General features: G+C 33.5%; 2 protein-coding genes and 1 non-coding gene across 4 annotated transcripts; 2 read left to right on the plus strand and 1 right to left on the minus strand.

The window, feature by feature from the left end:
• Nucleotides 1-230: 230 nt before the first annotated feature.
• Nucleotides 231-196,981, plus strand: LOC118191814 (uncharacterized). 2 transcript variants are annotated; one of them, XM_035362664.2, is made up of 3 exons: nucleotides 231-533; nucleotides 75,550-75,710; nucleotides 193,170-196,981. In XM_035362664.2, the coding sequence occupies exon 3, from the start codon at nucleotides 193,187-193,189 to the stop codon at nucleotides 194,882-194,884; it is 1,698 nt and encodes a 565-aa protein (XP_035218555.1). In that variant the 5' UTR covers nucleotides 231-533; nucleotides 75,550-75,710; nucleotides 193,170-193,186; the 3' UTR covers nucleotides 194,885-196,981. The 2 variants fall into 2 exon arrangements, with proteins under 2 accessions (XP_035218555.1, XP_035218554.1); XM_035362663.2 differs by lacking the exons at nucleotides 231-533; nucleotides 75,550-75,710 and adding an exon at nucleotides 124,505-124,789.
• Nucleotides 44,032-50,060, minus strand: LOC118191815 (uncharacterized). The gene is made up of 2 exons (XM_035362665.2): nucleotides 49,780-50,060; nucleotides 44,032-45,267 (listed from the first exon to the last, which is right to left on the minus strand). Exons 1-2 carry the CDS (start codon nucleotides 49,915-49,917, stop codon nucleotides 44,911-44,913), a joined length of 495 nt encoding a protein of 164 aa, XP_035218556.1. The 5' UTR covers nucleotides 49,918-50,060; the 3' UTR covers nucleotides 44,032-44,910.
• A 30,512-nt stretch (nucleotides 196,982-227,493) lies between the features above and the next one.
• Nucleotides 227,494-227,565, plus strand: TRNAT-GGU (transfer RNA threonine (anticodon GGU)). The gene has a single exon. It is a non-coding gene; the product is annotated as a tRNA-Thr (tRNA).
• The last annotated feature ends 60,793 nt before the right edge of the window (nucleotides 227,566-288,358 follow it).

The raw sequence follows: 288,358 nt of genomic DNA on the forward strand, positions 1-288,358 counted from the left end.
TCTCTCGGGTAAAAATCGATCACTTTAAAGCATGTTACAAACGGAAGGGGGAGCGGAAAACTGTCGCTCTAACTTATTCGATTTCAAAAAATTTCTCCACTGCAGCAAGAGAGATCTCATCCAAATTATCTTCTCACCTGGCCGGGAGTGTCGCCACCGGTTGCGCTAGTCACGTGTGTCTGCGTGCTTCACCGTTCCCTCCCCTCTCCCTCTCAACTCCACTCCTCACTCCAACTCCACGAGTGGCCGGATATCTCCTTTTCTCATTTCTCTTCTTCAGTTCACCTCGAGACGCGCTTCGCAGATCGACACACGCCAAGAGAAGGTTTCGGGGTTCTTTTCCAGAGCCGTGTGTTGGGATATAACCGTGAACAATTGAACTGGGAATAACAACAATAGTGTGATGTGTCTTTTCTAATGCAGAGGAGAAGTCTTGGCCTCTCATCGAATACTAGTCACCAACTTGAAGAAGTGAAAGCACCCGAGGTCGATATGAATTTCACGGAACGTTGACCTCCTCTTCCTTTTTTCAGGTAAGAGATCGCCTTGAATTGCCCGGGTCGTGTTCCTCCAAAGCGTGGACCGTTTGCCGGCCAGGGTTCCGTCTCAGACACCCCGGGAATCCTCGAAGCCGGTTCGGCCTAAAAGTAACTGACGGCCGCTTGATGTATGAATTTAGTTGTTCTAATTTGCATCGGGCTGATGCACATTAATTAGGTCACATTAAGAATTGGAACAAACAAGTGGCTTATTTGTTTCTGGGCGTAAAGGTCATTAAACATTCTGAAGTAAGATAATGAAAATAATTGCGATGTCCTATCTCTAGTTACCGTTAGCGAAATACTCATTTATAGCAAAGGAAACTATTGAATTTTTGGCGGAAATTTTAAGATTTAATAGATTTAGCAGATTAAATTTTACAAGCTGTTTTATCAACCGATATAAACAATCTTGCATCAATGTGACAATAACGATTTGCTAATCTATAATTATAATCGATGAATCAATATAAAGAGTTTTCAGCAGCTGAATGCGTTATAAAACATTTTCTTCTTATTTGTAGGTTGTATATCGAATAGTAAACATTCGGTAATGATAATCACTTGAATATTATCTTCCGCATCTTGGGGACAAAGAAAAACTTCAAATATCATTACGATTATTATATTGCGTAATGTTTTACTGATTATACTCATGAATAAATTCTTTACACTTCCATTTTAATTAAACTTTACAATATATTTGAATGTAAATTAAGGAATATTAGTTATTTAATTGAACTATTATTCCTAAATATTCATTAAATTGCTTGAAAAAGCAATCCATTCATTTCTTAATCAGTTGCCTGCCACAGAATTCAAGAGCAGATACACATTAAATATATCTGAGGTGTGAAAAGATTCAAAATATAAAAAATAAGGGAAGTGATAGGAAGTTAGAGTCATTCAGTTACTCTAACTGGAAAATTTCCTTTATTTGTTAGCTGTGTTTAAATATGCTCAATAACATAAGACATTCCGGAACTGATAACGAATAGAACTGATAAGAAAACTAAGCACACGATTTTTTTATCTAAAAGCAGCTGCTGTCCATATTTTCATATTACGGCAACAAAGTATATTTTTCTCCAGTACCAGTTTTTTTTTAAATTTGCGTCTTGTATTACGGAGATATATTACCTGAATTAGATCAGTTTCGTAAAAATATCAAATATTATAAAGAATTATTGCAATTCTTCTCATTCAGATTACAGTTTCTGAACTTATTTATTGTAGAAGAAACCTTTAAAATATTTTCTTTATTCCGGAAACTCCTACACAACAATATTATAAGCATTTATAGAAACATACTAGATCAGAAGTCTAACTGTAAAATTTTAAATGAAAAGAAATAGTTTCTATCTTTTAATGCTGAGAATATTTCTCTATTTTCTTTCCAACTCAGGCATTTACATTCTGAAATCATTTCTTTGTGTTATAAATGGTATTATCTCAAATGTATTACAGCAGTGTAAGTAGGAGAGTTTTTAGTTCACTTGACGTGTCTTTTTTCCTAATACCCAAATAAAACTAGAAATCTAAATTCAGTTTTCTAACTTAGAATTATTGAATGTTTAGGAATTTTTGTGAACAGTTACAATTTTGTAACAGAGTCCATTAATATATACTAAAGCCAGATGTGGTGGTCTCTTTATTATGGAGGCACTATGAAGTGGCGGACAGTTAGAACCATGCCTTCTCCGGGACTCGAACCCAGGCCCTTCGGTATAACAGTCAGGGTACCCTAACCACTATACTGTCTGGGGGGCTGTTTAGAAACAATTAACTATAATTAATAACATAATTTACTATAATTTTCCTTCGATTTGAAACTAAACAAACAACTCTTAGTGAATTATACGAGCGGGGAAATTCATTATTAGGTTTACTTTAACATTCTCGGTACCAAAACATTTTTTAATATTATTTATTAATTAAAAATTCTTATTTAATTATTAATTGTTTTTAATATTAATAATGAAATATTAAACATTTTTTAATATTATTTATTAATTAATAATTCTTATTTAATTATTAATTGTTTTTAATATTAATAATGAAATATTAAACATTCTTTTCAATATCTCACTTTTCAAGTCAAATCTAAAGTGCGTTTTTATAACTTGCTCAATTCAAAATAATGTTTAAGGTTTTTGGAATTTTTATTAGCAGTATTAATATACAAGTGTAAATTTTGAGAACTAGTTTTTGAAGGAAATGTCTGTTTTCCAGACTTTTAGTATAATTTATTTGCACTGTTTAAGATGCCATCAAATAAAGAAGACTTATTCCTTCTTAGACATTTTCTTAAAAATCTCTCTAATTTTAATTCATTTTTAATTTAACATTTATTACTAAAAAATTTTTTTTAGTATTCCAATTAAACTTCATTTTTGATATTCATATGTAAAATAGACAAAGGATATATAAAAATTCCTTAACGAAGGTGATTCTTCTAAAGAATCAGATAGATACCTTCGCAGAACTTTTGTAATTCCCATTATATAAATTATATTTCAATGAATCTTTTGAAAGTTTAATCCTTGGAGTTAATTTTCCGTGCGGCACTTCGTCAACCCTTTAACTTCTGCCTATTCCTTTAAACAATCAACGGTCGTAAATCATTTATGGAAGCAGGCTTTGCAACAATCAGTAGAGAATGATGCGTTACGCTTGAAAAGTTTTCTTGTCGAAGAGAGGAAACTGTGTGAATGCTTCCATTAGCTTTCGTTACATTGAATAAGTGTTACGTCGCTTTATATAAACTTGTTGACACAGTGACAGAAAAGATTTCATAAAGGAATAACTGAATCAACCTGTTTACAACGGTTAATGAAGCGCTGGTTTATAAAAAGGATTCACATATGTTACTCATTTTCTTTCTGTACTTCCAGATAAAAAAAGAGAAAAGATTTTCTCTTAAATATTCGTTTTAATCATGTGGCTTGTTAATACTATCTGTCTCGATGGATATGTTTTTGTCCGTATCACTTTTCAAATAAATTGCCGTCAAATGTCATCGTTAAATGAATATAAATCCTTTCCGATTTTTTTAAGTTATTATTATTTTGCTTGTTACTTTTTAATGTGAAGCAATGAGCTTCAGAAAGATATACTGCAAGAGAAGAACTCAAACTATAGTGAATTTCCAATCTCGTTTCACTTTTCTAACAGGCGAAGGTTAATTTTGTTGACAATTACTAAAAAAACTTGCGTTCTTACGTCTACGTTGCGTTATTCAATGCAGAATATCTATAGAAATTTCATATGCGTAATTTCCGCTTAATCTTTCATAACGGCATTTTTAAATCATAAAAGAAGGCCAGTTTCCAAAAAGTTGTTCAAATATTTTAACTTCCTTAAAATACTCCACGAATGAGCCTTGAATATTATACTTGATGGCAGGTGTTCTCAGGGACGTGAATAATACATATACTTATAGAGATTAAATACTGTATTCACAAATCACTACTTTCGCAGGCTTTGAAATCACACGACTAGAAAAAGGCGAGGGGCTACAATATTTACAGCGGTAATCCTAGTGGGCATGGAAATAAATATGTAAAACGAATATACATTATATGGGGAGGAAAAAAATGCTCACTGTTTGAATCACCAGCCAATTGCCTAAAATCGTTATTATAAAACATAACATATATATAATTATACATATATAATGATTTTAATGAAACTAGCACTAGTGAAATTTCAGAGGTTCAGCTAGTAATTAATAACGATAAAACTGAAATCGCCGTTTATCCCTTTCAAACTGCTTAGTTTGTTAATTAATAACACAATAAATTTGAAAGAAAAATGGAATATTATCCTATGCTTCGCCGAACTCTCATGTGGAAGATAAAAATATTTTAATTTGGGCAGTGAAAAAGCATTTCTTTTAAATCGCTGTGTTTGTTGATTAAATTCGAAAGAGAAATATATTGCGTTTTGTTGCTGGCAGGCAATATACTTCTTTTATATCGCTGAGTTTTCCGATTAAATTTGAAACTAAATAACTTACGCTTTATGGAGTGACAACAGAAGCTTCTAATCGCTGGAATTTTAAAGCAAAGTTCCTTAAATTCGTACAAAATATGAAATAAATTTTTTAAAAATTCAAAATTCGTACGCATGCTTCAAGATGCACATGTGCGGGTGGTTGGCTATGTGTATTCAAAATTTGGTGGCTTTAGGTTCTGCCGTGTTTGCACGATATGAAGAACAGGCATGTATACGTACAGGTTCTTTATTATTTAATAACAGAGAAGATACAGAACGAGGTTCTTGGTCTTTATTACTGATGATCAGTTACAAGATGTACAGTGAGGGCTTTAACGAAAAAGAAAATTTTTGGAGGAGATATTAAGACAATTTGAAGCAATAATCTTGTAAAGTCATCAATGAAAAGTTCGCTGCGAAAAATGGAGTTTCTTACGTACCATGTGAAGCCGAGGCACATTACTTAGCACCTCGTTCTGAAATGCCTATAATATTTTGAGATCAGTGTTTGAAACTAAAGTATTTAAAAGCAATACATGCAGTTCTTAAAAATATTATTTTTGTACTTTTTTTATTTTTTAATCTGATTTAAAAAGAAATGCATTCAATTCATGATATATCTAATTAAAAACATTAAATAGTTCTCTAGAATTACGTTACATATTTTTTCACTTTTTAAATATACGGAAGATGTATAATGTTATCCTGTTAGTCTAAATGCATATTTATCTAATATCTCATAAATTGTTTCACTTTTCCACCTGGACCATGTCTCTCGATAACCTCTGTTGATAAATCACATTAAACTTTCATAGAGCCGTTTTCGGCGATCGTTAAAATCTGAACCCTTTCGCATATTTTATTTTATATTTTTTAAGTTCGCTTTTATAGGAAATTGTGGTTCTCATTTTGACAAAATATCTGAACCGAATTCTCTCATCGTGCAATATGAAAGCAAATAAAATTTGCTCAATTTATTACAATTATTAAAATTTTTTTACTTAAACTCAGTAAACCGAATCGTATGTCAGTAGTAAAGCTTCGTCTACGCAAATTGTTGTTAGTACTTCAATCTTTCTACCAGATGCAGAACAATAAACACGTTTCCCTTTATATTCACCGCCTGTCAGCCTGGAGGTTGCTCGGGTAGCCAAACGTAAAAGCTTTCGTAAGGAAGCGATTCAAGAACTCCGTGAGAAATTTCAGACTAAAAAATTGTCTCTGTCGCTGCTTGTTCAAAGAACAATTTTTCGAACAGCTAACTCCTAGATGGCATTTCATTCCCCGCTTTCCTATTTCATTTCCTTTCAGTTTCGTGTTGAGATCTCAGCACTAGTTCTTTTTCACAAAGAATATTCACGCAAACTTTTCGTTCGAATGCATCACAAACGTGCATCCGTGATTGCATTTTCTTGAAAAGAAATTGGTCATCCATATTTTAATACAGAGCAGAGAGATATTAAAGCTAAAGTAATCTTTTTAATTTTAAAAGTTTTCCTTGATCATCGATTGAAAGGGCGAATATCCAAGGTTTCATATACGGACCTTAAGTTACTGACGTATACTGTGCTTTGCAGACTCGCACTATTCGATTAAAAAAATGCTATTAAAAAGAATGTTAGATTTAAATATTAATAGCATTGCATTGTTTTTAAAGCTAAGAGAAACATGCTTATTAAAAATGCCAATAACATAACAAATCAGAATACATTAGCATAAAATAAATGGGTGATTTTTTTTCCTTCAAAAGTTTTAAGCATTTGTAAAGAACATTTGCTTTCTCATATGTTCTTCTGATGTGAACATCTCATATGTGCTTCTGTGTGAGCATAAGATGAACATATGCTTATCTTTCGAGTTCTTTTTTCATTGCCTTGTTTTCTACACTCTGCTTACACTCTGTTAAACCTATTATTTTCGTTTATCTGTGTTGCCTCAACAAAATTTCATAAACTGAGTTTAAGATTTATTTGTGAAGTAAATAACGCACCTATAAATTTTAATTTAAAAATTATAGATTTCTATGGAAATGTCCACTTTGACTTCTCCCAAATCAATTTAGACAATGTTTCTAAGTGGCATCTTTATATACGAAAAGAACTTTCATAATAAGAAAATAAAGAACTCTTTTTGTTTCTTCAAATTGGATTATGAAATGTATTCAAAAAGGATTTTTCCTGACGTCTGTACGGACGTAAATACGTATGTATGTATCTCGCATAACTAAAAAACGATTCGTCAGTCATTTACTTCCAATAAAAAAAAGTGTTTTAAATGATGGAAATATTCAAGTTCTGGTAATTTCAAATTTAAATCAAAATTAGTTTTGGACAAATAACGAAATCTACCTTTTTATGTGGTCTCTTGATTCCGATAGTAATATTTTGGAGAGTTTTATATTCGTTATGAAAAAAATCAAAATGCAAAAAGTTTGAATTCCGTACGCCAAAAATGGACCGCGATATTTAATTTCAAAATTTGTAAGTTTTGATGACAGTTTCAGTTTGCCTGAAGGAATTGATTAATTGAGTTAGAATAATTCAAGGAAAGTTGTTTAAATGAAGTGCTACGAAAAATGCATACAATTTGATAGCGTACAAGTTACTTATGAGGTGGCCACATGAGATTCTTTGAGTATATTTTAAATTGTTCCAGAATTCTAGAAAATAACAAAGACTGCTCTTAGTAATCGTATGAAACATTATAATTTTACAATATCTTTTATTGAGTTCATACTAGAATGTTTTACTACAGAAAATTAAAGGCCTTTCTAATAGCTACGGAATCATAATTTTGGTTCATTATCCCTGAATATAATTTTTTTCTCTAAATATTTTATTTTTTAAAATATTTTTAAGCATGTTTGTGTTTTACATCCCGAAGGGGCTTTATATTTTCGGTTAACGCGCAAAAACATATCTTGATATAATGAAATCCATAAACACAATAATGTATTGGAAACTGAAAAATGGGAGTGGAAAGAATCTAAAAGTAGCATTTTTTAACTATCAGCATTAGCAAATTTTGCAATTACCCGAAACATAAAACCTTTATTTTATTTATATTCTATGCGCAGAGTTTCAGAGTACTGTTATTCGGCAAAAGTAAGATCTCGAATTTATTTTCCAAATCTCAACAATCAGTTATAAATTAACTAACTGAGCTATTTAAAATCACAGATGCAACTCCTAATAATTTAAATCTTCATTTTATTTTTATAATGTACGTGATTTACGTAAATTAAAGCACATTTAGTTTATAAATATTTTTTTAGCTTTGCCGTAACATGAAAACTACTTCTAACTCCATATGTCACAGAATTATGCTGAAATCATTTGATTTTTTTTTTCATTTTTATGATTTTTTCATTTTTTAATTATTTTGATTCATTTTTCGACGTCTTGGAATGTAACCTGAAAATTTTAAGTTATTTTAATTTTTTTCCGAGTTAACATAGTTTAGCTTTAGATTAAAATTTTTCTGAGATAATTCCTTTTCTAATTCCTGTTTATACATTGACACGTACTTAATAATCACCATAAAAGTTCTAGCATTATTATTAAAGGATCCACCTACATAAATCATATATTAGCCAGTATATTACTTTTGAATAAAATCTCTTTACTGCTCCTAAAGCGTTGAGTTTTCTTTGGAGTAATTAGAAGCAGTTGGAGAAATCCCCAACTACTGAAAGATTTTGCATTCTTCTAAATGAGAAATAAGGTTGGTAATAATTTAAAGAATTCTTGAAAGAGATAACTATCGCGTGCTCTGCTGTAATCAATTAACTATAACTAACTTGACACCACTTAAATACCTATAATTTCAAAAATATTCTTCCTTAAGATCACCTTAGTATTATCTGAAATTAAGATGACATATTTTTAAATCTTTTACATACATTACGATATTAATATCAGATTTCATCTTCAGGATATTATCAAGTTGTCATTATATTTAGACATTAAACCGATGAATTTCTAATCTGACAGTTTATTAATATTGATTTAAGTATTTCATTTCAATTCAGTCCATCAAATGTGTTGATTATTAAAATATTTAGAATCTCAATTTCAATGCGACTTGCAAGTTCCTTAAAAGTTTATTGCAGCATAAATTTGGAAAAAAAATTATTCTGATGTTTTTCTTACAGTTAGATTTAAGTTAAACTTTATCTTATCCTTCTTTGTCGTTGGCCCAACATTCTCTTAGACCAGACACTTATGGTAATGTAATGGTTTTAATAGTGTAAAAGTAGAATGCTAATCTTAATCGTAATATTACCGGAGATTTTACTTTGTAGCCGCTTTTTCTGGATGAGTAGAATTTCCTGTTTTAGTTGTGGTGGTGAACTGCTAAAATTACTTAATCGCTGTGCATGATAAGGGGTTTACAAATTTAGTGATAATATAGCCAACCAGGTGTTTAGTTTTGAGCTGAGAATCATGGAATAATTTGAAGCTTGGTAATTAGCCGAAGTAACCTCATTTTGTAATTTTGTATAGCTATAATAAGTCAATCGTTTTAATTTGTGTTAGCATTTAGTTGTAATCCACCGGGAATGGATAACCAAATATTCTATGGAGAGTTAATCCGTGTTCGTACGGATAGTTAAACATTTGTAAGGGCGATAACTTGCTAGCAATTTGAAATAACTTTGTGGTTAATTGTCATTTCGAATACTAAATTCTAGTTTAATTTCTCACCAGAGAAGTCGAAAGTGGGTTACTCGAGACTTCAGACCTGAATAGTCATTTTGAATTCAAAATTAGCAATATCAAAAACATACATGTCCCAATTTTATAAGATGCAATGTCGCTTTTAAGTCTCTTTCTTTATCTTAGTTAATTAATATCACGCTGCTGTTGTTTTAAATCTACATCTATAACCAAATCTTCAAATGTTTTCGTCGCCAAGAGTGCGCTTTTCATTATCTTAGGCCTAAGCACCCATAAGGAGCCTAAGCCTAAACTTATGGATGCATACTATTTATTAGGTTTAGTGGGAATCTGCCCTGCTATGTCGCAGGTTTGAAGGAGAATCCCTCTTGACTCCATTGGAAGGGGAACTTTCCAGCTTCTGAATATACAGTTAATATATCCCACGGACAGTAGACTCTCCTAACTTCCAAACCTCGACAAAGGACAAAATCATGTATTAAAGGAGCCTAAACCGTTGCCAAACGATTAATATGTTATGGGAAAGTATATGTGCACAGATCATTGCATAGTACATGTACACAGATCAATACATGGTACTTTGATGAGGTAAGAAACAGTTGAAAAGGTAACATGAGTGTATTGAGCATATCTCGAGGAATGGGTTTAAGGATCTCCTATCACCAGTCTTTTGTGAGGACTTTTGGTTTGGTAATATTTTAAGAGCTCTATTCCACAATAACAGATGGTACGCTATAGAAATATCCATGCTTTCTCAAGGATTGAACCTCGAGACCAAGGCTATGGCAGCCGCCTTTCCTACCACCATGTTAACAGAGAAAAATTAATCCTTTGAAGTCGTATGCCTTTGGTGGTCGTATGCCACCAACCAAAGCTGTTTTACCGTTCCAATCGTATGTCTGCTATCAGCCACCAGAGCTTTTTTTTTCGTTCTAGTCGCATGTTTACTCTCAGCCACCAAACGTTTTTACCTTTCTAGTTGCATTTGTGCTCTCAGCCACCACAACAAAGAACCACACTGATCTTATTTACATTACATCTTATTATTATCAAGTCGACAAGCTCCATAATCTTGCATATTACTATTCTTTGAACGACAATTAATTCGGACCAGCATGATACCTATGTAAAAACTTAATACGACCGCCAAGGATTAATATTATATATATGTTGATAAACGTACATAATAACAGCACATATCTTCACATTTATTCTTGTCGTTATTGATACAGGTAATAAATACAACAGTTTCAAAAGTAAAAATTCCATATTGTGTTAGTTGTATTTTAATATAGAAATGATTTGTCTCGTATTAAATTTAAATATTAAATGAGAGAAAACGCTAATTTAAAATACATTTCATAGTCTTTATTTAGCTAACTATTTTTAGAGCATTACGTTTTTTAGGCTTAGCTCCAAAATCAACAAAATTTCAACAGGTGTACTGTCTTCCATCGGTTCACTATGGAAAATGTTGTTTTCCCGTGACATTTGTGTCATCTGCATCACAAATCTCTCTCCGCTTTTTCTAGGCACAGCAAACGGTTTATGAATTGTAAATAAAATTACATATATGTACATGAACTGTAAATAAAATTACATATAAATAAAATTGAATTACATTTAGATATCTTTGGATAACTACACTCATCTGGGACAGATAATGAGATTAAACTACTGTATGTACCCAAATACGAGCCGATATCCTGTAAAAATTTAGTCATAACTAAAAACCGTGTATAAGCCGAATATACGATTTTCCAACAAATCTAGATCTGTATTATCAAACGTTCGAATAACTCGTCATCTAACTTATCAGACAAAAAAAAACTTATCAGACAAGCCGAAGGGCTCATTCACTCCAAAAATAGGCCGATCATTCCATAGTCATAATGCTGTAAAACGAACGGAAAATGAAACCATCGGCGAAGTGGATGACTACCACGTTAATAGTGAGATGGGGGGATACCATTCTAGTCTGCAGCAGACATACTACTTCATGAATAATAGAAAATTCCGTGTCGAACAGTGATACTGAGAAATTTGATTAATGAATTTTAAAAATAAACAAAATAAAATTCTAGTTAATTTCAATTATTCTTCTTTCAGTTATTCATCTTTTGTGATCGAACTATATGTAAGTCGTTTTGAGTTCATAAAAAGTGGACCTTCCAGTTTCATAGCAAAAACTAAAAAATTCTCAGCTTATGCATGGAAATACATGCTAATAGTTTTAGGTTTCTAAGTTTCAATTAAAACTATGCTTCCCCTTCTGGCTTTCATAAATCGCTCGTGGGGGCACGCATTACTTTATAGTCACATAAAAGGTAATTTATATTTATATGAATCTCCATAGGTATCAGCAACAACAAAAAAAAAGGCTGAAGAAAGACGTCTCAGTTGCTGCTAGCCATCAAGTAATTAACTAGTTCGTTGCTCCGTATTTCAAAAGTCTGGTTATAAGACGACTTTTCCGGATGAAAACAGTGTCTCGGAATCCATTTTTGAAAAATTATTGGTTTGATTGTTGATTTAAACTCAAACACGAGAGTCGTTTTAATTAGTCCGTTGTTCGAATTAATAAATTGCTTTAATTTTGTGCTGACTTACTGACGCTAATTTTTATTTTGCTATGAATTGAAAGCAACAAGTTATATTTCACGTTTTAAAGATAATTTTTCCCTAGTCCTTAATCTTGCCGTTTCTAGTTTCACTGTTGTACAGCAACAAATGTTCTGCAAGATTTCGTTAGGGAATTAAAACTCAGTTATTTATTTAAAGATTATCTGTTGGTTCAAGAATTATCTTTTGGTTTCATCCATTCTAAGACTGAAAGTCTGATCTTATTTTAATAAATAGCTTAATATAAAAACTTTGGAGTAGGATTACTTAAAGTGATTAAAATTCTAAGTTTAATCTGAAAAGCGTATAAAATGAAAGTATTGGAATTCTAGACTTTTCTTAATTCGTTCAAGATAAACCCATTATAGTTCTAAATTTAGCTTTTGGAGATAAATAAGAAGAAAAGAAAGATCTAAGTTTTTAAATTTCAGAATTAACTTGAAACTTCACGAAACTAAACATTGTTCTAAATTTAACAATTAGACTTTGAACGTATTAAAACTCACATTAAACTTAATAGAGTTTTGTTCATTAAAAACTTCTGCTTCTTTTTTTACTTTTCCTTCATTCCTGGGGGAGTATATAAGGTATTTTCTCCTTCTTTTCTGCATGCCTTTGTGGTGTAACGGTAACTCAACGCGTATTCGAGAGGTCCAGGTTCGAGTCCCGGTGAGGGCACTGCTCATTTTTCACTTCTCCAGCATCAAAGAACCATAATGACTCTAGAGTATGTATGTATTATATGTATGTACATCTTTATGTATAACACCTGGATCCATCAGACTTCGCGCTCATCTAGTCCTTCGCGCGAACATGTGCAACGTCAAAGCCCGAATTATAAATTTCAAATTTGTTTTTGATTTAGTTCATATTTTGCGCAAAATTAGTGTGATTTAAAAATTATACGTTTGCCACTCAGCCACTATCATATTGCCACTCAGCTAGGCGGAAGATACTTATATTTCAAATCAAATCAGAAATCCCAATTATTTGAAAGAAATCTGTTATGTCTCGGCAAAGTATTTTTCTTTCAAATTTAACAAATTCAGGTTTAAAAGAAATGCGTTGCCGAAATTAAGTATTTTTCCTTTCGACACACTAGTGTGTTGTCTTTCGCAAAAGCTCAAGATATTTTTCTTTCATATTTAATCTATTTGCTACGAACTATGCGATTTAAATGTGGTTCTTCATTTCTATTATTATTAATTATTACAACGACCTGAGAAATTACACTAGATAGGCTCGTTAACATTTTTCCTTTTTCTTCCTTATACAAAGTAAAGAAAATATAGGAATCGTGAAAAATTCAGATTTCAGATTTCATCGGAAATATCCATTTTGATCGTTCCCGACTTCATTTTGCCTACTTTTTTGAAAGACTGCGTACGGATAGAATAAAGCATTCTTTATTCCAAAAAAGATTATAAAATGTTTTCAAAATAGATTTTTCGTGACGTACACATGTACATATGTGCATAGGAACAATACGTACATTTTGTGACGTACGTACATTTCGTAGATACGTACAGACGTATGTACGTACGTAAGTACATATCTCGCATAACTCGGAAGCAATTAGCCGTCGAACATCGAAATTTTATGTATGGGACTGATATATATATCTGTGTGTATACACTCACCTCCTTGTCCGGCTTATAAGTCCTTGTTCGGCCATATTTATTTTCGTAATCATAGATCGCAGACGTATACTTCCAATTACAGAAGTGTTTTAAACAAAATTTTCATGTTTTAGCAATTCCAAATTTCTTTAAAAAATTAATTTTCAATAATAAAAAGTGTGAAAGGTTTCAGATTTTAAATTACGTCCAAAGGGGCTTTTTTTAACGTTTTGTGTGTTACCTTTATTTATTAAATATCATGTTTTGCGTACTTAAACCATAAAATTAAGTTCAACAGCAGTATCGTAAAATAATTTTAAAATGAGCATATCTTTAAAATTTCCGATACACAGTCTCACGCGCTGGAGACAAAAATGCCCTTTTATCTTGAGAAACCAGGATTTAGATTTATAGACCATAGAAAGAACCATACGGTAGAACGCTTAAGAAAGAAATACAGAGCAGCTTCTCTAAGACGACCACTCACAATCTGTATTATTTATGTCTTTTATGAAGATAATTCTCTTAGAGAGGTAATACTCAATGTCGACCAGAACACCGGTCGCATTCAGAGCTGGTCACCTTAGAGAGGTGGTCATCACGAGACAACGTTCACTGTACGTGTTTTACAAAACAAAACAGCAATTTTAACGCAGAAGAATGATTTAAAATGCGGGTATACAGCTTGCGCTAGACTGGAAATGTACAAATAAATATGCTTTTCTTTATTGTTTATACATACGATCATAATTTGCATAATTTATTCTAGGAGATCCGTGAAAAATAACAAGAAAAACAAATTGCCGGACATAGCATTTTGTTAGAATCTTTTATCACCGCATGCATTTCATACCTCTTTTGCTAATCGGGTGAGAATCTGACACAGATAGGCCATGATCGAGCTGATCCTGTTCTCCGCGACCCAATAAATAGATTCGAAATTCCATTTCATGATCGCTGTGCTCCTAGCGCTAAATAGTTTCTCATTCGCCTCTTCATTTATCATCCCTGACAGTATCTTCGATGGTAGCTAAGAGCTTCAAGCTATGTCCGTGGCGATTTATGTGTAATCTGTTCTATAGGTCATCTTTACTGTTGTGACTACTATAAAAGAGGAATTTAAAGTAATTAATTAAAAATTATTTAAACAAAAATCAAATAGAACTAGCTTGATCATTCGTCTAGAAAGTCTTTATTATGCATAATAGAGCCTTGTAATATTATGATTTTACAAATTTTTATTTTAGCAGTTTTAAATGACAGTAATAAAAGCATCAAATTGCAATGAATATTTCTTATGAATTATGATTATTAACTGTTTAGATATGCACACAGTTCTTAAAAAAATAAAATATCAAGCATTTTTAAGATATAATTGCTTTCAAGAAAGACTTAAAAACGCAGTCATGTTTTTTAAAAAATTGTAGAAAATCGCCAAATTAATATCTTTTTATCATTCTTCCTTTAAAAGAGGGCGGAAATTTTGTTTTCTAATTTGTGAAAATTTCAAAACTTTGTAATCTTTACATTGTTAGATGCTGCTATTTTGAAATAATAATATATAATTGAAAAAAAAATCAAGTGATCGTCGAAAATTCGCTAAGAATTAAAGCTAAAAGTTTTATAAAAAAATTCATTTGAAATATTTTTTCTGCTCTATCTGCTATTGCAAATAGTAAGGTTCTGAGGCTTTTGATTTGTTCGTTAAATGAAAATATGTGTAAAAAAATTGCTTAAACATTAAATTAAAAATATTTAAATCGAAATTTGAAAACATCGCTTAACCACATCGCATTGCCATCCATAAACAGTGTGTGTACAAAATTTGCTTTTGATATTTTAACAGAATGTGGCTTAAAAATCGAAACCAAACTTTTGCCCATAACGGCAAACACCATGAATGAGCGAAGTAAAAGCTTATAAAAGTCTTCGGCCCACCCTTTCCCATCCTCGCTTTCAACAATAAAAATTGCACTTAAGGGAGGAGGGGAGTAAATATTATTATGATTTTTAAAAAATTTAATACTAAAGAAATGTATCGCCTATCAGACGGGAAAGTGGTTAGTGACGCTGACTGTCGTACTGAAGAGCAGGGATTGAATACCAGAGAAAGCAGGATGGATCGAAAAGGCAAAAATGGAAGGAATGGATGTTTATAAATGTGTAAGTGTCTGTGCGGCAGGAAGGAACTCAAAATATACGAATAAAGCGAAAGTCCTCTCGAATGATTTGATGCAAGGGAAAGAGGGGTTGAAGACTCTCAAACCCGTCCCCCAGAGTGAGCGCTCTTTAAAGATGGAGCGGAACTGAGCAAAGTTGAACGGTCATCTACTATATTGTGCTCAAGACTCTGCCAACGACAGACGCATGCCACGATAAAATTCGCTTTTCGTTAAAATCTTTTGTTCTGATTAGGTCAAACTAGCAAGATTAGTCACAATGTAGCAGAAGTCGCTTGGGTTCGAACCGAAGAAAAACTGCCAGTATTCAACAGTCTTTAAACACTCGGGAACAGTTAGGGCTTTAATCGTAAGAAAAAATAATTAAGATTTCTTTCAAATTTAGAATCCCGAGCTTTCGTTTTTGTACACAACAAAATGGTATAATTTTTTAAAAAAATTATCAAACACAGGTGGTTTTCTTATGCCCATTTTTTCTACACTGATAAGATTCATGTTGTTATAACTAAGAACATACATAAAAACTATTAATTGGTGTTGAATGTCAGCAGCTTCGTGATCTGACTCAAACGTGATCTGAACAAAATGAAAGTAATAAACGAGAAAATTTTCTTCCATTATCACATACAGTATTTATTACAAATAACACTGTTGGTAGAATCATCACTTTCTAGCTCAGTTTTTCTCAACAAAACTCTTAAATTTAAAGAGAACCATCTGAAAACTCTTAAAATGACAGGCAGGCTTTTCATTTCAAGAAATTCTGTATGGTCATGACGCGAGTTTAAATCTTCGGCCAACCTCAGCCTGAGCTTCAGAATATGTTTGGGTGGAATATCACGTTCACAAGGAATCCGACGAAGCAGACAGACTTCGCTGTTATGCATGACAATGTCAATTCGCTGGATGAGAGCGTTCGGAACCGGCTCAAGGGCGGATATGATTCCATCTGGAAATTTATCCTTCGAATGTTTCAAATACCTTAGGGCGTATCCTTTCTCCAAGGGCTGGCTGTTCTCAAATTTAGAAATGAAAACAAAGCGGTTTTTTTTTCTCTCGAATTATCTTTATTTCTAGTTTTGCTTTCGAGGAATATTTTTAACAGCTTTTGTTATTGTGAATTTTTTTAATATCTTCAAGGGTCATTCAGCTATAATAAGCTTTTACTTAGTTCACTAGTGATGTTTCTCTCTGTAGAGTTTGTCACTGATTTTTAACTTATCTCTCGAGCTTAAGTTATCGAGTTGAAATTTTGTAAACACATTGTTTGGGGAAGACAATGCAATAAGGTGAAGCAATGTTTTCAGAATTCGATTTGCAGTTTTCAAAATTTAATGTTTAAACGGTTTTTATCGCGTATCTTGGTTTAACGAACAAATTAAAAAAAAAAAAAAAAAACTCAGAAATTTACTGTTCTCACCTTCGGATAGGGCAGAAATGAATCTTTTAAATTAGGTTTGTATAAAATTTCCAACATCATTTCTTACTTTTTCAGCAAATTTTCAAAATCCGCCCGATATTTTCGATTACTTGATATTTATGAATTTCAACGTCTAAAAATGTATCGGTTACAAAAAATTTAATTTTTCACAGATTATAAAACACTCTTTACCCACTTTTGAAGCAAGGCTGATAAAAAATAATAACGTAGCTATTTTCTAGATTTTATTAGAAGATTATTATTAGAAGCATATGCTGCAATGCGAAACGGAAGTCGCCGCTTCTTCCTTCGACATTGCTGGAAAACATAGTTTTAAGGCTATTTTTTGATTTCGTCGTAATGAAATCTAGATCTTTAATTTTTCTCCCTTTCGTAAGTTTGTATGTACATTTCTATCAACATTTCCTTTTAGGAACTGATTTCATTAATTTTATTGTGGTACGTAGTAGTATATTCTTTTATGGGACTTTAAAGTGTTGTCATCCAAAAATGTATCTGTGATAAAGATTTGAAATTTTCAAAGATTGTGAAACAAACTTCACACGATCTTTTAGAACAAGAGTGAATCGCGGTTTTTTTTTTTTTTTTTTTTTTTTTTTTTAAATCTTTTACGCAATAGAATTTTTGAATAAAAAGAATGACTATTGCTTTTGAAAAACGATTTTAAATTGAATAATTTCATTTATAACGTGTCGTTGATACTATAAAGATGAATTTGTGATATAAAATTGTAGATAAATTTTGTTAGCAGAATTGTTAAATCTCTTGTTCCTATATGATAAATAATTTTTCTGCTTCAGTTTATTAATGATTTCGTGGGGTTTAAATTAAAGCTTAGTTTTTATTTTACTTATTTATTTATTTGTTTTGACCGTCCGAGAGAAAAAAAAGTGTTGTTGTTAATTTTCAGAACGTAATGTTTTCCATTTGTGTTGCACACCATATTAGAACATTGTTTCCCAAAATAATAAAATGAGCATTATAAAAACCATACGTACTTTTATAATATTTTCGTTGTCTTTCCTTTATGCTACTTAATTTCTATATTGAAAGAAGCAGTTTGTAAAACTGAAACATGTTCGTTTAGCCGATATAAGTATGTTTCAATACATATAGTTCTCAATTCGAACACGTGCACCTCGAAGCTCGAATTTTCAGTTTTGAATTTTTTTTAAGCTGCATATTTGTACAAATTTACGATTTAAAAGAAATATATTGCGTCGCGGCAAGCAGTAAGGTATTAATATTTCAAATTATTCAGAAAACTGAGCGATCGATTGAAAAGAAATACGTTGCCACTCGACAAACCGTAAGATAATTGTCTTTTGAATTTAATAAAAAAACTCATCGATCTAAAAGAAATGTTTTGCCACGACCGGAAGTAAAATATTTTTGTCTTCCAAGCGCATGTTCTTACCATTCCGAAAATGCAAATTGTTTGATTTTTCTTTCAAATTTAGTTTGTCTATTTTTGGTACACTAATTAAATTCTTTAAAGCAAAAGAAAGGAGTTCTTCTCTGTTATTATTAATTAGTCCAGGTCTAGATCGAAGTAAGGAGGGCACCAGTGCATTCCCCTTTGGTATGTATCAGGTATCGCCGAGCCTTGCTAACCATCAAGCTTCCATTCCAGTATTGAGGGAGAACATCCCGAGGGTCTCCTATTCCTGTTCCCCTACCACCAATGTATAGAAAGAGCTTTCGACTCGTCGCGTGTTTGAAGTGTCCCCTCTATCGTAAAGACACTATGGGTTTCGGCTTCCCTGTTCCGAGTAACTAAATCTCACTACAGGTCGACTCTGCCTTTGGGCACGTCGTGGAGGTTCAACCTCCACTGTTACCCTCCAGCAGAGCCGCGCACCACCTGGATACGTCACCAGGCAGCACCGGTCGTCAATTGCTCCTGCCAGTCGCTCGGGCGAGCCCGTCGCAGCGGGACATTACCCAGCGACCCCGGGGGAAAACCCCACGGGTTACTAGCACCACGCCGCGCTAGGACGTGCCAGACTCCGAGGCCGGCCAATAAGTGACCTTTCCCAGAGCCTTCAGAACCACCAAGTTCATAAATTTTATACCCCCGTGGCCGAGACTGCCTAGGTACAGATCCTAGCCAGTAGCTTCGCAGAGTTCTCTACGTCGACCCCCGGGGGGGAATCGTAAAGACACTATATGCTTACAAACACGGGTATTCGATTAGTCCAAACCTGGAGCTATTCTTTTCTGTGGAGCCGTCTATTATTCTATGGAGCCGGCTATTAATTCTGCCACTGGAGGGATGGGGACATTTGCTTTTGTTGTTACTTGGTGAGCTAAGGGAATGGTGTTCTCCATTTCAAACTCAGTTATATCTTCTTTTGCACAGCGCATTTCGTTACGTTTAAAGTCCAGCGTAAAGTCGTACTTCTGCAAAAGGTCCAGTTCGAGTATTAATTCGTCCGCGATGTTAGCGACGAAAGCCATGTGCTGGTAGGTCTCATTTTCGAAGGTAATGGTGATGTTAATTTTGCTTTCAGTCGGGATCTTATCACCTGTAACTGTTTGTAAAGTTACACAGGGCGGAGTCTAGCGCAACATTTCGTTCAATCCCCGAGCTACATCTATTCTCACGATGGTAGCACACTCGCCGCATATTCGAGAAATTCAGGTTCGAGTTCCGGCAAGAGCACTGCATATTTTTACATCTCCTACTTTAAAATGACCTAATGATTCTACAACTGAACTCATGAAATTACAGATAGACTCATTAAACCATTATATACTTTTTTATATGTAACTCGTTTAGGCTCCTAACCTCGGAATCAGCTAGTTTGTGAAATAATTTAGAATTTTTAAACAAGAATCGAGTAAAGAAGATGTATATCTTTAGTCTAATATTATCTGTCTTAAAATTACATTGTAACCTATGAAAAGTTTGGAAATGTAAGTATGAGTATATTGAAAATTTTTATAATTTAATTCTGTATCTTTATTATTACTAAACCTTAACTTTGTTGCCAGTAGTAACCACAGTATTCTTATTATTATGGTTACAAATTATTCACAGTGAATATTAAATAGACTAGCCAAGAATAATAATATATGCTTAAAGAAGCGACTTCGAACTTTTCTTATTTAGGAAATCGTAGATCAAGAAGATCAAGAATTAAAATACGTGCAGTTTCAACATTTATATTCCCTTTTTAACAATTGAAAGCGACATGTATTGGCGCCCTTGCCGTCTGAAATAAAATTTCTCATATAATGCTTTTATATTGCGAAACATTCCCTTGTCTAGCGTGTCCTAACAAAAACGCCAGATTTTATATGTTTAGTAAAATACTTTTATTTTCAGAAAATGGGAGCTATTTTAATATTATTTAGAACAGGTAAATTTTCAATTTAAGGATAAAAAAATAGCGTACGCCATATGTCCTCTACGATTAGTTCTGCAGCACGTGTTTTGTCGATGAAAGTCATAATCACTTTTTCATGTACCTGCCTATCAAGGTGTCTAATGACACATTCAATTTCCTCTTGAAGTTATTTTGTTGTTTCTCTTTAGGCTCGGATATTTGAGCTCGCAATAACACTATCATGGAATATGGCGATGTTTTCAACAAACCGGGTAAATTGAGAGCGTGGTGATTTAAGGTCTGCTGTCAAACGGGTATCCTCAGATTTCCTTATCAATCGGCGAACTGCTGTTTCATTAGGAGCACGTCCATATCAAAAGATTGCACGAAGTTTTCTAACAGTATGCGCATAACACTCGCCATTCTTGCAAAGAATTCTCACATTCGAAACTCATTCTTCCTTTGTGTAGTGCTCCGTATCGAGTAAGATGCAACAAAGCTTCGAAATGAACTGACAGTCATAAAATATCAGTGTTACTAGATCATATCTAATATGACATTTTTTAATCGGAACATTTACCTGCTGTAAGAGTATAAAAGTATTTTCCATTTTCTAAGAATAAAATACTCTTTCGCGCATATTAAATACAGCGCTTTTGGTGGAACACCCTGTAAGCATATGTGAATAAATTTGTAAATTATACAGAAACCGAATGTCCTTGGAACGCAAACCAACAAGAAATCAAAGGAACATTTTTCTTTGTGTTTAAAACAATTCTAACCACACTTTCAATAAATCGAGCTTTTATTAGCATTTGCCTGGAAGGTGTTTTGAGCAAACTGTAGATCCGTAAATCCAGTTCAAAACGATTAATTCTTTGATGATATGTAGTCCGAAGTACTGTTACTTTTCTATTTGTTGAACCACTTTTGTGTACTGAAGCCAAACTGAAAAATAAATTCTATGACATGAGATTTAAAGGTCACATTTTTTTCATTCCAGCCATCATTCTACAATTTATCGAGAATTCAACATCGCTTTCTGAAAGGTAAGAACGGATTATGCGGCATCCATTCTCACTATCTTGTCCTATTACTCACTAAATTAGATACCTCTTCCACAGCTGATTTGACCTCGTCCCGCCTTCTTTTCATGCTCACTCTGCAGCACGATTCAAAAGAGTGCATGTGAACCAACCGCAAAGATTTGAAAACGCGAACCTTTTTCACACTTCGGTGCTTCGAGTTCGTGATTTCTCTCAACGCAGTGTTCATTTTCACAGCTTCGCGTTTTGAATTTCTATATGGAGGAATCTGTACCCCCGTTTCTTGTCAGTTTGATGCATTAACATATTCAGCTTCATTATTGGATGGGACGATGTGCCATCGACCTAGCACGCCACTGTATTTGAACCATAGGATGCCCATCTAATACCTACAAGTATAATTATTCAAAATTATGTACCCAATATCCTAACAAAATGAACTGCATTATAAGGATTTGGGGTGATACGATAGTTTAATACGTCTGCACTTTAAATGCTTAGAAGTGATCACTTTACCTTTTCAATATTAATTACGTTAGTTATTAATTGCTAAGCCTTTGTCATACATTTTTATCATATTTTTTTAACTTACTTAAAGACTGTTTCGTTTTCAACAACTAATGAGCTTCTGAATAGTCGACACTCGTTTAAATTCGGGAAGAATATAGGAATGTTAAAAATAAATCTTTCTTATTAAACAGTGAAGAATTTGTACGTATGTATACGCATATTTCTTACATTTGAAAAGCGACGACACCTTAAACACCAAATTTTGAATATACATAGTCCTCCACCCGAACATGAGTACCTAAATTTCGAATTTGTTTTTAATTTACTTAATATTTTGCGTGAATTTTAGGAATTTTTTATTAACAGACACAGCTATTTAAGAGAGGGGAGTTCACTGTTTGAAGTAAAACATTTTTATCTCCCTCACCCCAAACCGTTTTATTCGGAAGAGTTTAAGATATTTAACTTTACATTTTAATAAACAAACTCGGCTTCTTAAAAGCAGTAGGTGATTATGCCTGAAACAAAAGTGGCATACCTTGGCATCATAGTTGAAAACAAACTCACTTCTAAACCTCATTTTGCCAAACTCAAAAAATAAATAAATAAATAAATAATAAAAATTTTTAAAAAAATCATAACGAACTTAAGACTTTCTCTTCATAAAATAAAAAAGATATATTTTATAGAACAATGAACTTTCCAGTCTTACTTTACCCCTCCATCATATAGGGACATGCTGCAAAAACAAATTTATATGAAATTCCAACTCCGCAAAATAAAGCACTTAGAGAAACAGCCAGTGCTCTTTTGGTTTATAAGGAATATAAAACGATTTAAAAAATAGAAAAATCGAAATAATTAAAAAATTGCCAAAAATGCTCACTGTTTCTACTACAGTAGTAAGCAACATCGTAATTTCATTTCAAAATCACGTACCGTGGCCACAAGTGCAGCACTCATACCAGCTAATAATAACCTTTTATAGCAATTAGCATCATTTTACGAAAGCACCTATCCGTCTTCATACAAAGAAAAATTTAAATGTTCTTGACGGTGTTGTATTTTGCAGTAGCACGTAAGACGTATAACTCTGGGATTTTCCTGTTCCTTTTATTTATTTCAGAAAAACTGGCTTGTAGAATATGGGATATTTCCAAATACTATTTTGTTTACTTATGTACAAGTTGATATTACTTATTATTATTAATTATTCTTAAAAAATTATATTTTGTTATTAATTACCGCGTCTCATAGTTGTTAGTTACTTTCTTTATTAAGAAACATTCTTCACTTATGCAAATAAATCTTTATTCGCGCATTACTTACATATCACTGAGACGATACAACTAAAAATACAAAATTACTATGCGCACTTCATAAATATTACGGTTCAAATCGGCAATCTATCGTAATTACTCTCTCGTTGCCACTCGGGGAAAATATATTTTAAAATAAAATGAATGCTTGCGTTTACACAGTATACGAAATATCCGTTTCTGAAAAATTCGTGCGCTAAGTTGGAATGCGAAGGATCATACTACAAGCATTATTAAAATTTATTTATTTGTTATTCGAAAATCTTTATTAACTTTGCAAACGATTACAATATTTTGTCTGTAAAACTAAGGCATGTTTGACTAAAACGCATTTTTATCAATAAATGAGCATAATTTGTAATAATTAATGATTTTTTAATGGCGGCCACTAACCATTCTAAGAATTAATGGAGACACATAGACTAATATATACATACAGAAAAGTATTTAGTAATTTTGTCCACCTTTAAATTCTTGAAATATTTTCATACGATTTTATCTGCTGTTGCCAGAAACTGCATACATTAAAAGTAATTCGGTAGTATTAAATGAGTATGGAATCCAGATATCTACGTCGTACTCTTATATGGCAACAGTCTAAGTGAATAACTTTTGAAGAGAGTAAAATCGTAAATTTAGAGCTGCTTTAATATGGCTTTATAATTTTTAACAACGTAAGAAGGAAAATATAAGAAAAATCGCAAGTTACAGGCTCTCTTCAGAGCCATATTGAAGTTAAGCTTCAAGAAAAATTATTTTAAGAACCATTGTTAAATACTCCTTTTAAGTGTCTAAAATTTGGCCTTTGTCAAGACAATTTGCTTTTACTCTGATGGTCTGTGACAGAAATTTTTCCGTCATTCTTCAATAAGCAAAACCTAATCTTTTAAAATAAAGTCCGGTTAAACACTTAATCCCGGTTAATTCGCCTCCGATTAATCGGCAGTTGACTATATTTAACTCTTTTAGAGCGGTACGATTTTATAATGTTTGCATGTATTTTCAGTGACTATGTATCGGCATTACAGTACTGTATTCAGAATGGTTTAAAAACTACCATTTTTGTTCATAATCGTAATGGTGTATTTAGCATCATATTAAATATATGGTATATAAAAGGAACCATAAAAATTATAAGATACGCAAAACAGTGTCGCAATGTACACTTACTTTTAAAATGAAGGTTGACAAGACAACTGGAAAAACCTACAGTAACATGTTCATTTTTGTGGAAGTGTAGTTGAGGGAAATACCCTGACCACTACGGTGACTGAAGAAGAAAGAGGAAAAACGTTCAAGGTTATTTTATTCAGTAAATGTTAAAATTAAATTTTGCTGTAAGAGTTGTCTTCAAAACGACAGACTTGTAGCAATTCTTAAGAAAATATACGAGTTTTTATATAATTTGATCATTTTGCGGGAGCACCCTGCATATAACGGCATGCATAAGAAAGTGGCCATGTTCAGTCAAATGAATGAACTTATGAAACTCTTGATAAGCACAATATGGAGCTTAGAGTAATTAGAGTAAATAACAGAATTACTTTTTCGTATTTAAAGAGCTTAGAGTAAATAACAGAATTACTTTTTCGTATTTAAAGAGCTTTGAGTAAATAACAGAATTATTTTTTCGTGTCTAAAGAGCTTAGAGTAAATAACAGAATTACCTTTTCGTATTTAAAGAGCTTAGAGTAAATAACAGAATTACTTTTTCGTATTTAAAGAGCTTAGAGTAAATAACAGAATTACTTTTTCGTATTTAAAGAACACCTGTGTCGGCTATTATTTTCATTTGGCTAGGACTTAATTATTAGATTATTTCTTTAATGGCAAACTCTCAGAGGTTACATCATTAAACCATCAACCTCTAAAGAGAATTTTAAAAATGAGGAATTATAAACACCCCATTTCGCTAAGTTACCACCATAATAAGCCTTCTCTGAAGATTCCAACCCTACGCCAACAATGAAGTATTGAACCTTCAGTAAGCATCTTGCTATCTTTGTCATCATGCATTTCATAAGGAAAGATAACATGGCTGATTTTAAATCTCTTATCAATAAGCAAAAATTAGAAAATTGTGTTTACACCGCATAAATCATGCCTTTAAAAAAGTAAATATTAAAATCAAAGTGTTATTATTTTGAATAATGCGCTTTACTATTCTTCAAAATGTATAAAATGCATTCATGTGTGTATTTTTCTATGTAATCTAAACTTATTATTGCAGATATTTTGTTAATTATAAAGAATTAGCTATATGGCATCAAATGGGTTTTCACAGATTCAGACATTCGAATAATTCCTGCAATACCTCTCCAAATTGAATCAAAACAAATTCAAATTATTCAATGAATTATATCGAATAATTGCAGCATTGAATAAGCAGCATCGAAAAAAATGTGTTAATGTAAACTATTACTTAAAGTGCGATGTTTTCCATAACTTTTATTTTCCCCTTTAATGTTACTTTCAAAAACTCGGATGAAAGTTACCACGAGACAGAAAAATGACGAAAAATTTAATGTTGTCTTATTTTTCTGTCTTTACCTGTTGTACTCCAGCAGTTAGAAAGTCAGATAATCAAATATTAAAACCTCCATTTCGAAGTTCTTTCCAAAAGTTTTAAGACAAATAGGCTTATTATAAAGGATACCCTTTCTTTGATGATATATATCATGTAACCGTAACTGCTGTTTATTTTAAGACAGCCTTTTTTTTTTTTTTTTTTTCTTTCCAACATTTAATCATATAGTGTTTCTTCCCTTTATTGTGCTGTACAAACAAGATTATCTCATAATGCCTTTAGAAATGATGATTAAAGTTAAGCTTCAAGAAAAATTATTTTAAGTACCATTGTTAAATACTCCTTTTAAGTGTCTAAAATTTGGCCTTTGTCAAGACAATTTGGTTTTACTTTGATGGTCTGTGACAGAAATTTTTTCGTCATTCTTGAATAAGCAAACCTAATCTTTTTAAAATAAAATCCGGTTAAACACTTAATCCCGGTTAATATGCCTCCGATTAATCGGGAGTTGACTATATTTAACTCTTTTAGAGCGGTACGATTTTATAATGTTTGCATGTATTTTCAGTGACTATGTATCGGCACTACAGTACTGTATTCAGAATGGTTTACAAACTACCATTTTTGTTCATAATCGTAATGGTGTATTTAGCATCATATTAAATATATGGTATATAAAAGGAACCAAAAAAATTATAAGATACGAATAAGAATCAATTATTTAGAATAAGTCTATAAATATGAGGACATATATATTATTGAAAGCCGTGATCTTTCGGATGAAAACTGAAATAACTTAAATCTTTATTAAATCCCAACGGAAAATAATTATGATCAAAATAATTAACGTATATATAACTGTAGTTCAGGTAGATAGCCATATTTTGGTTTGGTTTATTTGATTACAGTAAAGCACACGAGGGTTGTCTGCCTAAGAGGAGATATGCCTTCCTGGAGTACTTTCTTAGGGAATTGGCTCTTATCCACTCTGTAAAGCAACCTAATGACTCTATAACGTATGTATATATGTTAACGGGAGGTAAAATAAAAGTTTGCACAATCTTGTACCCGTTACAGAATACTTTACCTGTGGAAAGGTATTCGAACGCCGAACCGAATTACCAGAGTTCAGCGATTTTAACTCTCGGCTGCTGATAGGGCGATAGATCTACTATATCGGAAATAATCGTTGGACACTTTTGAAACAACAGAAAATTCCTTGCTACTCGTCGGAAAACACCACCAAAGATAAATCAGCAGAACGAATGTTTAGAGATGAACTTTTATTCCAAGAATTCGAATTGAACACTGAACTGAGTTCTGAGTGCAAGTTTAGCTACACCCTTAAATGAACGGACTAAAACCCCAGAAAATTCAATATCTTGACTCCAAACTGCGCTACTGATTAAATTGTGCAGTAGTTAGATTTCTGAAGAATCATCATTTCGACTACATTTTGCCAAATCTCACCGAATTTTGTCGTCAGATTACTGAACTCAGCACTTAAATTCTATTACAGCTATTTACTTGAGAAAAAAATGAAATAAGCAAGAAATTTTTTCATTACTACCGTATGCAGCAATTTTATATGCAGACCCCTAAAAAATTCTGATATGGTGAGCATATGACCTCCCGCCAGTTCCGTATTAAGACATGGAGCTGGCAGAATAGCAACGAGCTATAAGTAAACTATCACTTCCGGTTGATCGTTTGTAAATAAAATCTAATTTGTTTATAAACTTTAAAGCTGAATATTATTCATACAAACTACTCATTTTTTATTATTTTATTTTCTGTCAAAATTTACAATGTGCTCAAGTGCATATTCGTTTTAATGCTTTGACTTGAAAATATGACATCGATCGTAGTATACATCCTTTGGTCAAAGACTCAGATTTACAAATTGATGACTTAACAACTGCCAAATTTTTAAAAGCAGCATATTTCTAGAATTCCTGGATGATATATTTATTTTGTGATATATTTATTTTTACATTCGCTATATATTATTTCTTTAAATAATACATAACGAAAATAGCTGGTGGTAGCATTCTTTTATTTGCAATTGATTCCACGTAAAAGTGAAAAAAACACGAAACTGACGATCGAGGCAAATACATTTAATTGCTTCAGAACGAAAGCTCGGCTGCATGATGAGCCCATTCTCGTTACATTTAGCATAATACCAAGAACACATTTAATTCTTATAAATGTAATATGCTGTTTTCAATCCCATACCTATTTTAAATACCAAATTTGAGAATCTTTGAATTATATCAAAACATATTTTTTTACGAAAGTCTCTTCACAACCTCAAGTGACCATTTCCGGTTAATCAATTTTAGCTAAAATCTAATATATTGTTGTCATTGATATATAAGTCTCAAATACTATAAATCGAAAAGTTTTGGCTTGTACTTTAATTTAGTTTTTCTTTAAAAATTGTTACGGGTTTCAAGTAATTACCACTTCTGGTTGTCCATTAAAGACTGTTAAGAGCTTTCTGTAAAGTGCCACTTTCGGTTGTTCAGTTTTCCCAATATCTAGTCAAGTCTTTCCGTGAATATAGAAAGCTTAAATACAGAAAACAGACATTTTTGGAAGTTTAATACCAGAGATATCGTGGATGAAAAATCATAACACACGTATAGACACAGATATTAGTGTAAAAATAGTTAAAACGTGTTGTTGGGACTTTAATTCGCGTTTATGGACTGAAATCTCATTATTGAATTTTTCGACGGAAAAAATTACATCCGTCACCTATTTTTATCCTCCTTCCAGCATGCCTTCGTACTGTAACGATAGCATTTGCGACGCGTGTTCGAGGGGTCCAGGCTGGAGTCCCACCGAGGGCATTGCACATTTTTCAATTCTCTAATTTCAAAATAAGCAGTTCGAGGGCTACCTCGAAGCAAGTTCGAGTAAAGCAGTTCGAGGGCAAAAAGCAATTCGAGGCAAAGCAGTTCGAGGGCTACCTGTCTATTAGGAGGGATGCCTTCGTGGAAGATGCTTTAAGAGAAACTGCCTCATATTGACATTACACATAGGGAAAGCCACGAAAACTCTCATGCAGCCGGTGCATTCGACTCTTTAAGAGAAACTGGTTCGTAATTCCGTTACACATTTCAAAAAAATATTAAGAAGTCCCTGTAATCAGCCTGTTCGTTTCATTTCACACTTCGTTCAAACTACAAGAGTTCAGCAATCTTAACCACACGAACAGCGGTAAACCAAAGAGCTTTATCGAATCTTAAGGAATGCGTGAATTAGTTTATCTCCGGGATACATTATGAAAGATTTTATCTGTTGTCCAATTTGTATTTCATTGTAAACAGTCTTTTATTTTCTCGGGAGGTAATAAGTTTATGCTGCAAAGTGTCTGTAAATTTCATAGCTACAATTGATTAATTAAGACACAATAACACGCCGAATAAATACTAATTCAGAAATCAAACAACAAAAATCAGCGTTATATTTTCAAAATTTTCACAGTAAAATTTTGAAATGCGAATTTGTTGTGAAAAGTTTGAAAATATAACGCTGATTTTTGTTGTTTGACTTCTGAATTAGTACAATTGATTAGTTACAAATGAATAATTTAATGACTTATATATATGGTTAACTGTTAACTTGTTAACTGTTTAATTATCAATTTAAGATTTGCGACGGGGAAAACTAGCCTGATACGGTTACAGCTTAGCTGGCTGGAAGACTGGTTGAGATTGGTTTCTAAATAAAGAGTAGTAGGAGGAGGCTTTCCGCAACAGCAGAAATGTTTTCGTTGAGAATGTTTTAAGAAAACTTGGCTGTTTTTAATATAGCGCATAGGAAAAATCCCAAAAAGCTTAAGAAGGTAGCCCTTTCGCCAGCAATAGATCCCGGGACAAACTACCAAGGTTCAACGGCTTTAACCACTCAGCTATGCTGGACATGAGAAGGCTGGCTATATTAACATAAACAGGAAAAAGAGAAATAAACATTACACCTTACAGCTATGTGATTTATTTTTATTAGTTTTGCTATTTAAAATAACTCAGATTTAAAATAAAATTTCAGAAAGATTTCAGCTATAACAAGAAGTAATCTCTGGTTTATCGGAAGATTATAACATTCAGTTGATCAGCATCAACTAATATAATATGATGTAATATAGTGCATCAGACACAATACTTGATTTTTTTAAAAATTTAGATTTGGTACAAGAAGCGTGAGAACTTATGTAGGAAATGACTGAATGCCTGATTTTTATAAGAGCACTCTGCGCACATTTGTCACCGTTGGTCAGTCTCCGCCAAACCAAATACGAAGTGAATAAAACTAGACAATAATTCATTCTCTGGTCTGAATAGTCATTATGTAAATCAGCTGACGAGACAAGAGTGCTTACTACTAGCATGCCTGTTAAAAATAGTCATTCTGCACTAGTTTTATAACTTGGTGTTCTGCTTCACCATCCAGGAACAGATTTTGTTTTTTCCCTATATTCAAAAGTTTCATACATTTTTTCTTTAAAAAATGTCAGCGCTTTTTTGTTACGCGTTAAAAAAAAAAAGCTTGTTTTCCCTTTCCGCACTATTATATCCTTCAGAAAGTAAAATGAGCAAAATTTACAAAATTGAACAAAATCGTAAAAATAGTTTTCAACTGAAACTTGTTATTGAACAAAATCGTAAAAATAGTTTTCAACTGAAACTTGTTATTGAACAAATTATCTTGTAATGAGAGCAATAAGTTACATTTTTCTTTCAAATATGTGTTAGTGCTGTGAGTTGTTTCAGAAACTTATCACATTATTCTTCGATCCACTTCACAAAATAGGTACATAATCTTGATACGCTGCATGTGATTTTTTTTTTGGGGGGGGGAAGAATAGACTTAGAAACAGAGTTTTCAATTCAGTTCAATGTTCTAATGCTTTCTTGGCATATAATGTGATTTTGATTTTGCGGGATGTCGCGATTCCATGCCTCATTAGCACATTTCACGGAATTTAAAATAATATTCTGTAAATAAAACTTTAATGCTGTGAGTTTAATTGTTCATCAATAAAAATATATTTGAAGTTAAATAGATGAAGTAAGTAAGCAGCGACTTCAGCTAACCTAGCGCATTATGGAATAGGAAGTATCCTAGCGAAATTTAATTTTCTCTTTATTAGAGAAAAAACAATGATGAAAAAGTAGAAAATCTTCTTTTGCAAAAATTGTCTGCGGGTTGATAAAAGCGTTTACACCTTCGCATACTTTTTCCAGTTCTCTATCGAAGCCACCGGATTTTAAAGTGAATGACCTGCCTTTATTGGCCTGGCCAACAGGTAGTGTCCCCACGGTGGCGTAGGGCATGCGATATATTTGTTTAACTCGAAGACGTTGCCCCGATGAAATTTATTTCCGCAGTTATTGCGGAACCTTGTAAAATTAAAAGAAAGCTTTTGGAATAGAAATCAAATCATTTTTATTTAGAGAGTTCAGGTGAATTCGCTTGACCGAAAAGTTCTATATCGCTTGAGGTCACTTTGTATTTTCTCAAGAATCATTTTTTTATTGTACCATTTGAGGTAATGCTGGCATTTTTAAATCTATGAAAAGTTTTGAAATTCTTATTATTCATCTTCAAATGATTTGCTGATTATTAATGTTTAGTTTCAAAATGGCTGTGCTCAAAATGCATGTTTGTGCAGGACGATTTCAGCAAGCAGTTAATGCTTCTGCTTTGTAGAGTAAGTTGCCCTAGAAGGTATAGTGGTTGTGAAAGCTGACAGCTAATCCAAACTCCAGGCTGCGTAAAGCTTGAGTATTGTGCATGTCCTTTCCCTCTTCTCGCTTTTGTCCTGCCGATCTACGTACGCGCTATAGTGCATTTTGAGCAACGTTCTTCGTGGTGAGATGACGCAGCTAAAAGCGTTCATTCCCGACGAACAAGCATCTGGCTGTTGGATAATTTAAACTAATTATTTTTTGTAACTGTGTAAGGTTTTTCTTCCACCTTCTTAGCATGATTTCGTGTTGTAGTGGTCAACACACACGGCGCGTATTCGAGAGGTCCGTGGCTCGAGTCCCGGTGAGAGCATTGCTCATTTTTCCCGTCTCTCAGCATCAAAAATCCTAATGTCTCTACAGTGGCGCCTGAGCTAAAAATATGGTGGTATATAATGATTCTTCACCACCACGATTTGGAAATTGGGTCCTCTAATCCCCAGTCGTCGTCCTTAAAAGGGGGAAGTATACAAGGTATTTCTCCCGCCTTCTTAGCATACCTTCGTGGTGCAGTGGTCAGCACACTCCGCGCGTATTCGAGAGGTCCGTGGTTAGAATCCCGGCGAAGGCATTGCTCATTTTTCACGTCTCTCAGCATCAAAAATCCTAATGTCCGTTACAACTGAAACCAGAGGGTGTCCCATATAGATTAATTTAATACTTATTATTGCAAAACGCATGTTTCAGGAAAGTGATATGTAAATTAAAAACTTAAATACTATATACATTTACAGTTTGTAACTGTTAGCTATAGGTAAGTCATTAGGTTTTAATCACGCAATTCTCATTTCTCCTTCCAGAGAAACAGTTGAATTGCTTGTTACCATTCATTTAAGTCGAAAATTTAAATTAAATTAATAACAATATAAAAGTTTAAATTCTAAATTTAGCAACACTTGAGGTGAAATTTACACTGTTCACCAAAATTAAAGCTAATTATTAAATATAAACTCTCTAATTAAAGTTTTCAGTCAGTTAGCGTTAATAACTGCACTATTCCATTAGTGCTGGTATTAACGCTAAGTAACTACAAAGTAAGCAAAGTTATACTTCTGTGCAAAGGAAGTGTATAAAACATGCAAATAAGGTGATTTATTAGAGTGATCAATATTCATTACTTTATCAAACTGAAATAAGGACTCAAAGGCATTATTTAAGCGAAGGGCAAAAGTTACGGTTAAAAAAATTAATTAATATAATTTTCATTTAGATATATATTAGATATTTTGTTATTTTGCTTCTTAACTGTATATACCCGCGCTTTCAATTTTAATGTAAATTCTCGACCGCAGAATTGTTAATGTAAATCGCAATTATCCCGCGAACACTCCACGATTTTTTTTTCACAATAAAATTACTATTTTAACGTAATGTACGAAGGATCGTAGAACGTCTTCTGTTATATGATATTTTAATCATTTTTTACGCGATGTTATTGATCTTTGAGGTGTTTACAAAAGTTCAGATAATGTTCCTAAAAAACTTGTTATGTAGTGTCTTGTCTATTTTTTCTTCTGGATATCATAAAGTTAAAAAAGAACTATCAGCTTAAGCTAATTTAAACGTCAGTAAGTCTTAAGCACTCTGCAATTACCCTTTTAAAGCAGTTTCAGATTTTAAAAAGCAAATTTTAAAACTACGTCTTGGTAATCCTATTTTAAAGAGAATTATTAAGAGGCGGAATTAACACTGCATTGCTGCAACTCTTTATTACACAAAGTAAAATAAACTGTTGAATACTTCATGATAAATCATGCAGAAGAATAATTTGAGTACTTTTTGCATTCATCGAGTCAAGAAAATAAGGTTTTTCTTCCACCTTCTTAGCATGATTTCGTGTTGTAGTGGTCAACACACACGGCGCGTATTCGAGAGGTCCGTGGCTCGAGTCCCGGTGAGAGCATTGCTCATTTTTCCCGTCTCTCAGCATCAAAACTCCTAATGTCTCTACAGTGGCGCCTGAGCTAAAAAAATGGTGGTATATAATGATTCTTCACCACCACGATTTGGAAATTGGGTCCTCTAATCCCCAGTCGTCGTCCTTTAAAAGGGGGAAGTATACAAGGTATTTCTCCCGCCTTCTTAGCATACCTTCGTGGTGCAGTGGTCAGCACACTCCGCGCGTATTCGAGAGGTCCGTGGTTAGAATCCCGGCGAAGGCATTGCTCATTTTTCACGTCTCTCAGCATCAAAAATCCTAATGTCCGTTATAACTGAAACCAGAAGGTGTCCCATATAGATTAATTTAATACTTATTATTGCAAAATGCATGTTTCAGGAAAGTGATATGTAATAATAATCGCATAATCGTAAGATCTATTAATTTAATTATAATGTATCTTCTGGATATATTGTAATCTAAATAGAATACATTTTCTTTCACAGGAAAGGACTGTGATAATGGTTCGGTAATTTCTTTTATCTGGTATCTGCAATAAAAATAAAGGTGTTAATCGTTTAGAAAAACACTTTTACTTCGTAAGTCATGTTTCTATTTGAAAAACTAATCGCTTGTGCGGCCAACCACCTAGAACGGTTTCTACAATACATAGTAACGAATTAGTGAACTTAGCTAGTGTAATATCATGGATTCAGCTAATAAATTAATAATAATGAGATGCTTTTAAGTCGATTTTTTTGTTAATTAATAACAAATAAAAATTTGAAAGGCAAATTAAATATCTTACGCTTTCTAGAATGGCAAAACTGGCGCTTGGAAGATGAAAGTATTTCATTTCTGGCAGCTGCAAAGTTTAGTTTGGATCACAAGCAAACTGTGTTGCTGAGATTTTTTTATTATATTTTAAGACAAATATCTTACTCTTTGCTAAATCGCAGCGCTAAACTGAGAGTTTCTGTTTAAATATGTTACGCTTTACCGAATGACAGCACATTGTTTTTAAATTGCTGAGTTTATTAATCAAATATTCATTAAATTTGCATAAAATATGAAATTAATAAATAAATAAAATTAGAAATTCAAAGTTCGAGCTTTGAGGTGCCCATGTTCGGGTGAAGGACTAGGTATGTTCAAAATTTAATGACTTTAAATGCTGCGTGTTTTGCTTGTTTGTTTGTTGTTCTATTAAACCAAAACTAAGGTTAAATTCTCGATATTTTTCAAAAAATAAAAATATGGTTATATAATACTTTAAAATTAGGATTTATTATTATTGCTTTTCTCTTTATATTTGTTATAGATCAGATTAAGATATCGATATTCATCATTAAGATCCATAACAATGTACTCGCCGTCAATGGCCGAGTTGTTAAGCCTGGTGAACATGGTAACTTGACTTTCGTTCAAACCCAAACGAACCATGCAATCAAGGGAACGGCCTGGTTGTCTGATTCGCTTTCTTATAGCCTCCTTAACTATCAGCAGATAAGCTTTAAAAGAACTATCAGATAAGCTTGTAATATCCTTCTTAAGCATGTTACAAGCTGCTGCATATAATTTCGATAATTCCCAAGAAAATCAAAATGTCTTTATGATGATTTTTTGAATTGCCACTCGTCGATAACTTTAAACATTTTCTTTCTCTTTAGTATTACCATATGACTGTCAAACTCTCTTTAAGACGAATAAACCAAAATACTGTTTCCATCCATACTGTATAGGAATATTCGATCATTTCAGTTTTTTTTCTTCCCGTGGCAGTTTGTGATTCTCGTGAGCATCGCGCTTTGATGACTGAGAAACCATTGTTAAAAATTCAGTGAAGGTTAAAATATTTCTACTTATACAGTTTTTGACTTTTCTCAGGAAAGTGGCTGAAATTCGGTTTGCTTGATGGCTTGCGTTCTAAACTAACCGTTCTAAGTTAACTAACCGTAAACTAACCGGACGAAATTCTGAGTAAACCATCAGCGGATATTTCCGCGATTGCTAGCAAAAAAAATTCATGCTATCCTTCCACTTATTTACTTAGAAATTCAGCTTAATAATGTCTTCAAATTAAACAACCTGTATTTTACGTTGGAACATAAAGAGAAACTGCTTGAAATGTCAAATGATTTAGACAAAATAGCATACTTTGGATCACAAGCAAACGAATGGAAAACAAATACATAAATTTTGAATTTTATGATAATGATCTACAACCTCAGTATCATTTCAAAATTGAGCTTTTTTATTTATGTATTGTTGTTCTTATGGTCTTGAAAGTAGTAGTTTTAATAATTACTTTCGCATTGTTGTTTTTAAATCCAATGGTGAACAACTCGTTAAGCGTTGTGTATTACTGAAGCTTCATGTATAATTGATGTTTGTCATATTATAAATAAACGAAAAATCTAACGAAATTGCTAAACTTGCTTAACTTACGCAAACGCTGAAAATTGCCATTTTTCATTAAAATACCTAGTATCCGCGGGATTTCTCCATTGATGCAAGCTATCGAAATTCATGCTAAAGTGTTTCGCAAATATCTCCAAGGTCGTGATGTTACAACAGTTACGTACTTCACACCAATTTTCTATGAGGGTGGTAAAATTAAAAAAAAACTCTCCAAGGTCATTGAGCTGCACGAACTTCGATTCTTAATTCCAATGCGCAATAACTGAACATTCAGTAGGTGATCACCCGCGCGAGCGATGATGTTAGAAACTGGTTTTCAGATATTTTCACTTTCTCAAAAGAACCGGTCCTTCCATAATCATTGGAGACTCCGTCATATGATTTTTCTGTCCATTAAATGCAAATTTAAAATTATTTAGTTTCTCACAGAAGTATGAAGAATTTTGATAAAGGTGCTTTGGAATATGTCAGGAGGATATTAAAAATAAATTTGCTCATTCGTGGGTGAAATTTTAAAATGATGTCACTATAATTCTTTGGAACCATTGCTTCGAAAATGGGAATTAAAATAAAAAATTCATCACCATTAAATAAATAAATCTGTAACTGAACATCATATATACTTAATATAAAAACAGACCCCCCCCAAAAAAAAGATAAAAATTTAGCATACACGTTATTGAACTAAAATAACAATATGCCCATATTTTTCCGATTTATTGAATAAATATTATATTTTAAGGCAACAAAAAAGGTGAATATTCGTAATATGAGTAAATTTCTAGAACTATAATTTCGAAGGTCAGTTTTCGTAGTTTTCCCCATGTTCAACGTGGATACGAAGTTGTTTCGATTAGAAAATCTTTTATGAAGGCACCTCTCTTCTTAAAGAGATAATGTCAAATAACCCAATCCAAATCGAAGGTTAACCCAACACTTTGCACTTCGTTTTCCTCTCCAAGAGAGTACCTAAGTCTAGCATACTATCGAATGTTCCTTTTCAGGGAACATTAAAGCTTATTATCGGTTACCGGAAATAAACTTACCCTATTACAACCTTTTGAAAAATTCTCGTTTTCTTAGACTCCTCAAAAAAAAAAAAAAAAATCGCAAGCCGTCCAGACGGTATAGAGATTTGTGACGTTGACTGCCATACTGTTGGGGCCAGGTTCCAACCTCGGAGGAGGCGTGATTTTTTGTTAGCGTATAGTGTATGTGTGTCAATGCTGCACTCAAAATACACCGCGAGTCGAAAGTCCTCACTAGATGTTGGTGATAGAGGAAGAGGATGAGAGACCCTCGGACCGCCCTCTGGGGTGTTCTCCCTAAAAATTGGGCCTCACTATGCAGTTAGGATGGCGGGACTAATGGTAACCTGCACGAAAAATGATGAACTTCTGATATTCCGCCCTTTCCTAACTGTACTTATTGAAATCGCATAAAATATCAAATCAAAATATAGTTTTAAACTAAGGTGTATAAAAAAAGCACTCATCGTTATGTTGGAAGAGAATGTGTGAAGTTCATGCATGGTACAGTCTAAGTTCTTTTCTGAAGAAAGGAATAAGGATCTTCTGTATATACGAGGGAGATTTTTTTATACTCTCCGCAGAGTGCTGAACAGTTTGAAAGATATCTATTCAAGTCTAATACTGTAGCCTGAAAGAGATATACCTTCAAAGCTGAATGCACGGACAGACCTTCAAAGCAAAATGCCTAACGGTATAGATCAAGTTCTTCACTAAGTTTTATATTTTTTATCAATTTTATTCGGCAATTCGTAAAATACATTTTTGCGAACAAATGTCATCAGGCTGTGCTTGTTGCCCAGTAGCCCCAAGTGCGAAAGGTTAAACAGAATATTTCTCATCAGCTATCAGAGAAAATATTTTCACTCCCACAGCTGATAGTGAAAGTTCTATTTAATCTTCAAAATTATAATCCTAAAAATTTATTCATTTCGCTCATTATTAGTTTCTTAAATATAATTTTAATATTTGAAGCAAGAAAGGTATCAAAGGTCAGCAAATGGATCAGCGAATATGTTCGCGACATTTTGATAAAACTTCTTATTGTGAAATAATGAAAAGCTATAAATAAAAAATTTCACCGCATCCTAAAAGTGGAGTATATTATCTAAACAAACAAAAGTAAAAGAATGAAATATGCTATCTTCCAGAAATTTGTTCATTAAAATTTCCTTTGATAGAAATACGTAATTAGTTAACAACCAGAAGATTTCATTAGATGGTCCTTAAAGAGAATAATATTCTAAATAACAAACTAATGCATTAAATGCATTAAAGATATCTTATCTCAGTTAATTGCACTTAAAATAATTTACCAGTATTTTGATCTTGAAGGAGATTTCAAGGATTTCGTCTTCTAATACAAGAAAGACGCCTACATGTTGCAGACTCCTTCATGAGGCATTTTTAGCTTGTAAAAAGCGAAATCTTACAATCATATTAGATATTTATTTTTCGGAGAACATTTTAAAGTATCTAATCCAAATGAAATTTATTCCATTCAAATATACAGGTACCTTCTTGTGGAATCTTTTTCTTTATGCCTTAGTTATTGGAAAGTAAGCAACCAGTGACATTTGAAATTATGAGAAAAGAATAAAAGAGTTTAAACTTCAGTTTTAATATCTGCAATCTAACCTATAGTTAACGAAGTAGTTAGCTCCAAAGAAATCTCGTTAAAAGGAAAGTTCATTAAATTAGAGGTTACATTAAATTAGGATTTTAGTAAACATTTGTAACAATAATTTTATATTAGAAAAGGCGAAATAAAAAAAAACTGTGTGGCGTGGACGCGCTCAGCTGATAAGTGTTTATTAATATATTTTCTTTTTTCATTCTTGATCAAAATATCTCTAAAAATATGTAAACGATCTCCGTATATCAAAGTCCTTCGGATTTTAAACTAAACATCATATGACTTGTATGGCCTATTAAATTATGCACAATTTTTACTGCACTTCATTTAAACTTATTGCTCGAATTATTTTATCTTAATTAGCCGACCCTTAAGAGAAGTTGAAAATGACATAAAAAATAGCAAAGTTTAAATTTGAAATAACCCGGTTTATTTTTGTCGTCCGAAAGTGAAACTTCTTATAATTTTATAGTGTCATAACGAGTGTAAAAATTTCCCAAACACAAGGATGGGAACCGGCAGACCGCATTAAAAGTTAGATTTCGTCATTTTTCAGAAATTTTTTTAATTTGACATTGTCAAAACATGAATATTTGCATCATTTGAAACACTTCTGTAGATAAAAATATATGACTAAGACCAAAAATTGCAAAAATAAAGGCCCGATAAGGGGATGAGTAAATATGTATGTACTTATTGCTGACAGCAATAAAAATGAGAGGACTACAACTAAATTTTATTGCAGTCTCATATACAAAATTTCAACTTTCTACAGCTAATAGTTTTTTAGTTATCTGAGATACATTGCTGGCCATTAAAATTGCAATACCATGAAGGAAAGCAAATACAAAAAAGATATTTATTGTACATAAAGTGTATGGCATGAAGGAAAAATTATTAAATTTGTAAGCAGTTTGGGGATTTACGCAAGGGTGCGAAATTACCCTCGTAGTAGAGCTGCCACCCCTGGCAGCTAAAACGGCCCTTATCCGGTTAGGCATGAATATCGAACTGGGCTTGGATGACAGAAAGAGGCAACTCATTCCATGCCGCTTCAAGTCTGTGCCACACTTCGTCAACAGTATTAATTGGAGGTGGATCGCGGGCCAGTCTCTCTGTTTTCAGTGGGTAACTGATCTATAGACCATGCAGTCCAGGGCAGCAGTTCAAATACCCTGTATATCGAGGAAGGTCAAAACACGAAGTAAAACATGTGATCTTGCATTATCTTTCTGGAAGATGGCGCAACCACTGGATGTAATATGTCAGAAATGTGCCAATCTGCGTTCTAATTACCGTCGATCCGAACTAGAGATGTGCGTGTCGTGTACCCAATGACTACTCAAACCATCACACCAGGTGCAGGGCCCTATGCCGATATCGAATACACGCAGGTGACGTGCGGTCTCCTAGGAGCCTCCAGACACGTATACGGCCATCGGAATACTGCACGCAGAACCGGGATGCGTCTGAAAAGATGACATTGTGCCACTCCTGTATGTAGATTTGTCGTTCGGCGCAACAGAGTCGGCGTCTCTGTCTGTGCTTCATTGTCAAGGGAAGCCGAAGTAATAAGCGCCGTGCTAATGGTCCACGCTGCTGCAAACGTTGACTCACCGTGCGAGCGGATACTGGAATTGCTACAAACATGCGCATTTCCTGACTAATGGTCCGTGATGTGGTTGTACGGTTTTCCAGGGCTGACCTCACAGTATGTCTGTCCTCTCGGGCGTTAGTCATGGGAGGGCACTGAGTTCCTGCATGCCTTTTAGTATGACCCTCAGCAACCCATTGATTCCATATTTGAATGACAGTGGTTGGGTGTCGACCAGTGCGACGGACGATATCAAGGAACGATAATCCACACTCTTGATAGGCAACGATCCTGCCTCTATCGAATTCTGACACTTGCTGGCACGAGGCATGAACATGCTATTCTGAGCAAATTCCGACCTTACAAAGCGTTTTCCGAATGAGAAATTCACTACACAACTTTTCCTTCATGCAGTGCTTCAGATGTTATTTCTCCTTCCTGCGTTGCCTAAATGCGGCTTAAATACTAATTATTTGCATATTCCAGCTTCTTCTTCCTTTCATATGATTTTGACTTTCGTCAGCTCATTCCTTCCTGATGTTGCAATTTTAATGGCCAGCAGTGTACATAAAACGTACGTACAGACGTCACAAAAATTCTGATCTGAATCCATTTTACACTTCGTTTTGGAAAAAATAGTCCTTCATCATGCATTCAGTCCTACGTACAGACATCACTCAAAAATTCGTCCGAATGGGATCGTCCTTTCGAGTTCCGAATTAACTATGTCATAGAGTTATGCAAATCATATGATATGGATTGATTTAAAAATGAAGCAATCCAGGAATAATTATTACAATTTTTTGGAATACAAAAGGTTAAATAACCGAACTAAAAATTTCGAGAACTGAAACCTTTCTTCTGGTGAGCTTCCATAGTGGATAACTGCACACTTTGTTTCTACCTCTGTTCGCGCTAAGACGCTATCTAACTGCTTTCTTCCTGTCGCAAAAAGATAAAAAATGTAAATGTTCTTGAAAAGGCACGATTAGAGTTCCAAGTGAATTGTGTCCATCTGCCTCGGCTGCCAAGTTTGCTGTTCATTACAAATTCAACATTCTGCGCTCTATGGTATGAATTATATATCAATACATCTAAGTCTATTGCTTCCTTACATATATAAAGGCGTCTATAAATGACAGATGCACTAAATCTTATAATTAAGTACATAAGCTTTGAAATGCATTTCAAAGACTCGTAAGTACTTATAACTATTCATCGCATGCGATTAGTGCTGCTCATATTAAGTTCAAACAATAGAGTCAACATTTAAACGTCTAATTACAGCACCCCTTTGATGATGAGATCTTTGAAAGATAACTATAACGTCTTATGCCACATGACATGGCAATAGATTGGAAATTTGTCAGAATACTATTTCCATGCATACAGAAGACAATAATACCTGCTTCCAGTTGTTTAAAATATTTTGCCTTTTGCGATAAATTTCGATATCGATTTGTATTCATGTTAATTTCCATAGGAATATGTTAAAACGAGGAAAATATAGTCATATTTTCTGGTGAATAGTTACTGTGATAATTCCTCTGTAATTTGAGATAAGAATTTACAGTTTGATCTCTTAATTTCCAGTACACATTTTAGAAAGTAATTGAATTAATCTTAAATTATAATATTATGCAAATACATTTTAATAGTTCAAACAGTAGTCTGAAATTTAACTAACTACAATTATACGTAATTTTCTCTGTCTAGCATCCTTCCTCATTTCGTATAATAACAATTGACGGAGATAGTGTTCACATGACGTTATAATTATATCATTGTATGACGTAAGATAACCATTCAGTGCTTCTCGTTTATCTAATTTTCATCCTATGATCATAAAATATATCTTGGCAAGTGTTGAGAATCAAAACGACTTAAAATAAAATGCATTATAATGCTTAGAAATTCAGATTTTAAAAGAGTTATTTATATTTTAATGAATTACACCAGTTAAAATATAAAAAGTTAAAAAATTAACAGAAGATTTCAGCTTTAATTTCATAGATAAAATTTTGATTTTCATAAAAACATTATTTTAATAGAAACTTTATGAAACATTACTATAGCTTCAGACGGCATGTGCATATGCGTATATATCCAAACTTATATTTCATCTTAAAATACATGATATTTAATATATTTGAATAAAATTAAGAATAAAAAATAAGTATATCTGATGTGTAACTTCCATGTTCCGAAATTTTTTTAATGGTACATTTTTAAGAGTTTTATAATATATTGACGTGTAACTTACATGTTCAGGATTTTTTTAATGGTTCATCGTTAAGAGTTTTAATTTGTACATTTATTTAAGCTACTAATGTTTCGATTATGCATATGGGAAAAAAGAATAAATTAAATACTCTATGAAACTCATTTTCAGACACTTTTACCTTGAAAATTTAATTAAAATCTTTAATCACGCATTTTTAAACATTGCTTCGATGGAGAAATTCCCCTAAATGTTGGGAAATAAGAGTTAAAACCTTTGAACTATCGTTTTGCCTGTCTAGAGATGTCAAGGCATAGGAGGGCCATCTGCCAAAAAATGGAATAGAAACATTAAAATTATAAGGTATTTCTCCCGCCTTCTTAGCGTGCCTTTGTGGTGGGGTAGTCTGCACGCTGGACGCCTATTCCAGAGGTCTGTGGTTCGATTTCTGGCGAAGTCGTCGCTAATTTTCCATCTTTCCTACTTCCAAAATACCTAATGTGTCTACAAAGCATGTAATTAAAGTTAAAATAGGTTGCAACATTGGGATAACGAAGAGACTTTAAAATGTAGGACTGACTTTTTGAAAACAGCAAAACTTACTCTAAAGTCTCATTAAATATACTTTATTTATATTTTTAATCGGTTCAATTATTTATACCATCTCTGTATTGTAGATCTGGAGCAATTTTTCCGGTTCAAAGATTTTTCCCAATCAATTCATAATTTTATAGAATTTGCGTCTATGTTTTTTTGTTTACTGTGCATGAACTTCATTCGTAGTAACTAGAATTTTATTTTACAAAATTTATTTTTAACCCATAAGTTAAAAGTTCAAATGATAAATTAAGCTTGCTGTTGCCAGTGACACAATGAACAATAGCGCAATTGACCGATCATTTCCTTTTTGCCACAGTACCGTTGATTCTGTCTTGAAGTCAACCGGAAGTGATTAGGCAAATGCCTTTCGTTACCTAGAGCATAAAACGCGACAAGAGCAGTCGGCATGCATTCCCACCCTGCTTCACCCGCAACTGTTGCCACTCTTAATTAAGAAATCTCAAACACTTAGGTACAATATTCACGACAACCGCCTAATGAGGGACCGTGACCGACGCATCCTCGATGACCTCGGAAAGAAAATAAATCTTAAGAACTCAAGAATGTGCTTTTGGAAGAAGTGTCAACGTCTTCTATGAGTTCTTCACCTCCACCTGTTATTATTACTTTCTTTCCTTGTTTTTCGGCTTTCCTTCCGCTGCACTAATGTTGACAAAACGCCGATGTAATAACGTTTTGATTGAATTTCTTGACCAGGCACAATTTCATGCTACAGAGTACAAAGACAGTTTCGTTCTGGATCATTTGCGTAGTTTATGATAATAACTTGTCATTTGTTTTGATTTTTCTTTCTAAACTGTAGTAATGTGATCAAAGAGCGTAACAGAAGGAGAAAAGAATGCTCATTAGCGTTTGCTTTCGTGTGTATAGGTATGCTGAACACATTTCTTAGGACGTAAATAGTTCCATATGGGATACCATCAATTTTCACTTATCCAGACTCTTTGAATTTGAGAGCATGATATAATATTAGGCAAGGTGAGGAATTCTATAGCAGATATTTTTTGCAAATATAAATCATTTATTACATCAAGATTTATCTACAGGCCCCAAATCGTGACTGATGTTATCTTAAGAAAATACGCTTATATCTACGTGAAGGTAAAAAAGAATTGGTAAAAAAGAATAGGTAGAAGTTTCATATGTTCTATCAGCTAGAAGTTACAAGATAGCCACACAGATAAGAAATAAATAACTTATAGATTTATTAGTAGCTAGAAGATGATAGCTGCACATATAAAAATAATGGTAATTAAAAGATTTAATTTATTTGTAGTTTGAGAAACACTTACATTTTAATTCATTTCCCAACAGTAATCTAACCACAATGCACCAAGCATTCGTACAATAAGACAGGTGTTAAAAGGCTTTAAAATTGCGTCACGACTTTTTTATTCATTTAATTTGCTTACAGCTTGAATGAATAATGCGATTATAGGAAAATGAAAGATCTGAGCAATATAAAATCTTAACTGGCTAACTTAAGATTAACCTTTTCATATAAATCTCAAGAAAAGTAGTGGAATATATTTCGCAACTAGAATAATAATGGAATTCTTTGTACATAGTTATGTGTTTTGCAATTGGAATGTGTTAGTAAGTAGAATATGCAATGGAATATGTTTTGTAAATAATGCAAGTTAAATGCAGTTTGTTCATGTAAACATTATTAATATCGTAAATGTTTTAAAAGTTCATCCACTTTTATTAAAAAGTCATAATCAGTTTCTAATCTCAAGAGTTCTTCGATAACTAAAACGCAGATATCTGGAACACGGTTATCAGATTCAGTAATTCAAATTACTTTGATGATGTATTGACAACAAAATTTAACTTGCTACATATAGCTATTGTATATAAAGAAATAAGAAACATTTTTTTTTTACTTCTTTCGTTGAGAAGTTAATGAAACCACACAACTCAAATTTAGATATAAGCGTATTACAATTCACAATCATTGTCCCACCTCTCCGATATGGGCTTACTGAACTTCGCTGAACTATTGAAGTTTCGAGTTGGGTTATCAGGAACGGTCACTCCAGCAATTTTCTTCTTATTCTCTGACCAGTACGAGATCGGTGTATCTGTATAAAGAGAATATTTGAAGGAAGGCTGAAGTCCAGCCTCGGGATCGAATCCTGGAACACTAAAGTGGTCGTGGGTTGTGCTAATGTAAACAGGAGGTGAACGGGGACGAAACTCCTCCTTGGCGATATCTGCACTGATTTTCTCGAAGAGGAAACGTTCCATTAGTTCTCGTTTTTTGCCTCGATTTGGTTGCTCCGGTCGTGGAGGAGTCTGCAAAATTAATGAAATTAAACCTAGTATTGATATGAAGGAAGAATCTCACTTCATTGTCATATAACATATGTAGTCATTAAAGTTTTATAACACTAAGCAAAATTTCAAGCAATATGTATCTGTGATATTCTAATCAAACAGTTTTATCCGATAAAAATAATTTCGAACTACTAGTAGGTAGAATTATTTGAATACCAAATTTGTTCGAGCATCTTTCTTTTATCGACCGTGAGTAATGGAACTGCTACGCATGACTTGTAGTTAAGATCTACTTCCAAAATTACTCGAAAATTAAAATTACTCCTAGCATCGTGCTGTTTGAAGGGTTGCCTAGTTTGATAAAAAAAACTTTTAGGTCGCTGATGCTTTAAATTTCTGTTCTTGATTTACTTATATCGGGTGTCGCGTATTGTATCTACTAACTTTAACAATTGAAAGACGGTAAATGCATGTAGTAACTTTATGTGATTGTGAAATAATAGTAGAGATACAGTGGATGGACAAAAATATGGAAACACCTTGTGAAATGCATGTTTGAAAAGAAAGATTGATTTTAATGAAATATGTAGATGGCGCTGGCGTTTTTGACTACTGACGCCCCCTATACAACTTCGTAAATGTGCTAAACAGTTCAGTTGTTGTCAGAGTACTGTTATGTGAGGTTGTCATTGCATTATGTCAGAGTTAACAGACTTCGAACGGGAGCAAATTGTTGGAGCACGTATGGTAGGTGCTTCCGTAAGCAAGGTAGCCGAGGTGTTTAGTGTTTCAAGAGGTACTGTATCGAAGATTTATTCCGCATATTTGAAAAGGGGAAAAACATCATCTGCTAAATCACAGCGCGGACGAAAGTGTGTCCTGAGTGATCGTGACAGACGATCATTAAAGGCAATTGTGACGAAAAATAAGAAGACCACCGCTGCAAAAGTTACTGCTGAAATGAAGGTTGTGTTACCGAACCCTGTGAGTACCAAAACAATTAGAAGGGAGCTTCATAAACAGGGAATTGCTGGCCGTGCTGCAATTGAGAAGCCACTCATCAGTGATGCTAATGCCCGTAACAGGAAAAGGTGGTGTTTAAGTCATAAAGCCTGGACTGTAGAGCAGTGGAAGCGAGTAATATGGTCTGACGAGTCTTCTTTCACATTGTTTCCCACTTCTGGCCGAGTTTACGTCTGGAGAACGCCATCTCAAGCCTATAATACAGACTGCTTGTTGCCAAGAGTGAAACATGGCGGGGGTTCTGTTATGGTTTGGGCAGCCATATCGTGGTTCTCTGCTAGCCCCATGATAATTGTGTCAGGACACATGACTGCCAAGACTTATGTGAACATTTTGGCCGATCAAGTTCATCCCATGGCACAAACTTTATTCCCCGATGGTGATGGTGTCTTCCAAGACGACAAAGCCCCTGTTCACACAGCTCACATTGAACAGGACTGGTTTTCTGAGCACGAGGATGAGTTGTCCCATCTCCCCTGACCACCACAGTCACCAGACCTGAATATTATCGAACCTTTGTGGTCTACATTGGAACGGAAAGTGCGTTCTCGTTATCCACCGCCAACATCGTTATCTGAACTTGCCACCGTTTTGCAGGAAGAATGGTATAACATTCCCTTGTCAAACATACAGGAACTGTATTTATCCATTCCGAGAAGACTGCAAGCTGTTTTGGATGCCAACGGGTTTCCTACACCATATTAAGCAAAGAAACATGTTTTTTTAAAGGTGTTTCCATATTTTTGTCCAACCCCTGTATTTACTGCATATACAGATAATACAGATGTTAATGAACCTTGAAAATAATGTCCTTTAAATACCCTTCTACTGTTTGGATGCGCTATTCGAGGTGATGCGAGAAGGCTGTCTTAGAATGCCCTGAGAATTAGTTTCAGAGTTACGTCATCTTTTTGTTTGCTGTTTGTTTGCGTCTTCTTTTTAGAACCAAATTATATTTATTATTCTGCTGATCTTTACTATTCGTCTGTAATCCCCACTAAACATCTGTGATAGAACTTATTCTAACAAAGGCTTTCACTGCTGCAATCCACAACGGCATCTGTCAATGGTCTATGTCAGTGGAACTCCAACTGTATGACAGTGAGACACTATAAAAATGCAAACGACCTCAAAAAGCAATTTCGCGACCCCAGTCAGAGCATCGGCCCTTAGTTATATACCAAGAGTGATCAAACTTCGTGTCAATAAGAGCCGCGAGTTGGAATTCAGGAATTTCGAGAAATTCCTCAAAAACCACAAGTCTTTAGTTATATCATTTTAAAAGTAGCGAAACATTTTTCAAATGAAAAGAAACATTCATTCAGAAACATAATTCAGAAATAATTAAGACACAATAACACGCCGAATAAATACTAATTCAGAAGTCAAACAACAAAAATCAGCATTATAATATTTTTTGCGGTTTTGCAGCTGAGGATAGTGGTTCGGTAAAAACCATCGAAACTAGTCCTGCGAAAATTTTGAAAATATAACGCTGATTATTGTTGTTTGACTTCTGAATTAGTATAATTCAGAAATGTAAGCATGTGTGTGTATATGTAGGTGCATATACGTGTGTATGTGTATACACTCATGCATATGTACATACATATATAGATGCATACAAGAACATGCACATCCATACATACATGCATATACATATACATTTATGAATCCGGTCTCGATAACAGAAGAGTACTTTTGCTTTTAATACCAAATTCAGTGCTACATATATGACATAAAATGCAAGTTTTTGTGCATCAGTTTCACAGGGGGCTGTAGAAATAATTAACCACTCTACAACTATGTTTAAAAAAGCGACTAAACATGTGAATTTTATATACCAGAATTTCAGTTATAAAAGTCTTATCGTCAAATACTAATATACCGTATGGTATGACTTCATACAGCATGTGCAGTTAGAAAATAATTCTTTTAATTCTGATGATTGATGAGATTTAATTCTTAATGAGAGGAGAAAATAAATAGTATGCCGTTGATGACAACGCGAGTTATGATTGCGAACGAGGGAGGGACGGCAACGGTCTTGAAGGGCCTATTTTAAAGTTCAATATGCTCGAATAATATGAAATTGATTGAGAGCAGAGACAATTACTTCCTAGTATAAGCACATGATTAAGCATTCATCTTTAAAGAAAGATGAATAAATATATATTTCATATATCTCTTCAAAAATTAATTTCATATCCGCAATTTCTTTCGTCCTTTTGTCATTTTTTCTTTTACTTTCTTTAGCATAATTTTAAAGCAGATGAAAAATTTTATGCATTTTAATTTTGCAGTTATAACGAAATAATTTGAAGTCGAATTTTATGTATTTTATGCTTAATTTTATGAAATCATTACAGTGCCATTTTGTTTTGTTCCTTAATTCTCGTTATTAATATATAGATCATTAATACAAAAAAATATTAATTACGTGTAAATTCTGTATTGCTGCTGTTATGAAATGTTAACACATTTTCGTGCTTTTAATAAAATATTGCATACTTTTCGTACTCTCTCGTACTCTCTTATACTCTGTACTTTAATAAAAATTTTTTTTGAAAGATTTGTTGTAACTGTCCATTTTTGATTACATTATTAGTCTAAACGGACTTTGTCCCTGAAGGACTGTTGTTTTCGTTTTGCAATTTTGCGTTGGTTCACTATAAATGTCAGTTTCACTCTTCAAACTGTTGCCACCAAATGTTAGAGTCCTGCATTATAATTTAAGAAATTAAATAATGAAAAATCTGCATAAATGTATATATATTTCTCGCATTGTGATAAAACAACGGTACATAGAGCCATCGAATTTTGAATGACGTAATCCTACTGCGAGTATGGGCATGTGGAAGCCCAAATTTGAAATTTGGAATTTATTTTATGATCGATTTCCTAATTTGTAAAACTTCAACGAATTTTTAATTAACAAATTTAAGTATTTTAAAGCGAGCAAGGTGAACGTTGTAGAGAAAAAAATTTTTTATCTCCAGCGCGCGAGACTCTGTATCGGAAATTCTAAAGATATGCTCAATTTAACACTATTTGGCGATAATGCTCTTGAAATGAATTTTATGGTTTAAGTGCGAAGAACGAGATATTTAATAAATAAAGGTATCAGGCAAAATGTTAAAAAAACGCCCCTTTGGACGTAATTTAAAATCTGAAACCTTTTAATTTTTTTTATGGATTTTTTATTAATTTAAAAAATCTTTTAAGAAGATTCTTGCAGCGCTGAAAGAGATTAATGTTCTCTTGTTGCCATATATCTTACACAATTTATAATGACATTTTTTTAAAGTACATTTTTATATTATAGGAAATAGTTAAGGGAAAAAAGTACTTTTTCTTTAGCAATGGCAACAATCTTTTGTTTACATTTAAATTTAGCGATCTTTGCCTAATTTAAAATAACTACGTCAACGGTATACCATAATCTAGAAACTAACAGTAATTTTACTGAATGAGAGTAAAAGCCAAAGAAAAGTGTTTTGATCTCACCTTAAAGTCCACTAAATGAGTAGATAGTAGAGTATCTTTTTTGAATTCTTCACTAACTTCAGCCGGAGCACAAAGCAAATCCTTCTGGCCTCTGCGTAATTTATATGCTAGATTGGTAGAAGATATTTTCCGAGCCATTTACGATAAATGCTGAAAAGTTGCCGGAATTTAGATAACACGACTAATTAACTGTATAAAAGCGAGAATTTTTCTATTGAGCGAAATTTTTATATTATAATAAGTTATAAACAATCGGACAGAAGATTCTGAAGTTTAACGACTGTTTTATGATCGCGAGAAGCCGTCTTAAATAAAACCTCAGTTACCATAGAAACTACCCATTGATTAATTGTAAGAATCGATTGGGATTCGGTTTTATCTTTTCCAGTTTGAGTGTCACATAAGCCAGAGATATTGTCTCGCTAGACAGTAACGGTCACAGTGACATCTAGATGTTTTTCTTTTCTTTCTTTGTTAATTTTTTCCTTCTCAGAATGGACAGCTTGTTTTTGTGCTCCAAAACTATTTGCTCAGAAATGCGATTATTTGTTTCTTGACAGAGATGGGAAACATTGCTTCTAAATACGTGTTAAGCTAATTAAAAGCTCGGGAAGTTATGAGTAATATAAAATAACTCATAAAATACGATATATATATATATCACGCCGACATTACGCCATAATTATGAATCTAAATTTTCTGTTGTTTACACCTAAATGCACTTTTTGCATAATTTTTGGATATTTTGTGTGTAAAAATAACGAGGGGAACATGTATGAATTATTACGAAATTTGAAAGATATTATGAATCATTACTAAAATTGAAAAATGTAGCTGTAACTCAATTTTGTTAACTGAAGAAGTTTTTCTCGAAAAAGAGTCTTGCAGATTCGAGGTTTTGTCTTTGCATTAATAATACATTTGGAGTGCAAAAGTGAAATGTGATCCAAGAAGTAAAATAATAAATTTATTACAAACAAGCATATTTTTTTTACAAAATTATTTACAAGCGCGCCTGGCATATTGTATAAGGCTTTTATCTTCTTTATTATTAAATACTATTTGCGTTAAGAATTTAATCGAAAGAAAGGAAGTAAAGATAAAACGAAATGAAAATTTACGTATTTTTAGCATCATAGTTTAGTTTTGCCTCCACACGTAGGCTGTTTCAACGTAAAATGAAAATGATTACTTGAATGTCCATAAAAAATGTTCGTGAAATGATAAAATATTTATACAGAACAAAAAAAGAAATGTTGATTATGAGAAAATTAGAAGAAATTATCACATACGTACTGTCGTAGTGTAATTAGTGCCGTATTGTGGCATAATTAGTTGGCAGCCGGAATATCCATCATTCGAATAATCCTGGCAAAGACTAAGACATCTTCGAGTTTCAGAGGGTATTCCTTCACTGAAAAGTTTAAATTTCTACCGTGACACTCGAATTAAAATGTGCTGCACAATGATTTGTCACTACTTGGATTTGATTTATTGGGTCTTATGTTTTTTCCCAGTCGCCTTTTAAAATGAAGGAAAATGAAAGGTATTATCGCATTACTCTCTGCGTATTTTTATGTCTCAAGTAGTTAACACCTATAGCATGCAAATGAAAGACTCGTGTTTCGAATCCTAGTTAGTTTACGATTGAATTTTTCATGTCATTTGTTTTAAGAAAACCCAGTGTCCTCTATTCTCCTCAGTTTTACCTGCAAAATATTTACTCACTTTGATAACTTGAGTTACTTTGGTAGTCTCGCTAACAGGATAATTTGAATAAAAAATTAAGAAAAAGTGAGTGAACTTTGCTATTTCTTTTTATCCCTTTTTAGGGGGCGAATTTATTTCATGCTATGGTTATTTGTTTAAATATGCACTGTAACCTAGCTTACTTGTTCTTGTTTATGTACAAATGTAGTTAGGATGAAACAGGTAAACAGTAATATAAGTGTTTATTTAAATAATAATGTATAGAAATTTTCAATTTGCCACGCGATATATATATTAAACTACAAAAAGAATAAATACTAAATTTTCTCGAATCCTGAAACATTTTTGAGTATTGCAAATCTTAAACCAATCTTAACTTATATCTATAGAGAAGGAAAATAATCTTTTACTTAGTTTTGAATGCTTTTGAATTAAAGAAAAATTTCAGATCTGCATTAAGGGAAAAACAAACTTAAGTATGTAATTTTTAAAATACATTTATCATTATTAAGAAATTTAAAATCATATTTTGTAGATGAATTACGTATATTAATTTTATTACCATAGCTTGATAAAAAAAATCACAAAAACGTTTAAGTAACATCTCAAACCTCTCACAATTTTCCGGTTTCTTCTTAAATTAAAATAAGGACAGATAGTCAAGTATTGATATAAATAAACACTGAATCGAAATGTTAAATTCTCTCCAAAACGCTCACTAAAATACAAAAATCATATGAAGTTCATAAAACCATACTTGGTATGGGGCTCGATTAGTACCTGAATCAATATCCAATCTAAGATATAACTGCGCTTCATTATAAGCTGTCTATACTCTCATGAAGATATCCGATCGGTCATGTGGCTGGTTAATCCAGCTAAGTGGATCAAGCGACATCTATCATCTGCCTTCACGAAGATGGCCCAATTCGAGTTAAAATTCGATCTTCATAAACGTACTGGCCCCCATCTGCACGTTGGGGTGCCTTCATAAAGTGCCAGGAACTTTTAAACTGCCCGTACGATGCACAACGCCAATCGTACGAGCTATAAGAAAGGGAGGAGCAGTACCCTCTCATTAGATTACTGGAAAAGTATTTATTTAACCTGCAAGCAGAGAGTTAAATGTAACAATAAATCTCCAAATAAGAAAATTTATTGAAGAAGGAAATTAGGAATTACCATTATAATAACAGGTTGAAAACTCTATTCATTGGATTTCAGATTTCTTAGATGTCATTCATCAAATTAGTGGTATAATTTTCCTTCATGCAGAGGAAACTTGAGGGGAAATACAGAAATCAACGTCTTGCTGTGGTGACCTTGTCCCTCTAGAATGTGTCTTTTACCTTCCTGTTTCAAAGACCCGCTAAAGTAGCTGATGCCCTTCAAAGTGGTCACGAGTGCAATTGCTTCAAGCAGAGAATGCGTGTTCTTAAATGTAATGGAACTACTAGTTTCCTTAAGCAGGACTAACTGCGCAGCAGATTAATCTTCCATTTCATCACCGTTTATTTCACCAACAAATTAGTACCGGATTAGATAATGATGAAACGAATACTGTAGGCTCATCATTATATTGATTCATTATATGTGCCATTTTTAAACATGCAAGGATAAAATTGCATTGGTAAATTACAAAGTTTAAAATTTGTTTTGTTATTGGACATTTTCGAAATTTCAAGAATTTAAAACTTGAAGTAATTTTCAATTTATGGTACTTCTAAAGTTGTTGTTTTTCACATCCTCCTTTTAATATGCAACAAAACTAATAAAGAATTAAGTGAAGTAATCATATATAACTTTGCTTTTATTAACCGAAAAGTAATGAAATATGTGTATGGATAAATTCTCCCACGTAATGGACCACGTGCTTATACTTTTATTTGAAAGTGTTGCATTAATATCTTCTGGTCATATAGTATTTCTGATTCAAAATCATAGCATTTTTAAAAGCAGCATAGCTTTAAAATTCCCGAGAAGATTTGAATTGTGCCATAATATACTTTTTACCAAAGTTTGTTCAGAGCTTTAAGTAAAGTATCACTTCCGATTTATCAGGGCTGTTCCGATGGATGTAAAACTCGTAAATATTAAAATTGAAAGGTTTTGGAATATATTTTAATGCAATGTTTTGTTAAAACTGCTATCGGCTTCAAGTAAAGTACCACTACCGGTTGTCCATGTTTACCCAAAATCTAATCAACCCTTTATATAAATGTTAGATAGCTTAAATACAGAAAATAGAAATTTATAGAAATTTCATATGAGAGTTATCATAGACGAAATAAATCGTCATACACAGACAAGCATCATTCTAAACATCGCAAAAAACCTGTTGTTGGGACTCTAATCGTGCTTTTTCAGTGAAAACTCATTACCGAATTTTTGGACTGGAAACAAAGTTCAAACTACCGTCATGCCGCGCAGACGGTATAGTGATTAGGGGAGGTAAACCGCTGAGTTTGCTTCCAACCCAGGTATACTTAGTGATTAGGAAAGCCTTCACTTTGATACCGAAGGGCCCGGGTTTGAATCCCGGAGAAGGCATGGATGTAAAATTGAATGTCCCTTCATAGGAGGCAGCGGTGGCCGCCTATGAAGTGCCTCCACAATAACATGGCCACCATTTCTGGTTTTACTAGTGGCCAGTGCTGTTATAGGCAAGTGCCCGCTATTGGAAAAAAAACTACCGGTGTTCCTTTACATAGGTATGTACCTACCTAGGTATGCACCTCTTTCACCTATCTCGTATGTTGGTGGGAGATAAAAATAAGAGAAAAAGAACGAAAAGGAAAAAATAAAGAAAGGAAAAAAAAGGGGGAAGAAAATATAAAAGAGTTTTAGGATTTAAACATGGGACCTGAAGGTCAAGGTGATTGCCGTAGATTCATTAGAAGCCATCATTATCACTAGCAAAGTTAACAACAAGGGAAGGGAGAACTTGCATGCCTGTCTCTTCTTGCAAATATTTTTCTCTGCGAAGTTAATTCTTAACGTGAACATTCTTTGCCAGAGCATAATTTACCTACATATGCTTATGTTCGTTTTGAACTTGTTGGTATGTAGCTGTAAAATTGGTCAAATCGAATGATGTTTCTTCATTGTTCCATACAGAGCAAGTAGTCGAATATTAAGACTGCTGAACATAAGTAGTTTGGACTGGGTTAAAATACAAACTAGCTTCATGGATGTTTCACCAAATATTACTAGTCAATTTCCCTTAAAAATGCTTCCACGGGGGTATCTCTATCCTTAGGCAAATAGTCTCCTCATAAAATAATTAGCCTGTCCTCATAAAATAATTAGTCGTAATGGATAAACGCATACGATAAGCGTCAAACCATAAGTTGCAATGTTATCTGTAAAATCTTACTGCACTTGCAGACGAGTAATAGTCTACGTATAAGGTAGCAAAATATCCATTTATACTTCTAAAAAGCAAGCTTACAAATAATATTAATACTTGTATAATCATTGAAGAACATCTAAAATATTTAAGAGAAGAACTTTTTAATTTCGCACCCTTCCTATTGTCAAAATGAAAATATTGCTTCTGGAGTGAAATACTCGTTGCAAGCCTCTTGGGCAAGAAATTCAGTGAAATAAACATACTGCTGTATCTTGAATAATTTAAGTGCACAAATCTTCAATGTGGAATTCATGAATGGTGACATAATGTTATAGTAAATTTTTCTGGTATAATCTTACGTAGTCATTTTCAGTAGCTCATTTTAAATATATCAGTTTACGTTCTGTATGTTTCAGTTCTGAGAAATTAAGTCTTAAATTAAAAGACCTGTTGCAATTGTTTAAACGAATACTTTCTCAAATGTTAAACTGAAATTTACATGTCAGAGTTAGATTGCAGTTTCTTTTTAATCTTATAACATTTTTGAGGCTGTTAGTCTCGAAACGGATTTTGAATTTTTCACTTTAATGCATTGTTTCACTTTTCATTCGAGTCTGTTGCCAGTCGGGAAAAGCGTAAGGTATTATTCCTTCATATTTAATAGGTCTGTTATCAATTAAAAAACTAAATTATTTGAAAGAATAAATGCAGCTCTAAAATATGTCATATTTTTACTTTTTAATCTGATTCACTGTAATGAAAATCCATTTATTTTATGATATATCAAATTAAAATCATTCAATACGTCTACAAAATTACATCACATATTTTTAACTTTTTAAATATGCAGAAGGTACAGAAAACTGCCAAGTTAGTCTAAATGCATATTCATCTAATATCCTAGAAAATATTTCACTGTTTCAACTGTGCCATGTTTATTAATAATCTTTATTGATAAACCACATTAAACTTTAAAACAGCCTTTTAAAGCGATCGTTAAACTCTGAACCCTTTCAGACTTTTCGTACATTTTTTAATGTGTTTTTTTATCTGAAATTTTCAATCTTGCATATTTTATTTTATTTATTTTTATTCATTCATTTATTATTCAATTATTTTTTAAACTTAGGTACTTCAGATTGATGGCTTGATAGATAAATACGAATGAATCAGGTTATTTGCAATCGCAGATTTCTAAGGGGATATTGAATTTGATTTACTGGTTTTAAGTAAGATTATCTCAGATGAAGACTGCATTTGATATGCTCAGTTCGTGCGTAAAAGAAAAGTAAAAAGAAGTGCGTGATAGTACAGAGATACTGAAATTCGATTCAGATTTAAAGAACTGCGTTATCAAATCAATATTCAACTCAAAGCTTGAGTACAAAATCTCACACAGCTTTCGAAAAAATTCTTCTTTAAGAGGATTTTAAATTAAATAAAAGCAACTATCTGCAAATTACAGTCAAAACCAACTGCATATGGAAGTTGCTTTTTATCTTTTATCTCCATGACAACACACAAAAAAGGAAAAAAAAAAAAAGAAAAGAAAAAGAAAGAAAGAAAGAAAAAGAAAAGAAATTTTCGCAGATAGTTAAAGAATTTTACTTTTTATTTTTTGAAAAGGATAATGGCGCATAAAAGCATAAATGGATATCACTGAATAAAATTCATTACATGAATGCAATCAATAAATGCATCTTGAATAATAATTTATAATAAAAAGGATGAACAAATAATTCTAATCATACTTATTTAAGAATTCTAGATGTTTATTACTTAATTTTTTTAACAAAACGAGGCAAAAGCCAACATTTTTTTAACTATCTTTATTCAGGAAAATAATTAACGAATAGTAATTTTTATTATATTAACCGGAATCAAATGAGATTAGTAAAAATATTTAAAAATATTACAGTTATTCTTATAATTTTTAGTTAGTGCTATTTTTATTAGTTTTAATTATTCAGTTTTAAGGGTTTTTTTCCCACTATTGTGGATGTAGGTAGATCAGGATTTTTCTTTTTAAACCGTTCATAATAAACACACCATTATTGCCCTGATTTGTGTTAAAAAGTTCTACATGTTTTTTAAGGAAAAATAAAATAAAATAAATACAGTACTTATGTATTCACGTAAATGCCGTCATTTAATATCGCTTCTTGTTATCTGCCTTATAGGAGATTAATCTCTGTCGATGAATATCCTCTGTTTTAGACAACAAAAAAAAAAAAAAAAAATTAAAAAATTGTAATAATGTTTTCACACCTTGAACATCATAAGAGATTTGTTCAGAAACGAGTTGTTTTTTTCCGTGTGGTTAAAGTAGTATGAGGCCTGGCGTTGTCAGGTTGAAAGAAACGCCTTTGTATTTGACAGGTGCTGGCCGCTTACGTACACGTTTTTTCTCTCAATCTGTTCAATCGACGACAGTACATGTTAGCATTAATAGTTTGTATGGCTGCGGGGAAGTAACTCACAGTGGATATTTCTATCATATCACGCTATATACAATATTTCCTCAAGTACTTATCCCCTAGCCCTTTAGCGCCAAGTTCTGAAATTTTTAGAAATATTCGCGTAATGAATAAATTTAATTCGCGTGATTCGCGCGGCTCAATGCATTCAGACATTCCTCGGTGTGAGACAATCCTCAATACATTCAGACGAATGCATTGAGAAAGACTTTATTTATTTATTTATTTAAAGAACGAGCTCCTCTGAATTTTAAAAAGGATTCGTTCCCATATTGATTGTGTTGGTCTTATAAACAAAGACAAACCCTCGAAAACTACGTGAAGGTCACGCCGAACCTTTTTCTCCTAACTGTTGTAATTTATACCAGCCTAATACAATAACCAAAGCGATCACGAACTTACCATCACAGCGAAGCCAGCACAAACTGACATTCAGTCTACGATTCGTCGAATCAGTTGCACATTTCCCTTCTTTAATTATTTATGGATGATTTGAGGCCTAAGGCGTAGCAGAGATAACAATAAGAACGGCCGAGGTTCAAGTTACAGCGAATAAGGAATGAAGATATGTTATTAGCTATTGTAATGTTAAAAATTGTGTATTTTTATTAGAATGTAGGTATCTCTTAAAGAAATAATACTGTAATTAGTTACCTGTAGTTCATCTATAATTACTTTTCATTTGTTATGTTCTTAGTGTAACCACGTTCTTCGAAAATTAAATTATTCGCGTAATTTACTAATCTCGATTTTCGGACGATAAAACTGGTAGAAAGAAGGCGGGGAAATACGTGAGGATGTAATGGTACTTAATAAAACATTTTTGGGAGTTCTTTCCTGTGAGATGAGTGGAGCTGGACTTGCATGACAGACAGTCCTTCGATGCTTGCCATTATCCATTTCTCACTACCCGATGCAATTCGTTACAAAAAGTAAACATTACTAAAACTAGAAACCAAAGAAATAATGATACTGACTGTCACTTATTGCACCATCACCGTGGTATGTGCTCTGTTGTCGCTTAGAGAGATGATCAAGCTTTATGATGAACTCAAGTACATGCACTCACCTTTCAACTTTTGTTCTTTCTAAGAATAGTGTTTCCGGTAATTACTTAGCTGTTTGGAGCGCATTTGATATGGCTTGGTACAGAATGTGCTCAGAGAGAACTATTGGACGGCTGGGAAAGAACTTGTAGCTTCTGTCTCTGGATTTCCAATACAGCAACGGCACATGATATAATCAGCCACCACCAACTCTTGTTCAACATGCTATTATTTCAACATTCAAATATTTCAACATGCTAGGTTGTTTCAAGTTCATACATCAAGAACTGTTTAATATTCTCTTTATTATTTGCCATTTTAAATCATATGACATTTTTAGGAATGATTCACTTTTGCAAGCACTTTGCCTTTACGAACTGTCTGCCTACACGTTTCATTGGCAAGAAATTTTAGTCATCATAGTGTAATATATGATGTACAGTCTACTCTTAATTTGCATCTCCAAAAATTGAATAAACATTTTACACTTACCTAATATCAGCAAAAACGCTATCCAAAATATAATGACAAAAGTACTCTCTAATTCTTATCATTACGTTTTAATCCTTGATAGAAATTTTGGTTAATTATTTTAGTATAGTTTCCGGTACTTTTTAGGCTTAGTTGTCGGATCCTGAGGGGGATCGTCGTCAAATTAAAATGTAGACAAAAGAAATTTGTGTTGCTTTTCATTAAGTCATATAGCATCATTAATTTGAATTTATGCTTTGCGCGACAATAAATAAGGTATCGGAAACAATATATGCTTCTCGTTATTTGTATAAATTGAGACAAATTAAATGGGAACAACAAAATATTTATTCTTTTTCAGAAGTGAATGATTCTTTCAGAAAATTATGTTTTGCACGGAGGTCAAATATCATTTTTAGAAATTAAAATGTTGCTTTATGCATTCCTTTTATTTTATTTTTTCTTTAAACGTGAAAGAAAAACTATCTAAATGTTATTAAAAGCTCACATTATTTTTTATTTCATTAAATTTATTATTAATAAAATGTGCTTATTATTGCAACACATGCTGGTAAGAAGTATACTGATACACATTTTATTACTGGTAAGAAATTTATCTAAGGAAACATATTAACATACTTTAAAATTTATATGTGCTATCATAATTTGGAAGTTCAATAAAAGCTCTTAATGCTGCGAGGTTTTACTCACATTCTGTACTTTACGTAATCTCTGCGAAATTAAAACGGTTCATTTTTTTTTTTTTTTTTTCGAAATGTTTAGCCCACATAACCCTTATTAATACCATGAACACGGTAATGTTTATTGAATAAGAAGCCGTCTTTTTTTCCTCTTACAGAAATGTAAGGTATGGAAAATTGCGAATAACATTGTTTATTTTCAAAACCTGTTCGGTTGATGCTTAAAATTGTAGGTCCCGAAATTCGTAAACTGCTTCTTGAATACAAATTAGTTTTTCTTAGAAATCTATGGAGGGAGATATCATACTTTAATAATATACTTTATTATTAAATAGTATTCGCATGGTTTGTTAGAGTTAATAAGATCCAAAATGATTGGTTGATTCTCGAAGAGTACGTAGATTAGATCACGTTGAGTTACGTTGATTCTCGTAGAGAAGTTAAACACCATAGATTATTTCTTTTTCATCGTGTGCATAGTGTATTCACCATACTGCTTACAAAACATGAATGATTATTCACTTTATGATGAATAGATGATATGAATAGATTTTGAATTAAACTCTAAAACTTGCTAGGGTGAAAGTTTGAAGCTGATGGCCATTCTTTGCTCACCAAGCAAATTCAACCAGATGACTTTCTCCCTCATCAAGATGAACTATTGTGTATAACATAATATTATGAGTCAAAGCCAGTGGTCTCATTATCAACAGCCGTTCGCATTCCTGTCACTTGCGAGGATGGGCCATCATAAACGATACTACTGCGAAAACATGTGTGTCAGTAAAGCGATCGGAAGCGATCTTCCTTTCTCTTCGCCATCCATCACGGAAAGCAATCGAAACGGATAAAAAAGCTCTTTCATTTCATTTCTCGTATCTGGAGTGTTCCATCGAGGGCACGTTTACGGGGGCACATTTTCAAAAGGGTCAGGCGAATCCCACAAGCCAGCGGTCACAACGGCGACTTTCACTGATGGTCCATCCTCATGTTGAAAACTACTCCACCCGCGACCCAGTGAGAGTGACAGATCCATTAGTAACGGTTCGCTGAGGATAGGTACCGGAAGCTTGGGGATTAGCGTTAATCGAGCAATGCAATAACTCTCTGCATTTTTATTTATGTATTATTTTTTATGATGTCTAAATTCCCATATGCTTCTATGACATTGTATATTTAGGATATTTTACGTTTGGAATTTTAAAGTTATGTAATTAATATTGTGAGAGGTGCCGAATGAAAATAATCTCTAAAGGGAGACTTTATTGTAAGAAGGAAGAAAATACGTGCATACAGAAAAAAAGACATGGTTTAAGAACTTTCTAGTTTTGGGAATTACGTCATACATTTTAGCGAAATATTAATAACTGACCAGTTTTTTTAGTCCAAAGGGGCTTTGTCCCTGTTTTCGTTTTGCGATTTTGCATTGGTTCACTATAAATGTCCGTTTCACTTTTCAAACTGTTGCCACCAAATGCTAGAGTTCTGCATTATATTTGAAGAAATTAAATAATGAAAAATCTGCATAAATGTATGTATATTTCTCGCATTTGGATAAAACAACGGTACATAGAGCCATCGAATTTTGAATGGCGTAATCCTACTGCGAATACGGGCATGTAGAAGCCCAAATTTGAAATTTGGAATGTATTTTATTATCGATTTCATATTTTGTAAAACTTTAACGAATTTTTGATTAACAAACTCAAGGATTTCAAAGCGAGCAATGGTAACGTTGTACAGAAAAAAAAAAAAAAAAAATTATCTCCAGCGCGCGAGACTCTGTATCGGAAATTCTAAAGATATGCTCAATTTAAAACTATTTTGCAATATTGCTCTTGAACTGAATTTTATGATTTAAGTACGAAGAAAGTGATATTTAATAAATAAAGGTAACAGACAAAATGTTAAAAAAAGCGCCCCGTTGGACGTTATTTAAAATCTGAAACCTTTCAGATTTTTTTTCATTACTTTTCAGCTACACTTAAGCTAGGGGCTGGGAGATATTAGTTTGATGATCAATATATCTCGAATATTTCTCTCCATAACTCAGTTAGATTTCTTTAATTAAAAAAAATTTTTTTACTAATGTTCCAGTTTAAGAAAAGCTGAGAAATTTTGTAACAAATACGAAAAGAAAACGGTACTTTATGATTATACGCACACCCATGAAAAGTCGCCATTTCATTGGTATATGTGTGAATTGGCGAAAAGCACTTCATTGGCAATCTTTACGATTCATAGTTATTGTTCTGCTCGTAATTAATAACAGAAAGAAGCATTTTAAAGCAAATAAGAATCTCACTTGCTCTTAAGTCTTGAAACTAAAACTAGAGAATTTTCCTCCCATTAAAATTTAAAGCTAAAATCGCTCATTAAATTTTCTCTCATGCAACTAATCATAGCAGTTAACATTGCTAGATGGAACAATTAGCTATTGCAAACTTCTTAGTGAAGTATTTACTAATAGATTTTGGTACAGATTTATTAATAAATTACGCAGATTTTGGTGTGGTTGGGAGAAGATTTAGCAAATATTTGAATTACGATAAAATATATTGGCCCTTTTAATATATCCGTGAAAGCGAATCTTTCAGCTTTCTCGTTTTCTTAGATAATAGAATAATTTGCATGTCTTTTAATGGCTAAGGGGTTAAATCGGCTGAACAGAGCAAGTTAAACCCGGTCCGGCTGGCTGGCTACACAGGTTTCTATTATGTGTAGCCAGTTGTCTTGAGAGAATCTGCTGTAAATAATTAAACAAGCAAAAAGCTAATAATAAGCAATGCATTTAATTTTTGAGCTATAGTTTGTCGTAACCTCCTTTTGCTAGTCGTGCTAGATCTTGTCATTTTGCTAAACAATAAGTAAATAAATACAAATTTAAGTTAAGGCCACGTTTTATCGGTTCATTAGTAAAGCAGTGAGTTGCCGCTTTGCAAAGCATAAAATATTTATGTTGTAGAGACATCAGGTATTTTTGGAAGCAGGCAAGATGAAAAACTAACAACGCCTTCGCCGGGAATCGAACCGCGGACCTCTGGAATACGCCCCCAGCATGCAGACCACCACACCACAAAGGCATGCGAAGAAGGTGAGAGAAATGCCTTATAATGTTTCACATTTATTCAGAAAATACTGCGATGTAAAACCATACTTCATCGCAGTATACCTAATGTATATTGCGATGAAGTGTTTACCACTCTCAATGTATTTGTTTTTCGAATTTAATAAATATACCTGGAAATTTAAAAGAAATGTGTGGCCATTGCCGAAATTAAAATATTTTTATCTCCCAAGCGACAGTTTTTTTGACGTACAGCAAATCGTGAGACATTTAATTTTTCTTTCAAATTTATTCTGTTTAAATTAACAAAATAAGCGATTTAAAACCAATTACTGTAGATCCATTTCCATAATTATTAATTACTAACTAGGTGAGTGAAATGGCACTAGCTGGGTTTATTAAAATCCTGTATAAAAGAGAATATTCGTTTGCTTTTGTGTGTGTAATTCACATAAATTTACAGTTTTTTTTTTTTTTTTTTTTTTTTTTTTTTCTGCTTTTAATGAAATTTTGCACACTTGACCTAAAAAACAAGAGAAAGGTCACTGTCAACATAAAATTTCTAAAAACCACTCCACAGGTTCCAAACTGATGGAGCTTGTATTAGTCGGGCGTCTTAATTTTACGTCGCCGTTGTTGCATTCCAGCTGTCAGTGTAAACCATACCTGTTAAACAAAGCATTTGTAAATATTTTCATAAAAAGTGTTTGGTCCTAATTCTACACAGTTTCAGTTTTGAAATCACGTCGCCGTTGTTGCGTTCCTACTATCAGTTCTTTTACAAAATTTAGATAGTGCCATATTCTTTTACTCTTTAGAAAGTGTGTAAATTTCTGGAACAGCGTAAAACCTTTAAAGTAAAATTTAAGTGCATTCTTTATCAGTTTTTTTTTTTTTTTTTTTTTTTTTTTTTTTTTTTTTTTTGTGAATGTTACGAAAATGTGGTCGAAATCGGCCAAAGTAGATGGCGATTTTCCTAAAGCACATATCCGAAACAACTCATAACCGGTAACAAAGTAAATACCAGTTCTTATTAAAAGCGTTACATGGCGTGGTGTTAGTTCTATACTGTTATTCAGCTTTATTCAAGCTCGGTAAAATTTTGCACAGTATAGTCTAATAAAAAATGAGGGTAAAAATCGCTGTCTACCCGAGATTTTGAGGGAAAAAACCCACCCCCATCGTCCTAAATGAAGCCTTTTCACTCTGTGTAAAGCCTGGGCAACACCGGGTACTTCAACTACCATTCTGTTATTCTAGAAATAATTTTTAAAAATATTCTTAATTTTTAGTGCCTTGTACGAAGTAAAGGAAGTATTGCAATCTCGAAAGATTTCGGGTCTCATATGTCAACGAAAATAACAATTTTGACCGCTCTCGAATCCATCTGAACATTTTTTTTTTGCGCTGCATGCAATAGTTATAGAATTATTAGCAATTTAAACGTTGTTTAAGTACGACTAAGCCTAACGGAGCAGCCATATGTTACATTTGAAACTTAGCAGAATAGTGAATTAAGCCAGTTTGTGCACCTTCAGTGTCTTTTTGCCCAATAGAACCAAAGATAAACTTTCGGGTATGTGTTTCAAAAAATCTGCTTTCTTGCCCGTTGGCCGAATTACTTGTTTTTGCATAGAAACTCTAATTTTAACTGTAAAAATTGTTTTTTCAACTGTTTTAACTTATTTGGTTTTTTATGTTTCTCTTTATTTTTCAGTTTTTATTGAAGATGTTTTGAGTTTTTATGCCTTGCCGGGGAGTGAGAACTGAATTAATTGAATGAGAAATGTGTCTGTAATGAAATTCGAGGAAATAAGTTTAAAAGAAATGCAGCAAAAAATGTGTCTAATTTAATAGGCCGTACATGGAAATCTTGTGGTGTGTTTTTCAGATTTTTTTCAAACCTCTTTTTTTTTTCTCAGAATCTCAGTCATTTGAAATTTATTGTTACTAACAGAGAATTTTTGCCTTTTGCTTTCGATGAATTTTAAATACTTTCAGCCTGATCGTAAAAAAGTGTTCTTCCGCTAAAAGTAATCTTTTTGTGGCAGGTTCGAGTCCCGGTGAGGGTACTGCACATTTGCTTCAAAAAATCCTAATGACTCTACAAGCTATGGAATTCCTTTCTCCTTTGTTAATAAACTTAATGTTAGAGATATTTATAATATTCTTTGGAAGTATGTCTTAACAAATATGGACAAAAGTAAGAAAATGTTAAATTTTTACATTTGAAAACTTGAATCTCATGTGAAAACAAAAAGAAATTTTTCAACGCCTTTACCATTCTACCAGTTCTAGTCCCGGCGAAAATTATCCAAAAGACTTCATCAATTAATGAGCCCAGTCATGTGGATATTAGCAGGGTAATCCAATTGCTAATGTCGGCAAACAAGTTGTTTGCATAGGTGTTTCCTCATAAAGCGCCATAAAATAAATAAAGAAAACCTTTTAAAAGTACAAATACAGGAAATAAATTAAAACCTGTTATTCAATGGTATCAAATATATTTTGGATACTGTTAGTCCTCTCATAAACCTTCTTATGCTGGAAGCTTCTGTCTTTCTTTGTTCTAGTACAGAAAATTATTTTTTAAATCTGCGATTTGGTTTGTAAATATAAGCTTTTCGAATTTCTTTGCCACCATGTTCTCACTTTGAAACCTTTTTCTAGTTGCTGGAATAATTTTTTTTTTAAGTTTTCATCTCGCCTCGGTTCGAAAAAAAAAAAATTCTGTTACAGTCTGGTAAGTAAATCCGTACTTATCTAATGCAACGTTATATTTTTTCGCTTTTTCCGAACCAAAAATATCTCATAAACAACGTCTAGCCTTTCTTTACAGTCTGCATATTCTTACAAATGTTAGACGAGACGCTTAAATGTTGCTTCAAGGTCAAAATCTTGGTGAATTATCTTTTTAAGATATATATTGTTGTTTGAGATATTTTTAATGCACTTACCACGAGTCAACAGATCAGGTCATTCTCTTAAAGGACCATTTAACAGGCCTTTTTTTGGGGGGGGGATGTTTTTTAATTTATTTCCTTCCGATAATGCATTTTTAATTTTTTTAATCACATGTTTCCTTGGTGGCTTGACCTCTGCTTGCAGAATATACTCAAAAGCATTTTTTTAATTTATTAAATTTGAATTATCATTTCAAATTACAAGTACCCTCTTTCAGTTGGCTAAATGCTTTTAATTAATTGATTGCGACAAAGCACACTGGGAATATGTATAATAGAAAGGATGCTTTCGTGGAGGATTTTCAAAGAAATGAAAGTAGCAAAACTCCATGCCTTTCACAAGTAGGGGAGCTCGAAAAGAACTAGCAGCTTTACCAGTATTATCGCTGTCGGTGTTATTATCAATCTTTTATAATTCAATGATTAAACTTAAGCAAATTGCTTTAGTCTCATAAATTGCTGAAAAATTAGTACTTCAAATTTATCTTTTGAGGTCTGGTAGTTACTTATTTATTTATCTGACTTTATTTGGAAATTTTTCAGATATTTTATCTTGAATTCAAAAAATACCTTATAGATATATTTGCTACATTTAAATAAAGCGCGCAGGCTTTTCCCTGTTAGGGATATATATGCGATTTTGTTTGGAAAGAGCATGTATATGAAGCATAGTTAAGAGTAAGATCGTGTAAATATGCGTTATAAATGTGATAAACATTTTAAGATGCCACGTAAATAATGATAAATTATAAGATTTAATATAATGAAGATGCGTTCACAGCTGTTTGATATAGTTCTTTATTTCGTATGCAGCATTATTGATGTAAACAATATATAGCTAAACTGAAGCAAGAAGTTCGCCCGTTTCCCATTAATTATAAACCTGTTTTTCACACATTTACAGCATTACAATTGAGGATTAGTACAGGGAGAGATAGAACAAAACATATGAATTCGACGAAGGCGGAAGTATATTTACATCTCTTGTTCTTATTCCCCCAAAATCGCTAAATGTTTGGACAATCAACTATTTTGCTTTCGGAGTAATGAAAATAGCGTGTTTTAAAACATTGAATAGACAATGGGAAGCAACAGAAGGGAGGGAATAACCAAATCTTCTAATGGACCGGTTAAAGGGTAATCAGAAGAAACGTTTAAGAAATAATAATTTCATTTAAACTATTAATTATAATAAAGAATATTCGTTAAAAAAAGTGCATAAATATCAACTGCATTTCTTATTACAAGCAAACAATTAAATCGATTAAAATTAAAATTAGAAGTTTTGTTCGGTCGTTTTCAAACACTAAGAATACAACATATGGTACCTTTCAGAAGTTAAATTGCTATCCAAAGAACCAGATTGAGAGCTTTTGTTTTACATTTTTGTCTGAATGGCTGATGTTTTAAATAGCTTCCTTAAACACTTTGCTTTAAAGGGTTAATTTCGAACCCTCGGTATGCAATGGATGATGATAAATATAGCGAGTCCTAAAATATTCCGAAGTCAGATACATATCCTGCTGTACAGCTATTCCAAGCAGCGAGATTACAATCTAAACATTCAATTGAAAAGGTAGTTTAAGGGATAAACCACGACAGTATTACGACAGGTCTTCCTATGCCGTTCACCTGCCGCTTTACAGACAGGAACAGCTTACCTGAAACCAACTCATCGGCTTCACGACTCGCCTCTTCAGATTTCGGGCAGTGAACCATACTTCCTACAACATTCATTATGGCTCAGTTATGACTACTTCGGAAAGCCTTTTTGGGTGCCATTTGGGACACGTGACTAGTTTAGCAATAAGGCCTCTTTAATACATTGAATATATTATACGGTTTTGTTGTTTCTTCTTTCCTTCGTGACGGCACAATATGCCTGGAAAATGACGCCATTTGCAGGGGGTCACGATCTGTTAATATGTTTGATGATCATTCACTGCGCCATCTTTTGCTCAAATAACTCTCTGTTAGTCAGTTTGGAGTAGGGAAGGACACCTTAGCCAATCATTCATATCGTAATGTAATATGAAACTCTCTGTCCATGTCTGAATCGCATAACAATCACGCCTACTATCTTTGGGTCATTCTGTAGATGGATGTAGAATTCCATCAGTAATAACTCTAGGCTAAATTAATTATAATGCAATAAGCTTATAGCGGATTTTTCATTTTTCTGAAGCGGGCTGTGCTAACAGAATTCTTAGATTTATCATAAAACGTTTAGTTGATTTATATTATTCTAGTGTAGGAAAGTCTCGTAAAAAGTAAATATTTTCTTAAATTTACAAATTTTAAACTATTTATCCATCAGTTTCATTTGCAGTTAGAATTTTACTGCTTCTTTTTGGTTTTACCTCCATTAACATACGTTTTAAAAGATTTTATAATTGTTATGAGTAGTAAAAACAAATCTGCTTACATTTTTGTCTTGTTATAATGTATAAAAATCCATGTATAATTCTCATTTACATTTTAACTAATAGATTTTCTTGTAGTACATATCTAAAGCTGTAGAATGTTATTAAACAGTTAGCACTTTTGAATTCTGGGTTTCACTGTTCATTATTTATGGTCCTTCCAATTCAAAAAATTTAGAAGAAATCAGAAGTCGTCGAAAATTTCAATTTAAAACAAACAAGAGATGTCAAACTTTTGCCCAATTTTTAAGTAATAGATAGTTATAAATGATTTTTTCTGTCAAAAATTTATTTTAAAAGTCAGTTCAATAAGTTACTTATATGAAAGTCTTACGTAAAGTCTGAAAAATTTATTAATTTAAATAGTGTTTTATGAATTTTCTCATTTGGCAGGTAAATGGTTTAAAAATGATTCCTAAAATTTCGGAAAATAAACCCATCCAGCAAAACTATTTCTTCAGTTATATGGGATCATTTCAAAGATGACAGAAATGATGTGAATTCTTTAACTATTATTGCAATGCGTTAATGTTGTTGTCATAGAATCAGAAGCGTTCCATCTAGCAGAATATGGTGAAAGGGATAATAATATACATTCATGTCCATAAATTAATGATAATGCAAAATCAGGCGAAGGAAGAGTTAGAAGCAAAACAAATTTGACTTATTTGTAAAGCTTATTTATTAAACAAAAGGTAAAGAGCAAAAAAAAAAAAAAAAGATGTTATATTTTTGATATTATTAAAAAAAAATTAGCGATTTTTTCTCCCTGGAGCAAATTACAAAAAAAAACCTATTTACAAAAACCAATATTACATGGTTGGTATGATTGTTAATACATTGTACGTCTCCCAGACGATGCAATACAGTCCGTACAACGCCTAGGCATGCTGAGTATCAAATTATCGATCTGATCTTGGGGGATATTACACCACTCAAAAAGCAATGGTCTCCAAAGTTCCGGTAGACATGTAGGAAGAGGTTGACGGGCTGCAACTCATCGGCCAAGTATATCCCACACGTGCTCTACTGGATTCAAGTCCGGTGAGAATGCTGGCCAGTCCATACGGGTAATATCCTCCGATTAAACGCATTAGCTTACGATGCTTGCACGGTGAGGACGGGCGTTGTTATCCATAAACACAAATTGTGCGCCCATGGAGCCCGAAACAAACGTACATGTTATTCCAAAATAACGTCCCGATAGATTTGGCTTGTCATAATTCCAATTTGAACATGCAGGTCAGTTCTAGAACCCAGAATAATTCCACCCCAAACGAGCACCTCTGCACCACCGTAACGGTGTCGTTCAATGATGCTTTCTTGGTGGTAACGGGTACCTGGAGCTCTCCATATGAAAGTCCGGCGAGAATCAGACTGCAAGCTAAACCTGGACTCGTCGGAAAACATCACACAAGCCCACTGTTGTGGTGTCCACAATGCATGCTCTCTACTCCAGGCTAACCGCAGGCGACAGTTAGTTGCAGTAAGTAGAACGCATCTGACAGGTCTACGAGCATATAGACCAATCTGCCCTAAGCGTCTGTACACCGTCTGCCTTGAAATTGTCGTACCAGTGGCTGAAGAGAGCTGACGAAACAAGTCTGAGGCTGTGCTCCGCCTGTTTCTTTTGGCAGTAACTGCCAAATACCGGTCCTCATTCGGCGTTGTAACTCTGGGGCGATCTGTGCTGTAACGTCTACTCACATTACCATCATCTTGGAATCGTTGCCAAAGCCTGGAGATGACACTTCGTGCAATGCCAAGTTCCTCTGATACTTCCAGTTGGGTACGCCCACATTCCAGACGGCCGATAATTCTACCACGTAAAAAATCATCCAAATGCGTCTTTTGTGTCATAAATATTCGGTTATTGCACTGAAATACTTATAAAGCGCCTGCGAACAATTTTACTTCTTTGCCTGTATTCCTTATATATCACTCTCTTACACTCTCGTCATTGTGACGTACCATTGGTGTCATCTGGTTACTTCCTGAAATTTGCATATGATTCTTGAAGATGTGTGTAGTGATTTCACAGGTGATATATTTATTTCAGAGTTCGATTTCCGCGTGACTCCGAATTATCCTTAATCTATGGACATGAGTGTAAATGATGCAATTTCTCAATGTAGCTGAAGAAAACATACTGTCATTAGCGAATTAGTTACTTGTTTAAGCACGATTCATTCTTAAGAAGAGAGATTATCGCAAAGAATAATAAATTTCTCTGTTAATATTAAGTTATGTTATTTGCTATGGCAAACTCTTGACTGGCATCTGCTGTGAAAGCTGTGCTGCATAAATAACATGGCTGTCAAAGTATGTATTGATTATAGAAGCATCATAGTTAATCGTGTTAATAATAATGAACATTTGTAGAAGTACATGCAATAGCTATTTTCATTATTAAATAATGAAGAATCTGTAAGTATAAATTACTTTATTTTATTTTACATTTTATTACTTTTATTTAATTTTACTTATAATTACTTTTATTTTGCTTCCTCGCTTAGCATTTCTCGCTTTGTGGGCGGGGCATAAAGCATTAAATTTTGAGCAAACGTAGTCCTCCCCTCAACATGTGCGCCTCGAAGCCCGAATTTCGAAGTTCGAATCTGTTTTTGATTTACTTCATATATTATGCAAAATTAAGGTTATTTTTACTAACAACTAAATTCAAGCATCTAAAAGCAATGTGTTGCCACTCTGCAAAGCATAAAATATTCATCTTTCAACCTTAGTCAGAAACTCGGAGATCGAGAAGCAATGTGTTCCAATCTGTTAATGTGGCAAAGCGTTAAGTATTTGTTTTTCAAATTTAATCAGCCAACTGAGCGATTTAAAAGAAATGTGTTACCACTGCCAAAAATAAAATACTTTCCTCTTCCACGCTCCAGTGCGTTGCCAGATATTTGATTTTTCTTTTAAATTTAACTCTCTGTTACTTAAATAAAAACTAAATGGTTTAAAAGTAATAAATTTAGTTCTTCATCTCAATAATAATAAAGTGCAAAAATTTTTAAGTAAGTTGTTAGAAACGTTTTTTGGAAAATAATTGGAAACTCAATACAAAGACATTTTCGGAACTAAATATGTATTTAATTTACGTTCCGAGCTTTACTTCATTATGAATTTATATACATATATTCTGTGGCATACGTTAAATATAATAAATGAGGACGTTGTCTGTTTCCTTAAGCAGACCCTTTAAATGATATTAACGACGTAATGTTCGAGCAGTTGCCTTACAAAACTAGTCGCTAATACATCATAAAGTACAGAATTTTCTTCACATTCTAAACTAGATCTGCTGTTTCATGGCACTCACATAAAAAGAAAACATTTAAAAAAAATAGATTTCGTGTTAACGGAATACTTCTAATCTAGCTGTAGCAATTCCCATTTAATCCTCCTTTTATTTTAAGAAAATCTACAACTGAAAGAATATTTTTAGGGAGAGCATTTAAGGAACCAAATAGTATCTTTTATCTTTTATCAAAGCCAATAGTATCTTTTATGAGCAAGTTGCACGTTCGATTCTGTACTTCAAAACTACATATTGTTCCTTCTTGGGTTTTTCCTTCATTAAATTTGCCCATCAGCGGCCGAGCGGTAAAGTCGCTGAACACTGGTAGTTCGGTTCGAGGTTCGATTCCCGCGAACGGGCTGGCTGCATGGGTGTTTTCGTGGTTTTCCCCATGTGTAACGTGTATACGAGCCAGTTTCCCTTAGAAAGGTCCTCCATGAAGGCATCCCTCCCCTTAGGCAGATAGCCCTAGTGTGCTTTGACATAATTAAATACACCACACCTTCGTTAAATTTGAAAACTAATGCAATTTAAATCAGTCATCGTTTTTATTCAAATAGAAAATATTACAATGGCTACTATTTTTAGCAATCACGGCTTCTCCAGGCGGAGAAGAAAAGGGCCACCGAAAGGCACAGAAAAAGGCATTTTTAATTTTAAATGCCATGTATTCTTTAAAGAATCCTACTTTTTTGGTTCCTAAAATGCTGTTTCTAGAAACAGTCTTTCAATCACATTTTCTTAAAATAAAAGGAAGATTTTATGAGTTGCAGCTTTGAGATTATAAGTATTCAGTAAACACAAAATTTTTTATGTGATTCTCACGAAGCAGCACCAAAGTACTAAAAGTAGTACCAACGTACAAAGTAGTAAAGAAGTAGTTTACAATGTCTCTTAGAAACACAGAAAGTTTCACACTTTAATGTGCAAAATTGAATGATATATTAGCAATTTGTAATTTCTGTTCTATTAGAAAAGTTAATAACAATTATATTTTACTCAGACTTTTTTTCTTCTTTCTTTTCAATGCTGTTTTACACAGTACTGTTAACAATTACTTTTATTTCGTAGTTAAGTTTTGAAATTTAGACAAAATTTAAGTAATATTTAGTTCTAGTCTAAAAATATGCTTTGAAAAAAAAAACATGTCTTTTGTATATTCGTAAATTTGGCATGTAAAGGTAAAAAAACTCTTATATTTAAATTATGAAAGCATAATGGATATTTTATTAATTGTACTTCTTTCTGTGCGTGGGCCATGTAAAATGTTAAGTTTTTTGTTATTAAAACTAAACTATTCTGATAAAATTCTATTGAGGAACTTTTCAATTAGAAGCACATGTCTGTAATCAATACTTAAAAATATGAATCCTAAGGCCATATTTATATTTTCGACAGTCCCATAAAGATGCACATTACTAAACAAGAATGATATTAATTTCAAGATTGCTGGATTTAGTGACTTATCATAATTTTTTCAAGGTTTATTACAACAATAAATTTTTATCTGGAAACTTTTGTTAAAGGTCCGGAATAATAACATTTTTGCGGATCTTTATTTTATTTCAAGCAAGCAATTTTGTTTTTCCTGCGCAATATTTTAAATGCTTTCATTCCTTTTCTTATCCGGGACTTTTCCTCCGTTGAAGGACCGAGATTCCAAACAACTTTGAATGTCAACCTACTTTTGTGAAGATATGAGATTGCAATTTATGAACTACGATTGTTAAAGGAGCACAAGTTTTGTAACTGACGTTGTAAATTATGGGAATTATCTTAACATCTGTAATTTACCGTATTTATCATGCCCATCGTAAATAATTTCACAGGATGCGGAAGTTGAGTAAAGTCTAAAAATTCGGTCATTACAAGATAAAACTGTCTTCTACATATTTTTTCACGCAAAACAGATAAAATAATTTTAAACTGACAAAGGCTATATTTCGGAATATATTTAAGACAATTTAATATTAAATTAATTGAAATTTATTAACGAATGAGTGATATTTACTGCTAATATTTATTAAACAACAATCAGAAACGCAAAACTAATATTAATATAAACAACTTATGCTTTTTGAAAAGAACTGAAATAATTAAAAGAACACAAATGGAAAATTCTTGTTATCTTAATTATTTAAATTTCAGAGAAAAATTAATTGTTAATTCTTTTTCATAGCGTTTTTCCATAATAAAGCACTTATAAGTTCTAAAAGTTCTAAAAAATATTTTTTTTATTAAAAGGATTTATCCTTTTGCTGATATTAAAATAATTAAACTTAAGGGTTTTTATTGTTGTATTTTGATATCAAATTCAAGATTTAAATTTTCCTGAAATCTCATTTCCTTAAAATTAATTTTTATGACAAAATGTACCTTTTACACCGAATAATCTTCGTATAATTCTCCGTCGCTTTCATTTCATCTGGGAGCTTACATTTATTTTATATTCTTAACTACCTTTTCATTTTTTATATGTTTACTTCTTTTATAAGTTTTACAACAAATATTTTATTTCGTAAGTGCAAACACAGAATCCACTTTATTGCCTTTCCAAGAATTTAATTCGTGGAAATTTTTATATTATCTACAACAGTTAAAGTGCATCTCTTCACGAACACTTTTATCTGACTACAGACGAAACATATGTAATATTAATAAAATCATATATTCTGGAATTGAGCTAATATTTTCGCTAAAATAATCTTGCAAATTAAGTTTGCAGAAGGTTTCTTTCAGGAGATTATCAAATATGAGGCAGTATTGGGTAAAGCTAATGAGAACTAACTATTTAAGAGATTAACTATTTTAGAGGGTATTCTAAGAGAAATTAAATCCTATGAAAACCTTTTAGAAGAAAATTGACTCATATTTGCACGGAAAAGTATACAAAAATCTGCGCATCTAACTTGTTCAACTGTTGGATTACGAGCTTCAGATGTGTTGCCAGTGTTCCCGGCTTCAGTCATTCATCCACAGGTGACCTGATCATAAATGAAGTGTGAGTAGAGCAGTGATCCCAAACTGGCGGCTCTCCCAATGCAATTTTGTGCTGTTCGTGAAGCCAGTTGAGTTATGCATTTGTTGCAAGTACGATGCTGGAAAAAGTCCGAATGGGAATATGGGAAGTCCGAAGATATATTATTTTCATTTTCACTAAAAACAAACATGAATTACGCACTAGAAAATCTGTAAATGGAACTATTTAATTCACAGTGTGATATAAATCTTATCAAGGATTGGAAGATACAGATTTGTTTAGCGTTTATTCACACTTGTGGGGGGGGGGGAAGCTCACTTACGAATTTTTGCACTGAGAATAATCACTTTGATTGGAAATACATTTATCTGTGAAGAGCATTTTTAACAGTCGAAAATTAATAAGAACCCGATTGATCAATGATCATCTACTATCCATGATGAAGGTTTCTCTAATTTCTCTAGTAATTAATTCTGATAATTCTGATAATTAATAATTAATATAATAGTTCTAATAATTAATTCTGATATCTAGTAATTCTGATAAAGTTACAAACTTTATCAAATAGTTTGTAACTTTAAAGTTACAAACTTTATCAGAATCGAACTGCCAACAAATGTGAAGCTATTGCAAGAAATAAAGAAGTACAAAATTATTTACATACAAACATATCTAGTTTTATTTATTCCTTGAAAAAAATTAATAAATAAGTGAGACAGATTAGTTTGTTATTATTTATTTACAAGTTTTGTCCCATTTGGTAAATTTTCTTTGAAAACTGTTTATTAATTATTATAAACTGAATTTAAAATTAACTTGCTTATATTTAATTTCAAGTAAGTTATTTAATAATTAATTAAACGTTTTAGAATTATTCGAATGAAACGTCAGTCTAAGAACTGACGTTTCAATATATTTGACGTCTCTCAATATATTTGAATTACAAACTGTAACGAACAAAAATGTATCACAGGTACCAAACTTTACATTTCGAAGATTACTTTAGATAACACAAACTTTAGATTTTCGTTAATATTATCATTGTTTACATTATAAGGCATTTCTACCGCTTTCGTAGCAAGCCTTCCTGGTATAGTGGTCAGGACTCTCGCGCGTATTCGAGAGGCATATTACTTAAAATGCTTATATTAAACATGATAACAATAAAGTTATTTGTATTCCATACATTTATTTGCTTCTTTAGATGCTTTTGCTTAGAGTTTAAAAATATTGTTTACTTAATCATGAAACCATTTTTTCCCTTTTTTAGAATAAACTGACACATAAGAGGTGATTTAAAATGACGGCGATGAACATGTCTGTTACTTAGACAGTCTTGATAAATTCCCTATCCCTTCTCCACTGAGTGTATTATCAGCATGTTGTTCGAAATCAAGGAGTTACTTGACTGAAATTATCCCCGTTTCTTTGGTAAGTAAAAACAAAATATCATCATTATTTATTATTGAAAGTATGTCATTCAAAATTATTTTTATAGTTTTAAAAATATTTCATTTAAAAGTAAAACATAAATAAAGTGAACAGTGAATTTTTTACATTTTATTGAAGGGACGTTTTACGTGTTAAGATTTGGAGTCTGATTTCTAATATCCGATCTTAAGAGTGAAATAAATGCGAGAAGTCCTATCAAATTTGATAAAACTTTATATCTTTCTATATATAAAATAAACAAGAGTTTATAAATTTGAAAGTTCATATTATATATTATTAAAGCAGCGCAGTGTGTTGCCAATTTGATTAAACAATTAAGATATAATAATTAAGTAATTAAATCAAAATTTTGGAGGTTAGTCTAACAGAACAAAATGAATAAAGTTGAAAACAATACAATACAGTAATATAACATAAAAAAATAATATAATAATCTAATACAATAAAACTAATAGTTGAAATTCTTTGGTCTTTTTCAACGAGCAGCGGAAAAAGTTTCAGTGGAGCCACGTTTCTGAATTATATCTGGATGATTCAAAATCAAAAGTAAGAGCCAAATAAATTAATAAAAATACTTAAACTTTTTTATATAATACAAATAAAGGATGTAAAGTAGTGTAAATTTTTTAAAAAAATTATTTAGTCTTTTTGATAAATATCAAAATATAATTTCCTCCAACATGATCCAGACAAAAAATACTGTACAAAACTTGACAAAACAAGAATTCTCGAAACTAAATTTATAAATGAAGAATTGGTCAAAACGAATAAATAATACAAACGAATAAATAATTGGTCAAAACAGAAGCAACAAACTGAATCAGTATTTTTCAAAACTGTCAAAAAATAAAAATCAAAAAATTACAAATCAAAAAATTAAATTTAAGGAAACGAAACTAAAAAAAAAAAAAAATTTAATTACAGGCTATTAGCCCAAATTGTGAAATATTTTAACATGCAAAAGGTTTAAAATTAGAAAAAAGAATTATTTAACAGTAAATTATAATTAGAACGTTTTCGAGAGCTTAATCAGCAGGGGAAAATGTTGCAAGAGCTCAAAACCCATCGGCATAGCATTTGTCAAATTGAATTAATTAGTTAAGTTAACGTATTTTAAAATACGTAATGTAGAGCCCAAGATAGGGTAAAATTAATAAAAAAATAGTTACAAAACAAAAACTATTAAATCACTACGTCGAAAATTAGAAAAAAAAGGTAAATTATGTAAAAAAGAATTTTTAATGGCCTTAAGTTATTTTTATTAATTTAATTTAAGTGGCACTTTTGATATATGATCACCCAGATATAATTCAGAAAGGTGGCTCTGTCGAAACTTTTTCGGCTACTCCTTGAAAAACACCAATGAATTTTCAACTGTTTGTTTTATTGTATTATTGTATTATGTTATAGTATTGAATTATTTTACTTTTATTCCAATCATGATCCACTCCCTGTTAGACTTTTAACCACCAAAATTTTGATTTAATTATTTAATTATTATGGCTTGATTATTTATATATGTCAGTTTTATGCTACTTTGTTATATACCTTGTATATACTTTATAACGCTTTTGTGTTGAAATTAATTGGTAGAGTTACACTTGGTAGAGTAGAGTTACGTAGTACTTAGTACTTAGCTCGTAGTAAGTAGTACTTAGTTCAAAGAGTTGCAGTTTCGAAATATCTCTCACAAATCTTTCATTTTTATTCTTTGTCATTGAAATTAGAAATGGCTAAAATTCAATAAAAATTTCGTGATAGCTAACCAAACAAGAAGCAATTACGAATTCACATGGCTAAGATATTTCATTTCTCATCTAAAATTTAATAGTCAATTCCTTAGCGTAACAAAAAGAGCCATTTAAACAATGTATACTTCTTTATTACCATAAAGTTACCGTAAATACTCTTTTATGGAACTTAATTAAAAAATCTAACCTAACTTAAACACAGAATGATGATAAACCACCACTAGTTATGAGGTACAAGAAAATGGATACGGTAAAGAACACATCCATAATAATACTTTCTTCGCCTGCCTCCACGACTTAATACATGGTTCATCGAGTTATTTTTATATTTTTATGGATAAAAATATAAGTATGAACATAATATAAGTATATATAAGTATGAACTTTACTTAAATTCATGAACTCTAATCATCTTTTCCCGCCTATGTGCGACGATGTACAGATGTACATCTTTTATCTTTAAAACAAGCAAACGTTTTAATTGGTATTAATTTTCAGTGTACTGGAAAAAATACTCTTTAGTAGTTGCAGATCAACTATAAAATCACGATCTACGATCTAAAAATATTTTATTTAAACAATCTGATACTGGAAATATTCTTATGCAAAACTATAATCTCTATTATTAAAATAATGAAGAATTTATATGTATGCATATACCTACGTATGTTCCTCGCATTGACAAAATTGGCGTCAAGTAGAGCTATCAAATTTGGAACACAAGTAGTCCTCCACTCGAATATGTGCATCTTGGAGTCCAAATGTAATATTTCTTTTCTTAATTTTTCTCAACTTTTGTACGAATTTGAACCGTCCAAGGACGTAAAATTCTATATAGAAAAATAGGCTTCCATTTCGTACATATAAAACTTTTTGTCAGTTCCTGATCTAGCTGATTTTGGGTTGGATGTACATTGGAGTAAACGAAATCAAAGTACAAAGTTCAAAGGTCGTTTCGGAATTAGACGCAAGGAAATATCCCCTATTTATAATACTTTGCGGAACTTTAAAATTTCAGGGCTAAATCCATAACTCTCAGAGGGTTAAAGAATTTTTGGTTAATAAATTCATGGATTCAAAAACGGGCAGTGACAACATTGCTCGAGATAAAACACTTTTATCTGTAGCGCATCATGCTGTTGCTAATCAGAAAAATGTAAGTTATAAGTAAAAACATTTGGCTGTTTAAAAGCAATCTGTTGACACTGCATAAAATAAAATACTTTTATCTCCATTTGCCAGTGTGCTGCCATTCGGCAAAGCTCCAGATATTTAATGTCCGAATTATTTTGCCTGTTACCAATCAACAAACCATGCGATGTAAAACAAATAAATGCATTTCTTAAGAATATTTTCTTTCAATTTTTAATCCTATTGATTTGAATAAAAATTCATTTAAATCATAACATGTCTAATTAGAAATTCTGAATATCTTTATTAAATTACACTCATTAAAACATTATATAATTTTTCCTGTTTTATAATTACTCCTTTTTGGTGCGATTTGCAACAAAAAAGGAATATGTAAGAAATTCTTATTTTGTTCCTAATATAAACAGATACATTTTATTTATACTATATTTGATGAGACCTTTAGGTAATAACCAGTTTGATTAGTAATAAGTGCTATCTTTGATAAAAATAAACTCTGCAGTGCTTATTTTTTTCACCATTTAATTTATAAAGTTGATAGAACAAGCATAGAAAGTTATTACTTTTTTATAAAGCTTATCTACTCTCACCCTCCTCCTTTCCTCGGACTGCTTTCACATTTCATTTCGAAATGGTCAGATGCACTCAAAATATTGTGTTAGTTTCTTTCTTTTGAAAGTGCAAAAGCTTACGTCAGAGAGATAAGCTCAGTAAAATGCTCCTGAACTATATTTCTGGCATAAATTTACAGTCATAGAAACATAAATCTGTAGATTTTTTCGTTAATTTTTGTATGTATCGGTTAAAACAAGGAGATCGATATCAAATATTTTAGCTGAAGAATGACCATTGAAATATGAATGCTTTACAGATTAATTTAAGTCTAATAAGAAAATGTCTTGCTGTTTGTTTATTAATGTTTTTATTCGGCTGCATTTTCATTATTAATACACTTTCATTACACATTCTTCTTATATGAGCAATTTATCAGTTAAAAATGTACTTCTTATACAAATTTTAAAATGTACCAATTTTAAAATGCACCAATAACCCTTAATTTTACATTAAAGCAAAATGTTTTTGCTTAGTTTTATTTTGAAATACGGTATTTTGAACATTAAATTACCTTTTTTTTGTAGAATACTTATAAAACTAAAATGTCTAATTTGTTTTTATAAAGCGGAGCAGTCAATATTATTCAGTAATATTTGCACAATATGATATTAGCATATACTGTCAAGTTTTTAAGAGAACCTTTCCTTTGTAGGAATTTTTTTAAATTGAGAAAACAAATAGAAAACTTGTATTCCACGAAGTATTCCATGAGGCTTACAGATGTAAGTAAATAACTCACAGGACAAGGAATTCAACAACAAAAATATAAGAATCTAGACCTTGAGAAAGCAAAGAAAAAATATTAAATACAAATATTATTAGAATAAAAATACTAAAATATACCATGAATAACTAAACTACTTTAATATTCCTATAAATTAAAATAAACGAACTGAAATAATATAATAATAATAAAAATGAAATAAAACTTTAAAATAATATTAATACAAAGGGAAAAATGATACATCAGCAATACAAAACATCAATAAATAACGTACTCATATGTAGACAATACGCAAAATAATACAATGACGTATAAAAGGTAACATTTCAGTCATATAAATAATATAATACTAAAAGTTCCAAAAATAAATAAAATCTTCCATGATTACAAAGGCCTAGGAACTCCTTACAAGATCATAGAAAACAGGAGACTAGCAAATAAAGAGCTGCCATAAACTCACTTTAAATGCACTTCAGGCAGTTGCATGCTACCTACCAACGCAATAAAATATGTTCAGCATCTTCCACAACATTGCCGCAAGCACAGAGTTCACTAGTAACAATACTGAAATGAAATAAAAGTAAATTCTAAAATTCCGATGACCGGCCAAAATCTGAGTAAGTTTATAATCCGGTTGAAAATGCCTATACTTAAGTCGTTGAAGAACACTTGGGAAGAAAAAATCTCTTTGTCCACTGGGCCTTCGAAGAAGCAAGATATTCAGCATTCCAATCAACCACAGTTTTCTTCCAAGCCACATGCTTCCAATAAGAATTGGGAGCAGACAACATTAAATCAATATCACGATAAGTCACTTGCTTCGAAGGAATAGTCCAAGATTCGTTTCACTTTAAGTTTTAGAAATGTATTTTTTCTGCCTTATATCTGACCTTTCTAAAATATTTTATTTTGAGTTTTTTTCTCATGAGCACTGAAAATTAAATGGAATACCAAACTAAGAATCAGGTTTAATAGAATTCGTTATACTCTTAAAGATATATAAAAGAATAAACAATAAGGTCATAAAAAAATTCCTCGAAAATTATCTCTGTAAATCATTCTTACTCAAACGTAAGTCGAGACCAACGAAATGACCAATACACAGTGAAATTTCGCGATATTCTGGATTTCATTTCTGCAACAATTTCTTTGGTTTATGTAACATATGCATGTATCTCTGCAATAAAATCTTACAGGTTGTATTCATAACAATCCTTCCTGACAGCTAAATTGGCCCATCAGCAATCATGCCACGCGTTAAAAATGCTCGTAAACTCTTGCTTTTTGCCAAGGTCAGAATAAATTCGTTGCAAAAAAGAAAAAAAAATAAAAAGACCAACCTCATTCTGACCGTTTTCGACGAACTCCGAAATGAATGCAGCCATTTACAATGGCATCTTTCGGCACCCCAATTTCCACTAGGAAAATTTTGCAAAAGAACAACAAACAATGGTATCATTTACATTTCTTAGTGATAAATCAGACCAATATTTACACTTTTCTTCGCTTTGTAAAGCTTTAGAATCCGTGAACACTGCCTCACGAACCGATAGGCATCAAAGAGATTTAAAAACTTATATACTGCATTCTTTCTGTCCTGTCTTTGTCCTTTTCTTTCTTTTGGGGTACACTTTTTGGTAAGTTAAATTATTCTCGATATAGAAACCTACTGCATCTTCTCAATATTCACCCTTGCGCTATTCCTTTTAATGCTTTCCAAATGCTACAATCCGCTCTTAAAAATAAATAAATGTTCTCTTGTTCAAGGAATGGTAGTTTGGAACTCAGTTCTGTAGAGGCCAAAATTGTTGCGGTATCTTTCGCCTCATCGATGCACATTTGAGCGTTACAACGTAATAAACAGCATTTATGTCAGGGGTAGCTGTAACGCGACTGTCGAGGGCGAGTGGTGAGGCTCTTATGCAAATAAAATATGTGTATAAAATATCGTAAAATAAACTGCTTAATATGCAAAAGAAAGTAATCAATTTATTTCATTTCTTAATTTCATTCTTCATTTTAGTAAGCTTAAACTGTTTTATGCCCAAGCGTAAATTTTATATTTCATTTCTTGTTAATTAAGAATCTTAATAATGTTACTCATAAATATTAAAAAATATGTTGTAGTTATCTTATCAAACAACATTTTAAAGAAAATCTTTAAAAATCTTTGATGGTGGATGCTTTACCGAATGAATGAATGAATGCTTATGGATGCTTCACGGGAAGGGTCTGCCTAATTTCTGAATCAGAACAGTGCGGAAACTAAATGTGGGTGGTCTGTGAACGGAATAGAAAAACACATGAAACATTTAATTTAGAAGCTGATTCGACATCTGAATTTTCCACCAAGAGGCTCAAAGCAGATTTCTATCTACAACAAGCTTTTACAAATCACGGAAGATTTCCCGCGTACCTCAGCAGGTTCCATGGAGGTAGGAAGTAAGACCTCCTACCTCCATGGCAGGTTCTGCCATCAAAACAACAAATGCGCCTGCGGTGCTTCTGCTTCTTCGGCAGACGTCTCACATTACATCCACGACTGTCTACTCACTTCGCCACCGGAGCCTTCCTTCCTCAGCTCTAGGGGTCACATAGCCTCAAAGACCTTCAGGATTACTACGGACAGCGGGGCATCAAATTCTTTATCAGAAAAATCATAGAGTATGTCTATTTATTAACCAGAACTAGTCACCTGATGAAATGTAAAGGTAGCAAGCCTCCATTCATGTATATGTGTAAATATCTCTAAACTAACTAACCCTTTTTGCTAATTTTATACTAACATATCCAAAAAATTGTAAGTTGGTGCGCCCAATAAAAGTAATACGCTAATGTTAAATATGTTTATCAATAATAAGGTTAAAAAGATAAACAACCAAAAAGGTTGCTGGTGCAACGATCAGAACAACATGACTGACCTGTAGTGGCCATTGAGAGGTGAAGCAGGCGGAATAATAATAAATAAATTTGAACTGAAGAGAGAAAATGCTCTTAGAAGCGTTGGAAATTTCAAGTAAATCTAAAGACACTGACTGCTCAGAAGACGATGTAGCCTGTGGAAAATTTCGAGAATCCGTAAAATTTGAAAGCAATATATTGCTTGCTTGCCATGGAATGCGCATGAAAGAGAATTACGGAATAATGAGGAAGGGGACAAAACGATTTGGTGCCTTCGACGCATCATCACATGCTGAAGGCAAACTCTCATTGAATGTCTGTTTTTAGAATCAGATTTTTTTTTCGTTGTGCATCTTAATAACAATGAAAGAAGAGATGTCTATCAATAACTATATAAATAAATACGTTTGCTGAATTTTTCCATTATTTATACTGCATTTAAATTATTATTAGAAAAACTTATCGCATTTAAATTTTTTAAAACTGTTAGTGATCCGATACCCCTAGTATTCAGATAAATATCTATTTTCATTTTTCTTAATTTGCGGTAATACGTTCTTTGTTCAAAATATATTTCATTAATACCATGTAATTAAATTTCGACTTCATCACTCTGCTTACGGAGTACATTTTGCAAAATGTAACAGTAAAATAACGTTCATTTTCCCGCATATATTTGTTACCGGCAGTATATGAAACAGCTTAGGCATTTTATAGAATGCATGGCATTATTAGACTAAGTATGAAATATGAGAATTATCAAAAAGTCAAAACATCCCAAGAATATTTCAGAATCAAAGTTGAAAACTAATAGACGACCTGCACAAATTGCTGCTGTCTCGGGAAAAAAATGCAATTTTTTAAAAAGGAAGATCAAATGGTCTTAGTTAAAATTCAAGTTTGCAATCCGTATTGCATGCGGGTCCTAATTAGTTTTTACCTCGATGAAAATCGTACCCAAAGGTAGTACATGAAAAATTAAAAATTAAAAAATGGAAAGCTTTAAAATTTCATAAGAATAAAAAGCAAAAATAAATATTGATCTCCTCAGTTCAACGCTTCAGACAGAACCTATCAAGGGAAAAGTATTTTGAAGCTCAGAACTAAGTTGAGCAATGAGTTCCGAATGACAAGTTTCGTTCCTCTGAGACATTTGAGAAGCAGAGCCGTAAATTTTGAAATAAATTTCAATTTAATAAATCTTACAAAACTTCTCAAATGTCTAGACCTTTTCCCTTCCATTTAAAAAATACTCCTTTTAAAAACTCCTTCCTTTTAAAAAATATGAGAATTATTATGTACTTTCCCTGGGCAAGTCTTCTAAAGACTTTGTTTTATTATAACCAATTATTTTTAGTTTGTAAAGCTTTCATTTCTTTTCTGATTTCAGTTTCCTGACAGAATGTAAATTTTAATGACGTAGTATGCAAATCTAAGCGAGTTAGGAATCTGTGTTTAAGCAGCGGTTTTAAGAGTAGTAGTAAGAGAGTTAGTTCCGAATTGATGCCGCATGTTTGAAGTAGCTCTGTGCGTAAATTGTTTTTGTAGCCACCCTCTTCAGATTATATTGATATTCTAGGTTCCGCTATGTGTGCAGCCGATTTAGCGGGTTAGATAATTAAGGAACCAGTCGAGTAGCACATCTTCCTTTTTACATTTTTAATTTTTGTTCGAATTACTTAGCCACAAGTGGTGGTAATCGTAAGTACAGAGTGAGTGTAATCTTTTTTTAGTTCAAATAAAAAAAAAGGTTATTTAAACTTTCTTCTGCAGTATTTGTTCTTCAAAGACATAAAATTCGCTACTCAGTTTTTTCGGTAGAATCTACCCTTGGATAATTCCAAAACAAACAAAGAGACTGTACAACCTAGGCATTCTATAGAAAAACATTTTTATCTCCACCGCGAGATACTGTGATCAGAAATGCTCTTTTTAAATTATTTTTCGATATTGCTGTTGAATTGAGTTTTATGGTTTAAGTGTGAAGATTATGATATTTAATAAATAAAGGTAACACACAAAACATTAAAAAAAAACGCCCCTTTAAGCGTAGTATAAAATCTGAAAGCTTTGATTTTTTTTTTTTTTTTTTAATATTTACTAATTTTAAACTGTGAAAAGAAAACTTTCGTATATACTAAATATACGTACACCTAATCAAAGCGATTATTCCTACTACAAAAAATCATAACTCTAGATAATTGTCTTTTGACAAGTAAGGAAAAAAATTTATCAAATCTGTATCTTCAAATTTCTGAATGGGATTTAGTTTAGAATGTAAATAAATGAGCTCTATTTGTCGATTTTCTGGGGAGTTAATCAAATTTGCTTTCAATGGTAATGTAAAATTGAACTTGAATTGATTAAAATCATAAATATTTCTTCAAATTCTTGGAATAGTAAGCAATGTTAAAACTATGCTAATTGTTTTATGGGAAATGTATCCGTGGAGCGAGAAAACCGTCCGGGTCACCTGTTTGAAATCACTACCTTAAGCAACTTTAAAAATAAGAACTGCATTTTAAAAAGTGTAGTGGTTAAAGTCTAGTTTTCTTGCTTAAAGTGTCGCCTTTTATTTTTTATTTTATTTTATGAGAGGCAGAATGGCATGGTTTTAATCGTTTCCATTGAAATGCTGTTGATGAAATCAACTAAGTTTGGCTTCACGCTGCAAACTAACAAATTTTATTCTTAGTTTTAAACTATATCAAAAGGTTTAACTTCGTTACATCTGAGCGAAATGGAATCTGTAACAGTTTTTAAAAACAATCTTATCGGTAAATAAATAAAAAAAAATCTGAAAGGATTCAGCTTTTGATGATGGCTCAAACGGGCTTTGTTAGTTAAAGTTCACGATAAAGACTGCCCAGGTGTAAACATTTTGTAGAATATTAGATGAATATGATGTTCCACAGAAGCCTAAATTTTCGTGAGGTTAAATAGACTACATGGGAAGATCTTCCGTACATTGAAAGAAATATGTAAAGTAATTCTGTAAAAGTATTTCATGTTTTTAATTAAATATAACATGCATTAAATGCATATTTATTTAAATCAATTAGATTAAAATGCTAAAAAATATTCTTAAGATTTGCATCTATTGCTTTTAAATAATTTAATTTGTGAATTAATAACAGGCAGAATAAATATGAAAAAATATCTTACTTTTTTCTGAATGGCAACATATGCGAATGAAAAGTGAAACAGCGCATTAAAATGATAAAGCGCAAAATCGCGTTTCGAGACTAATAGCCCTTTTGAGCTAGTAAAAAAAAATATTACTTTCTTTCTTGAAATTAAAATTTTAATTTAATGGCAAAATTTAAAAAAAAAAAAAGAGATTTAAATCTTTTATCTTAGTTTCATCTCATATGTAAATTTACTAAATATGTCATTTTCCAGTTTGCCAATCTATCAAAATTTGAATGCAATAGCTCTAACTTGCCTGCTTTGACAAAATTCTATTTATGCCAGCCTCTGCTGAAAGCATCACGTCATCGCAAATGCATCTGACGCAAAAAGCTCGTGAAGTAACCACCCACGTTATCTAATTCTGGCAGGTGCGGAATAGATCAATAAATGTTTCTACGTCTCAAGCTGTCCTGATTTCAGCATTTCACGGTTTTCTACAAACCGGGGCTTACAGGTGATTACACAAAGGATACCTATTTGTCTAACATTCACATTTATTTGTGGAAGATTCCAGTCTGTCCAAGACCTGCTTCCGAGGATAAAATATAGCTTTATTTGATGTAGGCCAGCCATTACTTTCATATAACTTTTAAAAGAGCTTTTATTTGAGCTACTTTTTATTATTTATTTAATTATTTGGATTCGAAATATATTAGCTATTTTCTGATAGTATAGTACAGCATTTTCGAAATGATGTTCAACAGAAGCCTAAGTTTTCGTGAGGTTAAATAAAAAATTCCGCCTGATATTAAAACAAAATTAAGAATATTTTAGAAAATAAAAATATATTAAAGGTACATTTAACATATAGAGCCATCGAGACTGTACGACTCCAATTAATTTTATTGCATAACCTGTTGTAATTGCAATACGGAATCTGCGCATCGCACCACCACTGTACCGTACGCAGCCGAGGAAAATAACGGTAAACGAAATACAGAGAGAGGATTGTGATTAATTATAACCTCATGAAAATAAAAAACGAGCTATTGTAAGTTCACTAGTTAAAATGCATGGTAACGCATTTTTGTAAATTAAATTAACAAAATATCTGATAACATAATTAACTACATCTTTTAATACAGATAGCAGAAGAGTTACTGAAAAAAAAAGCATGTAATATTTTTAATGATCCCAGCTAGTGTAATTTTACGAATCCCATAATTAATAATAAAAGAGATCGTTTAAGTTTTTAAATCGCTTATTTTGTTTCTCAATAATAAACGGATTTAATTCAAAAAAGAAATATCATACCATTCTCCGAATGGCAACAAGGTTGCGCTAGGAAGATAAAAAAATTTCATTTCAGGTAGTGGCAACACATTTCTTTTCAATCGCCGAGTTTGTTGATCGAGGTTTAGTAGGATGTCGCATTGACAGACGCTTAGTCGACTTAAGCTTGTCCACTACTAAGGCCGGAAGTGGTGGCCACTTTATTGTGGAAGCACCTTATAGGTGCCCCACCGTTACCTCCTATGTAGGAACGGACAATTACAGTAGATGCCTTCTACGGGATTCGAATCCAGGCCCTTCGGTACGTAGTAGGCTCCTCTAACCACTATACCGTCTGGGAGTCACGTAACGTACTAACCCCATCTAAAATTTCTGATTTGCTGAATAAATTCTAATAGTAACTTGTAAAGTAAATTCTGGTAGTAATTTTGACAAAGCTTACTCTTTGGCAAGTGGCAACCCATTTCTTGTAAACGCAGAGTTTTCTTAATTTAATTCGGAATATAAATCTCTAACGCTTTTCTGAGAGGCAACACATTTTTTTAGATCATCGATTAGTCATTTAAATTGTTTGTTAATCAAAATGCCATTAAATTCACATAAAATACGTTTTTTTTTTTTTTTTAAATTTTGAAATTCAAAATTCCGGCTTCCAGATTCACGTGTTTCCATAAAGGGGCGTTCAAAATTTGGTGGCTCTGGGATTTTGCGACGTATCACTATAAATATCGGTTCACTTCAGATGGTTGATTCACTTTTCAAATTGTTGCCACCAAATGTTATCACTCTTTTCTTTCTTTTTTTGAATTAAATCAGTTATTTCTATTTTTAAAGAAATTAAATAACGAAGAATCTCTTTTTTATCTCTGTTAAAATATTTCATCCTCAAAATTAAGTTGTTTTTCACGTCGTTCTATTCTAATATGCATTTTAACACAATTTCTTTTGAAATTCCATTGTTGACAAAATTTCGCTGTCCATTTTCCAAATACTGTACGTAACTGGAAGACGGATTAAAAAATTATTTAGTATATTCTCAGAGCATAAGATTATTTAATGATTAGCCATTTTTCTATTATGATTACGGTAAAATTGTTTTCTATTAATATTGATGTACTCTAGAATTCACGTGGTATGCATACAAAATCGAACATTTTCCCAAATTTACAAGTATTCTGAAGAGGAACACTACATTAAACCTGGACATTTTTGCACGATCCAAGATGCTGGTCAATTTATTTTTACGAATGACCATTTGTTTCATAAATATTAAATATTAACAATTGAAGAGAAATGCAACAAATTATGAACTAATTTTGAAAATGAGTTAAATTTCAAAGCGATGGTGATTAGATTTGGATGGCTTTAGCTTTTCTATTCAGTAATCAGGAACGTGATATTTTCTTCCTAGGAAACTTGTCCACTTCAGTTATTTGAAACCTTCTCACTTGCATTCAGTTATTTGAAACCTCCTCACAACGAAAAAATTCAGGTAAAATTAATCACGCCTAAGTAACAAGAAACAGAAGAATTTCCTCCTCCACTCTATTAGGAGTCTATTTAACTATAGTTATTTATCACATTAAGTGGTTTCATGTGTGTAAAGTCACGTATCCTAGAAATTTGCATGTCTTCTATGGATGAGATTATGCGTTTCTGAAAACAGGGGAAAAAAGGTCAGATAAAACAAATAAAAAATTAATTGCTAAAGGAAAAGTAAGCAGACTCTACAAGATCAGGAATTTTATAACAACTTTATTAACACTTAATTCAAGCAGTGAATCAGATTTAATACATTAAATTTTAAAAAGTGGGTAACGATGCGTTAACTTAATTCTTTTCTTGCATCATAAATCTTCAAGAATTTTGCTCATTAGCTTAAGTAGCTTTCATCTTAATGAGCTAAAATTTATTGCGGTATTTGCTTTTAAGACTAGCTACTGGAAAATGAAGAATAAAATGTAAATTTAAAGCTAAAATATTACTAAATACAAATAAAACTTTAATTTTTTTACTCGATTTTAAAAGTACAAGAGTACTTCGCTATACGTTTCTAATCCATACCAGATCCTTGGGCGTTATACCAAACGAACTTTTCCAATAATAAATAAAGGAAAAATAATATGATCTGTTCTTGTAAAAAAATCCTAGTGTTGTTATTTACTTAATGCTAAAATACAAACGTAGTGGGTGAAACACAGGCTGCGCACTATTATTGAAACAGTGCACATGATACTTATACATAAATAATTTTCTGCTATCCAGATCAAAAGCAATTTTTCAATATTTTCTAACTTCTTTGATTTTGGTTTCGTAATTGATTTCACCCCTTCGCAACGTTAACCGATTTAACAGTGTCTCTCTTTTTCACGATTATAAACAACTGGAAATGCTCATACTCAGTAACTATCATACTGGACTATAACAACCATCATGGTCAACATGCGACATAGTAATCAAATCCCGGATACACATGCCATCTTAATATTTTTCAATAATATTTTTTTTTCACTTCTGTGGGGATCCTAACAGTTTTCTTCTCATTAACTTTCCTAAAACTCCTTGTTAATAAATTTTCAAAATATTTACTAGAAAAAACACAAAATCAAAAGTTCAGAGTTATAGCGCGGTTTGTTTACTGATTAGTAGCAACATGATAATGATGATTATAGTTATAAGTATTGAACTCGCAAAATTCCTGAACTACTGATAAAAATATAGTCTGCATTCGAAATATTACGAATCTGGTTATTAAAGTATATTATTATTACTTATTTCTATAATTATTTATATCATATGTTATGTACAGTTACAATTATTATATATTATTACAGTTATATTATTATTTTTTATTCTCGTAAATAAATTATTTGCTCAACCATACTTTCTTTCGTCAAATCAATTAAGAGCTTTAATTTTGTCTTCTCAAAAACTAATAATTTAGTCCCTCAGCTCGTTTTATGTTCTGTAATGCTGTAATTTTTCTCTTTCCGCTAAAACGTATTACGAATTAATAATTTAATGAAATACTAGGATATTTGGATAAAATGTATGAGCATGAAAACTATTTCAAAAAAATTATATTTATTGATATTTCTCGATAACAAACCCAACAAAATAACACTTTTGACTTCAAATTTTTCATTCAAATGCAAATAATGCACTTCAGATTAGACTAGAAATTTATTAAACAAGTATGCAAAACATATTATTTTCAAACTATCGTTAGAAGTTTAGTAAACAAGAACTGAAAAGATATCAATAAAAGGTAACGTCGTTTTAAAATTCCGTATAGCGGCAAAAACTAAATGATATTTTTCTATTTTATTTAAGTAAAAAAGTACTTCAGCATACCTAACGAACATATTGTGTAGACTTAAAATTAATTTCTTTATTCTAAATACTTGCAACATACTAAATGTGAAATACACGGGTGTGCAGAAATTAAGGATAAAGTGGAAAAATCACCATAAGAGTAGAACAAGAACCGACAGAAAGGAGATCTGGACATCACTAAGGTCTGGTACAGATGGGCTTACATCTTTACGCAGCATAATGTATTGGAAACGTATAAAGAACAAGGCTGCGTATACTCAGCATTTCAAGCTATCTCACAGTGCATATCTATTTGAACAACGTCGAGATTCCATCGGAGTGTGACGTATCCACAAAGCACTCATGTAGATAATATTAGACGTATCATTGGGGAGCAGGAAGAAAGTCAAAATGTGTTTAATATGACTGAAACGTTCGGAATTGCATATAGCATTTTATCATGAACTAGATGGAATTTCGAACGACAGGAATATATTCCTAAAAGTTCAGTGGAAATCGTCCACGAGTAACACCGGCGACGGAGAAGCGATATTTTTGTCCTACAAACGAAGACGGATCAGCGGGTCAAATTACAAAACACATACAACGGCTATTGGATATCCGCTATTTTGGAACTAAGAGATGGATGGCTTATTCGCTCAGCATCCAGAATGGTGTGTGTCACTGATGCCTATCCGAATCTCACTTTACTTTAGCTGTGAGACTGCATACATGTGGTTCGGAGACCAGTACGGTGGGTGTCACTGGTGTCAATCCGTCCGAGATGGCTGTTTCTACGTTGCCAGGAACACACGGACTGAGAAATTCAGTAACGGAGTAGGATGCTCTTCATGGACGAAAGCCGATTTAGTTTCCCTAGGCCTTCTGATTATCTAAACACCATGTGAGAGAGAAATATTAGAAAATACTTCTCCAACAATGTTAGAAGTCACGGGGTTGGATATAACGGCGTTCTTATTAGGAAAATTATAGTGTTTAATGATCGTAGGGAACTCCACATCTTGTAAAGAGAGGCAATCACTGATCGCCGCTATTGTATCGAGGTTCTCTTTACTCATCTACGTCTTTTCCAGTTCACTGGGTGACCTGAGTTCCTTTTCATGGATGACAACGCTACACCTCATCATTCATCGTTTGCCGCTAAGGTGTTAAAAAGTGAAGATATTCTCCGTATTGGTTAATTTTCATTGTTCCTGCACTTAAATCCAAGCGAATATGTACGGGACGTTCTCGGTTTAGCAGCATGACACCAGCAGCAATTCGGGAATTGCGACCGGCACTTCTAGAAAAACATGCCATGATGTCTCAAAATTCGCCGATGACCTCGTACTGAAGTTGAATAAACAGCGCGCATCCCGCAGTTAAGGCAAACTCTTTGAAGACCATGTCGGCCCAGACGGCCCTTCATTCAAACGACCAAAACCGCCCCAAACGGCCGAAATTCCAATGTTATTTTCTTCCCTCCCCTAAGGTGTGCAGAAGCACAGTTTACCCAAATGCATTGTATGAGTTTATTGCAGACAGCTTGTTCTAAAAGAATTTATTTGTGGTTTCTTATCTTTATTTGTCAGAAGTAGTCTTCACTCTTTGTGCGTTAATGGATGAGAAGGGGAGATAACTGCTGTGACTCTCGAAAGCCATTTCGGGCGACTCTGTATTTTAATATACAGGTTAGTGAAGGCTTTGGGTTTTAAAGAATTAAGGCAGGGATATTCCATATTGACGATTGCATTTTTCTTGCCTATCATATGGATTTTTGTACCTTCTTGTCATTATTAACGTTCTTTTTAATAAATGTCCTCATCCTTTGGATTTTTTTGTTGATTAGTTATTATTCAGTTTTCTCATAGTCTTACATTTCGATGATGTTACAGATGGTTTAGTACTGCTCTGAAACACTGCTGCGTGACTTTACATGTGAGAACATTTTCTGCGCTCAAGTTTTAGCATGCCAGAATATTTATTCATGATACTTACGACAATTATTAAACAGAAAAATACAATTTAATATAAGCTTTAGAATAGTATTTAATAGAATAAAAATAAGCGTATATTCGTAAATCCGCAGGGCAAGTTTCCAAAGTTTAAATATGGAACCTTCTTGTTGGTCGCAGAAGTGCAGCTGCTTGCATTACTGCAGCTGAAGAAGAAGGTTCTATGTTTAAGCCTTTGAAACTAGTCCTGCAAATTTAAGAAAGTTATGCTGCTTCTTGTTGCCATAACAGCTCCAACATTCGTTATTCGGCGTGTTACTGTTACTCAGATTTTCTCTGCAGTTAAGCAGGTATTCACTTAAGTAAGTTCTCTGCAGTTAAGCAGGCATGTACTTTGTGCACAATTTATATTATCACAAAATAATTGGATAAAATATTGTGACCCTACATCGAGACAAAATTTTTCTTCCAAAACAATTATTAATATCGAAGTTGTATATTCTGTTTCATTGCAATTAATTTCTTAACTTAAAAATTACATTTTATATATTCTTGATATTTAAAAGCCACTTAGCTCCCTATATACGCTTGTATATAAGAGATCTGAATTCGTAAGGCCCAAACAGATACGCAAGAGGTCGTTACCTTTACGAAGCTTAAGCGGTTTTCCCGTGCATAATGTAAATATGAGTCATTTACCTTAGAAAATCATTCCAAAAGCATCTTTCTTTTTAAGTAGACAGTTCTTGAATTTTTGCTTAAATTCATAAACCAATTACCTCTGATAATTAATATCAGATTATTTAATCATTTATCTTTGCCTATAATTTCGAATTATTTTTTTATTTATTTAATTACTCTTTCTTTGCCTATTTCCTCGAATTAAAGCTATGTTACTTAATATGTTTTGTCTGAATATTTGAATAACTGTTGCATTATATCACTGACCTTTCTTCATCCAATCCTTAGAATTAAATTTAGGTTATTGTTTTATCTTACACATTTGAATTGTATTTCAAGTTATTTATTTAGCTTTCTTGCCTACTGCTTTGAATTAAAATGAGAGTAACTCTATTTTTTCGCCTATGCTTTCGAATTAAAGTCAGGTTGCTTTTTTTTTAATGAAAGAGTTTCCAAGGAGATATTATGTTTTTGCTTATGTCTTTAAATTACATTTAAACTGTTCTGCTGATTTTTTGAAGTGCCATTACATCTTTTATATTCCTTTGTATTAAAATTTTATTATTTTTCTTTCTTCGCTTATTCCTTTGAATTATTTAGATTATTCAATTATTTTTATAGAAGACTGTCTACTAAGGAACCTTATTTCTCTGTTTTTCAAAAAATAATAGTTTTCTTTCAAAACGTTGCTTTGCTAGTTTTTTAAAAGGAATGAAATTTTATTTTGTGCTGCTTAAAATCTACAGTTAAATAATGAAGAATCAGCATCCGTATTTTTTCCTCGTATAGTGGAAAATTATGGGTACCTAGAGTTACCAAATTTTGAACACTCATAGTTATTCACTAGAACATGTGCACCTTGAAGCTCGAATTTTAAAATACGAACTTGATTTTTATTCATTTCATATTTTATACGAACTTAATAAACGTTTTATTAACAAACTCACAGATTTAAAAGTGGCAATTCTCTTCAAAATAAAACATTTTAATATCCAGCTTGCCAGACTGTTGCCATTCGGAAGAATGTAAGTTTACGCGCTAACGTGTTTCCGTTTGGCAAAGCTATTTTTTGAAATTTAATCCATTTTTTAACCAACCAAACGATTTAAAATCAATAAACGCAATTCTTAATAATATTTTTTCTACTTTCTAATTTGGTTGATTTAAATAAAAATGCATTTAAATCATTAAATATTTTTATGAATTGCATTAGCTGGACTAATGAAAATCATTGTATATTTTTTAATTTTTATAATTAAGGGGTAAGCGGTTATTAATAATAATTTGAAAAATTATTCTCATTTGTCTGTATTGAAGTTTTATGCGAAAATACAAGCTACTAGAGATAGCAAGCTAACACTGAATCTTTGAATTAAATGGCATTTTTTCTGGTACTTTTAAACGAACTTACTTCAACCACTCAACTGTAAAGAAATTCTTTGTATTTTATCTGCAAACCATTCGAGAGTATCGTCAATTACATCGCGAAGCTTACGTTAATGGATTATTTATTGGCGATTTTCGTCTTTTTGTCCTCCTACTATCATTATGATATCCATTTTTTATATCGATATTCTCTATTATTATTCTTTTCATTGAAAAAAAGGTGATATTTGTCTTCTTCCACGCTTCAACACTTTTTTAAACATTGTTTTGTATTTGAAGCTTGGGGAAAACATTCTTTCCTTTGACATGGAATGAATAAAAAAGGCTTAATTTCGTCTAATTATGTTCCGTCCTAAGCCAAAAAAGAAGGAAAAAAGGACTATTAAAAGTGGGGAGTTCTTTAAATATTTTTCCATCGGTAAAAGCTCCCATTTGATTTTTATATTTCATACAAAGTTTGCCTTTAATGTTTTGCTGCTGCCACTTTACATAGCGGGTTAATGAGTGAAAGTTCTTTCTTTTCAGCAAATTGGGGGCAAGCGAAGAAATTAAATATGCATCAACCGAGACCACTGAAAACCCCAAATGCACGCTCGCTTTGCTCATCATTTTCCTGGTATTTCTTTAGGTATTAGTTTAAAATTTTTCTTTCTTATCCCTTTCCAATCGATAGGAACTAGAAAACATTGGTTAACGTGTCTTAAAAACGAGATTTTCCGTAAGTCTGTCTTCACCTCGCGTTTCCCCGATCTTTTTTTTTTTTTTTTTTTAAAGTTTTGTTTACAAAACTGTGGAACTGGAAAGGAAGATTATGTGCAGATAATCCATCTGGTTATCAAGGAAGTCTGATAAGTTATAATGCTTAGATTTAATTTTATTTACATTAACACCTCCATTTTGCACTTTGGTTTATTGATTTTGTCACTTCCACTCTCTTAAAAAGTGTCTTTTTATCGTAACAGTGATCCACAAGTACATTTGGTGCTTTTGTGTTCTTTCCACGAAAAAAGGTTCCATATTTAAGTGTTTTATGTGATTTACAACATTAAGACAGAAGGGAACGACATTCGTAAATATTGTTAGGAGCTACGGGTTCACTGATGTTTCTTTAAATTAAATCTCCTGGTAAGCAGGAAGAAATGAACAATTTATTCTCAAATCTTCACGACATACAGCGCACTAAATGGTAAAATAATTCAAGGGTAACGCAGATATTCAGCAGTCTTTTCTTAGCTCAAAAGAATCATTCTGTTCTCAAAATCATTTGTAGAATAAACTAAATCATAATTCAGCTAACCGCTAAATCTTACAACTGTTCTACAACTAACTCCATAGCTTTCGAACCCGTACTTATATACTGTAGCGTGAGTTCTCGAAGCTTCTTTAAGAAATTCGAAAATGCTATTTCGCGGATCTTCCAAAAAGTTGGCAAGTTGGCGAGAAGTTGCAAAATATCGCCAATATGGAGACAAAAAAAAACTGTTGCAAGGGTTTGTCAGAACTGAATTTTTCCCTTATCTTGTGTTCTACTTAAGAGATTTTTACAATTTAGCATTCGCCGTGTTTCGCCCACCAACGGCCAAAGAGTAAAGTTGCTGAATACTGGTGGTTCGGTCCGGGGTTCGAATCCCGATGAACGTGCTGGCAGCATGGGCGTTTTCGTGTAACGTGTATACGAGCCTGTGTTCTTAAAAAGACCTCCATGATGGCATCCTTCCCTTAGGCAAACAGCCCTTGAGTGTTTTACCATAATTAAAATGTACCATACCATACAATTCAGACGTTGTTGCAGTCAGTAGTAAAAGATTAACAATTCTAAGCAAGCAATAAGAACTTAAATACGAAACATTTGGCCATAATTCGATTATAGATAAAGGCCATAAATTCAATTATCGATTATAAATAAGAATCTGAGATTATAATTCATAAAAGAAAAATTTGTAGTCCGAAAAGGAAGAAATTAATTCGATGCAACTAACTATACGAAATGCAACTATTAATGGAATCTGCATTTTAGAAATAAAATTCACAAGCCATCGTTTAGATTCTCAGATGTTTAGAGGAATATATAAAAGTTTAGTTGTAATAGGTGTAAAATTAAAATTTTGAAGGATGTTTTAGAAAAAGAAAGTAAAGTTAAAAAGAAAAAGTTACTTCTGAGTAAATTTTCAAAATCCAAAACACACATTAGGATACTAGCAAAACATTTGAGGTTTATTCGTTTCAGAAAGGGTCTTTTGAAGAGGATATTGTAAGGGCTCATATTCATATCATACATGAGAAAAACCATCAAAAATCAGTACATGCCTCAGTAGTCAAGAACTTAATCTAACCTAAGATGAATTCCAATGCTTAGTTGTCTTATCGCCCACCAGCGCCGAGTGTAAAAGCCACTGAATACTGGTAATTCTATCCGGAGTTCGCTAGAACGAGCTGAATGTATGGACGTTTTCCTGGTTTTGGTTGTAACATGGATGCGAAGTAGTTTCCTTTAATATACTCGTATTAAGTATTTCTCACACCATCTTAGCATGCCTACGTGGTGTAGTGGTCAGCACACTCGGCGCGTATTCGAGAGGTTCGTGGTTCGAGTACCGGCGAGGGCAATGCTCATTTTTTACGTCTCTCAGCATCAAAAATTCTAATGTCTCTACAAATAGAATCCTCCACAGGCATTTCTTCCTTTCGGAGCTGTGCCTAATAGCGGAACACGTATAAAATTGAAAGAAAAAAAAAAAAAAAAAAGTCAGTCAACTCAGCCAGGCCTTGGTTGACCTTAATAACACGTAGCAGCTATAATGAAATTTAAAAGTGGGCAGTTTCATTTCTGCGACACACAGTGTTATCCTAACTTCGAGAAGACACTAATATAGAAATTTCTTTAGTGAACTGTAGTCGGACAACAGCTGGAGCTTTTGTCCGACTACAGTTCACCAGCGTATTTGGAACTTCCAGATAGTTGTACGGATGCGCTATCTCTTGCGTGCAAAGATTACAACAGAGGAATAGTTAATTCCTTACGCATTATTATTTTAAAGCATGCTCTCTTTATTGATGAAACTCTGCCTACTTTCCAGGAAAATAACCTTTATGAAAACTAATTACTATCTTCTCTGATAGCATGTTGAAAATATGCAAATTTAGCACGGCATATAATTGTTATTTTTTTTAAAGGAAACATCAGTAAGAATGGATATAACATATTCAACACTTTCTAGCAATAAACTATATTTATAACTGCGCCAAAAAAATAAAATTTTGGTTAAAGAAAGGTCCTCCCCCGTTCCTCTGTGTAAGCTATGATTAAATTTTTAGCTTTTTACCGAACCTCTTAATATCTTGAAACGAATAAAGCTGCTGACTGCTTAGTAAAACGAAACTTTGTTAATGAACTGGATTCTAATTAGCTGGGAGCAGTTTTTGCTCTCTGATAATATCAGTCAACGCAATGTTTATACCATTTGGTTTATCAAATTTATTGACATTGTTTGCAACGGTCATAAGGCTTAACGAACACATAAATTAATATGGTGCATAAATTATGAACATATGAATGTAGTATAATACAAATTCATCCCATATATAAGTTCATTTTTTCTACGCATGAAGCTTTCAATATTTTGTTTGGATTACATTGAAATTTTCAATTTGTCAAATTTCCATTTCTCGTAAAGTTTATTTGACTATGGCAAAGCACTCGAAGGCTATCTTCCTAAAGAGAGAGATGTTTTCGTGAAGGATTTTCAAGGGAAACTGGATCGTATGCACATTACAGATGGGAAAACGATGAAAACTCCCATGAAGCCAGCTCGTTAGCGGGATTCAAACATCTGACGTAATAATTGGCTAATTAACATAAAATAACTTACAACATCTATGTTAGCATTCATACAAATATAAAAAACACATTAGCAAACCTTGTTATTGTTATGAGATTATTTTGTAATGCGTATGAAGAATTAGGACTATTTGGATTATGCGAATTGCGAAAAATATCTGTCATTAAGCTTCTAGTAACGTATCAAGGTCAAATTTTGCACATACAGTTATCATTGATGATAATACCATGTGGTGAAGAAAATTTTGCAAAATTCGCTTTCTATTTTTTTAACTGAGTGTTGGAATGATTTTTCGCACATTATAAAAGGTTTTTATAAAATAAGCTTTTATTTAAAACCCATAAAATAATGAACTGAAAAAAGAAAGTTATTATATTGTTGCATGGAAATAGCGATTAAATAATTCTGCTTTTAAAATTCATCTACAATTTTATATCACGAATAACAAAACCTAGATAACAAAAATCTATTAATTTAACTGCATTATTGAAAGTATAAGGCATAATCTTTACAGGTTTTCTTTACAAGAGCGTTCCACGCTTTTATTATTCGAGATACAAAATTTGTAGATTAATTTTGTAAACACAATTATTTAATATTTTAGTTCCATTAAACAATATGAGAAATTATTTTTCTTCTTTTAGTTCATCAATGATTTCATGAATTAATAATTTTTTAAAGATGGAGGAGTATTTTTTATGCAATTTCCTGAACAGCAAAACATAGACAGATATCCTCCCTTAAAAGTTTTCATTTCGTTTCGCAAGATAAGTGTGTCAACAATAGAAGGCCATAAATGAAAAAAAAAAAAAGTAGCTGTTATATCCTCACCTTAAATATGCCACAATATCTTTTGCCGTTATTTTTCTTTTCCTATGTTCATTCGTTAAAGTAGTAGAGATAGTAAGTGCTCTTTCTTGTGCCCATGCATTCCATGAAGAGATGAAATTCTTTTGCCGGCAGTTTTATTGAAATAAAGTAAAAACTAGGTTCTGAATAAAAATCTACCTTTGATAACATTAATAAATTTTATTTACACTTTGCTAAGCAGAAATATATACTAGCTACTGCATATTAAACAAAGCTATTCGTACATTTTTCATATCAAATCTTAAAACATTCTTCTAAAGTGTTTATTTTCGGCAAAGCATAACTTTGTTTTCTTTATTTTCTTTTATCGTTTGCGAAATTCAATTTAATTTTACAATTCCCAGACCTGTACAGAGATCAAATAAAAAGGAAAGTATGAAAGTATGTAGTATATTGTTGCAACACAGCGTCGGTAAGACGTGAATAATTGAGAATCTATCGATGAGGCATAGGGATTTTATGTTGGAGTTTAATATTAATTCATTAGCGAATTTTCGTTTTTTAAAGCAGAAATGGATGGTAAATACCAGAATTAGTATTTATTTTATAACATCGCCAGCCTTTCAACCATATTCATCACTTATGAGATTGATTATTTCTTAGGATTAGAACCAGTATTCCTCAATAAAGTGTCATTACCATGTCGTAAGCAGCTCATCATGTGATCCTTAATAATTATATTGACATTGTTTTTTTTTTTTTTTTTTTTTTTTTTTTTTTTTTTTTTTCAGACAAAACTCATAAATAAAGGTTTTGAAATAGTGCAGCCTACTTTAAATCTCCATACTTTCTTATTTTAATATAATTTAAATTTTATTCTTAAGTTGAATATGTTTGCAAGTATTACGATTTTTGAGGCCGTTTAAATAATGTTTAAAATGTAAAAAGTACTTTTTTAAATGTTCCATCTGCCAGCCATTTTTTTTCTGAACTATAAAGACTGCATCGTGATTTCCATTATCCGAAGGAAAAAATTTCCAGAATATTAATTTCTGTTCCTCTTCCACTGCATATATATATGCAATACTTGTGTCGGTCTTCATTTTGTTCAAAGAATGCAGTGGCTTGTTCTTTTACTTCGATGAAGTTTCCCGCTTTGAAAACCACTGGGATGAAGAAATGGAATTTCTTTTGTATATATCATAAATATAACTTTCTCTTGATAGTACGTTGGTTTTAACATTTTACCCTCAGTTTTCTTATTTTTAATTTCTCATTGTTAGAGAATCTTGCGACAATCATAAACTCCTCACTGAAACTTTTTTTGCTTTGACGGAACCAGATTTGTATATTTTTTCCTCTTTGTTTTGGAAAATAAATTGATCTTTTCTTTTCCCAGTCATTTAGGTTATAAGGATTTCTCCCGCCCTTGTAGTGTAGTGGTCTGCGCGCAGGGTGCGTATTTCAGAAGTCCGTGGCGCGATTCCCGCCTAGGGCGTTGCTCATTTTTCATCTCTCATGCTTCCAAAAAATACCTAATGTCCCTACAAGTTAAAACCGTGTTTCCTCAAAAGTCAAAATACGTTTCCCTTTATCTCGCGCTAAATAGTCGTCATACAAGATTCTACAAATTGTTCTGTGTTAGGCCAAATGCCTCGGCAAAAGCTAAAGAACATTATATTTTTTTGAATTTCTAAATCTTGGTTTATTACTTTATTTATTGTTGCTAGAGATGCAGTTAAAGCCTTTTGCGCCGGCAGATTTTTCTCTTTTTATCAAAGATTTAATTTTATAAACATTATGTAGAAGAAATATTTGACGGTTTATCTGTTTCCGATTAATAATGCTGCTTATTTTGAACTTAGAAATATTAATACCATGCATTTCACAACGTTTATGAATTATGGAATAGGAATAATTTTGTTCGGAAAGCGCAAATGCATATCCTTCAATCCACAATTTGTTTGAATACGACATTTTGAAAGGATAATAAATTTAAATAAAGCAGGAGATATTTTTTATTTCAAATAATAAGCTATTGCAGGATATTTTTATTCCAAGACATTTGCATTTTAAAATTATTTATCGAAATCGTTCTAAAAATATGTAAACACCCTATGCACGTACAGGGTAGGATAAAGGATACGCTTTTACAAAATTATCATATTACGAAGAGAATGTCGCTGAATTTTGTTATCTAACTTGGTCTCTCAGATTATCTTGTATGATCACCAGTACGACCATCTTCGTAAAGCAACAGTCTTGTGTTTGGAGTAGATTGTAATCAATCTTATCAATTTCGAGGGCGAGCAGGTACACGTCCCTCTTCATCAAGAGCAAAGAAATGCTGCAAAGAAGGGAGAAGCCCAGTGATATTCGTGGCTTACAGCTAAGTAAATATTTTCTAGATATTATGAAGATTTCTAGCGATTTCCAGCTTTAAAAATATAAAACTTCCTCCTGCTCCTCAGTAAATGCATTTTTTTATCATTTTTCAATTAATAAAAACCAGTTTTCTTGACATACCTTTTGTAAATTCGCTTGTAAAATCACTTTCCTTTTGTATGGCCGCAACTAATATGTTAATGTATAGAATACTGAATTTTTAATGGGACTAAAGATTTAAAATTATTTTTTAATATACATTAAGATATGACTGATATAGTGCAATGAGTTTTCTTTCTTTTTTTAAATTCTTCTTTTAACTTTTGGCTTCTTTGCTCTAACTCGATCAAAGAAAATTATGATTAGATATATTCATACTCAGGCCTTTGAGTGGGTTGAAGGAATTCGTTTAATGACTCTCTATTATCTTTCTATACTATGCTATCTTTAAACTGACCGACTTTGTGCAAACCCCGGTTTTACAAGTTACTTACATAGGTGAGGAAACAAAATGAAATAATTCCATGATGCTTGACTGACAATCGCCGATTGTGGTCCTTTACCAGTACTTAAAGATTTTCATGCTAGCCTCAACGCATCTTTAATCTCTATATATAAGTTTGTTGAAAACCTTATATATTAATTATGGGAGTCATGATAGTTCTCTTATTTTATCATTAAGAAGATTTTTTAGATTTTGCAGAAGCAAGCTATTTATTTATCTCGTGGTAAGACATACAAATTTATTATCAAATTGCTTTCTTGCAGAAAAAGAAAATACTATTATCCTTATTCTCGGTGAAATTGTTAATATCACTTATTTACCTTTCGCTACCTTAGATGTTGTGCGAAGCACGATTGTTAGATTTAGAGCAATTATTAATTTTATATCAGCTGTTACTTGCTGCTATCAGAGAATTTAAACGAGTTTTATTTAATGCACATTTGAACAGATGTACGTAATTTCTAAATATTCGTCAGTACCATATTTTGAACCTTTGTGGTTAATCCCGGATTGTTTGAAACTATCCAAGGGCGCGGCTTCATTCGAAATGCAACAGGTATTGACACTGATAATATCACAGTCGACTTGTTTAGCTACATGAATAACTCAAACTCGACTGATTTGTGCATAAAAAATTAGTATCGATTCCATATTCAGTTGCATTCACCAAATAAATGGCTTCCTTTTCCACAGAAGACTTAAATAATGCATGGTCCAAAGGTTTATTCTTTTGAAAGTAATTTTTTAATAATGCCGGCTGAAAAAAACTTCCACCTAAAGAATGAATTTTTCTTCCTCATAGCAGTTCTGTACCTTGGTGTAATGCATCGGCAATATGTTTTTAACTTATGTTTATAATTTTTTGTAACAACGACTAGGTTGATTAAAGGATTTATATGACTATTGTCTTTTAAAGCATTATCTACTTTTAATTGTTGAATGGCTTAAGTTAATTTTTCAGAGCTGCAGTCATTTGTTCTAAACGCTGCGGTCTGTGTTGTTGCTCCAAAAAAAAAAATGGTGCAGATATCGATAAATCCGCACTACCAAGACTAATTTTTAAGGTAGTCCGTTTACCGAAATAATCCAAAAGAGCTTGCGCTAACATAGTTTTTTGCTTAATATTGCATGATGCACTTTGTTTAGGGTTTATATCAAATTAAATAATTATTGACTTCGTGATTGCATACGAATAACTGATCGGTGGTAATGCAAGTCTCCTTAAGACATATTTTTGTTGCTGTAGGCTCTGTTGTAAACCTTTTGGTTCAAATTGTTAAAAAATTAACCCAAAAGCAGCTGCATGTTAATAATTTTAATAACTGTCATATGTGAAGATTTTGTCAGCTGTTTCATTCTCGATAAAATCTTCGGAATTTAAACGCAATAACCCTTTTATAGCGTGAAGCAGTTGACGGCTCACATTATTTTGCTGTGCTATAAAGAATTTACAAAATTTAAAGGAAATTTAAGATAAAATTTCTTAAAGGAATCTGCTTTCTAAACTGTTAGATGATCCGTAAAATTTTAACTTTGATTAGGAGATATCTGATTATACACTTCAAAATAAAAAGGAGCGAAAATGCTGACTGGCTGTTTTTTCGTCTTTAATGCGACGGTATGGATAGATGCGTGTGATGCATTTCTTCCGTTTCCATTACGGTTTCCAGATGGGCTCTCACGATGTTTCACATTCCAATTAACTTGCAGTCAAGACGAGATCGAAAACTAATTAGATCTGACAAGCATATCAGCTGAACGGGGTGAAACGTATTCTTTGTAAACAAAATGCATTTAATGTATTTTTATCGCTACATAAGCTTTGATCGCAGCAGGTCCGTGTTTATGGTATTCATTACTTTGATTCATTACCTTGCGTCCATTGTCGTTTACACAGTGATTCTAATCTGGTCGTAAATGGCTTTTACGATTGGTTCCCCGGTTAACATACACTTGGGCAGACTTAATGACGCATTCGTTGATAAGAGTGACCTTTCTTGTGACTGTATCGTCTGGGGTATGTATTGATTACATGTTGCGTGCTTGAAACGGCGTGGGCGTTGGCCGCCTTCTCACGGCTGCACGGCTGCTAGAGAGGGCGTTGTTATAACAGTCACAAATTCGCTCGCCTCTCTGTGGAATTATTTATATTTAAAGATGATGACCCCCTTTTTTATCCAGGCTTCAACTTCTCCGGAGCAGTTAAAACACAAAATGTCCCCACCTTCAGTACTGCTTTGATTCCCTGTACCTGCAACCGCAACAGTCCGTCAATCCGTCAAATAGCACAGTTCACTGTCGATCACGTGGGCTAATGCCGGGGAAGCATATCACTGCAAACTGAAAAACACGGATAATCCAAACTATCGATTTTCGTGCATATTGTACGTGTTTATTTCCAAAGTGCATGAAAAATCAGTAATTTTGCTTTGTTTTTGAGAGCGTTTAATTATTTGTCAAATTTCACTGCGTACTTTTCGAAGTGCTATTTTATCACTGTATTACAAGCAATTTTGATGGAAGAAGTCCAATAGAGTTTCATCAGAAGTCACTGCTGTCTCGGGATTCTTAGCTGTATTTTCAGTATCACGCTCTACCTCTTCTGTTCTTGTGGCGTTTGAAACGGTATTCGCATTACTGAAGAACTAAAAGCCCCGATCAGTCGAATCACCATCGAACCATTCCTTGATATTTTCCAGATTGACATTTTCGAAGAATTTCACATTTTTAATTTTTTTGGCATACTACTTCAGTTACTGCTTCGACTTCTTCACAATTAGATAAATGTCCAATTTCTTTATTAGCAAAAATATTTCATCGTGATGGAACTTGCGAGTGCTCGTTTTTCACACACTCTCACCCATAGCGTACTTGTGTGAACACTGTCACGCAGGGATAATCCACACTTGGATAATCGAGAGTACACTGTATTACTATATTGAGAAGCTTATAGACTGTAATTCTAAAATGATAAACATAATTTCGACGAAAATGTAGGTTTGACCTTTGTAAATTGCTTACACATTTCCGTATGATTACTAATACAGGAAGTAATCATCAATGTCCTTCAATTAACTACCATAGAAATTCTCTGTCTATTTAGTTTTTTAGTTTGTATTTCATATCAAATTCGTTATTTTAACGGAAAAAGTTATACCGAATTTTGGTAAACTCCTGTAGAATACTGTACTGTCATCACAAATACGTATCATAAATTATTTTGTTGTAAAAAGTGCATAAATTATTTTGTTGTAAAAAAATAAAAATAAGTATAAAATTTAGAGATTCGACCCAAACAAATAAAAAAAAACAAATTAAAGAAAAAGGGTTAAAATAATGCATGCAAATCAAAGAAAACCTTCAAATTAAAGAAAAGTTATTTAAACAAAGAAAAGCTTTCAAGCAAGTCAGTAAATAAAAAACAAGTGTAATTTTACTCGAAATTTTTTTGGTTAGTTATTGTCCTTGCCTAGGAAGATAGCACAACAGATGCCAATAATTGGAGACAATCTATCTAGAGTTTTGTTGATTTTATTTCTAGCGTTCCATTCAAGTAATTTCAGTTAGGAGCTACTAGTAATGACAAAGCATACAAGGAATAATCTATCCGCTTTAAGAAAAATGGTTTCGGAGACTAAATTTCTAAAGAAAAATTTCCTTATTCACGCTGAGGCAAACTATGGAATCCCCATACAGGCAAAATTCAAGAATCAAATACAGTGTGTGTGGGGGAGGGGGGGAACAAACAGTTTTTTAGCTAATTAAGACACAATAACACGCCGAACAAATACCAATTCAGAAGCCAAACAACAAAAATCAGCGTTATATTCACAAAATTTTCACAGGACTAGTTTCGATGGTTTTACCGAACCATCATCTTCAGCTGCAAAATCGATGGTTTTACCGAACCATCATCTTCAGCTGGTTTTGCAGCTGAAGATGATGGTTCGGTAAAACCATCGAAACTAGTCCTGTGAAAATTTTGTGAATATAACGCTGATTTTTGTTGTTTGGCTTCTGAATTAGTTTTTTAGCTGTTTTAAGCGCGTGGTCATTGATGTACTGAAATAATAACCGTTGCTACTATTATTACTACCTCTTTTTACACCTTTAGTACCGTAAATTTAGTACCATAAGTCAGTAATGAATGTTCTTTGTTACAATAAACCGTTTTACATCGTTCTAAAATTCTTTTTTGGTGATTCAGATTCTCTGCTAGAAACAGACTGATAGCTTGTTATAATAAGATCACTCCTCTGATGCAAATGCAAACTATATGACAGTGTTCATAAATCCGAGTGACAAAGCTTTCATTGTTTGACAATGATGATGACTATTAAACGGGAACTATCAAGGTGCTTTAGGAGAATTATCCCTCCACTCCACATTCTCTTTCCTTTTCATTCCGCAACATTGCTGAGTGATGCGGGCCAAGCCGCAAGGCAAAGTTATGAAGCATTTTTCATTTGTGAATATGACTAACGGAAGAAATGTCTCAACAAATGTGGCATTTATGTTAAGCAGGTGTTCTCTTGCACAGTAAGATAGTCGCCCTAAATGATGCTACAAATCATTTCCTATGCCTTAAGGACATTTCGAGGTCATAGCAGCGTCTATAATAGTTCTATTGTTTATATGAGGATGCTTTTTCGAAAGACCTGTGACGTTGAAGTTCAAGGCTTGAGCTGACTGACGTCACTCTGTTTGAAATCATCCGAATATCCGTTGATGATGCAAGCAGGTGAGTAATGTCAACAGCAACTTGGACCTCGAAGCGTTAAACAGTAAATGTATGTGATTAAACCAAAAACCAGCAAAACAAGAAATAATCACTTACGGGCATCGGGTTACGCTACTCCTAGAAAAAGCTGCGGACAGTCTGTTTGGAAAAGCAATCAGCTCCATAATGAAAAATTGCTGCGCAGATTTTACTTTGATCAGACCCCAACATTGATTTACTGTAATGATTTTACCACTAATTTTCAATAACGATTTGATTGTTAATTTTTCTTAATACAGCTTAAATTGTCTTAACTGTTAATTTCGACGACTGAGCTTTTCTTCATCATAGTTTTTTTCGCCTCAATTTATAGTATTGACGTATGTCTTAAGTTCAGATAATACTTAAAGAATTTTGTGAACAGGGCACTGAACCCGGAGCCTTCCAAAGCAACGGATGAATTATACAATCCCTAATATCTCACTTCCATTGACCACTCCTCATTTTTCAGTCTTTTATCCTAATAGTGGCATGGCCCACCCTTGCGTTTCTTATCATTCATCCTCAGGCTATGTGTTGAGTGGAAAAGATTCTGCTTTATTACAGACTTTTTCTAGATTAAAGTTTTCGGATTTAATCGATTATGAATGCAAAAATTTTGTTGCAAAGGAAATCGAATTTGTATTTCTCAGTTTACGAAGAAATAACGTCTAAGCTGTTAAATAGATTGATGAGTTCGGTTCGAAATTCTGCTAATGTTTAACGGACAAATTTAGTATAATGCAAAGTGAACCTATTCTCTTTCATTGTTCACTACTTTATTCTGATAAAGAAAATTTTCTTCTTTTCAAAAAAAAGTTTCAACTTCGCAACTTTTGTTATAAAGTCTGCCAATACAGTACAATAGCATACTTACTACTTTTTCCTATTATTATTAATTTGCTACTTCTGAGAAATATTTTAGGATATAATTTTTCGAGTAATCCATTTTGCTGCTGACAGGTTATTTATATTTAAATTACCTGTGTATATACATACGTTGTTTAACATTTTTAGAACGAATTCAGAGCCTTTTAATCAATATTTAAAATCTAAAGAGTATTTTTTGAAGTGATCGATCTGATAGCCGTTTTTCTGCACTATAAGTCTGCATCGATAATTTTGTAAAATTTCGAGGGATATTAATTTCCATTCCTCTTCGATTACATTCCAGAGTCCATCCATCGTGGCAGGTTAGCTCTTAGAAAGAGTTTTTTTCCAAGAAACCAGAAGCACAATAGTCCATAGGGGAACGTTACGGGACTTGGAAGGAATACGTTGAAAAGTTGTACATGTAAAACGTGAATTAGTCTTCATTTTCTTCAAGGAATGCAGTGGTACACTTCCAAGTATGACTTGTTGTTTTGCTTTGGTGAAGTTTTACTCTTTAAAAGTCACTTGGATGAAAAAATTAATTTTTTCTGTAAATATCGGACGTAAAACTTTTTTCTGATAGTATATTGAGTTGTTTTAAAATTTTTTTCTACTTTTCTCATTTTAAATTTCTTATTGAAAGAGAATCCTACGACAATCATAAATCCCTTACTGAAACTTTCTTTGCATTGGCTGAACTAGGTTTGTGTATTTTTTCGCTTCGTTTCCGATAATAAAAACACTTTTTTCTGGGTTCTTTAGGTAAACCTATGCTTCATCAAGGGTCATAATTGTATTTCCATTTATCTCCCGTTAAATAGTTTTCTGACAGGCTTCTACAAATTGGTCTGCGTTGAGCTACGTGACTCGACAAAAGTTAGTGAACATTATGTTTTTTACCTTTTTAAAGCTATAAATCTTCGTTTTTATTTTATTTATTATTTGTATAGACGTACTCAAAGGCTTTGCAATTAATTTCTGCATCGGTGGATTTTCTGTTGTTACTAAATATTTGCTAAATGTTTTAATGAATTAAAGATTTAGGAACCTCTTGGATTGCGAGGCCTCTCGCGTTTACTGTTAATAACGACACCTTCAATTTATCTTTGATTTGGTGAAGCAAACAGTCACTTGTATTGTCCCCCCCCCCGCCCAAAAATAAAGAGAAATTTTCACAAAATGTCTAGGTGTTTTTATTTTTCGAATAGTTATTAAATGGTAAGCAGGATCTTCCTTTTGATAAAGTGTTAAAATAAACCTACTGTAGGCAGAAAGACTAGGAAGATTGTTTTTTGGAGAATTAAATGCTGGTAAGGAAGGGATAGGAGCACTCCTGTTAAATTTGAATTAGATAATGAAATGTATACTTCATGGCGCGACCTGGCAGTTTTATTCATTGGGTCGGTGGGGTTGTGGGACGGGCATACGGCTGCATTGCGCGTCATGCAATGGGAGCGGAGGGTAGGGATAATATGTTTCGGATTTTGGACGAAGCCATGCATTCTGATGAGTTCGGGAAGAAGGAGAAAAGACTAGATTTAATAAAATATTCACAGTAGCAGAAGGAAAAGTAAAGAAAGAGATGTAACTCTTTCTCCTTCATATTCCTTTCGATTTTTTGCTTTTAATGGTTGACCTAACTTCAGTTTCGCCTCGGCGAGGTTATCTTGTTTCTTCTCCAATTTTTTATAATGGTATTTTTATACGAACTAGTTCTTTTATTCAATGTTTTACTCTTCGGTTACTTATTAATATATTTCCTTTTTTTTTTTTTTTTTTTTTTTTTTTTTTTTTTTTAATTCTCGCCGTCTTCGACCCTTTTTTAATCATTTTATAGGGCTTTCTTGGCTTCATTCAGGCGCGGTCATTTAATTTATCTGCAGGTTTACAGAGATGGTTTTTTTGTATTGCGTTTTATAGATTCGAGTTTCCTGTCCAGTGCTTTAGTACGTAAATTCCTCCAGCAGCACACATATCGCACAAATTACATGAGTTATTTAAACTATTTATTACACAAAGCACAGTTGTGAATATCTTAGAATAGACATCTATGAGAGGAAATAGCTTGTAATCATTTCATATATGAAGAGTGTCGCACTATATACAGGGTGTTTCATAGATCATGGGACAAACTTGGAGGGGTAGTGGAGCGTACTAAAATATGCATTTTTTATAGGGATGTAGGGTCTAAAGTGACGGGTTAAGGCAGGAACGCAAAAAAAAACGACACGAGAGAGAAACATGTTTATGTACAAAATCATCGCAAAGTGCTTCTTTGTAGCAATACAGTATTCACAATAAATGTTCAAAATTGCGACTACCAGCAGTAATACATGCTTGGTAACGTCTCAGAAGGAATTGACGAACATTTTGAAAAACGACAGGCATTTCGCGCACGCTTGCAGCCGCAATGGATAGTCGTGCAACAAGTCCAGTGAGTCAACGGCGGTCTCGTAAATGATGCTCTTCAGATGGCCCCATAAAAAAAAAATCCAAGCTGGATAAATCTGGCGAAGGGGGTGGCCATCGAATGGGTCCACCACGGCCAATCCATCGGCCTGGAAATGTCCCATCTAAGTAATTGCGGACCCGCACGTGGTTATAGGCTGGGGCACCATCATGCTGGAACCACATGCGATCACGAACGACAGCCGGAACATCCTGCAGCTATTCCGGTAGCACCTCTTGCAGAAAAATATGATAACATAAGCCATCTGTACGTGCAGGTAAGAAGTATGGGCCTATGAAGTAGTCGTTAACAATACCCGCTCACACAATTCACGGAAAAGCGGGTTTGGAATGCATTTGGACATGTGCTATGTGGATTTTGAGATGGCCACACGTGCATGTTGTGGCTATTGAAGATGCCGTCCTGTGAGAAAGTTGCCTCGTCTGTGAACAGCACATCCGATGGGAATCCGCCTGCGCCGCACACTGCTGCAAGAACCAATGACAGAAATGAACTCGAAGAGGGTAATCTGTCTCTTGCAAGGCTTGGACTCTCTGCAAATAGCATGGGTGCAAACCATTTTCATGCAATACTCTCCAAACGGTGGAATGACTCAGCTGCAGGCGACGTGCAATAGCTCTTGTACTTGTCTGACATGATTCATGCACAATGTTCAAGATGGATTCTTCAGTGCGAGGTTGTCGTGCACTTCTTCTTCCACTCCTAGTGTCAGAGGTGGCTTCAAATGACCCGTTTTGACACACAGACCGATGCAACCTCTTGAACATTGTTTCGGCATACGCCTGTTCGAAAACCGTTTCTGGTACAACGGTAGCGCTGCTATACCGTTCCCATTAGAAGCATCATACATGAGATGCATGTCAGCTTTTTTCCTGTGCGTAAACTCACCCATCACGCTCGACATCAGAGTTGTGAATGATCCTCTGATGCATAGGATCGTGGTTTTTCCGGCTCACTACCGCCCTCTACCGCTGCATTGCCAGCCAATCACAGCTGTAGTTCCTATTACTGTTAGTGTTCCCTTTTTTGAACATTTATTGTGAATACTGTATTGCTGCAAAAACCCGTCACTTTAGACCCTACATTCCTATACAAAAAATGCATGTTTTAGTACGTTCCACCACCCCTCCAAGTTTCCCCCATGATTATGAAATACCCTGTATATATGAAGAGTATGCAACCACTCTTTCACGGTCATTCTAATCCAAACTGCCCTGATGAATATATTGATTACATGAATGTTATATAATGAGTTTTCTTGTACTTGTAGGTACAAGCCACTTTCTCATAGAAAATCTTCCTGGAAGCCTTTTCCGTTACTCAAATAGTCTTCTCGTGCTTTGCCTTAGTTAACCCCAAGTTAGGCGCTCAGTTGATTCTGTCATTCACATGCTTAATCTGAGGTTAATCAATCAGCCGTACTCGTTGCTAACTCTAGTACAGTAGTAGCTTGGTTAACGGCGGCCTTAGTTAACGACGTATTGGTTAATACGAGTTGCAGTAAGCAACTTCTCGTTAACCAAATACAACAACACTTAACAATACAGTAAGCAACTCGTCGTTAATCAAGAAGGATATATCGGTTCAGTAGTGAGGATTTAGTCGATATGATTTACATTTATGGGGCTGTGGATGAAAATGGACAAGCCGCAAGGCACATATGCGGAAAGCGCTCTCCAACAGAAGTCTGTCAAGTTATCCATTTCCTAGGCACTAAATTTCTTCAGGTTAGAAAGCTTGAAGTCACTGGTATATGAGACTCACGTAACATCTGACATCGACCTCTTCACCAGATCGTGGAAACGGCGGAAAGTGTCTAATTTGACACATCTGGCTAATTTGAACAAGTCTGTGAATTCATACGTCGACGTGGTGAAGCATGCATTGCGATGCATGGAAGGGATTTTGAACAAAGGCGTGTTAACCGCTGCTATAGATTGCCTTTCTCTGCGTATCGATCACGTTGCACGGCACTGTCTGATTTTCACACACGATTTCCTGTTTAAAATTTGTTCGTCCTGGTCTGACAGCATGTTAAGATTATAGAAGATTTTTTGGAACACCCTGTATACAGCTGAATTATTCAGTAATTTTAATTTCGGCTTGTATATGTGTCTTCAATTTCAGCTTAATTTTTGCAGTAGAATTTTATTTATCGGCTTATATTTGGATCGGCTTATATCAGGTAGTTTACTTTAATCAATTATGGCAAAGTACTCAGAGGCTATCTGCGTGAGGTGAGAAGTGCCATCGTGGAGGACTTTCTAAAGTTTAGGTTCATTAATTAACGAAAATCACGCGACAATTATCTGCCTAATGGTATTGTATCGTATTAAAAATGACGCTGCGCCGTATAAATAAGAGAAATTTTTTGTAATGGTAATTTTTAACCGGTTCGCATTTCATTGATTAAAAGAGCTCTTGAGGTTTCTCTCTATCAAACTACAGAAGTTCAATTAATTCCTTTTATCTAATCTGATCCCAAACTCAGATCAATGTAAAATCTACTCCCAATATACCGGGGAAGGATTAAACAGATTTTGTATTCACCGGGTTTGGTCTAAAATAAATTAAAAAATAAGCAAATAAAAAAAAAAAAAAAAAAAATAGTCTGAAAAGTTTCAATTTTCAATAGTGCCGTTTGGAGGGTTAAGTATTGTATGTTTTCGCTAACGTCACAGTTGATCATCCGTTCTTGTAATTAAGACACAATAACACGCCGAATAAATACTAATTCAGAAGTCAAACAACAAAAATCAGCGTTATACCTACAAAATTTTCACAGGACTAGTTTCGATGGTTTTAACGAACCATCATCTTCAGCTGCAAAACCGCAAATGAAAATCAACCTTCAGCTGCAAACCGCATTTGCGGTTTTGCAGCTGAAGATGATGGTTCGGTAAAACCATCGAAACTAGTCCTGTGAAAATTTTGTAGGTATAACGCTGATTTTTGTTGTTTGACTTCTGAATCCGTTCTTGTATTAACTTCTGTTGATTATTTTTTTTATTATTAATCTATTCTCCCATAGAATGGAAAATAAAAATTTTCATTGGTTTGCTTTAAGAGTTAGGAAACTCCTGATCACGTGATATGCCGAAAAGCGCTTCAAGTAAACTATGACAACCCTGACTATTACGACTGATTTCGGAGCATCGTTTTGCCACTAGAATTAACCGATGTCGTAGCATCTGTTTATTTAAAAAGTAATGCGCACATAAATGATTCGACGAAAACGTTCGAGACTAAAAAACTTTCCGGACTCCTTAAAGCTGAGCTTGTTTTGTTGCAGAAGATGGAAGAATTACTAATCGAAAACCAGAATAAAGCAAAATTTCTACGGGGAAAACAAAAAAGAGAATAAAATTCTTGGGATAATAGCAGATTAAAGTCAAAGCATTTAGGAAGTGTAATTATTCATAATAGTGCGTAATTTAATTGTAAAAAGTATGGAATAATATATAAACATTGCTAAATCATCCGTTAAAAATAAATTGATAAATCGTAAAAATAAATCCATTAATCTTCTGCTTCCCATTGATTCCTATCGAAATTCGAGAGAATAATATTAACAAAGCCATTTCTATTTTGAGATATGATATTTTCATTTTGAATGCTGATTTTAATTTGCTTAACTAAATGAACTTATTCTTCAAATTAAAGAGCTTAAAATACATTTTAATCATTAATGTTGTTATTCTTTTAATTATAATACAGATTAAAATCTTTTTTTCTCTGTTATTTGAAGTGCTGCCGGATAAACCGTGATTTTGGATTAACCTTTTACTTCGGTTTTTATATTACATCGGTTAATCGGGAGTCTACTGTATAATAATGATTAGGACATATATAATTTATTTCTACAAAACATTTTAGGGCTATCTGCTTTAAGATGGACGTCTTCGCGTTAGTCAATTCGATGTGAACAGTCTCGTATTCGCGTTCCGTTGGATAATATATCTAATGTCATAGTTTGGAAAACAGTACTCTAGTAAAATAAAGAAAATACGCAATTTTTTTCATCTATAATTTTCAAAGGTATCATTTCTGACTTGAAAAATCCGTAGTTAAATTATAGGATTCACTGTCATATTTCTGAGCCATTAATGTTCTATCTAGAAGGTGCACATTACTGCATTTCTTCGATTGTCGTTGATTTTATTCACTTCTTTTCGTTCAATCAACAGAAAAAAAGACACTTAATTCTGAGAAAATAAAATGAATGGAATCAAATGCTAAAATACATCTGAGAATTATATTTAAGAATTTACTTCGATTTATTAAAATGGTAGCATTTCTATTTAAATTAGTATTTTGGGAACTTTTTTTTTTTTTTTTTTTTCAGAATAATTCTTATCTGGGCATAATCTGAAATTCAAGGACCTGAATGATTATATGCGGACCCAGTTTTTGTAATAAATACGTACATTAGTAAAATGTGCTATAGATGTTTTGTTATTTGTGCATTAATGCTGTTTAGAGCTTTTGGAGACATAGTTAACTATCTCTAAGTGGATATAAAATGAATGACCGAATTTCGCAAAAAGAAATTTGTCGCTTTGACTGCAAGTGATATTTACCTTAATCTTTTATAGTTTAAGTAAATGTGTGAGAAAAACTGGTGCAAAGAATGCAGCTGTTTCGGATGGGAGCATTTAAGGGCGGCAAATTTTTTAGAATTTAAGGAAGCACCAGGCGGCAGAATGTAGAAATCACAGAGATTGCACCAGACGGTAAAAAGCCAAGCTCCCTTGGTGCAAATTAGATAATAAAACTATAAAAAAAATTTTATGAAATAAAGCTGTTATTTAAAAACTGTTGAAACAATCAATGAGTTAAAAGGAGAAAAATAATTTATCATATAGTTTAATAGCAACAAGAAATTAAAAAATTATATTTCAGAATTCATCTACAATTTTATATCTCGAATAATAAAAGCGTTAAGCGCCCTTGATAAATTTATAAATATAATGACTTACACTTTTGACAATGCAATTCGAATTTTCGGTTTCATTATTTAGGCGCCAGCGCTTTTATTATTTGCGATATAAAATTCTAGATGAATTTTCTAAAGAACGTTATTTAAACTCATGCTTCAGTTAAAACTAAATTATTTTTCTCCTTTTAATTCATGATTCGTATTATAAATTTTAAATAAAACCTTATTTTATTAAATTTTTAAAATTTTTACTTATGTAGCCTCAATGATACGTTATTAATCAAATTATTCAAGTAAAAAAATCCTTTTTCAACAACTAATAATCCCGTTTTTACTTTCAGCGATTCTGTCACATCGAACGATCCAAGAAAATATCCAGATATTTTGCCGAAAATTAAAGCATTTCCCCCCCCCATAGTCCTATGGTGCAAACAGTAAAACTCAGAGAGTTTTAGTTTGTTCATTAAATGAAGATATGCGCAAAAAATCGTTATCAGCATTAAATTTTAAAAATATATATAAATCAAATTCTTTAAAAAACATCACTTCACCACATTGCAGCATTATTTATAAACAGTCTGTGTGTAATATTTGAACTCGATAACTCATCAGGAAATAACTTAAAAATTGACGACAGGTCTTTGACCATGGCGACAAACACTATGAGTGAACTAAATAAAAGCTTATAAAAACGGAATCTTCACCGAAGAGAAGTTATTGGAGTAGCAAAGTCGCTGAACACTGGTAGTTCCACCTCGGTTCGATTCTACGCGAACGAGCTGGCTACATGGGCGTTTTGTGGTTTTTCCAACTCGTAACTTGGATACAAGCCTCTTTCTCTTGGAATGTCCTCCAATAAAGCATCTTTCCCCTTAGGCACATACCCTTGTGTGCTTTGCTGTAGTTAGATAATAGAGGTCTTTCCCACTAGACCATTATAAGTTGTTTTATTTTCTGCTTTCTTGTACAAGTTAAGTATGTTCAGTTTAAATTTAAGCTATAGGCTAAACTCAGTCATATTCGTACGCAATCGGATACTTTAAAGATTCGCTAGTATTGCATGTCTAACTGCTAAAAGAGATTAGCCTTTTTTCCAGTTAAACCTGGTATTGTAGAAAATCACGATACTTTAAAGATACTTCATACTTTAAAGATTCTTTAAGGTATGAATGAACCTTTAAAGATTCGGAAATTTTGCATAAATTGGCCAACTAGATCTTAATCTAGCCTGAGGTTGTCATCCTTTGTAGTTTAACATGGTACCATATGAAAACACGAGCAGTTCCAGTTTTCGTCTATCAGATTAAAAAATATGGCAACTCTTCCGGTTCTTTACAAAGTTTAATTTTTGGCCCACTTGAAGTCGGTAAGTCGTGCATTCCTTTTGATTGAAAAGAAAATTGCACCGCGAACTTCCTTCTTCTCCCCTCACTTCACATCCCACTTGTTACGCGTAGGCTGCCTGCCGCAGTCAGAATTTCATCTCAGAGGAGAGCGAAAACGTCCCCTGTTATTGAGAATTTCTGTGGAGAGGAAAGCAAGATACGAAATCTGGAAATATCTGTGGCCCTTCTGTGTAGCTATATAATAAAACAAAACTGTTACCGCATTTTTGAAGACAGGTGTATCCTTTTTGTCTATTTACGCAGCTCTCGATGTTTGATACCAAAAGTTATTCCTGTTTTGTTGAAGGATACTAGCTATGCAGATTCGTGATTTCGGAATATTTGGAAAAGTCTAGAGATTACTATATTCTGTTTAATTTTATTTTTACCTCCTTCGGTTTATCAAGAGAAGATAAAAAATAGATACAGTTCAATTTAAAACTTATTTCCCAGGATCTCGGAATCCTGTTTCTCTTTCTTTTCTCTGGGCTTCATGGACGTTTTCAAAAAAATATTCAGATAGATAACAATCGACTTTTTATATAATGAGTTGTAGTAAATCCGTGATAATACCCAATGTAGCTTTAAGTGTTAGTATACAATTTTTTTTTTTTTTTTACCAGTATTTTTCTCAGTTCATATGAGTGTTGAGTTTTTTACTAACATTGCTTTATAAAACTTTTTTTTTTTTGTTAACATTTTCGTGTGTTTACTTTATTTACTAAATATCACATTCTTGACGCTTACGCCACTTAAAATTCGATTCAACAGCAAAATCTAAAAATATTTAAAAAACAGTATACCTTTAGAATTTTCGATGAAGGTCTCGCGCGCTGGAGATAAAAGCATTTTTTTTACGTACAGTGTTGCTGCTGCTCGCTACGAAATAGTTAAATATTTTAATAAAAAAATTTGCTAAGGTTTAACAAAATATGAAATAGATAATAAAAAAAATTCAAAATTCAAAATTTGGGCTTCCAAGTGCGCATGTTTGGGTGCAGGACTACGTTATTGAAAATTGGATAGCTCTAGGTACCGTTGTTTTTTCACGAAAGAAACATAGATACATTCATGCAGATTCATCATCATTTAATTTCTTTAAATATAATACAGGACGATAATATTTGATAGCAACAAATTGAAAAGTGATTCAATGCACTTAAGTGCTTTGAAGCAAAAACTCGCTTCAAGACTAATAGCCTATTCCGAACTAACGTTCCTTTTGGATTAATAATTAAATTTTCGGAAAAATTGATTCTAGCAAAAATGGGAACATGTTCGAAGAATGAAAAGCAGTAAAGCCTATCCACAGTTTGAGGTGTTACGATTTCAAATGCAAAAGGATTTCAAATTTCCTTTCATCGATTGCTAATGGCAATCATGAACCGTACCAGAAAATGTAAGAAAACTGCCCAGTACGTTAGAAGAGTAAGTGTTATGGCTGTAAATTGTTCAAAAAGTTAAGTTATTTAAGAATATGCAGAAGATGCTAACAATTTCGAATGGAAAAAAAAAAAAAAAAAAACGGAAAAACATTTCTTTGAATCCGGCAAAATTTTGGGCATCAAAGCATAAAATTAGGTGGTAGCTTCTTCTATCTTCATGAGACAAAGTTTACTTTTTGAGGAAGTTACTAGGAGAGAAAGAAGGCTGAAAACCTGTTAACTTGTAAAGAATGTTTCACTAACCAAGAGCTACATACTCGTGAGACTGCAAGTACACGTACTGAAGTTTCTAAATCTTTCTTTACAGAAAATTGACAGTATATATTGAAGATGTACAACGAAAACAAAATGACTTTTTATCAGATATTAAATTAAATATTAGCTACTAATTATTCAAGTTCTTTCAATGGAAGTAAAAGAAAGGGCGAGCAACGGTTTCTTGATCATCTTCTCTAGCTAGGCATGTCAGTCTTCCCTATCCCAGTTTACCTTTTGACACCTCATATGATCCTTATCTTGACTTAAGGATGCACGTTGTAATGATGATTAAACCTTTATATTACGCCTTAGGATGCACGTTGTAATGATGATTAAACCTTTATATTACGCCTTAGGATGCACGTTGTAATGATGATTAAACCTTTATATTAATGTAATATGAAATAAATATCTTATATTAATTTTAATCTCAAAATAATTTTTAACATGCGTTAATTAATAAAAACAATATTTTTATGCAATGAATACGTTGTAAAGTAAGTAATGAATCCGTTTTATACATTGCAATAAAAGCAACATATTTTGGGATCGGTGAAATGTGTTCTGAAGTTAATGTCACGTAGTTCGTTTTAATTAATATAACGTTTTAATATCACGTAGTTCATTTACGACGCCGCTGCACGAATGCAGTTCCAGCATAAAACGAACGAGGTTTCATGGGAGCTTAAATTAAAAATAATCAGTCAAAAGTTTATATTATTCGTGTGTTGTGTATTTTTAAGCTAGCCTTTGTCCTCCTTTCACTACATTTGTTTCTTCGGTTGTTGTTATTTTGTTGATTTTGGCCTGAGTGCTACTTTAAAGGCGGGTTCGACTGCTTAGAATTCACGTTTGTACGGAGATGTAGGACTTTCGCACTAGGCAATATTTATAATTAGGTTTATTGGATTATGGCAGAATACTTTAAGGCTATCTGTCTAAGTGGAGGGATGTCTTCATGGAGAACTTTTTAAGACAAACTGGATTTATAAGTAGAACGCCGTTAACTCAAAAAGGTGGGTTTTTTTTTTTTTTTTTTTTTTTTTTTTTTTTTTTTTAAATACTGCAATGAAAACAAAGATATTTTTAGCCGGATACTAAAAGCTCGCATACTTCCACCTATTCAGAAATGCATAAAAAAATTTGTTTTAGCAACTAGCTATGGAACTCAACTAAAACTGAAAACTAAAATTAAAAGAAGAATTTCAGGTTTCTGATATAAATTACAAAGACGAAAACCAGTTTAATTCACCCTTATTTAATAAAAAATTAACTTAAAATCAAATCATTGCAGTACAATACGAAAGTCTTAATATCAAAAAGGGAAGAAAAATTCCTGTAACTGACTTCTGTCCACTTTTAAAAGTAACGCCAATCGAATAAATAGACATTCTGAAGATACTTCCGTAAGGTGGTGGTGTATTTATAATTATGGCAAGGCACACTAGGGCTATCTGCCTAAGGGGAGGGATGCCTTCGTGGAGGACTTTCTAAGGGAAACAGACTCGTATACACGTTACACATGGGGAAAACCACGAAAACGCCCATGCAACCAGCCCGTTCGCGGGATTCGAACCTCGGACCGAACTACCATATTTCCGTAAGACATTCAAAATATCAACATTTCTTGAAAAATTATAATGAAAAGAATGACTAATGAGAAAAATTTAGTATCATTTTTAATGCAGTAAATTTGTGATGTTTTATTTGTGAAGGCAAAAAATTATTCCTAAATATTACTTAATTATTAACTGAAAAAGGTCGACGAATAGGAAGACCAGTGGTTTCTTTGCGGAGATTTCAAATCGACGCCAGGAAAGGGGCGGTCTGCTTTGACCTTCGACTTTGGGCTGCCGACCTTCGCTGGAAGGGGAATCAGACGAAATTCCCTCATCAGACTGCTCCGATTTCCTTCCTACCCATCTCATTTTACCGGCGGAGTGACGGGGAAAACACGCGGTCAACGTTTGGCGAGGGTAATGTTGCCAGGGTCGAGTGTAAATCGCTTCTTGGCGAAAGAGATGAATTCGAGTGTCAATTATTACAACACTAGTATTAGACGTAAATATTTATTTAAATGTTCGTTTGCATAAATAGAAATATTACGAAGTAAGAGTATTTATTCAGAGATGATGATTATTATTATTACTATTAATTCATTATGACTGTAGTGTACATTTAACCGAATTAATAAAGGATTTGACAAATTTATCATATTCCAACTTCCAACACATAAACACCGGCCGAGTAGTAAAACTGCGAACAGTGGTAGGTCGAACTGGGTTCAGGTCCCGGCAAACGTCCTAGTTGCATGAAATTTTCATAGTTTTTCCTACGTGTTGCATGAATACGGGAGAGTTTCTCTCAAAAAACGAAGACCCTCTTTACGAAGACCCTTTTAGTGCCGAAGACCCTCTTTACGAAGACCTTTTTAGTGCTTTGGCTACTTATCCGGTTAAGTATGCATTAGTATGCTTAGAAAATTCTATGCACAGTAATCTAAATTATTGGTATTAATTATAAGATCTGTTTAGGGAAAAGAATTTTTCCATGAGTCATATTTTCCAAATACGTTATCGTTGTTTTTCGGGAAAGGGAGGGAAAGGATTATCGTATCGATTCGTTTGTACGATTTCGTAAGCAAATGCTATAATGATTCGACTACAACAACTAGATTTGTGAAACTGATTCAATTTCCCATCTTTTCAGCACGCTGTGTTTAAAGCAGCCACGAGCTAGCCAGGTCCTAGCGCACTGTCGCTTATTCACTGTTTATTAACCAGAGTTTTCGCCTTTTTACACCTCTTACGAGAGCTTAAATTGCGCCGGAGCCCACTGAAGCCCGGCTGCGATACTTCTCAGTTTTGAAAGCAAATCATAATTTTACCCAGAGCGCACCGGAGCTCTAAATGAAAAGGCTCCGGTACTTCTTTCATGTAAGTTTCAGCAACAAATTTTATTATAATTTTAAATATGCCTTGATAAATCGATTCTGAATGCAGACGTGTCTTTCCCTCGGATTAAACTTGGAGAGAGGTTGAGACTCTTAAGGAAAGTAAAGCACCCACCCACATAAGAAGTGCAAAGAATTGAAAGCGGGTTAATTTTTCCCTTCTGAAAGTAGTAAACGTGAAGGTGGTCGCGCACGTACTACGCATGGACCTTATAAGAAATAGACCAACCCAAATGGGTTTTTCTCCCTCGTCTGACGCGTTCCAGGCTGTCACCTTGATCACATCCGGAGGAGTAGGGAGGACTTGCAGAAATTTAACAGTGGTTGCCTATTGCAGCGTGTATAATTGTCAAGAAAAAGCTGCTTGTAGCGCCGCATTTCACAAATTAGAATTTCTACATATTTTTATATTTGAAACTGAGATTAATTTTTAAAAATTTAGCATATTTATCAAGCATAATTAGCATTCCAAATAATTATAAAGCTATTGCATGCTTTCTGGGCTGGATATTTTTTTAGCTTTTCCTAAGCTGTTAGGAAATTTGCAACTACTTCTTTTAGAAAATAATATTTTAAATCTGAACTAATAGAAAATTTCAAACAAGCAAATTTTCTCTTGCAATTTTTATGTTTTTTATTGGTGTAAATAAGTAAAAAATACTCATATTTAAAAACAAATTTTTGAAAGTTTTGTTTAAAATTCTAAATTGTGCTGCTTTTTTAAAATTATAGATGAGTATTACAGCACAATTTCTATAAAGAAATTTTATTTCAATTATATTTCATAATACATCATAGTGATAAACACTTTTGACTCCTTAATTTTTATACATTTAATTCTAATATTAAAATTGTATTTAACCGTAATAATAAATTTTGCTTGTATTTTATAGTGATTATTTTTTAAATTTATTTTTAGTTCTGCATAAGATTTTTTTTTATTTACTGTTAATTTAATTTATTAGCTCGAAGCGGCATTTTGCGCTGTTTCACTATAAATGTCCGTGTCTCCTTGCAAATTGTTGTTACCAAATATTACTGTATTATATTTAAAGAAATTAAATAATGAAGAATCTGCATGAATACATGTTTCTCACACTGTGACAAAAACGACGGTATCTTGAGCCATCAGATTTTAAAAATGTAATCCCCCACTCAAACATGAGCATCTGGATGGCCGAATTTCAAATTTGTTTTAATCTGTTTCATATTTTGCAAAACAAATTTTTGATTAACAAACTCAACGAGTTCAAAGCGAGCAATAGTAACACTGTACGGAAAATAACATTTTTATCACCAGTGTGGAAATTATAAAGCTATGCTGTTTTCAAATGTTACGGGCGCTGTTTCAAATGTGGTTTACGGACAAAGAACATGATATTGAATAAATATAGGTAAACACACAAAACGTGGGAAAAAAAAAAAAAAAAAAAGAGTTTGTTTTTGGGCGTAATATAAAATTTGAGTGCTTCTAGATTTTATCTTATCTTTTTTTTTTTTTCCTTCCTTGCACTCAGAAAATTTTATGCTCCGAATTTTATAAATTACTGAAATAAATAATCCACTTTAATGTTAATAATTTAATGATGATATAATCAAATAAATGATCGTTTTGTAATGTTATTATAGTTTTGAAAATCACGCCTGAAAATGTTCATTAAATTTTTTAAAAAAATTATCAGATCTTGTTTAATTCCTTCTTTAACGAAGAAAGTCATCGCTCACATTGCTGGAATTAAAACAATCCATTCAAACCCACATCGCGGTTTTGACTTTTGTAATGTGAAAAGAGCTAGTTTTTATTTAGAAAAGTACTAGATGATTTTCTTTTTTTGAAGGAAATGTTTCGAGACCCTAGCCTTGCCATGTTAATAGGGTTTACACTCACCAAAGACCAACAGATAAAATCTTTTAACACTGATAGTTCGACAATGGACTCGAGTCCCGGCGAATGGGTTATCTACATGGGAGTTTTCTTGATTTTCCCGAAATGGTTCTCTTCAGGAATCAATAGCATCCGTAAGAAGGTATTTTATTCTTTTACTTGAGTTTCATTTTCAGACTCCGTACACTCAAACTGTAACAAAAGCTTATATCGCATATGGATATCGCGGAGTTGAATTCACGTGAGCTAAAGTAGCTGAGAAAGTTAAATCATGTTTGCTTTGCGAAAATCGAAAGAAGCGTTTTTTGTATTTATTGAGTATAATAATAATTTATATACTAACAAATACACAATTAATAAGTATTTATAAAAAAGTAAACCATAAATTTATATGTATGTACCTTCATAGCATATTAAAACGAAGTATTTTTAGTTGTATATATTTTTACATAGCGTATGGAGTAAAATAAACTATTCAAATTTTACGTTTTGCGTATCCTTTGAAATAAAAAACTTGAAATCAGAAAAGTGAATGACAGTCCGACATACGGTGAAAGATGGTGTATTTAATTAATGTGGTGTATTTAATTATGGCAAAGCACACTAGGGCTATCTGCCTAAGGGGAGGGATGCCTTCGTGGAGAACTTTCTAAGGGAAACTGGCTCGTATACACTATACACACGGGGAAAACCACGAAAACACCCATGCAGCCAGCCCGTTCGCGGGATTCGAACCTCGGACCGAACTACCAGTGTTCAGCAACTTTACCGCTCGGCCGCTGGTGGGCCCGGTGAAAGATGAAATGAGGTAATAAATTTTAAGAACTGCCGCTAGATGATTTAGTCTGAAACTTCAACTACAGCCTATGCATTTCCTAAGACTTTTTCGGTAATAAAAATAAAGTGGCTATGGCTGTCACTTCCGGCTTTAGTAGTGGCCAAAACCTAAGTCTGGTATGTGCATTGAGGGGGAAAAACAAACAAACTTTCCCGCGATAAGTAAATCATTAGTGCCCCGATTATTTATTTTTAAAAAAAAGTATAATAGGCATGAAATATTTGTTTACTTTCTATACTTATAAAAAAAAAAAAAGGAAAATTCTACATGTTTTCAGTTTATTACGATTGCGTTGTGTTCATAAACACTTGCCTAAACAGTTGAGATCAGATGAAGTAGCATTCATTTTGCCATGTTACATTTTAGCATCTTGAGCTAGAACGTAGATACTAAAATGCAACGCAGATATCAATTTCGCTTGCATGTTTTGATGTGAAAACGGGTTTGGCGATGTTTTTCGGCCCATTCAGAAATCTATGGCAACCCCTGTCTATGTTGTTATCCCGCCGCGCATTTCAATTCTCCCATTCCCTCATTCCAGTCGTAGATGTTTGTAGTACCGCTTGTTTAACAGTTGTTTTGAGAGCAGGATCGAGCGCGAGTTTGGTGTGTGTCCGATAATCTTGTAATTCCGTTGTATCTCAAAAATGGTATCTCGGTTGCAATCGTCTCTGCCCACAACTGCGGTCGCTTGGCGATTGCAGAGTCTGTTTGGGGTATCTTGACGACGGTGTGAAGAAGTACGAGTGTGGTTTGTTGGTAGTTATCGAATTACACGAAGTGGATAAAAGAAATGGCTAGGATGGAAGGTGAGTCATCATTCCTTCTTGTTATATTAATTATAATATACCAGTAAAAATGTAAATTTACAAGTTGTTTATTATGCTTCATGGTCTTCATGGCGTTACTAGCTAAATTGTAGGTTTTAAAATAATTACAAATTCGGCTATTCATATAATTCTTTCAGGGAATAAAACTGTTTTCTTGTGAATCAGTTTTTGTCCAGTTCAGATGGTGTGTAGCTTTTTGGATAATGTTCTTTACCCCTTCAAATGCATCAGCAACAGTGCGAATTATGATTTAGTTAAATGTGCGGGAAATTATGTACCCGAATGAACAGATACTTTCGCGCACGATTATCGACGGAAAACTGCCATTTATTTATTATGTAAGAACTTGGGCAACCCATTGGCTCTAATTTCGGGATTGAATGGTGGAGGAAATGGCATTATTTCGAAGCTTTTATCAATTAAGACTTCAGTTTGATTCCCGGTGTTCGAATTCGGTGTATTGATAGATAGTATTTGGTTTTTAACGCGCGAGATGATATGAGCTAGTTTTTAAAGAATTCTGTACAAACGTAGCTCAGATTTTTCCATAATAAATTAATTATCAATATTCCTGTGCACAGAAGATGCTGTGCTGGAATGAATTAGTTGATGTAGATGGAAATCCTCGTTTTCCTTAAGTGCGAAATGGACAAGAATAACGTCTTGTTTTTTACTATAAGAAATCGTTTTAAGTAATTAAATATAACTTTTCATTCCTTAAATAAGATCCCTCCCCCCTGCTTAGTAGCAATAAGAACAAAACATGCACATATAGGGGATAGAGCGTAAGAATACAGTTTCTAAGTTTCTTCTACGTATCTGAGTTAGAAATGGATTTAAATTTTGAAGTTGCAACTATCAGTTTTTAATGGTTTAAAACAATTTAGTTATTAATATACCAGAGGGATTAACTACATATATATTAACTTTCGGTAGTTAATGAAAATAATTACACATTTTCAATAAACTTATTAAATATTCCTTAGATGTTCCTCAGCTCTTGTTTCTTTGTATATCCAAATCTTTTCACTTTTAACATTACTTTGCTCGCGTCTGCAACAAGCCAAAAATTGCAATGTATAAATTCTCTTAGATAATATATATATATATATATATATATATATTAATATATTAAAAAAAACTGCACCAGTTATGGTACGAGGTAATATACGCTGCATGATGGGCATCTTTGACAAAACATTTATTCTCAATCTTATAGATGCTGAAAATGAAGTAACAAAACTGAGTCATGCATGTTTCAGATTATGTACAAGCGTTGAATAATAAAGATATGACTGCCATAGGCTATCACGTTTCATGTAACTATTTTACATCTACAGTAATTTTTTTTAAGATTTCTGAATTTAAATATGTATGATGAAGTGTATTTGGGTTGGTATTTTTGAACAAAGGTCACATAACACATAAATTTTCATAAAATTGAGTTCTATTGAGTTTGTGGATTTCATCAATAAGCGAAGTCGAAACTGATCAGCCAGAGCATTTCATAAGTGAAATAAATGCTTATTTTGTTACCATTATTATGTTACCATTATTGGGTTGGGATTCCGGAGACAATATGATAAATTATATTGTAGTAAAATTTTCTAGGCGGCATAAATACATTTAAATGAGTTTTAAACTGAGTGCCTTCATTGAATGCAGCAACATTGAATTTTAAAACGTTGATAGACTACTAAAAAGAGCGAAAATTTGTAGTTAGGGATTAAGTCGTTAGATTTTTCATAATATTTAAGGTGATAAAATATGAGGGAGCTCATCAACAAAATGTCTGTTAAATTAATTAGATCTCAAATCCATGATAGAATTAATAACATAATATTTGATGGATCAAATGTTTCTCGAAAAGTTCAAGAATTATCCAATTCAATTTCAAATTTTTTAATATCTCTGTAAAATAGTTATTATTAAAAAATTCGAATTTTAGGCCTTTTGGAATACAGTATAGTTTTACTTATTTTTCTTCCGAAGTAATGAAGTGTTGCAATTTTTTTATACTTTCTGGCCATATTCTGGCGAATAGCGATTAAGCAATAGAGTAAAACAGTATTATTAACAGGAGAGGGAACAAATTGCTAAAGCTGTAAAGACCATTTGAATAATCCTATTCCAGATTACATGTTAAACAAAGTTAAAAGAAATAAAACTACGTTAAAACAATATATATATATATATATATATAAATATATATATAATGTTTAATTTAATACAGATATTAAATTCAGGTGCGTCCACTAGCGGCTGAGCGGTAAAGTAGCTGAATACATAGTAGTTCTGACTTGGGTTCGATTCCAGGCGAACAGACTGGCTGCATCGGCGTTTTCATGGTATTTCCCATGTGTGAGGTGTATACGAGCCAATTTTCTTAAGAAAATATTGCACGAAGTCATCCCTCTCCTTAGGCAGATAGCCCTAGTGTGCTTTGCCATAATGAATAATAATAAATTGAAATAAACCAAATCTAAATTCAACCAAACCTAAACTGACTGTTAGCATTTAGTCAGTTCTATTGGAGTCTTTGTATACGGCTTACCCGCCTCGTCAGCTATTCTTAGTGATGAGGCTGGGAAGATCGTCTGCATGATAGATCTGATTTGCTATTAAGAGATAGGTTTCATTTTGTATTGTCGCAACGCAGCTATAAATTCGGAATTCATAAATTTCTAAATAGTAGCAATAAAAATAATATATATTCAGTTTAGAATAATGCAGTATGTGTAACAGAGAAAGTCTATGTTTTTCATTTTATAAAACTACCCACTTTGTCAAAGTGTTAATTACATGTAGATGCCGATTTTCATTCAGTACCAGTGAATTATATCAACATTTTTAAACCGAAATTAACAATACAATATTGGTATTAAAAGGTCAGAAGTGAAGTATACGAAAATCAATGAAAAAATTGCCAAGGATTCTTAAAAAAGGACATTTAAATAAAAGATTCTGAAAGCTGAAAAGTAACATAATTTATCTAATGCAGTCCTTTATTTTCTGCAAATCGAATCATGTAATAAAAATTGATATCGTATGGCAGAAATATAACAATAGTAATAAATTACCTTAAAACTGCCATATGAATTACGAGTATTTACTATAGGACTAAACCATTATATGAAGATTGCACGAAGTATAAAGTTTAGTTTTAAAAAGAATTGGATTATTAAAAGGACTTTTGGGAGGTGTAGTAGTGTTTGATAATGTTTTTAACTAATCAAGAGAAACTGAAAAACATTCATTTTCATTTCTTCGTATATTATTTTTAATAATCTTTTATTCCTCAAAACTTGATACCGAAATAACAATAATTTTACCAATTCATCGTTCTATCTTCATTTACTAGCCTCCGAATTGGCCAGCCATCTGAAATATTTATTATAAGGAAATATATGTAATGATTTTATCAGTTAGTGTCATTTCATTGATCCATTTAATAATTTATAATAATGAAAAATTGCATTTATTGCTCTTAAATAGCTTAATTAGTTTATTGAATAACAGTTTGAATTAAAAAAATATATCTTACGCTTTGCCAAAGGGCAACAGACTAGCGCGTAGAAAATAAAAATATTTGATTTCGGGCAGTGGCTACACCTTGCTTTCAAATTGACGATTTTATTGTTATAATTCGAAAGACAAATATGGGCTTAGGCGAATGGCGGCATACTATTTTAAATCGCCTAGTTTGTTAATCCAAAATTCATTAAATTCGCACAAAATATGAAATAAATGAAAAATTCAAAATTCGAGCTTCGAAGTGCACGTGTTGGGACGAAGGACTAACTGCAAACAAAATTCCGTAGCGGCAGACTTAAAAAAAGCAGAACTTTTAAATTCTAAAAAATAAAAAATTTTCACGGTGCGAGGAACATGTATACATACTTATATACCGATTCGTCATTATTTGACAATGGCAGTAGAGTGATGTAGAGCTTCATATTCGTTGCTATAAATGTATAAACCTATTATATAACGGTTACATTTTTGAATAGCAATTTACCGTCGCATGTGGTGGAACGCTAAATGTACCTTGAAATTTCCACGTTGTTAAGCATGGTCAGGGCCACATGGAAGTGTACACAACGCCTGTCAGCAATTTTTCATGACTAATTACGTCTCAGAATCAAAAATCTTTTTCAGAATGAAAGTCGATTAATTTCACGCATTATGTAGCCTGGACACAAGCAAAAGGTGGAGCACACGTCATTCACTCTTTTTATGTAAATGAAAGATTTCCACATTTCGCATTTCGTGTTACGCTTCGTTGAATCGAGCCAGAGAAGTTTGTCTTTTCATTCTCTTCTGCCGACTCTCCAGGAAATGTTTGACGGGTTCATTTGACTTAATCTTGTTTTAATTAAGATTCACTTACGTGATCAAAACTCTTGGGTTGATAGTTTCGATTTCGAAAGTGAGATTATTATTTATTCCTTACTTATCTCCATTAATTGCTGAGGTTATATTCACTGAAATCAGCATTCGTTATCCATCCATGACGAATAGCATATTTGCCGTTTAATTCCTTAGCATAGTTTATCCCATTATAAGTGTTTAGAAATTCATTCTAAGCAAAGGCGATCTCTGTATTTAACATCACATTTGTGTGAAGGCACTAAAGATACAAATCAAACCCTAAGCAAAAAAAAAAAAAAAAATTTTTTTTTTTTTTTTTTTTTTTTTTTTTTTTTTTTTTATGAGATGAGGCAGTGCCTGATGAAGCCAATGTACGCTTGGCTTTCAAGAGCTGTTGACAAGAAAAGTCTTCCTACCCAGAATATTAATTGATTTTAAAAGACACTTGGAAAATTAAAGTGGTCGAGTAACGACTTGATATTGCTTAGTCAACTTGATATTGCTGATTCATAAAGAATGTTATTAATAGAAATTAGCTGTTGAGATCTGGCATATTTTGAGAATATTTCTCATAGGATGAAGGATTCACAGAGAACTCTTCCTCAGAGTTTTTTTAAATTTGCCTGTGTGATTTGAAGTTGGCTAAAACCAAGAAAATACTGATTTTTCCAGCGATCTTCTTCCGAGGCATGGGTTTTTGTTTGTTTCTTATATAACGTAATCATACGTACACGTTTAAAAAATCCTATGCTTTTAACGGGGCGCCATTTAGCGCCGAAAGTATGTTTGGGTGCAACACGGATAATTACTTTTGTGCATTTTTAGTAAAATGCTCAGTTACTAGTCGGTTTTACTACAGATTCATCGGGAAATTTGGTGATTTGCATGAGAGGAGGGATGCCTTCGTGGAGGACTTCCTAAGTACAAACTGGTTTGTATCAACATTGCGCATGGGAAAACCAGGAAGCCCTTCCATGCAGCTAGCCCGTTCGAGCCCATGTTGAAGTACCCAGTGTTTAGCAATTTTACCGTTCGGCAGCTGGAGGGCAAAATTAATTTATATACCACCGAGGAAGACAGTGTGAAAAACTGCTAGAAAAGAAAGGCCTTTGTATCGGAAGCTAGTTCACTATTTTAAAAATACATTCTTAACAGTGGTTAAGTTGCTGTTACGTATTTATGGCCACCTGAAAAATAACTATATTCTCTTTTATTTCTTCACTTTTCTAACATTACCGTTAAAATTCTATTGTTTTAAAACGCTTTTTTGGAAAAAAAAAAGGGGGGGGGGTTGTAGCGATTAAACTTGGCGATATTTTTTCCTTGCCGCTGTGGTCACCAGTAAATTGACAAGTACAACAGAATAGGAAAACAAACTTACATTAAAAAAAGAATTGAAGGAGCTGTACGTGTGTATTTAGCGATCATCGTTAAAGGTCGCAGACGTTAATCGCAAACGTGGAGAAACTTCTAATGTTAATAAAGTTTTCATATACAGCTATAATAGTGAATTCCAATTAGCGTAATGCTAATTCAAGAGAATTTTTGAAGTCATTGCGAGAATATGAAAAAGGAACGTGATACGAGTTACAGTTGAAGGTAGCTTTATAGAATACAAATGTCTATTTTATTGACTAAAGTTCAGGGTAATATGCGTAATACTATGATTACTGCTAAAGGAATGACGTTTCTGCTGAACAGGTCCGAAATCTAGTGGTTTGAATCGACCTCAGATAGTTCCATGTGCAAGGAACCTGATCTTTATAAAAACTTTGTCTTGCAACTTACATCATAAATTTTGAAAGGTCATGATCATAGTCGTTAGAAGTTAGAATTATTGTTAGTTTTGTGTAAAGCGATTACAAATACCCAGCCGTGTTAGTTGATTGCAGTTAATATAAAATTAATGAAAGTCTCCTAGTTTAAGAGCCAGCCTTGTTTCTTTAGTTACTTCCAAAATGTTTCTGGCGCCTCACAGTGGCCGAATGGTTAAGGCACAGTTCGACCTGGGTTCAATTCCCAGTCGGGCGGACTACATGGTCGGTTTCCGTGTTTTTCTCCTTGTGTAACGAGAATACGAGACAGTTCTCCTTAAAAAGTCTTCCATAAATCCATTTCTCCGTTTAGGCAGATAGCCCCTGCGTGTTTATCTAAGTAACGCAACCGAATCAAACGTTTCTGAAACAGTTTCAGAACGTTATTTTTAATATTACGCTATCAAATGCACTTTTTTTTATGATTAATTTTTCAGTGACAGTAGAAGTAGTAAATACAGTTTTCATTCAATTCACGAAGGAAAGGCAGTCAATTATTTCGTATAATATCATAGAAATAATAGATGCTCTTTTTCTTTCCTTAAAAAGCTCAGATTTTTAGCAATTCAACACAATCTCCGTCAGTCTGAGAGACTGTGAGAGTATCTATTGTCCATAGCGCGGAAAGGTCATCCAACTGCTTTTAGACTGTCTTGATAGCATCGCCTCAATTTTAGTATCATTTTCCTCGTATAGGAACCGTAAAAGCCAGACATTAGCTGATGTTTAGACCAGAATTAGACGGAATTTGAATTTTTGATTCACAAGACTTCGGTACTGTGACACCTACTTCATAAACATTATCCGTGCTGTTTCATGTTTTTCCCGCCCTCCATTTTTTTTGTGAAAAAATCAATTATGTAGCTATTACTAATATTGTGAAGGTCCTGAATTACTTAATATTCAAAAGATAAATGCATTATTTGGTTACCAAAATTATTTATGAGAAGGTAACTTCCCCAACGGGTGCGTACGTAAATATTATTAATCTGTTATTTGCATCTTGTCTGTGTGTTGCATAATTTATTCTTCGCCGTTTTCCTTTTTATGAATTCTCTGGCAGCATCGTTATTCTAAGTTCTCAAAATAATTTAAATAATCTTATTAAAAACTCCATGTATTGTAATTTTTCTTTTACCTGCAAGATTTAAAACTTATTCCACGAGCTCTTTCGTCTTAACTGAAGGCAAAATGCAACGACTATTAATCACCGCCTAGAGTGCAGAACATAGATAGAATCCTTTTGATTCTAAGAATGTATTCCTTCGCTTATTTTACATTTAGAATAGTAATTTGAATCGTTTTATAACCCAGACAGACAAAATTATCTTAAACGCATGTCTGATAAGGAAAGTAAACTTAATACCACGGTAAATTTCCAGTGATCTAGCTTTCAGTTTTGAATCATATTTTTACAGAAGTTTTTGTCTTACAGAAGCAGAAACGTTTGTTGACTTTGCATTTATTTAATAAGGAAAGTTTAGCTACTAATAAACTGGTACGAATGACAAAACTTCCTTTCCTTTTTAATTCTATTCCTTTCTCCGGAGTTTCTAGGTAAGTTACGGTTATATGCCCGTAGAAATTTTAAAAACTTAACGATTATTTTTATTTAGCGTACTAATCATATAACTGTGGCTGCTGAAGTAGAACTCATTGTGCAGAGCTTGGAAATGAAATACTTTTTTTGTATCTTTTTGGGAGTCGACAGTATCTTGTATGAATTTGGGTGTGCAACGACAGTCTTATAAAATTTGTTCTTTCGATAAGGTTTTTTTTTTTTAAATACCTTCATACGAAATGTGTTTAGAACGTAAAATGCTTGTAAAGTATTGGTCTAATGTTGCTACTTTCTTATATACTACTTCTTCATATCAAATCGTTTTCAAACTTTGTCTTGGGATCTCCATGGCTGGCTTACAGGTATGCCGAGAAGTATTCGGCTACGGTAGAAACTGTACTTGCTTTTAAATCGGATTATCTGGTGACAATATATCGAAGACAACATTTGCCACCAGGAAGTTAGTTGAATATCTTTAAAAGTTAAATAATGCGAAGTTGAGTTTTAGGCGGTCGCTGTGAGAAAACTTTGACTTTTCAAAATTAGGTAGCGCAAATGAAGAGATTTGTTTTGTGAAAACACGTCAAATTAGCAAATTAATTGATTTTAATTAACTGTTTCTTTGCTGTGTTTCTTTACATTAAAATAAGTTCAAAATTTCGTTAAATTTTACAGACATATTTTAGATAGCTGCTTATATTTCCCCCCCCTTTTTTTTTTGAAGGCTTAGTGTAGCTGTCAGTCCCAGTAGATCATCGAATCTACTGGGACTGACATCATCGAATTCGATGGACTGACATCATCGAATCTCACGCTTTTTTAATTTCTATTTTAATTTTTAGCCCTTACTAGGTTTGCAGATATCATTCCCCCATCCCGAGAGACATTCAGCGTATTTTTTCTTAAGTTTTATTTGATGCGAAGTATCTTATCATATCGTTGGCATTTCTAAAACTTAATATGAGCTTTCAACCAGATGTTTTATCATTAAATATTTATATTTCGTTTTTTACATCAATATACGGAGTCATTAGGCCTATTTCGAAATAGGAAACGTGAAATATATGCAATGCAAACAATTTTATTTTCGTCATACTTTGATAAATTAAAGCTTTACTTCCCTACGCGGAATTTTCTCAGTGTGAAACATAAGAAGATTGATTACAAAATAAAATTAGCCAACGAACATAAAATATAGAATACATAATTAAATATTAATTGTTTCAAAAGAATAAATTGAGTTTAATTAAAAAAATTAAATTTAAATACATATTTAATTAAATATTCTTTGCGCGATTGCTGCAAGGAATGAAATTTAAATTTAAACAAATTTAAATTCTAAACAAATACGTATAAAAGTAAAAAAGTAGAAAAGCAAATTTAAATTCTAAAAAAAAAAAAAAAAAAAAAAAAAAAAAAGAGCCCAAAATAATTTAAAGTAATTTAAAAATATGCAAACATGTAAAAGATTTAATTCTCGAACTAATCTACAATATCGTTTAAATTCAGAAGCATAAGCAAATCAAGTGTAAAATCTATTCATGAAAATAAATCTACTAATTTAATAAATTAAAATTAAATTAAACAATTTTTTAAAAAAATGCATATGTGAATGATCGTAGAGTAGGCAGGAGACAGACTTATCAAGGGAAAGTTGCCTCCAAACCTAACTCTCCAATCATTCAATTCGTGTTTCGTCATTCATGCAGGCAAGGGTAAAAGTCAAAACCAAAAGTAATTCCAATAAAGTGGTACCCTTAGAAATTAACATTTAAGTATTAACATTTAAGAATTAAAGTTCAAAAAGGAAAATACTAATTAAGTCTTTTGAGAAACAAGCAAGTAAAGTCAAGAATTAAACTTTTTCTTAAAAAATTAAATTTTTTAAAAATTATTTTATAAAATAATAAAAAAAATTAGAAACCAATGTATTTTAGAAATCCTTGTCTACAGAAACTTCCCCTACACGAATATGCATATCAATAAAAAGAAACTATAAAAGAACTTTACATAATCCATATAAACCAATAAGAAACAAAAAGTAACAAAAAGAACTAATTCACAATTTTTAAAATAAATATATATTTAAAAATATAATTTCATATTTAGAAAATACTTAGATACTACATAAAAAATTAAAAAAAAATACTTAAGGCAAGTAAATAGTAAGTTTTAATTCTAAGTTACCTACTATATGAGTGTTGGGGTCTGCAAAAGTGTTGTGAAAGAGAAGTAAACGCCTTCTATATAATTTGAAGAACACACTTACTTCTCTTTCACAACACTTTTGCAGACCCCAACACTCATATAGTAGGTAACTTAGAATTAAAACTTACTATTTACTTGCTTTAAGTATTTTTTTTTAAATTTTTTATGTAGTATCTAAGTATTTTCTAAATATGAAATTATATTTTTAAATATATATTTATTTTAAAAATTGTGAATTAGTTCTTTTTGTTACTTTTTGTTTCTTATTGGTTTATATGGATTATGTAAAGTTCTTTTATAGTTTCTTTTTATTGATATGCATATTCGTGTAGGGGAAGTTTCTGTAGACAAGGATTTCTAAAATACATTGGTTTCTAATTTTTTTTATTATTTTATAAAATAATTTTTAAAAAATTTAATTTTTTAAGAAAAAGTTTAATTCTTGACTTTACTTGCTTGTTTCTCAAAAGACTTAATTAGTATTTTCCTTTTTGAACTTTAATTCTTAAATGTTAATTCTTAAATGTTAATACTTAAATGTTAATTTCTAAGGGTACCACTTTATTGGAATTACTTTTGGTTTTGACTTTTACCCTTGCCTGCATGAATGACGAAACACGAATTGAATGATTGGAGAGTTAGGTTTGGAGGCAACTTTCCCTTGATAAGTCTGTCTCCTGCCTACTCTACGATCATTCACATATGCATTTTTTTAAAAAAATGTTTAATTTAATTTTAATTTATTAAATTAGTAGATTTATTTTCATGAATAGATTTTACACTTGATTTGCTTATGCTTCTGAATTTAAATGATATTGTAGATTAGTTCGAGAATTAAATCTTTTACATGTTTGCATATTTTTAAATTATTTAAAATTATTTTGGGCTTTTTTTTTTTTTTTTTTTAAGAATTTAAATTTGCTTTTCTACTTTTTTACTTTTATACGTATTTGTTTAGAATTTAAATTTGTTTAAATTTATAATTAAATATTAATATATTTTACGTCAAAATCATATTATAAATTGTTGAATAAACCGAATAATGTGTCAGCAAATTTAAATCAATTTTGAGTTCTTTTTAAAACGATGCTGCCTCGCAGCTCGTATAATTCCTGGAAATTCCTTGTTTTTTATGTTTCAGGGTAGGCAGCTATGTCGGTACTTACGTATTATCGCAATCAGGTTGACGCGATTTGTAAGTTTGAGTAAAAAAGTATGAATAGAAAGAAAATGTACATTTATTAATTACAGATAATTTTTAATACAGTTTTTTATATTATTTTGTTTTAAAATATAAAAAAGCAATTAAACCCTTCCGGTTTCGTATTTGAATAAGTTGCAGAATTATTTTTTTCGGCGGAAATCTTTTGGCTATTGCTTTTAGCACTGATTCAAAACCGTATTCGCCATAACCATGTACACGTCGACTTATTTTTACTTAAAAACACATCCCAGAATTACACAAAAATGGCATTGCGCACACTCTTGACTTTATCCATGTACACTGCTATTTTCTCATAAATTACAAAAATTTGCACGAAAATGCAGGAAAATTTTGTGAATCTCCACATGCTCTTTTTACAAAACTACGTATAACACGTAGGGTTGCCGTAAGTAGGGTCGCCAAATTTGGCAATTTATGTGAATTTTGGCCTGGTTGCGTTAATACGTAAGTACCGCTATGTCTTAGATAAACTCGTTCCAAAATAATTGCTACAGTGGTTAATATATTTCTTAAGAAAAAGAAGCGTGTTCGTAATCCTAACGTTTACTGATCCTCGTTACTTATGTTACTCGTTACGTTTACTTATGTGTTGAAGAGTCGGTCAGATTGAAGGTCCTGCCTATTTTGGTGATGTGGCTGAAAGTGATTCGAGGGTCTTTTTCAAAAGATTGATTTCTCTGCTTTAAAAAGGGCACGGAACTTTGTTAACACCATTATATCAAAACAAAGAATTATTTAAGAAAATACGTTTCGCGCGAGTGTTGAGAACAATAGATCTATCTTCTGAGTATATGCTTTGGGATTTGATGTAATTATATTAAAATCTCTTTGAATAACTAAGCTTGGGAGTAAGAAATGTTATCTCAATTACTTTTCTGAAACTAAATTTAGGATATGCTCATGGGTATAGTACGTAATGTCTTTGTTATAGCCTTCGGCAGTTTTGCAGTTGATTGCAATAACTTATGTAAACTGTTCCAGTAGTGTCTGCCCGTTCTACACATCTCAAAACAACACGCAATTTGGAAAAAAAAAAAAAAAAAAAAAAAAAAAAAACTCTTATTTTTATACAAATCTACATTCGCATGACAAGAGGAGAGTCGAAGGTGTATTAGAAAACAAATTTGCCGCTTGCTCTGATTAAATGTTAAAAGTGGTGCAAAGAGGCTGGTGACCTTTTCCAAATGTTCTTCGAACGCTTCTTAATAGCTCTCGGTGACTACCATTCATCACGCATAGCATTCATCACAGAAGAAAAATAGCTAGAAATCCTTTTTCCACGAAGAGGGATTTTTCTAATCAAAATGCACAACAGACTCGCTGTTTAAGTGCTGGGTTCGAAATTGGTCCTTCCTTGTAACTATAGTTCAGCCTTGAATTAGTAAATGGTCTGAAGTTTGAAATAAATTGGAAGAGTTAAATTGCTTTTTCCGGAGTTAGATTAGTTCCTGCGGTACCTCAATGTTAATCTTGCGTTTCAAAAAAAAAAAAAAAAAAAAAAGAGCTACAGACGCTGCTGGTTTTTAATTTTACATTCAAAGAAGAGAATTCTTTCCTGTTTTGCAAATTCATGGTACGGAGTGGTTTACATTAAAATTTTATTTCATTATAAAGGTTTTTTTTATTATTATTATTCTCAGTTTTCGGTTTTTTTAAATTTAATTTATTTGTTATGGTAATCGTTTGGCTTAATTAGTTTGTCTTCTTAAAAGTGTTTTCTTAACTGAACTTTCAAAAATTCATTTCCGGGTACAGTGTATTGGAAAAGTATATGATAATTCTCCTTTTCATACTTTGCCTAAAAACACCAGTTGTTTCTATAAAATGCGTAGGTATTCTATAGAAATCCGGCGTTTCATACATTACTTGTAATATATATATGAAAATTTTTTGTTTGAATTTATTCAAATCTGGTGAAATCTGTGTATGGATTCAAAGACTTAAAAAATTAAGTTATTTAATTGAAGTTGCAGGTACCAACCTTGAATTCCTTAACCAAATTAACGATGAAAGTTGGAATTATAGTTCATAGATAAACCAATAATCGTCTATCGACATGAGTAAAAATACGCCTTACCAGTGGCCGAGTTGTTAAGAAAGCTGAATAACTAGATGAAAATTTCGATCCCAGGCGATTGGCCTGGCTGCCTGTTTGGTACTCGTGGCTCTTCCCCATGAGTGATGTGAGTATCAAGCAGTTTACCTTAAAAAGGTCCTTCACGAAAGCATTCTTCGTCTTAGGTAGATTATCCTTGCATACTTTACTATATTCGAATAATAAGCAAAAATAATTCCTATCAATTTGAGAATTTTTTTTTTTTGTCATGTTTTAGTCAGAAAGTAATTCTTAAAAGGAAAGAAAGAGGTTTTATGTTCTGTAAAGAAGGAATATTTCGACTTTTAAAAACTAGACTTTAAAAAAGAATCCGAAGAACTCCCGAAAAGTATCGATCAGTGAATAGATTTTTGTTGCGTTTCGCTCATGGCTAATGTGACATTTTTGATTGCCAAGAAAAATAATCTCATTTCTTTCCACATATGGCATTTTATGGACTATTTCCTATTTTCTAAAATGAAATGTACGTTAGAGACAAATTTGACTGCATTTTCAAAATTCTGAAGACAGCAGTAAGAGAATGAACTTTCCAACAATTTGCTTTTACGAAAGCATTCAGAAGTTTCCTGAGTGCAAGAGAAATAAGAGTTAGACGAAATGTTTGTAGTAAACTAAACAGCAACAATTGTTTCATTCAACTGTCTTTCTGGTTATACGAAAACAGAAACCGAGTTCTGAAACTTTGTTGCCGCATCTGTTTACTACTATATCCGCACATAGTTGGTGTTTGTGAGCATTTTGATTGTTTGTAGCTTGATTGACCATCTGTAGTTCATACCTTGCATGAGAGGTGACGTGGCATTCTTTTTACTTCTGTTTAGTTTTTATATGGTTATTAGCCCTAAAGGGCTATTAGTCTCGAAACACGGTTTTTCAATGATTCGCTTAAATACCGTCCTCTGTTGAACTGTAAATGCATTGTTTCACTTTTCATTCGAATCTGTTGACATTCGGCAGAACGTAAGATATTTATTTATCTTTCAGATTGAATTTGTCTGTTATGAATTAACAAATTACGTTGCATGAAAGTAACGAATGCAGTTTGTAAGAATATTATTATTTTACTTTTTAATTAGATTTATTTAAATAAAAAAACATTTAATTCATGATACATCTAATTAAAAACATTCAGTGCTTTTATTAGAATGACGTTATATATTTTTATCATTTTTGAAATGTACAGATGATGTATGACGTTCCCGTGTTTTCATCTGGAATCTTCTAAAATGTTTTGCTATTCCATCGGGTTATCTGTATGGATAACCTCGGCAATCATTAAAATTTGAACACTTTAAAAAAAAATTAATATGTTTATTTCCAGTTTTATCTTGAAAATTATAAAGTAAACATTTTTTTAAAAGTACACAATATTACTTATCGATAATATAATTAGTAAACCCTTTTTTATGATATACATAAAAGTTAAAAAATAGTTTCTCTCAGCAGCTGCCAAAGCTCTTACGTCTGGCTTCCAGGCCCGACGAATGGAGTTTACTGATAAATAAATAACTGTTGTATTTAACTTAATATTTAAAGAAATAGGTTTCGTTGAATGCAGATACAGAATAGAATTAAATCTGAGATCTGTTAGTGAAAGTAATACTTGTAATGACTACTTAACTGCCTATCAAGCCCGTATAAAGTAGTGATACTCGGAGCATCATTAATATTGGTCATTATTTAATATTGACTTCAGATGGGGCTTGTCTGACCGCCGCTGTCAGTTTGTTGCCAGCATTGGTCACTATTCGCCTAAATACAAGAGTTCTTCGACTGTAAATACTCAAGGTACACGGCATACTTATGAAATCCAGCTTATATCCCTAAGAATGATACCTTTATCAAGATGGCGGGATGTGAAGGGTTTTTATTTTGGCGAATAATCACCGACTTGCATAAAGGTGTTGCCCTTCTTAATGATAGAGCAAGATTGTGAAGTCATCGGGTCATTTGGACATGAAAATTCCCTTCTTTTATGCTATAGAGTAGAAAATTAGATCCAATAGTTATGTATTTTAATGAGCTAACGACGAGAGGGTTGATGATGATTTAGTTCGTTTACCATTGCTTACTTTTCTTTTTTTGGGGGTGGGGGGAGGGTGACATTAAATATTTTTTCTATGAGTATGTTTTTAATGTAGCTGTATGAATACGTTAGTTATGATTAATATTTGATGCAATTATGAACTTTTCCTATCAGGTTGCAAAGTGGGGCTATAGTCTTTAGGCGCCTTGAGAAATTTCCCGAGTTTTGGATAATCTAACCGCCGTGCATGGTGTCGTAAGCACGTTACAATGTTTAAAAGAACTTAAAACATTGTAACGTGCTTATGATACCATGCAGCTACTATGTAGTTAAGATATACAAGTTTTTTGTAATGTATACGAAAATTTTCAGAACTTCAGTGTTTTGCCTTGGTTGTTAAATCTTTAAATGCAAAGGGATTACAGAGAAACTGTATTAAAAATTTTTGGTATGAATATATATTCTTTTTTACTGCAGATTCGAAATCTGCAACAAAACTTTGAGAGCCAGTAATTGAATTAACCGTTATATTTTGATAAATTTAACAAATCTTTAAAAGCATCTTCATACATTTGCCTATCAACCTATTCAAGGAAGTGAAAAGGTAATTCTTTGCATCTTGCACTTGTATTTCTTCAGCTGCGATTCCTTTTGTGCTTGAAATTCAAGGGGAATAAAACTAATCCCCAGGACTAATCCTTCAAAGAATTTAATCTCTCTGTTGACTTTAACGGAAAATATCCTTTCTTCGCTTACATCTAGGACGAATAGGTACGTCTAATTACTCAAGCGGAATTTGGTTATTTTCTGCAACCAACTCCTTCTTTTTGTTGATTTCGCTTTCCATTTCACAGCTTTCGTTTTAAGCTAAGTTGTGATATTTTATTTCGTTGCTTTCTGTAGGTAATTGGATAAACCGAATGAATTAAAATTTTTAAAAAGATGGTGGTCTTTTCATGTGTGATGCATACTTTCGACCTTGGACTAAAAGAACTGCGTCATGAGTTGATCCGTGACTTCCTTTTGGTTACCTGCTTTTTTTTTATTTATCCCTCTTGTCTGTATGGGGTTTCTTTCCTTTCCCAATCTCTCTTATATGAGTAATTCTTAAATTACAAAGCGGAAGTAAAAACATATATCTTAATGCTGTTTCTGTGAAGGTAAAACGTGGTATAGCTTCTTCGACTGTTTCTTTTTTCCATGGTTGTGAGTGTTAATTTCGCTTTATAGCTTACGTCAGATGGATACATATGGTCGTGATGTCTTGAGGAACAAGCCTGTTGAAAGAATTGTATTTCTTAAATTTTGTAAACTGTGCAGGTATCGAAATGATGGCAAATATTTGTAGGGAAATGCTTATACTTAGCGTTTCCGTAAAAGTTTTTATCTGGTTTGTCATTTATGGTACGCTAAGTGAGTTCATCTGTCTTTTGTAGTACTTGGTTGATAAGAATTCTTAAATAAGAAATTCTTATATAATAAATTCTTATGTAATTAAACTTATAAATTAATTCTTATATAATTAATTCTTAAGGATCAATTTAGAATATTTAGAATTGTGCGAAATGATAGTCATAAACATTGTTAATAACTCAATAAGTACGAATTAAGGCAGATAAGTTATAGTTTTATCACGTAAATTTTAAATCAATGCCAGGATCAAAATTTTCATAAAATAAAACTCATCTGATTTCCACTCTTTGAACAAGTTATTTAAAATAATTTTAAATTTAGAAACACTGACGTTTCTGTAAAAGTAATGAGATGCAATTTGCAATCAGTCTTGCAATTTTCCAATTTTTAAGTGGACTACTGGCATCGGTCATGGCAAGCTTATCAAAATTTCATGCGTGCTGAGGAATTTCATCTAAACGCAGCGAATGCTTTCCTAATCAATTTATTATGGCAGATAATGCGCTATCTGCCGTTGTTGTTTAAAATATTCATGCAAAATAAATTTATGGGCTGGTTCGTTAATGAGGAGCGAAAAACTGGAACATCGTTTTATTCAAAAATTTTCTTCCCGAAATTTTTAGCAGTTGAGCAGTCTTTTTCCAACCATTCCCAGTAAAATAACTACGTGCAGGGTTTGAATATTTAGCTAAGCGTGCGAAAAGCGCTTGAGCAGATTTCGCAATTTTGCGCGCGTGACTAGTATGCAAAATATGCTAAGAGCGTTGACTATTGTACCTAACAAGGTGGGCGTGATAATGATGAGTAGCTGGTTTTAATAATTCCCGATAATTAATAGCAGCGAAAAGCTTGATGCCACCAGAACTGACGTCTTGTCCCTTTTGCAATGGTTGAAAAATATTACCTGGGAAAGTTGCCAAGAAATCTTCGAGATGAACATAATTTTAAATGAAAGATAACTGTTTTGCCTCCCTTAATAATCGTAATGTAATCTTCAACTTGTATAAATCATAATATTATTCTTTTAATCTATTTGATTAAATAATTACATAGAATTTGTGTTTAAGCTGTGCTCCCAAATGTCGTCAAATTGTGTCACAAATCTCGGCATTGCAACGCGCGATTTTATTTCTGTTGGGATGTATAAAATTTCAGTGCTTCTCTATACACAATTTTGTGCTTGCAAACAAGACGGAAAATGTCCTTTTATAGGTCAACATACGCCAAACAGCTTTTTACAGAAAATTGTCGTTCATGGTTCACAATACAAGTACAGCTCGAAAAGGGAAGTTTTTAAGATGCATTACATAACGTTTTTTATCTCATAGGCTCGAAGTTCTGTTTTAAATTTAGACTTTAGAAGATAAAAGAGCTCATAACTCAGAATTGGTATTTTTTGAGTTGTGCCATGAATGACATGTCCCAACATTCCCTGTTATCCATCATTAATTTAAATGTGTTTTCAAAAAAGGCATTATCAGCAAGTTTTTTTTAAAAATATGATTCTATTTCTTTCTCTATTTATTGAAAGAGTTAACGTAAGAAATATGTATCAAAGTTTAGAAACATTTTTTTACCGAAGTCATTTTCGTATTGGCATAGTAGAAAGAAACGGGCGCATATTTATAATAATACCAAACAAGTATACCCGAGAACACACAGCAAAGGAATATTTAATTTTACAGCGTATGCCTTCTCTTTTCGTTTGATATAAATCTTGGACGTATTTTATTAATAAGGAGTTTCGGCTTTCACAGCTGTTAAATGTATTTTAAGAAGTGTCGCTTGAGTACATATGCTGTGACGGCTAATGATTCACTTTGCAAAAAGCAAGCGAACAAAATCTACTTTGACATCTAGCTGAAAATCTTTTCCCAATTTTCGCCGTTGCATGACAAATGGCGGAGGACTATCATTGCCACACCTGCTGTTCATGCCCATCCATTCGAGGTGTTAGGGCTTGACGGCGGGGGAAAAAAAAAAAAGAGAGAGAGAGAGAGTTTTCCTGGCCTTTTTATATATTTCTTTTGAAGAAATCCTCCTTTTGGATTCGAAAATTGGATCTTCTGGTGACGCTATCTCAACGTTTTCCAGATGTCTGCTTTATAAAAGGAGATATTAAATTTCTCGGTTTAGTGTTTCGTGAGGGATCATCGTCAAAATGATGTTGGCTTGTATATTATTTATTGGTGAAATGACGTTATTGATGAAACTCTTTTTAAAACGTGGTAAATGAAAATCCCAATAAAGAGTTTTTACTCTTGTGCCGTTCATTATAAATTAGGAAAGAAATGACGGTACGGAATGGAAGATACTTTTTGGTCTTTGTGTCTCTGCAAAGTACTTATCTAGGTTTCCTTGAAAGTATCTATAGTTAAATGGAGAAATAATGCTTCTTTTTACGAATGTTTTATTTACAGTCTTGAAGTCTTTCAAGATTTGTTTTCTTTGGGAATGATTTGAAAGTTAGAAAGTAAAAGATTCTCAGTAAACATAATTAAAACAACTACGCGTGAAGTAAATTAATGTTACTAATACCATATGCAGATTAATTAAAACAACTGCATGTGATCTAATTAACTGACTGAGTGTTAAAATTAAAATGGTAAAATAATTAAATGTGGTTTATGAAAATTAGCAAAACGGTAAACATGCTTCATTCAAAGCTGTTAAAGGAGTTCCGAACTCGTATCTATTCTCCTTTATATAGCTGAAAATTCCAGTATATTCATGTTTAAATTTTAAATAAGTATGATATGGAGTAATACATATAAATAAGTGTAAACACTTAGTATACTGTCGTTATTGCTTCGTGTCTCATGCTATCTGGAACTATTATTTACACATTAAAATATATCTATAATTAATAAGGTCCCTCAACAATGGTACTTTAACTCAAGGAGTAATCCCGTCGAATGTGGTGGCTGCGTAGGTGTTTTATTGGTTTTCCACGTTTATAATGTGAATGAATTTCACTTAGAGAAGTCTTCCATGAATGCGTTTTTCTCTTGTCAATTAGCCTTCACATGCGTTGCTTTAAATTCGTAATCATCTGCCTTGGCAGATAGCATTCATATGTTTTAAATGGGCTACATGCCATTGATCTGGTAGTATATATAGTTTCGTGGTTTTACCCGTAAGTAACGTAAATACAAGCTAGTTTCCCTTGAGAAATCTTCGATAAAGCCATTTAAGGTGGTAGCTGTTATGTGCTTAGTTGCATTTAAAAAAATGAACAAGCATTTGGAAAATTAGCCAAGAAATCATCCGTTCTATAAAATACCTTTCGCGTGCTTTGCGACAGTTGATTAAACAATAATATCCACAGTGTTTTATAGTTAAGGCACTTTCTTCGAATAAATACTTGCTATATCGGTAATACCATTAATATACAACTACTAATGTAGCTTTTAGTGTAAACAGCAATATAAATACTTATCGTAATATACAACCTTTTAAATATTTAAACAGAGTTAGCATCAGAACTTTACTGTAGTCTGGAAATTTAACATTACCGTTAACCAAGATGCTAACAGAATCCGAAATGAGTATAAAACCAGTTATTAAGAATAATTTGCGACGAAATTTATCACCGTGGCTATCCAGTTTAAACTGGTAGCATCCAAGGTGACAAGGGCAATGCAGATATAGCATAGGCCAAGCATGTTCTATTTGTAGGTCAATCGAGTGAGTCATCTGCGAAATGTCTTAACTACTCTGTGATTAGGTAAACGTTTGAGTTTTGGCGTCTGCGTTATATGTGAATGAAATGTTTAAACCAGATAACTTAAATGAGGTTATATGTAGATTGTACACAGAAGCCGAGCAGCACCGCTAAATAAAGTGCCTCAGAAGCATGAGTTCATAATATAGTTGTTAACTTATTCAGAGAGCGGTATCATTTATTTGTGTTTTGTCATATAGATAGAAATCTCCATTCAGGTGCCGGATATTTTTATTCATAAAACTAGTCTGTATATTTAATTTTTTGTTGTAATTTTGACAGGTTGAATCTGCCTTTGTTTCCCTTGTCAATTATTTTTTTTCAGTCATGTAATAGATTATTTCCTGCATCACTACACGAAGACACTACTTTCAAAATAAAACTTTGAATAAAAAATTTTTCCAAAGGCCATTTAAAAGCTTATATTTAACATAACCCCTGACTTCTGTCATTTATATTGCTGTTTTCATTCTTAGAATACATCAGGAGTGATTTGGAAGTGAGGGCCAACTAAAGAATGCGACCGTGACATGCTCTAATATTGTTACTTTTTTGGAGTACTTCAACAATGACCCTTACCCCGCGTCGAAATTCTTTCTTCCATTAGCTCTAGAGGATGTAAAAATCTTCCTTGGTTGAATCGTTATCTTCGACCATTAATTCCCTACAATCGCACATGTATAGCTTTCTTCGCCCACTCATGGGCAAAAAGGCTGTCAAGAACTCGACTGAAACGTTAAGATAACAAGACTGCATCTGCGGCATTAGTTTATTCCATTTTCTTTATCTGGCCAACTGTTTTGACTTTTTCTGAATTGTTGTTGAACCAAATGGTGACCATTGTGAATGCGAAAATAAAATGGCTCTTTAAAGAAGTGCTAAATCGCATACAGAAATCTATGATTTCCTTTTGCTGTGTGCCGTAGTATGCTCCTACAAGAAAACATCCTTTTCTATGTTCAAATAAACGTAGTGTGCTCCTACGTTTATTCGAACATAGAGGATGTTTTCACGTTGGCTAAAAATGTTGCGAATTCTAGGTTTGTATACAGTATAGATTTGTTTAAAGTTATTATTAGGAAGTTTCTTCTTGAATTTGCCCTTTTCATTTTGGACTCACATGGGATGTTTTTTGATAAAAAAAAGAATATTACTTGTATTTGGAAGGATAAATAAATAAGACTATGCTCTGCTTGCCAAAATTAAATAATAATTATTTACTTTTAAAATTAAACATCGCACTAGTACTAACGCATCTCTCTTTGGACGGTGCTTCACCTATTCTGGATAAGAGACTAATTGAATATATATTTCTAGAACTGAAATGTTTTAGAAACGTTTCTAGAAATAACTGAATATACATTTCTAGAACTTAAATATTTTCATGCTTTGCTATGTGTTTTGTAGGAATTGTAGCATATAAAATTACTAGCCATATTTTTCGATCTATCAGCTGATAGTAAAAAAATAATACTGAAAACGGTACAGGTATTTAAAATTAAAACACATACACGTGATTTTATATTTCAGAAAAAAATTAACATTTTAAAAATATATTATTACATTAAAGGTCTCATCTTTCTCCTTTCCCAATGTCATGATTATTTTGTCCTCATTTTGACAGAGAACAGAATTGTCTTCAGCCATCGAAGTTTGCACCGCCTCTTCATTAGAGTTCTTCTAATATGTAATCCATAATGCCGGGTACGGTTGCTCGTCGTGTTTTAAAACCAAGAGAATCGTTTTCACTCTGCATTTCATCTACGAACATGATCACAGACCACAGCTTGCATCGACAGCGACGATAAGTAAGGTTCTTTATAATTTTTCAGGCAAAAGCCTGTAGTAGTGAATTGTTTCTGGAAGTCGATGAGCACTACTTTCAAAGTTTACACATCGACGCATAAACCTTGTAAATAATTTCTTGGTTTATTATTCATTGGATAAGGCTTGTTACAATGGGTGGCGGAAATAGAAACACATGTTTTCCACATTTGAGTCTTCTAATTGTTAGCCTATTGCATATTTTTTTTTTATCTCTTAGTTCTAAATTTCGAGTTTAAACTTATAGCTTTGAAAATGCAGTTACTTTGATATTTTTGGTTAATTGACAGCGGGTTACAAGGGATTTTAGTGTATGTGGACTGGAGTCACCTAGTAGAAATTTTGGGAGATGCGCTTTTGTACTCTAAAACAAAAAGATCTGCTCGTATGATTGACTGCATGCCAGTGCGTTACCAATATTTTATGTTTAAGTGTTTGTTAAATACAGCATGTTTGCAAAATAATGTTGGGCTTTGATTTTAAGTTACGATATAATAAGTACTGCGCAGCATTTTTATTGCAGTTTATAGCAAATACATATTTTGAAAAGCAACACAACGATTCTACGTATGCACTGTTAAAAACGCTTGCATAAGTGCTATATTTGACGTTGATGAACCTTTGAACAAGAGCATGCAAAATTAATGCTTACAGTTGGAAAACTAGAATTCCGTTTTTACTTCAAAAAAGGTTGAAAATTCTGTTCTTGAAATAAGTAATATTTTGTTCCTTACGACCATTTAGCTAATTTTAGTTTTTTAGGAGAAAATGTTATAGGTTAAAGAACAGTTTTTGAACCAGAAGTTTCAATTTGAGAGTATATTAATTAGCGTTTAACCTTTTCGCTCAAAAAAGCATTATTTGCCGAAGGTTGATATTCTTTATTTTGCGATGTACACATGGTCAATTACTGTAAATAACGATTTTTTTTTTGAATTCTAAAAATGCAATACGTTTAATCCTGTAAACGTTTTCTATACTTAAATAGGAATTTGAAAAATCCCTGTTTAATTACGCGTAGGCGCTCTGGCTAATAAGAAGAAATGAATTTCCCCATGTGTAACATGTATACGAGCCAGTTTCCCTTAGAAACTCCTCCACGAAGGCATCCCTCCCTTTATACAGAGCCCTCGAGGCTTTGCCATAATCACATACATATACATACGGTTATCTAAAGATTTCTGCTGACGGTGTGTCAGAATCATGCGAAGGATGGGCCACATAAAGCACTTTCCTTAGGTCAGAAATGAAAGAGAAGCGCAAAAATAGAGTATGATAAACATTAAAGGGAGAAATGGTAGACAAAGATTTTTAAAGCCACAATTTTTAAGTTTCATGCCAATATCTGTATGAACGCCTTGATCAAAAATAACTATTGGTAAGTGTTCACTCGAATGTCAATTAGTTGCACTCTTGAGATTTTTTAGGATAAGCGACTACGTATTCCGAGTCATTCCCCCCCCCCAATACCTTTTTCTTAGCACTAACAAAAAGTAGGTAAAGTAAAATTCTAATTTGCAATAAGCAGTTAATCCTCTTGTTTAATTTGGATATTTCTATTTTTCATCCTTTACATAACGAAGACGATACAGCTAATTCAGAATTGAAAGTCAAAATTGCAATTTTCTTTTCAGTTTAACTTCTACTCTGGAATACATCGCATCGGCTTTCCCTCTTCGCGTAGTCAACTTGCTCTTCGCTTTTGTCAACAGCAACTCAACGCTCTGCAACTTGCTACTTTGTCTACTTGCAATATTTGCCGTCTTCAAAAATGTAAAACGTTTTGAAACAAGTATGTTTACCGCACAGATTCGTTTCTGTTGGCTGTAAAAATGTGTGTCAACGAGAAATAATAAGCAATATTTAAAATTTAGAAACGACTGCAGGTTTTTTCGATTATGCTTCAACATCTGTCTGTTTTCAATTTCTAAATTAAACATTCTTTCTTAACTATTCTCAATTTCTGAGATTATAGTACCATTAACCAATGGGACCGATTAGTAGCTAAGCTTTTGAAGAAAATGACATTTATAGTTTCCTTCGAAGTAAGATTCCGGTGAAGAATTGAGGTGTTTCATATGCCATTATAGCTGTGCTAATGGAGTTGTGTATATTCGTGTTCCTGTATCAGAACAACAGAGGGCAAAAGGTTAGGATAATATGCAAAAGATAGATAATTATGGATTTTTTTCTCTCTTTTATATGTGGTGGATTTTTTCGGCACATAACCTAAAAAACTGTAATCCGCCAAACATAAACGGGAAAATGCATATGTATAATTTGAGAGGATGTTTTACAGTGTGTCATTCCTATATTTAACGATGACCTATAATGTCAAATCACACTCTTTCGCGCATAGAAAAAAAAATGGTGAGGTCGCGAATTATGCAAAGAAATAATGAATCTTTTCTGCATAAATCTTCGCCTAGTGGTCAAAAAGGTCAAGAAGGAGTATGGGTTAAAGCTATCTGTTAAAGTGCAGCAGCCGTTTTAGGCGCTTGACTTAGAAGATTCCAATGATGCAATTGAGGTTACTACAAGAAAGCAGGATTCCAGTAGTGAACTCCCTATGTTATGAATGGAATTCTATTTACAAATGGGACCAGGCTGATGGATATATTCTTCCTTCGTCTCGAAAAGCTCTTTTCTTTTATTGTATGTGAACACTTCTTCCGCTTTTCGTTATTACAATTTAATTTCCTAATCGGGAAAAATCATTTTGTAAACAACTGTCCCTAACCAAAACATTGTTTTCAAGATCTAAATTTCCCTTTAAGCGTGTAGTAAAATAAAAGCCCTAACATTCTAAGTATTAGTTCTACTCATATAAGGTATGTGCCAGGATAGACTGAAACTCTAAATTAATACCCAGGTGCATTTGGTACTTCATTTGGATTAGTAAAATTTAATACGGCATTGAAGATTACATTGAGTTCTAGTTTCCCGAGAGAACAAGTTTCAACAAATTAAATACCAAAAGCTATTTTACCGGTAATTCATAAACTCTTGACCAATTCTATTTCGGGATCAGGTAGTGTGGCTGGCTTGCAGATCAACAGACTTCTATTAGGAAATAAACCAAAAGTGTGTTAAATTCTGGCAACTCATAAAATGACCTTGCAGAAAACATTTCAGATGAATGCTTTGATTTAGGGTTATGAAGATTATGAGGTAGTTGTCTGCTAATTACATGTTCATTTCTCGGATATTCAGTCTCGTTAGTAGATAAATGATTGTGGACATCTGTTGTTAAATGTTAAGCAAAAATGAGTTAAATGCAAATTACCTCCAATTTTTTTTGTTGAATACAGCAAAGCACGCGAGGGCTTACCTACATTTGTTTTTCAAACTTGTTTTTAAAAGCAAATAATAAAGAATATAATAAATCACTGTCTGTGGCAGTGTTTCTCGTCAAATAATATGTCCGAAGTTTTTTAATTTCAGCGTGCATTTTATGCTATATGAAATCTGCGTTATATTGCACGGTTACCATGAAGCCCTTAACCCTTTCCGGCACGCTACCTTTTAAAATCGGAGTTTTGATTTAAAAAAAAAAAAAAAGGTAGGCTGTCTAATTAGGCCTAGAGGAGTACACAAGTAAAATTTTGTGAAGTTTATCTTATCGTTTTAATTCTGTGGGTGTGCCCAAAGTGGCACACTGATGGAATAGAGCTTCGAAAAGAGTGCTGAAACGAGCATTGTTTTCAATGAACTGATCGATGAGATGCGGAGAAACAAAGAATACAGACTCTCAGTTGTTCTAGAATCCTAGATTATCGGTCTGGACACACCTAGGGTTCGCCGTTTGATTTTAGGCAAGATTTCGAGATAAAATTTAAGATTTCTTTGAAAAATGAGGGTCTTAAAAAACTAAACATGACTAAAATATATGGACTAGTTTGTGTTGAGCTGCCATCTACTATAAATAAAGAAGGTTCAGAGTAACCTATTAATCCTTTTTCATTCAATTTTTTGGTGCGTACAGAAGGAAATTTTTAGGTGTGTCCAGACCGGACACAGTGTGTCGCAAAGGGTTAATTCATTTTATTTCGAAACCGGTTGTACCAAATATGTCAACACATATATCAATATTGTATGTACTCTTTCCGCTTGGCCTTGAAATAAGATCGAAGAAAATGTCTTATTCTATTGGGATTAGCTTTCACTTCCATTCCATTTTTTATAAGCTTGTTAGGCTTACAATTTTACCACGAAAGCAAAATTTATGAACACTTCAGTTATGCATTTTTGGATTTACGCACGAGACTATTATCTCTCGATCACAAATAAGATAATAAACATTTTGTTCCCAGCATCTTATTTGTAGCGGTTATAATTTTTTTTTCAATAAAAAAGTAAAATTTGAAGGGAAACAAATTATTACATTTCGAAATTCCGCTTGCATGCACTTCTGACGCCCTCAAGTCCACATCTCGACAAAATCTATAAACCTAGAAGATTTCGCATTGATTGTTAGTTGAATGTTAATATAAAAAATAATAAAACGTGTGTAGTCAAGCGAATTAGATTTGAAGAAAAAGGTTTAGAAAATTAGTTAAAACCTTTTACCAGATCTCCATGTAGACTCATTCTGTTCTGAAATTCTCACAGATCAGGTTTCGTTTCTAAGTTATTAGAAGGGTGTGATCTAAGGCTTGAGCTGTCATCCTGTAACAACTTGTAATCCTGTTTTCCACTCCCGAAATGTTATTAAAAAAATAATAGAGGACGCTATATGAATAGGGCTTCAGATTGTCGTCATCGCCCCCGCCCCCAGTATTGCATTTTTCATCTTTAAGCCTTTGAATCACTAGATAACCCCAATTTTCATAGTAAGCAAGGTTCCTGAAAGAACAGAATACCCAAGCAAATAGTTAATTTAGTATATCCGCTATCTTCCTGATTTTTCCTTTTGTGAAGTTCAGTTTGGAAGAAAATTTCGGAGAACTTCTTTACTCTAGAATAATTGGACTCGGGTGAAAGTGAAGAAGAGAAAGCAAAATAGGGAATGTAGGTGACCTCAAAACTAAGTTGCTCTTACAAAAGGCGAGATAAATTTTCTGTGTTCCGAATCGCCATCGCAATAAGTACTTTTCACCCAATGTCACTACTGAGACATCACCCGCTTTTCGCTTTTTTTCTCTTATCTCTTTTGTTTTTTGTGATCTTGCGCATTCTGTTAGCTGGCAATCTTTGCCCATATGACATATATTCTTTTAAATAACTAGACACTTGCACGGTAGCTGTCTAAAATAGTAATTATAAGCAAGGAAAAAGTATATAATGATTTTAATAAGTCCAGGTAGTATACAGTTTCAAAAGTAAAATGCAAATTATTAGTGGTGCAAAATATTTAGTATTTCTAATTAGACAACTCGTGGTTTAAATACGTTTTTGTTTAAATATATCAGAATGTAGAAAAAAAGTGTTCCTCTGAATTGCGTTTAAATCGCTTAGTTTGTTAGTTAATAACAGATAGATTAAATATGAAACTTAAGTATCTTATATTTTTCCGAATAACGACGCGTTGTCAGGTAACAGATTAGTTTTGGCAGTGGCTTTTGAATAGCCTAGTTTATTGATTAAAAAAGTAAAAGCTAAATATTTAACATTTTGCCAAATGATAAAAGTCTGGCACGCTGAAGATAAAGTTTCACCCCCGCTCGCTTTTAAATGGCTGATTTTGAGAATTAAAAATACATTGAACTCATAAAGTCTGAAATAAAAAGGAAATCGATATTCATAATTTGGCCTTCGAGATGCTCATGCTCGGTCGGAGAACTAAGTGTATTCAAAATTTGGTGGCTTTAGATGTCGCCGTTTTTCCAGAGTGCTAGTAATACACATTCTTAATACATAAAAATTTGTACATACGTACAGAGTTTTCCTTATTTGATAAGAGGTATTATTTTGTAATTGGTTCCTTTAAATGCAAAAACGTATTAGCATAATACACGAAATTGTTTCATCATTTCAATCCAGCTTAGATTTATAAATAAGCTAATGAAGTATTATAATTTTTTATTAAAAATATGAAAATGTCGTCAATGCTTTGCATTTTTAAACACAGATTTTGTTATCAGTTATGTTCCGTCCATTTAATACCTTATTACCCAACCTTTTCTTAAATGCTTTTCAAAAATTGTATTCGATAATTTAATACTTATATTTTAACTTAGTTTACTTAGTCTAAATATATTTTGATTGAAAACTATTTATCTTTCTTGTTGACTATGTATTGACAGATTACAAGTATACGTCTTTAACATTATACATATTTAATGTTATATCGTATTAACAAGTTACCATGCAAACGCTTTTCTCTGTTTACCACTTTAAAAAAAAATAATGCATAACTTAAGAAGAACTACTTATCGTATCATCTAACGGCTGTCCACAGAAGTTACATTCATTGCTTGGCGAGTTATCATATTTTAACTATTAAACACAAAGTAAAATTCAAAGGTAAATTTTAACTTGAATTTTATTAGCTTTGACTTATGAGTATTACAAAACTGAAATGATAATCAATTAAGACCTTTCCGTCAGACTTTGCAACAATAAACTACTTGCCTTTCTTGCAAAATTTACGATGTGATTATAACTCAAATCTACAGGGTACGGGAAAAGCTGCTAACATTTTTACGAGCAGCTGAGCCAAACCTTTTCGGAAGCGCTTCCACAACTTTTCAAACGATGTGATTGTCCGCAAGAATCCACAGCGGGAGATTCGCAGAACCTACTGCAGAGGTTATTAATTTTAATAACCTATTTTTAAATATCCCACTTGCAATTTCAGTGTATTTAAACCTCTGCTCTGAGCCGAATACCCTGACGAACCAAGGAATGTGAGATTTAAATTGCTAGTATAACCATACACTGCGAGCCGAGCGTCTTCTGGAGAAGTTGCTGGTAGGGGAAGAAGGCTGGGAGACCCTTGGACCACTCCCCGGGGTGTTCTACCTCAAAATTGAGGCGGAAGCTTAACAATTAGGCAAGTGTAGCACTACCTCAATAACAATACTACAAAAGTGCTAGCCCTAGTTTCTACCTTTACCTGTTAGTATAACCGGCATGTTGCCCAGTCAACATAGTGGTTTGTGACGCTGACTTCCGTACCGAAGGCTCCTACTTCAAATCAAGAAAAGGTCAAAATCAAAGATTTATATAATCAAAGATTTATGTAAGCGTATAATGTCTGTGCGGCAAGTGGGCTCTCAGATTACACAGCGAACCAAAATCCTGTCGAGTGGTTGGTGACAGAGAAGTTCATCAAATGGACCCCGGAGTGTTATTTCTTTGGAATTCCATCCGGGGCGGAAGCTTGGCAGTTAGCAATATCTAAGATGGATGAGCAAGTGTCGGTCTTGCTTCAATCTGTACCTGTTAGTAAAACTTAGTAACAAACTCATTTAAAACATTATGACGTACGTTCAAACCTATGTGACATATTAACGTATTTTCATTTGAATTAAATTAAAAATAATGCTAACAAATTAATTAAGTCTTGCGCGATGAAAACGAAAATAATTTTCATAAATCTATGTTGGCCCACCAGCGACCGAGCGGTAAAATCGCTGAACACTGGTAGTTCGGTCCGAGGTTCGAATCCCGCGAACGGGCTGGCTGCATGGGCGTTTTCGTGGTTTTCCCCATGTGTAACGTGTATACGAGCCAGTTTCCCTTAGAAAGTCCTCCACGAAAGGCATCCCTCCTTTTAGGCAGATAGCCCTAGTGTGCTTTGCCGTATTCTCAATACACCACCACCATAAATCTATTTTAATATAAAAATTAGTTTCCGATCAGTATATTTAAAAATTACGTTGCTAATAAGTAATGTTTGAGTTATGTGCATTGTAATAAAATGTTTAAATGTATCATTCATTAATTAAAATTTTAAGAAATGTGTAACTCGATTACTTGAAATTAACGTAAAGGATTTTAACGGTGCATTTAATTCTGCCTTTGCGCAAAATGTAATTGTAAATGTTCCAATATTAATGTTAATTGACCAGAGGTAAATATTTCTCCTAATCTTAAACCTGGATATTTAATATGCATAAACATATCTTTTAATATCGCATTTACAAGTACTGGTGCCAGAGCGAAGTCGACCACCGTTACGTTTTTCCTTTTTAATTTGTTGCCATTTGATAAGAACAAACTGTCAACGACGACTAAAAAAAGAAAACTGCCCTTTTGACCAAGCGATAAACAGAAGTCGATTTCAGATTGATTTTCTTAAGAAATGCTTCAGTATTGTGTGGGTTTAGCTTCAGAAATAACAAATAAATTTACGTAATTTATCTGATTTGACTTAAAATAACACGCCGAATAACGATTATTATTGGATGGGTAAGCAACAAGAATCGTCGTAATATTCATAAATTTGCAAGATTAATTTTAAGGTTTAAATAGAGCCTAGAAGTAAAATTGAAGTTTGTGCATTGTACACTTCTATTTACATCACTATGTCCTCGCTCGAAATATAATATTAATAACAGCGAAATCTAATGTTAAAAATTTTAAGTTTCAATTACTACATTAATGCTTTTGATACTATATAAAGAGAGAGAAAATTACTCACTTTGCTTTTAAATCCACATTTTCCTATGGGCCGGGTTAACCTATGGATTTTCGAATTTTTTGTATCTCTCTTCATTATTTTGAAGTTACAGCAGACGCTGCTTAATGTGACCGCGGTTAATTTTGTCATTCTGATATTGTTATCGAAATGCCGTCCTTTTGCACGAAAGCATTGAAAATGCACCACTTATTTTGATCAATTTTTTACTATTATCAAAGTATTATCGAATAAATTTTTAAAACTGAAGCAAAGTCGCCAAATAAGGTCAAAATATAGATTATAAAAATTGCCAAATAAATGTTGAATACCTCTTCGGATTTTGGCAGTGATCAGACCGAAGTCCATCTTCTTAGGAGCAAAAACTTTTTTCTACATAATTGTTTTTACTTCCTAAAACTAAAATTCTCTGTTAAACATGCACGCCAAACTAAGGGTACTTTTTTGCTTAATTAAAAATTTTGCATTGACATTTTCTCTTTCAGTGAGGGATGGTCTGCGATTATTAAGAACAAGGGTGAAGCATCGGTCAAATAATTTCCAAAAACATTATAAACAGCTCATAAATGTATTGTTTACAATGCATTAAAGACATTATGAACAGTTCTCAGACAAACATTTGTGCTTTCCTAATTAAAATGCCGTGAAAGTGCATATTTATATATGTTTCTTGTTGCATTTATATTAAATCATCCAAATTCCGTTGCTGTTTTGGAGATCATTTAATGTTCTCAAAATAGCCTCGAAAAAATAAGATTACATTAAGCGCCGTCTACTCTGATTAATTATTTTGCAGAAGGCAGACGAGTGCCCAAGTACTGAAGCCCCAAAATATCCTAGATTCTGCAATCATGGCTGTGATGATTTTGTATAATAAGATAATCTCGAGCATTCTCTGACAGTGATAATAATTTGCCTTACTGTAATACCTTACTTTAGTCAAATCCAGGAAAACATTGCACTAAACTCTAGTTTTTTTAGACCAAAGGCGTAGCTCAGAAGGCTTATTAGTTTCGAAACGGTATTTCGCATCGAATCGCTAAAAGCGTTCAATCACTTTTCAAATTGTTGCCACCAAATATTATCGCCCTGCATTATATTTAAAGAGACTAAATAATGAAGAAGCTGCATGAATGTATGTATGTTTCCCTCGTTGTGGGAAAACGATACCTATAGCCATTAAATTTTGAATAACGTAGTCCTGCACCCGAATATGAACACCTGGAAATACGAATTTGGAATTTGTTTTATTGCCTATTTCATATTTTTCATATTTTTTAAAACTTTAACCAATTTTTGATTAACAAAATCAACGATTTCAAATCGAGAAATGCAATACTGTACGGAAAAAAAAAAAAAAAAGACATTTTGAACTCCAGGTCGCGAGATTGTCTATCGGGAATTCTGAAGATATGTTGTTTTTAAATATTTTTAGTCTGAAGGGACATTAACCCAAATGCTCTCGAAACATGCATGCGCGTGTAAATGAGGGGGGGGGAACCTTTGGTCCTAATATAAAATTTCAAAGCTTCCAGATTCCCTCCCTCCCACACACACATACAGATTTCCATGACATAATCCAACAGACTGATGATCACCTAACTCAATGGATTAGCTGTTCTGTAGAAAAAAGCTGTTCTGTAGTTCTGGCGAAAAAAAAATTTTGCCTTCCTTATTCGTAAGTAGTATAAACTTAGATTATATCGCGTAGTTAACTACTAAGTCAGCTTTCGTGAAGGAAGGGTTTGATTGAAATTGCCGAACAAAATCATAAACTTTAAATGTTAACGGGTCATTCAGGGAGTAAACAAACCGATGTTTATGGTTTTGTAACAAGGTGAATTGTTTGGACATAACTGACATCGCATGTTTATTTTTCATTCATTTCACTCAAAATGTTGTGTACTTGTTTGCTTTTTACATGATTTTAAACAAATTAGGTTGACGATTAATAAGCTTTTGTGACAGACATTTTGTATTTGGCTTTTGCCACGACACTCGACTAACCTAAATTGTCTAAATGTGGAGGGTAAAATGCTGTCAATCATCGTTAATTCGCTTTCCAGTTTTTGGCAAATAAGTCTTGATTAAATCAAGCTGCATATTTCCTGATTGTGTCAAGATGTTGCTCATCGAAATACTTTTTAAGCACTTTCGTTAATGGTCTATTATGAAAATGGTGTGTATGTATTTTTGAAGAACTGCTTTTAGTTCCAGTTTGGAGATACTCTTAATATTATTTCCCTAACTGACTTTTGTATTCGGTAATATTATTGAAGTATCCCATAACAAATGCAGATTTTTGTTTAATTTTTTTATTTATCAAAAAAGGAATGTAAAGTACTTTTTTAATCTAAAAGGCACTCTTCTTTATTCTGTACCAGTTCATAATAGTTACGTTGGGATTAATTTCCACCAGGGTATGTACGACGTCCTCGTCGAGGACTACCAGATCTTCCATAAAGCGGCTTGTTTTCTAAATTGCAGTTTCCGGTTCGGAATTTTTCGAACCACCGTTGACACTTGTTTATGCTTATTGTCCGATCTCCACCTACTGCATTGAGATTCCTATCAATCATAATTTAAGTTCATGAAGTTTATTACGAGAATGAAGTTTCTTATGAAGAATTTAATTTCTTGAAGTAAAATACACCGAATATGCTCATTTGTCTCTTTCAACAGCTTCGGAAAACTCTTCAAAATTTGCACTAAGAGTAAAAATAAGGTAAAATAACTACTTGCTTGTATAGCAAGTTGATGCTAGTTGTTCATCTCATCCCCCTCCGACTTTTAGTTCATTTGAAAAAACTGCAGTATTTATGAGATTATTCTATGTATATTGGATATTGTTGATCTATTAGGCAAGTTTGTTTTATTAAATCCGGTAAAACTTTTGAAGGCTCTCTGCCTAAGCGTTTTTGTTAGAAACATTTTAATGCAAACTGGTTCGTGTTAAGTTATGTATGGGTAAAACCACAGACACACATATGCACTCATTCTGTTCGGAGGAATTCGGACCCTAGTCGAACTACTAGTATTTAGCGGTTTCGGGTATTGGCAAAGTTTTTTGTCTGTATTATTAGATAATGAAGAATATTTATGATCCTGAGTTGTTGAAAAACATCGGCCATCAAAATTTTGAATGCTTGTAATCCTTCACTCGAATACGTGCACCTCAAAACTCTACTATTGGCAAAGCATAAGATATATATGTTTAAATTTAATTAGAAAACTTGGCGATTTAAAAAAATGTGTTGCCAGTTGGCAAAGCGGTCTGTCCAGTTTAATCAACGAACTGATCTATTTAAAACACATGTACTGCCTGAAGTGGCACTGCTCGGATTAAGAAATTTCATCTTCTACGCAGCAGTGTCTTGTCGTTCAGCTAAGCGTAAGATATTTAAAAACTTTGCTTTCAAATTAATGTTTTTAAACAAGCTAAGCGATTTAAAAGCTCTGAAAGCAGATTTATTTATTTTTAATTACTATCAATATTTAAAATCATATTTGTGTGATGGTTTGGGAATGTCGATTACGATTAAAATAGATGTAGCATATGTAGAAGATTCGCAATAAACATCAAACTTGCAGGCGAGATAGATTTAATAAGAAGCAGTCGTAACAGATTAAAATAGCATTTTTCTCATTTTAGTTAAACATTTTGTGCTCACAAAACTTGGTATACAAATCGTGCCTATCCCAGAACATAACATTACCATTTGATATTGTTGCTATAAACAGAATGGATTAGTTGTTAATTGTTAGCTTCGATTCCGATACCATTTGATAGGATAATTAGTAAAGCTCTAAAATTATTGTTACGAAATGTACAGGCGCGGTAAGATAGCTTCCCCGCAAAGCAGTTTTAGGGTTGCCATAAAATAGCAAGGGAAGGCAGGGTTTCCACATTTGGCAAGAAATCGCCGATTTGGCGATATACCATGGACGGTTGGAGAACCTTCTGGAACGAATTCTTACCGGTTTAGCCCACAATGTTCCCGAACACAAGCCAAAAGCTATATAAGCCTTGCTGGTCCGCAGTCAGTTACCTACTAAATAGTTATCTACTACTCTCACCACTTGCTCAGAACCTTGACTTTGTTGCCTAAGTTTTCGCCTAAATGGCGGGGTGTTTTACCCGCTGATTCTACAACTGAAAAAGCCTTACGGCACACCTAAAACTTTCTGGAAATAGCTCCAAAAGCAGCTCATGCCAGAAGACACGAATACGAATACGAGTCAGTTATTGTGTCTCTCATCGAGAGTGTGTGTGCCTTGTCTAGCGAGTTGATAGTCATTGAGCGACTGTCTCGGAAGTCTAGCGCCGAGTTGGTCGTCGGGCATCGAGAGAGTCATTTAGTGCATCGCAAATTAGTGCATCGTCGAGTTTTGTCTTAGACTGTGCTGAGTCGAGAGCTATACTCTTGTGTATCGTCGAGTGCATCGTGTGTGTATCGTCGAGTGCATCTCGAGAGTACGTGGAGTTCCGAGAACAACCAAGTAGAGTTGGGAGCTGTACTCGGGTGCTTTGCAGTGAAGACACCGTGATAGCCTGAAGGCTGTATCGCTGATTTTGTCAGCGTGTTTGCAGTAGTTCTTCGACGACTGTAAAAGTGTTTTGGAGCTGTCCAGATTAATATTGTCTAAATAAAGTGTGTTTCGATACTTCATCAAGTGTCGTCGTTATTCACTCCAAATCTACGAACCCCGTACGAACGTGAAGGAAGAAAATAACGTAACAAATGGTCTCAGAAGAAAGAGAAATTACGTAACATTATTACTGGCTGAAGGCTTGTGTAAGTTTTTCCTTAGAGCGTTATATGAAAGTCATATGATATGGATTAACGCTGAAATGACGCAGTCCAGCGAAAGTTATTATGATCAATTATTATTTTTAGAATAGAGAGGAGAAATACCCAAATCAAAATGAAGATATAAGGAACTATTGCTCTTCCATTTATATATATATATATATATTATCTTGCATACTATATCTTATTTTATTCGGATTGCCTCGCAAGCGGTTAAGAATGTCAAATAGAGAATTTTGATTAGATGTGAGTGCTACGACGCGCATTTCGAAATGATGCCAGATAACTGATAAATGTTGTTAGGTTAGTATTTTTTGCATATTTTTAGATGCTGCGAACAACGTTATTTGAATTTAGATCTCAAAGAGTTTTTACTGATAATTTAAGTTTATTTTGTTGAAGCACTTGCCCTAAGGATCTTAAAGAGTGCCCGCCTCCAACCTACTTTTTTGCACTCTTCACGGGAATGAGATATGGGTAAATTTACACCCTGGAATGAAAAGGTCTTCAGGTTTATACTGTGCGTTTGAGTAATAGCAATGTTTTCTTGAGAGCGATACCGCTTATCACTTGGAAAGCTGAAATGCGGCAGATAATTTTTTTATTTATCTAATGATAAACTTTAGTCTCTCCATTTTGCTTTCCACTTTCTGTGTGAAGTGTTGAATGATGTGAAACCCCAATAAAAAAAGAAACAATAAATAAATAAAAAATAAATATAAAGAAAAAAAGCTAACTCTTACATTTAATAGTAGAATTTTCTATTTCCATAATTTTATTTTCCCTTCTATCGAAATATTTTTTCAAACCTAGGCTCATGGCTAAGCACGATAATTTTGATTGAGAAAAGCCTGAAAAAAGTGTTGGATTATAATTAGGTTTAACTTTCTAATCAACAGGTATAGTCCTTGATTTAAGGCGAAAAACTTGGTATACAAATCGCGCCTATCCCAGAACATAACATTACCATTTGATATTGTTGCTATAAACAGAATGGATTAGTTGTTAATTGTTAGCTTCGATTCCGATACCATTTGATAGGATAATTAGTAAAGCTCTAAAATTATTGTTACGAAATGTACAGGCGCGGTAAGATAGCTTCCCCGCAAAGCAGTTTTAGGGTTGCCATAAAATAGCAAGGGAAGGCAGGGTTTCCACATTTGGCAAGAAATCGCCCATTTGGCGATATGCCATGGACGGTTGGAGAACCTTCTGGAACGGATTCTTAGTTAGTTCTATTATTGGAGTTCGTAGATTTGGAGTGAATAACGACGACACTTGATGAAGTATCGAAACACACTTTATTTAGACAATATTAATAAGGACAGCTCCAAAACACTTTTACAGTCGTCGAAGAACTACTGCAAACACGCTGACACAATCAGCGATACAGCCTTCAGGTTATCAGGCTATCACGGTGGAGACAGCTTCACTGCAAAACACCCGAGTAGAGCTCCCAACTCTGCTTGGTTGTTCTCGGAACTCCACGTACTCTCGAGACTCTCCACACGATGCACTCGAAGATACACAAGAGTATAGCTCTCGACTCAGCACAGTCTAAGCCAAAACTCGACGATGCACTAATTTGCGATGCACTAAATGACTCTCTGGACGCCCGAGACTATTTTGGATTCCACTTAAAGTAAAAGGGAGCTGTTGATAATCGAGTCTAATAGGATTTTTATTTGTTCCGTTTTCGTGTGTACAGTTACCATGCAATGGTAAACCAGAATCATTAAAAATTGTGGAATCTTTATTTGATTTATCTCAAGTTACTTTATATACTTGCTTTGAATTACGGTTTTAATATTTCGTCGTAACCCCAAAGTACAAGTCACACTATTTACTTCTTCTACTTGCCTCAGTTTTAGAGCACAAAAAGCGCCTCTTTTTTTGCATTTTAATATAAATGACTGCTTGTTTTTCCCCTATTCTGTTATAATTGTAATTTTAAATTATCTCTACGTGTAGCGCATAGTTAAAACGAAATGACAAGAAGGTTTATTGTCAATTGAAGACGCTACTGATGAGGATTGAGAACATAATAATGTGATGCAAGTAGAATGAAGACTTAGATTTAAAAAAAAAAAATATGGAACTGAAAAATCACAACAGTGACTATAAAAGAGTTTTATCTGATAATGGCTTTATTAGAAATATTGAAGTTATGTCTATTAGAAGTTACTAAAGTAAGCAGAAATTGGAACTTATATAGCAGCAACGAAAGAGATTTATTGTAAAGAAAGTTCCAGAATCTAAACCATGGCTCAGGCGCAATAGAGCTTAATTTAAGATACTTATTTATAACGTCCAAAACTGTTGGGTGAATCTTTACATTATGGTAACTTGGCGATTTTTTGGCGAACATTTGGTGACCAACCCTGCTACAGCAACCTGCTAGTTTTGTTTTGGACGCCATTTTGTTTTCACGAAGTAAAAGAATTTTTTTTTACTCAACATTTTTTTCCAACAATCTGCTAGCCGAATTACGCTTATACTAGAACTTATATGGAACAAAAATGCTTAATCATTACGAAGATTAGGAGCGAAATTGGGACAAAGTGCAGAATCGCAAATTGCTTGCCGCGTTTTTAAGAATTGCACGTACACGGTACCCATGTACACGTCGACCTATTTTCACTTGAACAAACATCCCAGAACTGCATAAAAATGGCATTGCGCACACTTTTGACTTTATCTATGTACTCATCGACCTATTTTCACTTAAAAAGTTAAAGAAAATTGACAAAAATCCAATTCTTCTTATTTTTGTAAAAAGCGTCAAACAAAAAAGTGGGCGATTCTGCACTTTAGCAGCGAAATTGTTTCTAAGTGCTTATTAGCTAAAATCACGATCGGAATTTTCCGGAAAATGTAACATTACATGTCTCATGATCTCTTATTTGTCTGAGACAAAATAATCTGTGATTCGAACTGTGTACTTCTCAGATTATTGCTTAAGTCCTAGCTAGTAACCTTTATCGCCTTACGAAAATGTCGCCAAACTACCTGTTACCATATTCTAAAGATAAGCCAACTGTTGTTATAAATAAAAATATATATATATATATATTTAATGTATCCAGCTAATGCGATTTTCATGCGTCCAGATTCTTCTGTCACGGAGTTTCCTGATTATATTTGAAACATAAATAAATATCTTGCCTAGAAGCAACGCACTGCTTTTAAATCACCGAGTTTATTACCGAAAGTTAATTAAATTCGCACAAAGTATGAAATAAATAAATACAGAAAGAAAATATGAAAGGACTTAGTTTTAGCGTCATACCAGAGGATTTGCTAAGGTTTCTTACGCTCTCGCTGATCATTGCAAGTGCTCCTGAGAACATAGCTTCTGGATTCATTCCTTGATAACACAATTTTTTTTTATCTTTAGCTTTATTAAACATCGCTTCCTTCGCACTTACGTTACAAATAGCTCAATAGCAAAATTTTTAACAGCAGTTTAGCAGCATATGTGTAGAATTTTCAACACAGTGTTAAGTGTTCTAATTCTTTCAGTCTTTTCTCATTTCATCATATATTTGTTCTGTTCACTAAGACAGCCTATAAATTTTTATAATCTTTTTATTATTTATATGTTTAACTTCATTTATTAAATATGTTCTTCCCACTTACACCGCATAAAATTCAACACCAGAAACACAAAATGCTTTAAAACAGTATATTTTTCAGTATTAAACAGTATATTAAACAGGTTTGGAATTTCCGATAGAGTGTGTGTGTATGTATTTCTGTGGTAGGGATTGTCATACAAATTTTTAATATATTCGTTATATTATTTCTATTAAAAACTAGTCGCTCGTGCAGACAAACATCTAAAAGAATAATGTTAAAAACGAAAAAAAAAAAAGTGTAATGATTTTAATGAGTTCAGCTAGAGTCATTTCATAAAAGTGTTTAAATTTCTAATTAGATCTCATGATCTTAATATATTTTAATTTTAAAGCAGTCGCGTTAAAGATTAGAAAAAAATATTCTTAAGAACTGCAATCGCTTAGTTTTTTACTCAGTAACCCTCCAGATTAAATCTGAAAGTTAAGTAGATTATGCTTTACGGAATGGCAACATACTGGAAGATCAGCACATTGCTTTTAAAAATAGCCGAGTTTGTTGATTCAAATTGAAAGATATTTTATATTTTGCTGGATGGCAACATTCGGTGAGGAAAATAGTTGGATAGTGCGCTGGAGATAAAAAATGTTTCATTTCGAAAAGTGGTGCAATTTCTTACTTTCAAACTGCTCAGTTTGTTAATCAAAAATGCAAGTGTATTTAAGTTATAGACGACGAGAACATTTGATGGCAAAAATTTGAAGATTGATTCGGGGCAAAAGTGATCAGAACAAAATATGAGTTACGAGACAAATAGAACTTAACAGTTTCGAATTCAAAATTTGGTGCGCATGGTTCTCGGCGGTTCGAAGTGCCGTCGTTTTTCCACAATGTGAGGAATATTTACCCATACGGATTCGTCATATTAATTAAGAGAGATTATGTCTTTTGTTTTAAATAAGAAAATATGTAATATGGATAAAATTCAGATAAATTAATAAACAAATAATTGAGCTAACTGAAGATTTCGCGCGTTAAATAGGAAAATAAATAATAAATATATTTGCGCATAAATGTTATTTGTTGGTTAATCGATTATAGAAATATTATTAAGCCCTTGATTCTGTAACGTTATTTATGAGCCATTGTTAATTATGAGCCATTTTTTCTTAGTATGTGCTGCATAACAGCTCACATGTAAAGTGCCCTAGTGGATCTTGTCTTGGACAAACAATCAATTTAGTTCTTTAACTGATCGTTTCATGTAGTGGATGCCAAACGAACTAAGGCAGCGTTTTTTCAATTTTGTATGTTAGGAACTTATAAAATGTACTTGTGTAATTTAAAATTCTGTACTGATTTTTATCGTGCTGAGAGTATAATTAACTATGAAAAGTACTGTATTACTTTTTCTTATATTATCGGTTATTGATCAATTACTAGAATATGGTAAGATGAAGCAAGTTGTTAAGACTGGCTGTTCAACATGTCTACGAGATCGTATGCGTTGACGAAGCCCGTTTTTCCAATTACTGTCCTCTAGGTAGTGAGTGACCTCAAAACTTTTTTTATTACTTTTTCACGCTTATATTCTCGGCGGGCATCCAACTCGTTTACGATCCCACTTTCGAGCTTTGATTGTTTCCTCAGACGCTGAAGAAAAAGTGACAGTGGCGAACCTACCCTGCGGTTAGGCAATCTGGCAGCTAACTAACCTTGTACAGAGCAAGGTCGGCGGGGCATTTACTTCACACTTAGCCTAAAATAAGATTCAGTCTGAAATCTAATTTTTTTTTTTTTTTTTTTTTTTTTTTTTTTTTTTTTTAAGTACCGGAACAGATATGGAATAATGTGAAATACTATTGCACTGTCCTTTTTAATCTCGAAAAATAGCTGGGTGTCCATAATATTCTGAAACATACGTATACTGGTATCCTGATGATGCTACTGTGCTACTTTAATACGTTAAATATATTATATTTTGCTCTGATAATAAAGTATTTTATTCACAGATAAGTACTTAACAGTAAAAAAATAAGTACAGAACAGTAACAATTAGGAAATGCTTAAGTGTATATCCAAAGCCAGGAATGACATATCTAATAGCCACAGATTATGTTTTGAAATAGTGATACTTTTGCCATATAAATATCCAATGTATTTAAACTTCGTTTCGTACGCGGAATTATTAAAAATATTCGGTAAGAATTATATTTAGGTTATGGGGTGTGTGTTTAAAGCGTATGCGATACATAAACGAATATCGCATTTTGACTTAAAAAATCTAGAAAGGGCCAAAATCCAAAACACTTCCTAGTCCTGAGAAATTTCGAGTAAGCTATGCTTATATTATTTCAACGATTTGCAGAAGTTCAGTAGTATTAATTCTCCGTACAAAAGTACAGTGTAATTACCCAAATTTACGAAATATGTTGAAATGGTGAAAGGGTGGCGGAATATGTTGAAATGATGAATGAAAGAATGGAATTAACGCTTTTTTTGCCTTCAGATCCTGAAGACGCCCACAAGCAGTAATGTCGCTGAACACTGCTAAATCGACCTGCACTTGATTTAAGATGAACGACTGTGTCTGCATCTGCGGTTTCGTAGTTTTCCCCAGGTGTAACATATAAATACATGCCAGTTTCCTTTAGAAAGTCCTTCCCTTAGGCAGATAGCGTTCGTGTGCTTTGCCATAATGAAATAAATCAAACTAAATCAGTCTGATTTTGAAGAAAATTTTCAAAAAGTGTATAGTTTCATTTTTTTGGAGACTATTGAGATCATTGTCCTTTATAACTGAATATATAAATGAATTTTAATACGCAAAATATCTGTGTAAACATTGCGTAGAAATATAAATCTGTTGTATACATTGTAGAATGTAGGTTATGAACTGCCAAATCTAATAATGAATGAAAGAGTAATCGTCACATGTTGTTTTTCTTTCTTGACCGTTAATATTTATCGTTTTAATTGTTGTCATCTTTTCACAATTTCCCATTCCTTCAGCATCAACCTTGGCTATTCCATTTTAGTAGATTTATTTGGGCGTGGACATGCTACAAACCCAGTTCAACTAGGTTTGGCTGGCAAACAACCCACCTTTCAGTCTTCTCATTGTATTTGAAAATTTTATGAAGTGGAATTTGTAAGACACTGTTTGACCATTATACTGCTGGTTTGTTGTGGCTGTTTCAAAAATTAAAATATCTGCAAGCGTGTTTTAAATGAATTTCTGGTTTATTGCTCCCGTTTGCCTTGACATCCACATTATTTTTCTTTCGTGTTATTCACTGGCCTCACGTTTCGTAGACTTCTGAACGCCATTGTGGTCATCTGTTCATCACTCTAGCCTAGTGCTCTTGTTCTCCGCTTTGAAGATTTTCGAGTATTGCGTTTTTCATGTACTTTAATTGTTGCTTTAGAAACAAAAAACGGTGAGTTTCGTTTAGAAAGAAGAATGCATCTGATATAACGTAAGCTTTTTAAGTATATGTAGTTATATGTTGGAATATAAAAAAGCAACTTTGTATTCTGGGAGGATAATTACGTATAAATGGGCCGTTTGGAGCAAAAATATACATAAAAATTTTGCAGTCATTGCACCTTATTGAAACAGTAATTGCAGAACTTCTAAGACTGATATCAAACGTCAGAGAAACTTTTGCTGAAAATCTTACCAGAAATTAAACGGTTAAGATTTCTCTTCAAGCAACAAAAGTTGAAATGGACGAAACTAAAATGTGGTCTGCATTGAAAATGTTCTTTATTATGGAAATGGACTTCCAAGAATCAGTCCCTAACTTATCTTTGGCACTAATTTTTTTTTTGGGGGGGGGGCAGCAGCGTGTATTTCGGTTGCTTCTTGCGAAAGAAGTTGTTAAAAAGCTGTCCACAATCAACAATAATTCATAAGAGCCGTCCGTTCCAAAAAGGAGCTCACAGGCAGATTTTTTCCCCGAGCCTCGATAGCTGTAGGTCTCCACTGGTTACAAACTTCATTAACTTCTCTCCCATACGTCGTTTCACTACTTGGGTATAGCTTAATGAACCTCTTTCGATAATAATTTTTGATGACTTCATTCTTTGGAATGGCAAGTATTTAAGATAATTAATTCCATTGCAATGAACGTAATAGTTACAGAATGAGAAGTTAAAACCCGCTGTTAGTCTATCCTCATAAATGTAAAAGATTTTATTTATAAACCGTTTGGCTTTCCCACTTATTTCTGCTGGTCAAAAAGTTATGTGCTTGTTTTAATCTACCGTATTATATCTGCTCGAATGATTTTCCAATCAAATAATTTAATATATTGCTAACATGTCGTGTGAATCATTATCTTACCGATTTTTATGAACTCGCGTAAAATAACAAAATTAGAATCCGGAAAGTAGTATTTGCTTTTAAAACACGTTTTAAGAATTGTGATTCGAAAAAAAAAATCAGTAGTTCAGGATGAATTAAACATTTTTATTGCAGATTATTATTAAATTTTATAAAAATTTGATAATTTTATATATATACTCCATATCCGCTAAATTTGAATGAATCATTGAGTAAACAGAGGATTAATATGACGGTTTTAAAACTCAAATTGTTAATGTGAAGAAACTCTTAATAATAGCAAGCAGTATGCTGGTTTTCTGTAGTACAACATGGAGTGCAATTGTTTGTTTAATAATCCTCATTTGTTTAATTTATTATGGCAAAGTAAATGATGACAGAGCCGTCATTTACTTTGCTGTAAGGAATTCTAGATAAATCCTAGTCAAGGCTGTTTCTAGATTAATTCATGTCATATGATTTTTACGTAACACTGCTGACATAAAAGGAACTAAAACATCAAATCAGATGTTCTGAAACCGAAACAAACCAATTCTGAGTTAAAATTTCATCCCGAGGGCAACGCAGCATCTCGGCTTAGCTAGGCTGCTGCTTATATTCCTATCGCAAGAATATGAAAAATGTAATGTTACGTTCTGGAATAGGCACGATTAATGTTCTACATATATTGTGGCCGAAAATGTTTAGTTAAAATGAACGAAATATTATTTAAATTTGGCAGTCTGCTAGTCTACTTTTTTATACGACACCACCAACATGTCCATATGCTGAGGAGTCGTCATTCTGACGACGCAATAAACATCTCCAAATTTATTCTATATATTAAGAAATGGTACAGCTGAAAGTTAAGCTCTTTCAGTGTGAGATTTCCAGAAATTAAGCTAAAAAAATAATAATATGAATCTTAGCGCGAAAGCTTTCGATTGATATGATTACCGTAGCGGAGTTGTTGACACGATGCGCTCTCGGACGGGTGATCCATCCATCGCCAGAATCACGGTTCAACTGCTGCTCATAGTTGCAAGTAAATAAAATTGTCAGATCACAATAGAAGAACTCGAGTAATCGTGCCATCTCACAAAATGAATGGCATATCCTCTACGATAAGCCCACGCTGCTGGAGACGCAAGGCCGTGAGAAGGAAGAGGTCCTGAAAAAGAGATGGTGAGATTTTTTTTAACATTGCGGCCTTCTTGAATTTATGAATCTTTTGTGAATATTGAAAGCTTTCCTTTATCGTAAAGTCCTTATCTTTAATTTATGCGTTCATTTTCTTTTCATTCGTAATCGACATGATTGTGCATTGTATTTTCGGCATTAATGTCTTGGTAACTTGAAACATTCAAAATCAAACGTTTGTGCCTACCACCAGTTTGAATGTCTAAGGAAACTTACAGCTTTGATAATCGGTTGCTTTTAAGGAATTTTAAGAAAACGATTACGAAATAAAAAAATTTTTACCTTTGTGTAGTAACTTTGGATAATTTTGTTGAAAAACTACTAGTGTATTAAATATAGGAATGCGTAGTTTCTGATATGCCTTTAAGCCGTTAACAATTTAAATTATGAAGAACTTTATTCAATTACATGAAATTTTATCGCCTTGAATTTTAAGAACCCAAACACGGTATAACTGATATCTGTAATGCTGGATTATTAAACGGAAATTAATGTATAATTAAGATTAATATTTTGTTTTAACTCTCTTTTAAAAAGAGTAAAAGCCAGCCAGAAACAGAGTAGATAAGACCACTGCACACTGGATAAAGGCATTTGTACTGAGGGTCATATTCTCAGCGGCTTGAAAGCTTAATTTCATACATTTGAGAAAACTTTCCTGAAAAAATTCTCTATGAATGCGTCACTTCTAAGGTAACCTTTGAATGCTTTGCCATGATAAATAATCTAGAAGAAATTAAGAAACGGAATGAACATTTTCCATTTTTATTTATCATTTTTAAAATCTATCGTTTATGTCAAGTATCGGAAAATATATAGAGAAAGCAATGAATTCCAAAGGGAGGAAAAATTATTTTTCGTAGACGTGTGACTTTATTCTGGTTTTGTTGGAAGAGTACTCATTTCATCTTCTTAAGTGATAGATAGGTTCGTGGGGGTGGAAGACCGGAATATGTAATATTAAAAAATAAATGTATATGAAAAATTGAAAGATTGGTTCTAGGTGTGAAATATCAGTGCAAAATATGATTGAAGACAAATAACATCAAAATATTTTAGATGTTTTTTAAAAATTTCACCCGGAAAAATACAAGCCTTTTATGTTTTATGAATTTATAATGATATGAAATTTAATTAGTTGCAAGGTGATCTAAAATTTGAATCTAATATCCAAAGTGATAGCTCTCTCTCTCTCTCTCCTTCTTCTTCTTCTTCTTCTTTTTTTTTTTTTTTTTTTTTTTTTTTCTTCTTTAGAGTGGTTAAGTTATCCTCTATAGGAAAGATGTTTGAATTTTAGTTAATCAGCAGATGATGAATTCTAAGTCACCTATTTACCAATAAAAATAAATATTTATTATGCGTATAGAATTTCTTCCGATTTTTGTTCCTAAAATATTTAAATGCATCTTGTTTGTAATGTGAAATGAGAGATCAATAAAAAAAGATAAAATCGAGAGTTTAATATTTAGATATAGGTCTAAGTATAATACTGCATTGAGAAAAATGCGGTGCTTCTACTTTACATTTTCAAATTTAAAATTGCTTCAAAAAAGGTCAGAAAAGTGACATTTAGCTATGTAAATTTTAAATTTTAATAAGTTTTTTTTCAATTAAATTCAAAGGAACTATTCTAAAATGCACTGACTGTATCATATTATGTCAAAACAAATAAACTGTTTTTCCCTTCTTAAACTAGCCCACCAGCGGCCGAGCAGTAAAGACGCTGAACACTGGTAGTTCGGTCCGAGGTTCGAATACCGCGAACGGGATGGCTGCATGGGCGTTTTCGTGGTTCTCCCCATGTGTAACGTGTATACGAGCCAGTTTCCCTTAGAAAGTCCTCCACGAAGGCATCCCTCCCTATAGGCAGATAGCCCTCGTGTGCTTTGCCGCAATTGTATAATCCAATCCAATCCGTCTTAAACTATGTTACATCTAGCATAACTATGTAACAAAATTCCGAGTAAAAGTAAATATATTTCCAATAAAAAAAAGGCGTACGTTAATTTTTTCTGTTTGGTCTTTATTAAAAAAGAAACCAATTTTATGCTTGCTCCCTCTTTATTATTATTATTACTGTTTTAATAACCTGAAGATATCATGTTAGTTCCGCTTGAAATATGTAGAGTTGATGAAACAAACTTCGGTTAAAGACTAAATTTTGTCTACTTTTAAATTGGGCGAGTTGGATTTTTAGTTTTAATCAAGGCAGGGTGAATTCGAAATCCAAATTAAGTTGTAGTTTAATTAAGATTTCGATTATTTCAGGCACTGGAGTGATTCTGAATGAATTTTAAAGTGGTATTTTATTAATTATTTAGTATATTTCGCAATTCCTTTTTAAATTTAAACGATCACCTTCATACAATACCGGTAGTGAAAGGTAACAACAAATTATCAGTTTCCTTAGATTTGCAAGAAATGTTTCATATCAATTCATCTATTCTTATATTTGCGAGAGCTGATTTGTATGTATATTGCCTCTGAATTAGTTCGTTGCTGAAAATAGAATTCATGATGATGAAATCAATTAATATACACAGCAGATTTCTACTTTTCATAAGCTTTATTTAAAGGATTTTTGATATCAGATAAAGAATATTTGAAGAATGCGAGCCATCCAAATTTGGATATTTATGTTTTATCCTCTGCTATGAAATTACCATTACTACAAAATCATGCCATTTCTCTCGATTGTTTTGCAGACCCTAAAAGAGCATCTAATCGTTTGTTCTCTGATCCGAAATAATGCATTTTATCTTGTAGTGAATAATATGTTTGCTTCTTTGAACTTGAATCTTCTGAATATTTGTTATTCTGAGCTCGGTTGCTGCATCCGCTTTTTTCCGCCCACAAGGGACAAGCGATCGTTATAACAAAGAACATGCAATAACTGCTGTATTGAATTCTTTCGTGTATTGAATCCTTATGTTGTTCGCCTACAGGAAGAAAAACTCATTATATATAGCAAGAAACTAAATAGTGGCTGCTCTGAATTTGGATATCATTTCTTCATTCGTGCAGCAACTAAATTCCTTGTTTCCAAAAGTTTATGTGTATATAACTACTATATACGAATGAATCGATAAATTGATGATAGGTCATGTTTTTATGTTAATATTATATATATATATATATATATACTGTTATTATTTTTCTTCATTCTGAATAGCACATTTTTAAGCTTTCTTCCCCACCAGCGGCGGATTAGTAAAGTCGCTGAATACTGGTAGTTTAGTTCCGGGTCCGAATGCTGGCGAACTGGTTTACTGCATGTTGTTTATCCATTTTATCATTTGATAAAAAGCAATTTTAAATGTGGTATGCTTCATACGCTTTTCGTGAATAAAAATTGCAAGTTTATAATAAAGTAATATTGAAACTGTGTAAACTTAAGCTAGTATTAATATTTTCAAATCTACAGAATTTAGAGAGTTCTCTCTAAATTCTGCGTCGCGAATCTCAGCATGTGTTAGTTCAATTCACTATCGCGTGTTTTTGGCGTCGGTTTTCCTCCGTTAACTTATACATGTTATGTTCGTTCCATTGATTCAGAATTTTTATCTGTGTAATCTGCGTTACGCTTCTGAAGATATCATGTTAGTTTGTTGTACGTTTTCTTCAGTCAATGACACATGTGAAGAATCATTGTGTTGCGTAATAACAGAAACGCTATTCTTCAGATGGCCATGAAATGAATTGAAATTCTTCTTCTGTATCTACTGATTCGGTATCCGCAGTTTCAGTTATTTGCGGTATAAGCGGAACTCTTGCAGGAGGGCGGGAGGGGTATTTAAATTCCTAACTGTTTGTCAAATGAACGAGCTGAATATAGTGAAATATTGTAGAATAAACAAGCTCAATAATATCGTCTTCGTACAGTAATCATAGTCACGCGAATTTGCGTCCTCGTTTGTGTTTCGGGTCGGTATAACCAAATGCGAGAGAAGAAATAGTCGTTGCGAAACTTTATATGTGCCTCGGCTTTGCAAGTCGCTCTTCTCACTTCTTCACTCACTGTGCTATGCCATCTCACTATGCTATGACTATCAGATATTAGTTATTAGTAATTAGACTGCATTTGATTTGGCTTGGTTTTCGTATCCACACTTGTAGGTTTAAAATTTGCTTTCACTTTACTCCCAGTTTTCTATTTATTTCATCGATGTAGCGTGAACCATATTGCTTTTGGTATCAGCTTTGTTAAAGAAAAAAATGCTTTTCTTACTTGTTGTCCCTTGAGATCCATCATACGTTACAGAAACTACATCTCTACGTCTCTTAATTGTCCGTTACGGATTAGGCTAAATCCGTAGCCTTCAAATTGTGTCCCAGGGATTCCTTGCTAATTTTCTAGTGATTCTGGAAATTAAAATTATAAATGGAAAGAATTTTTTAATACCGTATAGACTGTGAAACTAGCAAGCTAAAATAAATAACTGGTATTTTTTATTTATTTTCCTTGTTACCTTAAAGTAGATCTGCTTTTATGAATAAAATTATAAAGAAAAGAGGAACTTCTTTTCATTTTTAATGAAAAGTTCAGTCAGAAATAATACGCAAGGTAATTCGAAAAGCTTGAACACTGAAAGTAAAAAATTTTCTAAGAGGAGAAAATTGCTGCAACTACACTAAAATTGCTACACGAAATTATTCATATTTAATGTTTAGTATGCGCCAGTTTGCAAAAGGATGCCTGTTGCAGTATACTTTTTAACATGATTACAATCGTCTTACTAGACTATCTACCACTATACATCCCAGTGGCACGGGTTCCAAAAATGTGTGGGCAGTGATGGCAAACACATGAAATCATGTAAAATTTTTCTGTATTTATTCAATGAACGAAATAAACATAGATAAGAGGTGCATTTTCTTTTTCCCATGTAATATAATATTAGCATTATTTTGAACCAACATGTATTTTAATTTTTGTTTTTTGGTAATTTTGAAAATGGTAGGGGTTTCAATAAGTTTTCAAAGATTACAAATTTGAAAAACTGGGGCTATACCGTCAAAATCCATTTCTCTCATACGTGTAAAAGGAGAAAAGTTTATAGGAGTGTACAGCATATTTTGCATTTCTTTATATTGAATAATGTAACTTTATTAAACATCGATAATACTTACATTACAGCACATTATTTTTCAATTACACCCGACTGTATATGAACTTATTACTCCTGGATACAAGTGACGGAAGATGAGGACACCATGTGGTTGACAGAGGTTAACAGGAGTCCCTCAGACTCGACATGATATGTATTGAGAGGGTGATGAGTTACAGGAAATGTTGAATTTTACGTTAGAAGGACAACTCGTAATATTTCGTTCGGTTTTTCACAACTCGTAATATTTTCACATTATGGCAATTGAATTAATACTTTCGTCTTTTATCCAGTCTCTTAAGGCATCCAGTTTCATTTCCACTGCCATTTTCGTTCGTTTCTTCTCGTTCGACATTTTCACTTGCACAAGCAACGCAACACCGCACTTGTAAGTCTGGATATGAATTAAGAAACTACCCAGAGTGAACTGAAAGTTTAGCTTATGGCAGATTACAGCCATAAACCTCCATGCAAGCCACCTGTTGACTAGCAACGGAAAGGAATTTAGCGGCAATAAACAGTGGCTATCTGACTTCTTTCAGCCGCTTTGTTACTGAGAGGAGGAATGGTGAGGATTGGAATCTCCGTTAAACGAACGAAACCTGTCACCAAATTCATTATACAAGATTCAAAATATAATGTCACAAACGGAATGAGACAAAAATTTCGAAACTCTAGTACCACAGCAAATCATTGAAGAAAATATTCGTACATTTATAAGAATAAATATGTACTGTAATTGCAATAATACAGTAATTAAAACGTACTTATATTGTTTGCACCCTATTGCCGATGTTAGAAATTATTGCAGTGTAGTTGTTAATAAACCATCACGGATCTCAAGGATAATGCTGTCCCTAACCAGCGGAAAAAATTTAGCGATTTAGGAAAAACAAAAGGATCGTCGAGTTTGCCGGATTCTATTTTATATGTTTATTGCCATCCAGTACCTAGACGCAACAACTCTAGAGACCCATCAAACCGCTTCTGCAGTTTATTTGAATATTAAAGCCAATGTGTATGGCTTCCAATTATTTGGCATTAGTTGTTGTTTGCAAAAACAACTTAACATCATTTGCATAACAACGCTAAGATGTTATATATTTTATCATTATACAGTTAGCAAATACATTAATAATTTCAATATAACTTTCTTTTCTTCAACAGAAGGGCGGCCGATTCACTAGGGCTTGAGCGTATCGGCCAAGGAGCCCCACTGCCGTAATTATTTATAACAATGTCTTTCAGGATTGCTAAAATGTTTTTAAATGAGCGCAGAAACGGAAGACGGCTTGAAAAACAGCTATTTATGTCAGTTAGAAAATTAGAAAGAAATGGCGTCTCTGGATTTACTGTTTCCATTTAGACTATGAGTCTCAGACTGAAAGTAAATGAACATAAGTCAGAGGAGAAACCCTTTGTTAATTAAAAAAGTTGTCCTAGCTTCTACTGTCATACTACCATACGATCACAAAGCGATGAGCTATGGACCAGCGACGTCTAGTGAATTCTGGAGCGATGAAATGGCAATTGCTGATCGATGGAAGAAAGCAATGTTCGCAAGGAGCACTTCCTTTGAAACATAACTCTATGATAGAATGCTAAGATCAGTATCAAAATTGGAACTATATTTACAGATTGCTGTAACACTCAGTATTTAATGAATCAAAGTACTCTATGTAGTTGATTCTTTAAATTTCGTATATTCTATTTATAAATATTCTTGTTGTATTAAGTTTTTTAAAATTATATGCAAGCATTTAAATTGTTCATAGATTAGAAAAAAAAAAACTGGATTACTTTTCTTTTGGGATAAGTCTATTCTTAAAATATTTTCATTTAAAAGTGGAAAAAAAATGTGAAAGCTGCTATATTCTCTCAAGCATGTTAATAATACCTTAAATAAGTAAACACTTATCCATTGCAATGAACACTTTTTGTGTCTGGTACTGAAATGTCCACAAGGTCTGTTGTTCGGCTTCATCGACAGATTCACAACTAGTTTTCACTTTCGAAATAAATTTCATGCCTACGTAAAACGAGACAACTGCGAAAACAAAATTCCACATTTTCCGACAATAATGAAATTGTGTCGTAACCGTGACGCTCAACATTCGAATAGTTGCGTGACGCTTCTGCGTAGCAATTGGTCATGGCTGCCTAGAAAACGAATTCGAATTCACTGAAGGATTTCGAGAAATGATTGCTTTATTTTTCGTAACTGTGCTTGGGGATGACTGAAAAATGATTTTATGACAAACGGCATTCACTCGTTTCGCAAATTCTGCTTAAACCCGAGGTCACCATAAGAAAATGGAATTTGTTTAGATATACTAACATACCGTGCATTCATGAGCGAGAGTATCTGTTCCGTGATTATGAAGAACTACGTGAATAATAAAATGCGTAAGATGTGTGCTGTAATCTGATCTAAACTGGAATTAGATTTTGGGATTGCTGTAATTTCGGGTTGATTTCAGACTTAAGTACCATTTCAACAATCAGTATCTACCGACAGTGTTTCGAGTAGATCATTCTTGTAGCTTATAAAATATCGAATTTCGGAGGTAGATGTGATTATTTACGAAAATTATGGTAGTAAATATAATAAAAATTTAGTTAGCGAGCTGATTTAAAATTTAAACTAGATGAGAAGTCGGCGGGATATGCTGCGATAAAGAATGAAAAATTACATGTGCCAGGAACCCTGAGTTTATTGCCAGTGAGTGCGTAGATAAAGGATCCACTCATAAACATGTAGGACTGAAACGACGCAAAAACATCTATCTCCGAAACAGTTTTTTAGAAGTCATAGATCGAGATAAACTCCAGATATCGTTTCTGCAATAATCGAGATAAACTCCCATTATTGCAGAAACCTTTAAAACTTTGAACCTTTCTTTAGTATTTTTGCGACCTTCCTGTATGAATCGCATAGTGATGTGAAGAGAGTTGACCTGAATCACTTGAGTAAATGCTGGGTTTCCAGGCAAGAAGTTACTGATCGCAGATGGTATACGTTTCAGTTTTTCGTATTTAGAGGATAATATATTTACAGAATTACCGACTCTAGTTGTATAAATATATGCAGCTCGAAAACGTAGAAAAGCATTTTAAGGTAATCGGCCGTAATTGTACATTTTCGAGAATGTGAACAAGTGAATGAAGAGGTTCTTCTTCTGAGGCACTGTAGTATATTGTTGGCAAAAGCCTTCTCAATCAGTCTACGCCAACTGGACCTATTCATGGCCAATACTCCTCTAGTCCCTATGTGTGATATTAAATCATCAACAGCATTAAGCCTAATAATTGGTGGCCTTCCTCGCTTTCTAGCTCTCCTTAGATTTAGTAAATGTGAGTTGTTTTACTGGGCTTGTGTCTTCAGTTCTGCGTAAATGACCCAACCATCGAATCTTATGGCTTTTTATGACCTTAACAATATCAGGCTGTCTAAATTTTTGGTAGATTTCATGATTATGCATTTATCTCCAAACACCATTTTCACAAACGGCGCCAAATATTTTTGTTAGTATTTTACGTTCAAAGATCAGTAGTTTACTTTCAATTATTTTAGCCATTGCCGAGTACTCGCAGTCATATATTGTGATGGGACATAAGAGGGTTTTATATATATTAATTTTATTATTACGGCAGACAAATCGAGATTTGAACTGATTTTTAAGACTATGGTAGCATCTATTTACAATGAGGAGCCTGTTATTAATTTCCATAGATAAATCATTATTATTAGTAACAATAGTTCCAAGATATTTGAAGGCTCACCAGCGGCCGAGCGGTAAAGTCGCTGAACACTGGTAGTTCGGTCCGAGGTTCGAATCCCGCGAACGGGCTGACTGCATGGGCGTTTTCGTGGTTTTCCCCGTGTGTAACGTTTATACGAGCCAGTTTTCCTTAGAAAGTCCTCCACGAAGGCATCCCTTCCCTTAGGCAGATAGCCCTAGTGGGCTTTGCCATAATTAAATACTACCACCAAGCTATTCGAAGTGTGCCACATTTTCAAAAGCCACATTTTCAACAATCGGCAAATTAGTTGATTTATGTACAATTCCTGAAACTTTTGTTTTATCTTCATTTATGGTTAGGCCTAATTTTCTTGCCTCAGCTTCTAATAGATTGAATGATTCTGCAATATACTTTCTGGAACATCTATCCACAATGACAAAACATTCTTTATTTAATTTGACTGTAGTATTTCAGCGACACTCAGGTGCTCTGTACAGGAAATACCTCGAACTTCATATCACACTGACCATCATCGAACACAGAACTTCGTACGACAAAGAACAGCATTAAATAGATAATTCGACGCACTCGGCTTCTAATCGTTTGCGATCCAAACTGAGACTGATGCCGAAGCATTTTATAAAATATGCACTAAGTTTTGCCACACGTGTTAAAAAAATGAACACAGAAGCCGTTTGATTAAATTCTGCGAGACCTTTAATTGTAGAAAACTGGCCGATAGTTCTGTTAGACATCTTTTGTATAACGAATGTTCTAAATCTGAATTTTTTAAATTTTGGATTAAATGTATTTATAATGGGTAACTGTAATTATTTGAAACGCTATGGTATGAAAGTTTATTTTACCGCTGTAGAATTGATTTTTTAAATTTTGAAATGTGATGTGATGATGAGCAAACCTCCTTTATTTTTTTATCCGAAATGTATTTTACATCTGTGTTTTAAATGTTTCAATTTATTCTAGGCTAATTAGTGTCTTGAAGAAAAATGTTCGTTTTACCAGTTCATGCTAATCTAAAATATGGCATTAAGAACTAACCACCTTGTATCCACTTGTAATCTCGTTTTACTGCTGTTAGAAAATAACAATTTTGTGAAACTACCTTTCTAATGGGAAGCCTATCTGTAATTATTTTAACTCTTTTTTTATATTTATGGCAAATGTCGTAGTCTCTTTCAGCTTTCCTTCAATAACCTTTTCGTATTTAAGCTAGGAAACAGTAATTAAAATTGACTCGTGTGCTGTTGGGGGGGGAATTATTACTCAACCCAAGACAGTTGTTTCTTTAACACACTATGTCTTACTTGAGACATACATAAACAACTAAAAAAATATACATAAATAGATAATTATTCCCGAATAATTATACAAGTTGTATTTAAAAATGGAGCATTTCCTTCCTTCATGTAGTCTGTAAGTGACAGTTAGCAGTTAACAAAGTTTATGAAATAGCAGTGTTGCCCATCTACTGATGAAATCCTGCACTTAAATTTTCCGTAGAATAAAATAAATATTCTAAATAATTTTCTAAATGCATTTCTTCAGAAAATAAAGCTGAAAAGTGCAGTATTTAATTTATCGCTGAAATTTTTTTTTAACCGTAATGTTGAGCAGTAAATCAGGATTATTTTTTAGTCTAGATTTATTAGTTCGCGTATTCTTTTTCGTCTCATAAATTTTATGTAGTATTGTAGTGTGAAAAGAAGAAGGAAAATTTTCTTAGCGAAAATTGTAAGGATTTATCACTGTTGTGTAAATTTTAAGATTTGCTTTCTGGCAACAATTCCTATTCTTTCCGTATTAATTATTACAGTCCCACAACTAAGGATTCTACACGAACTTCAAAGTGAACTGATAAATTATCTTATTTCTTAAACAATGATAAGTATTCTTTATTTTTCGGGAGCTTTTAGAAACAAGCTTGTTGATGCGTACGAATAATTAATTAATTAAACTGTTTAATTTGCTATGAGTGCCTAACGCATTCACTTTATTCATTTCGGCTTAATGGTTTATGCGTTTCTACGAATGCCTGTTTTCTAGGCAGAATTTTCTCAAAATGAGGAAGCAGCTAGAAGTTATCTCGACACAAACTATGGAAGCTGTAATTTCTAAACGAAATCTTCCATTTAAAATTATTTTCTGGATAAATCGTTTTCTAAGTTGTCGGCATATGGACACACTCTTACGTAATGTGTGTAGCCGTATAGGAGAATACATATTTAATCTTACAAAGCTTTATGAATAATTCGATGTAAAAGTTCAGCCACTCCATAAATAGGTGAAGATACCGAAAAAGGTTTTAGAAAACAATTTAAAAAAATTAGTTTTTCGTTGGAATTAGACTATTCTCTTAAATGGGAATTATGTTGAAAGTCAGAAAACATTTTATAAACAGAACATGCTCATAGAAATTGCGCAAAAGACCTTCCGCCAGCTATAATGCAGACTTCACCTGCAGAACGAAGGGTGGGGTGACGCACTTTTTCGAAGACTATTCTGGCGACTAGATCCATATTCGTTTCAGTGGGGAGACTCGAAGATTAGGCTTTTCATATGGCCCCACAGGAAAGAGTCCAAACACGAGAGATCCGGTGATCTTAGTGGCCGAGCTTATGGAATCACCTCGACCAATCCATCGCCCTGGAAATTTCGTGGCTCGCATAACCAGCAATCCTCTCGGCAATCCACGGTAGAAAATGCCGTTGGGTGTAAGGACCGACCTTTTTTTTAATACCATTTATTTACAGTGCCACTTAGCTGCTCGCTCTTTGCGTTCCGATCATACATTCTGTGACGAATATTGCTCGTAAAGCTGCCTTCTATTACCCCCTTAAGTTTTGCGCTTTTGTTCAGTGTCATCCTGTATGTAAAAAAAACAAAGAAAATACCATGCACTCAGTCTATTTCGATAGCTGGCATCTGAAACCAGGACAAGAGGCCAAGAAGTAAAAGTGGCTGAATACTGGTAGTTCAACATGGGTTCGATTCCAGGCAAGCGGCCTGGCTGCCTGTGTGTTTTCGTCGTTTTCCCCATATGTAGTTTTTCTTAGAAAGTCCTCTACGAAGGTGTGCTTCCCCATAGGTAGGTAAGCCTCGCGTGCTTTCTTAAACATACAAGTATAAAACGAAAACCCAAATTGAACCCGGGACCAACACCAGTATTCTGCTATTACCTTGTCGATCTATATTAACCCTTTCCGGCATGCTACCTTTTAAAGTCGAAGTTTTAAATAATAAAAAAAAAAAGGTAGGCAGTCTAGGCCTAGAGGAGTACACAAGTAAAATTTTGTGAAGATAGCACTTTTCGTTTTAATTCTGTGGGTGTGGCCAAAGTGGCACACTGATTGAATACAGCTTCGATAAGAGTGCTGAAACGAGCATTGTTGTCAATGAACTGACCGATGAGATGCGGAGAAACAAAGAATACAGACTTTCAGTTGTCCTAGATTATCGGTGAGCCCGGTCTGGGCACACCTAGGGTTCGCCGTTTGATTTTAGGCAAGATTTCAAGGTAAAAATTTAAAACTAATATAGAATAAGAAGATTAGCATACAGCCAAAAAATGACATAGAAATTTCTGTTCAAACAATTCCTTTTATACCTTAAAAGAATCTGGAAAATGTCTTTGAAAAATGAGGGTCTTAAAAATACTAAACATGGCTAAAATATTTGGACTGGTTTGTGTTGAGCTGCCATCTACTATAAATAAAGAAGATTCAGAGTAATATATAAATCCTTTTTTCATTCAATTTTGCTGCATGTACAGAAGAAAATTTTTAGGTGTGTCCAGACCGGACACACTGTGCCGCAAAGAGTTAACACTAATTAGTGTCTCAGGTTTATTAATCTACATGTTCATTTCGAAAATTCAATGCAGTCAATCTGCGCAGGTGCTTCGAAACGCCATTTTTCTGACACAGATCGCAATGGTAAGTGCCGTTAAATGTGGGAGAATAGCTTTTAGTGTGTAGACTTTTATAGCAATCTTTCTTTCATTTGAATACTTCAGAAATATGTCTGTGTAGGCGACGTAGTCGTTTTCATGTGGATATTCGTGTTTTTGCTCTACATTCTTGTGATGCTGCGAAAACCGTCACACTTCCCTTCTTCGGTAAGTAGGATTATTGGAAGATAAGATGTGGGAAATCGTTGTGTGCTTTCATAGCCTTTGTTTTGGGGTTTATGTTTCCGTTATGATTGGTTAGTGGAATTGCATTGCACGATCGTGAGAATCCACTATTTTGTTGAAAACGCTTTAAAATGTGAGTATTCACGCAAACTGGATGCAGTGTTCAAGCAAATTGGTAAGAGTGCAAACAATTTAACGCTAATGCTTTTATGCCCGCCTGAGGACAAGAATGTACACAATGTTCGTTTGCTTTTATTTTTTAATCTCTTCCTCATCCTTGGCAATAAGGAGAAATTTGTCATTTTTCAATTGAATACACACAAAAAAAAAAATTTTTTTTTTTTTTTTTTTTTTTTAAAGCAAGAGACTTTTATTGCTTTAAGCACTCACTACAAAACGCATTTTAACATTATTAAAGCTTAATCGCCTGTTTATTTAAAAAAAATGCATGCTGAGCTAAAAATGGATAAACTTTTCGACTCAAAATGTAATATATTTAAATAACTTAAAACCTAACTCCCAAACAAAATTTAAACTCCCAAACCATTTTACAAAATCGTTTAATTTATTGAATATTTATAACACCGCCCACATTAAACTATACCATAACTTAAAGAACATAAGAGTGAAAGTAACAGTTTATCTGATGATATTTTGTCTCATTCTTCTTGCAGAACACGTTCAAATGATCGCTGCGTGTTATTTTATGTTGTTGCACAGTCTTTTCGACAAGGGACCTCAGATTTTCAATGGCATTGGCATGTGGAGACTGAAGCGGAATATTCAGTGGCTGCTTGCTTACAGTGAAAAATACACTCCATTTTCAAAATATGTGCCGCGTTTTTTATTATTCTCTTGCTGTGAAATACGAAATTTACATCCAAGCCTAATTTCAAATGCTTTTATTTTTATGCATAATCATAAAATTTTACATTTCGTATGCCTTGTGCTTGAATTCATCAAATTAAGTATAAATTTTTCAAAATAAGGAGAAGTGTATTCCCAATTTTTGGAGTCAATGCATTTAATTTTGAGGTGGCAGATACGCAACGCCGTTGCATATATCCTTGACCCGTGCAATCCGGTAACGAAAAAGATTCTTTTATGGTTTTTAGAACATGGTAATTTCCTTAAAACAAATTCAAATCAGAAATATATTATTATTGCTCATAAAGAATGGTTTTGTCTAGATTTGCAAATTCATTGACCTCTTGTTAGCTTACAGCTTGAAAATGCAAACGGCGGTCGTTCCTCTCCCGCATTTCGTCGTCTAATTGAATAAGTTTGGGTAAGCGCCAAATTTTCTACTCATGGTGATTGCTCTCCGTGAATTCGGTAGCCCAAATTAGTCATTATGTATGGACAGTTTGACACTTAAGGAATGCATTTGCGCTGTCAAGTGATTTAGCATCTCATCTGAAATCGTGTTTTCCTAAAATTGGCTTGTGCGTTTGGAGTTATTTTATGCAGCCACTTAATGGCAAGCGGATATAATCGCTAAACATGAGTGTTTTAGCTGCGAGCATTGTTAGAAATAAAAGACAAAACGGCTCCGTCAAATTGTTTTTGCTTTTTCTAGCAGCTCTTTATGTTTGATAACATTTTATTTGGCATATTTTAATTATTTATTATTATTATTATTATTCTAAGACTATGTTTGTAATACGCTCTGTTTTTAAAACGAAACCCTGTTAGTAAAATATCCAGATCGCTGTATACGAGGGACAAACAAAAGCTTCTTTTCCCCTATTTCTACAGCTTCATTTTTCGTTTAAAAACTATAGATTTGCGCAAATTCGGCATCGCGCATCGCCTTAGCATTACGCACATTGAAATAGTTTTTCTTTTCCTGAAGCTTTATTAGATTTGCCATCATCATCTGGTTAGATTTCGTGCTAATATTTATGTTTGACGTTAAGTGGTGTGCCATTAATAGATATTACCAATTTTCTAAATATTTGGAGAGTTGACTATATGTGGCAGAGCGCAAAGATAGCTTTAAGAAAAATTTTTAAGGTTAATAATAGATAATAGGCAAAATAGTTCTTATTTCTAGATTCACATCCCAAGTTTGCTATTGTATTCACAACCTGCTAGTACCATAAACTCTTTTGGATAAAGTTTGGACACATGATTGCGCTAATATTTTTTGCTATCCTTTAATTTTGTTTAGAAATGATCCTTTTTATGTCAGAAAATACATACAAAGAAATCTGTCATTTACTACGTTTCCCTCTTTTTGACGAGTTGGAAAATTTTCTCGTCTCCGTTTTTCTGTCGTTGGCAGTGAAGGTTGTTTGAAGGTCAATGTCTTGATGATTTGTTGAAATAATATAGATGATGCTTTTAATATAGGATGGTTTTATATTGCAATTTACTACTTCCGTATGTCGTACGTATATTATTCGGATGAGTTTTTTTGTAACCATCTTTTTAAAGGCCTTGTTTTGCTTAATCGATTGCACACAATGCAGGGTAATTCAGAAAGAATGATCTGATTTCTACACTTTTATAATTTAAAAAGAAGTAAGAATGAAAAATAAGGAGAAAATATTTAAATTTTATTTGCAAACATTTGATATCATTATGTTTGGTTACAGGTGTAATGTGAATGCGATATGAAAATTCTGGCGTTACACATTCCGGTATGTCAGTGGGGACTGTTTCTAAAGCAGCAGAAATGCTTTGGTATTGCGGGTTAATTTCATTGCATTTTAACTTTGAGCGAACGACAATATGCAAAAAATTCCTCCTACTGTTTAAACGCAGTTTTCTCCTTTTATTAAAAATAACTTTTTAAATAATAATCTAGCGCATCTATAGTTTATATACTAAAACTTACATAATTTTTCTTTATATTCGTATAATATTTATCATTTTATTTTGTTGATTTTTAAAACTGTATATTATATATATATATATAGAGAGAGAGAGAAGTCGGGGGATCATTTTTGAATTGGATAATGTATTTCGAAAGTAAGATATGTTGAAATATTTCGTTTGTACTATTTTATTTATTTTCTGGAATTACTATGAAGTAAGAATTTAATACATATAAAATAATGGAAAATGAAAGCCCGAGCGCGTTCGTAGTTGAATTAAGCTTTAATTGCTAATTTAGCTGTTATAGAAGATCATCAACCATCTGTCAGATAAAGGAAAAAGGCTTACTGTCTCATTTGGAGTTTCATAAAAAGAATTATTTGTGAGTTCACAGCAACGCGGTAGAGTGATCGCATTAACCCTCTCTTCCCACGACTATTATACTTTTTTAGTGTCGTCCGAAATGTTAGTGGTTTTGTTTCTAATCAGGTATAGGAGGACCGTGAAGGTCGCCCGCACGAAAAAGGTGAACAGCCTGTTCTGTTGATCTGCTTGCCGCTGCAGATAATTGTGCCGTTGAACTAACTGCATTGCTATGAGTTTCGGGGAGGGGAACGTTGCAGTTTTTTGCAAAAATAAGCTGCTTATCTAATATATTTTCGAAATCTGTGTCTTGAGTTACAGAAATTTTGGGTATATATATATATATATATATATTCTTTACTACTTCTTTTGCTCTTGTTCGTTTCTCAAGTGTTATAGTGACATTTCTGTCAGATCTCGTTCCGGTCTAAAAGCAAATGTATTGCTAGTTCACGAAACATGAGACCTTTCATTTATCCGCTATGTTATGATAGCTATGTTTTTTGTGAAGTATTTAAAAAATAACATATATTTCTTTAAAATATTTTATGAGGTTCTATTAACGTTTATATTATTAAATTAATAAAGCACGTTACTTTTTTAACACTATATGTTAACTATTCCGCTTCAAAATTTATATTTATTTTATCTATATTCCATTAAACTCACTAGTGTCCGATCGGTAAAGTCGATGAACACAGGTAATTCGACTAGGATTCGAATCTCTGTGAACGGGCTGGCTGCATAGGGGGGGGCTGTGTAGCTTTTCTACGTGTAACATGGATACGAATCACTTTACTTTAAAAAGCTCTCCACCAAGGCATCCTTTAGGCACATAGCCATTGCTTGTTTTGCCATAATTAAACGAGTCATCGGTTTGTACTTTATTGTGAGAATCAAAAATTGCCCCTAATGATATACTTATAAAATTCTATGCCAGTGTACAGTCGCATAAGCTTCTTTCTTCAAAATAAAGGAATAAAATAAATAGATCTTAGATTGTATAGTGAACATTGTGTTATTAAAAAAGATATGCATGTAAGATAAAAAATATAAAAACAAACTTCTAACTTAAGTTGGTGAACTCAAGTCGATTAGAATTAATTCTCAATTATTAAGTAAATATACCGTAATATGAGCTTAATCTGAAATGCCACAGCCATATAATATGCCATCTTTCTTGCTCTGCTAAATCGTCAATCTGAGCCTTGAATTCCAGTTTCTGTGCTGTCCTCTCGGAGTGCGTCTCTTCTTATGACTCCATGAGGATTTACTATGGGAATGACTTCCCTACATCATTTCCGTTTAGTGTGTTTCGCCTCCAGAAAAGCGCGCGAAGTGAAGTGGCTTTAAATCTCAAATGAAGTAAAGAAAGTGTTGTTCGATGATAACTTCACGATCGGAAATAGGAGAAGATGGCAATGGCCTTTATTATGGTATTTGAATAGAGCATGTGGCAACGATTAGATAATTCTTTAAATGATATAAATTTTGTGCATTCTGAGTTATAATATGAACGAAATATAATACTGTTAAGTAAACCTAGCGCCAGAGTGTCGCTATGGTAAACAAATTGAATTTTAAAGAATGCATTTATTCTATTGTGGATTATGCGCAGTCGGCGAAGTAGATTTAATTCAATCCAATAAGTTTAAATGAAATGCAAGAGAAAATGCGTATAATTTAATATTCCGTACAAGGAAGTCGTGGTGTACACATCAGATTTTTTTATTTATAATATTAGCGGTTTTTCGTGAAGACGAACTGCTTGCTTTACAAATAGGAAAGGAATTTAGGTTACAGGTTTGTTTTTTTTTAATTGGAATTCAAGTTATTTTTATTAGTTATCGTTGAACAATGCAGAAAATTTTCGGTTTGTGGAAGTATTTGACTTTTTTAGCAACCGTTTGTTTTGCTTCCATGAAACAGTTGCAATCAAACATCGTTTAAATGATGAATACAAAAACTTGGCGTCTTTGGCAAAAAGCGTAATTAAATGAAAATGTTACCTAAAAAAAAGTTGAGTAATTGCGCTTGACAGGAGGGGCCATCAACTTAAATGAAATAAATGAGGCTCGGAAATGTCAAAATGATTAGTATTGGACTGTTAATCTCTTCGTACTGGTTCAGGAGAAATAATTGAAAAATAAAGCTATTTCTTGTAACTGTATCCTTCTGCTTTTTTCTTTATTATTAGCGAATATTACTGCATTATGTATTGACTCTTCGGCATATAATATATTTAAAGTGTAACTTCGCAGATTTTTTTTTAATAGAACTGAATATTTAAGGGAATTGTTCCACGTTGTCGACAAGTGGAAGGTTGTCTGCCACCTTGCAAGCAGCTGCATTTAAGTACAATTACTTTTAGATTGGGCTGAATTTTTGGTTGGTTGATTGATTAATTGATTGAGCAAAGCACGCGACGGCCATCTGCCTTGAGATGTATTTTAATAGAGGAATTTTTAAGATAAATTAACTGGCTCTAGAGAGGCTTATTCCTATAGTCATAGGACTGTAATATAGTCATAGATTGTAATTTTACAGTCCTATAGTCATAGGACTGTAAAATAAGTACTTCGAGGACATTCTCCGCCGCCCAATTTGCCTCGTAAATTCATGGGAACGACAACTATAGCAGATTATTCGAGTCGCCTTATTATTTTTTCCTCCACCCCATTTTCTCAATGTTTCGCTTCATGAAAAGCATGTGAATGAAGGCTGATATAAAATAGAGTTCCTAAATGAAGTGGAGAAAATAAGTACTATGCGTTGACGACGACGCGCGTTACGGTCGAAAATAGGGAAGGGTGGCAGTAGCCATGAAATACCCATTTTAAAAAACACTGTGATAGCTTATGTAAATTTAATTCTTGTATAGGAAAGTTTCTAAATATTCACAGAGCTGTTTGATTATCTGCTTTACTAAGTTGTTTCCGATATATTTATACCTCGTAGTAAATTATGCATTATAAATGCAAAATGGAAGTATTTTACATTTAAAGCGAATCGTTTATTATCTTCTTTTTTGATGCAGAAGAATACTATATATGTAAATACACATAATACTATATATCCAAGAACTTACAAAATAAAGAAAGTAAAAAAGGTTAACATAAAAAAGACATCTGTAGTCCCCAGGAAAAATAGTTTTCAGCCTGTAAAGAGGAGGCAAACCTTCTTTGGAGAAAAACCATACTAATTGTTTTCATCTGAATGCTAGATAGGTTATTATTTACGATGGTAATCGTACTCTCATTATATATTTTCCTCCTGCTCGAGACAGCTATTTGAAATAGGTAGCGTTTTATAATTCTAGACTAGCATTTGTTTACATTTCGTTACTATCCTTACTATTAAAATACATAATATTGTATACATTAAAAGAATGGAGGCAACGAAATGAGATTTAAAATAAAAATGACGGGCAAAATATTACTGTCAACTTTAAGAATTTGTTACGTATAAGAATTATACAATTAACCAAAATTTACTTTTTAATTTTAAAATGTGAGTGTCTGTTTTTTCAGTTCTGGCAACGCAATTTCCATAAGTGATTACTTCCACTTTCACTAAAATATTTTGACGATGGATTTGATTTTTTTAAAAAAATAGCGTACATGTAATTCGTATTTCTTTAAAAGAGTTAATTTGTTCTATAAATATTTATTGAAATTTTCTGATGCAATTCAATATTAATTACTCCCAAAAACCGATTATATATATGTAAATGATATTATTCGTTATAATTATTAGAGGCAAAGTAACACTTTCAATACAAGGGGATTTGATCTCAGTATTACATCATTTAATCATGACTTAAATCAAATAAGTACGAAATAATGCTGATGGACTTAGCCGAACATTATTTATTGAAAGATTATGACTTGCTGATAATGGAAATGCGTCTTCTTCATAACGTGAAACCGGTAGGATGTTTTTTAATTGATATGTTTAGTTTTTTAGATGCATAGGTACATGTAGCCAATAATGATTTTTAGATAATTTAGTGTAAACATCATCCCTCTTTTTAAATGGAATTCAGAAATGTAGAAGTAACTCAGTATAATTAACAGAAGTGGCGGTAGAAAATCAAAAGATTTTTCTGTTACTTAATTGTCTGAACAAGACTGTAAAAACTGTGATTATGTTACTGAAAATCAAATAGCAGAAAACAAATAGATCTGTCTCAAAACGCAGGTTTTTCTGACTATTATCTTTGCTGACTGCGGTAGTGTTCCGAAAATCATTTCAGTCATGATTGAAATTAGACATTTTCACCCTTTTTTATTTTACAGCCCCCAAGAAAATTTATAATGTTTGACATAAAAATATAATTATGTTGTAAAAGAAAACGTTTAACACATTTAAAAATCTTTTTGAAGAAGTAAAAGGTAAAAAAAAACTCCCTTTTTTTAAAAGTTCAGAAAAGAGGTTTTTTTTTTTAGGGGGGGGTGTTTTGATTTTTGAGTGGCATTCAAAAAATTAAAAGTACCAATTTTTATGATATAACTTTCAGACAATAACTCTTTAAAAAATTGTATAAGCCAGTGATATTCAAACTTTATGGCAGTGCGACCCCAAAAAACAATTTGAAGTCACGATCAAAGCGTCGACACTGAACTTATGTTACCATCAAGTCAAATTTTTTAAAATTCTTATCAGCCCTGCGACTCTGCTATAAATCTTCACAACCCATAATTCGAACACCACTGGCATAAGCTATGAAGTATTTTAAATTAACCAATTATTAAGTAATATGACAATTTTAATGTTATGAATTGATAGCGCCAACCGTTTAGTGGCGCTTCAGGCGTCCTTGCTGTGGTATACTTTGAACACTTGGCATTAGGAATACAGTAATGAAGATACGAATATTGAAGGCATATGTTTGCTTAAATAATTTATAATGCTGAACGCTATATACTAATTATGTAACTAAAGCTTTGTGTTTGTGACAAGAGCGTTTATCATTTGTGTGAACATCACTACTTACTTTTGGATTAAGCTTTATAGGAAATGAAACGTATCGTAGTTACGATAGACTTAAGGTAAAGGTTGCTAGATAAGCTGGACTTAATTCATATCCTGTCAAACAACATTAGTATTAAAAATTAGTCGCCATTCAACCTTTAGGTTGGCGTTCTTTTTATTTAATTAAATTTAAAATTGTATTTTGTTTAAAATTGGTGTGATTCTTTTATGAGTAATAGCGTAGTTTCAAACCCATTTCGAAACCTTAGTATTATGTCATATAGAAATCGTTCATTAAAATTATCTGACGGATTTTAATTAGATTAATCTGATGAAGCAAGAATGTTAAATTATTAAATAATCCAATACGATCAAAGTCTGTGGATTGGCTCCAAAGCTTAAATTCAGAATATCGAAGGCGTAGTGCTTGGTTAAGCCCACATCTTACAGTTCCTGTAATATTTTCTGTCTCTGTATAAATGCTTCATCTCGTATCCCATTTAGCATCGGGGAGGGGGGAATTCATTTCAACAAGTACTTTATATCCAAGAAGACTGTTTTTGTTCTTGTGTTTATCCGATTGCATAGAACAGCCGGTTTGTGTTGGATTAGACAGCACGTCACTTGCAGCAGACAGCTATCGAGGTCAATGTTGTTCAAACTTGAGGGCAGTTTCATTTTACAATCCGCCTCACGCGTTATCATGATCTGAGAACTAGGCGCAACATGTAGCCTGTTTTGTTTATAAAAACAATAGTGTCGTATTTTATGAACAGATCTGCAATTAGGCCATCGTGTCATGCAGTTTACCAAATTGTATGTTTTTACCTTAAAAAGAAATTATTATTTAACAATTTTTTTAAAACTTTTTTTTTTTTGATTTCAGAGCACCTTTTAATTAAAAGATGTGTTTTAAAATTTTCTTATCTTTTGTAATATTGTATGACGTTGTTGCTTATGTGTAATTATGTAACATTTTAATTTCTTTTCAATAAATGCACTAAGAAAACCGCAGATATTTATTCTTTAAGATTTTTAGATATTTAATATAACAACCATATTAAAATTTTTTGCTGGTTTTAAATCCAAAAATCCTTTTTTATAATGTAATATAAAATAATGTTACCAGGTTCAAGCAGTAAACTATTTCCATATATTTTTACTTAGGTTATAGCTATAAATTTAATAGATAAAATTGTAATAATGGGTTAATAATAATTCGAAACAGCTAGATGTGGCCATATTATGAACGTAATCAACGTTAAAACAAATTTTCAACGTATAAAGCAACTTTTGCTGTATGTGCAGTGAAGGGATAGAATAAATATTATTAAGTTATTTTTAGTTTTAAAATATAATTAATGTAACAGAAGTTTTTTGTACGATTCGGAAGAAATTTCCAAAACCACTGTTTTAACAAATCCAATTCAAATCATTAAGAAATAAGATATTTGTTTCATAAAAAAATGTTTTCATTCAAATATTTTGTGTTTTGAAATACCGACACGTTTTGCTGTAAATTGGCATATATATATTTGTACTTCTTTTAAAAATCAGCTATGGAATGTTCAGACATTAAATTCTTTTTGTGGAGAAAACAGTTTAAATTTCGGTATATCTTCGAAAACTTTTCCCTAATCTGTGATGAAGAATTTGAATTTTATTTAATAGACAGAAATTTAGAATTCGATTAGTTTAATATAAACTTTTCGTTTAATGTAAACGAAAATTAAAGGTTCCCCCTTCACCTCTTTTCTAAGTTGAATGTTTCTGCTAGTCTATCGAGCTTTCAAGATTTTAAATGAAACTTCATTCTTTTGAATTAAGCACTGTACATTTTAATTTGCACAAATAATGGAATGAACGATTATCATTATATATACAGAGAGAGCACAAATAATGGAAAGAACGGTTATCATTATATATAGAGAGAGAAAAATATGTATATCAAAATAATAATTTTAATTTGCAGTAATCTCTTAAATATCTAGTTAAATTTGGATACATCTCCTTTCCATAACGCTGGTGACGCAGCTTATTCGAAAGTGAAAGTAAAAATTGCGAATCAAAACCCTTTTCTCCTTTTCAATTAAATTTCTATCTTGGAACACGACGCATTTGCTTCTGACAAGTTGCTGCAGCGTGCTGCCTTCAAAAATGGGGGAGAAAAAAAAAAAAAAAAGTATAGAACAAGGGCGTTTACTGCACTAATTTATTTATGTTGACTTAAAAATGTGTATCAACGACAAATAAAAAATAATATGAAGATTCGATGCGACGAAAAGTTACTTCTTCGATTATGGTTCTATATCTGTTTTTCAGCGTACCTAAAATATTACATATATATGCGTGTTTGCTGCTGTAGTGAAGTAATTTCTATACGAGCTTTATTCGATTCTTTTTTTCTGTTACAGATCCCGCAGTTAGAGACATGGGTTGGGCCAAACTACGCTTCGTTCCAGCTCGTGCCCTAAAGAAGATACTATATGGAATTTGCATCTGGACTTGCCTTTGCTATCTGGTGTTTCGGATAACGAACCACAAAGGTGCTGTGACTTACCTGACAGCGCGTGTTAACAGGGGCCTCCTACAAAACGTGCAATCTGCTCAAATTGCTGCCAGTGGAGGAGGCGATGCTCCAACTACTTCTCCCCCTGGAATCCAAGATAATCCTGTAGGAAGTAGAACTCCAGGTATTCCGCAAAATTTCCTCGACCTCGAACCCCAAGTTGATAATTCTCCTGCTCTTAACGAAAAACAGTTGTTGACGCTACTTGCCAACCACTCAAATCTTCCTTTAGCTTACTGGTCAGCAAACAAAGTCCGCCCTATTGGAAATAAATCTTGTGTGAAGTTTCCTAATCTGTATGATTTAGATTTCAATAACATATATTGGCAAAGATTGCAAACGTCCAATGGTACATTTTACTTGTACGGAGCTTATTATGATAACAGATGGCGGGCAGGAAGTGTACCTATAGTGCGAATTCTGGGCATGATAGATCGCATAAAACCAATTCCTACAGTATGTCAGCTGTGGTTTGATAAGAAGAAAACCGTTGCTTTTTCTCAAGCTACCTATACGTATGCATGGTACAGCAAATGGGGGAATTACAAAAATGGCATTCTTCAGCCTTATGTCATATCTTGCAAAGTACCACCTAAAGAATCTGGTGGCCAAGTACCAACAAGCGTGTCTTTGGTGGAGAACCGATGTGATAAACCGACAACAAATTTAAGAGTCTTGAATGAAAGACCCAAAAAGAAACAAGATTTCGCTGTATGTGTGAAGGGGCTCGACTTTCTGCATGAAGATCTAAGTGTAAGATTAGTTGAATGGTTAGAATTATTGAACATCTTAGGTGCCAAAAAGATTTTCTTGTATGAACTTGAAATTCATCCCAACATCTCAAAAGTGTTAAATTATTATCAAAAAGAGGGCCTTGTGCAGTTAACTCCGTTAACGTTGCCTGGTAACCAGCCCAATCTGCCTGGTTTCCGCCATTTGTATTTAAAAACAAAATTAACCCATAAACGCCAGAATGAACTCATTCCATATAATGACTGTTTATATAGAAACCTTTACTCTTACGAATATGTTGTTTTGCTGGATATCGATGAAATCATAATGCCCGTGAAATACGATTCGTGGTCAGAATTAATGAAAGAAGTCGTACAGCAAGCTCTTAAAGAGAAAAATTACACGCGTGCCAGCTATAATGTTCGAAATGTGTACTTTTTGGACGATCTTCAGGATGGAGACGATTTACACCACGAAGCCCATGAGCAAGGCATTCCAAGATATCTTCACATGTTTCAACATGTCTATCGGAGCAAAAACTTTACTAAACCTGGTTCATACGTCAAGTGTTTCCATAATACAGAGAGGGTGGTGTCTCTCCATAACCACTTTCCTCTCAATTGCCTGGGCACATGCACCACCTTTTCTATTAACACCAGCTTAGCGCAGCTGCAGCATTATCGCAAAGACTGTGTGGGATCTTTGAAGAATAGTTGCAAAACAGACTTCCGCATCTACACAGTTAAAGATACAACAATTTGGCGGTACAAAGACGAGGCCATTAAAAGAACAACACGGACACTTAGCAAACTAGGCTTTTTTTCATAATTTTTGTTATGGATATTTCTTTGAAGTATTCAGCAGTCATGTTACAAAGAAAATGCCATCATGGACATTGCCTTTTTTGCGAAAATTTTAAAAGCATTTCCAATTTTTTTTCCTTGACTTTTTGATTGAACACTATTTTGAAGCATTTGAAATGTCATTATATTTTCGTAATATTTGTAAAGCGTATTCTGTTTCATAGGAGGAGAAATTATAAATATTTGTTTAAAGAAGCATGAAAAATATTTCCATAGATGGAAAGGGATTATATTTACATACTTGAATTCGTCAAATTGGATATGCGTAAAGACTTAGAATTCCTAATCAGTTTGAAATCATCATCGACATCACTGTTATTTAATTATTCAAATTCCCCTTATGAATGCTTAATTACACAATTTCTGAGTGCAATTATCGTTCCATACTTAATTAAATCACTTCATATTTAGCATCGCAGAATGTTTGGTTGATCAATGCACAGCCTTTCGTCACATATTTCAATAGTTAATGCCATTCCAATGAGAATCGCACTGGGATGTGTTACTTTAAATTTCTACTAGTTAACAAAAACTAAAGTACTTTTCTGCGATTGAATTCCAGTGATTGAATAAAGTAAAAGAAAGTTATTTCGTAAAAACTGAATTTCATTTTTAAAAAACTTGTGTTATATCTTGGAATTTTACTTATTTTGCAATGTTTCTGTCGCATATCCCTGCAGAATGTAAACAGACTATAAAATCTATATTCTAATAATAGGGAATGAAGTTGTTTATTCCTTACAGAAGTTCCTCTGACAATGAAATTCATTTATCTTCTCTCTATGTTGCTGACGACGTTTGTTGATTGTGATTTGATTTCTTGAATATCATAAAGATATGTTCTTGCAAAAATATTCAGTGCTGTGTGCAAAAAAAAAAAAAAATATATATATATATATATATATATCTGTATTCCTGTTATTGCATGCTATTGAGATATTTATTCTGAACTGTGAAACTGACATATCAATCGATATATGTTTCAGCCTTCTTTGCGCTTTGTACAGCTTTGGAAAATCTTTTATCTTGAGGACTTGGTGATGATTGTGTTAAACTGCTTGTTTCTTAAGGGGGGCTGCATCTTCAGAGACTCGGATGATTGAGAGCGAAGTGAAGAAATCTGCATAAAGATATTTCTCCAGATTTATGTATTTAGAAGAATATAGGTTTCTTCAGAGGTATTAATTGAAATTGTGTTTCTATCAACTTTATTAACTTGAAACTCAGTTGAAGGTTTCGAATGTATTATGGGTTAAAATAAATTTCATCAGAACTTTAGATCCAGTGTAAGTCGCCTCAAAAGAAAGTTAAAAAAGTAGCAAATATTAATTTTAAATCATTAACGACTAGTATTAGATTAGAATTTTTAAATATCAATGCCTGATCCTTCGGCTTTTAAATATATTTATGCGTGTTTGAATTCATAATGAATCGGAATTCTGTTCGATGTAATTTTTGTTGATGCACTCATGTGTGCGAGGTGGAAATCATATCAGGAAATGAAAATACTTGACTATGGCAGCTCTGTAGAGATGAGCTTTTAATGAATACAGATTAGTGTATGTACGAAAGTCAGTTGCTAAAATATTTCTAATAAAGCCCTCTGTGGTAAAAATTTGGAAGTGATTTTGAATCTAACCAGTTATCATTTTTCCTGCAATTCAGTCATCGTTGTTTATCGTTAAATTATAAAAGTAAAGCGAAAAAATGAACACAAATTTAAAAACAAACTTTTTAAATCGAAATTTTAAGGAATTTTTTGTGATTTTTTTTTTTTTTTTAAGCTAAAAATTTTCCGAATCTCTGTGGAATTGCCCTCTTATGAAACAACCCGCTCGCTATTGGGAATCTGGGGTCTGCTGGTTTAATTACTCATTACTTACGGAAATATGGACATGTTCCTGCAGAAAGTGATTTGTCTTTCATGTTCAAGAATCTGCATGGCGGGACCATGAAGAAATTCTTGCTTCACCTGTTTATGTACTCTAAAGTGTAATGTTCTGATTTTTCTCTCTTGTACAATTTGTGACACATTAAAATATTTCCAATGATTCTCATCTAATTACTAATTTGTTTTTATGTGTTATTTTTCAAGTGGTTATTTTTTTAAGTTTTATTTGTTTCCTTTGATATAGTACTTTTTGTCTAAAATTAAAGTTACAAGCACTTTTTTGTGCAATAATTCAAAATAGCAAATGCTAATATTTAAAAAAATATGTCATATATAATTTAGGTACCAGTAAATATACTGGAAGCATGCCGCTACTCTTAAAAGGTTTAAGAACGTGTTTTTTAAGAAAATGTGAAAGAGACAGGTTTCCGAATCTGAAAAATTTCTATAGAATTGCCCTTCTTGCAAGGAATATCATAAGGCTGATTGATTCCAATTGAAATTAGCTCTTGCAAGCGTTTAAAGGACAGATTGAGATGGAGAATCATTGATAGACTTCGGTGTGGCCATTCTCAAATGGAAGTTACTGGACGGTTGCGAGTGTCTAGAATGGTGATATCCAGGTTTTGACATCAGTTCCAAGCTACGAGTACCATTATCAGGAATCCCAGCTATGGTCGCGCTCACACCTGCGGAGGGTTGATACTTGAAACTAACTGCATGATGCCATAGAAAGGTAATGTCAAAAGAGCCCTTACAGGATCTTTCTGCTGGGTAGGTAATTGTATACATACATTTAGCAAAGTAGCAATGTTACTTCCGACGACCAGAATTACACTTTCTTCTCAACATATCGCAAATGAGAGTTCATCTTTTATATAAGCTCACCATGCTTGGACACAAGATTGGGGTCATGTTCCTTTCATTAAGGAGTCCATTCTCAGCACTGGAGAGATTCTCGATGAATCTTCATCTGGTGAAAGCCTAGGGCCCGCGATTAGCTTTCCAACCTCAGAAAAGTCTACCTCTTCGGTGGAAATTTAACCTGTAGACCTGAAGAGGCATCATAATGGACCGCCGCACTCCATTGCAGGGGCGGCAGTGTGAACCCACAGCGTTATAAAGGGATGATGTTCTTGAACCATATGTGAAGTTTTCCTGGAAACTAGCTATTTGGAGAAGGAAGCCTTTATTTTTATGGACGGTAAAATAATCGTTGGTTTTATGGGATAAAAGAGTTTAGTTTACGGGTATGCTGCAACCCTCCTGGACGATAATAATCGGCCTCATGGTTAACGCAGCATACCCGACGCAGACAAACAAAAACAGTTAAAAGATAAAAACAAAAGATTAAAATACAGATTAACACAGATTGTGTATATTTAAAAATACACTCACACATTATAAAATAAGGAAAGACATAAGCATAATCGATTAGAAAACAAAAAATAGTAAGACAGCACATAACTCACTCACCCAACACATAAACTCGTAAACAAAAGAAAAACTAAAATATTTAATGTCCTATTCCTATGATAGTCTTGTTTTCATTCACAATCCTCATAATTTCTGTTCAATAGCTATTCAAGAATTTTCTTTTTCAATTACATTCTGTTCATTTATTTTTCCAAATCTCGTCCTCACACTCTCGGTCAGTTTACATTCTTCCATAAAATGAGCTGCATTTCTGTACTTCCCACAAGCCAAGCATTGATCAAAATTTTCAAGTAACCCTTATTTTTATTTTAACCATTCCATTCCCTAGCCCATTTCTCAATTATACTTGCTTTCATTTTTCTCAAGGTAATTCGGGAATCATTAATAGCTTCATAAATATCACCCTCTCCCAGGACTGCCTCTTTAGCTAGCATATCCCCCTCTCATTCCCGGTAACACCAATATGTGCCTTGACTCAATGAAAACATATACCATTTTTCTCTCTTATTTTGTTATAAATGTTTTTTATATTCAAAAGAAGTCTATTGCATGGTTCCGGATTCGCCAAGCCTTGTAGGGCCGAGAGAGCCTCAGAATAAATATGTATTGTAAAGTACTGTTTAAGTTTTTATAACTCCACCGCAGTGCCTCTCTAATTGCAACCGCTTCAGCTTGATAGACTGATTTATTTCCTTCTAATCGTATTTTTCTATTATAGATTTCGACTTCGTAATAAAAAATAACAAAAGCACAAACAGTTCCACCTTCATCATATCCGGAGCCATCAGTGTATATATCAATCATGCCAGTATTCATATAATCTTTATCGTACGGTATACCCTTGAAATCTTTTAGATGTATATTAATAAAATCTTTTCCTGTCAATGCGTTACCATTTAAAACATCACCATTTTCGCATGTTAAAATCTTTTTAAAACCATAGCTGAGTAAAAAATTTTCATAATAAAAGTTATAAAAAATTGAGAGTGGAATTGAGAGTGGCGGAATGCCAGCAAGTAAGAAAATAACTTCTATAGGAACAGTACGGAAAGCTCTTGTGATTGCAAGCAGCCAGTTCCTTTCCAATGAATCCAGTTTAGTTCTCAGTCTAATCAATTCCCCTGCCCGGCAGCCTCACATGCCAATACCATATAAAATTTTTGGCCTAATAACATTTAAAGAAATATCTCTAAGGGTGGTGCTTTTTAGCTGCAAAGTTTGTGAATCGAAGGTACTTCTATAATATTTTAAAATTTTCTCTATATATCTGTGAATCGCCTTAAAATGTTCAATAAAAGTTATCTTTTCATCAATAATTACTCCAAGATATTTAAACTGACTTTTAAAATTAATCTTTATATCATTAAATTTCAACTTTGGTTTTCTAGTAGCCTTACCACCCCTAGGAAAGAAAATGGCATTTATTTTTTAATTGCAAAACTCTGTATTTTCTTCTCTACTCTAGTTCATAAAATTTTCCTCTAAACTCTTAAAAGATTTTTCGAATTTCTCTAAAGAGCCATCATAGACAATAGCCAAAATATCATCTGCAAAGCAGAATAATTCAACACCAGTCATGTTAATTAAAAATTTTATCGACAATGAGGCTCCAGAACACGGGTGCGCTGCAGGAGCCTTGAGGACATCCTCTTTCAATATCATAAACAAGATGAACAGAATCATTTTTATTTTTGAAAACAATCTCCCTATTTTTTAGGTAATCTTTAATAATTTCAAATAGTTGTTTTGTGATCCCTATTTTCTTCAGTTCAGATAGCAGGGACGACCAAATAATTGAGTCAAACCCCCCACGGATATCGAAAGAGATCAGGGCAACATAAATTTTTTTGCTTCTTATTTTTCAAATGAAATAAAACGTTATATAGGCCAAATCCGTAGACTTGCCTCGTTGAAAGCCATATTGTCTGTCACTAATATAGTTTATTTCTCTTAATTTTTGTTGAATTCTGTTTGGTCATTCATTAGTTTGTCATAAATTTTTGCATACGTCTTTAAGAGGCAAATAGGTCTATATCCTCCATTACCTTTTATTCCAAAAGTATCATTTGATCAATTTTCCAAGCATCTGGATAAATACGCAAATAAAGACATCTATTATATAAAACCAAATGAAATGAAGAAAACTCCTCAAATAATTTCTTAACAAGCTAAACCCCGATCCTATCTAATCTTGGGGCAGAATGGACTCTTAAACACTTAATCGTATAAGAAATTTCTTCATAGGTAAAAGCATCTTCAATTTTTACATCATCTTCCATATTGACCTCCCCCGCGATATTTAAATCACTATTCTGCTTTCCATATTGACTTCTTCCACAATTTTCCTATAAATCTCCTCCACAGAGGCGACCTCCGCTTCCTGTGACTGTTTCAAAATCATTTGACTTCTTAACCTTCCTTTTGCAGTCCGATAATAAATATAATACTCCTTATTTAGTAAAAAGATCATATTTGTATAATTTCTTTTAGTTTTTTTAATTTTTTTCTTTTTGTAAAGAGCCAAATTTCTTTTGTATTTAATTTTTCTCTTCAATCTAACATTATTATCGATCTCGCTAACCTGGGAACTCTTCCTTAGTGCACGAATAATCATCCTTTGCCTGTCCAAATCTTGAGTCCATCAACTAGTAATTTGTTTTTGTTTTTTCTTACATTTTATTTTTAGGTACTTATCCTATTATCGATTAATAATTCTTCCAGTTGAGAAACACACTCATTAATTTCCATTGATGTCTCATACTTAACTATTCTATCTTCATAGTATTCAATGCATTTACCAATATTACGAAGCATATGTTTGACTTTTCTTAAATTTCTACTGTAAGCAAAGGGGTAATCATCTTCAATTTGGAAATCTTTTAGTCTCACTAAAATATATTTATGATCACTCTGATTCAGTATCTAGAATTTCCATTTCAGCTTTCCTCATTTTTAGTGTCGACGACGGGTCGAATGTACAATCAAAAAACAACTGGCGGGCTAAACTTTTTAAGAAAATTAAAAAATTTTTATTAACAATATAAAAAATATTTGAAATAAATTTAAAATTTCGATTGCTAAATATTTATTTAAATATATGTAAACAACAATAATAATAGTATCCCAAAGGGAAAAAAAATCAGATGTATATTTATTTTCTATCTGAAATCTAAAGTTTGGTACCTGCAAGAAATTTTTGTTCTTTACACTTTATAATTCAAGTAAACTGACAGCTAAATATTAATATTTTCTGACTGAGAGTTACTTTAAATTATTCTAACATGTTTAATGAAACATTTGAGAACTTTTTTTAGCTTAAACTAAAAATATGGAAATTACGGAAACTTTCCAAGTGGGACAAAACTTGAGAATAATATATAGCAATCGAATCACCTTCTCTTATTTAGAACATTTTTCTTCGACACATAAACCAAAATGCATATATTTGTATGTAAGTGATAATAAACTTCTTTATTTCTTACTACAGCTTGGCCTTAGATAGCATTTTCGATTCTGATAAAATTTGAAGCCGTAGAGAGAAACCACTAGAAATTATGTTCATCAAGCATCGTATATGCTCATCGGCCAATTGGCTTCTTTTATTATTAATTTTCAAATATGAAAAAAAAGCTGTTAAAATATAAATATTTTTCTTAACAAAGGTATTATTCTTACTTCAAAAACTGTTAACTAAATATATTTATTTTTTGGCAACTACGAATAAAAGTTAACGAAATCTACATCTTCAAGTCTCCGACTAACATGTGTATCATACTATAAACTCGAACTTCAAATAATTAAAATCTTGAAATTTGTAAGCATAGTATTTCATAAGAGTGAAATTTACTTCTCTTGCTCAAAGTGTTGCATGTTCTAGGAATTTTTGAGGTTCCAGAGTAATTGTCGCAATTTTATCTGTTTGGATTGAAATGTTATTAATGAAATCAATTTAGAAATGGGCTTTACTTTCTACATTAACAAATGTTTTGCCTAATTGTAAATTTTACTGAAGATTTTACTTTTCAATATTACATCTGAACAAAGTCTTATTTTAAAATCACAGTAAGTATGTGAAATAGTTCTGTCTTTCTAGAGATTTAAATTCTAATTTAATAAGAAATTTTAAAGGAAGATTTGAATTTTTTTCTTAATTGAGTCTACAAATTCCTCCAAGTTTCTTTACGAGTCAACCCATTATTTTTCAAACAATTCTCTGGGAACCTGAATATATCTTAAACTCTGTCTCGTTCAACAAAATTCCGTTACATTCCTACCGAAATCATAACGTCATCGAAAATGTAAATGGTGGAAAGTTAACCACCAATATATCTAGTTCTGAGAAGTGCGGATAGCTCAAAAATGCGCTGAGTCTTAAACCATGATTTTAGCATTTCACGATTTTCTGCCTATCGAGATTTACAGGTGATTACATAAAAGATAGCTATTGGTTTAATATTCGTATTTATGTAGAATAATTTAAACCGGCTAATGCATGATTTCGAGAATAAAGTACAGTCTTATTCGATGCAAGATCAGCTTGGCACTAGATATTTAGATCGGTGCAATTTGCTTCCCTTAAATTCTAAAAACTTCACTCCCCCATTCCGCACCTACATTTACTCCAGAAGTATTTCATCAATAGATACCTACAACTGAGAGTGATCTGGTACTTGTAAGGTGTTCAAACCGACCCTATTTCCAAACCAAACCTGCAACTGAGACGGTCCACATCATGTATTCGAATACCCAATAGCAAGAGCTACAACCGTTTACCCAATAGTTTAGCTACATCCGTTATCCATCAGAAATAAATCCAAAATATACAGCCTTTCTTATGAAAAGCAAAGAATGCAGAAGAAAGTTCAACAAAATAATGAATACGATAACAAACCAACCTTAGGGCACAGATTTATGTCATCCCTGATGAAGAATTTTTTTAAAACGGTTAAAAAGGCACATTTAGTCATTAGCTTCAAATTCCAAGATATCTCATAAGATACATTCCATGCAAGCACTCATCATAGGAAGCATTGCATCGTCATAAGTTCAAGAGCCTCCCACATACTGTGAATACGTTACCGCAGATCTATTTAAACATTAATGATGGAAGAGTATTGAACCTTGAAGAAACATCGAACTTTTAGAATGTTTCAGTTGTAAAGCAGCACCTGTTGACCCCACGGTAAAGCACTGGCGCTCTCGCCTGCTATCAACTGTCTTTAAAAACAAGGAGGCAGGTCCATAGAAAGTATGCTACGTAGTGCGGCACGGTCGTTCTACTTACATAGCAACAAATATTCATGATGTGAATTTTCAGCGCCGCGGCTAGTAGGGAGTAGTATGTTTTTAATATTTGAAATGAAATTACAAGTAATGAGACAAATTTTAAGATTATTCTATCATTATGATTCTTTGGAATTAAAATTCTCCGAGTATCTGCGGAACTGGGGATCTGAGCTCTACTATGTTAATTACTTCCCCCTCGGGGGTTAACTCAGGCGAACACCTGGGAAGTACTGGTTAGGATCTGTACCTAGGCAGTCTCAACCACGGGGGTATATAATTTGGCTTCACAGGACTAGAATCCGAGTATTGTACTCAGGTTGGTTCAGGCTTGGCATGGATCATACTGGTACTGTCGTGTCTGTTCCTTCGGCTGGGGTGGAGCTAGATCGGAGATCGTCGACCGAATCCCCGGGGGTTTGACCCCATTCAGTTCTTGTGGCGGGGACTGACAGAGTGGACAGAGCCCCCATAACAATGTAAATTTGCCAATGGAGTGGTGCCCGGAGGCAAGGTGACAGAGTTTTTACATAGCAACGACACTATGAGGCTAAGGCCAGGTCAGTGGTCTTCCTTGGTGGCGCTCACTCACTCACTCAGCAACGATTCGTTCTGCCCAAAGTTTTGTAAAAGCCGGGCGGGGGTTGCGCCCGCGAGGATGAGGTCTCTTGGACTATAGGATATCTAAACTCTGTATGGGTCCTCTAGAATATGAACCTGGGTTGGAGATCTATCGTCTGGTGTGCCTGTGTTAATTACCGATTACTTAAATGTGTAAATGTTCTTGCAGAAATGTGGACATGAATTACAGAATTATGAACATGTTCTTGTAGAAATATGCGCATAAATTATGAAAATATGGCCATGTTTCCTGCCTTTAAAACCAGAATCTGCATAGCGGGATCATGAAGGAATTCTTGCTTCATTTGTTAATATTCCGCAAAGTATGATGTTCTGAAATTTTCATTTAATATAATTTGGAACTCATTTAATTGTTTCCAATGGTTCTCATCCAATTCTATGAAGTTCGAGTTTTTTAAGATGTTTTACATACTTTCGCCAAGAGTATCGCAAATATGAGCTAGTTTTTTCTGAGAGAAACTCCTCCACAAATGCATGAATGCCAGCGTGAAGCCATTCAGTAAAGCGTAAATACTTTTTTCCAATTTCGGGCCCAGTCCGTCGATAGACGTTGGCCACTACTAAGGCAAGAAGCGGTGGTCACTTTATTATGGAGGCACCTAATACGTTGGCCACATTTGCCTCCTATGAAGGGACGGATAGTTGCAACCTTGACGGATAGACCACCTTGCCTCCTCCAGGATTCGAACCCGGGCCTTTTGGTATCGCAGTATGCTTTCCTAACCAATATATCAAGTGAGCGGCAAGCGTAAACTATTAAACGTTCAAATTTAATCGTCTATTATTCATTCAAAACTAAGTGTTTTAAAAGCTGTAAACGCTGTTCTTCATCTCTATTATTAAAGCTAAGTTCATTAAAATCTTTATAGATATATTTTCTTTTTTACAACAACTATTTTAGAGGGCTGACCGTGCAACGACTTGTAGCGAAAAATAAATGTTGCTCTTGGATTCAGTAATGCAAGGTCTAAAAATCCATAACGTTACAGGAAGAGAGAAAAGTGTTTTTGAAATACACTTTCTGTGCACACATACTGTGATACAGTGATATAGTACAAGGGAATTCAAATACTTTTATTCTGTGTTCCAAATAATTAACTGTAAAAAATGCTTGCAACTTTATTCTCTCTCTCTATATATATATATGCTATCTATGTATGTATATATATTAAATTGGCAGTCACCTAGCCGATTTACACTTTGCCACTACTAAGGCCGAAAGTGGTGGCCACGTTATTATGGAAGCACCTAATAGCTGGACCATTGTTACCTCCTGCGAAGGGACGGACAATTACATCCATGCCTTCTCAGGGATTCGAACCCGGGCCTTTTGGTATCGCAGTAAACTGTCCTAACCACTATACCTTCTGTGTGACACTTTACTGTATATTAATCCCAGAGATTGTCAAAAGCTATTGAAGCATTTACTTAAATAAAAAAAAATTATGAAAAATGCTAATAATATAGTTAAGAAAGCTAATGTAATGTTAATCACAGTTGAGTTAATATAATGTTAATGTAGTCATAATATTTTTTTAATAATTTCTTATTTTGGCTAAGTATAACAAGTTATCTCCTTAAATAATTACGGATTTTGTATTTAATTTTGCTATTTTTAATAGAATTGTTATTTAATTGTTTCATTTCTCCGTGCAATGCTGCGCGCTACAAATTTGAAGAGAAAGCTACGCCGGAAAAATTAAAAATACAGGAGCACGCGCATTTAATGAATAGATATCTCGTAACTGTACTCTTTTGCTATCGAGAAAACTCTCGTGCATTTAAAAAACGTTATATGTGGGTCTGAAAGTAACCTGTCTGTACTGACCCTGTGGAATAACTCGTACATGCGTTTGGCCTGTGGAATGGAATCCAGTCCTCTTGCCAGTGGATTAGAGCATCCTTCAACGTTGTCCTTTTAAAGCTGCTTTTGGGGAACAGCACCTCTATTTGCTGCGCATCTATTTTATGCGCGGCCTCCTTTGCGAGTAAGTCCGCCTCCTTATTTCTCTGAAGTCCAAAATGAGCTTTAATCCAGGATATGTAGAGTGGAGATGCTAACGATCTAGCTCTCAGGAGGGCTTGGATTTCTGCAATAAGTGGCTGGGATGATAAGGATTCCTTATTGCAAAGATGGCCGATTGGCTGTTGGTGTAAATGCGAAAAGAATTTTGGCTGTTAGCGGCTGCATAAGACAGCGCATGTTTCAAGGCTGCTGCTTCTGCCAGGAAAACAGAGTTGTTTTCTTTCAGGTTCCCTTTCCATGCTGCGAGGGTATCCCCTTGCCTCTTGGCGATGAAGCTGCACCCCACCTGGTTGCCAAGCTTTGAGCCATCTGTATAAATGCATACTTCTGAATTATCCTGCAGGTAATGTAGTCGGTATGCGCATGCACTCCTCTGCCATATTCTGCGGGAGGAACTAGTTGTACTGTTCTTTTTTCTTCAAAGTGTGCAGGGATATAATGCTGCCCCCTAAAAAAAGACTGCTGTCTTAATAAGGTGACTCGCGTAATCGTTGCCTCTTGTTCCGCTTTAATGTGAAGGGGCATTATGCCCACAAGCACTACTGCCACCATTGTTGCGGTTGTGCGATACGCCTTTGTAATGGAAAGTGCATAAGGTCTTTGTATGCTGCTTAGGACTTTCAATTTCATAGAGCTCATTGGAATTGCCCAGACTGCTGCTGCGTAGGTTGCTATTTTTTCAATTACCGTACAGTACAGGATCTTCAAAATGTGCGGTCGAAGACCCCAATCTGCTCCTTGTATTCTCTTTAGAGTTTTGGCGATAGCGTGCGTCTTCAGTCTCACTTCCTTTAGGTGCGAGATCCAGGTGAGGTTCTCGTCTATTGTGAGCCCCAGAAGCCTCAGTTCTTTTGCTCTTTTAATCGTGATACCCCTGAGTTTTATCACCGGATTTCGGATGATCGTCTGCCCCGGCTTATGGATTATGAGATATTTTGATTTAGTGTTCGAGACGGTAAGGCGCTTGGTACTGCATAATTTGTCAAAGAGCTCCACCATTTCATTGCTGTTCCTCTGAAGCTCATCACGCGTTCTTCCACGGATTACGAATGTGGCGTTGTCCGCAAATGCCACTACTTTGGTGTGATCTGTCTACTCTACATTGAGTATTGAATTAAACGTGACGTGACAGATGTCCGGGCCCGCGCAGGACCCCTGGGAACAGCCCCTGTTCTGCTTCTTCTCGAAGACGCCTCCGTCATGCACTGCCACGAAGGTGAGGTTTGAAAGAACATGAATCTTACGTCATAAAAAGTTCAAGGCTGATGCAGTTTGAATAGTTTTTATCTTATTAATTAAAAATTAAATAAATCTGGTACTGTCATTATATGGATGAACCTGAAGATCCTTGCATGGCTATGCCTGCAAGCTCAAGGCTGATATAGTAAGTAGACGTCGGTAAAATTATTTTTAAGTCAGTTTTTATTTATAAAAATATCATTCCTTGGAGATAAAGTGATATTCAATGGCCATTCGTAATTTTCAAACTATGAGATCTGCAGCTACAGTGGGATATAGAAATTACTTAAAATTTTATTTTTAGTCTTTTTTTTTAAATCTCTGAGGACAGCAGACTGACAAAGGCAGTTGTAAGAAACTATGAGTTATTATATCAATATATTTTAAGAATAAAAGAATGCATATCACTTAAATTCTATATTTTTTAAATCTTTACTGCACCGAATTAGTCTGTAATACTTATGAAAGAAAAATACACACTCCTCAAAAGTGAAATTGCAACACCAAGAAAGAATGCGCGTAGCATCATGCAAATTGAAGGAGCGAGAGTTGTGAGGTGGATGTGCAAATGATAAAAGTTGAGGACGCATTGGATCACGTGGTACGCATATGCTGGCTATAAAGGTCAGCCACTAACAGCACCTGAGGGTTCACAGAGCATTGGAGATGTTAGAAGAAAAATTGAAACTGCCTCTGAGACGTCGGCGAGCTCAGATCATCACAATACCATCCATCAATTAACGACCGGGAAACGAGACCGTATTATCGAACTCCATGAATTTGGTTTGTCGCTGCGCACAATAGCCACTCGTGTTGGGCACAACGTGAAAAATCATCCAACGTTATGTTACACGATGGATTCCAGGAAGATGTATGTGCTCATCGAAGAGGAAGTAGTGCGCACAGAGGCACGTCAGAGAGCACAGACCAGCGATTCGTCGTTCAACTATGAGACCCTTTCTCCACGTCACGTGACATCCGAAGCCGGTTGCCTCCACGAGCAGGTGGACCTGTGTCTACCCACACTATATGCAATAGATTGCATAAGTACACTGACGTTTACGGGTACCAGCCACAGGGGTATCATTGACTGCTGAACAAAAGACTAGACGCCTGGTGTAGTGTCAGCGTCATAGAGCATAGATCATCGAATGGCATCGGGTTTTGTTCACGGATGAATCTCGTTTCTGTCTGTGGAGGAATGACGTCCGTCGACGTATACGGCGGCGACTCGGAGAACAGCAGCCCATTTCTCCGAGCGTCACACTCCGTCTTGCACCAAGCATTATGGTTTGGGGTGGTATAATGTTTGATCACAAGACGCTCCTGGTACACATTAACGGCAGTCTGACAGCGGATCGCTACGTCACGCAAGTTGTGGAGCCTGTTGCTCTGCCCTAGTTGCAGAGCGCACCCAACTCGGTATTTCAGAAGACAATGCCAAGCCGCATTTCGCACGACGTACTCTTAACAGGCTGACCGGATTTGACATCCTATCCTGTCTGGCAGCCTCTCCAGATCTGAATCCCATCGAACACCTGCGGGATGTCATTGGACGTGACATTAACCGAGAACCACGGCCGCAAACCCTGGATGATCTGCATGCATCAGTGGATGCGGCTTGGCAAAGGCTGCTTCAGGCAACCATCAAGGAATTCATTGATAGCATGCCTCGTCGGATTGCAGCCTGTATCGCTGCCCGAGGTGGGCACATTAGATACTGAATAAATTGGTTTATAATATGTAAAAATTAATGCGAATTTTATTCCATTAATTTAATAAAATTAAACGGATTTAATAAATTATATTTTTTAAATATTAGTGTGGTGGTAACACATGCTGAACATTTTACTTTTGAAGGGAACAAGAGTAAAGATTGTCAGAAGAACATTCTAATTTATATCATTAAGTTTTGAAAACAGTTTCTACTCAAAATCCCCACTCGAGTAAAGTTTTAGAAACACTATTCTATGCTGTACAACAGAATTTAGTAGCACATATATTTTGCAGTTTTTTGTCACGGCATAAGCTCTTTTGATGTATGAAAAGATTATGATATCTAAAGTTATGAAATGTTTAATGCTCATAATTGAACAATTTTCATTTATCACTGAAATAATGAGCTTTAAGAATATCTTGACCTACCGAAGGTTACAGAAGTTACTGAAAATTTAGTTAGTTAATTATGTCAAAGAAAATTTCTCTATTTCTCTAGTGAATGATAAGATTTTAGGAGATTCATTCGTTTAATCGAGTGCATCAAAGTATAGATGCCTCACGTTCATCCAACCGTTTTAACAAGATTCATACTCAGGACAAACTACCAGTTACTTAATGCTTGGCGGTATTATCCACTCGTGATGGGTTTACTAACCGAAATTGGCTCGAACTTCAGAGACACGTAGGAAAATTTCCATTGCAGCGTCAAGAATCGAACTTGTAATAAATCTACTTCTATTCAGTAGTTTTAACCTGCTTCAGTTAATAAATATAGTTAATTCAATACAGGGAAATCATTAACAACTTCTGATAATGCAGCTTTAGATATATTTAAGCCTTTCTCTTTATGATTCACTCTATAAAGAGCCTAATAATAATATTTTCGTAATAATAAATTTTCGTTTTACATTTTTAAAGGTATTTATTTGGAATGTATTTTGTGCTACCTGTCCAGCTTATCAAATGTAAAGCTCCGATACACGGACATTGCAAATAATGAGCAGTAAGTTCTCGTATTTGAAAATTTATTGTGGAAAGCCAATGTACTGTATCGCATCATATGTATTAAATTTTGTTTAAATGGGTCTGGATATAAATCTCCATATCCCTTGTCTGTGAAAGACACAAGCTATTTATGCTTTGCAATGCATAAAATCGCCGATCAAATTGAGTTATGTAAAACGGGAATTAAATGTTTGCAGCTAACGGGTTACAATAGGACATACAAGGTAAACTAGAGGCTTTGCTCATATGCATTGTGACAACTGCATTTGTGAAGGATTAACTATACCTAGCTCTTAAATTCATTACATGAAATTCCGTCACACTGGAAATCGAAGCGCGTTTATAAAGCCACCGGGATTCTGTGGATTTATTCTTCGACCTTTGGTGAATAAATAATTAATTTCAATCAATGCCTACTGTGAATTGCAAAGTTTTGTTATTAGTTATTTCATGCTAAAAATAAGTTTCCTGTTTATCACATCATATTCGTTTCTAATAGTTTCCTGTTTATCGCATTATATTCATATAAGCATTTAATAGCAAGGTAATAAAAAATCATCACGATCTACTTACATGCATTATAAAAGATTTAAATTCAGCGTGTAATTCATTTCTGGAGCAACTTAGATTGCGTGAACTCATGATATATATCACGTAAATAAACATTTGAGATTATAATTTATAGTCTAACACTTAATTAAACTAACATTGTTTACAAAAAGAACATCAAAGAACACTCTGCTGCAACTCTACAGCGAAGAAGACTGTTAGATTCTCTTGCTGGATGAAGAGCTAAGTTATGGAAAGTCTTCTTGGAATATCGATACGATTTGCTACAGAATCCACTATGGTGATTTAAGAATTGGTTTGAATTATTCGATTATGGTAAATCATACCATAATACATAACTACTAATGGGAAAGAGAAGCATTCGCGAAGATATTTATTTAAGGGTTTTACTCACTGTATTACGTTTACTATATTCTCTGTATTCGCTATATTCACTCCTGGTTTACTTGCGTTACATATGAAGAAATTCATAAAACTGTTGCAAATCTATATTTAACATTGAGGTAAATGCCCATCTTGCTAAACTGGTGTGATACGCAAAGATGGCAATGATTTGGCGACTAATTTTTGTCGCCACATTTAGCGAGCAATCGCCAAAAGTTGCAACCATTTGGCGACATTTTGATCCGGTCCCTGTATAACTATAATTAAATATCAGTAATTGATCCCTATATCTAACTGTAATAGTATCCGGTCCTTATACGTAACTTTAACAGTATATGTATATATATGTATGGAATACAGTATATATATGTAAATATCTTAGATAAAAAATGTGTAAATCAAAATTGTAATTTAAACTAACGGTAAACCCTTCACTCTCCCTCTCTATTCTAAAAATTGTATTAACTTCTCTGGATTGCGTCATTTCTAGATCAGTCAACGCCACAAAGCTTGCGTAACGCTGATAAAGTAGCTAATTGAGAACCTAAACTTTAAGAACTTAAACCAAAACCTTTCTCCTCACAGCCTGGCATATTGAATAAATGCTCCACTTTCAGCCTGAACTTCTGTGTTGCTTGGTCGCTGTTTCGTTGTGCTCGTTTCCTATCGCAATAACATCAAAAATGTAGATGTTCTTGAATAGGCACGATTGGACTGCCAAGTGAATTGTGGCAACAAATATGAATTCAAATAAATGTGGAATTAAAACTGCCTCGACTACCAAGTTTCTTAGATATTACGAACTCTGTCATACTACGCAATCAGAATTCTTCCTCTTCAATATGGATCTACGATCTATCTTATCTAGGTATTAAGCATCAACACTGCTTTTTATTGTTTTCATTATATATATATAGATAGATAGATAGATACTATATGCCTTCCAGTGATTTCGAGAAATGGTAGGAGCAAGCAATTTCTCGGAGGTCGGGAGGAAACTATATAAGACCGTAAAAGCATTAGTTATTAGTTTTTCAGTTCAAATTAACTTCGGATTATTGAGATCTCCGTGCGAGCTTAGCTCTTTAGATGCGCTTTGCATTGCGTTGTGTTTAATGGGCTTAGTAGTTTGAAGTGGTAAGTACTTATTATGCTCTATCATACTGAGAAGAGCTATATGAGTACATTTGTGGGAATTTACAGGACTGCAAACTGTTTCTTTTGGAAAAAGAAATTTTATCAAGCTACCATTGGTTCTGTGTGCATTCAATCCATTATGAACCCGTACGCATGCAACAATTTTTGGTGTCAGGAGCGGAGTTGAATGCTGGTGACAAAAGCGACGGACGAACAACTGAGACAACTAGTGTCAGCCTTTGCTGCATTTAAAGAAGAGATGAAAAGGGGCAGGGAAAAGATGGAAGGGGACGTCAACTCAGTTCAAGAAAGGACTTGAAGCAAGACAAGAGGACATGAAAAAATAAATTACTGTCATAGGCAGAATAGACACGGTCGAAAACAAAGTTCGAGAAATTCAAGAAAGAGTTTGTGCTGCCAAACAACAAAATATAGAAAGAGTTTCTGCTGTCGAGCAACAAATCGTGGAAAATTGTTCTTCTCTCAAACAACAAATCGGAGAGTTTCTGTTGTCGAACAACAAATCGATTACAGAGTTTCTGCTGCAATAGCCAGGAAAGTTGATAGCTTATAGAAATACGTAACTAGAGCTGGAAATAATTCTGTTGTTTTTAAGTTTCTAGCCATATTTTCTATTTCCTCTCTGAAGCTATCCACATATGACGGTAAGGCCTCTTGGATAGGGTACAGTTTTTTGTCAGGACGCAAATGGATGGGGTTCCAAGCTAAGCTGTGACACCTCGCCGCTTCTCTGAGAGCGCACGCAGTGAATATTCCCCAAACTCTGCCCGAAAACCAGTGCCAAGACTTCGAAGCTCTATCTGGCGTGCTGGAATTGTGCTTTGGCGGCAAGTATTAAAAAGATTATAGCAGGCTTTAGTTAAAATCTCGTCAACAGAGGCCCACCGAAACACTCCAGCAGCTCGTCGTGGATGCTGAAAGGCTCTTTTATGTTACATTTTCGGACTGCCGATGAGAAGAAAGGGAAATTCTATTCCTATAGTATTTTACCGATGACATCCGGGACCCTTAAATACAGAAAATAATGCGAATGGCGGATAACAAATACTTAAAAAAAACTTTTTAGTGCAAGCAACCCCCGCAGTGCTGTCCACAAGACTACCAGATATTCCCCGTCTCAAATGGTATTCGATCGTGACCTTCGTCTACTTTGAGGTCTGTTGTTTAGTCAACCTACGGATGCGCCTTCATCGCCTGAGGAGAGTATCTAAGATCTCCTGGCACGGTTTGAAGTGATGCACAGTTCTCCACAAGAGCGAGTCAACTTGATGACGGAGAAGATGAAGAACCAATACGAGAGCAGAGCTACAGGACATTGATTCAACAAAGGTGACAAGGTGTGCTTATAGAATCTGATTCGACGGAACGGACTTTCTCCTAAACAACAGTAATCCTGGAAAGGTATCTACGCAGTCCTAAATAATTTAAACGACGTCGTAGTTCTTATCCGTAAGTTATCAAATTCTAAAACTAAAATCGTTCATTACGACAGGATAGCCCTTACTAATTCTTAGTATGTATAGTGTATATAATGTAAAAAATAAGACCACGGTCCTTTTTGTATATAAATTTGTAAAATCATGCACTAAATTATTGATTTAAACTGGATGTGAAATTGTTAGTATCTTTTGTAGAATATAATATGAAATGCTTGAAAAAGGTAGCTGTGCAGGCTAAGTAAGGTTGCAGGGGTAAGTCTGTTTAAAATTGAAATAAATGGCTTTCTCACTAAATTGGCGAGATATCACCAGGTTGGCGGTGTTATTGGCGACTCATTTTTGTCGCCAAATTTAGCGAGAAATCTCCAAAAGTCTCCAAACTTGTCGATATTTCGATCCGGTCCCCATATAACTATAATTGAATAATTGCAGTTGATATGTAACTGTATCGAACCTTATCTGTAACTTCAACCGCATTTATCTTTGTATAATTTCGAGTAATGGAAAATACTAGAGATTTCTCGGTGCCGAGGTAAAACTATACGATCCCGGAGAATGAGTCCTCAGGCTTTCATTTCAGCGTTGACTTCAGGGAACTGAGTTCTCTGTGAGTACTTAGCTCTTTAGATGAGCTTTGCATTGCGCCATGTTTAACATTCTTAGTAGTTTGAAGTGGCAATTGTGCTCTGTCATACCGAGGAGAGCTATACGAGTACATTTGTAGAAATTTCTAGAACTGTAAAATATTTCTTTTGGAAAAATAAATTTTATCAGGCTATAATTGATTCTGTGTGCATTCAATCCATTATGAACCCGTACGCACACATTATTATATAATGATTTTAATGAGTCCAGCTAGTATTATTCCATAAAAATAAATATTTTTACTAAAACATCTCAGGATTTAAAGGCATTTTTATTTAAATCAATCAGATTAAAAAATACAAAAACATATTTTTAAGAACTGCGTTTATTACTTTTCAATCACTTGGTTTGTTACTCAGTAATGAAAAGATTAAATCTAAAACTTAAACATCTTACGCTTTACTGAATGGCAACACGCCTGGTGCGTGGAGATAATAAGTGTTTTATTTCAGGGAGTGGAAACACATGGCTTTCACGTAGCCGAGTTTGTGGATTAAAAGTGAATGACATTTGACCGAATGGCAACAGCCTGGCGCGCTGGAGGTAAAAATATTTTATTTCAAATAATAATGCTACCAAAATCCGTTAAATTGGTACAAAATATAAAATAAATAAAAAAAATTCGAAATTCAACCTTCGTGGTTCGAGATGCAGTTGTTCGGGTGGAGCATTACGTGCATTAAAACTTCTGTGTCTCTTAGGTGCAGTCGTTTTTCCGCAAGGCGAGGAACATACCTACATACATAAATAGATTTTAGAGATTTTTCATTATTTAATACTTTTTTATATAAATCCCTCTCGATAACACATAATAATAAATACATAATAATCTTTATATATATAAGCGGCTAAAGTGTGTGTAGCCGATAGTTTATTGCTGCCACTCGGCAAAATGAGCGCGGAAATTAACGTTTCCTCAGTTTTCAATTAATATCTCGGCCGATTAAATTCGTACGGTGTGAACGGTATCGATGGATTCGGAGAATTTTTTGGAATCCGAAGATACGCGTCTCGAAATTCAACTCGGCGCCGTTCCGTAGATATTCGAGAAAAAAGAATTTGGTACGTAGCCAAATCCCTGTAAAAGGGAAAACCCAAGAAAGAAAGTGGAAAATGTACGGAAAACGTAGGTTTTTAATTAATATCTCGGCTAATTAAAGTCCTAAAAAGACGCGAATGGTCAAAATGGCGTGCCACGGACCTGCGGAATCCAACGGTGTGCTTCGCTAAGCCCGGGAGCCAGCCGTTTCGGAGGAGATAATGTTACTTCACTCCATGTATATATATATATATATATGCGGCTTAAGTGTTTGTTTGTCGCCGATAGTTTATCCGTTGCTTGCGTAAATGTACTAGCCAATAAGGTGAAGTTGCCACGGCACAGGGTTGCCGTTTCAATTGAGACGTAGACAGTTTCCTGTAAAACTTGCCTTTGCTATGACCATCCATAAGTCTCAGGGCCAAACGCTTAAGCGTGTTGGCATTTTTTTACCTGAGGCTGCATTTGGACACGGACAACTTTATTTGCCTGCTCAAGAGTTCGTGAAAGAACGGATGTAAAATTAAAAATAATGGATGGTCCTCTGCAAGGCAAGCTTAAAAATGATGAAAAGATCTACACAAGAAATGTTGTGTACAAAGAGATCTTTGACATGTGAATTAACATTTCATTATTTAAATCACTTTTATTGATTGAGCTAGCGGTGGGCTCTTAAGAAATGTACCGCCAGTGGTTTCCTTCATTGCACTCTAATTTAAGCAATTAAGCAGGTAGAAGGGGGAAACCCCGTGGGGCAGTAAGCAAAGGGGCATCCTCGCCGCATGCCTTGGGTAATTCAGTTTAAATTAGCAGACACCTTTGCACAAATCATTTTAATTACAATTTATAATATCTAGAACAGCGGTCATTTCGTATGACCCCCGGGCTTTCTAGTAAAATAATACATCGCGATAATACATAATAATAAAATAATACATCGCGATAACATTTGGTGCCAGTTTATCGCGATCTTCTGTATCCAAATCATTTTTCAATGATTTGGACACAAAAGTGATACGGGTAAAAAGTAGTTTCGAGACTTATAGCATCTCTAGCGCTGATAAGTTGTACTTTATAAAAGTGTAAGTATTCTGGTGGTAACATACTCATAAGATAAAAATATCGCTTCCGAAAGGGCATAGTAAGATGGTCCACAGAACATTTTAATTGACGTAAGGGATCCCCATTTGCAAAACGTTTCAAAACTGCCGACTAAGATAAGCGAATAAAATGGCTGCTTTTAAAAAACGTCATTCACAAAGTGCACTTCCAAGACAGATAGCACAAAATATTTTGTTGTTATGTTATCATGTTTATTGATAATTTTTACTAACTTGCATATTAGCAGTTCGCGAACTCGGTTGAGCTCTAATGCTCTAAATGAGTTCGTATCTGAAAATCAAGTTTAACGTGTGCGATTTTCTAAGCGTGCTCGTTAACTTTGTCCATTAGAACTTTCACGGAAACAGCTGTTTAGTATCTCAGTAGGAGAGAACAATTCAAACAAACAAAAGCTTAGGCTGAACATTAATTACGGTCAAACAAATGTAAGAATGTTTGGTAATTACTTCGGAACTTAATAATAATGATTCCCTTATAAAATAAAATGTTTTGAAAAATATCATTCATAAAAAATGTACCAAATAAATTTATTCTCGTAAGACAAAAATACTGACTTTGTTATGATTATTTAAACTAAAGAATAAAAGCATCTGAAAGGATTCAGATTTTAACAATCGCCCTTACAGTTTAATATGGTTTATCTGTACGGGTTATCATAGAGATGGCCCATATGGAACAGCGAAATATTTTATAGTACATTAGATGAATATGCGTTTAGACTAACACAGGAACATACATATCTTCCTAATATTTAAAAAGTAAAAAAAAAATATATGATGTAATCCTATAAAAATATTTAATGGGTTTTAATTAGATCTATCATGAATGAAATATAATTTTATTTGAAAATCATGAATGAAATATAATTTTATTTGAAAATCATGAATGAAATATAATTTTATTTGAAAATCATGAATGAAATATAATTTTATTTGAAATCAATCAGATTAGAAAGTAAAAAAATAATATTTTTAAAATATGCATGTCTTGCTTCTAAATATCTTAGTTTGTTAATGAATAACAGATAGATTACATAAGAAAGAAGAATATCTTAGGTTTTCCTAGAGGCAACAGCCTCGAATGAGAAGTGAAACAACGCGTTAAACTTGAACAATGTAAAACCATGCTTCGAAACTGACAGCCATTTTTGGCTAATTCTTAAAAATATGTTTTGCCTAAAAATCTGAAAGAATTTTAACATTGCCCCAGAGTTCTTAAAATTCTCGCTGAGCTCCCAGTCTACTAATTTGCTCTTAGACCATTTCTGCTGGCCCAATATTCTTTATCCTTATTTTATTATTAATCATCACTTTCTTTACACTTACGTCACATAAATTTCAATAGCAAAATCTAAAAATTTTTAATAGCAGCTGTGGAGTTTTACCTTTTCCTCACATTTCTTCAGCATCGTCGCTGACGTCGCGCCGTCATTTCTTCCTCAAGCTCATGCGGGCTAAGAATGTCGACTCTGAGGAACTGTATCCCCACAAAAAAAGAACTCTTGTTCACTGTTTTACAAGTTTGTTTTCACGCTCTGTTCATCACTGAGATTGATGTTATTCTAACGCTATGTATATATTTTGGTTCATTAAAAGAATTTATTTTCCATAAAGTGATGCTTAATAAACATCTAAAAACACCAAACTTGCTACTCCGGACTTGAGAAGAATACGTTTTTAATAGCTCAAACATGTCTATAAATGACGATACTATTGTTCCAACGCAAGGAGCTGAAAGCAACAGAATTTCTGTTAAAGTGCTACTGTTCTGAAAAGATAATCCAAGTATATGGTTTCGACGAATTGAAAGCCATCTCAATAACAGTGTAATAAATGCCACAAAATATCATGACACTATTAAAAAAAGATTAATTGAAGTTTTTTCCAATTCTGAAGAACAAACACACACAAAAAAAAAAAAAAAAAAAAAAAAAAAAAACTTTTTTGAGAGATATTGATTGAAGCGACAAAAGCTTATCTGATTTACTGCGACAAATGCAAGAATTAGCTGTATCTCGTGTCGTAAATGAATTATTAAAATATTTGTGCCTTCAATGCCTTCTAGCCCAGATGCAAGCCTTATTGACCTCTTCTGATATCGAACTTAAAAAATTAGCAACTATGGCTAAGAAAATCTCTGACATCACAGCTCCCGCTTAACGTCATGCCATAGATGCCAAATCAAAAGTAACTAATTCTACTGATACAAGGGATGCTTTAAATAATTTTCAGAAACAAATATTTGTTTTAAATAAAAAAAAGTAAATAAATTTTTTACATTGTATTCTCGTGTTCGTTATAATTGTAGATTTATATTCTTACCGACGAATAAACAAAACGAAAAATCAACAAATGAATAAAAAAAGCATCCATGTGTTGGTAGCACATTAACTTTAGCGAAAAAGCCGTTAAATGCAACAACCCTTGCAATTTTAAATCGGAAAACTAGATTAAAAAAAATTACAGAAGGCCGAGCGTGTGTGGCGACAAATGCCACGGGCCAAAATAACTGTCCTCTCCTTGTATACGAAAAATCTTTTAAGAACTTTTTTTGGGGGGTGGGGTCGATACATCAGCTGCATTTCCCGTCTTGCCTCCTACTTCACAAAACCGCTTTACACCAACATCTTTACTTAATTTATTTACAGCAGGTGGTGCAAAAATTAATGTTTATGGAAAAGGTGTAGTAAATTTAGACATAGGTCCATGGAATTTACTATTGCTAAAGTCTCACAACCAATTTTGCTCGCAGAATTTTTAAATAATTATGGAATTGTTATAAACTGGAAACTTAGTTGGTAGCATGAATAACGTTGCGTTAGATGGCAAGATATCCCAAGATAAATGTACCCCCAAATTACAGTTTCAGCCGTTACATATAGCATTACAACCATTAATGACTTACATAAGTATGATTCTCTCTTTGAAGATGTTTTAAAACTGCCTCTGGATAGGAATACTTAAGGTATTACACACGTAATCGAAGTTCTTCCATAGGGGCTACAGTTAGACGCCTAGCGCTTGACAAATTTCCAGCCGCGAAAGCAGAATTCAATTATTTAGTGCAAACAGACATTTGTAGTTCTAAAACCTGGTGGAGTAGTCCTCTATGCATGGTAAAAAACAATCAGATGGGTTTGAGCTTTTGGTCATATTCACCGCTATCAAATAATTCAGGTATCTGTTTCACAGTATGAACTTTACAGTGTTTACATATCATGAACCGAAGCATTTTTCAAAAGGTATGATATGCTCAGTCCTCGAAAAATTAATTAACTCAATTTCATAGATCAGTTCGCTACTGATATTCAACATGTGAATGATGCAGAAAATGGACCAGCTGATGCCATTCTCGTATCGAAATGGTTACTAATCTAATTTCTATGAACTATGACTCTATGTCGTAAGCGCAACAGAGTGACGCTGTACTCCGATACTTTTTAGACAAAGAAAATTCATTTATACTATGGTGTTGGTGTATTTAATTATGGCAAAGCACGCTAGGGCTATCTGCCTAAGAGGAGGAATGCCTTTCGTGGAGGACTTTCTAAGGGAAACTGGCTCGTATACACGTTACACATGGGGAAAACCACGAAAACACCCATGCAGCCAGCCCGTTCGCGGGATTCGAACCTCGGACCGAACTACCAGTGTTCTGCGACTTTACCGCTCGGCCGCTGGTGGGCCCATTTATACTATGGAGACACTAGGTATTTTTGGAAGCAAGCAAGATGAAAAATTAGCAACCGCCTTCGCCGGGATTCGAACCACGAATCTCTGAAATACTGGCTCAGCGTGCAGACCAGTATACCAAGAAGGCTCGCTAAGAAGGCGGGTGAAATACCTTATAATACAATTAAAGAAGTTAAAAACGCCTGAGCGTTTCGTATAACTATATTGCGTCATTTCAAATCGCAAAATGCGTCCTTTTGTTCCAGACAGTCATAAAAAAAAATTGTCTTTTCAGCTCTGCATAATCTTTATCATCCTATACCTAAAGCAAAGATGAAATTGATCAGTGACCGATTTGTCTGTCCCAGAATGAAAAAGGATGTCATGAGCTTCGCTAAAACAGCATGCAGTGTCAAACGGCTAAACAGTCGGTTTATGTACATTCAACGGCTTATGTATGTACGGCAAAACGGCTTGTGTACACTCTCCTTTAAATGCTTTTATGGTTCTAGATGAACGTTTTTCTCATAGCAGTATAAATTTGATTGAACCCATACCTTCATCTCAAGGAATGTCTTACCGTCTAGCATGTACTGATAGGTATACTCGTTGGCCCGAAGCTTATCCATTGAAAGATATAAGGGCAAAGACCGTCGCCACTGCTCTTTACGCAGGCTGGATTTCAGACCACACCAATTCACCACTGATTATGGTAGTCAATTTCGAAGTGAGCTACCTAAAACCTTTGATATTCGCCTTTCTCATACCACCGCGTATCACCCAGAAGTCAGTATGGGAGCACTGAAAGATGACGCAGGTCGCTTAAACAGTCTATAATGTGTCATGCGTCTGTACCCTGGACTATTGCATCACCCTCAATTCTTTTAGGACTTTGAATCGCTAGAAGCGGAACTTAACCGCTCTACAGCTGAAGTTGTGTATGATCAAACTTTACGTCTTCCAGGAAAATTCTTTATGCTTCCCGAAAGAAAAAATCTGAAGAATGAATTTTACAAAAATTAAATGACCATATAGAGCCCCTTCATCCGACTGTTACTACAAATTACTTAGATAAAGACAAATATGCGTAGACAAATATCCTCCTGTTTTTCTACGTGTAGACGCAGCAAAACGCTCATTGCAAAACCCCTACGCTAATTCATACACAGAGCTTCAACATAGTGATAAAAATTTACCATCTGTAATAAAGGACATAATATCACTGTTTCTATGGGAAGGGTAAAACTGACTTATTTGGTCCCAGACGATGTATCTGTACCACATATTTTGCCTGATGTTAATGAAGCCTCATTACAGAAAACAGCTTGTTCACTAGACTAGCAGTCTCCAGAAGAATAAGCTACTGCGAAAGCAAGCTACCAAACTCGTTCTAGATATCATGCTCACTTTCCAAAACGATTTGTGGAATACTGATGCTTTTCCCATTAACAGATTTTTAACGCATTTTTTTCCAGAAAGGGAGATTGATGTGGGGTTTTGCCTTTTTTTGAGCATCGATGCTGACATCAAGTCCTGATTTCTCCCCTCTATCTAGCACATGCGCGATAAGAATCTCGACTCTGCGAGGCTATCCAAAAAAAAAAAAAAAAAAAAAAAAAAAAACCCTCTTCCCTTCTGTTTTACGAGTTCGTTTTCACACTCTGTTCATCATTGAGAATAATGTTATTCTAACGCTATTTATATATTTTGATTTATTAAAAGAATTTATTTTTTACAAATCGGTGTTTATTAAACACATAAAAACAACAAAAAGCACATATTTCGTCACATAAAATTCAGCAATAAAATCATGAAAATACTTAAAAACGGCGTATCTTTAGAATTCCTGATGGACAGTTAAAACTTGCCATGCTTTTCTTTATATATTCGCTATATGCTTTCTACGAAAATATTACATGGTGTTAAAATTTGGTGGCAACATCCTTTTAATTTAAAAGTGATACGAACCAAAAAGTTAGGATCGAGACTAATAATATCTCTGATGTTAAAAACTAAATATTACATTGGTTAAATTTCAATATTAATAAAATTTAAAAAGCACAATAAGACGAGGCGGCAGCATTTCTCTCGCTTTTCTCCCCTGAGTAAAAGGCCAAATGTTCTTCATAACCTTCGAACCATATTCAATGCAAGCTTCTCAAGAAACGACCTTCTATTTATCCGGTACTATATAATCAGCTTCGATGCATTACTCTCTTTTTTCTTCCGCTTTTTATCGATCAGTAAATATTCCGTGAAGAGTACCAGAATATTCCAAGTTTTACGAGCTCATTGGAAATGAACGAAAGCTGTCGGTTTTCTCTATTTTCCATGGACGTGGAGGAGGAAGAGAAAAAGGTAGTGGTGTGCTGAACTTGGGACGTCAAGTGATTTATATTGCTTTGGTAGGTCGCAAAGCAAGATAAAAGCGAATAATTTTTTATCATGAAGTATTTGGCATCGTTGTGTACGTCACGGCGAGAGAAACCGCTTGGGGAGATGCAGTAAATGTAAAAATATCTAAACCGCAATGTTTATGTCTCCCTCTCAGACATTCTGAATCAAATGAATGATGAGATAGAATATTTTTATTGAAATTTTCCCAAAGAAATAGCGAGTTTCCCATGAATTTCTTCTTTCCGTTCCCAAATAGTCTTCCATTACTTATTTCATGCATTTTCAAGAATTTCGTTTCATATTTTATAATAAAACACTCTTTGAAACTTATTTTTTTTTTTTTTTGTAAGCATGAAATTCCTGAAAGGAAGAGGATAAAGTGATTTTTAACCTGAAGCTTAAAATTATTAATAATACTGTTTGAGCGTTTGACAAAATAATGCTTTAAAATAAGTATATAGTTTTACAATATTTAGCTTAATAAGCTACTCTGCGCTTTTTTTTAGAAATTTATTAGTAAACAGTAGTCATTAGTAAAGATGAAAATTAAAGAATTTTTAAAAATAGGAGATACATATGTTACGCCTAGTATTTGATATTCTAGCATTAAGTGTTTGATATCTGTTTACAAATCTTAAAACTTAAGTTAGGCTATCTGAATATGGCAAAGCATACAAAAGCTGTCTGCTTAAGAGAACGGATGCCTTTGTAAAGACTTCTCAAGGAAAAGTAGCTCCTATTCATGTGACACATAGAGGAAAACTTCGAAAAGCCACCATGCAGCTAGCCCATTTGCCTGGTCGAACTACCAGTAATCAGCGATCTTAATCACACGTCACTGGCGGCGCACTGTAAATCTTTGAAATTTCATTCTTGTTATCATATACACCTCCAAACAGTGTTTTAAACTGTTTGGCAACTTATTGAAAAAACGACTATACATATCAACAACTGTGTTACATTTTGTTTAAAGCTCTTGAAACTAGACTGAGGATAATCCCTATGCTTTTTAAGGTACAGGTAAAGAACCATTTGCACATCAATGATGGCTTCACGGTACATAGCCTAGGACTTAACACATGATTAAATAACTTTAAAGTTACTTCAATGAGTCTTATATTTTAATTTGATAGAGCACCGTTTTATCAGGAAAAGCAGTTCCAAAGAGAATTGCAGCAGCGAAGCGTTCTACGGGTTTGTGTATTTGGAGTGATTGATGACAACACTTGATGAAGAAACAAAACACAATTTATTCGTCAGTATTACACAATAGAGTTCCAAAGGAAGGTTTACAGCAGTCGAAAAACTACGATAAACACTCTGAAACAATCAGCAACACAGGTTTTAGGCTATCAGGCGATAATGGGGAAGACAGCTTCACGGCAAAGCACAGCCTCCGGCTCGGTTTATCGCTCTCAAGCTAAACTTTGAACTCAGTACTGAAATAAGCACTACTGAAATAAGCATACTACCGAGATACTCTCTTACTCCGCGTATGAGCAGGGTATATATAGCTTTTGATCTGGCTTCGAGAACATTCTCGCGAAAACCGGTAAAAATTCGTTCTAGAATGTTCTCTCTCTGTCTATGGAATATAGCCAATTCTGTAGCCAAATAGACGATTTCACGCCAAATCTTACAACCCTGCTTACCATTTCTGGAAACCCTAACCTCGCTTTTCGGGGAAGATGTCTTACCGCAGCTGGGCATTTCGCAACAATATGAACTGTTTAATAATACATAATATGAAAATTAAACAAACATTCTATATGTATTCTTCTGATGCACTATCGGCCTTGCAATCACTTTCTGAACTTGGGTTTGATAATAACTTGTTGTGAATACTAAAACGAAATATAAAAATCTACATGCAAACTATAATATTAAGATACATTGGATTAAGATACATGTGAATTTCCATGGTAATGAGAGGGCTAACATACTGGCAAAAGAAGCCTCACTTGGCAAAAGAAATTAAAGTACAGGGCTCTAGAAGAAAAAGTGTTGAAATTTTATACAGTAGTATATACGAAAAATGAAAAATTAATTGAGAATCCTCGGAGAAAAAGAAAACTCATGTGTGTACTATACAGATTCATAAAGGTAGAAGGTGCTACACTGCTATACATCTGAATCAGGTTTCGACGGGACATGGACGTTTTCCCATGTACTTGAATAGTTATAACTTACAGGAAAGCAGTTTTTGGTCTGCTATGTAGAGTAAGAGGTGATAATGTTCACTTCGTTGAAGCCTGTGGCCCGACTACTGTTATTAGAGATAAAATGAAAATTGAATTTTCAAGAGATCTTAAGGACTATATTAAAATGCTGCTTTATTCCAGGGAAATAATGAATATTATCAATGCACAGAAATATTTGGCTGGTGTAGATGTGTGAATTATGTGTATCTGTTTTCTTTTCTTTATGGGTCGTTTTATTAGATGTTTAATTTTTTTTTAAAGTTCTTTTTTGTTTTCGGGCTGACCTCTAAAGGTTTTCTGGCTGAATCAATCGGCCGAAGGAGCTGGAGGCTTCGCCCTTGTAGTAACATAGTAACATTCTGTACTTGAGATACCTGCCACTATGAGTGATCAGCGTGAAATCTTTCGCGAGACAGAGACAAGTGGCGTCATTTCTTTATCATCGTTTTTCAAATTTTTTTTGTGTTCTACAGAGAATTTGATATGTTCTTAATTTTCATTAGGTGAGTTTGATAGATTGGTATCACTGATCTGATGCTTTACACGCACTTAAAATGTTTTCCTTTTTCTCTCATACGTAATCTCCGACTGTCATATCACTAGACAACATTACGTGAAGAAGAGATCATATACACAACTTTAACCTTCCATGATATTCAGAGTTGAAATTAAAAAAAGGGACAGCCATTTCCTTACTGAGTAATCTCCACGTACTGTCCAGCCAGTTAAGGATCGAATTGTTTACACCAAACGTTTTCTACTCTAATTTCAAGGAAGAATAACTGGGATGTCTCGTGGAAGTCTATAGTTAGATGAAAAGAACGAAAATTTTCATTAGTATATCTTGTATCATATTTTTCAAGAATATTCTCCATTTAGCTTCGTGCTGCGTATAGAGATTAGTACTTCTACGCGAATAGATCTCTGCCCAGATTACACGTTATAACATAAAAGGCAAAGCACTATAAAGGGATTATCAAAATGGGACGAAATTGTGTATTGTTTACGATATAATATGCAAATGGTTAACTTTTGGTGGCCGGTGACTCCCTAGTTAGAACACCAGCGCTTTGCAACGAAGCGAATAAAAACAGAAGAATTTCATTTCCAAGGCGAAAGCCAGTCTATTCGAATGCCGTTGCTCGACTTATAATGACTACCAATGACTCTCAGCCGGATTCATGAACAGTGTGACCGGATGTCACCAGTTAAGAGAGAACATAAACTGGACTAAGCGAAGCAGGGTGGTCAAATCGAAGGTTCGCTAGCATTTGGGTCGGAGTGATGCTTCCATTCGAAAATGTCGGCAGGAATGTGTGAACGGTGGCTTTACAGAACGTAAAGAAAATAGTGGTGGACCGAGAGCGACAACCAAACGCGAGGACTAAGCGATTGCCTGATGGGCGCTCACAACCTCTTATACGTCCTTATCAACAATCCGATGTGTAACCAGATCGCTATCTATGGTCATTGACGTCATTGGTGTACAAAGATATCAATGACCAGGGGGTCGGCGCATTCGATCTTGAGCTGAAGTAGAATTGCTTTCAGCGATGAGCCCCGCTTCGAACTGACCAGCGGAGACGTGCCTGGAGACGTCCAGGACAGTATAGAATACTCATTAAACTCTCGTTCTCTATACAGCCAGGAGTTATGGTATAGAATGCCATCTTATTTGATTATCGGACTCCTTTGCTTTTCATCCTACACATCCGTACAGCACGGCGCTACGTCGATGACATTCTACGCCTCGTAGTGTTGCTCTTCCTTCCACGTACCTCTGTGCTTATATTTCAACAGGATTATGCCCTGCCAAATACGGCACGCCTCTCTACTGCTTATCTTTGTGCTTTTGCAACACTTCCCTGGCCGAATCAATCACGAGATGTCCCTGATAGAGCTCGTTTGGTTCTGATGAGCGGGTGTCTCTGAGCGTCTCTGGATCATGGCGGTTTAACTCGCCAGTTGGCAAGTAAACATGCAGTAGAACATTCGCTAACACCACTGGTTAATGTCCAATCAAATAACAACTTGCATGAGAGCCAGAGGTGGGCCTCAAATAACAACTTGCATGAGAGCCAGAGGTGGATGAGGCATTATTGGCGTTTTTTTGCTCCTGCAGCTGTGTTTTCCGAATAAAACACTTAATTCCTCTGACACAGTCAGCATTTTGTTTTACAATACATGTTACATCATGTGTACTGATATTCGTCCCATTCGGTGCATCACTTTTTTATGTTATTGATTGTATAAAATTACTGCTCCAGTAATTGCCATTTAGCGAAAATTTTCTTCGACGCCTTGAGTAATTATCGTAAGTCTTATTATAAAACAAATTTGCAATACTACGAATAGTTGACGTACTGTCATCACAGATTTAATCGTGATTTTTGATGTCACAATATAGATGGAACGCGAAGAATAACATTCTTGATCAAAACTGCTATAAAAACAATCGTTTCACTTAACTGCACTTTCAAAATATTTCAACTAATAGCAATAAATTTCACCTTCTAACTGTTACATTAATGGTACATTAAGACTTAAGTATATGCTTGGTTTCTTATCTTTGAATAAAGAAATAGCGAACACTCTTCAGAAGAGGCTGATACTGTTCGGGGAATTAATAATGAACTTAACAATACTGATTCCATACATGAAAAAAATTCCTCAGCCTATAAGTTATTTCTCCCACTTCCCTAGCGTGCCTTCGTGGTGTAACGGTAGCACGCTGGACCGGTATTCCAGAGGTCCGTGGTTCGATTCCCGGCGAAGGCGGTTGCATATTTTTCATCTTTTCTGCTTCCAATTTACCTAATGTCTCTACAAGTGGCGCCCGAACTAAAAGGGTTGTGGATGATGATTCTCCGCACCCAGGATTTTGTGACTAGGTCCCCTAAAACCCTAGTCGCCCTTTAAAAAGGGGAGTATGTAAGATATTTCTCCCACTTCCCTAGCGTGCCTTCTTGGTGAAACGGTAGCACGCTGGGCCGGTATTCCAGAGGTCCGTGGTTCGATTATCGGCGAAGGCGGTTGCATATTTTTTACCTTTTCTGCTTCCGATTAACCTAATGACTCTACAAGCCTAATGACTACAGTAAAGAGAAGCCTTGAACAATGTTCGTTAACCGAAATATTAGTAAATCGAAATGACTTTCCTCGTAGGAATTAACATAAAATGGACTAATTCTTTCTTAGACTACAAGTGATTGCTAATTTAAAATTACAGCAACAATTTGTCACACATTTATAACCCAAAATTAATAGAAATCAACAAGTATAAAACATTAAAGATGAACACCGCACTAAATAGGTAAAACAGACGGACTTAATTTCATTCTTACTGTTCTTGTACGAAGGAAAGTGGAAAAGATAAATGGAAAATGATGAGGAAGATATCTGAGTTTAAAATTTCCTTCCATAAAAACATGTTGCCAAGCTTCTGGTTGCTGCCAGTTTTAATCAGAGATAATCAATGGAAAATATTAAAATAATGTTCCCAGGCATCCTTGAATATTAATAATGTGTCTTTAAAACTGCTTTGAAAAATCATATGCTGTTTGTTTGTATGTTCGTAACACGAGACATCGTTTGTCATCAGAGGCATTTTTTTATTTTTGCTCAGATAATTTTTTTAAATCTCAGTTTATTAAAAGTCATTACACTGGATCTCTTAATTATTCATCATAAGCTAATCATAAAATGATTTCTCGGCGATTTGATCAATAACATCTTCAAAGAAAGATTTCAACACATAAGAACTGGTAAAAAAAAAAAAAAAATCTAAAATGTTTCAGATTTTAAATTACGTCCAAAGGGGCGTTTTTTAACATTTTGTGTGTTACCTTTCTTTATTAAATATCATGTTCCTCGCACTTAAACCATAAGATCCAGTGCAACAGCAATATCGCAAAATAGTTTTAAAACGAGCATATCTTTAGAATTTCCGATACAGAGACTCACGCGCTGGAGATAAAAATGTTTTTTCTGCACAACGTTGCCATTGCTCGCTTTGAAATCCTTGAGTTTGTTAATCAAAAATTCGTCAAAGTTTTAAAAAATAGGAAATCGATCATAAAACAAATTTCAAATTTCAAATTTGGTCTTCCACATGCTCATATTCGTTGCAGGATTACGTTATTCAAAATTTGATGACTCTATGTACCGTTGTTTTATCACAATACGAGAAATATACATACATTTATGCAGATTTTTCATTATTTAATTTCTTCAAATATAATGCAGGACTCTAACATTTTATGACAACAGTTTGAAAAGTGAACCAACATTTATCCGTCCGACGCAAAATGCCAAAACGAAACTAATAGTCCTTCGGGATTCAAATCCCTTTGGACTAAAAAAAAAAAGATACTTTTACAAAAATAATGTTCGACATATTGAGCTCTCTTTTAAACCGTTATAGTATCTTAATATATCATTGAAGTTATCAAAGCTTCTTTGGAAACTAATATTTTGTATTTAAATTTTTGTTTTTTCAGTTCCATAGAAGAAGCATTTCTGGAGAACGATATTAGTATTTCAAATTATTATGTTTCAATAAATTTCGCTGTTTCAAACATCCCTTACTTTCAAACATTACTGATAACTATAGTGCGTATTTGAATATATTGAATTTATTTGATTTCCTCTCAAGAACATAGAAGAAACCTATCGTGTCACCTTTCATGAGCACGGAATGCTACCATGCATTTCGAACGCAAGATGTGGCCAACATTAATTTCTCAGAAATATGTCTTGAATAATATTAATTTACTTCTTGGCCCTTTAGGAAGCCTAGATCTTATGGTAAGTGCGAAAGGTACCATTTGTTCTAAATTTTTATAAGTGAAAAAAACACCAATTCAAAAGATTTTCCAAGGTACTTGCGGATCCTTGCGGGGCCTTGCGGTATGCTGCGGTCTAAATAGTTAGTGGTTGCAGTTTAAATAGTTGCGGTTTAATAGTTAGAGCTGTTCTTCATACCGCATACATATAAATGAAGTATTAAGTATTTGTTTTAGCTAATAACTGCAGCCGAAATATTTCAAAATACATTAATATATGTCATATTTGTCACCGTATAAACTAATATTAAATTGCAGCATTATTTTTTCAGGCACTCTGTACTTTATGAGCAGAGAACCAAATGAATTCAAGGTATGAAAGAACTTCATACTATTTTGTTCAGTGCAGGTATTCCCACTTATAATATTTATTTTATAACAGCTAAACTATGATCACTGGTTTCTCATTTGATTCACCATTCATCGATTTATGCTGTTATGGCTAAATGTTTGCGAGCGGTAACCAGGGGAAACAAAGCGATGCTGGCTATTTAGGAAGAAAATACATTAAAAAAAGAAAGAGAAAACTTTCTCCGATGCTAATTTTGGACAAGCTTCGAAAGCATTTGTTTATTTCATATGAAGGATTAATATATATAATCCTTTACAAAAATATGCATTTATTAGAGATTTAGCCTCATTTACCTGTAGCAATCCATTTAATTGTTATTAAGTGTTCTTTTCCCTTCTTTTATTTAGAATTGAGCAACTCACATGCGCTATTTAAAGCAAAGAAAGGTGCATCGTAACAGAAGCGAGCAATCATTCGTCATTGAAATTCAGCGTACAAAATTATTTAAAACATCCTTCCTTGACTGCTCTGCTTAAAACACTACCATTTACATATTCTGGAAGAAACAGACGAAGCAGTAGGAATACAGAACAGATTTTAACATAAGCAAAAGGTGTTCATTAAAATAAATCTTGCAGATTGAATTTAAAATAAGATTTTTATAGGATCTTTTGAAGGTGTTCATGAAATTGTAACGATGACCCGTTACTGAGCAAATTTGTTATAGAAATGACTTTCTCTGAAACTCTTACTTCCCCAATAATTTCTGGGTTTTTCGAGAAGAAATAATAGAACTGGTAAATATGTGAATGTTTAGTATTCTTTTAGTTCTTTAAAGTATTATAACTTATTTCGTAGAGCTTAACCAGTTGCTTAAAATCCATAATGGTAAGCAATTCAGAAATACATATAATGAGAGATTTCACTGTTTCCTTTTATGTTTACTAAAAAGCTACATCATATTTAAAAGGCGGCATGCCACGCTTTTGTGCATATTTATTCGAGCGTAACTATTTTACAGTGAATTAAATGCGCCCGTCGGCAGCACGATTTTAAAACTCTTCCAGCTGAGTTTTACATCTTATCAAGAAACACATAAAATGATCAACCCTCAAAGACAATAACGGAGAAGCATCTCTTCTTTTTCCGTGTCATTATGAGCTTGTCTTTTTCCGAAGCACGCAAATTTTCTTAAGCTCTGGGTTAAAACGCTTAGAGAAGTCACCGATGCTTAAAAAGAAGAAAACTTCGCGGAAATGCATTCATAAAAGTGGATATCGCTATCTTGGGTTTCTATTTTTAAACTTTTTCTTTTCTTTTTCTTCTGTCGATAATTGGATTTTTTATGAACTGTAGATTAAAAGCTGGGATTTGTACAGAAATAGCCTACGTTCAATTTAATCAGAAGCTATGATGTACTTTAACTTTTTTGCAAAGTTTTTATTCCGAGTATAACTAACCAATTAAACTTTTGTGCCGTTCGTTCCTTTTAAACCTAAAAGGGCAATTTGCCCAGAAGGGCTATTAATTTCGTTTTGGAATTTTGTGTTGGTTCGTTATAAAAGTCTGAATCACTTTTTAAATTGTTGCCACCAAATATTGGAGTCCTGCATTATATTTAAAGAAATTAAGTAATGAAGAATCTGCATGAATGTATGCATATTTCTCGCATTGTGGAAAAAAAGGTACCTAGAGATGTCAAGTTTTGAATAACGTACTCCTCCACCCGAGCACGGGCACCTGGAAACACAAATTTGGAATGTGGAATTTGTTTTACTATCTATTTAATATTTTGTAAAACTTTAACGAATTTTTCATTAACAAACTGAACGATTTCAAAGCGTTCCATATGCCCGTCGGCAGGCGCATGGAACGCTTTGGAACATCGTGTGCATCTTCAACATGAATATCGTGTGCATCTTCAAGCGCGGATATTTTATGCGCGAGGTTTCTTTACATTTCTTACTGGTATTATGTTGGTAACATAGCAACGCAAGGACGTTACAATGCCTAACCGTATTTTGCGTCGAATGGCTTTGAATGTCTGCATCGCTTTTCAAACCTGTTCTATCCTAAAAAAAGTCCCTTTGGGAGTAATATCTGAAAGCTTTCAGATTTATTTTTAATCATTCACTTTTTTGCAATCAATATGTACTCATTCCAGATATATGCAAATTAAAAAAGTATGAAAAAGAGATGCAACACGGTTGAAAAGATATAACAGATTGTTAGTGCCGTTAGCTATTGAGCAGCTTGAAACTCAAATTCGTGTGTTTTGAACATTTTTAAAAAAACGGGGACAAAGGATCTTCCTATTCCATCCCGATTAGGATTGCAATTTGGTTAGCGCATTGTCATGTAAAAGATATCCTTGGATATTATACAAATTATTAGGGAAAACCTTTTCGGTGCGAGTTACTGTTCTTCTGGTAACACGCTACCAGAAGTTAAGTTTAACTTACATCATTTACTAAACTATCGACGAAATTTTGAATTCATGAAATTACATACATTTCTGGTGGCCGATAATTGCTGATTAGCGAACCCATTCTTCCATAGCGATAATTGCTGATTAGCCTTGTCATCGAAAATATTACCCAAGATGCAACTGAGAAGAAACCATTATTACACCTACAAGACAGGGTATGGACAACTTCAAATGTCCAAACTCCGTGATTCGAGCCCGAAACTAATGGTATGGCAAACGGTCTCGCTAACCATCCTAACCACCAGTGTTAATGTTGATTGACCATCCCTTTCTTCAATTCCTGAAAGTTCTGCCATATTTACTCTCTCATTTCCTCCCTTTCCTAACCTTATCAGGTTCAGTGTTCCGCCTTACTTGCTTTGGGAACATGCAAAGACCTGACTCGGAACAGGGAGCTTACTAAAGCTAGGTTCAATAAATGTGGGAAGTAGACAAGATACACAGGAAGGGTATACGAAATCCTTTATTTTTCACTCTTTACAATGATTTCCGGACTTCGGAATACAGAGACCAACCACTGTGTTGTGGTCTGAACGTAAGAATATAAAAATATTAACAAAACTCTAACTTAACTTTGGAATAATAAACAAGGGCCTACGTGGAAGATTGGCCGTATATTAACAGGAAGCCGTATGTAGTACAGAGAACTGTTAACACTACAATACGTTTAAAATTATCAAGAGGATTAAACCTTTGGCCTGGAAGGCAACCAGCAACCGAGTAAAACTGCTAAGGCAAGCGGCCTGCTTCGACTAACTCCTTCCTCTCTCTCGCTTGGCAAAAAGCCACAACTTAAGTACTTGGCGTTCGACAGACAAATTTGCATAAATAAGTTAAAGCTTTTAATTCTGGCCGGAAGTAGAAACTAAGAAGTGATAGTAAAGATTTAAAATAAAAATAAACGTTAGTAAAACTTAAGATCCTTACATACTTCCCGCCAGAGTTAATTAGTTTGAAACTGAGGTCTAAAACGACCTTGTTGAAAACTTTTAGCTCTAGAATCTAACGCGAGGCCAATCTTTTACAAACATTTCTCACTAGAAACTAGAAATTTAAAGCAAAATTGTTTTTACATTATCAGCTCCATGGACAATTACTTTTCATCTGTACTGCATCTAAACAGGAGCTTTTAGTTGAAATCTGGTTCCTTCCAGAGATCTGGAAGGAAAACTAGTTTAATGAAATGTTACACAATTAAATGGCAAGTCACATGAATATTTATATTTCTCTTAACATTCTTATTTCATTCATGACTTTATTTTAATTATCTCTCCCCGTGCTCTCTGACATGTGTTTTAAAAGAAAACACCGAACACGAATGTGTTTATGTATTAGTGTTCAACACTGCCTCCTACAATCAAAACACTAACGTGTTAAAATTCAACATAACAAGACCTCGTAACACACCTTAACTTCATCTCTAAACCCTGAGGTACTATTCTGAAAGTGGCTAACTCTGAAGTGTAGCGTCAGAGAGCCTAACTACATTCATTCAACCTTTAACACATATTCACAATACTTTTCTCTTTTTTCTTTTTTTTTTTTTTTTTTCAGTCACACGAATAAGTTTAAAATTTTTGGCATTACTTTCACTTTTACCATTTCACAGTATTTCCTAACATTTAACATAACAGTTCACATTGTATATAATGACATATTAACATGCCGTTAATTTTACGCAATTTAAAACATACATTAGTAGTACATTGTTAACGTCTATTCTTTTCCAAGCAAGTGCCAATTCTTCTACATTGAAATACTATATTTCAAAAGTCTTTCCGACTTTCTTGCCAGAATGTTTTAAATAAAATTTATACAATAACTTTTACAATATTCAAGTATTTACACATTCCTATTATACATCAACTTTAGTTTTACTCACGAGTAATTGAAAAACATAATACCAAAATCGGTAACAACTCATTTCTCGCCTTTTTGGCGATAAAGGTAGACCTCACATGAGGTAAAACTTCTTGAAATCTGCCACTTGCAGTAAGAATGAAAGATTAACTTAAGTTTGCAAAGTAACATAAAATTTTACTTATCTTTGTGATATTCGGACATTCTTTTCTCTGCCCAGTCCTGGAAGGTAGCAACGATTCGTGTTTGATTTATCCTCCTTCTTGTGCGGGCTCGCCCTTCAGTTCCTTCCTCTAAGAGCTTTCTTTTTCCTCCAGTTTGGTCACCCTTGACTACCTAATTTTTCGCCTCTGCCTGTGGTCCTGGCCGTTTGATCGCAGCTGGTCTTGGCGGAACCGGGACATTTCTCTCTCGTTCCTGCTTGTATCTCGTGCTGGCCGTTCAAATTTTCCTTGTATCTTTTCCACCGCCAGTGGTAGTCCTTCCGCAATTAGGCGACATTTGCTGCGTAGAGTCCTGTCCGATGAGTAGATCTTCCGTTTGGGAGCCGGGTTATAGTTGCCGTTATTTCTCCTGGCTCTCTTTGCATTCGTCGTACTTCTCCCTTCTTCATTCTGGGGGTGGTCGTGAGCTCTCTTTTCTGGTCGGTGGAACGGCTTCTTTTTCTTGTTACCTTCAATTTTCCAACGGGGAAACTTTCGTTTCAATTGCTCCTGCCTCCTAATGGCTTTTCCTTGTGCTTGACGTTGTTCCACCTCTGGAGCTTGTGCCTGCCGTGCTGGATCCTGCAAAAGATCTTTGAATATTTGCATTTTATTACGGTCATAGTATGGTTTTATTTGGTCAATGTTTGCGGAGCATGTTTCACCATTCCTGGCTTTTAACACCACTATAGCGTGAGTTATTTTTTCTATGACATATGGTCCTTCAAATCGTGGAAAACATTTGGCAGTTTTATCTTCTGGTGCTGAAGAAAGTGAATGCTTAATTTTTAATACTTCATCTCCTACTTTATAAGTTACTCCCCGTCGTTTCATATCATAGTAGAGCTTCTGTTTTCTTTGTGCTACTTCAGTGTTCTTTTTTGCTTCTTTAATTAATTTTTCTATATCACCCATTTTAAATTCTGGGGCTCTTTGTTGAACATAAAATAATTTATCTAACGGCGTTATAATCTTTCTGCCTAAAAATAACTCAGCAGGAGTTTTGCCCGTTGTATCATGTTTTGCGGTCCTAAGGGCGAAAGCAAATTCATTGACATAGTTATCCCAGCTTTTATGAAAATTTTTAACATAACTACAGATAATTTTCACTATATTTCTATTGACCCGTTCCGCTATATTTGATTGCGGCCGATACGGGACCATTTTTAAATGACGTATGCCCAGTTTTTGGCACATGTCTTCAAATATATTGCTTACAAATTGAGGACCATTATCCGATATAACTTTTAGGGGCGCCCCGTATTTTAAAATATATTTATTTAAAATAGAATCAGTAACTTCTTTCGCGGAGGCTCGTTTTAAGGGAACAATTTCGGTCCACTTACTAAAATGATCAACCATAACAAGGAGATAGCGACTTTTATTTAACTGACTTTTTGGGAAAGGGCCCAATAAATCGATGTCAATTATTTCATTTGGAAAATCGGATTTAATACTATTTAGAAACCCGGTCGGGCGGAAATTAATATAATTAACTGCTTGACATGTTGGGAAGGACTGGACATACGCCCTTGTTAACTTTTGCAGTTCAGGAAAGTAGACTGCCTCGCGTACGCGTTGGATAGTTTTTCGAATACCAGCATGAGAAGCTAAAGGGCTGTCATGGAGCTCTTGCAGGATATTTAATCTAAGACTAGCTGGGATAACAGGTCGAAATTCGTTGTTGGAATTTGTAGTTTTTGTATAAAATAATAGACCATCTATTAGTTCGTAATGGGCCGCCCTATTTCTTATCGCCACAATATCTTGGTGGCTAAAATTTTCAGGATCCTTTAAATACTCATAAATGTTCCCAAACTCAGGATCCTTACCCAGTTCGGTAATTACAGTTTCTCGGGAATTTATTGTACATGCTGTGAGCATTGCCACCTTTACAGTATTACCTTCTTTATCTATTTTTATTCTGGATAGGGCATCTGCTACGATATTTTCCTTTCCGGGGGTATGCTTGATTACCAGATTATATTCTTGTAGCTTGAGTGCCCATCTTATTAACCTTAGGGATAAGTTTTTCCCTGAGTACAATCTAGTTACCGCCGCATGATCAGAATACACTGTTATTGGAGCTCTTCCAAAATAGACTCGGAACTTTTGCACTGCTAACAGAACTGCAAGTGCCTCTCTCTCAGTCGCGGAATAATTTCTTTGTGTTTGATTTAAAGTTCGACTAAAAATGCCACGAGCTGCTGATTTTGCCAAAGTACCGCTCCTACCGCATAATCCGAAGCATCCGCTGAAATTTCTAAATTCTCATCCTTTTCAGGAAATTTCAACACAAGGGCTTGCGTTAATGCTTGTTTTAATTTTTCGAAAGCACTATTGGCTTCGGCCGTCCACGAGAATCTTGCCTTTTTCCTTTTTAATTTTAACAATGGTTCAGCAATAGCTGCAAAATCTTTTATAAAGGACCTATAATATGAACAAAGTCCTAGAAAAGAAGAGAGCTTCTTCGCCGTATTTGGCGGCGGATACTTTTCACAGCGATTATTTTTGATTCGTCTGTCTCGATTCCTTTCTGAGATATTTTGTAACCTAAATATTTTAATTCAGGGGCTGCAAATTTGCACTTTTCGACATTAACTTTTAGACCGGCCTCATTTAATAATGAAAACGCCTGTCTTAAATCCTGTACATGTTGGTCCAGATTATCACTAGTAATAATGATATCGTCTAAATAGATAAATGTGGACTTTCCAAGAACAGGCCTTAGCACCATGTCCATACATCGCTGAAATGTTGCCGGTGCCCCTGAAAGGCCAAACGGCATGCGCAGGAATGCATAAGTGCCAGACTTGGTTATAAAAGCAGTCTTAGGCACGTCCTCCGGTCTAACCCCTATTTGAAAATAACCAGTCGTTAAGTCTAAAGTCGTCATATATTTGGTAGACGTTATGTTCCTTAGAATTTCTTCAATAATAGGTAACGGATATACCGGATATTTAGTTATGGAGTTTAATTTACGATAGTCAATCGCGAAACGCCACCTTTTTGGATGTGTTAATGGATAGTCATTGTTTTTCTTACATAAAACCACCGGGCTAGCATAACTACTTGAGATGGGCGTTATGATCTTTTTACGTAGCATATCGCTAATGTGCCATTCTATAATTTTTTCTTTATTCTTATCATACCGGTATGCTTTGTGGCGAACTGGCATTGAATCTCCGGTGTCAATACTATGGTTAGTAACTTGAGTAAATCCTGGAATATCACTAAATAACGAAGCAAATTCACTTACCACTTGTCGGATTCTTTGTTGCTTTTCCTTAGGCAGGTGATCAAGGTTTAACATTGGCGGTTCCGATTTTTCTTCTCGAACTGGTTTCATCGTCAGCTTAAGGGACGCTTCATTAAAATCCAGCGTTGCTTCTGCCTCTGAAAGAAAATCTATTCCTAAGATGATACGTGCTTGCAGATTCTTTACTATAAAAAACAATTTTTACTTGTTCGTCCTTGATACGAACGTATAGCGGTAATTTACCTATGCACTTGGTTACAGCCGAAAACATCGCAGACGAAAACGTCGCGGAGAAAACAACGCAAGGCGAAAACGTCGTGCTACAAAACATCGTGGAAGAAAACATCGCAAAGAGAAAACATCGCAGTTCTAAAACATTGTGGTACTAAACATCGTCGTCGAAAATAAAGCGCTTCAAAAACTTCGAAGTTTAAAAACATCGTCGTCGAAAATATCGTGGTAAAAAATAAAGTATCTACAAATTATCGCATGACGATAACATCACAAACATGCTTTTTTTTTAATAACTATACATGGATATTCCCGTAATGATTTGTGAGCACAAGATGGAAAGAAGGATAATTTTTACTTTCATATTTTTTATTAATCAATAAATTTTTGCTGAGAAAATAAAAAAGAAATTTAAGCATAGAAAATTAATGCAACTTATAGCATTGAATAGAATTTTAAACCGACATAGTTAACTAACAAAGGCCATTAATAAATCCTTTTTTGTAAAGTTTTCACTGGTAATTTTTCATGAAACGTATAATCTATAAGTTGCATTTAGTTTTCTATGCTTAAGTTTCCTTCTTACTTTTTCAGCAAAAATTTATTAGTTAATAAAAAAAATGTGAAAGTAAAAATTATCCTTCTTTACATCTTGCGCTCACAAATCATTATGGGAATATCCATTTACAATTATTAAAACCTGAAAAAAGCATATCTGCGATGTTTTCGTCATGCGATGATTTGCAGATACTTTATTTTTTACCACGATATTTTCGACGACGATGTTTTTAAACTGCGAAGTTTTTGAACTGCTTTATTTTCGACGACGATATTTTGTACCGCGATGTTTTAGAACTGCGATGTTTTCTCTTTGCGATGTTTTCTCCCACGATGTTTTGTAGCACGACGTTTTCGCACTGCGTTGTTTCCTCCGCGACGTTTTCGTCCGCGATGTTTTTGCCGCGATGTTATCGGCGGACACCATGCACTTACATCTTTCTCCCTGCGCAGCTAACACTGTCGTATTATCCGAATTATATATGCGGTATTTCCGAAAATACTTCCTAAAAAAATCTTCTGCCACACAGGAACACTGCGCGCCTGTAACCAGGAGTGTGGTGGCTGGGATGTTATTCACCAACACTTCAAACTTCGGAAGAGTCAAATTTTTCACCATTACTGTATTTAACTTGAAGGAAGAGGGGTTTTCTTGGCCTTCGGATTTCCGCACCCTCCCGTCAGCAGAAATCCGTTTTAGTTTAAATCCTTTTTTCTTTCCATGCTTTCCTTCTTTTTCCACTGGCCTTGAGACTTTTTTTCCTGGATTGCTATTGAACTGTCGACGTTCGCCGGCTGTTTTTGGATGCTCGGGTTTCCTTGCCCACTGATTCGCTTTGCTTCCGTAGCCGTGTGCTTGACTTTGCTGTGGTCTTGGCTCACCAAATTGGTTTCGTTGTTGATATTGGCGTCTTCTTTTAATGTCCGCCGTTCTTCTACTTTCAAACTGGATTGCTAGCTCAAATAACTTTTCCAGTGTAGTCGGATTCCTTAATTCAATAAAGTCTTGTACTTGGGGAAGTAATCTCGGCAAAATCACTTGAATTATCTCAGGATCCGAACGGTTTCCATACAAGAGTTTGAAGACGTGAATTTTTCTTAAAATAAAGCTTGAGAGATTTTCAATTGGTTTCTGGTATATGCTGAAAAGTTCCGCTTCTAATTTCGCACGATCCCTTACGACAGGGAAGGCTTTTACTAAGGCGGTCTTGAAATTTTCGTAAGTTTAGGTGAAACTTCCTGCTTGACCCAAGAGACTTCTGTTTATACATTTGAACCAATTAAGCGCTTGGCCCCTCAAAGCGCTGGTAGCTAATGTGACTGTCTGGAACTCGTGCACGGGATACATCATGAAGTGGTCATCTAGTTTTTCCAAAAAACTGGTAACCGGTGAGTTTCCATTAAATGTTGCTTCTGGTTTCATCGCTGCGCGCATGGTCTGGACGATGTAACCAAATCCTTCCAGGGCGGCAGCTGGCATTTCTGGATTCTGAGCCGCTTCTGCAGGCAGCACAGGTTCTTCTTGAAACTCGGCCATGGTTATTCTTCTTCGTCGGGCGCCACTATCAGGTTCAGTGTTCCGCCTTACTTTGCTTTGGGAACATGCAAAGACCTGACTCGGAACAGGGAGCTTACTAAAGCTATGTTCAATAAATGTGGGAAGTAGACAAGATACACAGGAAGGGTATACGAAACCCTTTATTTTTCACTCTTTACAATAATTTCCGGACTTCGGAATACAGAGACCAACCACTGTGTTGTGGTCTGAACGTAAGAATATAAAAATATTAACAAAACTCTAACTTAACTTTGGAATAATAAACAAGGGCCTACGTGGAAGATTGGCCGTATATTAACAGGAAGCCGTATGTAGTACAGAGAACTGTTAACACTACAATACGTTTAAAATTATCAAGAGGATTAAACCTCTGGCCTGGAAGGCAACCAGCAACCGAGTAAAACTGCTAAGGCAAGCGGCCTGCTTCGACTAACTCCTTCCTCTCTCTCGCTTGGCAAAGAGCCACAACTTAAGTACTTGGCGTTCGCCAGACAAATTTGCATAAATAAGTTAAAGCTTTTAATTCTGGCCGGAAGTAGAAAATAAGAAGTGATAGTAAAGATTTAAAATAAAAATAAACGTTAGTAAAACTTAAGATCCTTACAACCTTGTCAACGTTTCAATTACCCTTCGGTTTGTCTTTCCACTTGCAATGTTCTTCAAAACCATCATGAACACTAGGTACTCCATTTTCCTTGAAGCTCTTTACTGTTATTAAATACTGTCAACAGTCAGAGCTAATGCACCCAAAATCAAAAAACAGATTAATTAGTAAGACTGAAATAATTAAGTGAGCGAATCTGTTTAAAATTTAGGAAAGTTCTGTTTTTAACGCCTTGAGGAAAAGATAAATTACATAAATGAATATAAAATTTTCAGAACATTATGTTGAAAAGCTAAGGAAAAATATACGCGAGAAAATACGGTAGAGTATGGTCACTTAAAAGTATATATTGGTTTCTTTTTCATCATTCCACTATTTATAATTGGACAATTAAAATTTTCAACACCATCGATTTCCTATTCAGTCATTGATTAGGGGTATTATCACTTGTAATAAAATCACCAAAACACGTCACAGATTGTGTTTTAAAAGCTTGACAATTAAACTCTTCCTTAGCTGTCGAAATAGATCATGTTTACTTTAGCCTCGATTATGGTGTAACAGTTCTTTTAAAGGTTTGATTTCATTTGTAAGCGTATGAATGCTTGGCTCGAGAAATAAATGCCATGTTAGAAACTTAAAGACGTATTTTGCAATAAAATAAACGAAAGCCCCTCTCATATGAAGGTGTCATCTCCATTTTTCCAATACAAACTAATAAGAGTACTGTAGTTAACAGGATCTGGCTTTGAGAGTATTTTATTTTAAAAAGCTCTCAAAGACAGGATAATTTATATCACGGACGTTCTCTCTCATCTTGTAAATATCTCTCTGCAGCAATACAGCCTGCCTATCTATGCGAGTAATCTTCCTCATACTATTCATTCCAGCGACATTAAGTACAACCCATTTCCGCCATTAGATTGACAACAATGTCAAATAACTCATATTAAGTAGTGCGGTTCACACAGTGGCGGATGTGGTACTATACCTGATGATAAGCTGTCGTAGCAAAGTATTCGTGTTCCCGTCCTCCGTCACCTGTCATAGAAGGAGAATATTCTTACGTAGGATTTAAAAGAGAATAACGTATGAAATCCATATCGGCTTCTTGAAAGAAACTACTCAAATAAAAATAAAGGGACATCAAGGAAATGCAAAAAGCCGAAGAATTAGCAACCAGTAGCGATTAATAAAGAAGCTGAAATGATTGAAAAACCGTGGCCTCGTTCATATCTAATACTCCAACTAAAACAACTGGCATTATGAAATGGGAGAATGCAGTAGAGGGAAGCAGAACCTACAATTTCCTTCCACAAATGAATGATAAATATACCAAGACCAATAGTCGCTTCTCCCATTATAGTATATCTGTTCAAGGTCACTTTTCGGCATACTTTCTTGCAAGAAATATTTCTTTTGCAGAAATCTGTGTATATGGAGAAGTGAGAGACGCAGATCATTACGTTTTATATGTCCTTTAACATCTGAACTTCATCTAACGAACTTTATTACCACGAGTTCGCTTTCAAATATACCTGATAAAGATTCCACATCTGATAGCAAAAATGAATAGTTTTATTACAAAATTAACAGCAGTCAAATCTCAGATTAATAAATCAATAACATGACATATTCAGACCATTAATTGTCGAAAGCAGAATGAACAGAACTGAACTGAACTGTAGAAATATTGATCTAAATTATTGGCTTAATATTAATATAACGGTATGACTGAGACTGATAAATTATTGTACTTATTATTGTGTAAAGTATTATATAAAATATTAAATTATTAAACATTAAATTATTATATAAACTGTATAATTTACTATGAAATTATATACTATAGTGTACTGTATTAATTTATACAGTAGACAGTAAAGCAGTTTATACAATGCATAATAGTTAAGTAAATCCCGTGTAAATTATTGTATGTATATTGTCAACTGCGTTACGAAAATGAATACTCTTTGTATAATATATGCATATTCAGTATTTTTCCTAGATGCAAATATGCACTGGATAACGGGTCGTGATAACTGATTGATAGTCTGACTGTGTACGTATCCAAATGATCAGAAGGTTGTTGATGCTTGTTCCTTGATCTATTGCACCAAGATATTTTACTGTACATTTATTTACAATTTATTTACAAATCGTATGCCACCTGGCATGTTTACAAGCGTTATACCTCCTGGCATGTACATGATAGACATATTCTGCCACCTGGCATGTGAATTGATACATCATACTAGTTTTCTGCCACCTGACAGATACGATGCAATTACCTCAATTAGCGGTAATACGCCCGACATTTTGACGTGTCCGCTTCCCTTACGTTCTGTAACGCAACTAACTTTTTGTGCGGTGCGCCCTCTGGGCACAAATCACCGCAATCACCGAGGGGGCCAAAACATCCTCCCCCCGATGAATTACATTCATCTTAATACAATCTTCAATATATGCAAACAAGTAAATGAAAAATATAGAAACTGGAAACATACAAAAACCTTCAAAAAGTATAAAATTACATATCACACTTACCAATCTTCTAGCAAAACATCTTATATCTTACTATATTGAAAACGTTAACTATGAGGGTTAAACTAGAACAAACAAATAAAATTATTAGTACAATAAGAAATAAAAAAAATAATAAAACATATTCAATATAAACCAAACACTTAAGTTAATGTTCTTCAACTGGTAAAAGACACAGTTTGTAATAGGACGTTTAATGTCCCCGTGCACAGTTTTTAGTCTAACCACTCGGACATTATTGTCTCTTCCAGAAAACACTTCTATTACTCGCCCGAGTTTCCAACGTAATGAAGGCATATTATCTTCTTTAATGATAACCAAGTCATTTAGACGAATATTTCTGCTAGGCTGTCTCCATTTGCTACGCTGCTGTAGTTGGCACAGGTACTCTTTAGACCACCGCTTCCAAAACCCTTGGAACATCTGCTGTGTTAGTTGCCATCTTTGCAATGGAGACACTCGTACTTCGGTTAAATCTTGTTCCGGAACAGCTGTTAAAGAAGTCCCTATAATAAAGAGTCCAGGAGTCAAAGCTGTCAAATTATTGGGATCACTGGAGACCTGTGTTATTGGCCTCGAATTTAAGCATGCTTCAATTTGTGCAATTAGAGTTAGAAACTCTTCATAAGTCAAAATTTAAGTTCCAACACATTTCTTTAGATGCAACTTCATAGATCTAACAGCTGCCTCCCATATACCACCATGATGTGGAGCAGCAGGCGGGTTGAATATCCACCTTATGTTTTCATTTGCTAACCACCTTTGAAATTCTGAAGCCTTCCGTAACTCATAGGCGGTAAGCATACCAGATAGCTTTTCACGAACGGATTTACAGTTGTTCACGAAGCGCAGATTTACGTTCTTCGCTAACCTTTTGCAAGTCAGCTTCGGTATTCATTTCGTTTATGTGATGTCGAATATCTACTTCTGAAAGTCAGGGTGGCCCCAGAAAACCAATCACTATCATTAATTAGAGCTTCAGCATCCATCCCCCTCGTAAGTTTATCAGCAGGGTTTGTCTTCCCACTGCAAAAGTACCAGTTGTTTAAAATTGTTTTCTCCTTGATTTCTACCACACGATTTCTAACAAATTGTTTCCACTCGTTGGCAGATCCCTTGATCCAGTGAATGCAAATTTGGGAATCAGTCCAGTAAAATATATTTCCCTTATCCAACTGCGGAAATATCGATTGCAAATACGAACCTAATCTTGCAGAAATTAATGTTCCCAAAAGTTCAAGCCTAGGGGGTGTTACCCTTTTTAATGGAGCCAAACGGGATTTCGACACTATGAAACTTGTTTTACATTTATTTTTCTTCTTAAATCTAAAATATGCTACGGCACCATAACACTTGGGACTGGCATCAGAAAATATGTGAACTTCTATAAACTTCCAACTCATATCACTGAAGTAATGTCTGGGAATTTCGAAAAACTTTATTTTTTCAACTTCTTTTAACCATTCCTGAAATATGAATTCTGTATCAAGGGGAACACTTTCGTCCCATTGAATACCCTTTTCCCACATAGTTTGCATTAAGAGTTTAATTCGAACAGTAAATGGATTCATAATTCCTAAGGGATCAAAGAGCATACCACATGCTGCTAAAATGATGCGTTTAGTTACTTTGAGATTTTGTAACTTCTCAAAGTGAGATACATCTATTTTCAAATTATCGTTGACATTGTCCCAGATAAGACCTAAAACTTTCAACGGTACCAAAGAGTCTTCAGATGTTTCACGAGAGTCAATTCCATTAAGTTTCCATAGTTCATTCAGCTCAGGTGAGTTTGAAACCCATCTATGTAAATTCATACTGGCCTCGCTAAGAACGAAAATCATGTCCTTGCTTAAATGTAAGGCCTTTGCTACATTAACTGTCCCAGAAATTAAATCTTCTACGTAAAGCTCTTTTAACATACTGCATGCTTCTTCGTAGGCATCTTCATACTTTTTTAAATGCAGTCTTACTGTAGCTGTTAATAAATAAGGTGAGCACTTGACCCCGAAAGGAACTCGATTGTGTTGGAGAACTTGTAAGTTGGAATTACTGTGATCGAGATTTGACCCTTCTTCATTTATCCACAAAAACTTTAAAAAATCCCTATCTTCTTTAGCTAAGCCTACCTCTAAAAATGCACGCTGAATGTCGGCACAAAACGCAATTGAATGTACCCTGAATTTAATGATAATCTTTAGCAAATCAGGATTTAAATTAGGTCCGCTTTCCAAACAATCATTAAGTGATAAATTTCCCTTACTTTTAGAAGAAGCGTCAAAAACTATTCGAACCTTTTTAGAATCCTTCTGCTCGCGCACTACCGCGTGATGAGGCATGTAATACCCCGTTTTCAAACTACTATTTAAATATGTATCTACCCGTTCCACTATACCATCTCTCAAGTGTTCATTAATTATCTCATTATATTTTAAATATAGCTCGCTATTTTTCTGAAACTTATTATTTAAAAATTGTAAACGCTGTTTCGCAATTTCATAATTGTTATTTAAACCTTCAACACCCTCTTTCCACAATAATCGAGTTTCATACCTTTTATTCTTGTAAGTTGTATTTCGTTCAAATGACTCTAAAATTTCTTTATCTGATAGAGATATTTCTTTATCCTAACTTATCCCAATTGCTTCTAATTCCCATAATTTTTTAACTCTTTCATAATTTAAGTCCTCATTTACAACGGTTATATGATTAACTCTTGCGTCCTTACACTTTGATCCTTCGTCCTTGCCTTGAATCACAAAACCGAAAGTGCTTTCTGTTGCGACTAATTTTTTACAAATCTTCACGTTTCGTTCTCCTAAAATTTCCCAAATATAATCCGAACCTATTAATACTTGAATTTCGTCACTCGTACCAGCATCTGCTAATTCTATTCCCTTCTCAAACGCCATCTTTCGTATCCACCGAGAAGGAACTTTTACTTGCCCTAGTGTTATAGAATCAATGACTATTGCGTTAATTTTTATCTTTTTACTGGGATGGCTTACATTTTGCAATATGATTTCTACGATATCATACAAGCGCTCTTTTGCATCTTTGCATCCAAATGTGAAAATGATAAGCGCTTCTTTATTAATAATTTTCAACCCCAGTGAATCAACCACTTCTCGTAAGATGAATGACTTTGTTGACCCTGAATCTAGCATACAACGTAATACCTTTTCGTTCCCCCCTTTACACCTAACTGTTGCCGAAAACGTCTGTAAAAGAACGGAAGTCGGTGGTTTAATTTTGTTATTATTTTCATTACATAAGAGCGAAAGAGAAGCTTCAGGGATTGGCGTTTGTTTTGTCTGATTGGAAGTATCCGTCTCTAAACCTTTCGATGCGGCGTCACATATTAACGAATTATGTAAACCTTGGACATTGCAAAGTCTGCATTTTTCATCTTTATGAGCACAGAAACGCCTTGGATGCCCTTTCGAAAAGCAAATAAAACATAAACCTCGAACCATTAATGCCTTTCGGCGAGCCTTTAAATCAAGTGCGCAATCATGATTCATATGACAAGCAGATAAACAAAATATGCAGACATTTTGATTCTCTTTCTTAGGCGGGGTAGAGAACTTTCGATTTGGATAAAATGTGATTTTTGAAAGTATTTAGAGGGAGTTTCGCTTTGACTAGTTAATACCGAAGCACCTTGCTTATTCGTACTGTACTCATTTCTTTCAGAATGCATGTAATATTTATTTTGATAACTTTGATGGGAACTTTTGTTTCGTATTGATGTTTCATTTACATCAAAATTCTTAGAACGCGCTAACATCATTGATGTTTCCCTACATTCCACTTCAGTTTTCAAGAACGTTAGTAGTTCATTAACATCGAAATTTTGTTTATCACTTCTTTTCCTAGTGAATTCTAGAGTTAAATTCTCGGGTATTAATTTTAACAAAATAGGGGATAATAAATGTCCATAAGAACCACTAGTAACATTTAAAGAATTTAAATTCCTTATTTGTATTTCTATATCGTCATAAAGCTTCCTCAAAGAAGCCGTATTTCCGGAATATTTTACAGGTTCTAAACTCAACAATTTATTCATATGCGCATTAATTAGCAGGTCATCTCTGCCGATACGGTTTTTTAGTATATCAACAGCCACCGTATAGTTTTCACTAGTAAATGTTAATCCACTAATAGCATTTAAAGCTAAACCTCCCAAAAGCGATTTTAAATAACAAAACTTGTCAACCGAACTGAGACTTTCGTTTTGGTGAATGGAATTACTAAACTGATTCCAGAATTCAAGCCAAGAACAAGGATCACCGTAATATTTTGTAATCTTTAATTTTGGCAATTTTAAAGTATTAACTTCGCAAGTTTTCAACTTCGGAGATATAGTTTCCTCACTAGAATTTCTAGATTCAACTTCACACGCGTTTTTTCTTAATTTTTCCTGAATTTTACATTTAAAACTTATAATTCTTTCCTGATATTCCTGCGCGGAAATTACTTCTGTTTCCAACTCCTGTTCCGTAATTATAAGTTTTTCAATCTCAGAATCGTATTGTTTCAACAACTGCGATTTTTCAAGTACCATTTCGAGTAATTCTTTTAATTTCTCATCCGCGGTTTCACCCTCTTCTAACAATGCAGAATCTATTTTACTTATCAACTTGGTAGTTAAGCTACGCGTCACCGTAGGCAACTTCTTTGCCTTATTCATAGCCTCCATTTTTACCATTAGATTCTATCAACTATAATAATCACCAAGATTTTTATTCAACAATTCTATTCAAAACTGGAAAAATGAAAAAAAGGCCTACCTCGAATTTCTTCGCGTTAAATCCTGGCTTTTCAGTCATGAACTCACTAATTTTCTTCGTCCATTCTTTATCTCCACAAATCACGTCCGGTGTCACCAAAAAAAATGTACGTATCCAAATGATCAGAAGGTTGTTGATGCTTGTTCCTTGATCTATTGCACCAAGATATTTTACTGTACATTTATTTACAAGTCGTATGCCACCTGGCATGTTTACAAGCGTTATGCCTCCTGGCATGTACATGATAGACATATTCTGCCACCTGGCATGTGAATTGATACATCATACTAGTCTTCTGCCACCTAACAGATACGATGCAATTACCTCAATTAGCGGTAATACGCCCGACATTTTGGCGTGTCCGCTTCCCTTACGTTCTGTAACGCAACTAACTTTTTGTGCGGTGCCCAGAGGGCGCTCTGGGCACAAATCACCGCAATCACCGAGGAGGCCAAAACAGACTGCCTTGTGCAAATTCTGAAAGCTGAAATCTGAAACTGCATTCCTTTTTATAACGTGTTTTTGTTATTCAAATGATCGCAAAACGCTGAGTTCTCGTTGGCCTGGGATGCGCAGAATTGGCTGCAGAAAACTGTGGAGCTGATTCTATATCGGGGAACAGCACGGTTATTAAATCGAAATGATTCTGATGCGGTCATCCCTTGTTGGGAATGCTCTTGGCTAGTAAGTGGAATTAACACTTAGTGATTAATTGTAGCGGTCTGTTTTTTCCCCCCGTATTTTTACTTGTACCTGCTAGCTGGCCACTCCAACAGACATTTGGGGAAAGAAAACGTCTTTCGTTCATTAAACTGCTGATACACACACAGCAGGTACTGAGTTAAATTACGCGAACTGTTGCAAGGTTAGATTAACGTTAAAGATGACGTAATGTCACACTTTCGGCCGTGAACGAACACGCATCTCTGTTTTTTTTTTTTTTTTTTTTTTTTGTACAAGGTTTTGGCCTTGACTGTTATCTAAGGCCTCTTTGAATTGCGCTGGTCAATTAAAATTCCAGTAGATTTCAATCAGGGAAAAAAATAATCTTCTTCTGTCAGAACAAGGTTTATGCTAAATTGGAAGAAAAACAGAAACCGCACAACGCTAATTTTATTACATGACAAACGACGGAAAAGCATTAAAGCGGAAAGGTTACAAAGGATATTGTTCACGTAATTCCCATCTTCCGCCATATACTACACAATAATACTAGAAGGCACTTGAGTTTTCACAGCTTTGTGTTCACAAATAAATATTTCTGTCATCCAGTTACAGTACGTAATTCATTTGTACTTGTTTTATATTTTTGTTTGAACTGCATTACATTGATAAGTATAATATTAATTTAAAATTCAAACAACAAAATAATATAAAGTATAATATTGTTGCGTGCATCTATTTTGAATTTTCTAATGTTGTAAATTTATATAAATTTTTTTGTCCATTTAAATCCGAAGTTGTTTAAGAATGTTTTAATAATTAATGAAATTTTATGAGTATAATTATTTCATGGCTTTGAAATAGGGCAAATAAAATCAATGATGTCAGATTTATTGATTTTACTAATGAATAAATTCCGTGCTTGAACACGGATTTCAAAAGTGAAAAATCTCCACTCGTTTTCCATTGCAGTTTATTTCAGACAAAATTTTATTTTATTTCTTATATTAATAATTTTAATTTTTCATAACTAGTATATGTATAGTAACTGGAAAACAGCATTGATATTTAGATTTCGTTATTTGTTCAAAATAGTATTTTTTTTTTAATTTGACATCACCAAAACATGAATATTTTCGTCATTTAAAATATTTCTTTAATTGGAATCATATAACCAACGATAACAATAACGAGTAAAGACCATCGATTACGAAAATAAACGTACGTACGTAGATAGAGAAGTCAGGAAAAAATCCATTTTAAATGCATTTTGCAATCCGGAGTTGTTTGGAAAAAAGATTCCTTTATTCTGTCCGTGCATACAAAGATCTGGAACGTCATTCTTCACTGTGCACAATTACGTGTATATTAGGGTTTATGGGTCTATGTGTACACACGTCATCCAACAAAATAGTCAAAATGGATTCGAGAATGAAAATGAATATTTTCCATTGGAATATGATATCCGAAATTTTTTCGAAATTACAGCACTTCATTTACTTCGCACAGAGAAGTTAAAAACAATCAGACCTATAAGCAGAATTAAGTAAAATATATGCTTGCAAACTAATACGGAAAATGAAGTATTAAGAATTTATTTTATAGAAGATAAATATCGAAAAATCCATACTTTTGAGCAAGCTCCTTGTAAATGAATGCAGACGCAATGTGTACATATTTTTTGGAGAGCACTGAAGATTTATATTATTCCTTCTGTCATATTCTAAAATGTTTTTTAGAACTTTCTTCATAATATCATCATAAGCAAGTTTTTTTTTTCAGGTTACTGGTGAAAAATTTATCTCTAATATTTTCTCATTAGGCTACAATTCTCATATATAACAGATAAAAAATATCCGTTATTTTTATGCTGCATGTTGCGACGGCATTTCGAGATAAATTTGTTAGCATTTTGAAAATTTATACCATGTTGAGCGTCTAAATGACTTCTAAAACAAGGACGCCGAGCTCGCGTAGTCAGTCATTGACTGGAATATGAATTAAGATCTTTTTTTAGAATATGAAATATTTTTATATCTTTGGTACTTCTATCTATGCTCTCTATCACATTAAATCTTGTTAAGTTGCTGTTTAAGAACTGAAGAGTCTGATTGGTTAGAATTTCTCGCCGGTTAAGGATTTAAATATCTGTCTCATTATAATTCTTGACAGATCCATTTCGTTCGTGTAAAAGATTTCATTTTTTAAAAAAATGATTTTTATTAATAATCTTGATAAGTAACTTAACGGATATATTTTCATATTCATAGTCTGCTTGCTAAGCATGTGAAAATGGAAAATTCGGATTACTATAAAATATCACCCAGACAGCCGTGGATAATCCAGATCCTCCTATAACCAACTGAATATCCAACTCAAACCTTAATCAGATTAAAACTAGTTCAGATATTCATATTTCATTACATTTTCGTACTTATTTATTAACAAACATTAAGCTTCAAATTTTCTTGATATTAAGATTGAAGTATGAGGACATTAATATGATATTTAAATAAAATGGAAATTACTTTCGGTTTAACTAGAGTAAAACGTTTGAACTTGAAGTATCTAAATAAGTACCTAAATAACAATAAATCTCAAAGTGTTCATGTGAGTGTTTAGTTTATAAGTTACCATCTGACTCTTTACCGTATGCCCTCGTGCTGTAACTGGAAGCACACTCGAAGCGCTAGAATCCTGACGAAGGCATTGCGGATTTCTTTGCTTTGAAAAATTCTAAAAAAAACTTACTCTGCAGTGGCGCTCGAACTGAGATGTGGTGGACTGTAATTCGACAGGATTTGTCGCCTGAGTCCCCTAATCCCCAGTAACCCTTTAAAAGGGGAAGTGTATAAGATATTTTCCCCCTCCTTGCCTGATACCTTCGTGGTACAGCCTAAAGTACATTGCATATTTTACACGGTCTAGCATCGATATAACCTAATGGCTGTAAAAATTTCAGTCTAAGCGTAAAATGTTTTCATAAATACGACGAATATGCTCAGTGCTAACACTTTTAGGCCGATCATTAATGTGATAGCACTGTAAGTAATTGTAATAATACGAATTAGTTTAAAATTTAATTGAAACTAGTTTTTCAAATTTCTGCAAACATACTGCGAACATATCCTGACATTTAGATAATCAGATATGGAGCTCCTCAAAGCTACATTTGGCCAAATTTTAACTCGTCCTTTTAGAGTTAATTTTCGAAGTCCAAATATTTTTACAACTGCGTTACAATAATTAAATCCCAACGGAGCGATCATAGTCCTTAACAATACTACTATAGACTGCTTCAAAAAAATAGAATATATTTTTAAATTCTGTAAATGTAGTGTAGCAGTTTCTGGTAGACATAAAACGAGAGATCTGCTACAGGTATTTTCTTTAAAAGGAAGGCCAGTACTTGACTATTGTCATGCTAGTAAATATTTACGAATTATTTTAAAGGATGCTCTCAAATTTGAAAGGCCTATCACCCACATTAGACACACGATACATAAAAACCTTATTGGGAGTTTACTGTTATAGTATGAAGATAAAATCTTCCTCACATAAAGGGAAATTCTCAATAAGTTCATCATGATTAATACCAAAAGACAGCTTAACTCACTATTAATCAAATCGATTTTGATTTAGTTGATCATATGGACAGGGCCGGCGCCACAGCCAGTTCAATTGGTGAGGCTGCAACGGGCAGCAGAATTAAGGGGCGGCAAAATGTTTAGAATTTAGAGAAATATAGAAATATCCGGCTGCAAAATTTAGAAATGGCAAAATTCTTAGAATTTCGGGCAGGCATCGAGCAGCAGAATTTAGGCCCCGCAGAGATTGCTTAGCGCCGGCCCAGCATCTTAAAATTATCATATTCCTTCACTGATTCTCAGAAAATCTTCGATTCATAAGAATTTAAAACTTTCTCTCATTATTAAATATATTTTAAATTGAAATTTAAAAAGGTTTTTTTTAATTTTAAGAATCATTGATCTGATGTCGTCACCATCATCCAAAGATTTGATCCAAATACCATAAATATATGTCTGTAAGCGACTGAGAAATTATTGTTTCCATTAAGAGAATCGGTTCAGGTTTTTCTCCCTCTTGGCAGTACTACTGCAGATTATTTGTTATTTGAAATGGATCCCTGTCGAACTTCTGAGGAAAGAAATAATGACTACGTGCGCAAGTACTTGATTAGAATGACTGATTTTGATTTCGAAATGGTGTTAATATGATGCCACAGTTGGCTTCTATTTCTGGAAAGAACGGTTCGCAGAATTTGGATTCATAACAATTCCTATATAGATAAAGTATTATAGTGATGAACAAATAATACTCTCAATTTCAGGTTTTTTTTTTTTTACGTACCACATTATTTCTTATTATCTCAATTATAAAATAACTAGCAAACCTCCTGTTCTCTAGTGAATCAAATAATGCTTTAAATTTAAAATAACGAACCAACCTACCTGTGTCTTCTCCAACATTCAACCCTTGTTTTCATTCCTGTGATCTGTTTCGAATGATGTTTCTGATGTATTAGCATTGATATTAACTCGTCGAGGGCACAGATGGAACCAAAAGTTTCTGACTTCTCAAAAGTCTCTCTCATATTATTTTTCATTACTTTCATTGTCGTAAGTATTACTTGCAAACATAAACATTGATCAACTGACTGACTCCCCGCCACACGCATTTTTCTCTTCGCCTTGCTGAATCATATTAACCAAGATGGTGATGTTACGGCTAACACTGGGAATAATAACTTAAGTAATACTAATAACTGATGTGAACAATTATTAAAATTGGCATTTCATACCTTGAAAGCTCATAATATCTTAAAACTAACATCAAAACAATTCGCAGAGGACAAATCATAAAATTAGGTCGTAAAAGCAAGGCTTATGACATATTATTGATTATATTATCGGAATCGTATGATTCACAATTTTAAATACATTAAATAACATCTGACTTGTTTTCCAAAATAAAAAAATTCAAAATTTAAGATTCCATTTTAGATTGCTTTACAAATCGTTGCCATCCACAGCTTCAAAACAAAGAATAATTGAATTAAACATTTTGGTATTTTTCAATATTTATTTTCTATACTGAGTTAGTTTTTTTGTGTGTTACCATGTCACAAAAACTACGTGAATAAGCATGCCAGAACAGCAAACGAAATTACGTTAAAATTTGGAACTTTACAACTCCAAGCAGTAACGTTTTTTACAGGTTTTATCCAGATACTTTCAGCAGTTTACATTCCAAAAGTAAATATTGTAGCGAATATTAAAAAATGTATGGCAATACTTATAGAGAACATTAATCTGCTGACTGTGTCTACTGCATACATTTTTTTCGCGTCTCTTCTAGAGCCACGAAATTTTGAACACGGAGACACTCCAAAGTCTCAAACAGGTGCATCTCGATGCCGGAAATTTGAATATCTAATGTTTTTAAAATTAATTTTGTAGTTTGTACGAATTTAAAGAATTTCTGATTAACAATTCGGCAATTTAAAATTGAGCATTGGAATATTGTTGAAATAAACATTTTTTTATATCCAGCTCCTCCGACTATTTCCATTCAGCGAAAAAAAAAATTATCTTCCAATTTTAAGTTACAAATTTGCTATTTAAAAGTATTGCCATTGTCTCAAATGAAATACTTTTATCTTATTTAATATCCAAGCATCAATGTGTTCCGTTTAGTAAACCATGAGATACTTAACTTTTACAAACAAAAACAACTTTAACAAATTTAATAGGTCTGATATTGATTAAGAAACCAAGCGATCTAAAAGCAATAAACGCGATCCTTAAGAAGTTTTTTTATGTCTATATAAACACTTTAAAGATCGAAACATAAAACATTTACGCTATACATATATTTGTATGAGACCACCAGCGGCCGAGCGGTAAAGTCTCTGAGCACTGGTAGTTCGGTCAGGGGTTCGAATTCCGGCGAATGGGTTAGCTGCATGCACATTTTAATAGTTTTTCCCATGTGTAACGTGTATACGAGTCAGTTTCCATAGAAAGTTTTCCACAAAGGCATCTCTTTCTCAGGCAAATAGCCCTCGAGTGCCATGAGTAAATAAACCAAACCTTTTTTTATGTGTCTGTCTGTGTGTGAGATAACTATTTTAGGCGGCAGGTTGCGCTAGTTAAAAAAACTTCTATTCGATTCTCACATTTTACATAACAAGAATACAGCTTTTATACAAGGCTGCCGTCTGATTTCAGGGTAGATTGCAAGTTTTTTATTAACCATTATTTAGTTTTCCAAGATCATATTCATTTCCCATCCTTAAATATATTAGATTCATTTCATCAACAATGAAAAGAGAAGCTTACATTCTTCTGCTTTATCTGAAAAAACTGACTCATTTATGATGTATGGGTTATAAAAGACATTCGAGATATCTAGCTTCTAGTGCAATGTTTACCGACATTTAATAAAAATTTATATCTCTTTTGACAACAAAAATTTCAAAACCAACGATCACTCGATATGATACTAAACTGCGTTGTAGGATATAAAATGGAACGCCAAAAATGTAAACAATGTAGCGCTGCTGTAATTTTGCCGAGTTCTATACATAATGTATTATTGTAAACAATACGTCGTACAAAATTCAGCTTCATAAATCTAGTATTTTTGTCTTCGTAAGAAATATTGTTTCTCTTTGTGTCAAGTACATATTTACAAGATTAGAAATACAATAGGATGGCACTGAGGTGTAATAAATGCCAAGTTTATGTCGTCCTTCATTGTATCGGAATCTCATAAAAACCAAATAATGTTTTTTTTATTTGGGCGAAATGTGTTGAGGGAGGCTTTTATCTATTCGAGATGAAGCATGACAAAATTGTAGGTGGCCATGAAAAGTAGGTTTAAAACTGTGCATTTTTTAAATATCCATCGTACTTATTTTTTATGCGCAACTTCGTCAGTTGTTGCCATCTGACCTTCTCAAAAGATATAAATTTTAAAGAAACATTTGTGGATTAAATCTGTAAAAAGTTTTGAATTCCTTTCAAAATTGCCTTAAACATAATGCACTATTTCAGAAGTTCACGACCACGGCGGAATTCCCCCCCCCCTCCTGGGGGAAATTTCATAGTTTCAGCGAAGAATGCGATCAGCTTTTTATTTAGCTGTACAATACTTCGTTTTAATTTTATAATATAAAAATCTGATGTGTACACCACATGACTTCCTTGTACGGAATATTAAATTATACGCATTTTTTCTTGCATTTCATTTAAACTTATTGCATTGAATTAAATCTACTTCCCCGACAGCGCATAAACCACAATAGAATAAATGCATTCTTTAAAATTCACTCTAGTATATGTTTACCATAGCGACACTCCGGCGCTAGATTCACTTAACAGTATTATATTTCGTTCATATTATAACTCAAAATGCACAAAATTTATATCATTTAAAGAATAGAATTATCTAATCGTTGCCACGTGTTCTATTCAAATACTATAATAAAGCTAGAATGATGAATAAAAGAAATTAAGCAAACAAAAAAAAAAAAAAAAAAAAACAGTTTTTCACAGACGATTGAGTATTTCTCATTCAATTAATTCAGTTCTCATTTCGCGACAAGCAAAAATGCATAAAAACTCAAAATATCTATATTAAAAATTACGAAGTAAATCTTAAACACTTATTTCCTCGAAAAAGTTCCAGAAAGGATTAAGCATGATTTAATTGGCAATAATAAATGAAGGCGTTATCTTTGTTGTTGCGAAGCTAAGTTTCTCTAGACTGGCAACAAATCCACTAGTCTGCTGTTTCAAATGTAAACAATCAATGGCCGCCATAAAAAAAGGCTTAGCGGCACTTAAACAACTTTAAAACTGTTGATAATTCTAAAAATATTGCATACAGATTTACTAAAGGCATAAAAATCCTTAACCGGAAGATAAAAACAACATAATTCAATCATTTTTAAAGCAAAAAATGTACAATTTACAAACATATAGGAGTAAAGAAACTGATATCACGGAGCCGGGTAACACAGTGGATATATATATAAATATATTTATATACGTTTGGTGCGGCCGATTGCAACCAAAATACGAGGTGCACATCTACATGTTATAGCAGTCCTATATACAAAATTTCAACGTTCTGAGGCTACTCGTTTTTGGGTTATGCGAGATACGTACGCACGTTCTTACGTACGTTCGTACAGACGCCACGAAAAATTCTCTTCAGAATTAATTTTAAAGCAGTTTTATAATTTTTTTAGAGGAAACGAGTCTTTTATTCTGTCCTTACGTACAGATATCACGCAAAAACATCGTTAAATTGCATTCGATAGCTGTCTTCCTTTTTACTTCGTACAATTAAGTAAAAAGGAAATTTATCCAATTCTTGTTTAATTTATGAAACACGTTAAAGAATAATCTAAGTTTAAATAAATAATAAAGAATCTACATGTTTATAAGTATGTATGTATGTTCTTTGCATTGTGGAAAAGCAGATTCCCTAAATTTTAACCACACATAGTCATGCATCCGAATATGGACACTTAAAGGTCCGAATTTTCAATTTAAAATTTTGATATATTTCATATTTTGTGCGAATTTAAATGAGTATTTGATTATAAAACTCGGAGATTTAAAAGCCACCCGGCAAAGCGTAAGATATTTGTCTTTCAGATTTAATTAACAAATTTAGTGATTGAAATGAATATGTTGCCGCAGACCCAAAATACTTTTATTTTCCACTCAGCAGTGTGCTCTTATTCGGGAAGACATAGGATATTTAATTCTTTTTCCCCAAATTCAATTACTCTGTTCTACGAGATTAGGCCTAGCTTTTTGTGAGCTTCATCGAACGTACATGTTAGCTATAAAAAAGGTATTGTGTAATAAATACTGTATGTAGTTCCACATAGATTTGGGAAGTGATAAGAAAATTGTCTGTTTTAAAAGCAATAAACGCAATTTTCTGTTTTTGTTACTGTTAACTGATTGAACGTGTAAAACAGAATGGCAGTTGCAAAATCAAAATTATCTAACGAATAGAGTTTTCCTAAGAAATCACTGAAGTGAAGATCTGATAAAAATTGAATCAATACAGCCTTGTTACTTAAGTAAATAGTTTGTCTGTAAGCTTTAAAACGAGATAACTTCCAGCATTTTATTGATATTAGTTTACTAAAAAAACTAGGCGCTGTTCAGGATACTCGATAATTTTGAATTTCGTCAAAATATATTGAGCTGTTCTAATGAATTAATATCAAAAACTGAATTTTTTCCAGTTCTAAAATTAAAATTCTTAACCATATATTAAACAGTATTTTTCTCGAAAATCTACTATGAATATAACACCTAGTGCAAATTCTAAATGTGGGTACTCGTATTCTAATCGTATTTATCATCTATGCATGTTAAAATATTTGTATTTCATCATGTAACTATTGATGTTGTTATGAATTCATGAGTATTCTAAAATGATGCAGCTATTGAAATACGTAGCTCTAAATTACCAGATTTTCTAAACTTTTTCTCTCCAAATTGACATATATATTTAAAGAGAGTGAGAATTGCAGAAATGTTTTACAAGAAAAATATTTCAAATCATTATTGCTTTTTACCAAAAAAAATGGAAAATTTCTCTTTAATATGTATATATTACAACAGCAAAATATATTTCGTAAGCTTTCTCTTAAGGAGAGGGATGCCCTCGAGGAGGGTTTTCTAATGGGAGCTGTCTCGTATTCAACTTACACATAATCTTTTATTTTCTTAAGAAAATTCATCTGACTTTTATGTAATACATTTATGTGAATAACAACCAGTATCGTAAATGTGAGTTTTCTCTAAGACTATAAATATTTGAGCCAGATTTTTATTAAATACTTTTTAATTCATCGGTCTCAAATTCTTTAGGTCGTCCTGAAAACGGTTTTTATAAACATCTGTTTTTTCCTCTTAGGCCCACCAGTGGCCGAGCGGTAACGTCGCTGAACACTGGTATTTCGACCTGAGTTCGACTTCAGGCGACGGGCTGGCTGAGTGGTCGTTTTCATGCTTTTTCTCATGCGTAACGGGCCCACCAGCGGGCGAGCGGTAAAGTCGCTGAACACTGGTAGTTCAGTCTGAGGTTCGAATCCCGCGAACGGGCTGGCTGCATGGGTGTTTTCGTGGTTTTCCCCATGTGTAACGTGTATACGATCCAGTTTCCCTTAGAAAGTCCTCCACGAAGGCATCCCTCTCCTTATGCAGATAGCCCTAGTGTGCTTTGCCGTAATTAAATACACCACCACACCACCCATGTGTAACGTGGATGCGAGCCAGTTCTCTCTAGGATGCCCTCCCTAGTAAGATATTTCTTCCCCTAAGTAGATAACCTTCGTGTGCTTTTCTAATAAAACAAATTTTAAACTCTTCTTTGTTACAACCATTAGCAAGTGGTAAAGATCATCGAACACTAGTAGTTCGACTCAAGTTCAAATCCGGACAAACGGACTGGCACATGGGCATTTTATAGTCTTCTTCCTGTGTAACTTAAACACGAAACATTCTCCTTGTAAAGCATCTCATGAAGACACCCGTCTTAGCTCTTACGTGCCCTTGGGGGCTTTGGGTAATTTAATAGGAAAGTGAACTAAGGTTTAAATTTCTTTTTGCCAGTATGAGGAGTTTCGAATCTGGACTAACGAATTGACTGCGTTGAGCTTATGTTGAAAAGCAAAATTAAACAAAAATTGAGGGGGGAAAGTGAGCTTACTTGGTATATTGTAGATAAATTTTATGGTCTTTCTTAAATTAAAAATATTCTATTAAAATTGTTTGTTCTTAGTAACTGAAACTAAATTAAATCTAACGAAGGAATATATGAAAGCTCTTAATTTATGCAGTAAATTAAATATAAAATGTTAAAATCAAGAAACCTGCATGTTGGTCTATTTTTTTACTTTTGATATCTCCGTAAAAAAAACCGCTTTTGTAATTCTTTCCTTCTGAATTACAAAGCTAGGAAAAATAAAATGTGCGTTTACGGAATGCACTTTTGTCGTCGAATCTTTAGACTATATTACTTCTAAGACGTAAAGAAATACGTTTCTGAATTTATCGACAGCTTTACGTGGTATTTTATTACAATGGTTGTTAACCCCTGTGCCTATAGCCATCTTCGTGACGTGTTTATCACTTTTCTTTTTTATGCCGCATTCCACTGTTTCTAATTACTTTGCTCTTTATGAAACAAAGTGTTTTAATTATACGTATTTCTTCCGTCTCTCATTTGTAACAGTTGTACCCAACGTAACAGTTGTACCACCTGTTACGTTGCCGTTAACTTATTTGTTTCGTTAATTATTTCCCATCCCCTAATCTTTTTAATGATTCGACATCATCTGGTGTTTATGTTGTCGCTAACTTATTTGTTTCGTTAATTATTTCCCATCCCCTAATCTTTTTAATGATTCGATATCATCTGGTGTTTTAGTTTTTATCATTTTCTGCAACGATAGTTATTTTATATTGTTATTTCTAATTACGATTTTCCCTATTAGTTATTTTTTTAACAGTATCCTATTTTCCTATTTTCTTTCTTAAGCTTTTAAAAAGAAGATGTTTAGAATGAATTATTTTGGAATAGAATTAAATTAATTTAGGTACGGCAAAGCATTCTAAGGTTATCCATTTGTGGGAAAAATTCCTAAGTTGAAGGACTTCTGCGGTCCCGCATGTACATTACCCCTTTGCGGCAAGGTGTGCCCGGTCTGTGTACACCTAAAAATTTCCTTCTGTACGCACAGAAAAATTGAATGAAAAAGGATTTATAGGTTACTTTAGGATACTCTGAACCTTCTTTATTTATTGTAGATGGCAGCAAAACACAAACCAATCCATATATTTTAGCCATGTTTAGTTTATAAAGACCCTCATTTTTCAAAGAAATCTTTCAGATTTTTTTTGGGGATATGAAAGGAATTGTTCGAAAAAAAAATTCTATGGTATTTTCTTGGCTGTATGCTAATCTCCTTAATTGTATATTAATTTAAAATTGTTACCTTAAAATTTTGAATAAAATGGAGCGGCGGCAACATCAGGTCTGACCAGAGTGGGCTCACTGAGAGACTAGGACAACTGAGAGACTGTAGCTTTGTTTCTCTGCAGCTCTTCGATCAGTTCATTGACAATAGAAAGTAGGGTCCGCATTTGTGTTCTTTTTTTTTTTTTTTTTTTTTTTTTTTTCCTTGTGGAGAGGACGTTTGGTTATTAACTAAGAAATTGTTAGGGTGATTTTCTGAAGGTCCGGGGTAATTTTATCAGTTAGCTGTTTGGTTTCTCACTAGAGCAGTTCTCTTTTGTCTTTCGTTCAAAGAAAGCGGAAGAAATACCTTATATATTCCCCCTTTTAAAGGGCGACTGGGGTTTTAGGGGACCCAATCGCCAAATCTTGGGTGATGAAAATCGTCATCCAACACCCTTTTAGTTCGGACGCCACTGTAGAGAGATTAGGTATTTTTATGGAAGCAGGCAAGATGAAAAATATGAAACGCCTTCGCCGGGAATCGAACCATGGACCTCTCAATTATGCGCTAAGGGTGCTGACCACTACACAACGAAGGCACACCAAGAAAGCGGGAGAATACCTTATAAATTATTTTCCAAATGGATCGGAGGGGCTGACCATTTCTGAAGCACTGAAAGTGCTACACGAATTGCTCTTATATAGTGAATCTGATACGGATCCCGCTACATGTGCAAAACATGCAATATTGGGTTGTGTTTTTTCAAAGGTTGTACCACTTTCTTCGAAAAGTACCGCCAGGGAAAAAACAGACGAACGTGTAAATATGAAATGTAAATAATATAAGTATCATATACGCAAGCTACTTTTTTTTCCCATTCATACTCATGTAATCATCGTATAACCAAAAAGAGCTTTAGGTGGGCGTGTAGAGTAGCAGGTCTTCTCGTGGCACACCCTGGATAATGCTAAATCTGCTACGGTATTCAGAATCTAGTATTTTTTTAATCGCAGGTAAAATCTGTTACTCTTTTATGTGCTTCCCAGTAATGCTCGTTTCAGCACTCTTTTCGAAGCTCTTTTCACTCAGCGTGCACGCTTCGGGCACACAAACAGAATTAAAACGATAAGTACTATCTTCACAAAAATTTACCTCTGTACATCTCTAAGCCTAAATAGACTGTCTACCTTTTTTTTTATTTTTTTTTATCAAAATTCTAAATTTAAAAGGTAGCGTGCCGGAAAGGATTAAATACGAGAAAAACCATTACAGTGCTCGTTATTACTTTGCTTTTGTCATGCTATCTGAAAATGAGAATGGCGTTGAATATCTTAAATGTGTTCTTTTCTCAGATGAGACCACATTTCATTCGAATGGTGATGTCAGCAGACACAATGCTAGAATGCTAAAATCTGGGGATGCGATAATCCCCACTCTGTGTTTGAGACCGTCAGAGACAGCCCTCAGGTGAACGTGTGATGCGATCATATGCGCAACAAAATCATAGGACTGAAGTTAATTATCAAATTGCATGAAATGTAAAATGTTTACATCAAAACCATTTGTCACTCATAAATCTTTATCTCATGAACAACTAGTCAAAGTGTGGAATTATTAATTTATTACTCATTTTAGCTGATTTGATCCATTACTTCATGAAATAATAAGTATTCTATGAAATAATGGATGCCACACTTGAACGGTAACATTCGATTTTGCCTGATGTCTATTACTCCATAAAAGCGGAAATAAAGTAGTGCTAAGTTTGTTTTGTACTTCAAAGGAGAAATCTGAAATAAATTTTAGTAGTTTGTTTTATGTTAGTAATATGCTCATTTTAGCTCCTTAAAACAAAAATTTGTCTTTCGGGCTTAAAGAATAGAATGGTTTCGGTTACGAAAATTACGTTTTTAACATTATAACTTGTCCTAATTTTATCTCTTTGCTTGCCTAAAAATTTAATTTCATTTTCTACGTGAACGAAATAATGGTAATATAAATAATTTTAACAGTTTAACGGATCTTCCGTTCAGAGCAGAATCCGCTTTCTTATTGCTTATTTTATTTGCAAATATCATTCAGGTCGGTTGGTTTATGCAACGTTCTTTTCTTTGAACGTGTTCCGCTCTGCTAGTGCCCTATATCTATTTTACGTAAAGGAGATAAAATCGATTATTTTAAATTTCTTTTCATCTCCATTAATGGAGAAAATTGTAGCAGCAGAAATGAGAGAGTGAGGAAACTTCAAACAAAACAGCGGACCAACAAAGGCGTCATGACAAGTTGCACCTGCTTTGTAACCAATGAAACTTTTCCCATTTCTGGAAAAGAAAACAAATGATTTCTAACGAACTTTTAACTAATCGGTGTTAATAGAAGGTTTAATAAACCGGTTCAGAAACTTGTTGTAGCGAACAGATAAATGATTGTTCTCTCCCTGCTTTCATGTCGGAAAGAAGAAAAGAACTTACATGCTAATGTTATGAAGATATGCTCACTAACAGTTATAAAACAAATGATAAAAGTGCAGAACAAAGCTCATCGCGCTTTTCGATATTGTTGTTTAACTGGTGAAAAATTGTAGTACTTGCGCTCGTGCACCAAAATGTAAAAATTAAAAGTGAGGTTTAATAGATCTCAAAACACACAAAATTTTTCACTCAGAAAACATTTTTCGAAAATATATAGGGTGGATCGAAAATCTTGTTACATAAACATTACATCCATAAAAGTCCTTATTCGGCTTTTATTTTCTCAACCGTTGGTTATAAACGTATACTTCCAATTACAGAAAAAATTTCAATAATGTAGATATTCATGATTTTACATTTTAAAATAAATTACAATTGAAAACAGGTTTTTATATAGTAAGCTTTTATTCAAAATGGCTACGGTAATTAATGCACTAAAAGGAGAAAAATAATTTGTCATAAAGTACAATGGGAATAATAGGTAAGTAATTATATTTATAGAATTCATCTACAAATAAAAGCGTAAGGCGTCCATGATAAATTTTAAAAGATAAAAGCTTATACATTTGTCAATGCAATTAAATTAATACAAATTTTAAAATGATAATTGCTTATACATTTTACAATGCAATTAAATTAACAGATTTCATTAGTTAGACGTCCTACGCTTTTATTATTCGCAGTATAAAATTGTAGATGAGTTCTGTAAATAGAATTATTTAATCTCTTATTAAACTATATGAAAATTCCCTTAAAAAAGTCGTCCACCATGGCATCCCCTTTTAGGCGGACACACCTTGCGTGCTTTCTAGGAAATCCTTGACTAAATCATCACTACTTAAGCAATCAAGTGATCTTTGCCATAATCTAATATATTCAATTTAGTCTTCTTTTATTAGTATTACACACTTTAAAATTTATTCTTGTGAAAAAACAGCTGTCTTTTTTGCCGCAAAATTTCTTAATAGAGAAAAGAATTCCTCTGGAGAATAACTTAATAAACGAATAAACTGTATTAAGAATTCCATTCATTAATTCCAACTAATAGCGGCCAATCGCCTAAAACAGGTATTTATAAAGTAAAAATATATTATAAGGTACTTCTTCCGCTTTTCTAGGGTGCATTTGTGGTGTAGTGGTTCGGTATACTGGGCCGGTATTCCAGAAGTCCGTGGTTCGATTCCCGGCGAAGTCGGTTGCTATTTTTCATCTTTCCTGCTTCCAAAAATATAACTAATGTCTCTACAATATATAATTATTTTAATGAATCCAACTAATGTAATTTCACGAGTCCATTTAGTAATTAATAATTATTGGGAAAAAAGAACTGCATTTATTGCTTTTATATCGCGTGGTTTGCTGCTAACAGACAGATTAAATTTGGAAGCAAAATTAAATACCTTACGCTTTTCAAAATTGTTTAGAACTTATACTTTTCATTTCATTTTTCGGAATGGCATAGAACACTGATGCATGGAAGATTGCGAACAAGGGCAACACTTTTCCATTAAATCTATAAATTAAACGTGATTTACAGATTACAGATTTTTATCTAATTAAATTTGAAACATAAATATTAATATTTTACACTTTGCTGAGTAGCAACACATTGTTTTCAAGTCATCAGTTTTATTAATCAAAATATCTTTAAATTCGCACAAAACATGCAACACAGAATACATAAATAGCAGTATATTGTTGCATGCGTACGGGTTCGTAATAGATTGAATGCGCAAGTCCTATGAAAAGTTGATAAAATTTATTCTTATCACAAGAAATGTGACAAAACGCTAAGTTTTTTCCTCAAAGATATTCATGCACTACCACACAATATGACATAGTAGTTATATTTTAAACTACTAAAACGTTAAATAGAACGCAATCCAAAGCGCAGAGAAAGCAAATCCGAACTCAAAATTACAGCAGCTAAATAAAAGACTGTACTGAGATGTTTCTGTACGGCCCTTTAAAGCTTTTTAATCGGTCACGAGAAGGTTCTGGTAATTTCTCTTTTCATCTCTAGATTTCTGGAGAGCAAAAGCGTAGACCTACGGTTACAGCTAATATAGTAGTTAATTACATTTATTCAATTTAAATATAAATTGCGAGATATCTATTTATTAAATGTTAAATGTGCGTGCTCCTGTATTTTTACTTTTCCGGCGTAGCTTTCTCTTAAAATATGTCTTGTGCTGCATTGCACGGGGAAATAAAACAATTTTAATTACAATTCTGCTAAATCTAGCTAACTAAAGACAAAATCCGTAACAATAGGTTAACATAATATACATTATTAAATGCCCCATTTCAAGTAAGAGAAAACTCATAGATTTAACTAACTCTTAAATGTACAAAATTTTCTTATTTCGTAATTTTTTATTCAAAAAAGATTGATACATTCATTTTATATCAAATTTTAATGGCAATATTTTTATATTTGTATAGTTTTATAAATTATGCGTTAAATCTAATCACGAATTTATAAAATATATGAATGCGTGCATATTAGAAGCAATTTCAAAATATTTCTTTTCTTAAATGTATTAATCTTAAATACTCCTCTTTCACACTACTATCATTTAAAAGATAAATCTTAAATATCGTTATTTACGTAATTAACAAGTAGCATTCGCAGATTTATTCGAAAACAACAGTTACAATGTTTCAGAAAAATTGCGTAACGAATAAGTAAGGCTTATGTCTGTTCTAAACAAATGTAGTTCAAAAATTGAAAGAAAAAAAAAAGTGTAATGTTACATAAAACTATTCTTTTTATACAGATAGAAAATTTTTAAAAAATGTTTAATATTACATAAACCTATTCTTTTTTTTTTTTTTTTTTTTTTTTGAAACTCTCTATTCATTTCGCTAAAAACCAGAGCAAAACATTCCAACAAATTGCTTTGTTTTTGTTACACGCTATCAATTCCAAAACAAAGGAAATTTTTTTGCATACTTAAGCGCATTTTGTACGTGATTTTTTAAAATGGAATGCAACCATGTGTTACATATCATTTTGCGAAAACGTTTTTGCCATTAAGACCCCAAAAAGGAAATTTTTCCCTCCAAACAACTAAATATATTTGGGGAAATAAAATTTCTTAGCATTATGTTAGATGGCTAACCTTTCTTTCGTACTTTTATACATTTAAGTATTGAATTTACTAATTTTTCATTCAGTTCTTTGCTATCTTATGTGATCTAGCCCATCTGCATAAACATTCTTTCATAAACATAGTATATTATTGATCAGAAATCTCCCAAACCTTTTCCATTGGATACTCTAACGTAAATTTAGAATACTAATTGAAATATGCATATGCACACCTTAATAAAAATAAATTTTGCTTTTGATTCAATGGATTTCAGATAATGAGGCCATTCATTAATGATACAGAGGATATTTACACATTTTACAGTGATTTCGAGTCCGTTTACTCAATGTTCAGAATGTAATGAGTAATTTTTTAAATGTTCGATCACATAGGCGTTGTTCTGGACTCGAATTTTGCATCATGATAGAAGAGCTTTTCATAAAATTTTCAGAGCTATTGATTTCCATTTCTCTTCCACTACTTTCCAGAATCCATCAATCGAGGTGAGTTTGCGAAGAGCTCGAATCGACGTGAGTAGAAAGAGCTCTTTTCAAGAGCCCAGAAGCATGTAGTCCAAAGAAGAAACGTCAGACGATGTCACAGCAATACGTTTAAAATGTACATATGTGATACCTGTAGCAGTCTTCGTTTTTAGGAGTGTAGTGCTACTTTTCGTGTTATTTTGTCCCGATGAAGTTTCACTCTTTGAAAGATTTGGCGATAAAGAAATAGAATTTCTTCTGTAAATATCGGGAGTTAAACTTTCTCTTGATATTAAACCGAGTTGATTTTTGGCATCCCCCCACAATCTTCTTAATTTTATATTCCTGTTGTAATAGAATTCTGCGACAATTCCTGAACTTCTTACTATGCAACGTCGGAATCAGGTTTCTACATTTTTTCTCTTCGTTTTCGATAATGAATGGACCTTTTTCAGTTGCAATCATTTAAGTGAATTCATTCTTCAAGAGTCACAATGTATTCCATTTATCTGTTGCTTCATAAGTTTCATATAATGTTCTACAAATTGTTCTGTGTTGACCCACATGCTTCGGCAACAGGTGACGAACAATATCCTTTTTTAGCTTTTTCAAGCTGTAAATCTCGGTTTATTATATTATTTATTATTGATGCAGATGTATTTAAACACTTTGCAATAGATTTTCTGCATCGATGAATTTTCTCTTGTTGCCAACGATTTAACTTTAAAAGCATTAGAAACAGTACGTACGTTTTTTGGATTATTCGTTTGGAGTCTTCTTTCCGATGGTTTTACCGAACCATCGTAACTAGTCATGTGAAATTCGAAAATATAACTCTGATTTTTGTTGTTGGACTTCTAAATTAATATTTGTTCGCCGTGTTATTGTATCTTAAGTATATGTTTATTAGTTTGGAATTATTGAGCATTCAACAGTGGAATTAATATCTATACGGTAACTGATATTGTTTCAAATACTCCTAATACTGCATGCCTTCGTGGAAGACTTTTTAAGGGAACTAGCTCATATTCATATTATGCAGAAGAAAAAGCTCGAAAACTCCCATGCAGCCAGCCCATTTGCTAGGACTGGAATCCGGTTTGTACTGCTAGAGCGCAAGAGCATGTATATAAAGAACTTTGTTAGCAAAAGCTTGTAAATTTAATATTTTGAAATAATTTTCTAAGGCAAAAAAATAAAATAAAGTAAACAAGTAAACAAAATCAAATAAAAAACGAATGCTAAAATAATCTCTTTCTTCATTTTGATCACTAACTTTGCCTCGAGGATGGAAAATAGAATGTTTTAAAGCGAGGATAAGTGCGAAGAATTCCACTGATCTTCGATAACCTAGCATCAAAAAGTGATTTAAGAATGAGTAACCAACTGAAGATTTCGGAAAATGATAAATTCTTTCTTTTGTTTTTCTTAAATATGATGAATAATGTATGTAATTGAGACAGATGATTATTAATGTAAGATGGAATTAATAGCGGCACAGGGAAAGAATAGGTTCTGAACCGCTTAGACACGGTTCAAAGATATTGGTTCGAACACGATTGACATCCTGAAAGCTTTCCAGAATTCTACAAAATTTTGGGGATAATACAAAAATGTCTACTTAAGTTTGTTCTGTTATTCCGCCTATTTGATGAAGTTAATATATGTGATCTAAAAGTGATTTTTGTACATTAGCAAGGCTTAGTAGACAGAAAAAATAATACATTAGAAAAGAATTTGTAGCTTATGTTTCAATATTTAGTGCAGGATCTAAGCAAATAATTTTCCAAAATAAAATTCTCCGAAAACAAATGTAAGCCAGTGTATTTATTTGCAAAATTTGTGCAAAAACGTTCAGAGGTTTCCAATATGATATCCACTAAATACATCCATTACAAACCATTAAACTTTGTACTAAAATTTTTGATGATGATGTCATAAAATTGTATGATGTAATAATATTTGATGATGTAATAAATGTTATGATTTAAGTAAAATAAAACTTAATATTAGTGACGTAGAAGAGTTCGCTGTAAGAGAATTACAATTTGCAGTGTTAAAAAAAATAATAAAAGAGTATTTTTTAAAATAAGCTTCATTTAAAACTCATAAAATTATGAACGAACTAAAAGAAAAAATAATTTGTCATGCATTTTAATAGAAACAGGAAATTAAATTATTCTCTTTTAAAAATTCATTTCTGTCATGAGTAATAAAAATGAGGTTTATAGACATTTACGCGGCAAAGTAAAAGTCTATAGACATTTACGCGGCAACCGCCTAAAATACTTATTATCAAAATGAAAAGTATAAAAAATAATTTTAATGAATCCAGCTAATGTAATTTTACATGACCAACTAGAAATAAATAATAGTAGAGATGGAGATGGGAATTTTTTTTTTTGCTTTTAAAGTTTGTTAATTAATAATAAATAAATTTAAAAGAAAAATATTTGATTTTTCTTTTAAATACTTTTTTTATACTCTTTGAGTAAAATATTTGTACTCAATACAGTCTCTTGGAGTAAAATCGCAGTGTCATATTTTCACTAAAAATAAAATTCCTTCAAGATATAAGCATTATTTTAAACTGATAAAAAATCTTGCTGAATAAAACTAGTATGGCGCGATTGATGTGCAACTCAATATAACTTAGCAACTGTTACACTACGACATACGATGAACTAATGCTTAAAGAAAAATATTAACTTTTCACTTATTTCTCTTCCTTTGAAAATCTTCCCCCCCCCCCTTTTTTTTTTTCTTTTCTTTTATACTCTCCTTAGGACAGGAAGGCAGTGTTTGTAATAAATACGGATTTTCCTTCTCGACCGATGATTCCCCTGATCAGCCATTAGTCGCTTGCTTTTCTGTGATCGATCCCTTATTCGCAAAAACTTTCTCAGGAGTTTTGGGAATTCTGACGTAGCCAGCATCTTCCTTGCTAACTGATGTGCTGTCAGAAACCTCCTCTGGCTGGCCTAGCTCGTCATCAGTTCGTTCTATGTAGCGTAAATTCTGGTTTGATTGACTTGATCTTTCCCCGTCTTTGTAAGCCTTGTTCGTGGCTGGGCTTGTTCGTTCTCTTCTCAACAGTCATTGCTTCGCACTCGGTTGGTCGCTACATCTGAAGGATCTTTGTACTTTTCTTTGACTTTTAGATAAATTCTTTATTCTTTTCTTACTTCTTGCCCCCTTCCATTCTTCTTAGCTTTGCTCTTCAATCGTCGAAATTCTGCTGTTTCTTTTCTTTTTCGCCATTTCTGGCATCCTTTCGTTTTCTTTGAGGATCTTGTACTCTGGGCGACGACGCTATATCCATCGCATTCTTAGATGTCCCTCCATTGCTCACGCTAAGTGATTCCCGTGAAACGTCTCTTAACAGCGGCATATCAGAAAACGTATAATAATACTTGGTATGGTCTACATTTGCTTTTGTAAATTCACCATCCTGAACATTTCCATCTGATGCAAACGAAAAAGGATGCTTAATTTTCAAGACCTTATCTTCCACCTTAAATTAAACTTCTCGTGTTTTCTTGCGATAATAAAACTTTTGTTTCTCTCAGACATCTGACTGTCTGCCGTCTTAAATTCTACAGACCTCTTTCGAGGAGCGTAATTAACCTTCTACCAAGAAACAATTCAGCCGATTTCTTCCCAGTTGTATCATGTTTAGCCGTTCTTCATGCAAATGGGAGTTCACTGACGCAGTCAGCCGAACGTTGGTGATATTTTCTTCCATAACTCCGGATAATTTTAACTACATAGTGAGTAATGCTAGAAGTTGTAGTAAAGATAACTGATAAAATCATAAAAACTAACTAATTAACATTACAGTCTTTGCAGTGTGAAAAAATCATTAATAGGGATTCGAATGCAATCATTAGCTGTGGAAATACTTAAATTAAATTCTATCAGATACCTTTTGAGTTGTCAAGAATATTTAATAATGGTTGTTCGACCAGGATTCGAACCCAGAAGAATTATTTGACTGCGTGGGTGCATCTTTTGGTATTCCCCTCACAAAGAATGAATACAAGCCAGTTTCCCTTAGAAAGTTTTTAAAAAGGTATCCTTCACCTCTGGCAGCTAGTGCTCTTAAGCTTTATTGTATTCAAATAGCTTAACCCAATCGGATAATTAAATTTTAAAATGTAGTTAAAATTCATAAAGTATATGAAAAGAGCTTCAAACAATGAGAACGATTATAAGCAAATAAATTAACGAAATATTTTAAACCTCCCCAAAACAAGTACTGTATCAGCACAAAAGAGCAAGCTCTAAATTTCTGCTAAAGTGCATTATTTAAGAATTAAAAAATTACCTTAATTTAGGTTTAGAATATTTATCTGGCATATTCTGAATGGCTCTGGGAAAGATTGAGCAACGCCCGACTTCCTTCGCCTCATTAACGATTATTCAATGTCACTGAACAATGGGAGTAAAATAATGCTCCGGCTATAATGTTTCCTTAAAACTGCTGTAACCGTAGTTAATCTTTCAATGCCATTGTACTACATTGTAGACCACAACATTGCAGACGTTCGAACTCAACTTCTAAAGGAATGAATATTTTTCAAACTGTGTTTAGGTCCAGTTCTTAATCTGGGTATCATAATTAGTAGGAAAGGCGATGAATAAATAAATAAAAGCCCGTTATTTTGTAACTATTATTCAAAACAGCTGCTAAGTTAACGAAGCTTAGAATTTTTTTGACTTACTTTGGTTTCATGCACAGATTTGCATAGAGTAATAAAAGATAAAAATACTAACTGATAAGAATTTTTTATAAGCTAATAACCATAATAAATATAACGTGAACCAGAGATTCCCAGCGGGACGCTTTGGGAGTGGATGGAACTTTAAAAGGGGTCTATAATGATCAAGGGGACGACTGTGCGTCGGTGGCCAAAGATGCACCAGTAAATGATCGGCATAATTAAGATCCCCTTTATTATAAATATTTATAAATAAAATTGATTAGAATAAATTGATTGATTAGAACTTTTTATTGATGTAAAACTTTGTCACATAAATAAGTCAAGTCATTCAAAACACATGGCTACGCTAAGCTTTGAAATTTAAAAGTCATCCGAGAGAAATATCTCAAAATTGTTTAACGGACCAACATTAATAACTTTTCAGTCTTCTCACCCAGTGGAAGCAAGCTTTAGTTTAGTAACTAACTTGCTATGGGAAACAACAATTCTGAATATTTTTGAGTGAGATGATTTAAGAATTATCTTAAACAATATTATGCTGAAATTCAAAACATTGCATCAGTACATGAAGCACAGCCATCATATAAATTATACTGAAGGCCGATAATTCTATGAAGAATAAGATTTAATAATATATATAAGGGTCCAAAAAATTTATTTTAGCAAACGCCTATGAAATATTATTTAAGGTAACATTCTTTTGCTGTCCCTCCTAGTGCGTCTCAAGGTAGTTTAGCTAGGTTTTTGACACTTGAAATACAGCCCTCGTAAATATAATCCAATGTACCCGAGCAACCTAATAAATAAAGTGTTTCACGCAATGTCCGGTGTGATATAATGCATTTATATGAGAACCACCCGTTTCAGTTAGAATAGTGAAGAGAGATATGTGTGTCGGGTTTTAATTTATATGATACGAAGTACGCCTTTGCTCGAAACTATCGACTAAATTGTAGAACCACGATAGTAACAATCATATACGTCGACTTAATTAATATACACTTACATATTATTTTGGAAAACCATGGCATTTCGATAACACAATCGCTACTGTTTAGTTTTAAAGCAAGTAAATTTTATAAATTGAGATAAACGTATATACTGTCTACTACCGTTTTCAGTTTTGTAATTTAATATAATATCCGCAGGAATACTGTTCCTGCTAAACGAAAAATATTTTGGAAATGCTTAATTATGATTAGATACTCTTGTTCACTGCTTGTGTCTACAATGGAGGAAACCAGTTGCTTATTAAAATTTAAAAAAAAACTGTGCGCTGATTATTATTTAAATTAACCAGTTACTTAAAATGTCAGCCTTTACTACAACTTCTTCTTTCAGTTCCTTCACCAAAATGCAAATTAGTCAGATAGTATTTAAGCTGAGGTTTTTGGATTGTAAGACAGAGCATGTTTTTGCCTTTCGCGGGCACGTTACGTTAGTTCCTCTCAGTTCTGATAAGTTTGTAATTATTCGTATTTTGCATTATTGGTGCCGATATTTGATTTTTGTTACGCCGGTAGAGTTATTGAGCCAGATTAGATTAAAGTTTAATTTTAAAGTCTTTGTCTACTATCCTATTTTATAAAGGAAAGTTTACTGTTCCTTCAGTTGCGTCGCCATGAGTTGTGGTTGATTTTGTTAACACGGGAACTTGAACTGATGTTCTAAGTTCTGTTTAAATAAAAAGGGTTTATTTGAACCTTTTCAGCTTTTTGTAGCTACTTCAGACATGGCGATAATTCGCTTTACGTCTGTTAAAGTTTTAGACTAGTTAACGTTTTATTGAGATTATTTATTCTGCACTCCCTAATATCTCAGGTTCCACCAGCACAAGGAAATCCCATGGAAAGATTCCAGTTCATCCTAGTTACAATGCGAGCGTCCGTGAAACTCGCATCTACTTTTGATCGCAGAATTTCAGTAGTGACTTTTCTGAAACAATTATATTTTTATTTTCTTCTTTATCAGGTTGCAGAAATACAAAATGTCACCATAGCAGTGGCTATATTTCTAAGACAGGCACTGAGCAAGTACAAGGTGCATCGGTAAATTTTTGTTGAGAGAAGGAGGCACCGAGAGTTGCAAGTTGGAAGTGTTTACAATCGCTCTTGTAAAACTATTCTCCGTGGTGAAAGATAGTGTAAAATTAGAAGAAGATCAGTTTGATAGATGTTAAACTAAAATCGGAGAGATGACGTTGTGAAAGATAGTGTAAAATTAGAAGAAGATCAGTTTGATAGATGTTAAACTAAAATCGGAGAGATGACGTTGTGAAAGATAGTGTAAAATTAGAAGAAGATCAGTTTGATAGATGTTAAACTAAAATCGGAGAGATGACATTGTTTGTATTGAGGAAAAAATAAGTGTAAACTTATTGTATGGAAAAAAACTCGATTCGGATATGTTGTTACATACAGCTTTATTGGAAAGATCAATCCAAACATAAAAAGCAGCTCAAGTATCACACAAGAACAAGCTCAATAATAAAAAAGAACAAACATTTATAAAGTAAGAATAAATGAACATGGGAACAAGAGTAAAAAGTTAAAAATTTAAACAACAAGGAAAGGAACATAAGAGATGTAGTCTTTTACATTGAGTTCATGAAAGCTATTGCATTTCAATATAGTTTACTTATCTCATCAAGTTGAGGCTCTTTATGTAATTCTGGGCATGTAAGAAGATGCTCTGCATTCATGATGCCCGAATTGCAAATTTGGCATATAGTACTAGACGGAAGGATGCCAATTGTATTAAGATGGCGGATATTAGATGACGGATTCGGATATTATCCAAATTATACTGTCTAGCTTGTAGCCTCAAATTCAAAACTAATTAGGAACCCGTGTACACTAGAAAAGTTGTTTAAGCTTACGGTGAAGTTCGAAAGTAGGCGAATATTAATAAGCACACGCACATCGGGATATGAAGAGAGACACATTCTCGGACATTTTCGTAGACCTATGTCAGAAAGAAGCCCATGGTTTGACGGCAATAGACGACTTGATGACAGGAAAAAATTTCTTCCGATAATGGCGATTGCCAAAATAAATCGCAAAAAAGAAACCGGAGCAGTTGGTAAGACAATTTTCTGATTTATTGGATGAGGATGATCTAGGATTAACGCAATTTAATAATCACAGTACAGGCACTGGAAATCGTCCTACTCCTTCCCATCAAAATCCTACCGCTATGATAAAAAAGAAATTATGAAAAGCATGTTGAAGAATGTTAAAAATTATAATTCCTATAAGTAGCTCTAATGCTGGCAAAAGCTGCGTCATTTTCAGGCTTTAAGTAATACTCCTATTAAAGGACTTTTATCAAAGATTTTGCTCATATAATAGAACCACTGTGAAATATAAAAAGAAAAAAAGGCCAGGTTCATCTGGTCAGTTGCAGCAAATATGACATTTGAGAAATTTGAAAGCAGTATTAACTGAATTTCCCGTTTTAAAATTCCCTGAAGTAGGCATAAAATAAAAAATTTCCGCAGATGTATCAGATTTTGCATTACGAGCCGTGCAAGATGGACAGTCAGTTGCATATTGTAGTAAGACTCTGAAGCCAACTCGAAGAAATTATACGGAGAGGGAAATGTTAGCAGATATTTTAGTAGTTCAGAAATTTCGAGTTTATTTTGGGAAGGCACCCATAAATGTCTATACAGACCATATGGCAGTGGTTTATTTGTATTCAGGCAAGAATTCATCACCAAGACTCATAAGATGGGCCCTTAAATTTCAAGAACACAATTTAATATTTAAACTGGATTTAAACTTTTACTGGGAAAGAAAATATTGTAGCGGATGTTCTATACAAAATTAAATTAGATAACAAATGGAATGAGGCTATGGTCGAGAAGCAGTTATAGCGGAGTTACTAACAGAACCGGATTTTAAAATATTTATGCGTATTTGAAAGATCCTGACCTCCTTGAACACCCTGATATGACGGCAATTAGAAACAGAGCTATAAATAATGAAATTATTGACAATCTTTTCTTTTACTCCAAAGTAACATGCACAATGAACCAATTTCAGGCCATCTCGAAATAAGAAAAACAGTTTAGAGAATACGGGAAGCTGTTTTTGTCCGCAACTAAAAAAAAAAATTGTTTACCCAGCATGCCAGGTCCTGCAACACTTGCCAGTCAGTTAACCATATTAATTGTAGCCCGGCAATGTAACTAAGTAGCATAAAAGCTACTTTCCTTAATTAATTTCTAGGAATAGACCAATTAAGTTCCTAGCCATGGAGCCCCTCAAAGAAACTTCCTCTATAGTTGCTGCAGATTCTTTTTTAAATAAATTTATATTCAAATATGGAGCTCCAATTAGAGTAATATCAGTAATGGAAAGTAGTTTGTTAATCAAATTTTCAAAGATCTATGTTCAGGGCTCGGGATACAACATTTTAAAATGGTTCCTTATCGAGCGCAGGGTAATATTGTAGAGCAGGTGAATAGAAGCCTAGTTAAAATTATTCGCAGCTATGTAAATGATTATCATCGAAACTGGAATGACTGCGTCAATTAAGTAGCATTTGCTTTGCAGACGGCTAAACGTAATACTACTGGGAAGACTGCGATTAAATTATTTTCTAGCAGAAATTTAATTATGCTCCTATATAAACTTTGTGTTTTGTTCAAAAGATATCTGAGGAATTTAAGATGGCAGGTAGCCAAAAACGAGTGAACGAGACAACCCGGAATTCGGATGTGGTCTGAGCGAAACTATCTTCTATGTGCACTAGATGCAAAAATGGAAAAGGTTTTATTAAGTTTGAAGGCCTATTTTTGATTGAGAGAATAAGAGAAGCAGTAATATATTTAAAAGCTCGAAATTCCGGAAGTATTAAAGCAAATATTGATCAGATAAAGCGCTATTATGAGCTCTTATGTCATTGCTTAGAGATGTTTTACAGAAGTCACTTAGTATGAGCAACAATGGCCATCTGGGAATGTGGCGGAATTACCACGAACATCGGAATGCAACGTCCGTAAAGAAAGTGAAAGGAGGCCGGAAATGATGAATGAGACATAAAAAGACAAAAACGCAAATATTCAAAAAAAAAAAAAAAAAAAAAATGGAGAACGGGACTTAGGATGACGGACCAGAAAATTTCCCCAAAGACAAAGAAAACTAAAATGATCCAGCAGATGCAGCGACCAACTGAGTGATCAGCAATGCCTGTTGGGAAATAAGGAACGAGGTGGCAAGAGAGTATTGCAGCGACGAAAAGAGATATGGACATCCAAGACAGAATTCGTGGGCAAACTCGAGGGTGGAAGAACCACCACAGCCGATGAAATTTGAAAAGAACCAGAGCAGGTTTCCGACTGCAAATCAAGAGCCAGCCCAGCCAGTGAAGTCCCAGGAAATCCAAAGGTTGCTTCCAATGGTGAATCTAGAGACAAGCAAACGGTTGGCAATAACAGAGTTCTCTCAGCTTTAGAGGAAATCCAAACGAATTACAGCCTAGAAGCGCAAAATTGGCGAACCAGAAAGTCATCGCTCAGCAAGGATACATGTCCATCACGCAGCTACATTCTCTTCCTAGAAGAAATTTTTGGTGAAGAGAAAACAGGATAACTACCGAAGCAAAAGATAAGTGAAACTTATTTTCTTTAAGTATTCAGTTTCCGTTATTATTTAAATGCAACAGCTACTGGTTACGTTGAGTTTTCTCTCAAGCGAGGATGTTTTGAGAATTTTATGCAGCAAGAAGCTTTTTCAATTTAGAGTATGCATTTATGGGAAATATTTTGAGTTTCTAGTACGATAGTCTAAGAGTCAGTCCAAGACACTGTTTTGAGAACATTTTGGCGCATTACTAATGTAGATGCCAGCAGCTGTGTACCTTGTGATTAAGGTGCGAAATGAATAATCTTTTGAACGTAAATGAATTTTAAATATTTTATGAAGTATGCTTGTTAACTGTGTTAGAAAAGTGAAGTGTCTCTTAACTGTTTTGTAAAAGTTAAATTTTTTATGTGTGTCTGATAAAATTAAGTACAAGCTAAGAAGTGACAATAAGTTAAATTAAAGTAAAAGCTAGCGTACTGAATGAAAGTAGTTAAGTTAGTCAAGACGAAATTAGTTAGTAGTGGAAACGAAAGTTATAATCAAGTTTTAAGCTTACCACACTATATTTTTCCTCACCAGAATTCATGTAATCACAACTTAGGTCTTTAACGACCTTTCCAAGATTTTAAATTCTAACCTACACAAGAGCCAATTTTTACAAACATGAATTTAAAACTAAGTTTAAAATTTTACAGAAGATTCACTTCTGATAGACATTACTATTTTTATAGGTCTTGAAATAAGCTATTCGTTGAGGTATAGTTTGAGTGATTAACAGATAAAATTGCGGTTAAAAGGTAGTTGTGGAATACCTTGAACAACTGCATACGCTTTTGCATATATTAAAATGCTGTATAGCAAGAATGGGAAATCGATGGTAGATAAACTTCAAAGTATATGAAGGTTTTTAATGAAGCTGAAATGCATAAGCTATTAAAGATGTGCTTGCTAAAATATTTTTCTTCCATATGCCGGCAAGGACATGAGATACAGTTATAAAAAAATAGTAATGTCATGAAGCTATGACTATCGGAAGTGAATTTTCTGTAAAATTTTAAATTCAGTTTTAGACTTTTTAACTCATGTTTGTAAAAGTTGGCTCATGTGTAGATTAGAATTTAAAATCTTAGCAAGGTTGTTAAAGACCTTCATTGCCATTACATAAATTTTGTGGGGAAAGATATGAGGTTATTATTATTTAAATTAATCAGTTATTTAGAATTTCAGTCTTTACTATAACTTCTCCTCACCAAAATGCAAATTAGATAGGTAATTAAGCTGAGGTTTTTGGATTGTAAGGAAGAGCGTGTTTCTGACTTTCGCAAGAACGTTACATTAGTACTTACCAGCTCCAATAAGTTTATATTTATTCGGCTTTGCGTTGTTGGTGCCAACATTTGAATTTATTACACTGGTTGAGCTATGGAGCTAACCGAAATTAAAGTTTTAATTGTGTACTCTTTGACAACTAGCCTACGTTTTGAATTGAAATTTACTGTTGCTTTAATTGTATCAACATGCCATGTGCAACAAATGTATACGAAAGCCATTTTTTGTCATTGTCAGCTTGGGAAAACATGAAATGACTACAAGAGACATGGTTTCAGGCCATCAGACTGCCACAGGAACTAGAACCAGCCATTCAGCTGCCGCACAATGTTTTCACAAATTGGATTAAGGCGAGAAACTAAGTTCCCACTCACTCCATCTTCCAAAGGGACCCGTTTAAGTTGGTCTCCTCGACAAGTAGCCCAGAGGAATGGAACCATTTATTGTTTACTAACAAGTCCAGATATAACATGAGTTGTTGTTCTTAGAAATAGCTTGGTTTGCAGAGAAGGAGGAATACAAAATGTGTTTTCCTTTGTTCATAAAAGATACTGTTTCCGCGCAAGCAGTTTCGTTGTTTTGAAATGCAATCATTAAAAATGGCCCCACCGAAAAGGATACCTATGATAAAGGTGCCATACTGTATCACAGATATGTGGACGAGGTCACCACAAATATACGGATTTAACTTGAAAATAGAAGCTATCAATTGAATGAATTAGCCAGTTTAGTCAAAGTGGTGTGGTGTGGTGGTGTATTTAATTATGGCAAAGCACACTAGGTCTATCTGCCTAAGGGGAGGGATGCCTTCGTGGAGGACTCTCTAAGGGAATCTGGCTCGTATACACGTTACACATGGGGAAAACCACGAAAACGCCCATGCAGCCAGCCCGTTCGCGGGATTCGACCCTCGGACCGAACTACCAGTGTTCAGCAAATTTACCGCTCGGCCGCTGGTGGGCCAGTTTACTCAAAGAATGGCGTGTTTGGGATGCTTTCAAACGCCAAACTACATTGCGCCAAATGCCTCCCTCGACCATTCACGATCTGAAAAGCGCACTTTCAGAAGAATGCCAGCCCACCAGTGGCCGAGCGGTAAAGTCGCTGAACACTGGTATTTCGGTCCGAAGTTCGAATCCCGCAAACGGGCTAGCTGCATAGGTGTTTCGTGGTTTTCCCTATGTGTAACGTGTATACGAACCAGTTTCCCTTAGAAAGTCCTCCACGAAGGCATCCCTCCCTTTAGGCAGATAGCCCTCGAGATTTTGCCATAATCATAATAATAATAATAACACACAGAAGAATGCCGTGTGATTTTACAAAACTTGACCAACAGTTTGTAAATTCTGTGAAATCAATACGAAAACTTTGCATTTCTCTCAAGATGACCTTATTGTAAATTAAAGAAAGATTTGTTGCAAAACAGAGAAGATAATGTTTTCATCATTTTTAAATTTTCCTGAATTTAAATTCGATATTTTGATAATAATCAGCTGGGAAACATGCTAAGTTATGTTAAATAATACTTTTGCACAAATTATTTTCAATCATCTTCAATAAGTAACAAATAAATTTCATTTCTATCAATATGCTTTAATTTTTATGATCAATGCAACTAGGTTAGTTAAATAAAATAAAAATTTCAAAAATCTTGAATTTCTTGTACCGAATTTTGCAGGAATGTAATTTAGAAGCAAATCATAAAAATATTAATTTTCCTATTAGATAAAAGTAACCATCGCTGATAAATATAAACACATTTTGCATTGATAAGCCATGTTCATTTTAAAAATAACTGAAAGATCTTGAGAAAGCAATAGATTCTTATTTTGCTATGATATTCTTCGCAAATTGAAAATAACATGATTTTAGAAGTGTTTGTACTATTACGGTTTGTATTCAGTTATGGTAAAGCACACTAGGGCTATCTGCCTAAGGGTAGGGATGCCTCCGTGGAGGACTTTCTAAGGGAAACTGGCCCGTATGCACGTTACACATGGGGAAAACCACGAAAACATCCATGCAGCCAGTCTGTTCGAGGGATTCAAACCTCGAACCGAACTACCAGTGTTCAGCGTCTTTACCGCTCGGCCGCTGGTGGCCCGTTTGTACTATTATGAGGCAATAACAGAAATGATTACAAAAAATTATTTTTTCTTGCTTTATATTCCATCGTTATATCGTGTAAAATTATTTACACAGCTTAAAAAGCTACGTTTGTATTTGATTATCTTTATTACAATTATCTTTCTTAGATTTAAATTCATTATTTGTGATCGATAAGAAAATACCATTTGATTAAATATTTTGCCTGTTCTTGATCGTAGAATTTCACACAATTTAATTACAAGCTGTATCATAATTTAAAAACTCTTCTGTTTTAATCAGCCAATTTAATCACATATACAATCCTTTCTTGGGAAGTTCTTCAGATGTTGACACTTGACACATTAATCTTGAATGAAAATAAAGATATCCTGGCTTTCAAAATGAAGTTTTCTTTAATCTGAATATTAGTTATGTTAGAAAAACTACATAAAAGCCACACATCAAAATATGTTTTTTATATTTACCTATACCAATTAGATTATTAATTTTCAAGCAGCATGTTACTTTTTGTACTCTAAAATCAAAAATATTTGATATAAGAAAACTTAAAATGCAAATATAATGGGAATGATATTTTATATCTTAAGTAGATTTACAGGAAATATATTCAAAACATTAAATTAATTTCAAACAAAACAAATATAACTAAAATCGTCTAAAAACTTCTTTCGAAACGTTTGCTAGTTGATTTCAAGCAGGTCAGTGTTACAATAAAACTCTAAATTACGATTTCCTACCGAGGGATTTAGTTTCTATTTTCTTAAGTATGTCAAAAGATTCTCCAAATACGAGTCTTTAACCAATCAATTCTCTTTTCCGAAATAAAACCTCCTAAGCTTCATTTAATCGGATAAGCGATCACATTCACACAGAGATCCCGAAACCTATTTTGAGAGACGTTAGAATGGAACAATTAATTGCGCTTAGCTATAGTCTCTTTACAACTGAATAGAAAATGGAAGATTTAAAAATGGTTGTTTCTGACTTAACGGTAGACTTCCTGCTTCTCACTGTCGGCTTTGCATGATTAATTTTTTTTTTTAATTTTTTATTTTGTTGCTATCGTATTAGTCTGTTATTTTCTAACTAACTGCTATACTTTTTATACGTGATTGAAGTAGAGTCAAAACCAAATTTTTTGGTGATCAGAAACAAATGCAAAACTTACCTTTATGTCCTTTTAATCCTTTCCATTCTTTATTAAGATTTCATGTGTATTCAGCCCTTATTACCTCAGCCTTGACAGTTTTACTCCCCACAAACCAGATGTATGTATATCTCTTCGCATGTTTTACAGTACAGTCTTCATTTTCTACACTCCTTTCATAAATAAAAGAAGGTAAAGACAATGCTGTGAATTTTAAAGAACATTTCTATGACGATACGCAGACCTATTGCTTATTTCCATTTTTAAAAGACGTATTTCTGTTTAAAAAGCTGTTATCATAAACAAGGATTTTTAGGCAGCTTTGGGTTTGAATACAGGCCATCATGTTTTGTTTAGACTAGACACTAGAAATAATTAATATGAAAAGAAAATACATATAAGAATTTTAGCAAGTCCGTTTAATGTAATTTCATATGTCTAGCTCATAATTAACTATAACAGATCTGAAGACAACAGATCTAATTATTGCTTTTATTTAAAAGCATAATAAATTTCATTTATTAATAAACTAAGCGATTTCGCTTAGTTTATTAATAAATGAAAGACAGATTAAATTGAAAAGAAAAATTAGATACCTTTCGCTTTGTTAAATGAAAACATGTTGGCGCGTGGAAGACGAAAACATTTCATTTCAGGCTATGGCAACACATATCTTCTAGACCCCTGCGCTCGCTGATTAAATTCAAAAGACAAATATCTTACGCTTTTTACGAGAGAAAACATATTGCTTTTAAATCGATGAGTTTCTTGATTATATTTCAAGTATAAATATTTTATATATCTTTAATATACAATAACAGAGATTATTTTATAATATTTATTTAACTGTAAGATTATTATATCATAATAGTACAATTTAGCTAATAGTACAGTGTAGGGCGACAAGCTGGAAAACATTTTTAAAAGTATATGCTAATAAATTATGTCCTTAAGAAAGGTGAAAAGCGAAGATGGGCTAATGAAAAGCATGCGATTGTTTTGGCATAAAAAAAGAAGGCGATCATAAACCACCTTTACGTTTATACTAGGAGACTGGAAAATGAATGCTGAATAGGGGATGATGATCAAAGAATATTTCTGATTCAGGCCGAATTGGGAGTAAACGGAATCGAGCAATACCCATTGTTAACCCTTCGTAATTAAAACATTATTGAACGAATAATGAAGGTTTCAAGAAACTCCTGGAAGTGTGGTGAGTGAAATATTTCTTCTTCCGCCAGTACTCTGTATTTAAATTCTTAGATATTTATAATATCTTGAAATAATTACACACTTGTAGTTACTCCAACTACTTACCGAAGGAGAAACTTTCTAACTGTTCACAAAAGTATTCTAAGCGAAAATAAATCCAGTAAAGAAGGTACCGAGATATTGGCGATAAGAGAAAGTGACTAAAGTTACTACAGCTCCAGAAATTTTTCATGCTCTTCAAATTGTAATTATCTAGTCAAGGCTCAAGAAGAAGTCGGAAGGATGTAGTTAATGAAACTCAAGCGACTTCATGGGTACTTGCTATGGAGAAACAAAATCGATATTAGATCACATATTTTGAAAAGAAGTACAAAACATTTGCCTGCATTTCTGTTCATTTTGTTGAAAAATACAACTTCATAGCGGATGATGTAAAATACTTAATGCTTAGAAATAAATCTGTGGCTCTGTAATAATAATATTTTGTACGTGTAATAATAATATTATGTACACTGTGCAAAAAAAAAATGGGATAGTTCTGTATTTCTCGTTCTACTAGGCCGATTGACAAAATTCAAATTTCGTTTTTCATGTCTCGAAAACGCGACTTAGGATATGTATTAGATTTATGTATAGCATTGTTCTAACATAGTTATTTTGACACAAAATCGAACCTTTTTCTGAAATGATATACCAATGTTTTTTCATATTTCGATTCTACGACTCAAATTATGCCTAGATATTAAATTTTGTAAAATTTGGTGCGAAATTTACGGAAAAATTCAACAATTTATCTTGGCAAACTTTTTTCAGTTTACGCCAAGAATAATTCACTTGGCGAACTTCTTAACATGTGGCAACCGATTGTCCTTTTCCTTACACTATGCTGGGACGGAAAAAAAGGCACCTCGTTGCTACCTTTTTATATTGTGCGCGAGCGGAAAAAAAGCTACTTCGTTTCTACTTCCAAATAATTTTAGCAAAGTGTCTAAATCACATCTGATGTTTTATCGCTTTCAACAAATATGCCAAATTTCAAAATCTCCCAATATATAAATTCACGTATATCTTCGGAAATTTTGAATAAAAAACTGTAATTTTTTGCAAGTATGCTTAGAAATACGTCTACTTTATGATGATGGTAAAATTTTTATAGATTATAATTCAAATTGTTTTTTAAATTTATAAAAATTATTTAAAAATAAAAAATTTTAAAAATAAATCATAAAAATGGGTAAATTTTATTTGGAATGAACCTGAATTTTGAAATGTGAAAGGAAGAATCAAATAAATTTAATAATAAAAAAAGGAGAGATTATTAAATATTATACCGAACTCAATTAACATTGAGGAGCTAAAATTTTGAAAGCTAATTTTTTAAAAACTACTCGTGCGCTTTTTACAAAACTTGGTAGTTTGGCGTAATTTGAGTCGTAGAATCGAAATATGGAAAAAAAATCGGTATGTTATTTCAGAAAAAATCCGATTTTGTGTCTAAATACCTATATTAGTACAACGCTATATATAAATATAATACATATCCTAAATCGCGCTTTCGAGACATGAAAAACGGAAGTTGAATTTCGTCAATCGGCCCAGTAGAACGGGAGACATAGAACTGTCAGCCCCTCTTTTTCCCCGCAGTGTACATGAAATGGCTTTTTTGTTAATCATTTGTAAAGTCTAGTATGCTTTCTCAAAGCAGGAGATAAGAAAAATCAGAGACGCCCTTGCCATTATTTGAACTACTGACTATACGATTGCTAACCGGACGTGCTTCCAGTTACACCACAAATGCACGCGGTGAGGAAGAAGAAAACTTCTTTCATTCTTCCCCACTTAAAAGATGACCAGGATGTAGGGGATCCAAGTTGGGACAAACAGTTGTTACTCGTACCTCAAGTTTACACAGTTATCAAAACGATCTTTTAAAGACCAACAAATAGGATTTCGATTATTTCATATCACACTTTCCCTCAGACTTCTCATTTTGTGCCGATCTTCCAAATTGCTGGTTAAATTAACATTGTTAGTGCATCTTTTCACTCTTAAATTATAACATGGATTTTATGGCAAAGTGACGACAGCATAATCCTTCATTATGCAGTTTAAATAATTTTAGCACGGATGATTCCTTTGTTTGCAAATGACATTCTTTAAGCTGATAAAAGAGTTTTCAGCAAACAGCAAGTTTAAAAGCAAGCATTAATTATTCTTTCGTAGGCGAAAGTCTGACATCATCGTATAATGGATCAAAAAAGTAGTAGTAACTTTTTTATCGGTTAAGTGTACTTTTTATAAGGTCTTTTTTTTTTTTTCATAACTTTTCAAATAAGGCTTTTATTTCTGAACAGTTATGAAGTTATGAATTAAATTTGGAATTGAAATTAATTTTTAAAATATGTTTATAAGCTCAGATATACGTTTACGAGGGGTGTTGCAGAACCAATCTATATTTGTGAACTGAGCCGTACAATTCAAATCAACATTTTTCGCAGGTTAACTGTAGAAGCTGCACAATTTCCGAAATCTTCCTGTTAATATATGAATGAACTTAAATGTATGAGAATGGATAATTTAAAATTAACGGGTTGAGGAAAGCTAAAAGTGTATAGAGTATACTTAATACTAGATAAAGATTAAAAATCAAGGTACAACTATTTATTCTATATTTTATTTAGTTTTTATGTTGATTTCCTATATTTTATTTTGATTTCCTACATTTGCCCCTCGAAACATACGATATTTTTCAACTGAATTCTTGTCGTTTCGATAAATTCGTTTTTTCGATTTCGGCTCTAAAGAAAGCAGACGTGTTTTGCTGGCGGTTACAAAACACGAGAGCATCACTACTTGCCTTAGAAAAAAAATCTCTTCCGATAGACAGCGGAAGGAAATAACGCTTCTTCCTGCTGTTGATTCGCTTTAAAAGAAGAAATCCTGCTGTTCACGGTCTGAAAGTTAAGGCACGGTCATTATGCAGATATTGGACGAAAATAAAATGCGAAAATTATGTTAATGCATCACCACTTCGCTGTTAAAGTTACACGAATATTCAAATCTTATTAACGCTCGCATGGTCGTACACAGGAGAGAAAAGAAAAACGTTCAAGACGTGAAAAATTGAAATAAAATAAACTTTTTACGTACTAAAATAAAAAATATAATCACTTAGTAACTGCTTTCCGAACATTCGCTGACAGATTTCAAAGAGCTCAGTCAATAACACATCAAAATTTATGATACAAACTTTTGCTGAAAATGTTGGTTTCTGTTTTACTGATTTTTAAGTACGTATTTTTGTTTACGAATAAATCTTTTCAGTTGTACAAGTACATAAAAATCTCATTAATGCTGTTGATATTAGAATAATAAGCAAACGTTTGTCTGTTTTTATTCAATAACACTTCAATTAATTCATGTCACTTTAGTACTTAGTTAAAGGCTAAACAGAAAACTTGAGAAACACAGAGAACACATAGAAAATGCACGAAGCATTTAATAACTGCAACCGTATCTCTAATTCTGTATTCAGCATTGTTAAAATAGATTTTTAAGTAGAATAAATATATCTTTAAAACAAATTCCGCTTTAAGTTACACACTCAAAATTGCGATCACCTAAGAATACAAAATTGCAATATTGTAACGACAAATAGAATGATTAATTAAAACAGCTAGTAATTATCCGTTATTAATATTCTTTCACTCAAATCTTAAGAGGAAATATTATAATTAGTAAGTTCTTATTCAGTTCTCGAAGCGAACTACTAAATTAAAATCCTCTTGTCTATGAGGAAACCCTGAATTCAAATTCAGTCCATTCTAGTTTGAAAGGAAACATTTATTATACGACGTTAACTATTATCTGCTTCATCGTTATGATAACAACGGTCAGGCATTTAACCATATTATAGATATGAGTTTCCGTAATTTAATAAAGCATTCGTTTACGGACTGCTAAATGTTTTCGAACTTAATAAAGCTATTTGCTCTTAGTTAGGAAAGTAGTTAGCAAGGGAGGAATAGAGGACACGGTGAGCGAAAAACATAACTGTTGTTAAAATAGCAGTCATAAGTGTTTTAATGCTCGTACAAATATCTCACGTTTAATAAACCAAGGAGGTGTAATCTTAGCTAACATGAATCTTCATTATTTTACATCACTTCATTTAGATCACATGCAGGATAAAAAGTTATTACCAATCTATATAATATAAAATGTGTCATTTATCTTCCAAATTATATGGAACAGCATAAACTTCTGGCGACCTGACAAAATTACTAACGATACTTACAGCCTTTATTTGTTCCGGGCAGTGGTCTGAAAATGTCCAAGGTGATTCTTTAAAAGAGTCATATCAAATTCACGAATCGTGGGCCGCATGTGGCCCTTCAATCATTTTTCTAAGGCTCTCAGTCCACTCCGATGAAATAGCAAAAAAATGTATCTTTACAATATATTAATAAAACTTGGAATACCACCAAATATACGACCTTGGTACTAAAATGAACCCTTGAGACGGTGCTTTTTCATACAGTCTTCTAAACCGACATTGAGATAGCGCCAACCCATTTTCAGAGTCCTTCAACTTATTTCGGAGCAAGAAACATAAAAACTTAGCAGTGCGATACCTTCCACCTGTTAGCCGGACAGGCTTTTCGATTACAACATAAAGGCTTATTGTAAGGAAGGCGAAAATTCCCTGCCCGCTTAAAGATGGAATTAACAGATGTTTATTGAGACTCAGATATAAAGCAAAAATTCAGTGAAGTGGGTATTCTAGAACTTTACAAATACTAGAATGCGCGGTTCATTTTCATGTTCGGTAGTAGTAAACCTCTTCTCACTTATGAAAAGAAATAAAACCCTGCGAGATCCAGGTAAACAGATATTCACTTGAACTCTGTTTTGAAAATTGAGCAGCAGTTTCCAGACATCCAAAAGCTGGCTGCAGGAAAAAGCCATCAGGAAAGAAAAAAAAAGATATCCATCAACTACCCGGATTTTATTTATGTGCTTTCTATGTTTTAAAAATCTGCAGTACTAGAAGATTTACGGATTTACTCATTTTTAAATACATTAAATATGAAAAGGCCATTTTCCCCATATGCAACCAGTACCTTTATATACTACATTGGTGACTGTTTGGCACACTTGAGATAGTGAGTTTGCTATACCTCTCAAAGTAAATTCCTGCTGTATATAACGTCTTCGTGTAATTGTCTGCGCTCTTTCCGTGCTCCATATGCATCGCAGAAATGTGTACCATTTTTGTACATGTCATTTGGTTTTTCTTTGAAGGAAAGTTCACATACTCAATGGAACGCCATTGCTATCATCAAAATTACACCCAGTAAAATTTTTGTGAAGCCTTGATAGAATGTTAAAGATTCGATATTTAAGTGAGATATGTTGGCATGTAATAGTCTTTCGTACTACGGCTTCCCATCCAGGGCCGGATTTAGACTTGATGAGGCCATAAGCTATTTGAG

This window comes from Stegodyphus dumicola, chromosome 6, assembly GCF_044657685.1.
Source record: "Stegodyphus dumicola isolate Sdum_Otavi_A_Nest chromosome 6, ASM4465768v1".
NCBI lineage: Eukaryota > Metazoa > Arthropoda > Arachnida > Araneae > Eresidae > Stegodyphus > Stegodyphus dumicola.

Coding starts and splice junctions, on each gene's coding strand:
- LOC118191815 (XM_035362665.2), bottom strand. CDS start 49,917: ATGGCTCGGAAAATATCTTCTACCAATCTAGCATATAAATTACGCAGA. Junction 45,268..49,779: donor CTCATTTAGTGGACTTTAAG/GTGAGATCAAAA, acceptor TTAATTTTGCAG/ACTCCTCCACGACCGGAGCA.